At 41.5% G+C, this 229,575-nt stretch overlaps 2 protein-coding genes across 2 annotated transcripts; both read left to right on the top strand.

The window, feature by feature from the left end:
• Positions 1–45,251: 45,251 nt before the first annotated feature.
• On the top strand, positions 45,252–172,269 carry fstl1b (follistatin-like 1b). The gene is made up of 11 exons (XM_059968465.1): positions 45,252–45,544; positions 45,640–45,696; positions 133,479–133,580; positions 143,097–143,226; positions 144,116–144,151; positions 145,851–145,981; positions 153,155–153,273; positions 154,575–154,687; positions 158,314–158,424; positions 167,434–167,537; positions 169,443–172,269. The coding sequence occupies exons 1-11, from the start codon at positions 45,542–45,544 to the stop codon at positions 169,485–169,487; spliced, it is 951 nt and encodes a 316-aa protein (XP_059824448.1). The 5' UTR covers positions 45,252–45,541; the 3' UTR covers positions 169,488–172,269.
• Positions 172,270–179,658: 7,389 nt separating this feature from the next.
• Positions 179,659–229,014, top strand: lrrc58b (leucine rich repeat containing 58b). The gene is made up of 4 exons (XM_059968464.1): positions 179,659–180,305; positions 220,344–220,472; positions 223,378–223,655; positions 225,665–229,014. The coding sequence occupies exons 1-4, from the start codon at positions 179,830–179,832 to the stop codon at positions 225,856–225,858; spliced, it is 1,077 nt and encodes a 358-aa protein (XP_059824447.1). The 5' UTR covers positions 179,659–179,829; the 3' UTR covers positions 225,859–229,014.
• Positions 229,015–229,575: the final 561 nt, after the last annotated feature.

The following is a 229,575-nucleotide window of genomic DNA, read 5'->3' as shown; positions in this document are numbered from 1 at the left end:
CGGCTGCATCATCCCTCGCTGCCCCTTTGCCTTGACTCAGGTCCCTGTACTGGAAAGCCTTCCCTAATTGCAATGACATCTCGAAACACCTGGGCTGCGGGGTATCCTTGCTCCCTTTGAGTGTTGAACAGGCTGACTGGAGGTCCATCTAGGAGATTTGCCATGTACGCCAGTTTTTTCACATCATCACCACAACAATCAGGCTGGGCTTGGAGGTTAGCTCACCCCGGGTAATAAAGTATCCACAGCCATCGGGATTACCAGAGGGTCTGCCCGGTGGTGGAATACTCAGTTCTCATACAGGCGCAGGAGTCAGTGCAAGATTAATTTCCCGTCCAGGCACGGGAGTGGGAGCATTAGTGGCAGAAGTTGTCGGGGCAGCAGAAAAGGAGGACCTACGAGATGATGGGAGTGGGACTGTCACAACCAGAGGCTGCTGAGTCACATTGGCGAGAACGCTAATGGCTGTCAGCTGGCAGTCCACGGTAAGTTCATGGACAGTGGCCGTGAGAGCCGAAATCGCAGACACCTGGCTCTGATTGTCCGCGATGAGCCGCTGAGCAGCTGCTGTGAGGGGTGATACCTGTTCCTCTAGATGAGACTGGGCTTGTCAGCACGAGATTACCTGCTGCATTGCTTCAGTAGCTTCACCCAGGACAGATTCAAGTGCCTGTAGCACTTCTCCTACCTGACCAATGAATCTCAGGGCCAAGGTCAACTGTTCCCTCACAGCTGGGTCCACCTTCGTGTGATCAAGACTTGGTGTCACACCATTCAGATATGGCCCAAGTGGGGAGCAGGTCGATAGTTCACGAATTTAATGCAAACTGGATTTTAAGGGAAAGGAAAACAACAAACACTAGGCAAAACAGGGCCGCTAACTAAAATTCTAAATGGAAGACTAAATACCAACACTGCAGCTGAAAGGAAAATTAAAGGAATGTTGCTCATCTCCAGCGTCAGTCAAATCGATAGTCCACCTTCTCAGACGGCTGAGAAGCAGGCAGCGTAATGTTGCTGAGCTTTGCTCAAGTGTCGACAACTCTACAATGAAAAGAAGGGGGTTAAATACTGCCACAATGAAGCAGAAATTAGCTGGAATGTGCATATTCAGGAGTGCAGTTGCTGAACCTGCGGCACATCCCAGCTGTGCGGGTGGGTAGAACCCCCAGCCGTGTCTGCGGTTATGACAACATGTTTTACCAAGTATTGCAATTCTTCAATAAAGAATGAGAGTTCATCATTTCAGATAAATTCTAAATATAAAATTCTGCTAAACTTAACAAACAACCTATTTACTAGAAACAGACTCACATGTTTTGACATGAAGTGGAACCATAGGCAGTTTGATCAGCCACTATCTCACTAAGTGACAGATCAGTATGGAGTGCACTGCTGATAGGGGAACCTACTTCTCAAGTTTTAGCCTTCAACGTTTTGACATTTTATAAACCAGTGCTTTTGAATTTGTAATCATAAATCAGCTCTAGATGAAAAGACAATTGCATAACTTTGAGATGCTAAGATATTTACGAACTTCAACTCATTCAGAACGCCACTGTTAAACTTTTAACAGTCTAGAACGACACCTAGCATCCAGAACAAGGATGAGGGAGTATTTCACTCCCAGACTACCTACTCTGCATTGGCTTCCTGGATTTTTTAGAATTGATTTTAAAGTTTTAGAGCATAGAACATAGAATAGTACAGCACATTACAGGCCCTTCGGCCCACACTGTTGTGCTGACCCTCAAACCCTTCCTCCCATATAACACCCCCCCATCTTAAATTCCTCCATATACCTGTCTAGTAGTCTCTTAAACTTCTCTAGGGTATCTGCCTCCACCACTGACTCAGGCAGTGCATTCCACGCACCAACCACTCTCTGAGTGAAAAAACTTTTCTCTGATATCCCCCTTGAACTTCCCTCCCCACTTCCTTAAATCCATGTCCTCTTGTATTGAGCAGTGGTGCCCTGGGGAAGAGGCGCTGGCTGTCCACTCTGTCTATTCCTCTTAATGTCTTGTGCACCTCTAACATGTCTCCTCTCATCCTCCTCCTCTCCAAAGAGTAAAGCCCTAGCTCCCTTAATCTCTGATCATAATCCATACTTTCTTCCTTGCTTTTAAAACCCTCAATGGTCTGGGACTGGAGTATATCGTAGAATTGTTTTCATTTGATAATCCTGCTCAAGCTCTCAAGACTTCTTCCTCCAGTCTCTTAAATTTAAACAATCTCCCTCAAAAGGTAATTGGCAAGTCTGCTTCTTCTGAACTATGCTCCTCAACTGGGGAATTCAATCTCCGAAACTATAAAAGATGCAAACTCAGTAGACACTTCTAAAAACCAGCTCAAAATCTATTTATTAAACCTTGATTTTATTAACATCTTTTTGTCGTTTATTTACCTGTTCATTTTTATTATTATTTTCATGTTTGTACTTTTATCCCATTGTAAAGCACTTTGAACTACATCTGCATGTTCTATAAATAAAGTTATTATTATTGTGTTGCAGAGAAACGACATGTGGAGAAATCTTAAATACCCAGATATCCTGCCTTCAGCAAGAGGACGAGAATGTAGTTGGGAAGAATGGAAAATCAAATGTTGTTGTTTCACTCTTTTTTTTGCACAAGAACTCCCAAATATTCGCTAACCACAGCCAAAGATTTAAAAGTGAAACAGATTAAAGATGAAGACAGGGACAGTGAATGGAGTTGATGGATGTTTAAGGACAAAAGGATATTTAAATATACTCTTAATTATATGATACAGGGGGAGAAAGGTAAAAATTTGAGAAATATTAATCAAGAGTAGGATATTATTTTTTTCTTCTCTTATATATACTTTTTTATGTTACGGGGGAGCTGGGGAACTTCGGATCGATTGCTACGGGATTCATGTGTGTAATCATGGTGATTGCCATGGCCCGTACAACGGAGGGGGGTAATGTGTTTTTTTTTATTCACAACATTAGTAGGGGGGTATTTTATTATTTTTTTCTTTATAATCTATTTTTCTTTAATCTTTCTTTCTTTGCCTGGACAATCGGGGGGAAGACACATAGCAGCACGGAGAATTTTAAAAAGATTCCCCAAGGTACTACGAAAGTTGAAAAGTTAGGTATTACTATAGACTGGAGTAACCCTGTTAAAAATAATGACTAATTTACTGAATTTTTTAAGTTTTAATGTTAATGGGCTTAATGGACCGGTGAAAAGAAAAAGAATTTTAACATAGATTTAGAAAATGAAAATAGATATAGCTTTTAGCTGCATTCCATTTGAAAAAATCACTTATAATTTAAGAGATAAATATGAAATATTTCTGAAAATTTGGCACCCTTATTTACAAAAGATAGGATTAAATATATAGGTGCTCCGAAGATAAAATTATTGGTTATTTGGGGAAAGAAATAAATACATATATACTAAAGCTATTATGAACTCCATGGAGCATGTGGGGATCTTCCGATATCCAGGCACTCTTTCTTTCTTTCTTTCTTTCTTTCTTTCTTTCTTTCTTTTTTTTTCTCTTTTTTTACTCTCTTTCTACAGGGATATGTTGGGGGGGAGGGGTTAAGGGGAGGGGGAGGGTGGAAGGGTTGATAATTTTTTTTCCTTCTGTAACCATTTGAAAATTCAATTAAAAATATAAAAACCAAAAAGCAAACATCTGAAAAACTGAGGCCGGTCTGGGTCAAGGAACTATCTGGAAGATATGGAAGTGAGGTTGACATTAGAATAGGAGAGATTCCATCAGCAGCGATAACAGTTTTCATTGGTTGTAACAGAGAGAATATCAATATTAAATGTATCCAACCTAAAACAGAGCAGAGGTTTTGTTTTTAAAACATTTTAGGGAGGCAGCTGAATTGTACTAAGGGGACGGGCGCCAGAGGGAGGTGAGGAGAAGAGAAGGATAAGAATGAGGTGGAGGGTGGAGAAATTACCTGGTTAGAGAGTTCCAGTGTTCATGCCATCAAGCTGGAGGCCACCCAGCTGTCAATCCTTTATCTTGAGAATGGCCTCATCACAGCAACTGAAGGGACCATGGACTGATACGTTGGAATGGGAAATAGAAATATAATAGGTGACCAACAGAGGCCCCTCTGTTTCCTTATCTCCAACGTCCACCCTCCTCTATCAGGTTCCTTCTTCTTCAGCCCTTAACCCCTTCCACCTACCACCACCCCACTTTCTCTCTTCATTCCCCCTCATCTGCCTTCCCCCTCATCTGGCTTCACCCATTAACCTCTGCTTCAGTTTGTACTCCAGCGCGTACTCCTTCCCCTCCCTTCCTCTCCCCCCCCCCACCCCCGGCCTCCAATTTTGGCATCTTCTCCCTTTCCATTCCCATCCTGATGGAGAGTCTCAGCCGAACCGTTAACCATTTATTCCCCTCTCTGGATGCTGAGTCCCTCCAGTTTTGTGAGTGTGTTGCTCAGGATCCCCAGCATCTGTGGAGTCTCTTGGGTTGATGTTTTCTGTTGTACTTTTATCCGGCTATTAATAGTTCCCTTTTACAGTGTCCTGTTTCTGTTAGAGAAGGATATCTTTCTGCCCATAGCTTTCAAGGTTACGATGAAATCAAGTAAAAAAAATTCTGCTTCGTGAAGAATAATAGCTCGTATCTCATAAACTCCTCCTACAGAATATCTAGTGTTTACGTGAAGTGTATTTTGTTCCATGTAGTGTGCACCCAGGACATCACACTCATGGTTCCAAACAGGTAAAACGTACAGGTGAAATTATAATAAAGGATTTTTAATATATGCCCTTTTGGGGAAGTGATTTTTAATAATATGCCGATAGCAAAAATGTTTATGCAACAAATAATAGTTTCTAAAATGTTATTTCATTCAAGTTGTCAGACATTAGAGTAGGAAATGATTACAAATGAAAAAAATACAATGTAGTGTGCTGGCGTGGTTCGAAGTGAAGCAACTCACCAATGTCCTTAGTAACTGTGGAAAACATTGGGTCGAGTCGCATTAGTGCACAAATCCTTTAAAATATACAAAAGAATACCCAAACAACAACCATCCTTGTAAATGAAAGGTCCCACTCAGTTCTATATCGGTTGACTCAAGAAGCTTCTTACCTGATCATAATGGAAATACGGCATATGAAGGAGGAGCTTACGGTCCTAACAGTGACTCCTTTGCTTGCATCTTCGGAATCAGCTCTGTTTCTATCTTTAATGTCTCCATTTTTCTCTTTCAGGGTTCTTTTGAAGACCCTGACCTGGAGTTACACACTGACTACGGTTCTTTGCGGGAATGAGACCCGTTCTCAGGGTTCCATAACTGGCCGTTGTTCGACACACCAAGGGCTTAGCCTAAGAGTTCGGCATGAATTCGGAACCCTAGGATCTCAGGGCCCTGGAGACAGGCAGATTGAGGGTTGGTGTCACAGCAGGAGACCCGTGTGTCATCAGGGGAGTCAGGATATGTACTGTGTGCCTGGAGGCCCGGGATCTTCGTGATCTTCAGGCACAGAGCTCAAAAAAAGCGATGTAATGGACTTCTATCATGGTAAACCAGCGAGTTGTTTGTTATGTCTCCCTGCTCGCTGGGAAAATGGAGACACCTCTTATCAGGGACAGAGAGAACCTGTGGTATGTCAAATAAGGTGTGAAATGTGAAGTCTTTGGGGTAACTACAAATCTATGTCTTTGCTTATGCTTGAGTGCTCGATGGTGGTGCCAATGCTTGCTTTTTTTTCAGTGGGGAGGGGGTATTGTTCCTCACTGCCACTTATGCACAAGAGGGGGGAGATGGTGGGGGGGACCTTGGGGTTCTAACATTTAACTGTCATTCGTTCTTTGGGGGTACTTCTCTGTTTTCATGGATGGCTGCAAAGAAAAAGCGTTTCAAGATGTATATTGTGTACATTTCTCTGATATTAAATTGTACCTTTGAACCTTTTGGATTTTTCTTTTCTTTCTATACAACTCAGGGCATCCTTGCATCCTCCATAGGGAGTTTGTATGTTCACTCATGGAAACTGTGGGTTTCATCTGGGCTCTCCGGTTTACTCCCATTGGTGACTGCAAATTGCCCAGTGATTAGGCTAGTGTTACATCAGGGGTTGCTGGCAGCACAGCTCAAAGGGCCAGAAGGGTCTATTGCATGCTGTGTCTCTAAGCAATGAATAAACAAACTTTAAAAGTTTTAATCTTAAAATTCCTTTTTCAATTCTAAACCATTCAGATTTGATTTCTGAAATGTAAACCATTTTAGTCATATTCTAGCAAATTCAAAAAAATTTACATCAGCTACTCTGATTTTGTCTTCAGTTTAAAACTGCAATCAAATAAGGTGCTCCCATATATAAAAACCGCAGCAGCGCTGATACAAGTCCTCCTCAGTGGATTCCATTTATTTTTTGTATTTAGGAAGTAGAATACATACTTAAATGTAAACTAAAAAAACTCGTTGCATTTTCTCATCCTTCTGACATGACATGCATAGAAATGCGCTGCATTTAACTCACGCATCCTTCAACCAAAGCTCCCCTGCCAAGAGCAGTGAACTGCAAAGTATGGGCAACAAAGAAATGGTGGACGAGTATTTTGTGTCTGTACTGTATTCAATATTTGAGTAATGTAAATATATTTTTGATTAAGCAATCTTTGTTTATTTAATTCATTCAGATGTAAGAAGTACAGGACATGAGGGGCATATGTCAATACACCATGGTGTTATATGTGAGCGCTTTACTAAAAAGAAGTGGAGAATAACTAAGTAGACAAAATTCCCGGCTCTTGAATTTTTCTTCCAATTAGTTTCTGGAGTTATAAAATAGAGGGTGACAAGAAACTTTTAAAACAAACCCAAGAAAACCTATTGAAACGCAGCACATTTTCCTTTGGAAGGAAGAGAGATGGCGAGTTTTAAAAAAAAGCAGAAATGGCTGGCTGCATTGGAAAGGTATGCACGTTGGATTGCACAACAGGTAACTGGATGATGTGTACTGAATGAATTGAGCAATAAGTTGAAGCAAGTGAAACAACCATTGAAAAATGAGTACCGGTGTTGCTGGTGCAATGGGGAGAAAAGCATAGAGTTTGCTGAGAAGTTTAACTGCTCCAACAAAACCAACCATGCCGATATCATGAAAGTAATGCAGGAATATTTTGAACTGAAACCAATGTTGATTGCAGATGTTTTAGCTTTTGTAAGCAGAATCAAAAAGAAGTGGAGTCCATTTCAGCATATGTGGCTGAATTGAAGACACTTTCTGAGTGATGCACTGAGAGATTGCTGAGTTTGTGGGATTTACAACATTTTCTAACTGAAGCACAACTCATATTTAAAAGAACAGTTGAAATTGCTGTCTCAATGGAATCAGCAGCCAGAGATGCCATTGAGTTGCAGTCAGGAATGAAAGTGAGTGTGAACAAAATTGTTATGTTTAAACAGAAACCTGCCTGGCTGGGGCAGAGCTTAGGAGGACTGATGGTGCCTAATGGTGACTCCTTTGCTTGCATCTTCGGAAACGGTTCTACTTCTACCTTTAATATCTTTATTTTTCCCTTTCCAGTTCTTTTGAAGACCCTGAGCTGGAGTTACACACAGACTTTGGTTCTTTGCAGGAATGGGACCCATTCTCGGGGTTCCACGACTGGCCGTTATTTAATATGCCAAGTGTTAGGCCTGAGAATCTCAATCGTATTCGGAAGCCTAAGATCTCAGGACTCTGGGGACGGGCGGATTGAGAGTCGGTGTATGGCAGGAGAGTCGTGTGTCGTCGGGGAGGCCAGAAAATCTTTTGCTGTGGGCCCAAAGACCCGAGGTCTTTGTGATCTTCAGACACAGAGCTCAAAAATAGCGATGAAACGGACTATTAACATCATAAACCAGCAGCAGCATAAATGCAAAGATGGGCTCTGTTTCTATGAGGACACGATTACAAGTTTGAATTCAAGAGAATGACTAATCATGGAAATGTTGATGGATTGTCCCCTCTACCCTTGGAAAAGGAAATACCTGAAAAATTTACCACAAAACAGACACTCCTCTTGACATGTTCTCCCTAACACAAATCAAAAGTCTCCCTTTTACAGCAGAGTTGATCCAAAGGGAAACCAGAAAAGACCCCGCATTTTCTCAGGTTTACATCGCAACCCAAAATGGCTGAAACATGCAACAGAAATTCCAGATCCCCCATTTTTATCAGCACCGGGAAGACAGAGCTTGCCCTTTGTGGGGATTGAGAGTTGTTGTACCATCCAAGCTAAGAGCTATAGTGTTGGAGGACCTTACATGTCGTGGTCAAAATGAAAGCATGGTCTCGAAGCTTTGTCTGGTGGCCTGGGACAGATCAGCAGATTGAGCAGCTTGCCATGCATTGATTGGGATGCCAACATTTCCAGAAGATGCCAAGAGCAGCGTCTCTCCATCCCTGGGAATGGCCTGCATTGCCCTGGCAGAGGATTCATGTGGATTTTGCTGGATCGTTCATGGGAACAAATATCTTGGTAGCCTTGGTTGCAGCTACAAAATGGCCTGAAGAGCTCCCAATAGCCTCCATTACAGCCTCTGCACAAGGACTGGTGTGCCAGAACCCTCAGGACTGATGTTCCAGAACTATTTCTTCCTTGCACATTGTAATGCAGCACACTCCACAACCCACAATGCACCAGCTATGCTGTTCCTGGGTCATCCTTTGCGCTCACACTTGGGTCTCCTCGAGGCCAGTCTCAGAAGGAGGATGCAGGACCAGCAGCTGAGACAAACTGGGGGCTCCTCAAACAAGAAGGTTCCATGTTTCACTCTTGGACAAGTAGTCCTTGTGAGGAACTACAAAGGTGATCAAAAGCAGGTACATGTAAAGATTAAGGGCAGAAATGGACCACTCTCCTGTACAGTGGAGATTGCACCTGAATATATATACTATGCAAATGTCTTAGGCACCCTAGGTTTTTAATATAAATTCTGTTTTAGATGTCATTTTGTGTCTTCTGCATCAGTCTGTCAGTAGAAAAGAGCAAATTTTAGATCTCTAAACATTCTTTTTCTAAAAAAAATTTGCTGCAGAAAAATTTTTGTATTTCATTAAAGAAAGTAATATATTAAGTAATAGCCCACTTTTCCAATAAAAAATCGAATTGCATTGTAAGTATGTAGCCTAGTGCATGATTAAACAAAGATTACAACCAGGTGCTAATGATCACTGACATAAATAGCAGAATCAATTAAACTGGGTGAAGAACAACTAAACGAGAAGGTGAGGGTGTGGTATGTGTTTAATCAATGACACACAAAGTCTCTTTCTAGCAGAAATTTCACGACAGACAAGGGCTCCAAGATGTGCTGTCCAAGCTCTTCTGAAGACACACAAGAAATGGCCAAGATTGAGGATGCAGTGGTTGTCATGGAAACTTAGTGCAGCAGATGAGAGACACAACAAACTGACACCCCTTCTAAATCAGAAGAAGTCTAGCACTGCTATCAGCTCTGAACTTGCAAAAACCACTGGAACCCAAGTACACCCCTCTACAGTTTGAAGAAGTCTTATCAGAAGTGATCTTCATAGAACAGTTTCTGCCAAAAAACCATTCTCCCAAAGTGGAAACTAAGTCAAGAGATTCACCTATGCAAAAAAACACACAAGGATTGGGGTCCTGAACAATGGTAGCAAGTACTCTGGACTGAAGAGTCAAAAATTGAAATTGTTGATCAAACTGGAGCTGGTTTGTCCATAGAAGATCTGAAAAGCCCTACGTGGATGAATGTCCACAGCCGACAGTGAAGCAAGGCAGAGATTCCCTGCAAGTTTTAGGCTGCATTTCAGCAAATGGAGTTGGTGATCTGGATGAATTAATGGAATCCTCAATGCTGAGAAGTACAAGCAGATTCTCATCCATCACACGATACCATCAGGGAGGCTTCTGATTGGTCCTAACTTCATTCTGCAGCAGGACGATGACCCCAAGCACACGACCAAGGTCAGAAAGAATTACCTTCAGCAAAAAGAAGAACAAGGAGTTCTGCAGCCGATGGTGTGGCCTCCACAGAGCCCTGATCTCAACGTCATCGAGGTTGCCTGAGATCACCTGGAAAAACAGAAGCAAGCAAGACAGCTAAAGTCTGCAGAAGAACTGTGGCAAATTCTCCAGGACACTTGGAAAAACTTACCAGCTGCTTTGCTTATAAAACTGCATGACTGTGTAACTGTCTATAAAACTGCTCTTTATAGTATTTTTTGATACTTAGAAATATTCCATTTCATTACTTTTGAAAGCATCTTCACTTTACAGAATGTTTTACATGTGCCTGACTTTTATATATAAACGACTAGAGAGAAATACATTACATATTTGAGTTGAGATGAATTCTATATTAAAATGGAGTTTATAGCTAAGCAGGGAGTAAGCTAGCTAACAATAAAAAAAAGGCATACTAAAAGTTTCTTCAGATACATAAAGTGTAAAAGAGATGCGAGAGTGGATATTGGACCAGAGGAAAATGATGCTCAAGAGGTAGTAACGGGGAACAAGGACATGGTGGATGAACTGAGTAAGTATTTTGCATCAGTCTTCACTGTGGAAGACACTAGCAGTATAGTGGAAGTTCGAGAGAGTCAGGGGTCAGAAATGTGTGAAGATGCCATTACTAGGGAAAAGGTTCTTGGGGAAACTGAAAGGTCTGAAGGTAAGTAAGTCACCTGGACCAGATGGTGCACACGCCAGGGTTCTGAAAGAGGTGGCTGAAGAGGTTGAGGAAGCATTAGTAATGATCTTTCAAGAATCACTAGATTCTGGAATAATTCCAGAAGACTGGAAAATGTCAATCTGCTCTTCAAGAAAGGAGAGGGACAGAAGAAAGGAAATTATAGGCCAGTTATTATGACCTAATGGTTGGGAAGATGTTGGAGTTGATTGTTAAGGTTGAGGTTTTGGGGTACTTGGTGGCACATGATAAAATAGGCCAAAGTCAGCATGGGTTCCTCAAGTGGAAATCTTGCCTGAGTAAACTGTTGGAATTCTTTGAAGAAATAACAAGCAGGATAGACAAAGGAGAATTGGTGGATGTTGTGTCCTTAGATTTTTAGAAGGCCTTTGACAAGGTGTCATGCATGAAGCTGCTTAACAAGTTAAGAGCCTGTGGTATAACAGGGAAGATACTAGCATGGATAAGACAGTGGCTAATTCAGAGGAGACAAATAGTGGGAATAAAAGGAGCCTTTTCTGGTTGACTGTGGGTGACCAGTGGTGCATGACAGAGGCCTGCTTCTTTTTAAGTTATATGTCAATGACCTAGATGACGGAATTTATGGCTTTGTTGCAATGTTTGCAGACGATAAGAAGATAGGTGGGGGGGGGGGGGTTAGATTTGAGGAAGTAGAAAAGCTGCTGAAGGACTTAGATTAGGAGAATGGACAAAGAAATGGCAGGTGCACAACTGTGTCAGGAAGTGTATGGTCTTCTACTTTGGTGGGAGAAGTAAAAAGGTAAACTACTTTCTAAATGGAAAGAAAATTAAAATATCTGAGGAGCAAATGGACTTCGAAGCACACTTATAATCAAAGAATGTATAAATTATATGCCTTGAAATTTGTTTGGTTACAGGCAGCCACAAAGCCAGGAGACCCAAGTAACCCAATTTTAAAAAAGGCCAAAAACCACAGTGCAGAGAAAGGGAGAGGGAAAAACCACACATCATGCAAACAATTGAAGCAAGCCAACAGCAACCCGGATGAGACGGAGTCCCAGAGCAAACCCAAAACATCGGTCCCAGTTCATCACAGCAGTAGGGCAGAAAATCACAGTAGCTGGATCAGTCCTCAGCTTCGGTGCTGCAATGAAAGGAATGAACAGTTGTAGGTCAAAGAGCAAAATCCGCCCAACCCTCGCCTCCATACCCGACACTCGGGCTTCAAGTCTATCCGGACCGATGTTTAAATTGCCCAAGCACCGCATAATGCCGTGTTCTAGGACCTGGGTCCTGGCACCACGGTATGCCTGGGCTGCCCAGCCCAAAGCTGTTCTCGATATCACCAAATCGGCTTGGTGTTTCGAGCAATCCAATCTCGCACCCGGGTTAGGGTGGGCATTGGAACTTCTCCACATTGACTCCTCTCGAAATCGCTCATTCTGTCTCCAACAGCAATATGAACTCCGTCTGCTACCCCGGCTCGAACATGTTGCACCTGGCTTTGCCCTAGCACGTCTCATCCCCCAAATCAGCCTCGCCTCCACCAGCCTCCTCATTGTCTGCAGCAATAGTACACCACAATTTTCTTCTAAAATTATGTTAGAAATTACGTTTTTAGTCAAATCTCTTGCCTTATGACTTACCAGTAAGTTGTTGCATCTTAAACTCTGGGAATCCTTGTGCAGGATTCTCTGAAGGTTAATTTCCAGGTTGATGCACCATCAATAACTCACTTTGCGACGTAAGGCAAGATATCGGCTTTTATCGACTGGAAGAAGGAACAAGCAGTGAGTGACCACCATACTACATCCTGGAGACTGAGCGGCCGGGCTCAGGCCTCGATCGCCTTTATGCAGGGGTCTGTGGGAGGAGCCACAGGAGCAGTCAGCAGGGGGCGTGTCCAGACAGGTAAATGTAGTTTACCACACAGGTTGAGTCTGTGGTAAGGAAGGCAAATGCAATGTTAGCATTCATGACCAGAATAAAAAAGCAAGGATGTAATTTTGAGGCTTTATAAAGCACTGGTGAGGCCTCACTTGGAGTATTGCGAGCAGTTTTGGGCTCCATATCTAAAAAAGGATTTGCTGGCATTGGTGAAGGGAAGACGAGATTTCTCAGAATGATCCCCGGAATCAAGTGCCATAGTTAATGTATGATGAGCATTTGAGTCTCTGTGCCTGTACTTGATGGAGTCTAGAAGAATGAGGGAGGATCTCATTGAAAACTACTGAGTATTGAAAGGCCTATGCAGTGTGGACACAGAGAGTCTAGAACCACAGTGCACAGACCCGGAATTGAATAACGTTACTTTAGAACAGAGATGAGGAGAAATCTCTTTACCCAAAGGATGGTGATTCTGTGGAATGCATCTACTCAGATGGCTGTGGAGTCCAAGTCAATTGGAACAAGGTGACACACGTGAGGCTGCTTAACGAGTAAAGAGCCCATGGCATTACAGGAAAGGTACTAGCATGATCGGCAGGAGGCAAACAGTGAGAATAAAGGGAGCCTTTTCTGGTTGGCTGCCAACGACTAGAGGTGTTCCACAGGGATTGGTGTTGGAACCACACCTTTATACATTGTATGTGAATGATCTGAATGATGGAATTGGTGGCTTTATGGTCAAGTTTGCAGATGATATGAAGATAGGCGGAGAGGCAGGTAGTTTTGAGAAAGTAGAGAGGATACAGAATGGCTGAGGCAGATTAGGAAAATTGATTAGGACAAAGAAGTGGCAGATGGAATACAGTATAGTATCAGGAAGTGTATGGTTGTGCATTTTGGTAGAAGGAATCAAAGCATTGACTATTTTCTAAACAGGCAGAAAATTCAAAGGTCTGAGAGGCAAAGAGATTTGGGATTCCTCGTGCAGGATTCTCTAAAGTTTAACTTGCAAGCTGAGTCAGTGGTGAGGAAGGCAAATGCAATGTTAGTGTTCATTTTGAAAGGACTAGCACATAAAAGTTGAGGCTTTGAGGCACTGATGAGGCCTCAGTTAGATTATTGTGAGCAGATGTGTTGACGTTGGAGAGAGTTCAGAGGAGGTTCACGAGAATGATTCTGGGAATGAAAGGGCTATCGTATGAGGGTGTTTCATGGCTCTGAACCTGTACTCGCTGGAAATTAGAAGAATGAGGGGGTATCTCATTGAAACCTATTGAATGTTGAAAGGCTTTGACAGAGTGGAGATGGAGAGGATGTTTCCTATAGTTGGGGAGTCTAAGACCAGACGGCACAGCCTCAAGATAAGGGGAGGTCCATTTAGAATGGAAATGAGGAGGAATTTCTTTAACCAGAGGGTGGCGAATCTGTGGAATTCTTTGTCACAGGTGGCTGCGGAGGCCAGGTGTATTTAAGGTGGCGTTTGATACGTTCTTAATTAGACAGGGCATGAAGGGATGCAGGGAGAAGGCAGGAGATTGCGGCTGGGAGATAAAATGAATCAGCCATGTTGAAATGGAGAGAGAAGACTCAATGGGCCAAATGGCCTAATTCTGCTCCCGGCTCTTATGGTCTTATTTAGTTCTGAATGCTATTTGCTTTCTTTTATTGTTTACATGATTTATTTTTATTTCTGCACATTAGGTATTTGACAGTCTTTTTTAAATGGGTTCTATTGGGCTTCTTTGCTTTTTGCCTGCCTGTAAGGAGACAAATCTCAAGGATGTGTATAGCATACAGTACAGACTTCGATAATAAATGTGTTTTTGAAATTGTGAACTGTGAACTTTATTTAAAACAGAGGTTGGCGGGTTCTTGATTAGCAGGAGTGTCAAAGGTTATGGCGAGAAGGCAGGAGTATGAGGTTGAGAGGGAAAATAAATCAGCCGTGATGGAACGGTGGAAAGGCTCAATGTGTTGAATGGCCTAACCTTGCTCCTGTCTTATGGTCTTATTCCTAAACATGCCAGGAGGTGGCGCTTGCATAACAATTTTATGGTGACGGTATCTCCACAGAGAACTTCCAAGTGACTTCGGTACCAGGATAAGAAGGTACAGGTACGTAACTGACTGGCAAGGTATAATCAGTGAGGAAAATACGGAAAACAATGGGGATCTTCTGGAAAATGCTCTGATTGCAGCTTCATTGTAGCAAATGCATTGCTTCATCACAGTAGAATGCAAGATGCAATGGTAAACACTGGTATCAGCCTTTGTCTGAGCACCAGATTGCAAATCTGTGCAGATTGCTCGTGCCATGACAAATACTAATGACTGACCTTTACCTAATGATAAGACTGTCCTCTCACCATCAGCTTGAAGAGACATTGGGTCAGAGATAAAGACACTGTATGACCACAAAGCTTCAATATAGTTTCAGATAGACATCTTGCTTTAAATATACAGTACTGTGCAGAAGTCTTATTTGTGTATGTATATCTAGGTATCAAATATTTTTACACAGTACTATATATTATAATTCATATGATATTTCTGCCTCATTGAAACTTAAAATTCAGTCTCCATTTTTACATTTAAATTTAGTGATATTCCCTTATATATAAGCAAAGAGTATAATTATCCATTTATAGCAAATAACTAACAGACAGACATACTTTACTTTACTGATCCCGAGGGAAACTGGGTTTCATTACAGTTGCACCAACCAAGAATAGTGTAGTGATATAGCGATATAAAACCATAAATAATTAAATAATAATAAGGACTGCATAAGTAATTTATTTTCCTTGCATACACCTGAGGAAATTTCACAAAGCTGTGTGGAATCAGATATTCCTGCACTCGAAACCCCTGCTATTCTGACGCTCATGATTTAGATGCGTTAATGTTCTATTTTCCTTTTTCAAATTTTGAAGGATGAAAGCCCATTTATGGATAAAGTTTTCCCCTTCCTACTTAAGTAAATTCATTGCGGTGATTTGTAATTGGCTCGTTGGAAAATGAATATCTAAGGCATAAGAGAAACAGAAGTTTTAAAATAAAATATTGCTTCTGTTCATGAAATTAAACAGCACCCAAACCATTATGAACCCATCAACCTCTGTTTTAAATATACCCAATGACTTGGCCTCCACAGCCATCTGTGGCAATGAGTTCCACAGATTTACCACCCTCTGGCTAAAGAAATTCCTCCTCAAACTAAACAGAGGGAGAATGAACCACTATGACCTTTGAACCAAATCTTCTACCCTTCCTTTATTTTGGGTGAAAAATATCATTGGAAAACAGTGTCCAGCTGATGATAGTGGTTTAGTATTCTCCTGTAGCTTTGTACCATCCTGTTTCAGAATCTTTCTCCAGTTCCATAACCCTTCCCCAGAATATTCTTCATTTTATTTCAGTTTCTTACAAATCTTCTCCCCTTCTGCATTACCAATGGCTGTGGTGTCTCCTGCTTATTCATTTTCTCATTTTACTAGCAATAAACACTCTGGTGGAAGAACTCCATGGGTCGAGCAGCAATAGTGGGAGGAAAACTGTCGATGTTTCAGGTCAAGCCCTGTGTCAGGACTGAGTGTGGAAAGCTGAGATTACCAGCACAGAAACCTACCGAACGTTGAAAGGACCAGATGAGGTAGATGTGCAGAAGATGTTTCCTCTGGTGGGGGTATCCTGAACTAGAGCACGCAGCCACAAAATTGAGGGGTGACCTTTTAGAACAAGAGTAAGGAGGAATGGTTGTAGCCAAAGAGTGGTGAATCTATGGTACACTGTGCCACAGAATGCAGTGGAGGCCAAGTCCATGGGTATATTCAAAGTGGAAATTGATAGATTCTTAATTAGTTGGTGCTTCAAGGGATATGGTGAGAGGGCAGGTGTATGGGGTTGAATGGGATCCAGGATCAGCCATGATGGAATGGTGGAGCAGAACTGATGGGCTGAAAGGCCAGATTCTGCTCCAACGCTATATGGTCTTATGGTCATAGAGAGACAGAGAGTGGCAAGAAAGGACTGAAGCATGAAAGATGACGTGGGTGGAGTTTGAAGACTGTGGCAGGTGAATGATAGATGGAGACAGACACAGAGAGGGAGGGAGAGAGAGAGGAGGGGAAAGAAACAACAGATGGAGCAAGGTGGTGGGTGGTGAAGAAAGTATAAAGATGGGAGAAAGCTACAGGAGGGAGATAAGCAGGAAAATAATGAGCTACTGGAGCTGGATTTGGTTAAATAAAGGACGTGATAATGGGAACCATTTAGTTCAAAGTTCAAAGAAAAATTTATCATCAAAGTACATATATGTCACCATTTACAACCTTGAGATTCATTTTCTTGCAAGCACACACAGTAAATACAAGAAACACAATGGAATCAATGAAATAGTGCCCCCAAAAGGACAAACAATCAGTGAGCAAAAGATAACAAACGGAGCAAAGAAAAAATAATACCAATTGTTATTATTGTCGAATTGTACCTTGACATACCTTCTATACATGGATGATTGGAAATCATGTGTTTCTTCTAAGCTAAAGCAATTAATTTAAATAGTAGAACTATTTTCTAAAGAAATAAACATGAACTTTGGACTGGTTAAGGGCAAAAAAATTAAACATAAAGGTGCAACCGATCTAGTAGAATATAAAACAGAGCAGCAGGATACAGTACAACCAATGGAATGAATATAAAACTTATAACTGTATGGGATATCAACAAGCAAAGAAAATAGATCATGGTGCGATAATGGGAAAAATTTCGACGGAATTTACTTCCAAACTTAAGAAAATCTGCCAAAGAGAGCTCAATAATAAAAATATAACAAAGCCAAAACACACTTTCACTGTACCTATATTAGCATATTCTTTTAGCATAATATCTAGATCTGAAACTAATCTGGAAAATTGACAAAGAAAAATAAGAACTGAAATGACAAATTTTAGAAAACACCACATACACTCAAACACACTTAGATTAACATGACCTAGGATAGAAGGAGGAAGAGGAACAACAGACTTCAAAAGCTTACACAAGTCAGATAAAACTTCTGAGGATATATTTTCATCAATGAAAACAGGATTCAGCACTTCACGCAAGCATGCAATTCTGATAAGAAGTACATAGCATGAAACTTAAATCCCAGAAAAACGAAGAAATTGTCACCAGAAAAAGTTAGCCAATGGAAGAGCATGACCCTCCATGGAAGATGTCCCCACAGCCTGTGCAGATTAGATGTCAACAAGGAAAAGTCAAACCTTGGCTCAGAGTTGGGGACTTCTTCACAGAAACAGAGGGATTCTTTGTGGCAATACAGGACCAAGTGGTTAACACAACAAATTATCAAAAATACAGAGTAAAAAACCAACAAATTCAAGATGATAAATGCAGAAAATCCCAAGACCAATTGGAAACAAGCCAACATATTACAGGATCCTGCGGCAGTTTAACTCAATCTGATTACTTACACTGATGTGATGAAGTAGCAAACACCCATTCACCAAAATCTTGCTTTAAAACAGAAACTCATAAAAAACACTGTACCTTACTATAAAAACAAGCCCGATCCAGCTTTAGAGTCCGAGACCTACAAATTACATTATGACTAATCCATTATTACAGATAGGACAATCCATAATAATCTAATAGATATAATATTACAGGATAAACAAGCAAGAATAACTTACTTAATAGATGTTGCCATTCCAACACACACAACATACAGAAATCAAAAAGTGAAAAACACCAGAAATATGCTGAATTAAAAGAGGAAATTGAAAGGCTATGGAACATGAACAGGGTATATATACATTGTCCCAAGAGTAATATCTACAACTGGTATCTCCCCAAAATCACTACACAGTAGCATTAAACAATCAAGCCTACAAAGCAATATGTTTGTTTATCTCCAGAAAGCCACAATACTAAGCACCACTAGAATAATCTGAAAGTTCCTAACAATTGAGGAATGAACCCACTTGGCCATGCCCATACTCAGGTTTTACCAGCTTGAGCTGAGAAAAAGTAAAAATAATAATAAACAAGCGATAAATATCAAGAGCAGAGTCCTTAAAAGTTACTGCATAGGCTGTGGGGACAGTTCAGTAACGGGGCAAGTGAAGTTATCCTCTCTGGTTCAAGAGCCTGACGGTTAAGGGGTGACAACCCTTCCTGAACTTGCTGGTGTGGGTCCTGAGGCTCTTGTATCTTCTTCCTGATGGAAGCAGTGAGAAGAGAGCATGCCCTGGATGGTGGTAGAGGGGAAGGGAGAGGTGAACAACAGACTGTTTGTTTCATGTTCCAACATTTGCTCTTCACCCACTTCTCTGGCCCCTTTTGTTCCTTTAATATTTTTTTCTTCCACACTTTTATTTTGGATGCCTCTCCTAATCTGTGGCTCAGTCCCTTGAGCCTCATGGGAGTTCATACATATTTTCAGAATATAACATATATAAATTTCAGGTAGCCAAAGATGTATTAGTGAATATTAAGTAGAAATGTATGTGTGGATAATGAAAAATATTTGAGGCAGAGTGAAAATGAAGGCTGGGCAGAGAAAGCAGGTCAAGTCGCCCGTTGCTATAAACTTGTTGTGTGCAATGCTTTTGTTGATTCAATTGTCTTCAATGAGTCAAAAATCCCAATGTTCCCAGTGTGACCTCCTCTACGTCAGTGAGATCTGATGCAGATTGGGGGAATGGTTGTCAAGCACCTTTGCTCCATCTGCAATAGGGAGGATTTCCTACTGGCCAACCATTTAAATTCCACTCCCCATTCCCATTCTGACACGTCAGCCCATGGCCTCCTCTACTGCCAAGATGGGGCTACCCTCAGGTTGGAGGAGAAACACCTCATATTCCATCTAGGTCGCCTCCAACCTGATGACATGAACATGGATTTCTCCAACTTCCTGTAATTTATTCCCTCCTTCTCTCCTTTTCTAGTTCCCCTCTTTCCCCTTCTCTTCTCCTCACCTGCCTATCACCTCCGCTTGGTACCTCTCCTCCTTCCCTTTCTCCCATGGTTCAATCTCTTCAGATAGCTTCTTCTTCCGTCCTTTACCTTTCCCGCCTATCATCAACCAGACTCTCACTTCTTTCCCCCGCCTCACTTATCACTTTTGTGCTTGCTCTCCTTCCCCTCCCCCCATCTTTTTATTCTGGATTCTTCTCTGTCCTTTCCAGTCATGATCGAGGGTCTCAGACTGAGATGTCAACTCTTTAATCCTTTCCGTAGTTGCCGCCTGATCTGCTGAGTTCCTTCTGCGTTTTGTGCGTGTTATTCTGGATTTCCAGCATCTGCAGAATCGCGTATTTATTTTGTGCTGGTGATCTAATTATAGTTGCATCTATCTTGTGGAATGTAGTTATTCATCCAGTAATTAATGAGTGTAGTTTTTTGAGTCCAAGTATAGAATTTGCTCTGTCAGAACAGGCAATTATCCATGTTCCAAATTATATATAAACTTCAAACCTTGATACAAGTTCAGGATTAAGTGAATTGAAATCTGCTGACAGTGTTGTTCAGAAGCACAGTGCCGTTTATTAATGAAATTCCCATTGCTCGCTACATATCTACCAGTGCTATTCCAGTGGTTTGATCACGTTGGACCTGGTTGTCTGTCTAAATCCACCAATCAAGAAACCACCTCCTCAGACTTAATGTTTCCAGATGCTGCCAAAGGCTTTTGAATTGTTTCATTGAGTCTTTGAGAGAGAGAGAGAGAAAGAAACATTAAAATCAAATAGATATAATTAAAATAATAAAAACATTTAAAAGCCATGGAAAGCATTTTATTAAATCATCAAATTTGCCAGCAACTAACTAAAAACTATCAAATGAAGCAAAATTAGATCAAAATTCTGACAATGACATTGGATCTACACCTGTACTTTTGCCTCTTCCTTTCCCTAAGTTCATGCGCCCAAAGAGCTTTTCCGGGTGAAAGTACAATTCACCTGCACTTCATTCAGCTAAGTGACAGCTCCTCCCTTGATTTTGAATGCCTGACTAATGTATAGTTCAGCCATTTGGAAAACTGGTGGGTTGAATTCTCAAATTATTGCAAGCTGATCTGCTGTGTGATAACTCTATTCACGGGAATATCATTGCATCTTGCAGAGAAATCTGAATGACTCACAGTTGAACTACACGTTGCCATTGGTTAGACAATGTATTATTTAACTGTACAGTTCTGAGAGGCAGCCACATTTCCAACCTACAAACTGTTCAGGTTACGTAGATTTCTCAGGAGTAGCACTCTGTCGTAACCGGGAATGGCCTACATACTGTGTTCAGTGCCAGGCTGTGGGCTCCTCTGCTTGTGAGGAACCAAGTACAGATTAAGTGGTTGATTTGCAACTCTATTCAGGCTTTTTTCTGTTATTATCCATCTCACTCTTGATCTTTCAGCATTTTCCCTCTCACACTGTTCAAACAAAGCCCAGTGTATGACTGAGGAATTCTGTTTCCTTTCCCACCTCATCAGGTTCCATCCTTGGGACTCTGTATTGAACTCAGCGAGTTCAGATAATCAACCTCCTCTCTCTGTGACAAGGCCGACCACTTCAGGAATAAGGTCATTAACCTACAATATTCAAGTCAAGTTAAATCAAGTTTAATTAGCATTCAAACCATACATTGATTCAGTTGAACAAGACAGCGTTTCTCTGGGGCCATGGTGTAAAGTATTCAAAGAAGCAAGCAAACATACAAAAATAGAGAGTAACATTATTCAAAATATTGAGCAAAGAAGCATAGTCGCTCCAAAAGAAAACATATGTAGTCCAAGAACCTGAGCAACAATGTCTGGCAATCAATGGTGCAGTCTCCTGGCAGTGTACAGAGGCACACAATCCAGCCTGTCATCCCACCATTCAAACAGAGAGGGCAGCTCTGACAGGTGAGGCCAGCCCCAGCCAAGCTCAACTACGCTGTAGCACTTCCACATCTCTCACCTGGTCTGCAGTAGCAGGCAAACCCAAGGCTTGAGGCCTAGTTCTCGCTACAGCTGAGGCTACACAGCTCCCACGTTGATCGTCCCTCCTCCAGACAAGGGTAACAGGCCTGCGAAGGCTTGCGTTATCACTGTCCAACAAGTCTTGCGATTGCATGTGAAATGTCTGAGAAAACCTCCCACGGTTACACTGCACCAACGCTGATGCTTCCAAGTAGCAGCAGCACAGTCTGCAGCCAGGTTTCACAAAGAAAAAAAGCACCTTTGCTTGGCCCCCAAGAGGCCACTTCATTCACACATAATGTCATCTTACAGGAAGTAATATTTTCTCTCTTACACATTCCCCGGTTTTCTAAATATTTCCAGCATTCATTTTTATTTCAAATTTCAAACAACAGCAACTTTCTGAACCTTACTATTTACTCATGCTCGTATCAGCGCCCTTTCACTACCTCATTTATGTCACTTCTGTTCTCTTGCTCTCTTCAAGTATTCTTTTTGAAAATCAAAAAGGCACATTCACGTTCTCACTCCCACTTCTGATTAAAAAGTCATTAACAGGAGACATTAACTCAGTTTCTCTCTCCGCAGATAAGGCCAGACCTGCCAAACCTCTCTGGTTTTATTTCAGATTTCCAGAATCTGCCCTTTATGCTGTGGGTGAAAGAGGGCTTTGCTTTGCTTTGCTTTGCTTTGCTACCACTGGTTGGGATTTCACACTATAAGTGAGTGAACATGAGAAACTGATGCTCTGACCAGAGAATATGACAAGCTCTGAATAGCAATATTACTTGTTGTTTTTGCAATTTGTTAACAAGAAGCTGATGAAATGATTTCTCTTGCTATAAAAAATTGGAAAACAGCCAGTACTTGCAAACAAGTATTTGGTCACAAAACCTTCACAATAAAATTAACATCCAACTTTTGTTGGAAGATGATTACAGGAACTCTGATGTGTTTGACAGGAATCTGAACATTATTATGCCATTGCCTAAGAATGTGTTTATTTTGAATGTGTCGACATAGCCTTGTGATTAAAAACAATTGGTTCTCCCCCCCCCCATATTTCAGTACATGCCAAACACAGAAAAACGTCATTCATCTCAATGAGTTTGGGCTAGGTTATCAGCACCACCTATGCCAATATTTCCATTTCCCAACCCTTCCCCCAACAGTGCTACAGCTTATTTTACCCACGAATCCACAAAACACTTTTGAAAGATGAAATTGAATTCAAATCCACCTCACTTTTAGGACGTCCATGCCAGATAACAACTCCTTGCCTAAATTAGGCTTTTCTTCACATCATCCCCCAAATCTTATGCGATTCACTTTAAATCTGTGTTCTGCCATTTGACCTCTCTGCAAACGGGAATAATGATACATGGCTTTACCTTCGGCCCAATCCGAGGGGGAGAGAAGAGAGAATGTCTGGGTAGATTTAATTGTAATGTTTAGGAGGCAGTTAGCCAAACAAATTAGCAGATACAAAATTGAAGGAGCTGTCTTTGATTGTGTTGGCTCCTTTACTGAGGAGTCGAGAAGTGCAGGTTGAATTGATGGAGGAGAGACTGGTTTCTGTGATGTATTGAGCTTCATCCACAACTCCCTGCAGTTTCTTACAGTCTCACTCAGAGGAGTTGCCATATCAAGCACCTCCCGAGGACATAGAGGTGCCGGTTCACTTCGTTGTTTGTAGTTAATTAACTGGAAAATAAAATTAAATATGATTGTAAAACAGAGACCACCAGCATGACTTCAGGTCTTCTCTCTGCACCACCGTGCGTGTGGACGCTGGGGGAAAATAAACCTTCATTAATATACATTTCAGTGAGATTTATATCATCAGGTCTTTGTTTGCAAATGTAAAGAGCGCCCTTTTCAGAACACGCAGCACCCACCAGATCATCAGGCAACAGCTGTAACATCTTTGACATGTCCTTTGTAAGTAAATACCCAGATGGCCAAGACAATTACCTCTCGGCCTACCGATGCAAGAGGCATGTCTGTCCTAAATGATGCATAAAGGATCTGTTCAAAGGTTAGGTCACCACGGTAATTACAGGGCTAGCTTCTGAAGCATGGCTGTTGGCAAATGATCATCAGCAAGTTAGGCTCTTCTGCTTCCCGAGAGAAAAACAATATTTGAAAGGTCAAGACAGTTGGCAAGTTGCTACAGACTTCCAAAGCATTTGATAAAATAACATTATGTTCAGATAATGTTAAAGTCATCAAAGGATACAACAGTTTAAACAAAATATGCAGCAAATTAATACATATAAGGATAAACTCCAAACAACCAAATTCTCTATTATCAAAAGAACAATTTAAAATCTCTAAGTTTTCTGGATCCTGCTGCTGATCCAAGATTTTGTCAGAAGGCAGAAAAATGACAAAGTCCTGTCACAGAAGTCCCTATGGGACAGATTCGGAGGGCTGTGCCGAGTGAGGAGCAGCGTGTTCGGTCAGACTACCAGAGGTCCAGCGAAGTTTTGCCCAACCTCAAGATTTGTTCACCAATGCCCTTCACGTGTTCCAATTTGTATTCCGTGTAGAACTTCCACGTTATAAGCTGTATGACAAAAAAATGATTGTTTAAAATCAATTTAGTCCCCAAAGCATGTAGAGGGAACAAATGGTCATCAACCCATGTACATGCAAGCCAAAGTAACTCTGTTTTCTTTGCAATGTTTCATGTTGCTTAGAATCAACATGGGACAGGAGGTCATTCAGCCCATCAATTACATGTTAGTGTTGCTTCTTGGCTGCATGGATCATCATCGAGATTGATACCAAAAATTATTTTGCACCTAACGTGGAGGTGCACCGCAAATGTAAATGATGAGTTTCCTTAAAAATCAATCATGGCACTGAGGAAGCAGCTGACCGTTGAAGAGACTGAAAAGTTGTGCTGTAGGGTAGTCATACATTCCTTTCATTTTTGTTGTGAAAATGGATCTGCTAAACAATATTAGGAGGAGAATAACAACAAGTTTCAACAATCTGAATTGGACCCTTCCTGGTATTTATGGGGAAGGGGGCAGGGTGGGTGGTGGGGAGTGAAGGTAATGGACAGACACTACTGCGTAATTTGATGTTCGAAGTCTGGAATTGGAGGTTGGAAGAACACACACACCAGGCTTCATCAAGAGACCAGCAGTGGAAAGGACGAGTGGCTGCAAACTCCTGGGGGTCGACATCTCGGAAGAATTCTCCTGGGCCCTATCTATTGATGCAATTGTGATGAAGGCATGCCTGCAGCTGTGTTCAATTGGGAATTTCATTATGTGGCCAAAGACCTGAGCAAGTTTCTGCAGATGTATCGTGAAGAGCATTCTGACTGGTTGCATCCCTGCCCGGAATGGGGGCACCAATGCACGGGATCGTAAAAAGCTGCTGAGGGCTGTAGACTCAGATAGCTCCACCACAGCCACAACCCTTCCCACCAAAGAGGACGTCCTCCAAAGGTGGTGCTTCAGGCAAGCTGCATCCATCTTTAAGGACCCTTACGATCCAAGACATGTCTTCTTCACATTACTACTACCAAGGAGGAACAGGAGCCTGAAGACACACAGTCAGTGTTTGAGGAATATTTTCTTCCTCTCCCCAATCTGATTTCTGGATGGTCTATGTCAGAGCAACTTTTGGGTTCAGCACGTGTGGCAATTAACTTAACTGACTTTGGCCACTGGCCTTCAGATTCAGATAGGCATTGAAGATTAAATTTAAAATGCAGACCAGGAAACAGCTCTTAACTGATTGTCTACATATCTAATCAACATCCGATTGCATAGATAACTTTGTGCGACCCATCTTGTGGCCAGCAATCTTAGCAGTCTATGTGGGTGAGTATTCTTAAAATTAGCACTCACACTTGGATCTGCTAGGGTTGGTGGTACACAGGAGCACGAGGTATCACGAACTGGTAGATATAAAATTAGTGTGCATGCATGCACATTTTGTTAATGTAAGGGATGAAACCTTGCATGTGAATTTGGTGAGACAGACCCGCCAGTTGCAAAGAGTTGAGCTTGATGGTTTGGGGTGTCAGAGGGGACACGTATACTCATTCCTGGAGCTGCATTTCAGCGATGCGTTCTGAGAGTGTGATGCAAAGGGATATAGCAGGCAACATGAGTCTAGATGCACATAAGTGTCAGATTGTCAGATACCCTGCTGTTTAGTGTACACTGTTTAACTTGTATCAATTATTTATGTTTTGCATTATGTGAGAATTGGTGTGGAGATATTTCAGGGAGAGGTATTACCCAGAAAGGCACCTATTGAGGCCAGGCGATGTCAGGTCAAGCACCCGGATGCGCCGAGCCTGCCTGTGACTGATTGTGGCCGTTCAAAAGCCTTTCAGCCCCCAGGGGGAAACAGAGCATTTTGTCAGAGTTGCCCTCAATTGAAATCACATGTGGGAATTCAGAATTCTGGCGTAAGCTTGAGGAAATAGTTGAAATTCACCAGACACACCCTAAAGATATACACGTGTTGGTAAAAGCGAAGTGTTTGAGGAATATGTGGGACAGGATGACTCGAGGGGCGCGGGATGTCATCGGAGCAGCTACCGGGTAGGCTAGCAATGAAGAGAAATTTCACTCTTTTAAAGGGGAAGTGAGGCAGCGACAGGGGGGAGGTGAGAGTATCTGGGGAACGATAATGGCAGTGATTCAAAGAGCTGATGAGACAGCCATGGATTATGCAGAACATAGAAAATGGGTGTATGAGGAGTATTCAGGGTTGGATAAACCAGGGAGGGACGAAAATGATGAAGGAAGACCTGAGCTCAGCCCACCAGGAAGTTTTAGATTCAGACATAATGGTGGGGTCAACCTACTCTGCGATAGTTTAATGGGCCAGTGAGACAGACCAAAGAAAGTGCAAGAGAAATCGTGAAGTGGCTATAGTGACATCACAGAGGGTTTGCTTTGTGTGCCAACATCAAGGGCACCTAGCAAAGGACTGTCAGACCAGGCATTAAACAGTAGGGGAGTTGATACACTACCCCTGTGGCCTATTGCAACATGTTTGGAGAGTCTCTCACTCCGCCAGCGACCAATCTGACTGCTGATCAGATCATAGAGCTGGTGAGGATGGCTTCTGGGTCAGAAAAAGAGGTGGTGGCAGCCCCCACGTGTTATGGTCCGGTCTGGAGCCTGTATTCTGGGTCTTGATCCAGTCCGTGTACTCCGGACTCTGGGTCTTATAGCCATCCCTCCTTTCACCCTTAAACCCAAATAGGATCATCTTGGCTTAAGGAGGTGCACCCGAGACCTACCGGCTGGCAGGTGTATATATAGGGGCTCTGGGACTGAGTCTGGCTGGCTACTCTCGGGTTTGGAGTACCCAATGTTAATCATCTAGTTCTGTAAGTCTGTTCTTGTTGTCACCCTGGACTGAGCTCCCTTCTGATCCCTTGCCTCTGTTGGGTAAGCAGGCTGGACTGCTGTTGCCTGGTGGGGGACTCTGACCCTTTCCTACCCCTCTCATGGTTGTGCCCTGCATCCTGCCCAGGCCCCTGTGTTCCTGCCTGGGAGGCTGGGCCTTGCCCAGAAGTAAAGTGGCCTGCCTGGGGGGGAGGCTATCCTCCCAGCATTCCTTGTCCCATAGACCCATCCTTTAGCCTAGCCAGGGTCCTGCCTTTGCCATGAACTCTCTGAACCCCAGGATCACTGTTGCATGCTACGGTCTCTCCATCTTGTTCTATCCTTTAGTTGTTCCTGTCCTGCCCCTAGTATGTCAGTGCCTGCATCCTGCATTTGGGTCCAGTCTCCACGTCCCCTTGTGACACCACGGTCAGGGCCCTTGACCTGTGGATGTATGCAACAGCATTGTTGGGCGGGGGGGGCTGCAATGCAATATGTTAGTGGACATGGGCATCAGTACTGATAACTGACCTACCCTTGCCAACAACTGGACAGACTATTTATATCAGGGGTATAGGAGGGAAAACAGTGAAAGCAGAAAGAAGACAGATACTCAAAATCGGCGGGGTGCAACTTCCAGTGTATTTCTGGGATGATCCAAATAAGGAAGGCACTATCCTTGGAATAGACATCCTAAGGGAAGCAGGGACCATTAGAGATTCAGGAAAGGGAGAAATAACATGGGAAGCCAGGAGCAGCGAACACCTACAACCAATAGAGTACGTAACGTAGCCAGCATAGCTGCAGCCATCCCCATCATCAGAGAGTGGAGCCAGGTCAGTGCATCAGTTACCTTGTCAGCAGTTCCCAGCAGTGTGGGCGAGACACGAGCAAGGTTGTGGTGTAACAATAAACCCAGTTAAAATGGAGTGGAGCCCACATAAACCCCAGAAGCAGTACCCCACAAAAACTGATGCATCGACAGCTGTTCACAAGACGGTAATGATAGTTGGGGACACTGGAATGAAACCTGTGAACACCACTCTAACCGGGGGGAGGCACACGAGTGCCAAGTGGAAACAGAGCAGGAAGATGTTAACGGTGTGAAGGAGACACCCCTGGAAGGGGAAGCAGGGGGAATGTTTATAGATGGGCCTCGGGTACATAGATGGGTGTGTGGGCTGTGATGAAGGAAACAGCTGAAGAATTTTCTTCAGGAGCACTGCCTGGGGGTTGCTCAGCTCGGGTGACAGAACCGCTGGCCCCGATGGAAGCCCTGCAAAGGCAGTATGGTAAATGTATAAACCGGTTGCCTTCGGGGTGGGGCGTGATTATCTGATGGCATGGGCACGACGAGGATTTGTAACCTCAACAAGGGCAGGTATTCATCACGGGCACCTAATACAACACTGCTGGAAGCAGTGAGTCTGGCAGCAGAGGGGACAGCGATGAAAGGAACAGCTCACCAGCAAGTGGAGAGCAAGGAGCAGAAAGGAAATGAGTGGGCAGACATAACTGTGAAGAAGCCAGCAGAGGAACAAGAGGCAATTGAGATTGCAAGTGTGCAGAAGAAACGACTGAAGCCAGTTTAGTAAAAAGATAGGAAGGGGTGGAGACAGAAGAGAAGGAGAAATGGAGCAGAAAGGAAGCAGAGGAGGATGCGGGGGGATCTGGACACACGGAGAGGAAGGAATGGTGGTGGCTTCAGCTTGTATGAGGTAGATGCCACTGAAGTTATATCATGGGGTGATGCATCAGGGAGGACAGAGCTTGACCACAACCCTCCAGCAGGACTGGTGGTGGCCGGGGACGGACGGGGATGTTGACACCGCTAACGGCTCAAAGCTGCAGCTGGCAAACCAGCCACCACCGAGGGGACCCTGGGAAAACATCCAGATAGACTTCACGGGGCCCCTGCCAAAACGCAGGGGAAGAAGCGACTGCCTAGTAATTCACCTGGTGGGTAGAGCCTTCCCAACAAGGGACTGCTCCACCAGCACCGGTCCTCCGAAGGTGGGGAACCCCCATCCGGGTGGACTCGAATCAGGGACCACATTTCACGGGGAAACTGTCAGGGATTGGACCACGGTTTCACATACCCTACCAGCCACAGAGTTCAGGAATAGTAGAAAGGATGAACTGAACAAACAACGAACGCCTTAGCGGAAGCTGTAGCTGAAACAGGAGGGACACGGGTTGATGTATTACCAGGAATCCTGATGATACTGCGTGCAACCCCAAACTGCATGCTGGGTCCCAGCCCCTACAAATTATTGATGGGGCAGGCACTGCAGCTCCCTTATGGGGTAATTACGGGTTGCAGTGAGCCTGGGGCTTACAGGGATGGAATGACACAATACGTGGAAGACCTTTTTTCCAACTGAAAGGGTCTCCATACGATGTCTGCTGAGTCTTGCTTTGTCAAATAAAAAGGCTGATTCGTATCTACCAGTACTTTTCTCCAGTGACTTCATTCGTGCAATTATAGCCGATGGAAACTAGCTCACTTTCTTGCACTCTGTTATACATCCTTTTTGTAATTATAGTCATTTTTATGTATTGCATTGCACTGCTGCCACTAAACAAGTTTCACAACCTATGTTGGAAATAATAAACCTGACTCTGGTAGCATAAATCTCAGGTGCTGAAGTGATAAAACTTTGATCAGTACACAGGAATCAGAGAAGTGGCAGGAGAAGGAAAGCAATGTAAGGACTTGCAGAAAATTAGATAGAAACTTACACAAATTCTACTGCAAAAAAAGAGACAGGCGAGGGTTGAGGTGGGGCGAAGAGGTGGAAGCCAAATGTGTGCATAATCAAATACTTGATGCATGGTAGAAGTGTGCTGAATCCCAGAAGCATAGAGGAATCTTTATATTGGCATTGGCCTTTAAAGACTTGAAGTTATTCTTTGAGATTACATTTCAGCACATTTTTACTCTTGTGTTTACAAAGGAGGATAACATAGTCAGTGACAGTGAAAAGGCAAGAGCATGGGATTATTGATCAACAGCAATGCAAATAATTGATCTGAAACTCAGGCAAGAAAGACTTGTGTTATTGTAGCCTAGCTTACCCTCCCTGCTGCTTTTCCTCCACTGTTCCCTCCAGTTGCTCATGTTCCTGCTCTTTGGTTATTCTCATGCTGATCAGGGCTGTTCCTTTAATAAACAGTGTCTGCAACTAGCAGAAATCTATTATAAACCCTGGCTCCCCTGCTGAAACTGAGCACATGCAGACTCGAGCTAATTTAATTCAGACAGTGAACGTTCTTCTTGAAAATGATGTAAGGTATTCTATGTAACATTCCCTGTGGCTGATTCGTTTTCCAGCGCTCTTCTGCCGCGCACATGCATGTCGGTGCTGGTCTTGAGCTACAAGAGCGGGTAATCCTAGTCAGCAAGTAACCAGCCTTCAGCTTGGGCATGGTAATCAAATACATGCGGGACAAAGGACAGACAAAAGAATGAAGGAGTTTTGAGTATTGACAAGCTTATGGGCATTCACCCTGCATGGCATGTTCACAGCCTGTGGCTGTACAACAGCTGCACATTTTGGTTCACAAAAACAATCAGGTTCACATGCAGAGCATGACGGGCAATATGCTGCTGTCAAAGACACCCTGCATAATTGGGAAGTGCACAATACTCACCTCCAGGAAAAGGAAACAAAAGTTGATTCTGTATATAGCAAACTTTGGTGACCAGCAAAATAAAGAGAATTTTATTTTAAAAATTTTCTTAATATCACCAACATCCTTATATCCAGATGCCCCAGCATTTATGGCCTCAGATGACTACACAACTGCAGGTAAAGCTGGCTGTGTTCTGCAATAAAGCTACAGCAGTTGGTAGATTTCAGTCAGATATTCCCATGAAGGAAGGTCTGAAATGTAATTCAGGAAACAATGTAATTGCAGACAACTTGAGGATTGGTCCCCTGCTCCTTTTGGCTTTCCTCCATTCTGCACTGCCAGAAGTCGTGCACATATTGGAACCAACGACATATGTAGAAAAAGGGATGAGGTCCTGAAGGGGGAGTTAGGTAGAAGGCTGAAAAGAAGAATCTCAAGGGTAGTAACCTCTGGTGTGTAGCACAGGCAGCAATGCAGTGAGGGTAGGAATAGGATGATGAATGCATTGCTGAGGTATTGGTGCAGGGGGCAGGGTTTCAGATTTCTGGATCATTGATACCCTTCCTGGCAAAGGTATGACCTACACAAAAAGCATGGGTTGCGCCTGAACCTGAGGGACACCAATATCCTTGTGTGTAGATTAGTGAGAGCTTTTGGGGAGAATTGAAACTAATTCAGTGGGGGAATGGGAACTGGAGTGATTGGGCTAAGGATGGAGCAGTGGAGGTACAAGTAGATGCAGTGTGTAGTGAGACAATGAGGAAGATGATTGGGCAAAAGTGCAGTTAGTGGGATCAGTTGAATTGTAACATGGAGGCATAACTGAAAAGGGTGATGAAAACTGGACTGAAGATGTTATATTTGAATGCATGCAGTATGTGGAATAAGTTAGATGATCTTACAACGCAGTTAGAGTTTGGAGGCTATGACATTGTGGGCATCACCGAGAGGTGGTTGAAAGAAGATCACAGCTGGGACCTTAACATCCAAAAGGACAGGCAGGTAGGCAGCTGGCTCTGTTAGTAAAAAAAATGAAATCAAAATCCTTAGAAAGGAATGACATAGGGTCAGAAAATGTAGAGTCCTGGCAGGTAGCATTAAGAAGCTGCAAGGGCAAAAAGACCATGATGGGAGTTATACACAGGCCTCCTGACAGTAGCCAGGATGTGGGATACAAATCACAATGCGAAATAGAAAAGGAATGTAAAAAGGGTAACGTTACAATAGTCATACAATAGGTGAAAGGCAATTCTGGATTGGGTGTTGTGTAATGAAACAGATTTGATTTGGGATCTTAAGGTAAAGAAGCCCTTAGGAGGCAGTGATCATATGAAATCAACCTGAAGTTTGAGAAGTCAAATGTATCAGTATACTGTATAGTAGAGTACAGGGAATTACAGAGGCATGAGACAGGAGCTGGCTAAAGTTGATTGGAAAGAGACACTAACAGGGATGATGGCAGAACAGCAATGGCTGGAGTTTCTGGGAACAATTCAGAAGTTGCAGCATAGTTACATTCCAAAATATTCTGAAGTGAGGATGGCACAAGCATGACTGACAAGGAGAGGCAAAGGTAACATAAAAGGAAAAAGGGGCATATAATAGAGCAAGAGTTAATGGGAAGTTGCAGGATGTGGAAGCATGTAGAAACCAACAGAAGGAGAGAAGAACCATAAGGAGAGAAAAGATGACATGTGAACATATGCTGGCCAATAATATAAAAGAGGACACAAAACATTTTTTTAGATACATAAAGAATAAAAGCAAAGTGAGAGTGGATATTGAACCACTGGAAAATGACACTGGCGAGGTAGTAATGGAGGTCAAAGAAATGGCAGGTGAAGTTAATAAGTAGTTTTCATCAGTCTTCAATGTGGATGACACCAGCTATATGCCAGAATTTTGAGAGAATCAAGGCACAAAAGTGAGTGCAGCTACTATTACCAAGGAAAAGGTGCTTTGGAAGCTGAAAAGTTTGAAGGCAGATAAGTCACCTGGGCCAGTTGAACTACACCCTAAGTTTCTAAAAGAGGTAGCTGAAGGGATTGTGGACGTATCAGTAGCAATCTTTCAAGACTCTCTAGATTCTGGACTGTTTCTGGAGTACGGGAAAATTACAGATGTTACTCCACTCTTTAAGAAAGGAGGGAAGCAGAAAACAAGGAAATTACCTGCTAGTTAGCCCAACTTCAGTGGTTGGGAAGATGCTGGAGTCCATTATTAAGGATGAGGTTTCAAGATACCTGGAGACATGTGATAAAACAAGCCAAACTCAGCATGGTTTCCTTAAAAGGAAACCTTGCCTGACATTCCATTGGAATTCTTTGAGGAAATAACAGGCAGGGTAGACAAAAGAGAGTCTTTTGTTTACAAAGTTGTTTACTTTGATTTTCAGGAGGTCTTTGATAACATATCATGCATGAGGACATTCAGCAAGATACGAGCTCATGATATCACAGATAGGTACTAGAATGCATACAAGATTGGCTGACTGGCAGAAGGCAAAGAGTCGGAATAAAGGTGCTTTTTCAGGTTGGCTGCAGGGATCAGTGTTGGGACCGCTTCTTTTCACCTTATTTATTAATGATTTGGAAGATGGCTTTGTGGCCAAGTTTGCAGAAAACATGAAGTAAGTGGAGGGGCAGGTAGCTTTGAGGAGTAAGGGAGCCTGCTGAAATACTCAGACAGATTAAAAAAATAGGAAAAGATGAGGCAGATGAAATAAAGAACAGGGAAGTGGATGGCCATGCACTTTGGTAGAAGGAATAAAAGCATAGCCTCATTTCCAAATGGGGAGAAAATTTAGAGGTGAAAAGAACTTGAGAATCCTTGTGCAGGATTCCCTAAAAGTTACCTGGCAGGTTGAGTTTGTGTAAAGGAAGGTAAATGCAGTGTTTGCATTCATTTTGAGAGGACCAGAACATAAAAGCAAGATGTAATACTAAGGCTTTATAAGGCATTGGCCAGACTGCTCTTGGAGCATTGGGACCAGGTTTGGGCTCATTATCTAAGAAAAGATGTGCCGGATTGGAAAAGGTCAAAGGCGGTTCACAAGAATTATTCTGGGAGTGTAAGGGTTGTCATATGAGCAGTGTTTGATGGCTTTGGGCATATACTTGCTGGAGTTTAGAAAAATTGGGGGGAGGGAACCTCACTGAAACCCACTGGATATTAAAGGCCCAGATAGAGTAGATGTGGAGAGGATGTTTCCTTTAATGGCGGAGTCTAGGACTGGAGAACATAGCCTCAGAATGAAAGTACATCCATTTAGAATGTAGATGCGGAGGAATCTCTTTAGCCAGAGGGTGGTGAAGCTGTGGAATTCATTGCCATGGACAGCTGTTCAGTCCAAGTCATGGATATATTTAAAACAGAGGTTCACAGGCTCTTGATTAGTCAGTGCCTCAAATGTTATGGGGAGAAGGCAGGAGAATGGGGTTGGAAGGGACAATAAATCAGCCACGATGGAATGGCAGATCAGACTTGATAGGCTGAATGGCCTAATTCTGCTTCTATGTCCGATGGTCCTATTTTGATAATCACACTCAATTCCCTGAGCTAGGGACAGTGAACCACTCAGATCTGGAAGTTAACTGCTATCTCAGCTGTCAGTTTAAAAGCAGCCAGATTACTCCCTGTAATTAATCAAACCATAGCAAAGTACAAAAAAAGCATCTGAGATACGTACAATGCACCAGCAGCCTGCAGAAATAATCCAGTCATTAAACCACATTATTTCATGATCCCTTTAAACCAGCTGGGATTGGGAATGGGGAAGGACCCTGCAATCCACACAAAGTAAGTATCAGCTCTGCAAAGGAATGAAAAGGGTAGTCTGTAATATACAGTTTGAAAATGGCAGCACTGGCATCGGCATTAGACACAGATTAGTGTTGTGATCCCCCTCTACATTCCCCACACTGCTGGTAGTCTACACTCTGTGACTGTACTCTCTAACTCCTTTGCTAAGGTAACATCCTGCATCTTTCCATCAGAAGAGCACAGGCATATCCGGTGCAATTTTCGAGCATTTGGTGGCTGATGGTGCCTGAAATAGACTCCAGAAAGTCCTTTGTGGCCCTATTGCTTTCTGTTCAGCATTATGCTTTCAGATTTTTTAAAATATTCCCCTTTATGTTATTTGTTATCTTAACCTGACATCCTGCAGTGATTCAATTTTTTTAAAAGTATTGCTGGGTCATTACCTGCAATAATGAAAATAGTCACCAATCTCCACAACATTTAACATTTTAAATGGAAAAGTTGATGGATGATTCATGGAACTATGCCTTGTCCCATCATGTATCCAGTCACAAATACCCCTCTGGGCTGTGGTTTTGCCTCTCTTGACCCCAGGAATTTGAGTTATTATTTACTGTCCTCAGGGGCATTCCCAGTGTTCACATCTGACAAATTTAAAGTTCCAACACCAATGTTCCCTCTAATTTGTAATGACCAGTGTGTGCAAAATCTTGGGCTGTGCAATTTTTTTAGCCAGTGTCAACAACGCACTGAATAATTTATTCACTAAAAACAGTATAAATAAGCCAGTTCTAAAGTCTGCAGACAAATCATCGCAAACTCCACATTGTCAAAACCATCTGCATCAGAAACCAGAAAGGGTAATGTGATTGCCTACGATCGTGAAAGAAATGACTATGCAGAAATGGTAAAGAAATGACTATGATTCCCGTGTATTGGGTATTTAAGATTTGCATATATTCAAATACATTTCAATTAACTTTTCATTGTAATTTCAATGTCAAAGGCAATAAAGTTTTCACATTTCAAATTGCATTTATTCTGCCATCAGCAAATTAGCCAGCAAGAATATTATCTTCGAACTATCAGTAGTAAGGATAAAGGAAGCCCCTCCGCCTATTGCTACTGAAGTGGAAGGGACTCTGCAAGCCACCCAATTCCCATCTCGTGCTGCTGATTCCAAACCACTAGAGAAAACGCAACAGCCAATGGGTCAGTGGTGGAAAGACTCCTGCAATCTCTTTCCTTTCACTGCTCCCAACCTGTATGCATCCACTAATGTATTGGCCCAGTTTAAGAAGTAAAAGAACAATTATGAAGTATTCTTTTGATTTATTCTTCTCTTTCCACAACTAAGTTTTATGGTGAACTGTAATAATTTTCTAGGGAGCAAGACGTTTGGTAGGTTTTCTGTTCCACTGATTTGGTGAGACTGGCCGCTTATCTAAATCAGCTGCTTTTCCTCCTCCTCCTCCTCCTCCTCCTCCTATGGCTGCACAGGACAGCAAAAGACCAGGTCCACATAAACAGTGTGAAACTCACAGATGATACTATCTATCGACAGATGACGCAATAGCCACAGCTCTACCTACCGTCCTTGCACGTCTGGAGAAGAAGGATGCTTATGTGAGAATGCTGTTCTTGGACCACAGTTCAGCATTCAACACCATAATTCCCTCCAGGCTCGACAAGAAGCTCAGAGACCTCAGCCTTCACCCTGCCTTGTGTAGATGGATCCTGAACTTCCTGTCAGATCATCAGCAGGTGGTAAGAGTGGCTCCCTCACCTCTGCCCTCTGACCCCCAACACAGGTGCTGCTCAGGGCTGTGTCCTAAGCCCTTTCCTTTACTCATGACCATGTTGCCACCCACAGCTCCAATCTGCTAATTAAATTTGCTGACGATACTACACTGATTGGCCTCATCTCAAATAATAGAGGCAACCTACAGAGAAGAAGTCATCACCCTGACACAGTAGTGTCAAGAAAGCAATTTCTCCCTCAATGTCGCAAAATCAAAGAAGCTGGTTGTGGATTACAGGAGGAATAGAGACAGGCTAATCCCTATTGACATCAATGGATCTGGGGTTGAGAGGGTGAACAGCTTTAAGTTCCTTAGCATACACATCAGCGAGGATCTCACATGATCTGTAAATGTTTCGGGCCGAAACGTCGACAGCGCTTCTCCCTATGGATGCTGCCTGGCCTGCTGTGTTCCACCAGCATTTTGTGTGTTGTTGTTGTTTGAATTTCCAGCATCTGCAGATTTCCTCGTGTTTGATCTGTACATACCGGCTGTGTGGTGAGAAAAGCACAGCAACGCCTCTTCCACCTCAGATGGTTGAAGAAGTTTGGGTCCCAAATCCCAAGAACTTTCTACAAGAGCACAATTGAGAGCATCCTGACTGGCTGCATCACTGCCTGGTATGGGAACTGTGCTTCCCTCAATCGCAGGATTCTGCAGAGAGTGGTGCGGACAGCCCAGTGCATCTGTAGATGTGGACTTCCTACTATTCTGGACATTTACAAAGACAGGTGTGTAAAATGGACCCGATGGATCATTGGGGACCTGAGACACTCCAACCACAAACTGTTCCAGCTGCTTACATCCAGGAAATACAGGTCGACCTTCACTAATCCAGCACCACTGGGACCTGAGGCGTGCTCGATTAGTGAAAATGCCAGATTACAGAAGGATCACATTAAGCAATAGCTAACCGCCTCATCATACCTTTAAAATATCATGTATATCAGTACAAGTTAGATAATAATGAAACAGGAATATTAAATGAGTAGCAAGTGAAATTTTAATAAAGTAATATACTGTACAGGCATGGATAAAATAAAGGGTACAGGTAAATGTACAGGAATTAACTTATACAGAAAAGTTGAGCACTTCTGCTTCTAAAGTGAGACGTTTAATATACCTTCAGGCAAAGTTACATGTTTGCAAGTGTGGGGTTGTCAGGATCATCATCATCTTCATCTTGAAAAATGAGTGAAACATCAGGAACTGGTGCTGAAACTGGCACAACATTGTACACCTGCTCGGGGCTTAATGTTTCATCGGAGACTAACTTGGCAAACTTGTCAACAAACTCTGCTGCTGCTTCCTTGTCTGCTGAATGTTTTTCACCCCAGACTGCACAAAACTGTAAGCTGTGATGCTGCTTGAACCGATGAAGCCAGACTTCACTACTGTCACACTTATAATCTAGTCCTTGTTCTTCATGAAACACTTTTGCTTGTTCCTTCACCATATCTCCAGATAGTTCAACATCTTCACTTACACGAAGGTTAAACCACGTTATCAGCACTTTATCTAGTTCTGAACTTCTTCCGTCTTTCATTGTTTTTCTTATGCACATCTGTTTCTTATAGTCACTATCACAACAAGCAGGAATCGCCTGTCTGTTTTTACAAGAGTGCACCAACATGTGAACAGATCTAGCACAACCAAGACAATGTGCAGCAGATTGGTACGGTGGCCCAGGAAATTTGAAATTACAGTTGCACGAAAAATTTGAAATCAGTGCCGGATTATTGAAGGAACTGGATTACAGGTAGTCGGATTAGTGAAAGTCGACTGTAGTACCACAGCATAAAAGCCAGGACCAACAAGCTCCGGGACAGCTTCTTCCACTAGGCTATCAGATTGTGTAATTCATGCTGATGCAACTGAATTTCAATGTTATATTGACTGTCCTTTTGTACATACATTTATTATAAATTGCACATTTTGACAGAGACGTAACGTTAAGATTTTTACTTGTCGTGTATATGAAGGATGTAAGTAATAAAGTCAATTCAATATCAGGACATTCTGTTGGAATGCACTGCATGTAACTTTGAAGCTGTTCTGGAAGTCCACTTGTTGCATCATCGTTATGAAGTCATAGAGCAATACAGCACAGATAGAGTCCCTTCAGCCCAAGACATTCATGCCCACTGCAATGCCACCAGATGGTCCCAATTTCCTCTGTTCAGCCCATATCCCAGTAAGCTTTGTCCCTTTGTGTATCTATCCAAATACTTCCTAGACCAGGGGTGGGCAAACTTTTTGACTTGTGGGCCGCAAAGGGTTCTAAAATTTGACAGGGGGGCTGGACCAGGAGCAGATGGACGGAGCGTTTTGGTAATACACCTCATAAGAGAAAATAAAATATCATGGGATATGTAGAAAACATGTGCTTTAATTTCGATTGAAAATGAACAAATGCATTACAACAAAATATCTGTCTTGAAGTCCCATGGTATTTAGCTATTTATTGAAATGACTTTTAAAACACTGAAAATTAAATGAATAAAATACAGCTTTTTTAATAGTAACAGTTATTATTTTAAAGCACTGAAAATTCTGTTATCCTACAAGATATCATCATCACTCTCCTCCTGACTGTCTTTATTTCAAAAACGGTAGGAGATGCAGGTCTACTTATCCTGCTGCTTCTTATTCAATTGTCCCCTGTGCCAAAACTCAACAACGACCAGCACAAAGACAGAACAGTGACAGCGCGCCAGTATGCGGAGTGCGTTATTTTATCTGGAGCGCATTTTTTATTTTGAGAACGTACGTGCACCTGCGCACTACTCATGTCCATCACTTAACAGAAATGACATGTAACATGTAAGGCTTATTGAAAAAAATATTTTCAAATGCATTACATAACATAATTACATAATACAATACATAACACAACGAAGAAACTTATTTTTAATTTCAGTGGGAACAGTGTTGTTGGTCTCCCTTTTTAGCCAGCGCATCAAAGTCTGGATTTAGTTTTGTTGTGGCGATTCTCAGGATGGATCTGAGGTGTTGGTCAGTTAACTTGGATCTGTGGCTGGCTTTGTTGATGTTCATGACGCTGAACGCCTGTTCACACAAATAGGTCGAGCCGAACAAAGAGTAAAGCACAAATGTGGAGTAATACGCTGCAGCTCAACAAAGGTCAATGTATATAGAGTGCGTCATCTATTGGGAAAACGCCAGAATTGCGGGGAAAAACGTTAACAAGGTTTATTAATATAATTTCATCAATTCTGCGGGCCGGATTAAAAAGCTTAACGGGCTGCATATGGCCCGCGGGCCGTAGTTTGCCCATGCCTGTCCTAGACGATACCATTGTACCTGTCTCAACCACTTCCTTGAGCAGCTTGTTCCATATACTCACTATTTGAAAAGGTTGCCTCTCAGGTCCTTTTTAAATCTTTCCCCTCTCACCCTCAACCCATCACCCCTAGTTTTAGACTCTTCAACACCAGGGAAGAGACTTGATTTCTATGATCTATGCCTCACATGACCTTAATCATTTCTATGAGGTTGACCTTTATTCTTCTACATTCTAGGGAATAATGACCTAAACTGGCCAACTTCTCTCTATAAGAACTCAGACCCTCTGATCCTAACAACATCCTCATATCTTTTCTGCACTCTTTCCAATTTAACCATGTTATAGGATGACCAAAGTTGTACATAGTACTCCAAGTACGGCCTTACCAACAACTTATACACTGTAGTATAACACCCCAATGATTATACTCTGTGACTGACGGCCAACATGCTAAGCTCCTCTTTCACCACACTGTCTACGTGTGATGATGCTTTCAACAAACTGTATTCCCAAGTTCATTTGAGCCATTACCCTCATTGTCACCCTATCATTCCTTGTGCAAGTCCCATGCTGGTTTGCTTTTTCAAAATGCATTCCTTCACATTTAGAGTCATTGAACACTACAGCACAGAAACATGCCCTTCAGCCCATCAAGTCTTTGCTGATCCATTAATCTGTTTAGTCCCATCAACCTGCACCCAGACCATAGCCCTCCATACCCCTCCCATCCATGTACCTATCCAAATTTCTCTTAAATGTCGAAGAAAAAGAATTTCAGAATATATATTGCATATATTTCTCTGACATTAAATGTACCTTTGAAACCTATTGAACCCACATCAACCACATGTGCTAGCAGCTTGTTCCACCCTCTGAGTGAATAAATTCCCCCCTCATGTTGTCCTTAAACTTTTCACCTTTCACCCTTAACTCATGACTTCCAGTTGTAGTTTCCCCCAACCTCAGTGGAAAAATCCTACTTGCATTTACCCTAACTATACCTCTCAATTTTGTACACCTCTATCAAATCTCCATCTGGGGAATAAAGTCCGAATCTATGCAACCTTTCAGTGTAACTCAGGTCCTTAAGTTTGGTAAATCCTTGTAAATTTTCTCAGCACTCTTTCAATCTTATTTACATCTTTCTATTAGGCAGGTGATCAAAACTGCACACTGGGCTTTAAATTAAGCCTCGCCAGTGTCTTATACGACTTCAACATAACATCCCATCTCCTGTATTCAATACACAGGTTTGTGAATGCTAATATGCTCTTTGAGCAGTGACCAATCAGAGAGATCAGAAACTTGAAAGGGCAGAGTTCACTCAGGTTCACTGACTGAGTATTAAAGGCAGCTGCTTCACAGCAGGTTTTTTGGGGCTTTCAGCAGCAGCCAATTGGTGTTTGGGATTGATTAGCAAGAACAACTTGGGGACAGGGGCAAGTGGAGCAGCCATTGTTGGAGTGGACAGAGTTAGAGTGGAGATTCTGAGGCTTTAGCTCTTCAAAGCTGCAGTGAAGAGAGGTTTCAGTCAGAGAAGGTAAAATCAAAAAGCTGTAGGTAAAGCTTTTTCCCCTCCTTTACACTTGCTCAGTTAGAACAGTAGAGATGCTAGGCCGGATAATGGGATGCTCCTCTTCTGGGATATGGAAAGGTAGGGAGACCTCTGGTGTCCCTAACAACTACACTTTTGAGAAGTGCATCCAACCACAGCTTCAATTCCTTAATGTGGATTGTTAAAAGCTTTAGTTGGATGAACTCCAGATCACTTGGGAGGCTGAAGGTGCAATAAATAGGACCTATGGAGAGGTACTTACACCTAAGGTGCAGGACACAGGAAATTGGGTGATGGTCAGGATGGGAAAAGGGGTAAAAGAAGCAGTGCAAAGCACCCCTGTGGCCATTCCCCTCAACAGGTATATCACTTTGGATCCTTTTGGAGGGGATGACCGAGCAGAGGAAAGTCACAGCAGTCGAGTCTCTGGCCCTGTCTGGCTCTGTGACTCAGAAGGGAAGGGGGAAGAAGAGGTGAGCTGTGGTAATAGGCAGTTCATTAGTTAGGGGAACAGAAAAGAGGTTGTGTGGATGAGAACGAGATTCCCATTTGTATGTTGCCTTCCAGATTATCTCAGATTGGGTCCTCAGCATTCTTAAGTGGGAGGGTGAACATCCAGAAGTGAGATCCATGTAGGTACCAATGGCATGGGTAGGATGAGTGATGAGCTTCTGCAAAGGGAGTTCAGGGAGTTAGGTGCTAAGTTAAAGGGCAGGACCTCCAAGGTTGTGATCTCAGGATTGCTACCTGTCCCACATGCTTGTGAGGCCAGAAATAGGAAGATTATCCAGTTTAACATGAGGCTAAGGAATTGATGTAGAAGGGAGGGCATAAGATTTTAATCATTGGGCTCTCACAAGGGAAGATGGGACCTATACAGAGGGGACGGTTTGCACCTGAACTGAAAGGGTTCTGATATCCTAGTGGGAAGGTTTGTTCATGCTGCATGGGGAGGTTTAAACTGAAGTTGCAGGGGAATGAGAACCAGAGCACCAGAGGTTGTGGACACAGATGTTGCTAAGACCTCAGACAAAGTCGGGAATCAAAAAGTTGAGCATGGTGTGACTAATGTCCTGAGCTGCACATAGTTCAATGCAAGAAGTATTGTAGGGAAGGCAAAAGAGCTCAGGGCATGGATCAACATCTTGAATTATGATATTGTAGCCATTAGTGCGACTTGGTTGCAGGAGGGGCAGGACCAACAGCTCAATATTCTGGTGTTCCATTGTTTTAGATGTGACAGAGCAGGATTTAAGGAGGAGGGGTGACATTACTAGTCAGGGAAATATCACGGCAGTGCTCCATCAGGACAGACTGGAGAACTTGACTAGTGAGGCATTATGGGTGGAACTGAGAAATAGGAAAGGTATGACCACATTAATGGGGCTATATTACAGACCACCCAACTGTCTGAAGGATTTAGAGGAACAAATTTGTAGAGAGATTGCAGACTGTTGCAAGAAACATGAAGTTGTTATAGTAGGTGATTTGAACTTTCCACACACTGACTGGGACTCCCATACTGTAAAAAAGGACTAGATAGGATAGAATTTGTCAAATGTGTTTGAGAGAAGTTTCCTTAATTAGTACATAGAAGTTCCAATGAGAGAGTGTGTGATACTGGATTTGCTATAAGGGAATGAGACAAAAATTTGTGTTGAAAAACCCTTTGTATCCAGTGACCACAATGACATTAGCTTCAAAGTAAATATGCAAAAAGATAGGACTGGCTCATGGGTTGAGATTCTAAATTTGGAGAGTGGCTGGTTTTGATGGTTTTAGAAATGATCTGCTAAATGTGGATTTGGACAGGCTTTTTTATCTGGCAGAGGTGTACTTGATAAGTGGAAGGCCTTCAAAAGCAATAATTTGAGAGTTCAAAACTTGCATGTGCCCATCAGAATAAAAAGTAAAGATAACAGGTGTTATGAACCCTTGGTTTTCAAGAGATATTAAGGCCCTGGTTAAGAATAAAAGGTGCCTAGCAGGTACAGGCAGGTAGGAACAAATTAAGTGCTTATGGTGTAAAAGAAATGCAAAAGAACACTTATGGAAGAAATCATGAGGGCTAAAAGAATGCCTGGAGTTTCTCTAGGATACGAGATGAAGGAGAATTCTAAGGGATTCCTCAGATACATTAAAAGCAAAAGAAAAGGATTGCAAGGAACAAAACTGGTCCTCTGGAAAACCAGAATGGAAATCCATGTGTGGAGGGATCTTAATTTATTTTTTGCATTTGTACTTACTAAGTAGATGGACACAGAGTCTATAGAAATGTACAGAGTCTATAGAAATGAGATAAAGCAGAATAACTTCATGGACTCTGTACAAGTTACAGAGGAGAAGGTGTTTGCTGCCCTGAGGCAAATCAGGGTGGATAAATGACCAGGGCCTGACAAGGTGTTCCCTCGGACCCTATTGGAGGCAAGTGCAGAAATTGCCAAGGACCAGATACATGAGCATTTGGATAGGCATGGACTGATTAAGGGTAGTCAGCAGAGCTTTGTGCATGTTAGGTCATGTCTGACCAATCCTATGGAGATTTTTGAGGAAGTCACCAGGAAAGTGGATGAAGGCAAGGCAGTGGGTGTTGTCTACATGGACTTCAATAAGGTACTTGACAAGGTCCCACATGGGGTGGGGGGGGGGGGGCTGGTCAAGAATGTTCAGTAACTCAGCATTCAGGAAGAGGGAATAAATTGGATTAGACCATGGCTGTGTGGGAGAAGCCAGAGAGTGGTAGTGGACTGTTGCCTCTCTGACTGCAGGCCTGTGTCTCATGGTGTGCTGCAGGGACTGGTGCTGGATCCTTTGTTGATTGTCATCTATGTCAAAGATCTGAATGATAATGTATTTAACTGGATCAGAAAATTTGTGGATGACACCCACGACACCAAGACTGGGGGTGTAGTGAACAGTGAGGAAGACTATCACGGCTTGCAGAGGGATCTGGAGCAGTTGGAAAAATGGGCTGAAAATGGCAGATGGAAATTAATGCAGACAAGTGCATGATATTGCACTTTGGTAGGACCAACCAGGGTAGGTCTTACACAGGGAATGGTAGGGCATTGAGCAGTGTGATAGAACAAAGAGATTTGGGAATACAGGTTCATAATTTATTGAAAGTGGTGTCATGGGTAAATAGGGTCATTAACAAAGCTTTTGGCACACTGGCTTCATAAATCAATATACTGAGTACAGGAGATGGGACGTTATGTTGCAGTTGTATATAAGATGACAGTGAGGCCTAATTTGGAGTATTGTGTATGGTTTTGGAGACCTACCCACAGGAAAAATGTAAATAAGGTTGAAAGAATACAAAGAAGATTTAGCAGGATGTTGCTGGGCCTGGAGGACATGAGTTACAAGGAAAAATTGAACACATTAGGACACTATTCCTTGGATCATGGAAGACTGAGAGGAGATTTGATAGAGGTATACAAAATTATGAGGGGTATCGATAGGTTACATGCAAGCAGGCTTTTTCCACTGAGGTTGGGTAGGAGTACAATGAGAGGCCATGGATTAAGGGTGAATGGTGAAAAGTTTAAGGGGAGCATGAGGGGAATCATTTTCATTCAGAGGATTGTGAGAGTGTGGAATGAGCTGCCGGCATAAGTGGTGCACGCAAGCTCGATTACAACGTTTAAGCGAAGTTTGGACAGGTAGTGGATGGGTGGGGTATGGAGGGTGATGGGCTGGATGCAGTTCAATGAGAGTAGACAGGTTAAATGGTTCAGCACAGACTAGATGGTCCAAAAGGCCTGTTTCTGTGCTGTATTTTTCTATGACTCTATGATGATAGATTCTACCTTATTCTGACCTTGCACTTTATTGTCCACCTGCACTTTCTGCATTGTTATTGATTTCCCTTGTGCTACCTCAATGCATTGTTATAAAGAATTGTTCTGTATGGACGTTAGGCAAGATAAGCGTTTCCACTGCACCTCCTCTGTGACAACAATATAATACTTTATCAATTTTAGAGGCAAAAGTAAATAGTGGATTTTTTTTCTCAGTTTCCAGATTTATAAAACGCCCCAGACTCAGATGTTCATTTGAAGTTATACACGGACACGTGAAATTATTAAAGGGAAATCTATGGCACAGGATGAGAAAGCAGCCCAGTCCGAACGCGGAAGATTCTGCAAACTTTCTCCAGTTTCCGCTATCCAACTGGCCGCAACAATTTGTGACTTGGAGAATAATGTCTCTCACGCCAATGTTCGCGTCTTTAAAGTGTCACGTGATCCGGGTTCCTCCAATGACAACTGCAAATTCCTACAGCTGTTCCTTCAATCTCCCTTACCCCCGACCCGTGTGGTCTGAGAAAGGGGACGGTCGCTCGAAATTCGCTGCCTCCTCGGTGGGGACATCGCTCGGTGTGAAGGACGTGTCCTCGGCTCCGCCGGCGTCCCGTCACTGTTTGATAATCTCCTGCCGATCGGGTGCTTTAGCGTTTGTTCCGCACGGCAGAGGAGGGGTGTGGTCCTCCTTTAAATCTCGGAGTGCTGCTCCAAATCCCCTTCTCCGGCTCTATTAGCTTGCATTCTTGTCCACCACCCTTTCTCTGCTGCTCCAGCTGCGACCCCTCAGAAATGGTAAGAACCAGCTTTGGCTGCTTTTGATCTTACTTCCCATCCGACTTCACCTCATCCAACGTTTGCATTTACAATCTCTGTTTTGTTTTAAACAGGTATTCAAAAGTATTTCGTTTTTGGTCCTTTTGTCCATCGCCGTGATAAATGCTGAAGTAAGTTTGATTTCTCTGTCCCCCACCCACCCACCCTTTCACTCAATTCCTGCCTCTGGCTGAAAGGGGGACGGTTTTGCGTTTACAAGTTTTGGGCGTTATCGGGTTTAGGCTTTGTCATGGTAAACCCACCTCAAATCCGTACGTCTTGCGGGACTTTGCAGACAGTTACAAGTAATTTGTCCCTGTTAGAAATGTGGCAGCAAGCTGGATCAGAAAAGCTGTGTGCGGATGGGAAGGGTAAAATTCGCTTTGCTTGTTGCTGATCTGAACGAGCTGTAGGTCGCGAAGGCACATTGAAAGAAGTTGCCTTTTCATGTATTAATATTTTTTTTGGGGGGGGGAATCTGAAAAGAGCCGGAAACTGGTGAGTAACTTGGAGCTGTTTGGGAGAATGTGCTGAGTTTTTTTTCACAATAACGGGGAAAAATGCTGAAATCACGACCACTGGGAAATTCAGTGAGAACCCGGGATGTACTGGAAACTTACAAGTATCTACAGGCTCGATAAAAGCACGAAATCTCACATCTCGCTTTGATAAGGGATTACGTTCGCATAGCAGAGCGAACCTCCCCCACCCGGTTAACAAAGATCAAATTCGAAAGCGGGTCCACCACACCAGGTTCCCTGTACGTGTATTACAATTTCATGTATTTTCAATTCAGGGGTGTCAGACTTAAATATACTGTCTCTTATTTTTCAATTTTACCATGAAGTATTTCAAATGCTCACTACTGTCCAAGATTTGTTATTTAAATCCATAGATTCAGCTTTCCAACAAGCGTTCAGCTGTTTCATAAAATAGGTTATGGTGCATGTTTATTAGCAGAAGTTAAACCAGCCAGTTACGCCAGTCTTTCAATTTGGAGACATTTAACATCAAAAGGAATTGATGATTAACCTAAACAACCCAAGTGCTGAATCTTACAGCCACAATTTTCACCTTCATTATCCTATTGATTTACTCTGTTTTCACAAAACTATAGATTACTTTGGTTTGAAAATGATAGTTTCAACTTTAAAAATCCTATTACTGTTAACTACAGTTCACTGATTTACTGAGTCTGCCTGCAAGAAAACGAATCTCAGGGTAGCATATGTATGTACTTTGATAATAAATTTACTTTGAGCTTTGAATTATCCATCTATAATCTGACTAAAAATACAAACTTGTTATATGTTATAGAACCTTTTGATGTGATTTGTTAATGGAATAGGGGAAGCAATATCAAATTGAAAGATTTCATCTCCAGATGATGGTGTTTTCCAGCAGTCTTTACTGTGGCCTTAATTTTGTTATTTTGACTGGGATGAAGGGCCAGGGAGTTGGTTCCATGCAAGTGTCATCTGCAAACACTATATTGAAAAACATAATAGACTGTATGAACATAACTATGATGAAAGGAACATGGAAAGGACTATGAAAATTCATCCATGGTGATGAACAAACCATGCAATATTGTAGAGGCTGAAGAGTAGAACTGAAATTTTAGAAGCAGGCTACCACTAGTATATTACAAATTAAGCATAGGTGACCAGGGATGAATTTCTAACCCCCTTGATCTAAGCAAGTGGGTTAACTATGGCAAGGTGTGGGAAGTGGCAAATGATCAAGTTAGAATATCTTCCTAATAGCAAAGAAGAAATCTCAGAAGCTGAAGTACAGATGTGAGAAAGTGATGTATAACTGGAAAAGAGTTTTGATCTGACTCTCTCTTTACCTTCACTAGTATGGCATTGATGCATTAGCCTTTGAACAAGACCAGCAGTCTACATATAAAAAAAATCAAATTACGTGAGGTTTTCAAAAGCTTCCGTGTATTCCTTTATTTAGAAGTTTCAGAGTTAACCTTGGGTGTTTAAAATGATATTTTTCAATAGAGTAAAGGCAAGGAAGTTTTGGACCAGGGTACAGTAACCATGGTTAAGTTGTAGACAAGCATCCAGAAGGTCTGGGTCATAAACCCAAAGACTGTTCAATTCCCACCAAGGCTGTTGGGAAAATGAAAACATATCTAGAATTAAAATCATTGTTAATTACCATCATCTAGGGAAAAGAACTTGCTGAGCTCACCTGGAATATTGGTCTATTGACTTGCAGGTGGGGTGAATTAGGGATGCAGAGCAAATGTTTAGATCCCTTGATGGAGTAAAAAAAGCTAAAATAAGGAAGTTGTTTCTGAGGACAAAAGATGGTGGAGATTTGGAATTCATTCTTCCAAATGAATGTGGATGCCAGGTCTACAGACCTTTCCAACACAATGTTGGATTGTTGTTGGTAATAGCAGTCAGGTGATCTGCAACAAGGGAAATAGAGGTACAATGCGGCTATGCCCAAAATAAATTGCAAAACACTTGAGAGACTGAATGCCTTATTCCTTTTCTAATTTAATGCATGCTTTCTGATTTGTGGGTTTTCTAATTAACCTAGTTAGATTGAATTACCATTACATGATGTTTAATCATTAATATTATATTGATTTAGTAACTGAGAATTTGCAATTTGAACTTCTGATCAAAAACTCGAATTTGGCTACCCATTTACATTAGAAAAATTTCTTCCCTGATCTAAGAAATAAAAATGACCTCATGTCTAGACTGCTGGATTCAAACCTGAAACAACTTCTCTTAGACATAATAATCAGTTTGCACATGTTTTAGGCACTAGACTAAAACTTTTGAAATGAGGTGGCTCATTTGTCAAAAACAAAGAGTCAACCAGAGAATTTATTTTTTTTAAAAGCAGAATTCTGAACCCACTGTTTTTGTCTTGAGACAGGAGACATGGCCTGAAATGTTGATCCTCATAACTTTTACTCTTTCCTTAAATCTGAAGTTGCTCCTTAATCTCTGTAATTCTAATAGAGTTTGAAACAAATAGCAATTTTGGAATAAATATGGAAATGCAGATATGTACTTAATTTTACTTTATACCTGTGGTACCATACTGACATAATTTCTGAATTACACTTGTGCTTTGGTTAATGAATATTTGTAATAACTTGTTTTTTTTCCCCTCACAGTGTAACATAACTAGTGCCATAATAACAAGTTTCAATATAGACTATGTCAGGTAGATTTAGAGAGTATATGGAACAATAGAACACCATCTTCAGCGGTATGAAGAATGACAAAAACTATCAGAAAAGATTGGAGAGTAACCCATTTTAGCTGTTGTCAGGGAATATTATGGATGGATTCCATTGTGGGTGGAAGAGATATTTGAAATCTCGTGCTCATCACCACCTCGGCTGATACATGGTTAAAGTTGAAATTATTTACATGGAATGGGCATTGTCATAACATTTCAAAGCAAGTTGCTGACAATATCTCATGTTTGAGGTAATTGTAGCTGCTCTCTGGAGCCCTATCAATTAAATATAAAGAGTTCATAAGGATCCAAAGTTGTGCCATTGGCCAGATGCCAATATTTAAAAGGACAAGTCATAAGTGGTGATTTACAAGCATATAATTTAACCTCAGCATGATGGAGGAGAATCTTTAGATTTACCCTGTACAACCATTGACACAGACGGGATTCTTTGAGAAGCTAGTAATTCTGCAGTGGAGGAATTTTAGTAACGGAGAGTCAAGATTATCTGTGACTGATTTCCTCGGAGGATAAGATTGTAATGACTTGTTACCTGGTTTAGATTGGATAGACAGATAAACTTCCTCTTTACAGAGGAAAGAAGAGCCAGAGGACATACAACCACAGAATGGTTATAACATGGAAGGAATGCCTTTAGCTTTTGGAGTCGCTACCATTTCTAATGGAAGAACAATCTAGCTATTCCCTCTCCCCAGAGCCTTGTAGATTCTTTCGTTTCAGACACTCCGTTCTTTTTGAATGCTACAATTAAATCTGCCTCTTCTTTTATTCCAGGTAGTGCACTCCAACCCCAATTTAAATCGCTATCTGTCACTTTTGGTTAATTTACTTAGCATCCTCACGCTACATCTTTTGTTTTTTAATCGCCCTTCTCTATCTGCTTTGTCCGTACCCTTTAGGATTTTGAATCTCTCACTCATCTCCAAGAAACCCAACATATCCCCGTTTATCCAGATAGCAAAAGTTGTTCATTGTTCTTTCCTGTCTTCTCCAAAGCCTTCAGGTTTCTCCTGAGCACAATACCACAGTTATCCTAGCATTTAATAAAAGATCTTCATGAGTGCCTTGCTTATGCTGGTTTTTATAAAATGCATAATCTTCAGCCATTTTCAAACCTATCCTTTTTAATGAACTATGCACTAGCATCTCCAGATATATCAATTGTTTTATCCCCTTTAGTTAATATAGTTTCTTCTCATTCTTCTTACCAAAACGTGACATGATGTATTTCTAAACATTCATATTATCTGCCACCCATCAGCCTGTTCTACACACTTGGAGTCAATTTCAATGCTCCTTATGTAAAATAGAAAAATAATAACTCAAGCTCCAACGCTCTGGGAAATCTACTTCGCATCACCTCTCTGCCCCCCTCCCCAAAATAAACTTTTTAAATTATCCAAATTATTTCTAGATTTTTCCCTACCATAGAAATTTACAATTAGAGACCATATCCTCATTCCCCATTTTGAACAAAGTTGTACAGTAATATCTGCCATTTACCAGTAATGATGAACCTACAAAGGTTTGAAAGATTATGGTGAGAGTTTCTTTACTTTCCTCCCTTACTCCTTTCGGCAAGTTGGAATCTATCCCACATGGACTTGCCCACTTAATGTGGCCAAATTTCCTGCTACCTCTTCTTTATAAATCTTTATCCCAAACAAAATCTCAATGGCATCTTTTGAATGTCCAGCACAATCTTATCTTGTCATCAAGCCTGAAGTATTAATAACACAGCTTCCTTAAAAAAAAATTTCCTTTTCATTCTTGTTGACCCAATTTCTCTTAAAAACACACTTCCTGATCACATGCCTACATAAGATTTTTGGATCCTTCAGTGTGTTTTTTCTTATCCCTCCATTTTCAACTTAGTTCCCTTTCGTTCAATTCCACACTGAACTTTGTCATCACCCTTGCGCTATTAAAGTTAAGTTCTTTATCTTTCTCCTTTTTACTCCATCTTTGCAGGCTCTGGTTTTTATTTTTCTCCACATTGAAATATATTTATCTTGTAGCAGAGGCATTTCCATTTTAAAGGCTCAATTACAGTTTTGCCAGTCGAGCATTGATTGCAGCTACCCAAAAGGAGCTGTTCTTAACTCATTGCAATTGATATTTTTACCTTAGTGACTTATATCCCATTTTATCCTTCTAAACTTTCTATTTTCTATATGTTCCCCCACCACATTAATCTTTCCACATCTCATGGCTTGTGACCCAGAGTCTCATTTCCATGAATATTTTAAAAAGCATTCTTATTTAAGTCAGGCTATGTTATTGTCATGGCACATAATCCAACATAGCTAATGAATCTGTAAATTACTAACCTTCTTTAACATGCTTCTTGGGTTTAGAGTGCATGTATTTAAATAAAATTATTCTGGACTTCGTTGCACACTGTTCTCTGGTCCTGCTTTTAAAAACTTCATTTCTCTTGTTCTGATGCTATTTATCATTCCCATTTCTGTTTGCATCTCCTTTTTTTTATCTGCTCAGTGTTACCTGCCTATGCCAAATTCCCTGCCACTTGGTTAACTTTACCACAACAGCAGCAAATCTTCCCAGCTTCTTTTGAAGTACGATCAGTCTGGGCAGTGCACATCCCATCTCCCCACTGATCTGGTCTGGGTGCCCCAGGAACCTAGAGTCTACCCTACTGTACCTCAATCCACATATCTTCCCTGTATTCTCTTGCAGGTCGGACAGGAAACTAATGTTTCCCAACTCTGTAAAATATGCTTTATTCTTCTATTATTAGTACAAACTTGGATCAGAGTTCCTCAATGTTCATCCTGCCATGTTAGAATTCACTGCAACAACTCTGTGCTCCTAACCTTGAAACCAGGGAGGCAGCATGCCACTCTGGAATCAGTACTACAACAAATGCCTGATTGCTCTCCTATAAATTTTACTAATCTGCTGATTTTCCACTCTCCTCCTACCATTCATTTGCCCAGGTGCTGTGTTCCTGGCCCTGTCCAAATTCCGGAGAGGAAATTCCTTATGCCACCTTCACTCAGAACTGAATGCTGCTTGGAGAACAAGATACTCTCAGGGGTTTCTTGAATTACCATGTTCTCTTTTTTTTGTCCCTTTTGCCAACAATCTCAAGCTGTGTTGCTATTATTCTCTGACACATTCTATCTACGAGAACACCAGTGGACTACAATGACTCCAGATGTTAATAGTTTTCTATGTGGCTCTGGAATACAGAAAATCTCCTGGAGTTCCCATGTCATGCAGGATAAGCATTCCATGAGTCTCGGTGTGCTGCTGTGCCTTCATTTATTGGATTAATTTAACAGATAGAGAATGTACAGATTATAATAAATACTAATATTCACTTTTTTAAAGTTGATGTGAACAATTTTAATTCCCTTGTTTAATGTGCTCCTTTCACACATTGAGATGCCTTAATATGTTCTTTAACTTCAACATTCAGTCTCCTTTTAATAGGTTCAAAGTTATTGCCAGAAGATGGGGGGAGAGGGTGCTGTTCAGGATTAATGTTTTAATTTCCTGAATGGTCTATAGTTCTGAACTCATTTTGGTTTTTTGTTCACCTGCTTTGATTTGCAGAGCATTACTGGGCTGTAAATTCTGATTGTCATTATTGTACTGAATTTGGTGAAAGCCAGTAAATAAGATAGAGTTGTGTGGGAGTTGTATGATTATTTTGGGTTTCTTTCATATAGAAGGAGATTGAACTTGTTCTCCTTAAGGAGTAATTATAGATAGATTTCTACATTGATTATTTTAATAGTTTGTTTCTATTTCATCTGTTATTGGTAGTTTTGATGACGGCATGGAAGCTGAAAACTGCATTGTGAAGACCAATACAAAATAAGCATACTGGACCTTGGGAAGAAAATCTATTGCTGTGTAATATAGATGCAATGAACCACATTTAGCAGACATTTTTAATATTTGGTGTTATGTTACATAATTAATATTAGGTAATATTTGGGGGTTGGTATTTCCAGTGCTGCATCAGTTTACAACTCAGTTTTTATTTCCTTTTCTCCCTCTTCCTTCTGTTTTCATTTTGTTTCCACTTATGTGCAGCATCTCCAGACTACAGTTAACAAGCCTTTAACACCCTCTTGCAACCAGCACCCCTACCATTCTGCTTCTCCTGGTCTCCATCCCGTCTGACTCTGCAATTTAACTGGTTTCCAGCTTTTCTCCTGAGGGATCATCGGCCTGAAACATTGAAATTGTTCTGTGTGTGCCGCCTGACATGCTGAGTGTTAACAGCATTCTCTGCTCTCACATTTTTTTAAAAGAGCCATTTGTCACTATCGGAAGAGACGTGTGATATAGATCACTTGGAGGATAAATTTCTTGTTTTGGTGACAGGTAGCCACTTTCACAGGCAAATTTGTTGGTTGAACAAGTTGTTGGATTAGTGTGTAATTGCCATGATATCTCTACCCTTCAGAAATGCTGTTATTGGAGAAATATTACTTAATTCTCACTACAAAGGGGAAGATGAGAGATGACACATGACATACTGCTAGTGTTCTTTTATTGATGTGATAAAACTGAGAGGCTGTCTAATATTTTGCTCACAGCCACCAAAAGTATTTGAAATTTCAAGGTTCATATAGACCAGAGATCTGAACCATTTGCTTTTATTAAACTATATTTTGCTACACAGGGAATGTTATCCTTGACATAGCTATGCTAATTGAATTTCACAAGCAGCTGCCTTCAGATTTTAGAGTTAGTAATATATCTGATTGTTCACTAATCATATTCTCCTGATAGCAGCAGTAACAATCAATAAAAGGGACAATAACTAACATAATTGAAGCATTACGTTAATTCAGAGGATAATAGGGCTTGAGGTTGATATTTTTTCGGTGTTCCTTCCATTTTAAATTTTAAAATCCTTTTCATTGGCAGGAAGCATTTTCCAGTTTACTTTAAAATAATTTTGTCAAGGACTAAAGGGAGGTGGAAGGGATGGGCTTGTTGGATTGGGGTGGTGGAGTTTGGGTTCTTGAAGAACTGTAGCTTATTGATGTGTGTAGGGCAGTGGATGTTTGATTAACATTGGATTGGCAATATCATCAGCACAGACATTGTGGGCTTAATAGCCTGAGCTATATTCATCCACATTTTGCATTACAATTACCCACATTAAAACAGATCTATTGGCCCAGCTTGACCATGCGATTGAATTGGCTTCCCTGAGCTGTGCTCATTCATTTGGGCTTTATTCATCTAAACCTTTCCAATCTGTGTACCTGTCTAAATGCTTTTTAAACATTGTAATTGCACTGATTTGTAACAACCCATTCCACATGTTCACTGTCCTGTGTGAAATAGTTGCCTTTCACGTCCCCTTAAAATTTTCTCTTTCTCAAACCTGTAGTTTTAGACTGCCCTACCCCAGGAACAAAACTCCCAATCGATGTCCCTCATGATTATATATACTTCTAAAGGATACTCTTCACTCTCCTGTGCCTCAGGAAAAAACATGCCAGCTTATCCAGTCTTTCCTTGTATATCCTTTTGAACCTTTTCTGCTCCTTTTCCAGCTTGTTGATTTCCTTCCTTTGGCTCAGCAACCAGAAACTCTCACAATGCTCCAAGTGTAATAACATAACTCTTGGACTCAGTACCTTGACTGAGGGCAAGCATCGTTACCACCCTTTCTACTTGCATCAATACTTTCAGGGATCTCTGCACTTGTACCTGTAGGTCTGTTCTCCACTATCCAGAGCAGTAAACTTGGTTTAACTTCCCAATTGTTTTGGAGCCCTTTGAGATCTTAACTCATTTCTGAACCAGAATTGTTAGTGTCATCCACAAGCTTATGAACCATGCCAACTACATTCTCATTCAAATAGTTAATGTAAATGACGAACAACAGTGGACTCAGTACCAATCCCTGCTCGCCACAGGTCTCTAGACTGGAGAAACAAACCTCCACTCCCATCCTCTGTCTTCCACAACCAAACCAATTTTATATTCTGTTACAAAGCTCATCTTGGATCTCATCCTCGACCATGTAGGAACTTTAAAGTCCTTGTTAAAGGCAAACGAGGTCATGTCTACCAATCTACCCTCAATTCTTTTGGTCACCTCTCAAAAAAAAAATTGTGACTTGATTTCCCACACACAAAACCATGCTGAGTATCCATAATAAGACCTGATTTTTCCAAATTCAAATAGGTCCTGTCTCTCAGAAACCCTTCCGTTTTCTCACCATCTCATTGCTCTATGCCCTGACCTTGCAACCCTTAAATACCAGCACATGCATTAGGCATCTTCCATTACTTCTGCCAAGGCTAATGATGATGCAGCTCCTTCCCTCTGTCTCACAGTATTCCAAGATGCTCTTGGTCAGGCCCTTTGGATTTACACACTTCTAAGACACCAGCATCCCTTTCGTAATGTGGAATACACTGCCGAGGGAGATGGCAGTGGGTGATACAATAGAGAGACTCCTATGACATGTAGACATGAGAAAAATGGAGGGTTATAGGCTATGTAAGAGGGAGTAGTTGCATTAATTGTGGAATAGGATTATACAGGTCAGCACAACATCATGTGCTGTGCTGAAATATTCTCCATTCTGTGGATATCTTCTAAGACATCACTATTTTATTTCCTGAATTAACTAGCTTACACAATAAATACACATTGGAAATTGTAATTTGGACTGTAGACAGGTACATTGATCCTTAAGGAACCTACTCCCTCCATAGTTAACCTTTTACTCGTAATAGATGAGTTATTAGCTTCAAACTTTCTGCATAATCACTCAGTTGACCTGCTTGTGCATCTAACGAGAGCTGTGTAACTCATCTCCTTCTACCCTGGGCCACAAACTTATCTATCACCCATCTGGGGAAACTTTCTGGAGGACCAAGATCTGTATGCTCCACGACCGCTGGACTAAGTGTGTAAATGTAGGAGGGGACTATGTTGAAAAATAAATGTGCTAGGTTTTCTAAAATTGACTCCTCCTACCTTAGGCCATGAACCTATCAATTACCCCTCATTTGTTCCTCTAATTTCCATTGACCACTGTGGGGTGAGGATTTGGTGAAGCGTTATGATATAATCTCAAACTGATTAGCCCCTTCTCCTTTCTAAATTTCACCCATATAACCCCACCTGTCAGTCTTTGTACTGCTGTGATTCTCTCCAATCAGAAACACAACTGCCCTCCTGCCTTACTTCACCTCTATCACACCTGTAGCTTCTGTACATCGAGTTGCCAGTTGTTCTCATCCTTAAAACATGATTACGCATTAGCCCAGTCCCTAATGTCTACCCATGCTTCAGTTTATCTGTCATTTCCCTGACGCATTTTAGCTGCATTAAAATGCAGTTTATTCTATCATACCTTCCTTGCTCTTTGTCCTGTCTAGTGCTGTATATGCCTCAACTTTCTGATCTGCGACCCTACTGCTTTGTTTCTAACCCCCCCCCTTTAACCCCTCCCAAACTAGACTTTGAATACAATTAGTAAATATCCCTGTCACAATATTGTCTCCCCCCACCCCCCCCACTCACACACACACAGATTAAGTACAAACTACCCCTCTTGTATGCTGTTGCAATATTGTAGAATACAGTTGCTGAGAATTACTTATGAGCTGCAAATGTGGTTACATCATAGTAAACTAGTATTAAGCAAGGATCAAAATAGTACATGCCAGATCTCAAGAGTTTGTCCTATCAGACCTGGAAACAAATTCTAATTTGACATGTTATTGCTCCTTTCATTATTATTTCACTAGGCATTTCTTGTAGGAGCATAAAATAACAGTAGTGTGCTTGCTTGGCAAGAATAGGATAACTAATCTACAGACTGAATTCCATATCTTGTGAACTTGTTTTTCCTGGTGATTAATACTGGTATTTAAGTGTAGAATTTGGCAAGCTCCTATCAGCAGTGCAGAATTTGAAATCCATTCAAGTCTGCTTTGATTTTTTTTGTGTGGATTAAGTTCATTTTGGTATCATTCCTATCAGCAGACATGCATTAAAACTAGCAAGAAATGAAAGAAGTCAACTGAAGTCAATGCAAGAAACAGGACGATGTTGAATCTGCCGTCTGTTTTAGAATCTCATGTGTTCTTTATTGAAACAGTGGGAAGGGAAACAGTTTACGGTGTAAAATAGCCTCAGACTTGACTATCAATCCTCCTTTTATATTAACAAAATGAAAAATTCCACCTCTGAGGCAAGGACTGAATACCAGAAAGGTTCAGATTAAAAAGATTTAAATTACCTTGAATGCACTAGCTTGGGGGAACCTACACAGGCAGTACAATGCATCAGGACATTGCATAACTAAGCTGAAAGCAGATTCCACTCGGGTTGAAGGTAGTCCTGTGGTATTTCATTTTTTTTTGTGTGGTATAAAATGACAAATTATTTTGAGTAGCAAACTCCATCCACTACATTTAACCAGTCTATTTTCCATGACATTTCAGTGTAAAATAGCCTCAGAATTGACTATCAATCTTCCTTTCATATTAACAAAATGAAAAATTCCACCAAGAAATCTATTTTTTTTAGTAAAAGGCAGATACCCATCTTCCCATGATTTCCTTATTTGTTATTAGTATCTCTATAGGTTCCATTTTGAGCTATAATATTTCCTATGTCCTCCCTCTTTCTTTCATTGGGACTTTGATCACATTTAGCACTTTGTTCCTCTTTTGCTGTAAATATTAGTCTTCCAACAACTTCAATCCTGGAGGACACCATTTGTCTCCCACGTGTAGGTGATTAGTGTCAACTTTGCAAAACACAGCTGGGTAGAATTAGTTAGCTTCACAGTTCAATTAATTGCTTGTTTAGTTGGGAAGGTAATGTTAAATAAAAAAAGCATTTCTATGAGAAGCATTCAAATATTACAATCACAAACACAAGAAATTCTGTAGACGCTAGAAATCTTGCGCAGTACACAAAAAATATTGGAGGAGCTCAGCAAGTCAGTCAGCATCTACAGAGGGAAATAAACAGTTAACGTTTTGGGTGGAGACCCTGCATCAAAGCTGGAAACGAAGGGAGCAGAAGCCGGAATAAGAAGGCGGTTGGGAGAAGCGGACTGAGTAGAAGCTGGCAATTGATAGGTGAGACCAGATAAGGGGCGTGTTGCTTCTCCAATTTGAGTTTGGCCTCATCATGGCAATAGAGAAGACCATGGGCAGTCATATCAGAATAGCAATGAGAAATCGAATTGAAATGGATAGCTACCTGGAGATCCTGCCTTTGTGGCATTAGAATTTCTTATCTCATGTAGTTGGGTTGGCCGCCTCTGTCAATAGAAACAGATAAGTTAATTCAGTGAGTTTCAACTTTAAAAGATGTGCTTTTTCATAAATCTGCCTCTCTCTACATTGCTTCCATTTTACTGTAATGAAGATTTTAATGTAGAAACAAGCTGCATTAATTATTACCAAACATTCCTTTCATACCTACAAACAACTAAAAAAAAAATTCAGCAAGTAAAATTGTTTAGAGTTTGAAACTTGGTTCTTCCTTTTTTTTTAAAAAAATCTTGAACCACAGCTGTTAGCCTAAGAGACCAATTTGGTCTAATACAGCAGAGCCCCACTGAGGAACATCTTGCATCATCACGGACCTCATCACCTCCGGAGATCTGCTGTATACAGCCTCCAATCTCAATTTTCCCCAACCTTTTTTCATTTTTTTTAACAAATTAAAAACCCCAAATCCCAATGAGGAACATTAAAACAGTGCAAAATTAAGCATACAATAACAATATACTACAAAGGAAGAGAATTTAGCAAAAAAAAGCACCTGAATTAAAGACAAGTAAGCTTAGTGTCCTCCCCAAGCCCCACAACACAAGAAAAAACAACAACAACTCCAGACCAACCACAACACAATATAGAGAGTATAAGTCAGGACAGCCAAACTCCCAGACTGTGAATACACTCAGCAACAGAGGATAATAATGCCTTCTACCAGGGGAAAAAAAAAGGAGCTGAAAGCAAGGGACCGAAAAGAAAAAAAAACCCTAGTCAAGAGGAAGGTTATGAAAGTACTCGATAAAAGGTCCCCAGACCTTATGGAACTTTAGATCCGAATTGAGAACTGAATAGTGAATTTTTTCGAGGTCCAAACAGGCCATGATGTCGTTAAGCCATTGAGCATGAGTGGGCGGGGCAGCATCTCTCCATCTGAGGAGGATCAAGCATCTAGCCAGGAGAGAGGCAAAGGATAATATTCGGCATTTGGTCGGACCCAGACATAAATCTGTCTCGCCCCAGAAACCGAACAGAGCAATAAAGGGGTTTGGTTCTAGGTGCTGATTCAGAATACACGATAACGTAGTGAAGACATCTTCCCAGAATTTCTCCAAGCTAGGACAGAACCAGTACATATGGATGAGAGAGGCCACGCCCCTCTTGCATTTATCACAGAGCGGACTAATGCTAGGGTAGAATCAAGATAGTTTAGATTTGGACAAATGGGCTCTGTGAACAATCTTAAACTGTACAAGGCAGTGGCGAGCACAAAGAGAGGTTGAGTTGACAGATTTGAGAACTGAATCCCTGCTCTCCTCAGATAAGGAGATATTTAAATCCTGCTCCCAGGCCATTTTGATTTTATCCATAGGGGCCTGTCATATCTCGGATGATTGATATTAAGCCTTTACCTAGTGGATTCATGGAAAGAAATAGGTCCATAGCATTTTTCGCAGGCATTTCAGGAAAGTTAGGAATTAAAGGAGCAATAAAGTGTCGGATTTGGAGATATCTGAAAAAATGAGCATTGGGCAGATTGAACTTAACAGAGAGCTGCTGAAAAGAAGCGAAGCGATCATCAATGAAAAGATCTTCAAAATGTCTAATGTCCTTCCTATACCAAACCTGGAATGCTGAATCGTATGTAGTAGGTAAAAAAAAGGTGATTATGAGCAATAGGGCTGGAAACGGAAAACCCCTGGAAACCATAGCATTTCCTGATCTGAGCCCATATACGCAAAGTGTGTCTAACAAGAGGATTAGCTATTGATCTGGGCAGACTACTAGGGAGTGCAGAGCCAAGAAGTGCAGAGATAGATAATTCTTTAGTGGAGCTCAGCTCCATCGCCACCCAGTTAGGGCACTCGGGTTGGCCATGGAAGAAAGACCAGAAGGTAGATTCCCCAACCTTCTAATTCCTACTCAAGTTCCATAAGCCTCACTGCCTCGTAGGCCCATTCTGTCTGTCTGCTCCTTGCTGCTGAATTCTTGTATTGTGACTCCATTTTATCCCCCTTATGTGGAAAAATGCATGTTCCAAACATACTCCCTAACTCTTTCTCCACTACATCGATGACTGCATTGGTGTTGCTTCCTGCAACCATGCACAGCTCATCAACTTTGCCACCAACTTTCACCTTACTATCAAATTCACTTGGTTCATCTCTGATACCTCCTCTTCTTTAATCTCTCTGATTCCATCTCTGAAGACAGATTATCTCATCGACATCTTTCATAACCCACTGACTCCCATAGTTACCTTGACTACTCCTCTTCCTACCCTGCCATTTGCAAGGATGCTGTTCTCTTCTCTCAGTTCCTCAGTCTTAGTCATGTCTGTTAATCATGATTGGATTTTCCATTCCAGGACATCAGAGATGTCCCCTCTTATTTTTTTCAGAAAATGCCATTGCCCTTACCCACATCTCCCTTTCCCACACATCCGCCTCACCCCATTTCCTGCAACATCACAGTGAGTGGAGATTTCCTTGCCTCACCTACCACCCCATGAGCCTTGGCAAACTTCGCCATCCACAATGGGATCCTATTGTACATCAGGCTCATTTTCCCTTTCTCTCCGCGTGAACTTCCCAACAATCCCCTCTCCAGACACTTTGGGATATTAGAAACATAGAAAACCTACAGCACAATACAGGCCCTTCGGCCCACAAAGTTGTGCCGAACATGTCCCTACCTTAGAAATTACTAGGGTTACCCATAGCCCTCTATTTTTCTAAGCTCCATGCATCTATCCAGAAGTCTCTTAAAAGACCCTGTTGTATCCGCCTCCACCACCATTGCCGGCAGCCCATTCCACACAGTCGCCACTCTGCGTTTCTAAAAAAACAAAACAACTTACCCCTGACATCTTCTCTGTACCTACTACTAACCACCTTAAAACTGTGCCCTCTTGTGGCAGCCATTTCAGCCCTGGGAAAAAGCCTCTGACTGTCACATGATCAATGCCTCTCATCATCTTATACACCTCTATCGGCACCTCTCATCCTCCATCACTCCAAGGAGAAAAGGCCGAGTTCACTCAACCTATTCTCGTAAGGCATGCTCCCCAGTCCAGGCACTTCCTTGTAAATCTCCTTTGTACCCTTTCTATGGTTTCCACATCTTTCCTGTAGTGAGGCGACCAGAACTGGCACAGTACTCCAAGTGGGATCTGACCAGGGACCTATATAGCTGCAATAGATATATTGCCCCAAATATTACACCTGTCCTACACCTACTCTCTCACCATCATTCAGGGCCCTAAATGTTACTTCCAGGTGAGGTGGCAATTCACTTCAGAGTTCCTTGCTGTCATTTATTATACATGGAGATCCCAGTCCAGCCTCCTGTACTTTGCAGAGACTTGACACAGACTGGGGGCCCACTTCGTTGAGCACTTTTGCTGCATCTGCCAGAACAGCTAGGATATTCCGGTGGCTTGCCTTTTCAGTTCAACTTCCCATGCCCTCACCAACATGTGTGTCCATGGTTACTGTTGCCAAGTTATGACTGGATGCAGAGTAGGGGAACAGCATCTCTTATTCCAACTTGGAAGTCTTCAACCATACAGTAACCACTCCTCTGTCTCTCCCAACTGTTCCCTTATCCCTTTGACCCTATTATCCCTTCTCTTTCCCCTCCCCCACCCTCAGAACCTGCCCATTACCCACCCCTTCCTCTTTCTGGTTCCCCTTATTTCATGGTCCACTGTCCTATCTGATACCATCTTCTTCAGTCCTCAGCTTCTCATATCATTGCCACTTCCCACCCACTTGTCTCCCCGGATTCTCACCTGGATTCACCCATCAACTTGTGCTCTGTCCACCCTTCTAATGTGGCTTCTGCCCTGCTCCTTTCCAGCCCTGATGAAGGATCTCAGTCTGAAATGTCATCTTTTCATCTCCCATCACAGATCCTGCCTGAACTGCTGAATTCCTCCAGCATTTTGTTTGTTTGTTGCTCCGAATTTCCAGCATCTGCAGTCTTCCTTGAGTCTAGTACACCGAATGCAATTTGTAGTTAGTTTTTTGTTTAAACTCTGCAGTTTAAATTTGGGTCACAGGTAAAATATATCATCCTGCTTGGTGCATCTTAACTGGCTTATACAGTGTGAAAATTAACTCAGTGCTGGTGTTACCTAACTCCTTATGTAGAGTGAAACAATGAACTCTCTCTTCTCAGCAACTGTTCTGTGACTTGACCATAATTTCCAGACTTTTAAAAAAAAGTAATTGAGAAAATAATGGCAGATGATTGGAAAACATTTGAAGAATACAACTCGCGACGCTCTGAACACGTATCAGTGATGTAACCTGGGGTCATTGGGTGTTTTCCCTGATAACATAAACACGAGAAAGTCTGCAGATGCTGGAAATCCAGCTCATCGCGCACAAAATGCTGGAGGAACTCGGCAGGTCAGGCAGCATCCAGCGAAATGAGTAAACAGACAACATTTTGGGCTGAGGCCCTCGAAGGGCCTGACCTGCTGGGCTTCTCCAGCATTTTGTATGTGTTGCTTTGGATGCAAAATATTTGTTCAGTCTTGATGGTAAATTGCATGAAATGATTGTAAATAATATTGGATAATAAAAAATCAAAAGGAAGCAAAGAGCTTAAATCTAAGTCTGCCAAGTACCAGGTAAATTGATAGTACCAAAGAATGACAAGAGCACCCAGAATCTGTATGCAGAACCTAACAAAAAATGGTAGATGCATTATTTGTGACTTCCCCCAAATACCCTCTTCCGTGCAAAGTTCGATAGAGTTTGGAAACTATAAGATGTAACGGTACTCAAGAAAGGAGGGAAATAAAGGCAGGGCACAATAGTGTGTGTCCGTGCCCTGATTAGAGAATACACTCAGACCCCACTGTATGCTGAGGATGTGTTCATTGGAGGTGGAGTGCAATGTGAATTAGTGTTATGTGGGGTCATTATAACATTACATAAATGGACATGTGTCCCTGATTTTTTAAAGCAGAAACCTGAGATGTATGATATGTACAGTAATTCATGGAGTTACAAACACGTAGATAGGCCTAACCTGTACATCAGTGGGACAGTAACACATTGTAACAGCAGCAGAGGGAATCGGGTGTTGGTTACTTCTTCGAGTGGGGGACCAGGCTTGTGGGTCCCCTTATAATTTTGGCTGCTGCTTCAAGCAGGCATTGAGGTTTGACGGCCTTTTCTTAAGTTTCCTGTCACAAAGTTGTTCTTGGTAGCAGGAAATGGTGTTGTGAGCATCTCGTTGCCTTTTTGCTTCGCTCCCAGTCAGGGTCATTATCCGTTGACTGGTCCATGATTTGTGTGATTGTGGTGATGCTAGTGCTGAGGAGTTCTGTGGTGAAGTTTCTTGTTTGTGTTTCCTCTGCTCCATCCATGTCCTCGGATTCATTCATGATGCGCTGGTCTGCCAAATCTCGAAGCTGTTCATTATTGAGGCTTTTGCTGTCTGCTCTAGCAGCTTCACCAGCAATATGTATGCTATGGAGATTACTGTTCTGTTTAAATCCATCAAGCCAACCTTTGCTGACTGTGAATGTTACCGACTTATCTTCTTGAATATGATTGAAGTTGCTTCTTGCCTTTTCCATTATTATCAGTTGGCTTGGGGGCATATTTCATTGTTTGGTCATCCACCCTTATATTTAGTCTATTTTCCATTTTTTTTCCAAGGCAAATGGCTCCTTTGAACGAGTCACCTTCATTGATATCTTTGAGGTCATTGTTGCAGAAGCTTTTATCTTGTCTGCATTTTAAATGATTGTTCAGTTCATTGATGTAGCCAGTTTCAAAGCCAACATCAACCTGAGGCTCACCAGCTTCCAAATGCAGATCACTTGCAGTTTCACTTCATGCTAATACTTTTCCTAGACATTATAGGTGTACTACCTTCACTGGAAATTGCAGGCCGTTTTACAGACATGGGTGAAAAAATTGAATAAATTGGCAAGGGAGCAAGAACATTTACACACCGGGCAGGTAAAGTGTAAACTATACGTGATTGGCTGTGAGTAAATTGGAGCGTATGTAGAACGCTCTCATTGGCTGACCGAATGTTTACTGTAATGGAAATGGAGGCTATTCTTGAGAAGTTTTAAGTGTTTAGAATGAGTTTTTGCCACTTATAAAAATTCCAATAAAGAATTGAATAACCATGTTGTAATGAATCAGCACTATGCAGGGTAGCATCGTGGGGTCTGAATATACAGAACTTGGGAGCATAGTTTCTGAATGACAGATTGCCCATTTATGGTGGACACAAGACGAATCTTTTTCTTTGAGGGTCATAATTTTTTCTTGGAATTCTCTACCCAGAGACCTGTGAAGACTGAGTCATTGACTATGTTCAGGGTTGAGGTAGAAATTTGAAATGTGAAAGATTCAAGGTAAGTAGTAAACAGACAAGGAGGTGTACTTATCGCAAAGAAAAATTTAGCCGTAATCATATCAAATTGCTGAGAAACTTTGTGGGGCCATATGGCCTATTCCTGTATTTGAATTCAATCTACAGTTGAAGTCAGAAGTTTACATACACCTCAGCCACATACATTTAAACTCAGTTTTTCACAATTCCTGACATTTAATCATAGAAAACATTCCCTGTCTTAGGTCAGTTAGGATCACTACTTTAAGAATGTGTATAATAGTAGAGAGAATGATTTATTTCAGCTTTTATTTCTTCCATCACTTCCCCAGTGAGTTAGAAGTTTATATACACTTTGTTAGTATTTGGTATCATTGCCTTTAAATTGTTCAACTTGGGTCAATCATTTTGGGTAGCGCCTTCCTCAAGCTTTTCACAATAAGTTGCTGCAATTTTGTTCCATTCCTCCAGACAGAATTGGTGTAACTGAGTCAGGTTTGTAGGCCTCCTTGCTCACACACACTTTTTCAGTTCTGCAGACAAATTTTCTGTCGGATTGAGGTCAGGGCTTTATGATGGCCGCTCCAATACCTTGGCTTTGTTGTCCTTAAGCAATTTTGCCACTACTTTGGAGGTATGCTTGGGGTCATTGTCCATTTGGAAGACCCATTTGCAACTGAGCTTTAACTTCCTGGCTGATGTCTGAGATGTTGCTTCAATATATCCATTTAATATTCCTTCTTCATGATGCCAACTATTTTGTGAAGTGCACCAACCCCTCCTGAAGCAAAGCACCCCCACAACATGATGCTCCCCCCCCCCCCCCGCATGCTTCACGGTTGGAATGCAAGCCTCACCCTTTTCCCTCCAAGCATATCAATAGTCATTATGGCCAAACAGTTCAATTTTTGTTTCATCAGACCAGAGTACATTTCTCCAAAAAGTAAGATCTTTATCCTCATGTGCACTTGCAAACTGTAGTCTGGCTTTTTTATGGTGGTTTTGGAGCAGTGGCTCCTTCCTTGCTGAGCAGCCTTTCAGGTTATGTCGATATAGGACTTGTTTTACTGTAGATATAGATACTTGTCTACCTGTTTCCTCCAGCATCTTCACAAGGTCCTTTGCTGTTGTTTGGGGATTGATTTGCACTTTTCATGCCAAAGTATGTTCATCTCAAGGAGATAAAGTGCATCTCCTTCCTGAGTGGTATTACGGCTGCATGGTCCCATGGTGTTTATACTTGCATACTGTTATTTGTACAGATGAATGTAGTACCTTCTGGCATTTGGAATTTGCTTCCAAGGATGAACCAAGCTTGACAATCGTTTTCTGACCTCAGTCCGATAGAAAATTTGTGGGCAGAACTGAAAAGCATGTGCGAGCAAGGAGGCCTACAAACCTGACTCAGTTACACCAGTTCTGTCTGGAGGAATGGAACAAAATTCCAGCAACTTAATTGTGAAAAGCTTGTGGAAGGCTACCCAAAATGATTGACCCAAGTTAAACAACTTAAAGGCAATGCTACCAAATACTAACAAAGTGTATGTAAACTTCTAACTCACTGGGAAAGTGGAAGAAATAAAAGCTGAAATAAATCATTCTCTCTACTATTATTCTGACAGTTCACATTCTTAAAGTAAAATAGTGATCCTAACTGACCTAAGACGGGGAATGTTTTCTAAGATTAAATGTCAGGAATTGTGAAAAACTGAGTTTAAATGTATTTGGTTGAGGTGTATGTAAACTTCTGACTTCAGTTATATATCTCCTAAATTGGACCTACTTTGTGACATTAAGGTAGCATATTTCAGAGAAAGCATTTGTACAGAATTGCTGATGTCTTGTAATCTATTACATAAGAACATAAGAAATAGGAGCAAGAGTAGGCCATCTGGCCCATCGAGCCTGCTCTGCCATTTAATAAGATCATGGCCATGATCTGTGTGCTGTCTTTACGACAGTTATTTAGTTTATAATATTTTCGCTTAGTAATTCATTCAATAGTATTTTCTAGTTAGAATTAGAAGTGTTTAAAGTATATTCATTGCATGTAAAATATATCGGCATGCGATGACATCACATCCGGTTTCGCCGCGTCTTGTGGGAAAACACCGGTTTGAAATTAGCGCGAGGGTGGGGGCTTTCCACGAGGCTCACCTGAGCAGAAGTTGTTTGCAGGCATGAGAAATCACAGTGAGAGCAACGCTGTAAGTTAATAGATAATCGATATATTGAACTAAGATGTTAATGCCGATCCTGTTAGAAGTAACGACGGTAGATAATGTTTATGCTTTCGTTAGTTAAAGAGTCGCGGATACTTTGCTTGTATTGTTTTATCAACAGTTTTCACCATATGTTAATGTGAAGAGTGAACAGTAAATGGTTAATCTTACTGCGATCTGGTTTCATTGACTGTGGTTTATCTCGACGTTGAATTCGGCGTTATTAGTACACCCGAAGGAGAACGTTACAGTGAAAAAGCGGCATTATCAGGTGTTTCAAGTGCTGCAATGTCAGCTCGATCCAGCATCAAGTCGACGCCGCCCAGCGACAAGGGCGGTAAACCGACATCAAGTAAGTCCACCCAGGCAAGAGCCAAGGCAGAAGCCGCCAAGGTGCGACTGCGTTACGCCAAACAAGAAGCCGAAAGGGCCGCCAGAAAGGCAGAAGCCGCCAAGGTGCTACTGCGTTATGCCAGACAAGAAGCAGTTTTGAAAATGAAACTGGCCACCAGAGAAGCCGAAATCCAGAAAGAAAGGGCTGCCAGAGAAGCCGAAATCCAGAAAGAAAGGGCCGCCAGACAAAGAGAAGAGGCTGCCAGAGAAGCCGTAATCCAGAAAGAAAGGGCCGCCAGAGAAGCCGAAGAGGCTGCCAGACAAAGAGAAGAGGCCGCCAGAGAAGCCGAAACCCAGTTGGAAATGGCAAAAATATCGACAGAGTTGCAAGTGCTGCAGCGAGAAAGAGAAGAAGAAGCTGCCATGGCGGAAGCAAAGTACATAGAAGAAGCTGAAGGGTCGCGTGATCTGACCGCAGTAAGATCTACTTTAGAAGGGACCAGACTGGAACGCACAAGCGACTATGTACAATATCAAATAGACAGGCAGGCTCGTCTCCCCTCTCCATACATATTTGATAACTTCCCCAGCTACGAGGAACCTCAGAGAGTCACGATTGCATCACATCCATACGAGGAAGGAAATTTACCCTCACGGCTCCGTGATGAAGTCAAGAATGAAAGAACCGACAACGCTCCTTCACCCCCACAACAGGACGGTGGGGAGGGAGAGGTTCACTCCAGGACAACAATTGTCAGCTCGAACTGTACAGAAGTTTGCGGTCAAACTCAGTCAAGCCGTTCTTGTTCCGAGATCTGCCTCACTGAGGTGTACCCTAAAGAAGCACAACAAGACATTACCAAGCGTAAAGTAACCGACGAGACGCTAGGTCAGTCAGTTTTTGTTCAAACCAAGCACGGAAACAAACTTGCACAATCAGCTCAAGATACCATTTCTTTAAAACCCAAAGACACCAAGGTCTTCAGAGATGAAGCAAATAATGGGGTTGCCCCATTGCCTATCAGAGAACCATGCCAGCGCTCACCAGATAACAAAGAGCAGGCAGTCAAACAGTTCACGTCCTTACGGAAAACCCGGAAAAGGAAACCTGAGATGCAGCAACACACCCGATTGGCCCACGAGGTACTGTGCACCCTAATGGCAGAGGTCACAGCCATTATAAACGCACAATCATTCCTACCTGTGTCTTCTGACCCAGAAAACCCCTTTATACTTTCGCCATCAACGCTCCTTATGCAGAAGGCGGGAGCACCTCCTCCACCAGGAGACTTCTCAGACAAGGATTTGTACACAAAGCAATGGAGACAAGTTCAGGCTCTGGCAAATCAGTTCTGGCCTTGCTGGAGACAAAAATATCTACCTTTGTTGCAACAGAGACAAAAGTGGACAGAACCCCGAAGGAATCTTCAAGTTGAAGACTTAGTCCTGCTCAGGGACAAGCAAGCCACCCGCAACAGCTGGCCAATGGCCAGAATCACTGTTACATTCCCTAGCGAGGATGGACATGTCAGGAAGATCGAATTGAAGACTACCGACCAAGGCGATGTGAAAATTTACCAAAGGCCAGTTACAGAAGTTATTCTACTTCTACCCAATGACTGATTAAGAGACTAAGTTTGTACTCTGCTCATTGTGACCTTACGAAGGTCAAGCGGGGAGTGTGCTGTCTTTACGACAGTTATTTAGTTTATAATATTTTCGCTTAGTAATTCATTCAATAGTATTTTCTAGTTAGAATTAGAAGTGTTTAAAGTATATTCATTGCATGTAAAATATATCGGCATGCGATGACGTCACATCCGGTTTCGCCGCGTCTTGTGGGAAAACACCGGTTTGAAATTAGCGCGAGGGTGGGGGCTTTCCACGAGGCTCACCTGAGCAGAAGTTGTTTGCAGGCATGAGAAATCACAGTGAGAGCAACGCTGTAAGTTAATAGATAATCGATATATTGAACTAAGATGTTAATGCCGATCCTGTTAGAAGTAACGACGGTAGATAATGTTTATGCTTTCGTTAGTTAAAGAGTCGCGGATACTTTGCATGGAAGTGTATTTAAAGTAGTCAATGGAGCAGGTAAACTCTCCCTGTATACTGCACCTTAGTGTAATGTAGTTATAGTCACCTTTGCAAGTATTTACACTTGAAATGTGATATTAAGGAAGGAACAAATACTGTATCAATCTTATATTGTTTTATCAACAGTTTTCACCATATGTTAATGTGAAGAGTGAACAGTAAATGGTTAATCTTACTGCGATCTGGTTTCATTGACTGTGGTTTATCCGGACGTTGAATTCGGTGTTATTAGTACACCCGAAGGAGAACGTTACAATCTGCCTTTCCCCCATAACCCTTAATTCCCCTAGAATGCAAAAATCTACCCAACCTTGTCTTAAATATATTTGCTGAGGTAGCCTTACCTGCTTCATTGGGCTGAGAATTTCAGATTCATCACTCTTTGGGAAAAACAGCTCCTCCTCATCTTTCCTAAATTTACTTCCTCGAATCTTGAGGATATGTCCCCTAGTTCTAGTCTCATCTACCAATGGAAACAATTTTCCTGCTCTATCTTATCTATCCCTTTCCTAATTTTCTATGTTTCTGTAAGATTTCCTTTCATCCTTCTGAATTCCAATGAGTACAGTCCCAGGCAGTTCAATCTCTCCTCGTAGTCTAATCCCCTCATCTCTGGAATCAACCTGGTGAACCTCCTCTGCACCACCTCCAATGCTAGTTTATCCTTTCTCAGTAAAGAGACCAGAACTACACACAGTACTCCAGATGCGGCCGCACTGGTACCCTGTACAGTTACAGCCTAACCTACCTGCTCTTAAATTCAATCCTTCTATTAATGAAGGCCAACATTCCATTTGCATTCTTGATGGCTTGCTGCACCTGCAAACCAACCTTTTGTGATTCATGCACAAGCACTCCCAAGTCTCTCTGCACAGCAGCATGCTGCAATCTTTTACCATTTAAGTAATAATCTGCTCTTTCACTTTTCCTTCCAAAGTGGATGACTTCACATTTACCAACATTGTATTCCATCTGCCAGACCCCTGCCCACTCCTTTAACCTATCTATATCTCTCTGCAGACTCTCTATATCCTCTGCACAATTTGCTTTTCCACTCAATTTCGATGTACTATACTTAGTCCCCTCTTCCAGATTGGTAATGTATATTGTGAACAGTTGCAGGCCCAGCACCGACCCCTGTGGCATGCCACCCACCACTGATTGCCAACCAGAGTTACACCCATGTATCCCAACTCTCTGCTTTCTAGTAGTTAACCAGTCCTCTATCCATGCTAATACACCACCCTCAACTTCATGTATCCTCATCTTATGGATAAGTGTTTTATGCAGCACCTTATCAAATACCTGGAATCCAAGTAAATAACATCGTTCTGTTCCCCTCCATCCACTGCGCTCATTATATACTCAAAGAATTCCAGTAAGTTTGTCAAGCAGGGTCAGCCTTTGCTGAATCCATGCTGTGTCTGCCTGATGGATCTATTTCTTTCCAGATGCGTCGCTGTTTCTTTAATGATAGCTTCAAGTATGTTCCCAATCACAGATGTTACACTAACTGGCCTATAGTTACCTGCCTTTTGCCTACATTTTTTTTTTGAATCGTGGTGTGACATTCGCTGTCTTCCAATCTGCGGGAACCTGCCCGGAGTCCAGAGAATTTTGGTAAATTATCACCAAAGCCTCTGCTATAACTTCTGCCATTTATTTCAGTACCCTGGGATGCATTCCATCAGCACCAGGGGATTTGCCTGTTTTCAGGCCCACAAGTTTGCTCAGCACTATGTCTTCAGTGACTGCTATTGTATCGAGGTCCTCACCTCCCACCACATCCATATCATGTCTCTTTGGCATGTTAGACATGTCCTCCATCGTTTAAAAAAAATTAAAAAAACAAAAAAAAACCCAACACAAAATAGTCATACAAAGCCTCAGCTCTTTCCTCATTACCCAGTATCAATTCCTCCTCCTTGTCCTCCAAGGAACCTACGTTCACTTTAGCCACCCTTTCTGCTTTATATAATTACTTAAAAAATACTATTTGTTTGTGCTAGTTTAATCTCATAATCTATCTTCCCTTTCTTTATTGCTGGTTTAGTGGTTCTTTGTTGCTTTTTGAAGTTTTCCCAATCTTCCAGTTTCCTACTACTCCTGGTGACTTTGTATACACGAGCTTTTAGCTTGATGCCTTCTTAGTTATTCTTAGATTTCCTTAGTTATCCAAGGCTGGCTCTCCCTACTCTTACTGTCCTTGCTTTCAACTGGAATATACTTTTGTTGAGAACTGTGGAAAAATCTTTGAAAGACTTCCACTGTTCCTCAACTGTTGCACCATATTTGGCCAGTCTACACTAGCCAAATCCTCTCTCATCCCAATGTAGGCTGTCTTGTTTAGGCATAATACTCTAGTTTTAGATCAAACTATTGCTCCCTCCATTTGTATGAGAAACTCACTCATACTGTGATCACTCTGTCCAAGAGGATCCCTAACTACAAGATCATTGATTTTACCCGTCTCATTGCACGGGACGGGATCTAAGATAGCACATTCCCTTGTAGGTTCAGTAGCATGCTGTTCCAATATCCGTCTTAGAAAATAAAGTCAATGCAAAACCATGTTTGATGGTGCTATCTTGAGGGATTCAATTATAGGATCAGTAATACGGAGGCAATGCCTGAGGTAGGAAAGGATCCTAGCCAACGCACTCCTCATACCTTTCTATTTTCCACTGTTTATATTTAAGACCATAGCTTTCGAAGAAATAATCCTAAGCCAGTCAAATTTAAGACAGGCATTTTCAGTGACTAACCTTTTTCACGCATTGGTCTTTTCACTGCAGAAGATATTGAAATCTCAGTGCCAAGAAAAAAATGGTTATATTAATTTAGTTTTTTTTTACATATTATTTTCTTCTGTAGGATTTTACTTTGACCCTTGTGCTCGTCCCCAATAACCACTACATTTCTTCTCTTCCCCCATCTTGAATGGTTCCCTGAACTACGGTGCCACAGTTACGTTGCTCATCCTTTCTACAGCCCCCACTCTCATCCACACAGGGAGCAAGCATCTTGATGCACCATCAATAACTCACACTGAGACGTAGGCGAGATATCGGCTTTTATTGACTGGGAGAAGGAACCAGGAGTGAGTGTCTATCATACAAGGTCCTGGAGACTGAGGCCGATCTTCAGGCCGCAGGTCTCCTTTATACAGGGGCCTGTGGGAGGAGCCACAGGAGCAGTCAGCAGGGGCGTGTCCCGACAGGCACATAGTTCACCACATTCACCCCCCCTTCGTTTGAAAAAGTCCTCATGTAGCGAAGGTTCTTACAAGTCAAGCCGATCAGGCGGTCGAATCTGTCGCTGCGATCTACGTAGCACCGGCTGTGACCGCATAGGTGCCGGCAACATTGGCGATTGCACAGGGGACGGGGGTTGCGCGTGTTCTTGCCCACTAGGCGCCGGTGATCCCTCATGCATGTGCGAGGCGCCTGGTATAAATGCGTACGAAACGCCCGGTATACAAGTGTCGTGAGGAGTCTGTGTAGGGCCTGGTGAGTACGGTGTCACCTCTGGTGCAGGGTTCACAGTTACCGGAGAGCCTTCAGGGTAGTGGTCTGCTGCACCTGCGGGTGCCAGGTCGCGGATGGAGACCGTGTCCTCCCGCCCATCAGGCAAGACCACGTAAGCATACTGGGGGTTCGCATGGAGAAGGTGAACCCTCTCCACCAGCGGGGAGTATTTATTGCTCCTCACATGTTTCCGGAGCAGCACTGGCCCCGGGGACGTCAGCCAAACTGGTAGGGTGGTCCCAGTGACAGACTTCCTGGGAAAAGAGAATAGGCGTTCGTGAGGGGTGGCATTGGTGGACGTACATAACAGAGAGCGGATAGAGTGCAGTGCCTCAGGGAGGACCTCCTGCCATCGAGAGACCGGCAACCCTTTGGACTTAAGGGCTAAAAGTGTGGCCTTCCACACTGTGGCATTCTCCCGCTCTACCTGGCCATTACCCCGGGGATTATAACTCGTGGTCCGACTGGTAGCAATGCCCCTAGCTAGCAAGTACTGGCGCAGCTCCTCACTCATAAAGGAGGACCCTCTATCACTGTGGATATAGCAGGGATACCCGAACAGAGTGAAGAGCTGGCGCAGGGCTTTTATGACGGACGTGGCAGTGGTGTCGGGGCAGGGGATGGCAAAGGGGAACCGTGAGAACTCGTCAATAACACTGAGAAAATAGACATTGCGGTCAGTGGAGGGAAGGGGGCCCTTAAAGTCAACACTCAGGCGTTCAAAAGGGCGGGTGGCCTTGACAAGTTGTGCCGTGTCAGGACAGTAGAAGTGCGGTTTGCACTCGGCACAAATTTGGCAGTCCCTGGTCATCGTCCTGATGTCCTCCAGGGAGTACGGCAGGTTCCGAGCTTTCACAAAATGGTAAAATCGGGTGACCCCCGGATGGCAAAGTTGTGCATGAAGGGCGTACAGCTGGTCGAGCTGTGTGCTAGCACATGTTCCCCGGGATAGGGCATCAGGGGGCTCATTGAGTCTGCCAGGCCGGTACAGGATATCATAGGTGTAGGTGGAGAGTTCTATCCTCCACCGCAAAATCTTATCATTTTTGATCTTGCCCCGCTGTTGGTTGCTGAACAGGAACGCAACCGAGCGCTGGTCGGTCAGCACAGTGAATCTTTTGCCAGCAAGATAGTGCCTCCAGTGCCTAACAGCCTCCACTATGGCCTGGGCTTCTTTCTCCACCGCGGAGTGCCGAATTTCAGAGCCTTGGAGGGTGCGAGAAAAGAATGCTACTGGTCTGCCTTCCTGATTAAGGGTAGCAGCCAGAGCGAAATCGGAGGCATCACACTCCACTTGGAAGGGAGCGGTCTCGTCCACTGCATGCATCGTAGCTTTGGCAATGTCCGCTTTAATGCAGTTGAAGGCCGAGCAGGCCTCAGCAGAGAGGGGAAACGAGGTAGACTTGACCAGGGGGCGAGCCTTGTCTGCGTAATGGGGGACCCATTGGGCGTAATAGGAAAAAAACCCCAGGCACCGTCTGAGGGCCTTGAGAGTGGTGGGAAGAGGGAGCTCTAACAGGGGGCGCATATGTTCGGGATCAGGCCCAATAACCCCGTTTTCCACGACATACCCAACTATAGCAAGGCGGGTGGTACCAAAAACACACTTGTCCCTGTTATAAGTAAGGTTCAGAGCTGCGGCCACTTGGAGAAACCGTTGGAGGTTGGCGTCGTGATCTGGCCTGTCATGACCACAGATGGTGATGTTATCCAGATAGGGAAATGTGGCCTGCAGTTGGTACTGGTCCACCATCCGGTCCATTTCCCTCTGGAAGACAGAGACACCATTCGTGACACCGAAAGGGACGCGCAGGAAGTGATAGAGCCGGCCGCCCGCCTCGAAGGCGGTGTAGGGGCGGTCCTCTGGGCAGATGGGGAGCTGGTGATAAGCGGATTTCAGATCTATTGTCGAGTACACCTTATTCTGAGCAATCTGGTTGACCATATCCGCGATGCGGGGTAGGGGGTATGCGTCAAGCTGCGTAAACCTATTGATGGTTTGACTATAGTCCACCACCATCCTATTTTTCTGCCCAGTCCGAACAACAACCACCTGGGCCCTCCAAGGGCTTGTGCTCGGCTCAATGATCCCCTCCCTGAGCAGCCGCTGCACCTCCGACTGAATGAAGGCCCGGTCCCCCGCGCTGTACCTCCTGCTTTTGGTTGCCACAGGTTTACAGTCGGGGGTCAGGTTGGCGAACAGCGGTGGGGGAGGGATCTTGAGAGTGGAGAGGCTGCAAGTGTCGGTAGCGCAGCTGTTGGCCTGGTTCTGGATGGGATGTGTGTGTCCGTGTGTGTGTGTGGTCAGTAGCGGGGCATGTGAAGAAGTCCCACAAAACTGAGGATTCTTGACAGTGAGTGGTGGGAGGGGCCCGTCGTATACCATAGTCACACTTTCGAGATGGCTCTGGAAGTCCAGCCCCAATAGCACAGGTGCACACAGATTAGGCATGACCAGCAGTTCAAAGTCCCGATATACTGTGCCTTGCACCACCAAAGTCGCTACACAACCCGCCCGGATGTCTGCGGACTGCGACCCAGAGGCCAAATGGAACCTCCGACTGACCGGCCGCGTTGCAAGTCCGCAGCGTTGCACTGTGTCCGGGTGAATAAAACTCCCAGTGCTGCCCGTGTCAAACAGGCATCCAGTCCAATGCCCCTCCACCTGGATGTCCATCATGGATCTTGCAAGCTGGTGTGGGGCGCTTTGGTCGAGAGTCACAGTGGCCAGAGTTGGATCGCCGTCGGGGTACCCGGTCAGCATCGGAGGGTCGGGGGCGGGGCATGCTGACGCCGACAAAGATGGCCGCTCACATCCGGGGTACCCGGTCAGCATCCGAGGATCGGGGGCGGGGCGTGCTGACGTCGACAAAGATGGCCGCCCACATCCCGGCATGCAAGATGGCGGCCCCCACGTTTCACCCGCAGCGCTGCACTCCGCTCGAGGTTGAGACTTACAGACCTTGGCGAAGTGGCCCCGCTTTCCGCAGCTGGAGCAGGTCGCTTCTCGCGCTGGACAGCGTTGTCGAGGATGTTTCTTTTGGCCACAGAAATAACAAAGCACAAGTTTCTTACGGGCCACAGCCGTGGTCTGGGTCGGGGAGCTCGTGGAATCGCGACTGGCGGCGGCGTTGGCGAATTCGCTCCCGGGAGCCGGCGGTGGCGGGGTCTGAGGCGTCCACGAAACCGGCGGGGAATCGCGCGACTGGACAGCGTCGGCGTTATGCCGCGCAGCTTCTAGAGCGTTGGCCTTCTCTATCGCCGAGCTTAAGGTAAGATCCGAGTTCTCCAGCAGTCGCTGGCGCATGTACACTGACCTCAGTCCCGTCACAAAGGCGTCTCGCACCAGCAGCTCCGCATGCTGTTCTGCCGTGAGCGTCTTGCAGTCACAAGCTCGGACGAGTGTCTGTAGTGCTCGGAGAAACTCAGCGCACGATTCGCCAGGCCGCTGTTGCCGGGTAGCTAAGCGATGTCTTGCGTAGACGGTGTTCACCGGCCGCAGGTACTGTCGTTTGAGGGCGTCCAGTGCCCCTTCGTAGGTCGGCAGGTCCCGGATAAAGGAGTAAACTTTGGAGGAGACCCTCGAGAGTAGGATTCTGTGCATAACGGCGGGTTCAGTCGCACGAAGCTCCGCCAAGTACGATTGGAAGCATGCAAGCCAGTGTTCAAAAGCGAGAGCTGCGTCAGGGTCTTGAGGGTCCAAATCCAACCGGTCCGGACGCAAAACGGGTTCCATGTTTTAAAACTTCCAGTCAATAAAATTGATGCACCATCAATAACTCACACTGAGACGTAGGCGAGATATCGGCTTTTATTGACTGGGAGAAGGAACCAGGAGTGAGTGTCTATCATACAAGGTCCTGGAGACTGAGGCCGATCTTCAGGCCGCAGGTCTCCTTTATACAGGGGCCTGTGGGAGGAGCCACAGGAACAGTCAGCAGGGGCGTGTCCCGACAGGCACATAGTTCACCACACATCTCAAACCTGTTGGACAAGCTCAAGGGCTGAGGTTTCTCCAGCACTGTCTCTTGGATCCCACTACCTGCGTCACTCATAGTCACACCCTCTTATCCCTGACCACAGACCGAATTTGAGGCAGGGTGTGACGACCTCCTGAAACAGAGAATCCAGGTAACTCTCCCCCTCCCTGAAGTGCCGCAGTGTCTGAAGCTCAGATTCCAGGTCATCAGCTTTGAGCCAGAGTTCCTCAACACTTGCTGCAGAACCGCAGTGTTGTCCACCACCTCCCACATCCTGCAGCTACAGCTCATCACCTGATCCTGCATCATCCCTGCTTTATTTAATTAGCTGTAATTTAGTGATTTTTTTTAATCAACCACTACAAAAGCCTTACCTGCTACTCACCTGTGCCTCCTCGCCAAAGCCTCAAGTTCTCGCTCCTACACTCGTCCACTCACACAATGGCTGCTCCACTTCGACCCTGCTTTACTTTAACTTGCTCCTGCTAATGAATCGCAACTTGATTGGCCTGCCATTGTTCTTTAATGAAGTCCTGGTTTGACAATTCCTCTTTAACCAGAAGCAGCCTATTGTAGAGAGCTTTCCACTCCATCTGCTCCATCTCTTTTATCATGCGGTACTGTGGGATGTTGCCTCTGTTTAATCTCCTATTCAGTATTCCATGAGCAGGAGAGGCCACAAAGTCTGATAAAAGTACTTCACTGCCACAGTTCCTCAGGTAAGCTTTAGAAACCTTTTAAACAGCTGTAGAGAAAGTGATACACTTGTAGAATTGAACATGGAGACAAACATCAATCAGAATTAGCCTGCAGTCATATAATGAATAAGTACTGCGTGTGATTAAAGAGGGTATTGGCTGAAATACTTGACTCTGAAATAGCAGCAGTAGGTGTTAAATCACCCAAAATCAACATGTTCCAGTGTCCTCACCAATATTTCTCCATATGTATGCATGTTTTAAATGCCATTTTGGAACCAAGTTGTTTTTGCTGATATGTATATATGCACGTTGTAGAGATTAGAATGTTGCATTTCTGGTGTAAAATCGGAAGGTATCCTCCTTAATCTGCTGCAGCAAGAGCTTGTAATACCCGAATTGAGCATTAGCAATTAGCTCAGCAAATCTTTACTGCCCTACAAGTTGGTCTGTGGCCGTCTTTGCAATCACAAAGTTCCCAATTCATAAGAAGCAAACTGTGCACGTAACTCCAGCAAGAAGTGGGCAGTCAGACTAGGAAAAAAGCAAATAAGAGGTATTAATTACTCATTCACTGAGGAAGGCATTAAAGCCTTTTCACCCCCAAAAAAGGTGCTTAGATCTAGAAGTTCAAGCGTATGAACTTTTTTTTAGTTTCAATCAAAAAGCAATTTCTTTAAAAACACCTCCTCCTCTCTGCATAAAATTAAATAACAGTTATTTTTGTCTCATTGCATATCACTTCAAAATTTGATTGAGCTCTTTGTGGAATGAATCATCCTTGCATGGATGACATGGTTTATGTGTCAGTCATGCATGAAATAATGTACGATTTTTGAGCATCGTGGGGAAACCGATTAAGTGACTCTGAAGGAAAATAAAGAGCTGATGATCACCCCTGATACAGTCACATTTAGTAATGTTGAAGCAGCCCCGCTGAGAGAGACGTCTCTGGCTTGCCTTTGATCCTTGGGTGCTCTATCACACTGCATCAGTGATCAATAGAGCTTTACCCAAAGTGGTCACCTCTCAATGTTCACAGCTCTCTCTGTTCGTTATTGTGAATATTGTCATGATCTCACTCATGGGTGTTTTTTTAAAACGCCACCATAATCAGTCACTTTTAAATTTATACCACATTGGAATCCTATTTATAGGTGTGTGAAATTAGTGAGGTGTTTGTAAAACTGAATATCGGAAGCTTAGTGTCCCGTGAATTCTCGATCTCTTCCTTAGTATATCATGTAACAAAAGTAACATTTTATAAATTTAGTCATTTTGTTTGGGTGAGAAATGAATCATCAGTGATTCTAGTTAAAAATACTTTAGAAGCCAACGCGTATTTCATTTGGCCCCTCAGTTTGGCCTGTATAGCTACTTCAAAGATTCAAAGTGTATTTATTAACAAAATGTATAAATTATACAACCTTGAGATTTCTTTGCTTACAGGCAGTCACAAAGCAAGGAACCCGAAAGAACACAATTTTTTTTTAAAAAAAAGACCAACCTCCAGTGCCTGTAGAGAAAGAGGGAAAAAACAAATCATACAAACAATTGAAGCAAGCAACAACAGCATTCCAAACCAAATCCCTGGCGCAGTTTGGAGTAGGCCCAAAGCCTCAGTATTCAGTTCATCATATTAGCAGGGCAAGTCACCGTAAAGCCCAGCAGCCAGGCACAATCTCGCAGCCTTTGTGTCGTGGAGAGAGGAGCCCCAGGCTGTCTGGGCTGGCATTGAAATTGTCCAAACTTCGCACTAGGACCCAGGCCCCACCATGAAGAATCATTCCGGGCCTAGGTTTCACTGCTGGAGAAGCTGTTCTCGACCTCTCCAAATCAGCTCGCTGTTTAGCCAACTTCACCCGACTCCCAACACCTTGCCTTTCCAGTCTATCTGGGCTAGCTTTTGTTAATGTAATATATTAATGTAATATGTTAATGTAATGAATAATGTTCTTAATTGAATTCCTTTGCTCTCAAGTCACCAGTAAAGTGTTGCACATGTTTGGTCGCACCATCTTAAACCCGAGGACCCATCAGTAGACAACCCCTTAGTTGGACTTCAGTGATCACTCTACTACTACGTTTTAAGTTGCACTGAAGTGCCTTGCCAGCAAGAGCTTGAAATAGTCAAAACAATATTGTGTCAGCAGCAAGAATGGAATTTATTTGTAGGTTACTACTGGGGTTTTAAAAGTAAGTTGAAGCCATACAAAGTACAGGATTTTGTAATTATATTTTAATAATTTATTAGCAGTTTGTGAAAACTTCCATGGATAAGTTCCATCCATAAATCACTGCAATAGAACAGTAATTAAACAAAAATGCAGTTGAATTCCCTCAAATGCAAATTGGTGTAAAAGTGCAAAGACATTGGCAGAACATGCCCACTGACAGTAAGGCCAGTGTATTGTAGGAAGAAATTATACTGTTGTTGAAATATGTTTTCCAGTAATGAACACAATACTTGTCTGTTTGGATAGCATAGGAGGGGTGATTCATAAGTTCGTGGCCTAAGGCAGTAGGAGTCAGTTTTAGAAAACCTAGCACATTTATTTTTCCTACATTTACACACTTAGTCCAGTGGCCTAATGAAGAAGGAGATGAGTTATTAACTTAAAACTTTATGCATAATCATTCAAAGAGTTGAACTGCACATGCATGTAACGAGAGCTGTATAACTCATCTCCTTCTATCTTAGGCCATAAACTTATCAATCACCCCTGCTGTGGACCACTTCTGGAGGTCCAAGGTCCGTGTGCTCCACGATCACTGGACTAAGTGTGTAAATGTAGGAGGGGACTATGTTGAAAAATGAATGTGCTAGGTTTTCTAAAATTAACTGCTTCTACCTTAGGCCTCATCACCCCTCGTATTTAACACCATTCTGTGCACATGACATTTAAGAGTAGATGACCAAATTCTTGTTTAAAAACAGCAGCAGTATCTTATACTGGGAGGTAAGAGAACTAGAGAGGATTAAGAAGGAAATTCCAGATCTTGTGGTCTTGGTGACTGACGGTATCAAGGCCACCATACCAGTGGCTAGATCATTGAATCTGGAGATGGTCAAGTGGTCATAAATCTCACAGCTAGAGAAGACTGAAGAGATGGGGAGGAATGAGACCTCCAAAGGCATTTTGAAACAAAGATAAACATTTTAAGATTGAGGAACTGCATAACCACAAATTTTTCTACAACACATGGATAAGGCAAACGATAATCGACTTTGAGGTCATGAGAAGAGTTTTTGTGATTTTGCTATTTACCAACACTGTACCATTTCCTGGAAGTTGATGGGTAATGGGCAGCAGCTGTCTTTCAGCATGTTGTCCATGTAGCCATTCTTTAGATCTGAAACTAACCAGTTGGCATCATCAAGCTGATTGGCTATTAGAGCATTACAGTCAAGGAACCAAGGCCATCTGTGCACTTTTCAACAGAGTTCATTGGGTAAGTGAGCAGCAGAGCCTATCCTGGGGTTGGAGGACTGTGTAGGTGCTTGGTGTGTGGGGCTTGTTTTGCTGTTCCTGATTTGTCTTCTGTGTTGTTCTGCTGAGCATTCTGGACAAGGTGTGTTGGTGCCGGGATATGTGGCGACCCCAGCACACTCTTAGCTTTATATTGGCTATGCATTTCAATGTAAATGTCATTTAAAAAAAAATCTGAATCCGATTCATTTCTTCACTTGGCCAATGGTGCCGATACCAGCTATGGTATGCAAACTAGTACCAGCTAACTTGATATCCATTACATTAGAACAGAGTTAGCATTGAATGTAATATTTGACACTAAACATTATAGTTCTAAATTGCTGAATTTGCAGACACTTTAAAATGAAGGTGTATAATGAATAAAGCAGCAAGATGTTTTTAATTTAAAGAGGAGCTACAGTGTTTTCTGCAGTCTCAAGTACTGATAAATTCTAAACACTTAAGTGCCCTACATACATTATGAGAAAATGAACCAAGATCAATATCATTGAATTGGCCTGTTCCCAGCATTTTAAAGAATTGGCAGAAAGAAATGCATCTCTTATTTGTGTTACAGCAAGGCAACTAGGAATGTTTCCTGTGCTGTTACATAGCCTTTGGGGAAATGTTAGTTGTCTAGACAGTCCTGCTTAGCTATGCATTCTTGTAGGAAAGGACCGAATAGTTTCACTCAAAGGGGCGACATGTTAGCTTCTAGTTTTCTCATCTTGTATGAAGTTCTGCAAACTACAACTTACTTATTCTCCTTTGCAGCCCTTTATCAATTGAGCAGTTTCTCATGATGTACAACTACTTTTTGGTCCTTGTACATTACCATTTTCTGTGAAATGATGCTGAAAAGCTGTCCATTGGTAACATAGCCAGATAGGAGGGATTGTCAATTTTATAATGAGGATTTAGTAGTGATGTGGAAGTAATGTGCAACTATTTCTTTAGTTTTGGTGTAAAATGTCACTACAGAAGGCATGCGTCAGCTTACTGATAGATTGAAAGGCAAGCGATTTGACTAAAAACATTTGTTATAAGCAAATTGTGGTGAACTTTTGCCGTGGAGGCGAGGCTGGTTCAGGGGATGAACCATACTGGGGCATTAAAAGGTGCAATGTGTTTGAGCTAAGGTCATGGGTGGGGTTCGTTCATACCACTGCCAGAGATGGACTGAGTGATTTGGAGAGGAGTCAAAATGGAAGGGTTTTGATGCCCGTCCACCGAACCGGCTGTGAAGATGGATAGCTCCAAATGCCAAGTCGATTTGGTGCGATCGATAATGGCTTCAGGCTGTGTGGCTCAAGCACCGGCATTGGGATTTGGGTCCTAGAGCAAGGCACTGCTACGTGCTTGGACAATTTAAACGCTGGTACAGATGGTCTAGAATCCCAAGTGTTGGGAATGGAGGTGAGGATTGGGCTGATTTTGCTCACTCTCCTGTGTATATTCATTCTTTTCACCGTGGTACTGAGGCTGTGAACTGACTGCTTCTCTGTATTTTTGCACCATGGTGTGATGAACTGGGAACCAGAGTTGGGCTTACTCCGGGAGTGGATCTGGGTCTCAGTCTGGCTAGGAATGCTGTTGGCTTCCTTTTATTGTTTGCATGGTTTGTGTTTTTACTCTCTCTCTCTACGTAGCTGTTGGTCTTTTTTAAAAATTGGGTTATTAGTGTTTCTTGGTTTGTGGCTGCCTGTAAGCAGACAAATCTCAAGGTATATAATTTATACATTCTTTGAAAATAAATCTGGTTTGAATTTGCTAAAAACAAAGATGCTCTTCAGGGGAAGTAGCCAACAGCAAATTAACAACTTTATTCCATGCAAATTAATCCATGGCAGAAGATTAAATAAGACAGTGTCTAGAAATTCTCTTTCTAATGAGTGATTCAATTTGAAATTAGAACTCTAGAAGTGAAGCAAATAAATAATATGACTGGGATATTGTTTGTTCTGAGTGGGGTGATCTAGCATGGAACAAGTAACTTTTCCGTGCATTTTGCTGTGCAGGAAGAGATGGGTGGAATCTGCACTGTGAGAGTGGGACAGAAACCAAGTATTGTTCAGTGACGTCCATCAGTGAATAGACAGGCATTATTAGATAGAAACCCTTACCATGAGGTTGGAAGTATATAATCATCTACTGCGATTTAGCTGTTCTTCCACTGCCATTACGTTAGTATGCTGCCGGCCATAAGGAGTCTTGGCTTACATTGATAAATAATTAAATGATGGAATCACATATGAAGGGTGCATAAATTGCACCAAGGAAAGAAAGAATTTTTTCAGAAATAATCCTCATATTGTAGCAGTGTGCTAAAATTACAACACGGAGTTGGTAACTGCAGTCGAAGAAAAAAACTTTATTCGAAATCCCCAGCCTCACTTTTAAGCCTCCCTCAACCTGCCCCCCGTGGCACAGAGGCTCCAAAGCTCTGTGCTTGCAAACCCCCGTAGGCTATCTAATTGTGAGCCGGTTCGGATGTGCCAGGAAATGGGTCGCCACATAACCCCCCCCCAGAACTAGCGATACACCCCCCAATGTCCACAGTCTGGGCCGGAACCTGCTTGGGAGGTCAGCCTCTGCGCTGAGGTGCCGGAAACTCGACCGGTTGCGCCAGGTCTACATGGGCCGGTTTGAGGCGGTCCACCGTGAAAACCTCCTCTTTCCCCCCCAACGTCCAGCACGAACGTGGACCCGTTGTTCCGGAGCACCATAAACGGCCCCTCGTATGGCCGCTGCAACGGTGGTCGATGCCCGCCCCTGCGTACAAACACAAACTTACAGTTCTGCAGGTCTTTGGGTACGCAGGTCGGGTGCCGCCCGTGCTGTGGTATGGGGGCCAGGTTACCGAGCTTCTTGTGTAGTCTGCCCAGGACTGCTGCGGGATCTTCCTCTTGCCCCTGTGGGGCTGGTAGGAACTCCCCGGGGACGACCAGGGGCGCGCCGTATACCAACTCGGCCGACGAGGCGTGCAGGTCGTCTTTGGGTGCTGTGCGGATGCCGAGTAGGACCCAGGGAAGCTCGTCCACCCAGTTGGCTCCTCGCAGGCGGGCCATGAGGGCCAACTTCAGGTGACGGTGGAAATGCTCCACTAGCCCGTTCGGCAAGAGAGCGCATCCGCCACGACATTGTCCTTACCCGAGATGTGCCGGACATCCGTCGTGTATTCAGAGATGTAGGACAGGTGGCGTTGCTGGCGGGACGACCAGGGGTCGGACGCTTTCGTAAACACAAAGGTAAGCGGTTTGTGGTCCATGAACGCAGTGAAGGGCCGACCTTCTAGGAAGTACCTGAAATGCCGGATTGCCAGGTAGAGCGCCAACAGTTCCCAGTCGAAAGCACTGTACTTGAGCTCAGGTGGCCGCAGGTGTTTGCTGAAAAACACCAGGGGTTGCCAGCGACCTGCGATGAGCTGCTCCAGCACCCCACCGACTGCCGTGTTTGATGCGTCCACTGTGAGGGCGGTAGGGGCATCCATTCTGGGATGTACTAGCATTGCGGCGTTAGCCAAAGCTTCCTTCGTTTGAAGGAAAGCAGCGGCTGACTCCTCGTCCCAGGTAATGTCCTTGTTCGGACCCAACATCAGGGCGAACAGGGGGCGCATTATCCGGGCAGCTGAAGGGAGGAAGCGGTGGTAGAAATTGACCATACCTATGAATTCCTGAAGGCCTTTGATCGTGGTGGGTCGGGGGAAGTGGCGGACCGCATCTACCTTAGCGGGCAGAGGGGTTGCCCTGTCTTTAGTAATCCTGTGGCCCAGGAAGTCAATGGTATAGAGTCCGAACTGGCATTTGGCGGGGTTGATTGTAAGACCGTACTCACTCAGTCGGGCGCAGAGTTGACGGAGGTGGGACAGATGCTCCTGATGACTGCTGCTGGCTATGAGGATGTCATCCAAATAGATGAACGCGAAGTCCAGGTCCCGCCCCACCGCGTCCATTAACCGCTGGAATGTCTGTGCGGCATTCTTCAGGCCGAACGGCATGTGGAGGAACTCGAAAAGGCCAAACGGGGTGATGAGAGCCGCTTTGGGGATGTTGCCAGGATGCATCGGGATTTGATGGTACCCTCGGACGAGGTCTACCTTGGAGAAGATCCGTGTGCCGTGCAGGTTTGCTGCAAAGTCCTGAATGTGTGGCACAGGGTAGCGGTCCGGTGTGGTAGCCTCGTTCAGCCTGCGGTAGTCGCCGCACGGTCTCCAGCCCCCCGTCGCTTTGGGCACCATGTGCAGGGGGGAGGCCCATGGGCTGTCGGACCGCCGGATGATCCCCAATTCCTCCATCCTCTGGAACTCCTCCTTCACCAGTCGGAGCTTGTCCGGGGGAAGACGCCGAGCTCGGGTGTGGAGGGGTGGTCCCTGAGTCGGGATGTGGTGCTGTACACCGTGTCGGGGCATGGCCGCTGCGAACTGCGGTGCCAGAACCGATGGGAAATCCGCTAGGACCCTGGTGAAGTCGTTGTCGGACAGCGTGATGGAGCCGAGGTGAGGGGCTGGCAACTGGGCTGCACCCAGGGAGAACGTCTGAAAGGTCTCGGCGTGTACCAGTCTCTTCCTGGGCAGGTCGACCAGTAGGCTGTGAGCCCGCAAAAAATCCGCACCCAGAAGCGGTTGGGCTACGGCGGCCAGTGTAAAGTCCCACGTGAACTGGCTGGAGCCGAACTGTAGCTGCACCTAACGGGTGCCATAGGTCCTTACTGTGCTGCCGTTCACAGCCCTCAGGGGGGGCCCCGGTGCCCTGCTGCGGGTGTCGTAACTCGTCGGAGGTAAAACGCTGATCTCGGCACCAGTGTTGACCAAAAACCGGCGTCCCGACCTTCTGTCCCACACATACAGGAGGCTATCCCGATGGCCAGCTGCCGTAGCCATCAGCGGTGGCTGGCCCTGGCATTTCCCGGGAACTTGCAAGGCGGGCGACAACGGCGGGCTTCTGAGCCCCACCGCTGGTGGTAGAAGCACCAGTGTTCGTTGGGCCCCCCACCCCTGCCCCTGGGGTTGGCGGGCTCTGCGGCCGGGCCTGGACTGGTTTGCTGCTGGGAGCGTGGCTGGGAGATCTGTGCGATGGATGCCCCGCTCACTTTTTTGGCGTTCCACAGCAAGTCCGCCCGGGCTGCCACCTTCCGGGGGTCACTGAAATCCGCGTCGGACAGCAGCAGGCCTATGTCCTCGGGCAGCTGCTCCAGGAATGCCTGCTCAAACTTGAGGCAGGGTGTGTGTCCATCGGCCAAAGACAACATCTCATTCATTAAAGCCGATGGAGGTCTGTCGCCCAAGCCATCCAGGTGCAGTAAATGGGCAGCCCGCTCGCGCCATGAGAGTCCGAAAGTCCTGAGGAGCAGGGCTTTGAATTCCGTGTACTTGCCGTCCGCCGGGGGCGACTGTACGAACTCCGCGACCTGAGCCGCTGTGTCCTGGTCGAGGGAGCTCACCACGTAGTAGTAGCGGGTGTCTTCTGAGGTGATCTGGCGAACGTGGAATTGGGCTTCGGCTTGCTGGAACCATAGGTTCGGTCGTTGTGTCCAGAAACCCGGCAGTTTCAACGAAACCGCATGAACAGAGGCGGCGTCGGTCATTTCTGGTCCAAAAGTCGTTTGGACCGTCGGGGTCACCAATTGTAGCGGTGTGCTACATGCAGCGCTAAAATTATGACACGGAGTCGGTAACTGCAGTCGAAGAAAAAACTTTATTCGAAATCCCCAGCCTCACTTTTAAGCCTCCCTCAACCTGCCCCCTGTGGCGCAGAGGCTCCAAAGCTCTGTGCTCGCAAACCCCCGTAGGCTATCTCCCTTAGCTGGAATGCTGGCTAATTGTGAGCCGGTTCGGATGTGCCAGGAAATGGGTCGCCACAATATGTTCAAAGATCTGACAACCTCTGATTAATTTTTAGAAATTAATATTCTAGATGAATAAATGACATCTTCTAAAAGTTACTAATAATGATTAGAGTTTTGACATTGCAAATGAAGGAGCACAGCCTGAAATGTCAGCTGCTTATTCCCCGAGACGATGCTGCTTGACCTGCTGAGTTCCCCCACCATTTCATGTGTTCTTCTGAATTTGCAACATCTCTTCTGTTTATGATTTGAAGTTCTCTTTTTTGGAATTGGCCTTGCGCATGGAAATGCCTTCGCTGTGGAAGGGTCAGGATGATGTAATTTTACGGTGGTATTGACAATGAACTGTATTGTAGAGCTAGCAACACAGGAGATCCCACAAACTGTCCAGGCCTTGCAAATTTAGATCGGCTTCCTGCCTCTTAAGCAAATAAAAGTGAAAACAAAGTGTTTAGTCACGGAATTCAGTTTCTGGTTTTTCAGATAGTGAAATCTCCTCATTGGGAGTGAGTTAGTTTTCTGCCATGCGCAACTGGTTAAGTAGATCAAGGTTACATATTGGAACTTTACATGAACTTGGTTCATCAGTAACCTATTACATTGAAGGCCAAATAACGTCATCTGATTTCTGAATACAGTTGGTTGTTTTTTTATTTTCAGACCATAAATATTTGAATTCCCACAATATAGGACCCCAAACAATCCTATGAAATGATTAATATATCACACATATCTACATGAAAATAAAAATCCACCTTTCAGCATCTTTGCACCTCAGTTGGTTCATATTCAAGAAGGCAGAATGAAGATGGTATTCCTCGGCTGATTACTTCAGTCACTTCATTTTAATGTGATCGAAGTAACTTGATGGCATTCGGCAACATCACTGTAACATGTACAGGCAGATAGTTTGCTCAGAAGTTGCAGTTTGTAGCAATTCTAACCCCTCTCGTGCTTTGCTACATTTCCTTAACTGTTATATTCATATTAAAGTTCTGCTTTAGCTGATTCCCATTGAGGAAAGTTTTAGTGTTGTTGTCAAAAATTAGCCTAGATTAAAACTTTAGTAATACTGATTAGTTTACTGGTAAACAATAGCAGTACAGGAATGTACAGCTACAAATAGTATGCCAACAACACACACAAAATGCTGGTGGAACACAGCAGGCCAGGCAGCATCTATAGGGAGAAGCGCTGTCGATGTTTCGTGCCAACTGTGGTTTCACTTAAAGCCTGGGTTTATTGCAACACCAGAAGCCCCAAAACCATTTACGACCAGTGAAGTAATTTTTGACAGGCAGTCACTGCTTTTATTTAGAGAAAAGTTTAATTGTAGAACTTCTAAGTAAAATTACTCCATTAAGTAGAACATCTCATTTAATGTCAAATTGCCTTGCACTCCAAAGCATCACATCAAATTTATCATCACAGTTGGAGCACTTCGGAATTTTAGATCTTGAGAAACCACCCATGGATACATTTTACTGAATTTCTGCTGACAAAGGTTATTCATGTGGATGTTGATTTTAGTGTTCCCGTGACAGTTGGCCTGGCTGAGAAATATGAGCAAAAACAAGATCAAAGAAGACAACTATGAATGGAGCACCAGGAATCATAATACTAGAGTTTCATGATTAACTTGGCATTGATTTGGCCAAGAAATAGGGAGGACATGCATTAAGAAACCTTGTCAATAATGCTCTATTCGCTCATCCCAAAATTAAAAGTCCTGTCTCTTTGTTCATAGCCGGCTGGTGGCATAGCGGCATCAGCGCCGGATTTTGGAGCAAAGGTTCTCAAGTTCGAATCCAGCTGGCTCTGTTGCTCGCTTTCCATCTGAGCTGGGTTGAGTGTCGAGCTAGCATCTCGGCCTCATAAAAACAAGAAAGCCTGCTTAAAAAAAAGTTGTGACGGCATCACGATGACTCCACTCAGAGTTAAGGGCTTTCTTCTTCTTCGTTCATACCCTTTACTGACCTGTCTCCCTTTGTCTAGCCTCCAGTCGTAGAAACATTTGAATGTTCAGCACTTCTCCAGTCCTTGCCTATTGTGCATTTCTAATGATCTTCACCCACATTAATGGTGCTCATAGCATCTGCAATGTACATCATAAGGCCACAGGACATGGGAGTGGAGTTAGGACACTCAGCCCATTCCATCATGGCTGACTTGTTACCCCATTTTCCTGCCTTCTCCCCCTAACCAATCCAGAACCTATCAGCCTCTGCTTTAAATATACTCAATGACTTGGCTTCTGCAACAGTCCATGGCAAGGAGTTCCACAGATTAACCATCCCCGACTAAAGAAATTCCTTCCTATCTCTACTAAATGAATGTCCCTCTATTCTGAGGCTGTACCTTCTGATCCTAGACCGCTCACTATAGGAAACATCTGCTCAACATCCACTCTGTCTGGGCCTTTTAATATTTGATAGGTTTCAATGAGACTCCCCCCCACCATTCTTCTAAACTGGTCCAGGCGACTTACCTGCCTTCAGATCTTTCAACTTCCCAAAAACACCTTCTCCTTGGTAATAGGAACTACACTCATTTCTGCCCCCTGACATTCTTGAGTTTCTGGCATACTGCTAGTTCTCTTCCATGGTGAAGACTGATGCAAAATACTTAACAAGTTCACCTGCCATTTCCTTGTCCCCATTACTAACTCTCCAGCCCTTCAATATCTACTTTTGCCTCTCTTTTACTCTTTTTATGTATCTGATAAATCTTTCGGTATCCTTTCTTATATGATTGGCTATCATGCATTCATATTTCATCTTTTCTCTCATGGCCTTTTTTAGTACTCTTCAGTTGGTTTTTAAAGGCTTCCCAATCCTCTAGCTTTCCACTGATTTTTGTTAAATGTCCTCTTTTGCTTTTATGCTGTCTTTGACTTCCTTTCTCACCCATGGTTGCCTCAGCTTCCATTAGAATACCACTTTTGCTTTGGGATGTGTCTATTCTGCCCATTCCAAATTGCACATAGGAACTCCATGTATTGTCATTCTCCCGATTTCCCTGCTGATGTCTCCTTCCACTCAACTCATGCCTCTGTAATTCCTTTTACTCGGCCATAACATTGATAAATCTGACTGAAATTGCAAGGTGAATTCTATCATATTATGATTATTGCCTCCTTAGATTTCCTTTACCTTGAGCTTCCTAATCAAATGTGGTTCATTACACAGCACCAATCCAGAATTGCCTTTCCCCTAAGGGGCCCCACCACAAGCTGCTTTAAAACACCATCTCATTGGCAATTTATAAATTCCTTTCCTTCAAATACAGCATGAATCTGATTTTTTCCCAATCTACCTACACATAGAAATCGTCCATGAGTTTATATTTATATCCCAGATATTGACTACTGTTTGGCCTGTGTATAACTTCCTTGCAGTTTCTTAACTCTATCCACAAGAATTCTACATTTTCTAATCCGATGTCACCTTTTTCTGAGGATTTGATTTCATTTTTTACCAGCAGAACACCTCACCCCTTCTGCCTACTTGCCTGTCCTTTCAATACAAGGTGTATCCTTGGACGTTGAACTTCTAACTATGATCTTTAATCAGCCTCGCCTCAGTTATGTCCACATCAGGCCTGCCAATTTCTGTTAAGTTCATCTGCCATTTTTTCTCTCCCCTCCCCCCCCCCATTACTCACTCTCTAGCGTCATTTTCCAGTGGTCCAATATCCTTTCTCACTTCTCTTTTACTCTTTATTTATCTGAAAAATCTGTGCTACAAGATCATCTGCCTTGTTCTGTATACTGCATGCATTCAAATATATCAACTTCAGTCCTATATTCATCATCCTTTTTGATTTTTGCTCTCATGTTACATTTCACCTCATCCCAATGACTGCAATTTTGCCCATCATCTGCCTGTTCTTCCTCACACTGCACATTGCTTCAACTTGTATACCAACTACCCCATCCTCAGCCCTATCACTCATGTTCCCAGTCCCTTACCAGCTTAGTTTGAACCCTACCCAACAGCTACACCAAATCTGTTTATAAGGAGATTGGTCCCCCTTGGGTTCAGGTATAACCCGTCGTTTTTGTATGGTTCGTACTTTTCCAAGAAGAGATCCCAAAGATCTAGAAGTCTGAAACCTGCCCCATGCACAACTCCTTCAGCCGCTCATTCATCTGTACTGTCATCCTATTCCTGCCTGACTAGCGCATGACACTGGGAGTAATCTAGAGAGTACTACCATGGAGGTCCTGTTCTTCAGCTTTTCCCTCACTCCCTATACTCACTATGTCGGACCTCCTTTCCCCTTTGTGCCAATATGCATCACAGCCACTTGAGAATCATCTGCAGCCGCTCTGAGATATCCTGGATCCTAGCACCTGGGAGGTAAAGGCACCACCCTGGCTTCTCTTTCACAGCATCTCCTAACTATCGAGTTGCTTATCACAATCGCTCTGCCTGACTTTGCCCTTCTCCTGAGCCTCTGAGTTGGTCACAGTGCCATCAGCCTGACTGCTGCTGCCAAGTCGTTTCCCCCAGCAGTATCCAAAAGGGGTAAATGTGTTTGCTGAGGGGGAATAGCCACAGGAATCCTGCACAGATGGCTTACTCCCTTTATGACCTCTGGTGGTCACCCATCTACTGTCTGAAGACTGCACTCTGGTTTAGCTCCTCTGTTCTGTGATTCTATTCCTTAAATCTACCTTGTTTAGTAATTCTGTTCCTTAAATATTCCTTGTTTTTTAATTCACAGCCAGTCAGTTGCTCATAATGTGCTACAAGCTAGCAACTGTATTTTGCATCTTGCTTCCAAAATTCTGTCAGGAGAGTAAATTGCCACCAGGTAAAATATTTAGAGCTACTGAACCGGAATGACATTTTATGCATCAGTTACTCTACTGCCTCTTGCTTTAATCAAAAATAATTGCTTGGTTTGGTAAGACCATAAAGAGAAGGAATTCTGGCCTTCAACTTTCTGCAACGGACCTGAAAGAGCAATGCATTTAGTGTCAGTTTCTGCCCACTCCTCCAGCTTTGCAGTTCTCATTCTTATAAACACGGATACAATTCATTTTGGAAAGCTCCAGTTGACTCAACCTCCATTGCCTTATCAGGCAGTGTGTCTTCTAAATTCTCTGTTCACCCCTCTGTGGAGAACTTTGTGTTGTTTGAGTATGTCAGAGGCACAATATCTTTATTATTATTCTTGGATCCTAGTGACATGCTTGTAGCCCAATGAGAGAATAAGGCATGGACTATTTAAATGGGGAGTAAATTCAGAAATCAGAGGTGCAGAGGGACTCGGGAATCCATGTGCAGGATTCCTTAAAAGTATAACTTGCAGGTTGAGTCAGTAGTAAGGAAGGCAAATGCAATTTTAGCATTCATTTGGCGAAGACTAGAGTATAAAAGTAAGGCTGTAATGCGAAGGCTTTTTAAGGCATTGGCCAGTCCACCTTTGAAATACTGTACACAGTTTTGGGCCCCACGGCACTTCTTTGCCCGTTCTCCCAATTACTCTAATTGCAATCTGCAACTGCAAGCAACATACTTTTGAACCATCTTAACGAACTAACAATTTCATGATCTTCTTGAGGCCTTGACGGACTTGCCTGTCGAGCATGCAGGTATGGCACCTTTAAGTAAATGAAGGTACATCCCCATGACCAGAGGAGGGGAGAACTCCAAGCCAGGGTGAGACACAGAGCAGTGAAGCTCTCTCTACCAGCATCTTGTATGGTCACTGGAGATCAAGATAGAGGACCTCTGTATCAGAGGAAAATGAGGAATTGCTGTATTCTGTATTTCATGGAGACGTGTCTCACTCTAGACACCCTGGATTGTTGGTAGGACCTGAAGGCTTCTTGATACACAGGATGGGCTGAACTGCTGATTTGGAGAAGGCAAACGTTGGGGGTCTGTGTTTTATGATAAATTCTTTGTTGTGCTTGGACACTGTGGTTCTGTCATACTCTCTTGTTCCCCTGACCTGGAATATCTATAACGATTAAATGCCAATTTTTCCACTTACAATGAGAGTTCTCCCCCCATGATCCTGACTGCAGTTCACGTACTGCTAAATCGGGCGCTCGAGATACTGCATGTGCCATCACCAAACAAGAGCAGTTCATCCCGGTTCATTTTAGGTTCATAGTTGAGGGCTTCGGTCAGGCGTGTTTGAAGAAATCTCCATCCATTTATCATCAGTATAAAACCTGTAGCACCAGTGATCCCAGCGAACTCTCAACCACTGCAATTCTACGGTAAGGATTGCCCATTCTGCATTTTGGGAAATCTGATCGCTTGGCTGTCCCATCTTCCACCTGCATGGCTTCAAAGATGAGGGCGACAGAGGTGGATGCAGGAGGCAGAGGAACAGTGACGGGATTGCACAGAAGGGATGATCCTCCATGTGAATGGAGGCTTGTGATAACATCCTTTCTGAAAGGGATTTGATAGTCATTCAAATGAAAGTGAAGCCATTGGATTTCATTGCTGACTGTGAATCAGGTAAATTGGAGAACGTAATCCAAAATTGCTAATCAAAATCCTGAATAAATCAGTTTTAATACTTCTCAATCAGGGTCCTCGGAGTTTTTATTTTATTTAGAGATACAGTGCTGAACCAGCTCTTCTGGTCCAAGGAGCTGCGCCACCCATCTATTTAACCCTAGCCTAATCACAGGACAGTGTACAATCTGTGGACTGTGGGATTGATCTGGAGCATCCAGAGGCATCCCATGTGGTTATCGGGAGAGCATACAATCTCCTTTTAGATGCAGCAGGGTTTATCGACTGGCTTAGCTAGGCTGGCAGTGATAACTATTATCCTGATGGTAGGAGTTGCCAGTTCATATTCCCTCATGTAAATCCATTTTGAGGTTGCCTGGGCTAAACCTCAGTCCAGTAGCTTCCCTAACCAAAGCAACATATACACAAATGGAGGAACTCAGCAGGCAAGGCATCATGGAAAAGAGTAAACAGTCGACACTTCGGGCTGAGACCCTTCTTCAGGGCTCTGTCCAAAACGTCGACTGTTTATTCTTTTCCATAGATGCTGCCTGGCCTGCTGAGTTCCACCAGCATTTTGTGTTTGGATTTCCAGCATCTGCAGACTTCCTTGTGTGGAGTTTCCGTAGCCATTAAGGTTTGCCCAAAGCTCTGTTTGAAGTCACTGCCTTCAAGGGAAAACAAGTGAGATTCAAGATTGTTTAATGTCATTTCTGGTAGAGAACGAAATTGTTACTTCGGACCCCAGATCCTGCACTGAAATAAAAACCCACAGAAAGGTAAATAACACTAGAATTTAAAAAAATAAATACGTAAGATGGCTTATATACATTGATTATATGTACATAAAGTAATGCTAGTGTCTCTGTACATAAGGTGACTGAGAGGAAATGTTAAAGTAGTGGAGGTTAGGAGTGGGGAGGTGTTGATCAGCCTAGTTGCTTGGGGAAGGTATCTGTTTTTCAGTCTGGTTGTACTGGTGTGGATGCTGTGTAGCCTCCTCCCTGATGTGAGTGGGTCAGACAGTCCATAAACAGGATAGGTGGAATCCGTCATGATGTTACTGTCTTTTTTTCTGGCACCTTTCTGTATGTATGTCCTTGATGGCAGCTAGGCTGGTGCCTGTGAGGTTTGGGGCAGTTTTGACTACCCACTGTAGCGCCTTCTTGTCTGCCGCAAAGCAGTTTCCATGTCGTGCAGTGATGCAGCACCATGTTAGAATGCTCTACTGCACGTCTGTAGAAGGCGGTGAGTATTGGTGTGCATAGCCCTGGTCTCTTCAGCCTCCTCAGAAAGCAGAGGCGTTGGTGAGCTTTCTTGTGACGGAGGGGTCGTGTGTGATATGCGCTCCCCGGCGTTTAAAAGTGCTTGCAGTTTCCACTGCTGTGTTGCTGATGTAAAGTGGGCTGTGGGTGGTGTGAGCACTCCTGAAGTCGATGAGCGTCCCCTTTGTCTCGCTGACTTTGAGGAAGAGGTTATATGCCTGGCGCCAGGCCTCGATCTTCTCCCTCCTCTCTGGAGGCCGTCTCTTCATTGTTGATTAGCCCCACCACTGTCTCGTCATAAGCAAACTTGACAATGTGATTACCTGGGTGTTTGGCCATGCATTTGTGTGAGCAGTCGGCAGCATGCAGCCCCAGTGGGGAGAGGATGCTGGAGAAGAAGTGGTAAAAAGACTTTGCCGCTCTGTGATAGACATACCGGAAATGTCAGCAAAAAGCTTTAACCTGCAAATAATTATTGACAAACCCAGACAGTGTTTTTAATAGATTGCCTTGTTTATGAGATTCGCAGTGAGGTGACAGCAACTGTAGGGAGTGGTTGAATTTGAAAGTTGATGCAAGCAATCTGCTGCTCCATATAATTGATGTCACCGTTTTAAACTAGTTTCTTGTTCTGAGTTGCAGATGTGCACACTCCTAGGATAATCAGTGTTTATAGTTTGCAGTTTAAATTCTCATGCACATGTCACAAGCCCACTCACAGACATTCTGTCTACTGAGCAGACTTTTACTCAACTTCCAAATGTTTGTCTTGTGAAGAGTTAGGAATGCGTCTGTTTCCGATGGTGTGTAATCCGAGCTCATTGTCATTATATTGGAATGTACTGTTAGACTCGACATCTGTTTCACATCAGTCTGCTAGGATAACATATGCTAAACGCAGCCCCCAAAGAATCACAACTTGAACATTGTATTAGCTGTGCTACAGTGTGGAGTCAGATGAGGGAAAAAAGCTGGAGGAGGGGGATGATGGAATATGAACTTAACCCACCAGTATAAACCAGATGGACACATTGAAAACGCTCCAGATTACCTTTCTGAGATCAAAGTACCAAGATACTAATTTCTACACTTTTAACACGCTTTCTTCAGCAGGCGCCAAGGACAGTCATTTAGATCTAGCACGGTCCTACTATGCAAATGATTGTCATTTTCTTAAAGATATCATCAAGACTGAAATACAATTTTAAGATGCGCCATCAAAATGCTGGAGGAACTCAGCAGGCCAGGCAGTCTCTGTGGGAAAGAGTACAGTCGATGTTTCAGCCAAGACCCTTCATCAGAACTGAGGAAAAAAGATGAGGAGTCGGTAAGAAAGTGGAGGGTGGGGGAGGAGAATCACAAGGTGATAGGTGAAACCGGGGAGGGGTGATGCAAAGAGCTGGGAAGTTGGGGAAAGAGATACAGGGCTGGAGAAGGAGGAGTCTGACAGGAGAGGACAGAAGGCCATGGAAGAAAGGAGGGAGGTGATGGCCAGGTAAGGAAATGCGATGAGAGAGGGAAATGGGAATGGTGAAGGAGAGGTGGAGAGGCATGACTGGAAGTTCGAGATCGCTGCTCATGCCATCAAGTTGGAGGCTACCCAGACAGAATACAAGGTGTTGCTCCTCCCGAGTGTGGCCTCATTGCGACAGAAGAGGAGGCCAAAGACTGGTATGTCAGAATGGGAAGTGGAATTAAAATGGGAAATCCTGCTCGGTGAAACGGTCTCCTGGTCTACGTCAGGTCTCACTGATATACAGGAGAGCACTGGATATTGTAGATGATTCCCACAGACTCACAGGTGAAGTGTGGCCACACCTGGAAGGACTGTTCGGGGCCCTGAATGGCAGTGAGGGAGGAGGTGTAGGGGCAGGTGTATCGCTTGTTCCACTTACATGGATAAGTGTCAGGAGGAAGATCAGTGTGGAGGGATGAATGGACAAGGGAGTCGCGTAGGGAGTGATCCCTTTGGAAAGTGGGGGGGAGGGTGAGTTGGGGTAAAGAAGTGCTTGGTGGTGAGATTTTTTAAGATAACTGCAGTATTTCATGATGAGCCACATGAGGACTGAAAGGAATTGGGCTTTGAAAAGTTGTTGATATCACTTGTGCACTGTTCCCACTGGAATAAACTTCATCTCCACTTCCCAAAGGAGAATCTTTCAACTCTCCTCTCCTCACTCAGCTACACCGAGAGTTGCTTGTCAGCACTGTAGACATATTGTGCCATTTAAGAACTGAGCATACCACGGCTGGTGCTTTTCAGCAACCACTGTCTAAATCTGATCTCGGATACTGTCTGTGTGGAGTCACCTGTGACGGTGAGTGTTTTCTGGTTTCCGCTCTCATTATAATGTCCAAGTCTTTAGAACTTGCCCCTAATGTTGTGAGTAGGGTGTTGTTAGCAATCAATGAACGATATTCCACTGGAAACTCTGTTCTAGAATTTTTTGATATCCTAATAAGTGACGAAGACTGTATGTAAGTGAACCAAAGTGTATAAATAATGAAAAAATTCGTTAAAAGTAATGCTGTCATCACAGGGGATTGATTCGTTGTCTCTAACCTGCATGACATTAATTTGTAGGTTTCTTGTCCCTTCCTCAATATAAGATGAATGGAAGGAACTGGCTTAATGCTTCTAGGTCATGGATTAGAGCATTGAAATTAATGGGAACAGCAAAAGTGACCTTTATCTGAACTACAGTGCTTCGGAAAAGTATTCAGCCTCTTCCCCCCCCCCCCCCCCCACAGCTAACTTTCACATTTTACTGTCTCATTTTCTAAATTTAAAATGTATTGAAGTAGGATTTTTTGAGCTAATCTACAAATCATCGTGCATCGTTTCAAATCAAAAGAAAAATTCCAAAACCTGTCAACAATTTACCAAAAATTAATAACCAAAATTGTGAGGCTGATTCATCCCCCTTTGTAGTTACTGTACTAACTTTCCTACCTTACCAACTCACCCAGTTTGTTGATATAGAAAATTGGAGGATCACCTGTTTTCACTGAAGTCTTAAGAATAAATACCCTCTCTCTGTAAGGTCCAACGTTATTGTAACGTTCTCCTTCGGGTGTAACGAACGCCGAATTTAACGTCCGGATAAACCACAGCCAATGCAAACCAGATCGCAGTAAGATTAACCATTTACTGTTCACTCTTCACATTAACATATGGTGAAAACTGTTGATAAAACAATACAAGATTGATACAGTATTTGTTCCTTCCTTAATATCACATTTCAAGTGTAAATACTTGCAAAGGTGACTATAACTACATTACACTAAGGTGCAGTATACAGGGAGAGTTTACCTGCTCCATTGACTACTTTAAATACACTTCCATGCAAACTATCCGCGACTCTTTAACTAACGAAAGCATAAACATTATCTACCGTCGTTACTTCTAACAGGATCGGCATTAACATCTTAGTTCAATATATCGATTATCTATTAACTTACAGCGTTGCTCTCACTGTGATTTCTCATTCCTGCAAAACTGCTTCTGCTCAGGTGAGCCTCGTGGAAAGCCCCCACCCTCGCGCTAATTTCAAACCGGTGTTTTCCCACAAGACGCGGCGAAACCGGATGTGACGTCATCGCATGCCGATATATTTTACATGCAATGAATATACTTTAAACACTTCTAATTCTAACTAGAAAATACTATTGAATGAATTACTAAGCGAAAATATTATAAACTAAATAACTGTCGTAAAGACAGCACAGTTATGGTAGATTTTCAACAGACCACAGCAAAATGAAGACAAAAGAACATTCAAGACAAGTCAGGGAAGCACAAATTTAGCAAAGAGTACAAGACCATTTGAAAGGTGCTAAACATACCTCTGAGCAATCTGTTGTGAATTAATGGAAAAAGATGTGAAACCACAGCCACTCTGCCTTGGTCAGGCCACCCCTCTAAGCTTAGTCTCCAGAGAAGAATGGCACTCGTAAGAGAGGCTACTGTGATGCCAGCGGTCACTTGGAGCTGCAGAATTCAGTAAGTGCAACTGAAGATCAAATGCATGGCCCCACTTTCTAATGCCTTGCACAAAAAGGGTATTTATGGAAGAGTGGCAAGGAAGAAGCCCTGGCTTAAATAAAGCATATCCTTGCCGTCAAGTGTCAATTACAAGATACTGTAAAGATGTGGAAGAAGGGCTTGTGGTCAGATGAGACTAAAGTGAAATTTTTTGACCTCAACACTTAGGTGGTACGTGTGGTGTAAATCTTGTACGGCGCATCAGCCAGGTAATACCATCCCTACTCTGAAGTCTGGTAGAGGTAGCTTCATGCTCTGGGGATGCTTTTCAGCAGAAGGGACTAAAAATCTGGTCAGGATTGATGGGAAGATAAATGCTGCTAAGTACAGAGAGATCTTGGATTAAAAACATACCAGCCTCTGCCAGGAAGCTTGATCTGGGGAGGAAGTTTGTCTTTCACAACAACCCAAAGCACACTGCCAGAGGAACCATGGAGTGGCTTCAAATCAAGAAAATTGATGCCAATGCATGGCCCAGTTAGACTCCTGACCTCAACCCAATTGAGCATCTCTGGCAAGACTTCAAGACTGCTGTCCATTGTTCCTCCCCAACTAATCTGGCACAGTTTGAGCAATTTTGCATGGATGAATGGGAAAATCTTGCTCCATCACATTGTGCAAAACTTATAGAGATTTATCCAAAAACGATTACTGGCTGTGATAGCTGTGAAAAGTGGTTCAACCAAGTACTGAGCAAAGGGGGATGAATAGTTTTGTACTACTGACATTTCAGTTTCAAAATTTTCAGTTTTTGTGTTTTACAATTTTCCCTGTTTTTCTCAGCTTTACTTTTTTTTTAAAAAAAGGAATGTGATCGACAAATAAAAATTTACAATAAAAATTGATCAGAATCCCTGGTTGTAATGCTCATTTATGTGAACAAAGGGTTGGGAGCTGAATAGTTTTTCAGGGCACTTTTTTGGGCCCAATTCCACAAATAGCTGGTCAATGCTTCAATTTGAGATGCGAGAGTTTGTTTTTATTCCAGCACAGGAATATTAGAATCAGGTTTATTGTCACCAACATGTGACATGAAATTCGTTCACTTAGCAGCAGCAGTTCAATGCAATACATAATCTAACAGAGAAAAAAATATAACAACAAATAAGTAAATCAATTATATATATTGAATAGATTTTAAAAAACCTGCAAAAATAGAAATCAGATGGAAGGGGGGGGAAGAAGCTGTTCCTGAATCGCTGAGTGTGTGCCTTCAGGCTTCTGTACCTCCTACCTGATGGTAACAATGAGAAAAGGGCATGCCCTGGGTGCAGGAGGTCATTAATAATGGACACTGCCTTTGAGACACCGTTCCCTGAAGATGGCCTGGATACTTTGTAGGCTAGTGCCCAAGATGGAGCTGACTAGATTTACAAACTTCTGCAGCTTCTTTCGGTCTTGTGCAGTATCCTCTTCATATCAAACAGTGATGCAGCCTGTCAGAATGCTCTCCACAGTACAACTATAGAAGTGCATTTGTTGACATTCAAAATCTCTTCAAACTCCTAATGAAGTATAGTCGCTGTCTTGCCTTCTTTATAACCGCATCGATATGTTGGGACCAGGTTAGGTCCTCAGAGATCTTGACACCCAGGAACTTGAAGCTGCTCACTCTCTCCACTTCTGATCTCCCTATGAGGATTGGTATGCATTCCTTCGTCTCACCCTCCTGAAGTTCCCAATCAGCTCTTCCATCTTACTGATATTGAGTGCCAGGTTGTTGCTGCGGCACCGCTCCACTAGTTGGCATATCTCACTCCTGTACGCCCTCTCATCACCACCTGAGATTCTACATACAATGGTTGTATCATCAGCAAATTTATAGATGGTATTTGAGCTATGCCTAGCCACACAGCTGTGTATACAGAGAGTAGACCAGTGGGGTAAGTACACACCCCTGAGGTGCATCAGTGTTGATAGTCAGCGAGGAGGATAATAGCTTGTATTATTTGAACAATCTCAAGTACAGCTGACAGTTGAATGCCAATTTTGGCCAAGAGTAACATATCTTTGACTCATTAGTGGGAAGCAGTGAGTCCCACTAACAATGGCAGTGGCAATCAAGCCACCAGCTCTTTGGAGACTTTGAAATGCACAGTCCATGCTCCTGTCAGAAGAAAGTCATCTAATTAGCTGCATCCCAAAAATGAGCACCTCCTCTGTCAAATCATTTTTTCACTTGGGAGAAGTGATTCCTGTGACTTAACTATAAGATTTTACACTCCCAGCTTTTCTAAGCAGTTAAGAAGTTGCTTACTGGAAATTTAAATGGTTCCCGTTTAAGATGGCACTGATGAAGCACGGTGATCAGCGAACAAAACTACTAATTACTTTATTTATCATACTTTTTCTCAAATGATCACTGCAGCCAATAGCCTGTAATTTCCCTTTCATAGTTGAGATTTTGAATTGAACGCATGACTTGGCATTGTTGCTGTATGGCATGTATGGGCTGAATTGAGATGCAGGGCCTGGGCTGGAGAGTGAGGAATGCACCTACATTTGGCCATTATTGGAGTGGACTTGGAGGTCATACAAAATGGCAGATCTAAGGCGAGATGAGCTGAGGTGAGGCAGCCGGACCCGAGAATGAGGAACAAGCTGCTGTTTGACTGATATAAATGCTGCGCCAAATTAGAAAGGTTGGGTATAGGCTGAATTGAGGCAGAGGGCCCTGGGCCCGAGAGCATATCAAAGCAGCAGGGCCTGGTCCAAAAGCGTGGAACTGTGGCTTGGCCGATTTAAGCACTGGGCCAGATTGAAAAGGTCAGGCTGTCTGGCCTGGTGATGAGGGATGGGCTGGTGATCAACTCACTGTTCACTTGTCTCTACACTGAACTGAGGCTGTGGCCTGCAACTATAGGACTCCTGGTTTGGCTGTGAACTCACTTTTCAGGAACTTCAGTTTTGAATGTTATTTGCTTGCTTTGTTTGCATTACTTGTGTTTTTTTTGCATATTGGTGTATGACAGATTTTTAAAATGGGTTCTATTGGGCTTCTTTGTTTTGTGACTGCCTGTAAGGAGACTGATCTGAGGGTTTATAGAGTATACATACTTTGATACTAAATGTACTTAGAACTGTTTTGCGAAATGGTTCAAGCTTCAACTGTCTTTTTGGTCAGAAAGCAGACTTGGTCCATCTACCTTTTAACTGGTGATGTGCTCAATTTAAAATTAACCACAATATCATGGGCAAGAAAATGTAGTTGAATGATATTCCTGACACTGCAGAATCCTTATAGCTTTCTCCTTTTCTGTACATCAGAATAATGTAGCTGATATTCGCCTTTCTCAGCTGGTCATTGCCTGTTCAGTATGTGTGGCTCACCCAGAGCAGTTGTTGAGGACTCCACAGGTGCTCAGTGTGTTGCTAGGGTTGACAAATCAGGTAGATTCTTATCTGGTAGAGTATCTGGGAGTTGCTGGTATCTTTGAAAGGGAAGAAGTGGATATAAAATTTGGAAATGAAAGAAAATCAATGTCGTCATCCTCCTCGTTTACCACTTCTCTATAGAGAGATGGACAGGCTTTGAACAAAACCTTCTTTTGCACCTGTTTTTTTGCCTCCAGCTATTATATGCATTTTTTTAGATCAAGGTGAGAAATAATTTGAAGGTTATTTCCCAAATTCCAGTTTTCTCAGACCACTCCACACATGAATTCAGTTTATTTCTCACCAGATCCACACAGTTGGCAGGAAGGGTCTTTTCATTTGAGCCAGCTAGCATGATGCACCTTTTTTATAATTGCCGACAGTGGGGCTCAATAATAGTAAAACTTCTTGTCAGGGCTGGTACATCATTGTGTTACACCATAAGCTATGTAAACCGATGTTTACAACAATAAGTTTCTTTAAATTGAACTGCATGTAGAGAGGGGAAAAAAACTGCAGTGACTCACATTTGACTTGGAAGAATCCCACAGAGTAACAACAAGGTTAGCTTTAGATAATTCTCATTTCAATAACTCACAGGTTTTTAGCATGGAATTATCTGCAATGGAATTGTTTGGTGAATAAATTATTAATAGTTATGCTAATAACAAACAGATAGTTCAGAGGGGCAAGCAACTGGGATATGGTTCCTTTTCTATACAGGTTTACATAAACCGCTCACTCAGAACACTTCAATATTGTAGTGTTTCAGTTCAACCATATAATGAATTTAATGCAACTACAGCTATGTTAAAATACAGATTAGAACTTTATCTTTAGAGGCTAGGGCTGAATGAGGACTGTGAAGTGTGGTTATCCATTGCACTATGGACACAATGGATAAGTTATTGTTCATCTCCACACCTTGTAGCCCATCAGGCGGCAACCTTGCTGTTTCTTTAGTATTTGTTTTTTTTAAATGAGGCTGAGTTGCTAGCTCGATGTTCAACCCGGCACAGATGGAAATGTGTAAGGAGCCAGCCGGATTTGAACCCAGGACCACTCGCCTCAAAGTCCAGTGCAGATACCACTACACCACCAGCTAGCAATAGCAATAAATATCAGGAGAGATTTGCGACAGGGCTCTAATAATATAGCTGTGCTTTAACAAAAATGCCAAAAAATGATTTCTTAAAGTAAGTGGTATATTGTTCTCTCTCTCTCTCTCTCTCACACACACACACACACACACACACACACACACACACACACACACACACACACACACACACACACACACACACACACACACACACACACACACACACACACACACACACACACACACACACACACACACACACACACACACACACACACACACACACACACACACACACACAACGATTAGTTGGATAAGTACTCAGAGTGCATTCTTGTATTTGCTTAATTCCCACTACCAGTTAAGTAATGACGGAACAATGATCAGTACTAGCTACTGTTCCAAAGAGAAGAGGGTGGCCCGATAGGGAGATACTACCAAAGCATTTTCAAAAAACACCTCCAATTAAATTCAGATCTGCTTTAGTAGATGTCTTATAGACTGCTTGCCCACTTCCCAGTGATGGGTGATGTATGCCACTGTTGCCCTGATGAAAACAGGGAGAAGAACCTATTTAATATTTAATTTTTATCATCAGACTTTATTATGTGTTACAATGTTACATCTTAAGAAAATATTTCCAAGTTTGATCTTTAAGTACATTCAGAAAGAGCAGAGAAATTATTCTTTGTTTAGGGCAAAAATCTGAAATTAAAGCAATGTGATTTACAAGAAAAGCTGGAAGCAGTGTTCCACAAATAGTTCTGGAAATTTGGAATTAACTGCACAGTTATTTTTATTTTATCTTTTTGGCTAAACCTCTAGCTTGGTCTGTACTTTTTACTTGGACAACTTAGTGACAGACCATAGGAAGACCCCTGTGTAGTAATTCACTTCTTGAAGATGATCACAATGATGTTCTTTGGTGCGTTCTCATTGGGGAAATGAGGTTTCAACAAACGATTAGATTATCGGGTGGAATACTGTATGCCCCAGGGGTGTTTTTGTATTTCATTCTCTTGTTTATCTGGATAGCTACAAAATTGGACAAACCGTTGTGAAGTCTGCAATGGAATCGTCCCAAGGGCCCTCGTCAGCTGTGTCTTTCAGAAGTCAAAGAACTGCTTGTGGACTCCATCCATCAAGAAGCATAGTGAGCTAACATCTTCATCGTGCGACAATGTCTAGAAAAATGCGGAGAGTAACATCAACCATCATACATAGTCTCCTTTGACCTCAGAAAAGCTTTTAATTCTATCAACTAGGAAGTACTGTTAAGAAGTCTCCTCAGATTTAGCAATCCATAAAAATCCGTTTCTCTTCAATGACTGCTATTGGAGAGTGTGCAGTCTTACGATTCCAACCCAGTTTCTCAGAGCAAGTGAGGTCATGCAAGGCTATGCCAACTTCTTTCCAACTTTTTGCACCATGACATTGCGCCTTGGATTGAAAAAGATCTTTTTTAATGTCCAGGATGAAAAGGAAACTGCTGGACCTCCACTCCTAAAGAAGATCACTTTCATCTCCTTCACTGGGCTACAAAACACGCATCATGCTTGTTTCTGTACACACAGAGGCTTAGCTCTGAGTCATTGTTAACACTGTCATCAGGGGAAAACAAAGCTCTTCGAACAACCTCGCCATCTCTGCAATCAAAACCCCGGTCCAACACTCTCCATGATGTGGATCACTTCCTATATCTTGGAAGCTATCTCAATGAACACACGTTGATGGAATTTATCATCACCTCCAGTGTGTAGGCATAGCCTTGGGTCATCTAGTCTACAAGTCGACATTTACATTTGATTTCATATCCCTTGATTCTCTTGCTGTCCAAGAATCTGTTGATTTCAGCTTTGAATATGCAAATAGATGAGCACAGACCAATACTTTAATGAATTCTGACAATTAATAAATCTGCATTTTAAAAAATCTCTTCTTCCAGCGCTTATTCTGAGATTATGCCCACTGCACCTGGATGCTGGAGTTTTTACTTGTTTATGATACAGAAGGAGACCATTCAACCCATCAGGTCTATACTGACTCCCAAATGGGGCAATCTCATCAGTCACCTTCCCTTCTTTCCCTTATTTCACTTTACTCTCACTTGCTTATTCACTTCCCTTTGATAGTTTTTGCCAGTTACGTACAATAGGGATAATTTGCAGCAGTTGCTTAATCTACAAGCACATGCAGTATTGGAGGAAACTCGTAAGGAAATGTTCAAAGCCTATGCATACAGCACCTAGGTACAGGATCAGACTTCAGTTCTGGCGCCACGAGCAGTGATCTAACTGCTATACTTTCACGCTGCTGATTTTCTTGGAGCAGTGAAAGCTGAAACCAGATCTGATGCATTAAAATAGTATTTCATTAGCTGTAAACCATGTTGGGGCCTCCTGGAAGGGACATTCAAGGCTATGTCTAAATGTCAGAAGTGTTCAAAATAAGTAGAAAATATTTTGGCACCTGTAGGGCATAGGTTTATGACTGTTGAGGAAAGAACTAAAGGTGCAATTGTGGAATCTTATACAGTGAGCTATAATTATCCATAAAACTTTGCCTGAAAGGTAATAAAAGCGGGTTTAAAAGTAACTCAGAAGAAAAATGAATAAATACGCTGAGACACAAATTACAGGACTATGCAGAGAAAGGTGGATAAATGTGACTTATTGTCCCCTCAATGACTTGGCACAAGCACAGTGGGATAAATGACATCCTTGCTTCATATGTTATTCTTTATAGATTGAGGCAGAAGCATTTCACAGCCAAGTGTGTCAACCATCCTTCAAATCTATTGCATCTTGTGCTGGTCCTACATTGCCATTTTGAATTCAGCGTTAATGGAAATTACACCATGTATGCAAATAACAGTGCTGTTAGGTTTCGTGTCATCACAGGAATACCTTGAACATTTTCTGGATGGCGTAATGGTGCGGCTGGTGAGATGCACATTCAGTCCTGTGGAGTGGAGTTAGCATATTCTCCCTGTAACCATACAGATTTCCTCCTATATCCCAAAGATTCACGGGTAGGTTGAGTGGGAGAATATGAGAGGGGTTGATGAGGATAATACATGGGATTAATATACGATTGGTGTAAATGGATGCATTTAGTTATTGGGAGCAGTTTCTTCACCAACATAAATAACCAGGTGGAACTGGTGTGACATTAACCAAGAACAAGATGCTCCAATGGGCTCCTCTCATGGAGGTCAGTTTCTGAAGCTGTGGCACAGAGCTGCCACCCTTCTGCCATGAAAGAATGCATCTTATTTGGAGGACAGCATCAAGGTTTATGTGGTTTGTAAAGCCTATTTCCATGCTGTATTAAACTTTAAATCTGCATAATACCCATTTCTTATGTTTGCAATCATTCTATTCTTTGTATTCCTTGATTTACTATTGGGGAGCAAGCACCAAGTTCTCAAGATTTCACTCTGCAGTTATTAACAATCTATCACCGCTTCCACTCTCATGCTCTCCACTGCTTCCATAAATTGTGTGTAATCCTGACTGGAATTTTCCCCATTTCCTTACTCACAATGGGCTGTATAACTTGTAGCCTGCTAAACCTTGCATCCCAAAACTTCAAGACTAAGTTCTTCTCTGGCCTTGCTTTAACAGTTTCATCTTTTGATCCAAGCCTTTGGTTGTCCTTTTGAGGTTTCTCCTCTGACTCACTGTTTTTATTTCTGATACTTATCTGTGCAGTACCTTGGCTTAGTCCCTTCAGGAAAGATGCCAGACAAATATAAATAATTTTGTTATCCTAGTCTGGTATTTGGGAATTGGCCCTTCTCTATGTGCTTCATTATTCATGCTTTAAAACCTGTCTTTTAGAAAGAGTTTTTCTGGATGTGATACTATGAGTAAATGGTGACAAATGAAATGTTCTTGCAAGCAATAATTGTGTTGTGGTGGAGGGTGTTCCAGCTTAATTAAAATAAAGAACCCCCCCCCCCTTCCCAGATGTCTGACATAGTTAGGAGTTTCCTGTGCTGTGGTCAGGCTTTTACAGTAACATTCAAGGGGGCCTCTTTCAGAAACAGTATTTGGCAATTTCCTATTGGCTAGAACCAATGCTGATATTCCCCCCCCCCCCCAGTTCATTGCCTAGACCACCTGGATTATTTAGTCTCCAAATAAGGTCTTTCAAGTTAAGATTGCAGTTACATTACATTTTTATAAAATGAAAACTTTGTGTCACACAAAGAAAATACCTTTTTATGAAAGTCTGATTTTATTGGGGGGAGGGTAAAATAGGGAAAGGGGTTTTAAAGAATTGTGGTAAAAGCAGTACTGTTTTTTTCTTAATTTCTCTCTTAAACTCTGGGTTGCATTTGTTAATGTGTCTCAAGGTCTTCACCGGTTTTGTGTGAGATCTTCAACAGTATCCTATGCCTATTAATCAGATTCTTCAGACGCTTGGTTTTTTATAGTCAGATGTGCCCAAGTACAATGAAAAGTTTGTCTTCCATACCCTTTATCCAGATCAAATTGTCACGCAGTGCACTGTGCTAGGATAAGGTGAAACAATAATTTAATGTGTAAAAACTACCAAAAAAGTGCGATGTAGATAAAACTATGAAATGCATTATAATGATATGGATCATGAAGCCAAGACTCCATCTCATTGTACAAGAGGTCCTTTATAAAATATGGTTACAGTGGGGTAGGTAGATACTTTAAACAAAGAAATGCTGTTCTGCCAGCAGTAAGGATTTTCTTTCTGTACTAGCAAATACATTTAATCTCATCTCTGATTTCACAGAGAATAACTTAATGTATCCAACTATCAGATCAGTTTACAAACTCACTCAAATATACTCTGACAATAATTACACTTGGTGCTGCATCCAATACAGTTATTACACTTTGGAATGCAGTTGATGGCAAAGCAAACTAGAGGGAACATGGGGCCCAAAAAAAAATGCCAACTGATAGAAGCACTTGGCAACGCTGTACTTACTGATACCAACAACAACAGATCCCTTGAAACTACACTGAACAAAAAAAAACATACAACGTCACTTGGTTTGGCCATATTGCCTAGTTGCTTTCCATTACCACTGCCAATATTAACAGGATGTGGCAAATAGTGAACTCTGTGGCAATATTTGCGGGAAATATGTATAGAAATTATGTAACTGCTGCTTTTATAAACACTTAGAACGTGTTGTATGGTCAATATCATAAAGAAATTGTGATGGACTGGTTGTTGACTGCCCGTGGATATCTGGAGGAAAACAGCCCCAGCAGTTCACATTCCTGCTTGAGTGACTGAGTTGGGTGTAGGTCATACAACCCACCAGATAAGAGATGGTGACATTCGCCAGCAGGCCATTCTGGGGGAGTGGTTTGGGAAGGAGAGCTGATGAAAGGGAGGAATTCACTTTTTTTTGTGGGGCACGTGCCCAAGGCTCCACGTGGAAGGCCCAGGTCTTTATTTTTTCTTTTTAAAACATAATGCTGTTTTTTCTTCTCTGGACCCAGTCCCCTTTTGCCATTGAGTTTGAAGCCATCCACAGCTGCATCCTTTTCAAACTGTCCAGTAGAGTTGGGTGCTGATGATGTCATCATGACCTAGTTCATGGGAAGGACGTCACAGGCTTGGAACAGGTATCTCAGTGACAGTGCAGAAGCAGCCAAAATCTTGCAGAAGATGGAGGGTGAGTCACTAATTTTGTTGATTTTTAACTCTTCACCCATTGTACAGGTCATGTTCAAATTGTCCCCACTGGGTTTCAGAATTCACTGAATATTACAGCACAGAAACAGGCCTTTTGGCCCTTCTTGGCTGTGCCAAACCATTTTTCTGTCTAGTCCCACTGACCTGCACCTGGCCCGTATCCCTCCATACACCTCTCATCCATGTACCTGTCCAAGTTTTTCTTAAATGTCAACAGTGAGCCCGCATTTACCACTTCATCTGGCAGCTCATTCCACACTCCCACCACTCTCTGTGTGAAACCCCCCATGTTCCCTTTAAACTTTTCACCTTTCACCCATGACCTGTTTTTTTTCTCTCCCCTAGCCTCAGTGGAAAAAGCTTGCTTGCATTCAGTCTATCTATACCCATCATAATTTTATACACCTCTATCAAATCTCCCCTCATTCTTCTACGCTCCAGGGAATAAAGTCCTAACCTGTTCAACCTTTCTCTGTAACTCAGTTTCTCAAGTCCCGGCAACATCTTTGTAAACCTTCTCTGCACTCTTTCAACCTTATTAATATCCTTCCTGTAATTAGGTGACCAAAACTGCACACAATACTCCAAATTTGGCCTCACCAATGCCTTATACAACCTCACCATAACATTCCAACTCTTATACTCAATACTTTGATTTATAAAGGCCAATGTACCAAAAGCTCTTTTTACTACCCTATCTACCTGTGACGCCACTTTTAGGGAATTTTGTATCTGTATTCGCAGATCCCTCTGTTCTACTGCACTCCTCAGTGTCCTACCATTTACCTTGTATGTTCTACAAGTCTTCAACCTTGTATATCTCCCATGACTATCATAACATTGCCCCTTTGACATGTCTTTTCTATTTCCTGTTATAATCTGTGGTTCACATCCCAGCTGCTCACCCTGCTGGCTGCAATTACAGTCGGCCCTCCTTATCCACAAATTCTGCATCCGCAAATTCAACCAATCGCGAAAACCTGGAAGTGCTCTTCCAGCACTTGTTATTGGAGCATGTACAGACTTTTTTTCTTATTATTATTCCCTAAACAATACAGTATAACAACTATTTTGCATAGCATTTACATTGTATTGGGTATTATAAGTAATCTAGAGATGATTTAAAGTATACGGGAGGATGTGCGTAGGTTACCGTGGATCGGGATCAAAAAAATCAGAAGTTCTCTTACTAAGTAAGTCGGAACAGGTACATCTGGTATTATTTAGCGGCAGTTAGTCAAACGTTTGCATTCGTGTATATTTTACCTTTCTATGGATATAATACACTTAAGAACGCGTGTTTCAGCGCTGGGCTTGGGAAGTTCCCGAGTTCGATCTAGTGACAGATCACTATCGAGTGCGCTCTCCACCATGCCGGGTTGATGTGGAGGATCAAAAACACAAACCCTCCAAACCCAATAATTAAACCACTGCGCTGCTTAGTAATAGTTGTAGCTTTCATCAGGGCAGGGCCTTTCACATGCTCCATTAAAATTGTTCCAATCGTTGACCGACGAAACCTAACACTTTTCCAGTGACCGATGGAATTTCACCTCTTTCCGATCGCTTTATTATTTCCACTTTATTTTCCATTGTTATCGTGGTTATTTTTGTGAACAGAAACGCTGTGGATTCGGATCTCTGCCACTGGGTCCACCGCACTGACACAGGTTAAATAAGGTCTGGGGTTCCACTGGGTCCTAAGATCCACCGCATTGAGACAGGTTGAATAAAGGACTTGAGCAACAGCAAATTTGGTTATCTGCGAGGGGTCCCGGAACCAATCCCTCGCGGATAAGGAGGTCCGACTGTATGTCCTTTTCTGCCTACCTTTCAACAGTCTGACTGCATGCTATCTTTGCTATTTTACCATCCATCTAATCCTATGTCCCTTCAACTCCAGTTCCCCCCCACCAAGTTAGCTTAAACCCTCCAAACAGCTCTTTTTAAAAAAAACCTGTCCGCGACAATATTGATTCAATGAATAATTGATTGATAACTGATTTTAGCCTTGTCAGTAAGAAAGGTTAAAATGTTTGAACCATAAGTGTTTCTTAATAGAGTGGTTGCATGTTAAGCAACCTTTAAAAACAGTGCTGTAGCTGTGGAGATGTGGTTCAGTCATTATATCTTGTTTGGTGAGGGGCACCTTTTATCGTGAAAACCGACTTGGTACAGAGGTTAGAGATACCACCGAGGGTCAAGTAGATTGTTCGAGGTTGAAGCTGTCTGAAACGTAAGAGAGCTGTGCAAACTCCAAGTATTTATCATAGTAAGTAATCCTTGGCACTTCCCAGATAAATTATGTTCACACAATTTTTCTTTCAGTTGTCATGGCAACGGGCTGAGTGTACTGGAAAATGGAATGAATTACACGATTTCATGTGTAACCATTAGATCTCTCCATTTCATCAGTTTATACTCTGGGGGGGATTCAGATTTTTAAAAAAAAATCTACTTTGATTGTATGAATATCTTTTTTCAAATCTCATCTCCAGAGACATGTAATGCCGATGTAAACTCGATTTATTTATGTTGGCCTGGAATAATAAAGCATGGAGACAGGCCATTTGGCCCAACTCATCCATGCTGACAAGTAGGCACCCTTCCAGTCCACACCCTATATGGCTTGGCCATTCAATTGTTTGGTGTTAAGCACCTCATAAATGCTTTCAGTGACTCAATTTTAACCACTCTGTCAGGCAGTGCATTCCAGGGACTTGCCACTCTATGGGTAGAGAAGGGCTCCTTCTCTTCTCACCTACCCTAAACCTATGTTCTCTAGTTTTATATGCTCTGATTTGGGTAAAGGTTTCCTGCTCTCTATGCTGTCTATACAATTCTATTTAGGTCAACCATGACCCCTTTTAGCTTTCTTCACTCTGACCTTCCTTCTCCAGTCTCTCCTCAAAGCTGAACTCTTCCATCCCAGGCAACAGCTTGGTGAATCTCTTCTGCGCCCTCTCCAGGGCAATCTTGTTATTTCTATTCCTTGGCAGCCAGAACTGCACACTATTCTCCAAGCTGAGGTCTGAATATGGACAGCCTCCCTGCTTCTTTATTCATTCGCCGGACCTGTGAAGTCTGGTATCCCTTACGCCTTCTTAACCGCGTTATCTTCCTGTACTGGCACTTCCAAGAATTCATGAATGTACTCCAAGGTCCCTCAATATTCCCTCAGACTCTAACTCATTATGTATCCTACCCTCATTAGTGCTCCTAAAATGCATTGCCTGCATTAAACCCCATTTACTGTTCATCAGCCCACTTAACCAACCAATTGCTGAGTAACTAACTTCCACACTATCATTATGCCACCAAACTTGGGTGTTATCTTTGAAATTGCTCACATGGTCTCCACATCCACACTTGGAAGTTTGGAAGTTAGAGATTAGTGAGGTAGGCGGCAGGAATTGGAGATCCACTTATTTAAATCTAAACTGTGGGGCCAGTCAGCTGAGGAGAAGACATATGCAGAAATAGTTAAAGATGGGTTCTGGCATGTGTTCCAGTAAGCTCATAAATGCTTCCTTTGTTTTGCACAGAGTTTTTCCAGCAATAATGATTAAATTAGCATTGTTCTTTTGATTTGTGGTTGTACTTTCCAGTGATTACAGCCATTTAAACAAAACACATAATATTTTAAAAGCCCAATCATTCTGTAAGAATGTCCTTTTTTTTTACAGCCAGACATATTAAAATTAATTCAGTGAAATCTTTACACCACTTGAACTGAGTTGCTTCCCACCGCAAAAGTTTTCAGATTTTTTAAAAGCAGACTCCTAGTCCCTTTAGGACCAGATAAAAGCCAGATGTTGGTCCCTCTGCTGAAACATAGATGAAAAGTAATTGGAATGCATGAAGCTCACTTTGCTCCACTCCCTGTACTTTTGCTATCAAGCCTTTTGAACTACTTTTAAACGCCTCTGAATCGAGTTATGAAAATTATTTGTGGCCATTGTTAATAAACATCATTTCAGACACAGCTGGTGGCTGCTTTCAGATACACATGCCAGCCTGAGAGGAGTTGGCTATCAACCTCCATCTCATCTGTCTCCGGTGGAGCAAAGCCAGCCCTGGTAACAGGTCTTAACTCAGAACACCGGCTGTCCATCCTCTTTCCGCCCCCCAAGATGCTGTCCGATGCATCAGGTTCCTCTCGCAGTTTGGTTTTCTTTGCTCCAGATTCTAGCAGCTGGAGTTTATTGTGTCTCTGTTACGGACCAGTGCGTTTGAATGAATGCCAGTCATAAGAAATAGGAGCAAGAAGTGAAGAATAAGATCTTTTAGTTGAATGTTACACAATATATTATTTAATTGATTATCTTTATATGTTTTTGCCCTATTCACACACCCAAGAGAATATTTTTTCACGATTAATGCAGCTTTGCTTGTTCCATTCCTGGTTGCCCCTGTCTCATTGGCCAGTTTTTCGCTGCTGTTCCCAGCTCTGCAAAGGGATTTGAGTTCCTGGGCATGCCCACCTAACGGTACCCCATTCCTTTGGGGTAGATGCTCCATACATGGTCCCTGGGTTACCTTTCCTTTGCTAACTCAACCTCCATTCTCCCCAATACCTAATCTCTTAATTGTCCCCTGAAAACCATCACCCCCTCTGCCATGCGGAATCCATCTTGGACCGGGGGAGTGGTTAAGTATTGCAGCAAGATGGCGCCCTAGAGCAGTGAATAGAATGCCGTGGATTAAAAAAACCTCATGTATCTCTGGATACTCAAAGCAGCACCAGGAGATTTACTTCCTTTTCTGTTTTGATTTTATTGCAGATTCTAGCATCTGTAGTCTTTTGATTATGATTTATGTTCTGAAGCTCTTAAACATATTGTAAACCTGTACTATGAATGTCTGTTTGGTGTCCTTGATTCAACTGATGGAGGTCCAAATTCAATAAATTTTCAGTATTCCGACTATAAAGCTGCATCTTCTGTGTTATAGGCATTGGCATAGTATTATATGAATTTTAATAGTGCCTTTGAATGTTAAAGCTGCCAAATTTTTAAAAAATGCTAATATTGGCACCACTAATCCTGACTGTGGAAGAAGTGTTTGAAATGCCATACTATGGAAACCTTTAGCAGAATCTCTCTCCCATCCTCACCACTCCTAACATGACAGGGAAAGGTTACTCAATTGGTTCTACTGTTCTACAGCACCGTGGTAGGATACAATAGGTTACAGGGCCAGTGTTAGCTATCAAAGCAACTAGCTTCAACATAATTTGCACCAAGATCTGTTGCATTGACAAAATCTATCCTGAAGATGAAAATTTGGTTATTGGTTAAATAATGAACATTGAAATGCATTTTTTTCAAGAATCAGAACTTTAAGGGATAAACTTGGTTCCCTCCTGTTTTTCACTCGGCCATCTGGGATACTTCCCTTTTGGCGGAAAAACAGAAGAAAAAAGGGACCAAACTACAGAAACCTGTAACTGCACTGTGAAAGAAGGATTGTAAGAGCAGTATATATTTCTTGAGGAAACTTGGAAATATTTATCCATTTCCATGGAAAAGTTGGTCATCTCTTTGACCTGAAGACTGGAGAGAATAATTTGTTTCTGATTCCTGTAACTCTGATCCTATCCTGATTCCATCAAGGCATCTGCAAATGCTAGTAAAGTATCGCCGTCTTTGGTTAAAAGGAATTAACATTATTTAGGCTGTGAATCTTCACTTCAGTGTCCAATTTCTAGCAGATATTCTTTTTGTGTCTTATACTAATAAAAATAGTGGAATTGTATGTTATGGGACATCATGGTGCAAAATTCAATTATGTAAGTTACTTATCTATGCACTTGCGATGAATGGAGGTGCAAAATGGATTGTTAAAAATAGTGCACACTTCTGAATGTGCTCTGCGTATCACAGGGGATTGGAATTGCATAAATGGCACTGGAGCTACATTGGTGAGATCACTTGATACAGTTAAATTATATTCACACACAATTGTTTGTTGCTCAGATAGAACATTAGGTTGGCAGCACAGTTGGAATTCGTGTTTTTCAGTTGACTCAGTTCTATTGCTAAGAGAGGCCTTGATTAAGAATGGTAGGACAAGACTAGCTTCAGCTGTACTTAAAATGGTGTTAGTTACACGTACTGCTGTAAAGAGCAGAATAGCCACAAATTGTTTAATAGGCTATACACATTTGTACTTTGCTGTTAATGCTTTCTAATAGAGCTCATCTGTCCTAACACGTGCTCTTCTACCCTTTTCCCACCACTAGAATATCCACTAGTGTGTTGGAGAAGCAGGGTCCAGGTCCTCCTGTGAACTCATTACTCTGGATGACAATGGTCATGTACAACAGCAGGTCCCACTGAGTACTAATGCTGTTAGAGAATGGTGGTATTATTTGTAAAATATCCCATAATACGAACACAAAGAATTGCAGGAGGCAGACCACCAAAATTAGAGATGGTTGGATAACCTTAGAGTGTTGAAGGCTATGAAAGAAGCATTCTAAGCATAATACTGAATTCTCAGGGTTTCACCCAGATGTGATAATTTGAGGATTACCGAGACTGCTCGGACTTGTGTGTGTCCCAGAGTTCATTCCCAAGAAGAACGCCGGTCTCTTCCAGTGTTTTTGTTTGTTAGTGCTGTATCTGTGCAGGTTGCCAGTGTGCCCAAAGCCAGGCCCAGCTAAATGCTAAGTGTTTTAAATGGATTTTTTCATTCTGTTTGTTTTCATTTGGTTTTGGTTAGATTTTATACATTTTGCACTCCATTTAGCACTCAGCTGTGGAAATGTGGCTTGCATATTTTGCACTTCCAGGATATTAGGTGCCTCTGCGAAAGAATGAATTGAACAGCGTGTACCTTTATCTTCTCCACTGGGATCTGATTTAAGACAATGTATTTATAAAAGTGGGTGAATAGAAGTTTCATTGCTGACTGGGTACATTCTGCTCCCTATATAGAAATGAACTACCTACCACAGCACAGAAAATAATGTTTTATATTCAGGATTTCACCTCCTGTGTGCCTTAAAACACATCTTAATTGAAAAGATGGTATGGCGTACAATGGTTATCTAAGGCTCCAGGATAAGAATATTTTCCATCACTTAACAGTTCCATATGTCTGGCAACACTAAGGACTAAAAGCATGGACTTATTATCAGGAAATTGTTAATGAGTACTCGTAGCAAGGCAAATGAAAGACTGGGTGATCAGAAGAAATGCATTTATCGTTTAGTGTAAGATCCATTTCTAAAACTGATTTTCATTGATTTCATATTCATGGATAGTCATTCTAAATTGTAAATTAAGACACCAACTTGATGAGAATTCTAGAATTGTAGTAAAATGATGATAATTTGATGCCTCATTGCTCAGAAATCTGTGTCTCAGCTTCCAGCTCACTGAGTGCTATTTCCTATATTCCCTTTAAGCACACTGGGGCCTCCTTTTCAATTGTTCTCTAAACTCACAGGGGCCCTGTGTCCTGCACTCCCTTTAAGTGAACTGCAGTCCTGTTTCCTGTGCTCTAGTGGGGCTCCATTACTTCAAACTCACGTGCGACTCAGTGAGGCCTCTCTCACATTCTCATGATTTTTTTCCTCTAACAAAAATATTATATTAAAATGTGCTGGGATATTAATAGGAATAACTTGTCTAATATCAGAAGGCACACACTTAAAGTCAGAGGGATACGTTCGGAGGCGATGCGCAGGGCAAGGGTTTTATTTTACACAGAATGGCGAATGCCTGGGATGGTGGTGGAGGCAAAAACAATCCTGTGCTGTACTATTCTACGGTCTGTCTGTATAACATCCAATAGTCCAAGAAGTCTGGCACCACCATGACCCAGATGTAAGCCTTAAATGCTTGTATGCAAAAGTGGAAGGAGTCTATTTTCAAAGTTGAGGATAAGAGTAACTATCTTAGGCTACATCCACACTACACCAGATAAATCCATAACTGAAGCCTTTTCTCTTCGTTTTTACCCTCTGTCCACACTAAAACGCCATTTTCATCCCCCGAAACAGGAGCTTTTCAGAAACGCTTTCCAGGGTGGTTATTTTTAGAAACGCTGCTCGGGCAGATCAGTGTGGACGGGGTAACCGGAGACTTTTGAAAATGCTGTCAGACGGCAGTGTGCTATTTCATTGTTTTCTTGACCACAACCTAACAATTTCAGAACAGACGGCAACGAGACTGAAGCCAGAAGAGTTAGAAATGTACGCGCCAAATTCTTTGACCCATAACTTACTGAATAAATAAGTATACTCACTTTGCCCTGTTTTCTGTCCTTGCTCATATGAAGGTGGTTTACCTATTTATGCAAGTACTTCTCTGACAATAGATGTGTAACAGCCTAATGTAACATTGTATGGAAATACAAGATAAGACTGATGTAGACATGTTTTATACATTTAACAAGGTGCTTTATTAATGCAACAGAGTTGGTCAATTTTTCAGTGTTTGTCGTCAGCCAGGTCATATAGTCCGTGAACTCCCTGTCGGTTGCCTCCGTATGCTCCAGTATTTGTTTTTTATAACCTGTAAGTTCTCCTGCACGAGAGCCAACAGTTGTCCGTCGTTTTAAGTTTTTCTATTCGGTAACTACACAAATGTGCACTTTCACACTGAGATTCAACACCAAACAAGTGCACATGCGCAGTTGGAGGAGATTCGCCGAAATCTCCATTTCAGTGTGGACAGAGATACTTTTAAAAACGCATAGTGTGGACGCCTATCGTTTTTACGTAAAACCGGCGTTTTCAAAATTATCCGTTCTGGTGTGGATGTAGCCTAAAACACTTAATCATTGGAATGGACCCTGATGTAAATTATGCACCTCTGATTCATGCTTAAAGCTATACTTTCTCGAGACTCTCGGAGCATATGCCTCCCAGCAGGCTGAAGTCAAAGTGGTGATTACTTAAAACGTTAACTTTGTCAACTTTAATCTGAAGAAGTTGTGCTTGGTTGAATACAAATACACCACCTTTTATTCTGTTACAATTTCTCATAGTCTTCAGGAAAAAATAGCGGTTAATTAATATTTGGGGAGGATTATGACTGCAATAATCAAATTAAGGCAGTGCCTGCCTGATGTTGACAGAGATTAGGTGTGCAGCAGAAAGCAAATAACAATTATAGACGTGTGGACAGGAAATATGCCTTTGAAATAGGAAAGCAAGGCACAGTGTTGGATGAAGCAATAAAACAAGTATGTGTAACACCCTGGGAAAGGTTTCACTGCTAACATAATGGTTTTTCTGTAGAAGCAGTGTTTGGGTTGTGGTTAGAGATAACGGGTGCTTTGGAATAGTCTGCCTGTTTATTTCTTCCACTGAAATGCATGACTGTAACTCTTTCCAATATTGTGTTTCATTTGCCACTTCTTTTCCCATTCCCCTGAACTATTGAAGTCTCTCTGCAGGCTCTCTGTTTCCTCAACACTACTCGCTCCTCCACCGATCTTTGTATCATTGGCAAATTTAGCCACAAATCCATTAATTCCATGGTCAAAATCATTGTTATACATAATAAAAAGCAGCAATCCCAACACCGACCCTATGGAACTCCACTGGTAACCAGCAGCCAGCCAGAATAGGATCCCTTTATTCCCACTCCGTTTTCTGCCGATCAGCCAATGCTCCACCCATGCTCGTGACTTCCCTGTAATTCCATGGGCTCTTTTCTCGTTAACCAGCCTCCTGTGTGGCACTTTGTCAAAGGCTTTCTGAAAATCCAAGTACACCACATCCACTGGATCTCCTTTGTTTACCCTGCTTGTAATTTCCTCAAAAAAAATTGCAGTAGGTTAGTTGGGCAGGATTTTCCTTTCAAGAGACGATGCTGGCTTTGGCCTATCTTGTCACGTGCCTCCAGGTAGTCCGTAATCTCATCCCTAACAATCAATTCCAACTATTTACCAACCACTGAGGTCAGGCTAACGGGTCTATAATTTCTTTTCTGCTGGCTCCCTTCTTAAATAGCGGAGTAATATCTTTCAAGCGGAAAATGGTTTCAGAATTCCAATACAGCAAAGTACTTTATAATAAGAGAATTAATTAGGATAATTCTTATTTTGGTTCTACCCAAATAGTGTGGTAGTATTGTATGTGTAAAGGACGTAGAACAACTACCACAAAATGGAAAATTTATACTTTTTCTGTTTTCATATAATTCCCAAGGCTTGTAGAATTCCTTGAATTCCTGTTAAACCACCATTTGGGGAGCAACAAAGTGACTCTGATATCAATGCAAAGTGTTATGGAGTATGAGAAATGAAGCCACAACTAATGTGAACTTTTGGACCACCCAAAGCTTTTTCAAAACTACTTTTTAATTTCTACAAAGGGCTGGGCTGAGTGTCCTGTTGGCTCTTGGCTTACATTAAAGGTTTAGCTTGGATTAAATGAAAGTTTGCCTGTTTGACTATTTGAGCTCCAAGCTCTAAGCTCTATACAGAGTGGTGTGGCTGGTGTTTTAAGTCAGCACTGCCACCTGCCTGTTTCTATGAAGAAATGTCTCTGATCAGCACCTGGTGTGTAACAGCGCCATCTGCCTCACTGTTTGTTTAGTTGACTTGATGTTAAAGGCAAAAGCTGAATTTCCAAACATCTAGATTTCACACAGTAAAGCTTTCAGTGAATTCATAATGGATAAGGTACTAAGCATTAACATGCTCAGTTATTTTGGTGAAACAAATTTTGGTGAAGTCCAGATGGAAGCTCTTGCTTTGAGCTTGGCTTAATCATAGGTTGCTAAAAATTATCCTGAAAGGTTCTTTCTAAAGATCTTCAATAGCTTTGTGCAAGTACCCAATGCAGATTGAAATTTGATACAGCAAATTTATCATTTGGCATTGAATCTCGAATTGCCTTAGCCAATGAAGGTGGAACGGAGTCTGGAATATGTGACAAATAACTTGGAGGAAAATGTCTGCATTTCTCTAAGTTATTCAGCATTCTACACCTATTGACTTGGAACCTGTCAGTTGTATTTAATGAATCTGCTGGTTTTAATTGATTTAACTCTAATTTATTAAGTAAGGGTAACTTTAGCATCATGGCATCTATAGCAGAAGAACTCTGAACACTGTGAATAGTAACAAAACAATCCAAATTAAACTTTTTGGCCAATACTAGGCATTTCAAAGTTCACAAAGTATTATCAAAGTACATATATGCCACCATGTACTACACTGAGATTTGTTTTCTTGCTGGCATATTCAATAATCCATAATAGAATCAATGAAATATTGTACCAACTTGGATGTTCAACTAATGTGCAATTAGAAAAAAAGAAATAATAAATAAATAACAATAAATATCAAGAGCATGAGATGAAGCGTCCTTGAAATTAGTCCATGGGTTGTGAGGACATTTCAGTGATAGGGCAAATGAAGTTGAGTGAAATTATCCCGTTTGGTTCAAACACCTGGTGGTTGAGGGGTAATAACTCTTCCTGAACCTGGTGGTGTGAGTCCTGAAACTCCTGTACCACCTTCCTGATGGCGGCAGTGAGAAGAGAGCATATCCTGGGTGGTGGATGCTGCTTTTCTGCAACATTATTCCATGTAGATTGCTGAATGTCGGGGAGGGCTTTACCCATGATGGATTTGGCTGTATCCAGTACTTGTTGTAGGTTCAAGGATGTTGCTGTTTCCATTAAGGAAGCCTTGGACTTCAAGTACCTCGGGTCAAGAATGATGAGTTTGGAGAAGGACATAAAGATACGGAAGTTGCTGGCGTGGAGGGCTGTGAACGACATGAAAGAAATCCGGAAGTTGAACCTGACCAAAGGGCTCAAAAAGATGATCTTCATAGCAGTCATAGAGTCCATTCCCACGTACGGATGCGAGACGTGGACACTCACCAAGACCGTGCGAAAGTCACTAGATGGTTGGTATACACGAATGCTCTGGATGACTCTTGATGCGAATTGGCAACAGCACATGACGAACGTCGAGCTCTATGACGACCTACCAATGCTCACTACTAAAATCGAGGCGAGAAGACTGCAACTAGTGTGGCACTGTCTCACCACCCTGAGCTACCTGCCAGCCTAGTCATCACATGGGAGGATGAACCCTGGGTGCCTTCCCAAAACCGTGGTCAACACGCTCCGAGAAGATAGCGGCGCGGCTAATGTGAATGAACTGAACACACTGAAGAGGGAGGGAGGAGTGGAGAGTCCGTCACCGTGCCTGATGCCTGCCCCTTAGGCCTGAATCAATGTAGTTGTAGTAGTAGTTTCCATACCAGGCTGTGATGCAGACAGTCAACATACAGAACTCCCTGCCATGCATCAAGAGTTTCTACTGTCATCATTCCTCTATCTTTACAGAAGCTCTCTATGAGATGGGTGTTTTAAATCCGCTGGAAGTTGACTGTGGTTACAGTGGAAGGCAGTTCTTTACATGAAATGGCTTCATGGGCAGTCAGTAAAAGTCAGGTTCAGTGTGATACTTTCTATACCTTGGGTGAAGGCATCCAGCTAAAACTCTACTGAAAGACGGTGAGTTCAGCTGGAACCCTACAGCATCTAGGTGCCAATTTCACATGTCTTGGAACTCATAATAGTGGATAAATCCCAGGGCTGGTTGTGATCTGTTCCAAGTTGCCATGGGGGAAAAAAATGAATCTGATTGTTGTGCACCTTTCAGAGCTTTTTATTCACAGGCCAAGTACCAGAAAGCTGGAGCATAGGTAACTAGTTCTTTTATTTGAGAATGGCAGCAGAGATCAGCAAAGTAGTTACAGAGCAGAGAGTCCACATCACTGGTTGGGAAGTTCTAAGAGATAAGATTTACCTTTATCCAGAAAGGCAGAGATTCATTAGGGATAATCGGTACAGCCTTGTCTGGGGGATTCCCTATTTGATGAATTTCTTGAAGAGTACTAAAGAAAATGTGTGTGGGCAAGCTGGTGGTGTTGTCTCTGTGGAATTTAGCAAGTCTTTGGGGAGGGTCCACATGATAGGCTGATCCAGAAGGGAAAGTCAAATGAGCTCCAACACAAACTGGCTAATTGGATCCACAATTGGCCAATTGACATCTACATCATTTATTATTATATTGTAATTTTTCCTCTACTGTGCCTATTGTCTTGTTTATTAATTATTGTACTGCCCTGCACTGTTTTGTGCACTTTATGTAGTCCTGTGCAGGTCTGTAGTCTAGTGCAGTTTTTATGTTGTTTTACGTAGTCTAGTGTAGCCTTGTGCTGTCTCGTAGTCTAGAGTAGTTTTGTGTTGTTTCCTGTAACACCAGTGTCCTGGAGGAACGTTGTTTCATTTTTTCTGTGTACTGTACCAGCCATCTATGGTTGAAATGACAATAGACTCGACTCGACACAGAGCGTAGAGGTGGAAGGATAGATTTTCTGGAGTGGTGCACTGCAGGTATCGATGCTGGGACCTTTGCTGTGCCTGATATAATGTATGGTATACTAATGACATGAATGTGAAAATGGAAGGTATGACCAGGTTTGCAGTTGGGGTAAAGATTTATGGTGTTACAGAAATTGAGGAAGGTTGTCTAAGCCTACAGTAGGATATCAGTCAGATGCAAAGTTTGGGCAGGGCATTGCCAGATGGAATTTAATCCAGACTAGTGAAAGGTGATGCATTTTGGGTAGGGGCTAAGACATATTCTGTAAGGAATGTTGAACAACACCATAGTTCCCTGAAAGTGATAACAGGAGAAAATGAAGAAAGCTTATGGCCTGCATGCCTTTATAGATCAGGGCATAAATCTTAAGAGTTGGGAATTGTGTAGCCATGTTACAAAATACGGGTTGGGCTGCAAGTGGAGTACTGTGTGTTGTTCAGGTTGCTGAAATATAGGAAAGGACATGGTTATGCTGGAGTGAGTGCAGAGGAGATTTATCAGGATGGTGCCTGGATTTTAAAACATGAGTGATAGAGGCTTAGGGATGATCTGATAAAAGAATAAATGATTACGAGAAGCATAGGTAGGGTAGATGGTCAAAATATTTTTCTCATGGCAGGTGTATCAAAAACAAGAAAGCAAACATTTGTGTGTGTGTAAGGAGTTTTAAAGAGATTCGAGGGGAAGGTTCTATTTTAATAAAGGAAGCGATTAATATTTGGAACGTGCTGCCATTAAGAGGTAGTGGAATTGGGTAAAGTTACTACATTTAAAGTGTTTATACACTTAAATGGGCAAGATCTTGTCCTAATGCAGGTAAATGGGATTAGGTTGGCTTGGACACTTTTAGATACAATACCAGATGACAATGTATAACGAATTAACCTATACTAATCCGCATGCCTTCAGAATGTGGAGGAAATTGGATCACCTGGAGGATGATGGTCACAGGGAGAATGCACTCACTGTGGCATAGAGTTGAACTGGGCTCACTGGCACTGTTAATAGTGTTACACTAACTGCTACACTGCTGAGCCACACCAAAACGGTGGGCCAAAGTTGCATGCCATCTTGGACAATGACTTCCATCCACTCCATAATGTACTGGTTAGGCACAGGAGTACATTCAGCCAGAGACTCATTCCACCGAGATGTAACACTGAGCATCATAGGAAGTCATTCCTACCTGTGGCCATCAAACTTTACAACTCCTCCCTTGGAGTGTTAGACACCCTGAGCCAATAGGCTGGTCCTGGACTTATTTCTACTTGGCATAATTTACTTATTATTTTTTAATTATTTATGGTTTTATATTGCTATATTTCTATACAATTCTTGGTTGGTGCGACTGTGACGAAACCCAGTTTCCCTCGGCATCAATAAAGTCTGTCTGTCTGTCAAAGGGCCAAATGACAAGGGTCACAGAGCAAGTCTTAAACGATGGAACAGCGTGTGGTGGAGGACTGGACTGAACTGAAAAGCTTGGGTTGAGAAATAACCGAAATGAGAACAATAGCGAAGCTTCTTCATTATGCTCCAAATGGCTACTCTTTTAATGTGCTTCTCATTCACCAAAATTGTGAAGGCTGTATTTCAGTGATCTTTAAATGTCATGGCATGATCTGTAAGATCAAAAGGATTTACATTGTCCATCTGTTCCTCATTTAATCGTTGTGCCTTTTAAATTACCATCACCCTGTATTTTACAGATCCTCATTAACAAGCACAGAATTGTCTATTTGGTCGTAAACTGGGGACTAATTTGCAGTGACGAAGACTATAAAACTTAAGATGCAGTTCTTCTGTCAAGTCTCAGTACCTGCTCTTACAAAATTACAGTCGCATATTTTATTTGGAAGTCCTGGTTCCCAAAAAGCTGTTCCAGCTATTGGCAGCTGTATACAATTGTAAAACATAGAGGGGGAAAATTACAAACTAGAATGGTTGCTCCTCATTATTACCTATCAATAAAAACATGATACAATAATGTGAAATGAATTTCCTTGACTACTGAGGATACAAGTGGATAATCCTTTCTGGAGCAAGCGTCAGTCTCTATTGTAGTGCAGTTGCTACCTGGGCTTGTATGTTACATGCCAATGATTTGTTGTTCAGTAAATGATTTCCATAAAGCTTATAATCAAGATAAAGCTCATCTTGATTTAATCAGGATATTTAAGATGTTAATAGAGACATATTTTATTGTTCAAGAGGTAACCCCAACCCATCTTCTTTCAAGCTTGCCTGTAACAATTGGAGCTGTTTCCTGATACTGTGGATTCCAGTTAATTGGAACACATTGGAAGCAGTACATTTTGACCCAATTAAGTGGCTGCCCCAATTAGAAACATAGAAACCCTACAGCACAATACAGGCTCTTCTGCCCACAAAGCTGTGCCGAACATGTCCCTACTTTAGAACTACCTAAGCTTTACCCACAGCCCCCTATTCTTCTAAGCTCCACGTAGCCATCCAGGAGTCTCTTAAAAGATCCTATCGTTTCTGTCTGCACCACCGCTGCCAGCAGCCATTCCAAGCACTCGCCTCTCTCTGTGTTTTTAAAAAAAACGCTTACCCCTGACATCTCCACTGTACCTACCTCCAAGCACCTTAAAACTATGCTCTCTCATGCTGGCCAGTTCAGCCCTGGGGAAAAGCCTCAGACTATCCACACGATCAATGTCTCTCATTAGCTTGTACACCTCTATCAGGTCACCTCTTACCCTCCATCGCTCCAAGGAGAAAAGGCCGAGTTCACTCGACCTATTCTCATAAGGCATGCTCCCCAATCCAGACAACATCCTTGTAAGTCTCCTCTGCATCCTTTCTATGGTTTCCACATCCTTCCTGTAGTGAGGTGACCAGAACTGAGCACAGTACTCCAAGTGGGGTCTGACCGGGGTCCTATATAACTGCAACATTACCTCTCAGATCTTAAACTCAATCTCATGATTGATGAAGGCCAATGCACTGTATGCCTTCTTAACCACAGAGTCAACCTGCATAGCAGCTTTGAGTGTCCTATGGACTCAGACCCCAAGATCCCTCTGATCCTCCACACTGCCAAGAGTCTTGCCATTAATGCTATATTTTGCCATCATATTTGACCTACCAAAATGAACCACTTCACACTTACCTGGGTTGAACTGCATCTGCTACTTATAGCCCAGTTTTGCAACCTATCAATGTCCTGTTATAACCTCTGACAGCCCTCCACACTATCCACAACACCCCCCCCCCCCCCCAACCTTCATGTCATCAGCAAATTTACTAACCCATCCTTCCACTTCCTCATCCAGGTTTAGCTGAGGTTTCATTGAAATAGTTAAACTTAAGTATTTTTTTTAAAAGATTAACTATCTTTTAAGTGGGTGACAAATTTTCGTATTAAGTGAAATATGAAACAAATTAGAACACTACCAACATGTATATTTATTGTACATTCATTTATAATGGTTGCTAATAGATATTGACGGAGTTCATCCAGATTACACTATTGTGTTCTTTTCATTGACTGTAAATGAACAAAATCAGTATGTAGACACATAATACAGATAATGGATTGCCTTCATACATTCCAAATCTTTTTATTGTAATACTGACAATTGTTGATACTTTTAAATTCTTTGTAATTCCTAACTTGTTGAAATAGTGAAATTATTTAATTTTCATTGCTGGCTGTTTCTGGCATCTCTAAGCCTGAGCATAACAGTCCTTTAAAAGTTGTGCCAAATAAATGACTGCCCCAATTAAACAATGGTTCAATTGACCATAATGCACTATTTCCATTCATACTCAGTGGAGTAATAAACTTGGCAAAGTTCATTTTCTTCCGGGCATTCTCAGTGACTCTGTGGAATAGTGGCTATAACAGGATCAATGGAAGATCAACCAGAGTGCAGAAGAAGACAAACTGTTCAAATGCAAATATAAATATAAATAGCAATAATTAATGGAAAACAAGATAAAGAAAATGAACTTAACCTGAAGTATAAATATCAAGGATTGAAAGAAAAGCCTGAAGAAATCATAATCATACAGAACTTTTGTTTGGGGGTGGGGGGGAAGTAATGGAGTTACACAATCTAAGCATTTTTTTTATCATGGACAGAGCATCTTGCTCATTAAGCAAGATGTAAAGTAAACAGATTTATCTGGAATTGTGTGTGCAGCCTTTTTTTAGGGCTCTGACTTGACAAATTACGTAACAAACAAATGAGCAAACCTCACTGATGTAGAGGTCATCAGGTGTACCAACATGGTCCTTTGAGGTGAATGACACTACGACAGATCTCCTCGCTCTCCAGCTTGTGTGGAGTAAACAGGCAGCAGAATTTGTTTGTACTAAATATTACCTCAAATGCTGTCAAGGCAAACAGTCATCACTGTGAGTGATTAGACTGCTCAGTAGTGAGAAATAATGACATATTCAGTCTGCTTAATGAATATTTAGTATTCACAACAGTATTCTCAATGTTACTGAATGTTAGTTTTAAGAACTCTACATTCAGAAATCTCCTCCATTTAATTTTCTAAACTCAATTATATTGCCCACCACATTGTTAGTCAATAATGAAGTAAAAAAGGTGCTATTTATATTGTATCCAAACTGTTTTTGGGTTTTAATCCTACAAACGTCCACATTTCTTGCAGTAAAATATTATCATTATAAACTGAGTCACATTGCAAAGCTTGGTGCGTGTTGACTAATGGATTCTGAATTATCTAAAGTCCATATTTACTGAGCACTGTTGTAAAGTGTACAATCAGATATATTCTGCATAGATCTATGTTACGACAAGCGCCATGGCCAATTTGTCAGTGCTTATACCAAGCAATACATTTTAGACAAATTTGCAGAAGTATTTGAAAACACTGGTTTAGGGTGACCATGCCATATAAATATAACAAAATGTTCTTAATATTCTTGCTTTATTCTTTAGTTTCAAATAGAGCTGATGAATTTCTTCTGATTAACTATTAAAATAATATTAGATCATTTAAAATGGGGGTAAGTTTCAACATTTAAGAGAGATTTGGATCAGTACATGGATAGGAAGGGTATGGAGGGCTATGGTCCAGGTGCAAGTTGAGGGAACTAGGTGGATTAATGGTTCAGCACAGACTAAATGGGCAGAAGGGCCTGTTTCTGTGCTCTAATGTTCTGACTCTGATAATCTCTCTCTCTATTCAGGGAATCTTAATTCTGCACCCAACATTATCACACCACACTTTGCATTGATATATCAGACTGCTACGATAGTCCAAGGCATGATCCAAGCTCTCTAAACTGGTAGCTGAACAATTAGAAGATTAATGACGCACACAAGATGCTAGAGCAACTCAGCAGGCCGGCCAAAAGGGTAAACGGTCGACGTTTTGGGCTGAGATTCTTCATCAGGATTAGAGAAGGCAGATAAGAAGTCAAAGTTAAAAAGGTGAGGGGAAGAGGAGGAAGAAATACAGGGTGGCAGGTGAAAGGTGAAACTGGGAGAAGAGGAGTAGGTAAAGAGCTGGGAAGCCGATTGCTGAAAGAGATAAAGGGCTGGAGAAGGGGAAATATGGTAGGAGAGGGCAGAAGGCCATGGAGAAAGAGAAGGGGGAGGAGCACCAGGAGGTGGTGATGGACAGGTAAGGAGATAAGCTGAGAGAGGGACATGGGAATGGGGAATGGTGAAGGAGAGGAGGAGGTACAATTACTGTAAGTTTGAGAAATTGATGTTCATGCCATCAGGTTGGAGGCTACCCAGACAAAATACAAGGTGTTGCTCCTCCAACCTGAGTGTGGCCCCATCTTGCCAGTAGAGGAGGCCATGGATTGACATGTCAGATTAGGAAGTGGAATTGAAGTGCATGGCCACTGGGAGATCCCGCTTTTTCCAGTGGATGGAGAGTAGGTGCGTAATGAAGTGGTCCTCCAATCCATGTTGGGTCTCACCGATATACAGAAGGCCATACAGGGAGCACCAGGTAGTGTAGATAACCCACCAAGCTCACGGGTGTAGTGTCGCCTCACCTGGAAGGACTGTGTGGGGCCCTGAATGGTAGTGAGGGAGGAGGTGTAGGGGCAGGTGAGGCACTTGTTCCGTTTGCAAGGATAAATTCCAGGAGGGTGATCAGTGGGGAGGGATGAATGGATAAGCGAGTCGCGTAGGGAGTGATCCCTGTGGAAAGCAAAAGTGGGGGGGGGGGGGGTGGTGCTTGGTGATGGGATCCCATTGGAGATGACAGAAGTTTCAGAGAATTGTGTGGCTGGTGGGGTGGTAGGTGAGGGCAAGAGGAAACCTATCCCTGGTGGGGTGGTAGGTGAGGGCAAGAGGAAACCTATCCCTGGTGGGGTGGTAGGTGAGGGCAAGAGGAAACCTATCCCTGGTGGGGTGGTAGGTGAGGGCAAGAGGAAACCTATCCCTGGTGGGGTGGTAGGTGAGGGCAAGAGGAAACCTATCCCTGGTGGGGTGGTAGGTGAGGGCAAGAGGAAACCTATCCCTGGTGGGGTGGTAGGTGAGGGCAAGAGGAAACCTATCCCTGGTGGGATGGTAGGTGAGGGCAAGAGGAAACCTATCCCTGGTGGGGTGGTAGGTGAGGGCAAGAGGAAACCTATCCCTGGTGGGGTGGTAGGTGAGGGCAAGAGGAAACCTATCCCTGGTGGGGTGGTAGGTGAGGGCAAGAGGAAACCTATCCCTGGTGGGGTGGTAGGTGAGGGCAAGAGGAAACCTATCCCTGGTGGGGTGGTAGGTGAGGATGAGGAAACCTATCCCTGGTGGGGTGGTAGGTGAGGGCAAGAGGAAACCTATCCCTGGTGGGGTGGTAGGTGAGGGCAAGAGGAAACCTATCCCTGGTGGGGTGGTAGGTGAGGGCAAGAGGAAACCTATCCCTGGTGGGGTGGTAGGTGAGGGCAAGAGGAAACCTATCCCTGGTGGGGTGGTAGGTGAGGATAAGAGGAAACCTATCCCTGGTGGGGTGGTAGGTGAGGGCAAGAGGAAACCTATCCCTGGTGGGGTGGTAGGTGAGGGCAAGAGGAAACCTATCCCTGGTGGGGTGGTAGGTGAGGGCAAGAGGAAACCTATCCCTGGTGGGGTGGTAGGTGAGGGCAAGAGGAAACCTATCCCTGGTGGGGTGGTAGGTGAGGGCAAGAGGAAACCTATCCCTGGTGGGGTGGTAGGTGAGGATGAGGAAACCTATCCCTGGTGGGGTGGTAGGTGAGGGCAAGAGGAAACCTATCCCTGGTGGGGTGGTAGGTGAGGGCAAGAGGAAACCTATCCCTGGTGGGGTGGTAGGTGAGGGCAAGAGGAAACCTATCCCTGGTGGGGTGGTAGGTGAGGGCAAGAGGAAACCTATCCCTGGTGGGGTGGTAGGTGAGGGCAAGAGGAAACCTATCCCTGGTGGGGTGGTAGGTGAGGGCAAGAGGAAACCTATCCCTGGTGGGGTGGTAGGTGAGGGCAAGAGGAAACCTATCCCTGGTGGGGTGGTAGGTGAGGGCAAGAGGAAACCTATCCCTGGTGGGGTGGTAGGTGAGGGCAAGAGGAAACCTATCCCTGGTGGGGTGGTAGGTGAGGATGAGGAAACCTATCCCTGGTGGGGTGGTAGGTGAGGATGAGGAAACCTATCCCTGGTGGGGTGGTAGGTGAGGATGAGGAAACCTATCCCTGGTGGGGTGGTAGGTGAGGGCAAGAGGAAACCTATCCCTGGTGGGGTGGTAGGTGAGGGCAAGAGGAAACCTATCCCTGGTGGGGTGGTAGGTGAGGGCAAGAGGAAACCTATCCCTGGTGGGGTGGCGGGAAGACAGGCTGAGGGCAGACGTGTGCGAAATACAAAAGGTGTGAGTGAGGGCAGCGTTGATGGTGAAGGAAGGAAGGCCCCTTTCTTTGGAGGACATTTCTTTAGTTCTGTCATGGAAAGTGTCATCCTGAGAGCAGATATGGCGGAGATGAAGGAACTGAGAAAAGGAGACGGTATTTTTATAAGTAACAGGGTGGGAAAAGGTATAAACAAGAGAAAATCTGCAGATGCTGGAAATCTGAGTAACACGCACAAAATGCTGGAGGAACTCAGCAGGCCAGGCAGCATCTATGGGAAAAGCACAGTCGATGTTTCGGGTCGAGAGCCTTTGGCAGGACTGGAGAGAAAAAGCTGAGGAGTAGATTTGAAAGGTGGGGGTGGGGGGGGGGAGGGGAGAGAGAAACTCCAGGCGACAGGTGAAACCTGGAGGGGGAGCGACGAATGAAAGAGCTAGGAAGTTAATTAGTGAAACAGACAGGTCATGGAAGAAAGAAACAAAACCGGGGTGGGGTGGGGGGAGAGGAACGTCAACTGTTTTTTTTTGCCACAGATGCTGCCTGGCCTGCTGAGTCCCTCCAGTATTTTATGTGGGCAGAGGTATAGTCCAGGTAGTTGTGACAACCTCTGGAGAAAGAGATCAAGAAAGGGGAGGAAGGTGTCAGAGAAGGACTACATAAATTTAAGGGCAAGGTGGAAGTTAGAGGCAAAGTTAATGAGCTTTGCATGGGTGCAGGAAGCAGCACCAATGCAGTCGTTGATGTAGCGTAGGAAAATTTGGGGAGTGACACCAGTGTAAGCTTGGAACATTAACTGTTCCACGTAGCCAAAAGACAGGCATAGCTGGGACCCATAGGCTACACCTTTTGTTTGAAGGAAATGGGAGGACACAAAGGAGAAATTTAAAGAGTGAGGACAAGTTCTGCTAGACAGAGGAGAGTGATGGTGGAGGGGGAACTGGTTGGGTCTGGTGTTCAGAGAGCAACGGAGAGCTTTGAGGCCTTCTGGATGAAGGTTTAAAGGGACTGGACATCCATAGTGAAAATCAGATGATAGGGGTCAGGGAACTTGAAATCATTGAAAAGTTTGAGAGTGTGTGAGGTGTCACAGATGTAGGTAGGAAGGGACTGAACCAGAGTGGTGGCAGGGGAAATAAAACTGAATTGAGGAAAGCAGATACAAGATCAGTGGGGCAGAAACAATGGTGTCTAATGATTGTAGATCTTGGGTCGGACTAGTACAGCACCATACCCCCCCCCCCCCCACCACAATCTGGGGGTTTTATGGTGAGGTTAGGATTAGTGCAGAGAGAGTGGAGAGCAGTGTGTTAAGAAGGAGTGAGGTTGAAATTGGAGAGAGGAGTGGTGAAGTCAAGCCAGTTGGCAAAGCAGGCAGAAGAACAGAGGAGGGTGTCCAGGAAGAGGGGAAGGGGTCATCGGTGAATGGTGGGGAGACCTTGCCAAAGAAATGGGTATGGAGATGGTGGAAGGAGAGTTTAGCGTTAGGGTGGGCGTGGAACCCACTGAGGTGTGGGCATGGGGACAAAGGTGAGGCCCTTACCAAGGACAGATAAGGTCTCTGTGGACCCAAGAGCTGCTGGTGGGACCTGAGAGACACGGGATTGCAGAGTGGTGGTGGGCAAAGGGGAGACTGGTTTTCCATGTAAAGTCCCGCCCTGGAGGTGCTGTCGGTCAAGGTCCAGGCTGGAGTCAGGGTTGGAGATGGTGCTGACGGCACTTTGAAGGTACCCGAGGTTGTTGGAACCAGCATTGCTGGCCATGGAGCCTAGGTTCTGGATCTGCTCGGGATCGTTAGAACTGTTGAAGTCAGCAGCAGGGATCGCAGTCTGGAGTCGTCCGTGTCTGCCAGCGTTGGAGATAACAGATTCTGGTGTCTGTAGACGGGCGATCCTTTGATCCTTGCAGGATGTGAGAAGGGTGAAGAACCGGCGGTTGGAAGTGTGGAATTAGAAGATTAATTGACATCATGAAGAGCAGCCACAACTTTGAAGGATTAGCCTTTTCTGATCTTCAGAGCTTCCAGGTGTCACTGTTAACAATTGTACTGCCATTCTGTCATTATTTTGATTGACAGGTCAGGAGCTAGAAACTGACTGCACCTGGAACAAATAAAAATATTCCTGTCAACTTAATTAATTCCCATGATTCAATGGGCTTAGTCTGTGCCTCACCTTCATCCCTCAGGACGGATCATCAGGTTCACTGGTCTGATGGATGCAATTAGATACAGGTATCCCTCAGAGAAAGCAGATTAGATTTCAGTCAGTCTTGGGTTAACAGGTTTGGCATTCTGCCGCTTTCGCCTCCATCCACATGTTCGGACTGCTAGGGTTACTTTTTCACAATACTCGAGATGATGTGGAAGTCAGAGGCTCAGCTTCCTTCTCACCCTCTCATGGTATTTCAAGAATAGAGTTATTGAGAATGATCAATCTCCAGCAAATAACTTGCAGCAGCCACAAATTTGTATCCAAAATAAAACCACATGCTGGAAGTGATGTAATATTTGGGAAGCTCAGGGGTAACGTTCAACCAAATTGGTAGTAATCCTGTACCACCAATCTCTAGGGGAAAGTCAATCTGGCAAGTCTGCGTTCCCTAAGTTTTCCTCATTCCCACTCTACCTTTAGTGCTGTTCTTCCAGAGGAACGTCTGCAAAGTCTGACTGAATTCAGATAAGTTATCTCCTCTTTCTCACCCATCCAACTATGAAAGAAATTAGGCAGAATACACCCAGTGGCTACTTTTATCAGGCACCTCCTGTACCTAATAAACTGGTCACTGACTGTCTGTTCGTGATCATCTGCTCCTGTAGCCCACCCACTTCAAGGTTTGACACGTGGTGCATTCCAATATGCCCCTCTGCTACAACACTTCCTGTCAGCTTGAGCCAGTCTGGCTGTTCTCCTCTGACCTCTCTCATTTACAAGATGTTTTCACTAACTTGATGTTTTATTTTGTTTATTGCACCATTCTTTGTAAACTTTAGAGACTGTTGTACAGGAAAATCCTGGGAGATCAACAGTTTGAGATACTCAGACCACCTATCTGGCACCAGCAGCCATTCCGCTGTCAGAGCCACTTCGATCACATTTCTTCCCCCATTCTGATGTTTGGTCTGAACAACAACTGAACCTCTTGACTATGTCTGCATGCTTTTATGCATTGAGTTGCTGTCACATGATTGGCTGATTAGATATTTGCATTATGAGCAGATGTACCTAATAAAGTGGCCATTGTGTGTATCTCCTTTATGAACACATTGGCTTTCCTTAATGTTATTTTTATCTACAAACCATTATGTAATTTTTACATAACTTCAATAACTTTATAACAGTGTTAACCTCCCTGGTTTGTAACTTCCTGGAACATTTTAATTATCGATTAAAAATAGAAGTGTGATAACTGTTGTTCCTCTGTATTACGTGTGAAATGTTGGATGGCTGATGAAGTTCTTTACGACAGTATGACCTTGGGGAAAATGCTGTACAAATGTAAGACATTTTGTTTCTTTTGCTGTCAACAATTATTCCAATAGAGGGAATCTGAGCTGACTCTTAAATACTGTTGTCTACATCATTCCCATTCACAGGTGATGCAATGATTTCTGTTGTTATAATGTGCACATCTGTGGAATTTTCAAACGATAATATTGAAGATTCCCAACCTTAGCTTTCTGATGCTGCACTTTAAGCTGTCCAAACTTTGCCAAATTACTTTAACTCACAGATTTTTTGATTTTCACACAGGAAGTGAGAAGCAAGTCCAAGATTTGTGCCAATGTGTTTTGTGGTGCTGGACGGGAGTGTGCTGTGACAGAGAAAGGTGACCCCACATGCCTGTGCATCGAAGTAAGTTCACTGTCCGACCTACAGATTGTAAAATTAATTCTCAACTGCCACGTACCCAAATATAATATTTATCTTCATCCAAAATCTACCTTTCTGGTTTTCCCAAATACACTCAGCTGAGAGTGACGTTGCTGCCACTAAGACTTGCAAATGATTAACTATATATATAAAACACAATTAACTTAAAACTTCTCAACCAGCAAGGAAGGTCATTATCCCAGATTTACATTACTTGCTGTAGAACAGGATTCAGATGAAGTGACATATTCCAGTCACTGCTTGTAACTCATGTCACCCATCTATCATAGATGCGCCTACCACTGACTATTGAGGGCTATCTCATAGAAATATTGAAATTGGTATAGAATTTAAACATTCTGCCCTTCAGTCCTGCTGTGCCATTGAATGGGATTACAGTGCACAGATCCAGCAACCATCCTTAGTTCTATCCCATCCTCAAGTGATGTTAGTGTAGAATTTGGGTTTTCTCCCCCAGAATTCCTCGGGTTCTGATTTTGCTCCCACTTAGAGAAGACGTTTGAGTTGTTGGTTTAATGGTAGCTCTCACAGTAGTGATGCAATGGTAACTCTCACGGTAATAGTGATGCAATGGTAACTCTCACGGTAATAGTGATGCAATGGTAACTCTCACGGTAATAGTGATGCAATGGTAACTCTCACGGTAATAGTGATGCAGATGTAATGAGGATAAATTACAGGGGACATTGAGTGGGATAATAGCTGGAATAGATCTGAATCAAATGGCCACCTCCTACTTCATGTGGAAATAAGTCTGATTATTCCTGTTCATGCTTTCTCCCCATATCCATTGATCTTTTCAGTACCATATCTTAACTCTGTCCTGAATATACTTGATGACGACGTAGAAGGAACAAGGAATCAGAATTGGGTTTATTGTCACTGGCATATGACGTGAAATCTGTTAACTTAGCAGCAGCAGATCAATGCAATATATAATCTAGCAGAGAGCGAGAAAAAAATAAAAATTAAATCATTACGTATATTGAATAGATTATTTTAAAAATGTGCAAAAACAGAAATACTGTATACTAAAAAAAATGAGGCGGTGCCAAAGCTTCAATGTCCATTTTGGAATCAGATGACAGAGGGTAAGAAGCTGTTTCTGAATCGCTGAGTGTGTGCCTTCAGGATCCTGTACCTCCGACCTGATGGCAACAGTGAGAAAAGGGTATGCCCTGTGTTCTGGAGGTCCTTAATAATGGACGCTGCCTTTCTGAGACACCGCTTCCTAAAGATGTCTTGGGTGCTTTGTAGGCTAGTGCCCAAGATGGAGCCCCTCCATACCAGACAGTGATGCAGCCTGTCAGAATGCTCTCCACGGTACAACTATAGAAGATTTTGAGTGTATTTGTTGACATGCCAAATAGCTTCAAACTCCTAATGAAGTATAGCCATTGTCTTGCCACCTTTATGACTACATCAATATGTTGGGACCAGGTTAGATCCTCAGAGATCTTGAAACTCAGGAACTTGAATGAGGATTGGTGTGTGCTCCTTCATCTTACCCTTCCTGAAGTCTACAATCAGCTCTTTCGTCTTACTGACATTGAGTGCCAGGTTGTTGCTGCAGCACCACTCCACTAGTTGGCCTATCTCACTCCTGTACGCTCTCTCGCGTCACCACCTGATATTCTACCAACAAGGTTGTATCGTCAGCAAATTTGTAGATGGTGTTTGAGCTGTGCCTAGCCACACAGTCATGTGTATGTAGAGAGTAGAGCAGTGGGCTAAGCACACACCCCTGAGGTGGGCCACTGTTGATCATCAGCGAGGAGGATATGCTATCACCGATCCACACAGACTGGTCTTCCGGTTAGGAAGTCGAGGATGCAGTTGCAGAGGCCCAGGTTCTGCAACTTCTCAGTCAGGATTGTGGGAATGATGGTATTAAATGCTGAGCTGTAGTCGATGAACAGTATCCTGACGTAGGTGTTTGGGTTGTCCAGGTGGTCTAAAGTCGTGTGGAGAGCCATTGAGATTGCGCCTGCCATTGACCTATTGTGGCGATAATCAAATTGCAATGGGGCCAGACCCTTGCTGAGGCAGGAGTTCAGTCTAGTCATGACCAACCTCTCAAAGCATTTCATCACTGTCGATGTGAATGCTACCGGGCAACAGTCATTAAGGCACCCTTCTTTGGCACTGGTATAATTGTTGCCTTTTTAAAGCAATTGGGAACATCTGCCCATAGCAGTGAGGTTGAAAATGTCCTTGAATACTCCTGCTAGTTGATTGGCACAGGTTTTCAGGGCCTTACCAGGTACTCCATCAGGGCCTTCTGCCTTGCGAGGGTTCACTCTCTTTAAACACATCGGCCTCTGAGACAAACATCACAGGGTCATCAGCTGCAGCAAGCATCTTCACAGCTGTAGCTGTATTCTCCCTTTAAAAGCGGGCATAGAAGGCATTGAGTTCATCTGGTAGTGAAGCATCGCTGCCATTCATGCTATTGGGTTTCACTTTGTAGGAAGTAATGTCTTGCAAACCCTGCCAGAGTTGAATTTGATATCACCTCCAACCTGGTTCAAAATTGTCTCTTTGACCTTGAAATAGCCCTCTGCAAATCATACCTGGTTTTCTGGTACAGGCCTGGGTTGCAGGACTTGAATGCCACAGATCTAGCCTTCAGCAGATGGCACACCTCCTGGTTCATCCACAGCTTTTGGTTTGGGAATGTACAGTAAGTCTTTGTGGGCACACACTCATCCACACAGGTTTTAATGAAGTTGGTAACAGTAGGGAAGAGGTCCTACTGAAAGAATTTGAGCAGTAGGGGACTAAATTAAAAACCAAAACCAAAAAGGGTAATCACCTCTAGCTTGTTATCTGAGCCATGTGCAAAATGACACAGGGTTAATAAGATCAAAGAGCTAAATGCATGGCTCAGGGATTAGTGTAGGAGAAGTGGGTTTAAGTTCATGGGACATTGGCATCAGTATTGTGGATGAAGAGGAAAAGCAAGAGAAAATCTGCAGATGCTGGAAATCTGAGCAACACACACAAAATGCGGAGGAGCTCAGCAGATCAGGCAGCATCTTGAACAAGTGGGATCTCCCAGTGGCCTCCCATTTTAATTCCACCTCCCATTCCCATTCCCATTCCCATATGTCCATCCATGGCCTCCTCCACTGTCGTGATGAGGCCACACTGAGGTTGGAGGAACAAACAACACATTGTGTTCCGTTAGGGTAGCCGCCAACCTGAAGGCATGAACATTGATTTCTCTAACTTCTGGTAATGCTCCCCAAACCCCACCCCCTCCACTTCCTATCCCCTTTTCCCATCTCTCATCTCATATCCTTGCCAGGCCACCACCTCCCTCTGGTGCTCCTTCCCCCTTTTTAATGGCCTTCTGAGCCTTTCAACAATTAATTTCCCAGCTCCTTACTTCATCCCTCCCCTTCCAGGTTTCACCTATCACCCCGTGGTTCTCTCTGCTCCATCCCCACATCTACTCCTTAGCATTTTTTCTCCAGTCCTGCCACAGGGTTTTGGCCCAAATAATCGACTCTACTCTTTTCCATAGCCTAGCCTGTTGAGTTCCTCCAGCATTTTATGTGTGTTTGGGATGAAGGGAGCTGTTCCAATGGGACAGGCTCCCCCGAACCATAATGGGACCAGGATCCTGGCAAATACAGAACTAGAGCTGTGGATAGGACTTTAAATAGTAGGAGGTTGGATTCAACAGCTTGGAAAAGTAGGGATAAAGGGGAAGGAAATTGCAGGAGAGATTGTGGAAGTCTTTGGAATAAAAAGTAAGACAAAGTTTAGGAAGGGATAAGAAGTAACCAGGCAACATGGAGAGGATGGTGAATGCAAGACTGAAGGTGTTTGAATCATGCAGTGTACATAAAGTAAGTGATCTTGTGGTGCAGTTAGAAATGGGCTTGTATGACGTTGTGGGCACCACAGAATTATGGTTGGAAAAAGATCACAGACAGGAGCTTAACATCTAAGGTTATATATCATATAACAGGCAGATGGCCAAAGTAGGTGGGGAGGCTCTGTTGGTTTAAAATAAAATGAAATTCAATCCTTAGGAAAAAGTGATGTAGAGTCAGAAGATGTAGAATCCTTGTAGGTAGAGTTGAGAAACTGCAAGGGTAAAAAGACCTTGATGGGAGTTGGATACAGGCCACCAAACAGTAGCTAGCTATGATGTGGAGAACAAATTGCAACAGGAGATAGAAATGACATGTAAAACGGGCAGTGTTACAATGGGCATGGAGAATTTCAAAATGTAAGTAGGTGGGATGTGGGAAAATGAAGTTGGTGTTAAATCCCAAGAGAGGAAATTTGTAGAATGCATAAGAGACGGCTTTTTAAAGAAAGCATTTCTGGATCAGGTGTTGTGTAATGAACAAGATTTGATTAGGGATTGTAAGGTAAGCGGGTCCTTAGGAGGTAATGATCATAATATGATAGAATTCACCCTGTAGTTTGAGAGGGAGAAGCTAAAATCATGTATCAGTTGAAAGGGAACTAAGAGGCAGGAAAGAGGAGCTGTCCAAGTAGATGATACCAGCAAGGACGACGGTAATGCAAAATAAAGTGTAGCTGACATTCCTCAGGAACAAAGGGTGAAACCTCCCTGGGTCCCATCATTTCAGTCCTTTACCACCAACAGATTTCTCCAAATTGTAATTTTAAAGTGACATTGTTGAATCTAAGGAATGAATCAGAAATAAGAGAGCATTTGTTTACATTGACTTGGTTGCAAGGTATATTTAGGAATTCGGAAGCTTCTTTCATAAAGTGTAACATAAGTATGCTGATATATGTTCTGCTTGGCAGTGCATATCAAAACAAGTGATTTGTGGTTTTTGAAGATCATAATGTCCTGTGGAGAGGTTTATTAAAATTCCATTCACCAGAACTTTAAAGGATTAAACAAGTAATGATTAGATTAGGCATCAGAAGGAAACAAACAAGGTCTGTAGTCCTGACGAAGGGTCTCGGCCGGAAACGTCGACATCGCTTCTCCCTATAGATGCTGCCTGGCCTGCTGTGTCCCACCAGCATTTTGTGTGTGTTGTTGTTTGAATTTCCAGCATCTGCAGATTTCCTTGTGTAAGGTCTATATATTTTTCAAGAGGATACTATGCCTGATATATTACCTGTTATTTTAAAGAGCCATTTTTCAGCTTTATTGTCTAGTCAGTTGTGAATTGTACACCTAAGTTATGAAAAATCTGGACAGTAAAGTGTGATGTGCAACAGCCACTGCAGAAGTTATTGCTATTGCTAAAGCAGCATATGATACATTTGCATAGTATTATTCTGTCTGTATCCTTCAGAAAAAGGTAGTATCTGAACACTTAGAAAGTTGTCAGTGATTTTGAGAAAGAAAAATTATTTGTTAAATGTTTTGGAATTCTTTGAGGATATAACTAGCAAGGAACTGGTGGCTAAAGTCTGTACAGATTTCTAAAGGACAAAAAAGCTTCTGCAAAAAAAAACATGGTGTAATGCTGTTGAGATTAATAAAGTATGAAAAGAGAATTCATTAAGTGATTAAAAAGTGGTAAGGGGTCAGTGAGTTACATTCTGTACTTATTTTTAAGATGAAAAATTCAGTATAATGTATTCTTGATTTACTAAAGATTCAGACAATGGGGAAGTAAATTGTGAACATAAATTAATGGAGGGATGATGGTAAAGTGACTAAATTCGAGAGTAGAGGACTAACAGTGCAGAAATACAAGTTTAAATCCCACATGGCCACTGGGGAAGTTAAATAATTTAATAACCTGGAATTCCAAAGAAAACTAGTAATCTCTGGTAATGATGAAACTTCAGTTAATTCAGAATCAGATTTATTATAGTTGAATTACATCAGGGTTCCCCAATTAGTTTTCCACAAGGGCCATATTATGTCAAGCATGCCAAGCCAAGGGCCAAAACGTCCAGGGATTTTTTTTCTCATTGCGTCTGTAAGTTGTTTTATGGGCAGATGTTGTTGCTGTTATTAGCATTATTATTAGTAGTAGTAGTAATAATTTAGGCCTGGGATTCTCAAAGCCTGTGCTGTGGGTCACAGGAGAGTAAAAAATGCACTCTTTGAGCAAAATAATTCTCACTTCTGTCCCACACAAAGAGTTTTAGTAGTACTGCCTTCTCCACTGTTTCTGTTCCCTCATTTAATCTATTTGTTCTTTTTAATTAGGCTATGTAGCATTTGAAGTATGAAGTGTAGCTATAAATAAAATTATCAGTATTATTGTTGTACTATTATTATACCACATTAAGATTGCCAAATTGTCAAGGAAAATTGATTCACTCACCAGTCAGTGAGAGAAGTGACAGCGACAGGATGAGGCAATCCTTCTGACGTCAGGCCTGTATCCTGAGGCACTGGCCAAGGTGTGCATTGGAGAGTCTGTTTCTGTCCTGGTTCTTGATAGAGTTCATTGAAGAAAACGATGACTCGTGTACGTGGAGGGGAACAGTGTGAGTAGGAGCTCTCGTGTTTTTGAATTGAGCTTGGGGGGAACCACATTGATCCAAAAGTCACTCACCCCAACGTCCTTGTACTGTGCTTTGAGCAAATCAGATGTTCCCATTTCCAAGCCCTCCATCTGAAGAGTTGCCTCATCTATGGAAGGCACCAGCCTTTTGGCCTCTGCAGTCCCCTGGCCGTCAGCGGAAACAGAGGACGGCTGTCTCAGGAAGAGGAGGAAGTCACCGGACCTGGGCCTGTGGTCCGCCTGTTGGGGTTCTCTGACTTATGTGATGTGAAATTTGTGAGGTGGTGAAGTTAAAATCAATAAGCATCATGTGGTGAATGTTCCAGTGGTCAAGCAAAGGATGATGAGTATGCTTTGTGGAGGTTAGTTATCTCAACACCGAGACATCGTATTAGGTGTTTTTCTGGCGGTATCATGGACCTAATCATTATTGCCTGTTTCATCAGAGAATGTCCTTGCATCATAAGATCAGAACTGTGGATGGTCACTGATATTTGTACAATATTCAATTGCATTCACACCTTCTTAGCAATTGGAGCAGTCCCTGCCTGCATATAACAAGAGCCAGACAACATGCAGGTATGTACTGATGAGTGGTAGCATTTGTGCCATTAAAATGCTAGTCGAGGGTGTTCTCCAACAAGAGAAAATCTAACCACTTGCCCTCAGTTTTCAGTGGTGCTACTTCTGATGAATGCCCATCGTCCACAGTGTCACCATTAACCAGCAACTCAACTGAACTAACCAGGAACATGCCAGAGGTTCAGTGCCCTATTGTAAGTAACCCACACCCTGATGTCCTGTACCTTTATGAGGCGCAGATCAGGAGCCTAATAGAACAATCTCCACCTGCCTAAAAAAAAGTGCAGCACAATTTTGGAGAAAGAAAACACATCAGTCACCCAAAATGTTAATTCCACCAGTATCTGCTACCTGGAGAATGTGCCATCTACAAAAGGCGGTGCAGCTACGTGCCAAATTTACTTCAACACCACTTCCCTGACCAGTAAGTCTGCAGCTCAGGAGGATAAATAAGTAACTAAGTAATTAGAGAGAGAATCAGGAACGGACCACTCAGCCCATTAAACCTGTTCCACCATTTACTTATTTACACTATAGCACAGAACAGGCCCGTCCAGCCCACCAAGCCACTGATTTAACCCTAGCCTAATCACAGGACTATTTACAATGACCAATTACCCTGCTGACCGGCACCCCTTTGGCCTGTGGGAGGAAGCTGGAGCACCTGAAGGAAACCCATGCCCATGCAGGGAAAACGTACAGACTTTCTTACAGAGAACATTGGAATCAAACTCTGAACGCAATGCGCCTCAAAATGCAATAGCATTGAGCTGCCCGCTACATTACTCACCATGATCTAATTGTAACTACCTGCCTGCCTGCCTGCAATACTCTTTCACTTCCTTGGTGATCGGTATTTACCAGCTTCTGCCTTGAGCAAATAAGAGAGTTTCAAAGATTCATGACCTGAAATGAAATTCTGCCCTGTCTGTCTTCAGTTGGTATGCTCTTATTATTAAATAGTGACTCCCAGTTGAGTTTCTCTCATGAGAAACATTGACTGACTGACCCTCCAATCTTGCATCTTTCTAACAACCCCTCACACTGACTTAAATTCCAGCTAGTACAAGCTAGGTTGTCCACTCCTGTGATACTGGTGTGTACTCTCACTAATACTGACTGTAACGGGAGTATCACTTAGATTTGATATTTATGAGACCATGCGTGGGCTCCTGTCGTTCATAAGCAATGGGTCAAGATTCTAGGATTGTCTAAGCAACAGCGTGCTGCATGTAGCTTCCCAGAAAGTCCGCAGCAGTTCAAGAAGATGGTCCACTACTGCTTCCCATGTGCATTAAGTGTGGTAACGCACAGATCCTGACGGGTAAATGATGAGCAAAATTAAGGTGGATGGCATACCATTGGGGATCTATGAGTTTGCCATTTTGGTCGGAAGAATAAAAAACATTTTTTAAGTGGTAAAAAAAATACTAAATGCTAGTGCTCAGAGACATAATATTCAGACTAAACAAATTACTTAGATGGTAGATGGAATTTTGCCCTGCATTGCCAGAAGAATAGAGGCAATCTTGCCACAGTGGCATATGGAACATTGTCACCTTTGGTCACTGTATTTATGGACTGCCTTAAATGTTAGTACTTTGTTAGATAGGTAGAACCAAATCCAGAGGCAGTATTCCTGATATCTCCTCACACGTGTCTTGTAAAATTGTAACAAAACATCCCTGTTCTTAAACTCTGAACCTTTAGCAATGAAAGGCAACATTTGCTTTGTTTATAATAACTCATCTTATCTGAAGACTGCATAGGTTGAGATCTAGAACACAAACAGAGGATTGGGATTTAGAAGTAAAACAGGTATCTGGAAGTACTCAGCAGATCAAGCAACATCAGTCGTGACAAACGATGCAGGGTCTCAACGCTAAACGATGGCTTACACCTTAGCTGCTACCTGTCCAACGTTTTGTTTTTGTACATGTTGGACCTGCCCCCTAACCTTTTGTGATTCATGTACAGGAACACTTCTAAGCTGTTCCTGTACTTCTAAGTAAAATTCATGGTGGATTATAGCTAAACTAATAAGAAGCATTAACCTATACATTTAAATGATGAAGTGGATTAATTGAGTGTTTCAGAAGTGTAATCATGCTGCTGGAAATATGTAGGTTCACTGGAGGAACGAGGTAAGAACTTAGAATTGAAAGATGATCGTGAAACAGGAATTCTGCTTTCTCAAAAGTGACATTGCAAGAGTAAGCATTATTTCTAATTTGCATTTTTATTCCTTATTTCCAATACCTGTAATATTTTGATTTTATTTCAGAAGTACACTTTTAAAAATGAACAATGCTATAATCTCAGTTATGTTGGTCTTGAATTACACAGTAAGTTTAATACATGCAAATAGTGGAAAGGGCCATCACAGCTTTCTAATGCAGTTTGATATTCCTTTCATTTGCTCCAGGAATGCAAACATCACAAGAGGGTGGTGTGTGGAAGCAATGGGAAGACTTATCGTAACCACTGTGAGCTTCATCGTGATGCATGTCTGACCGGGATGAAGATCCAGGTTTCTCATGATGGGCATTGTGAAGGTAAATCTGAGACCACTTTGTCAAACATTGAATAATGTCACCTGGTGATAACTTGTGTATTTCTCCTTTCACCAATTGCCCACTCTCCCCTCCTATCAGATCCTTTCTTCTCCAGCCCTTGACCTTTTCCACCTAACTGGCTTTACCTATCACCTTCCAGTTAGTCTATTTCCTCTCCAACCATCTTTTAAAACATAGAACATAGAAAACCTACGGCACAATACAGGCCCTTCGGCCCACAAAGCTGTGCCAAACATGTCCTTACCTTAGAACTACCTAGGCTTTACCCATGGCCCTCTATTTTTCTAAGCTCCATGTACCCATCCAGGAGTCTCTTAAAAGACCCTATCGTTTCCGCCTCCACCACCACTGCTGGCAGCTATTCCATGCACTCTGTAAAAAAAACTTACCGCTCTCATCTCATCTCTTTTAAGCACCTTAAAACAATGCCTCTCATGCTAGTCATGTCAGCCCTGGGGAAAAGCCTCTGACTATCCACACGATCAATGCCTCTCATCATCTTGTACACCTCTATCAGGTCACCTCTCATCCTCCATTGCTCCAAGGAGAAAAGGCTGAGTTCACTCAACCTATTCTCATAAGGCATGCTCCCCAATCTAGGCAACATCCTTGTAGATCTCCCCTACACCCTTTCTATGGTTTCCACGTCCTTAATGTAGTGAGGCAACCAGAATTGGGTACAGGCATTTCTTCCCCCAACCCCTCCCTCCCCACTTCCTTTGCAGTCCTGATGAAGGGTTTCAGCCCAAAATATCAATTTATTTATTTATTGTAATTTTTTGATTTTTTTTTACTCTTTTCCATAGACGCTGAGTTCCTCCAGCATTTTGTGTGTCTTTCTAATACATTCCTTGTGTTTCCTTTTCAGAAAAGAAGAATGACAAGGCCATAGCCAGCAGTCCAGGTGTGGGATAAGTAAATGAGTTCAGCAATTGTGGGGTTTTGATGTCTGTGTGTATGATTATCTGTACACTGAGCTCTGACTTTAATTGTGTTATGGCATCTGTTAATTATAGCGAGTGGAGAGGAAAACAATGTTGCCTCATTTCAAGTCAAGAAGTTCAAGCACGACCATGGAACCAACCTGAGAACTTAGAATATGGATAGCCTCTTCAGATTCCAGTAATAAAATTATTGCCCTGCCTCAAGAACGTCACCTAGTTATATTTTCCATATAAACAGTCTAGATATCCTTAGTTCAGTAAGACTGGAATATTTAGATATCTCGATTCTCTAACTGGATAGTCATCATTAATGTCCTCAACATGGGATGGAAGAATGTTCATCATGTGTCCTACAATGGCTTAAGTCATATCCTTATACACTCACCTAGAGCAGCGGATTGGCATAAATGAACAAAAAGCACCAATGAGTTTTATTGACAGGTCCAATTTCTAGCAGCTGTTGAAAGTTTTGCAAAATCCATCTTAACATTCAAATCAGTTGTATTTTGTGAGTGTTATGCACTCCTGCTTTGTAAGACACTGCTGGCATGTCTCAGTGTCAGTGGAAAACAGACGAACCCCCTGCACTGCCAAAGTCTTAAGCTCTGCCTGTAAGATCCTGGCTATGTCCATCGGATTCCACAGAAACCTGCTGAGACTCCCCAGTATTTATGCAACAGAATTGGCTCTCAGATCCAGCTACAGATTAGACCCGTCAGCCGTTTCTATGGAAATGATGGCTAGCTTTGTGAATGTGAGAAGAATTTCTTCCTGCTGAGCCATGTGTAGAAAGCTCGTTGTAATAATTACAACTCATACTTCCTTTCATACTGATTGACAGAACATTCTGTTGACTTCCAATGAGCTTTAAGAAGTTTGTTGTGGATACGAAATAAAAAGTTAAACTATTAGTGTCACTCATCTAATTATGGTGGCTGCAGTTATTTCATTATTCTGCAAAGTTAAAAGAAAAAGAAACATGAGAAGGCTTCTTGGTTTTGGATTCCAACATTAAATGATTGTTATGATGTGACATTTGAAGTACTTAATTATATTTTATTACATTATTGCAATTATACAAGAAGCAGCAATGTTGCATTATTATAAGTACAGATTAGAATTAAGGGTAAGGGTTGTGGAAAAATTCACCCGATAGTTCAGTAACTAGAAGGCTTTCGAAGGCGAAATTTTGAGAGTGCAGAGTTTGCATGTTCCTGCCAGGATTAAAGGCAAAGTTAACAGGCATAGGGAACCTTGGTTTTCAAGGGATATTTGCGATCTGGTTAAGAAAAAGAGAGAGGTGTATAGTAGGTATAAGCAACAAGGAACAAATGAAGTACTTGAAGATTAAAATCATGCTAATACTTTTCCTCAAACCACTTTGCTGAAAATTATCTTTTGATCTTTATGACATTTAGACTGAAGTCTCAAGATGATGCAAAAACTGTTTTCGCAATAATTTTTGAAGTCCAGAGTACAATAGATTTTGTTTTAACACACTGGGCTATAACTCAATCCTGTACATAAAGATTACTGATATTAGATTGAAGTATGAAGTAATCTGTAGATTTTATGGTATTCTACATGTTCCACTGGGATGATAGTTGGTCTTTTCATTGAACAGGCCTACTGAGCAATGTAAAACGATTTCTCTTCTAGTTGTTTGCTATCAGTCAGATCGGGACGAGCTTCGACGCCATGTCATGGAATGGCTGGAGACAGAAATTGTTCCCGATGGCTGGTTCTCCAAGGGCGTCAACTATACAAACATTCTGAATAAATACTTCAAGGTAGGCATGGCCTTATCTGCAGTACAACAAAAGTAAAGCTGAGAATGTGGTTATCACTATGAGCGTGAGTTCTGAAGTGTTATGGGAAAAAGAGGCACAAGGCATAGCCACAGGGAGTATAAAAGGAGCATGGAAATTGTACCTGTTACTTGGGTTGTTCTAAATACAGAGAGGCATAGGAGGCCTACTCAGATTCCTTGGGAGGGAATTTTGCTTAACAGAAACTGGAAGGTAGTTTCTGGATTAGTCCATGTCCTGTATATCAGTAAGTAAAGAATTAGGGGAGAAGATTATTTTATGCTGTGAGAGGTTTAAACTCTTTCGGTTAGGGGATGGTCAGAGAAGTATAACCTGGAAAAGAAGAAAAAACGTAATGAAATTTAAAAAGCACCAGATGAAGGAATAATAAGCCTTAATTCAGGATCAGGCCAAGACAAAGTACCAAAGATCCAAGAGAAGTATACACTGTATGTATGTAAGCGCAAGAAACGTATCAATATTGAGGTCTAATTAATCACTAGTGATTATAATTTGTGAGAGTAAGAGACTTGGGGGTGGGGGGGGGAAGGGGTCAGAAAAGGTTTGAGGCATTTCATGGCTATTAAGATGTTACAAAAAAAGATCAAGAAAGAGAATCAGTGTTACTGATTAAGGAGAGCCTTTACCTCAAGCCATGGTGCACTTTCCAAAGACGTATGGGTAGGGTTGGTAAGCTGTGGGCACGCTATATTGGCACTGGAAATGTAGCAACACTTGTGGGCTGCTTTGCTCAATCCTCATTGATGAGATTTGTTGCAAACGATGCATTTCACTGTAGGTCTGGATGTACATGTGACAAATAAAGTTAATCTTTAGTGTTTTATCCAAAGAGCAATACTAATAATGATCTTAAAAGTATTACAGATGCCTTTCGTTAATTTTAGTTTGTGATACGATGAAGTGAAAGACAGCGGCAGACAAAATTTTGAAACTGCCATTGGCACAGGGCAGCTAATGCACCTGTCAGAGCCAGTTTTGTAATTGAAAGCTGATGGTTATGAACCCTGTGCAATTGAATTCACACTGTTAAATCATAAAGGATGAAGTGAAGGAATTTCGATATACATGTATTTGTACTGTGAGCACTGGCAACATGAAAAAGAAGCAAGAATTAATGCTTATGTACAGTCTGGAACAGTGTAGATAGCAGGTTTTCTATCCGAGTTTGGGCCTTTATATTTAAAAACTGAATTCCATTCTGTTTTTTGCTGAATGTTTTTGAGTGGCTTTGAATGTGGGTTTTTTTTGGACTTGAAAATGGTAAATTTCATAAGTAATGATGGTCACATGTATGTTTGAAAGGCGAGAAGAAATTAGTGTTGATGTGGGGAAAATGCAGGAAAGAAATGTTTGTATTCATGTAATGGATTGAAAATGTTACTTCGACCAATTTTCCTGAGAAATGCTTAACAGTTCCATGCAGAACCCCCCTGTATGTCAAGGAAATCAGAATTCCCATGTAAATAAGAAGACCCAGTCTTCCTTAGAGATGCTGAGTGGCATGTTGTGAACGATACTGGAATGATGAAATCCAGCACCAATACCTTGCAGATAGCCAGCAGCTATTCAGCAATTTACGTTCACTTCATTGGAGAAGAATAGCTGGAATGAAAATAGACCACATTTCTAATTTGATTTGTAAGTGTTTTATTTTTAATTTTTCAAATACTTTTTATACTTTTTGAATGACCGGATCTTTCAACCGTGTTTGATAGCTGACATAAGTTATAAGACAAAGCTTGGCTAGTTCTGAAAGACTCCTTGCAGATGTTATTTGTAGCTAGAAACCCTGCACTGCAGAGAGCCTCGCTCACTAGGTTGGAGCTGACTTTGTGCAGGAAATTTGAAGATGCTTAAAGGACAAATGTAGAAGTGGCAGAAGGGTGAACGATTGACTGAGGTGGCTTACTCCTCACAAGAGATTACGGGGCAATATTTTGTAATACATATTCATTGGTGTGGAGAATATTGCAGGAATTTGTATCTTCAGCTACTTTGCTTAGAAGTTTTCTAGTCTACAAGAGACTTAAGTATGCATTTTCATTAGGTTAACACTCACTGCATATGAAAGTCAAATTCGCAAACTCCCAAAATTAGGAATTTAGAAGGATGAGAGGGGATCTGATTGAAACATATAAGATCATTAAGGGATTGGACACACTGGAGGCAGGAAGCATGTTTCCGCTGATGGGTGAGTCCAGAACTAGAGGCCACAGTTTAAGAATAAGGGGTAGGCCATTTAGAACAGAGATACGGGAAAACTTTTTCACCCAGAGAGTGGTGGATATGTGGAATGCTCTGCCCCAGAAGGTAGTGGAGGCCAAGTCTCTGGATGCATTCAAGAGAGAGTTAGATAGAGCTCTTATAGATAGCAGGGTCAAGGGATATGGGGAGAGGGCAGGAACGGGGTACTGATTGTGTATGATCAGACATGATCACAGTGAAGGGCCGAATGGCCTACTCCTGCACCTACTGTCTATTGACATAACATCTGCTTGGCCTTCATAAGGGGTGTTACTCAGGAAAAAGAAGTGGGTTGCAGTTGGATTCTTAAATTGGCATTTAGGTCTCCCACCTGCAAAACTACCATGAAAATTTGGAAGCTAAAAGAAAAAAAACTTACTATTCCATAGATGCGTCCCTGAAAATGATCTGCTAGGAAAATGCTAGGATGCTTAATGTAAGCCAAAGTACTCAATACCAAATTATATTTTGAAGGTATTAAATCCTGGGACATTACAGAGAACAAACTATATGTTGTATTGGAGCTAGAATTGGGTTAGAATTTGTATTGGGTTGTATTGGGTTAGAATTTGTAACAGGAACGAAGTGGCAATTAACTTCTGGGCAATCAACAAACTAACTAGTTATAGTTGGATCATGTGGTGAAATTACTTTGGTACCAGGAGACTTTTAATATAAAAGAAACATTGCTTGGGGGCATTGCTGGAACCCGGAGTTGATTGTCTTACATTCTGTGGAAGCCTCATATCCACATCCCACAAAATCACCTCCACTAACACACTTCTGAATGACAAAGTAATGCACAACAGCAGGTAGCTGGAATTAACAAGAAGTGATAGGCTGCCTCTGGGACCTAACTCCTAAAGTAATCAGGAATGACCCTAATTCAGAGGGTCCATTACTGAGGATCCTGCTGGTGACCTCAAACCGACACTTTCTCAATTTCCCATCATTTTTTAATTTTTGAGATGCGGATAGTGTAATCTTGTATTTCTCGCTTACTTGTCCTTGGTTCCAGTATTAATTTTACTCTCTTCCATCCAGCCTAATAAGAGCCATATACATGAATGTTTCTTACCATAATGACCCCAGCAGACATTGCCTGTGCAAGTCCTTGCCAGCTCTGAGCTTGAAACCGTGGCTGCAGTAGGTGTCAGATATCTCTGTTGATGTGGAGGCATCTCACATGTCATGCCGAATCTTTGCAAACTTCTAAAGAAGTGGAGGCACTGCCATGCTTTCTTCGTAATTGCACTCACGTGCTGGACCCAGGACAGGTCCTGCAAAATAATACCTTGAGGAATTTAAAGTTGCTGACCCTCTCCACCTCTGATCCTCCAATGAGGACTGGCTCATGGGCCTCCGGTTTCCTTCTCCTGAAGTCAATAATCAGCTCCTTGGTCATGCTGATTTTGAGTAAGAGGTTGTTGCAATGTCACCACTCAGCCAGAAGAACTTTATTGATGTACTACATCAGCATCCTGCCCCCGTCAGCCAACAACTTCCTTTTAAAACATCTTGGTAGCTCTTTGTGTCCTTTGCTCATTCTCCTTGCTCATGCTGTGCTGCAAAAGGAATGCCTACTAATCCACCCATGTCTAGGAGTAACCAGTTAATGGAGTAGCTTTGAAGTCAGGTCAAAGTTCTTCACGCTCCCTGAAGATTTCAGTAACTCTAAAGTAGTACAGAAAATCAGCAAGTGTTTATTGAGTTACGGCAACAGAAAGTAAAAGTATTGAAGCAAATGCATTCTTGTAAACTAAACTGTCAGGTTTAACATTAAGGAGATGACAGAGGAGTGGGCCTGTGGAGGAGATGACATTGCAGATTATCAGCTGTAACTTTGATATTCTGCCAAACATCCACAGTGGCTGTCATACCTTTTAGATTATAGCTGCATATTTCTATAGAATATAATATTGTGTGGAACTAGCTAACATAGAATTTAAATGCAAAACTAAACCAATCACTTCATTGTTTTGCACATTCATATGCCTGCCTAAGAGGTTGTTTTTTTTTAAATCCCATTTGCCTCCAATACCAACCCTAGTAGTGCATTCCATGCATTCACCATTCTGTATATATAATCAAATCTTGACAGCACATCTCCTTTGAATGTACCCCCTCTCACTTTAAATATATGCCTTCTGGTATTAGACATTTGAATTGAATTGAATTGAATCGACCTTATTACCTCATTCATATACATGAGGAGTAAAAATCTTTATGTTACGTGTCCGTCTAAATGTGCAACGTGCAATTTATATTAATTTATGATAAATAGTATGTACAACAGGATAGCAATAAATACAGTTGTGTCAATATGAATTAATCAGTCTGATGGCCCGGTGGAAGAAGCTGTCCTGGAGCCTGTTAGTCCTGGCTTTTATGCTGCAGTACCATTTCTCGGATGGTAGCAGCTGGAACAGTTTGTGGTTGGGGTGACTCGGGTCCCCAATGATCCTTCGGGCCCTTTTTACACACCCATCTTTGTAAATGTTCTGAATAGTGAGAAGCTTGGCTGTCACACCACTCTCTGCAGAGTCCTGCGATTGAGGGAAGTACAGTTCCCATACCAGGCAGTGATGTAGCCAGTCAGGATGCTCTGAATTGTGCTCCCATAGAAAGTTCTTAGATTTTGGGGGTCCACACCAAACTTCTTCAACCATCTGAAGTAAAAGAGGCATGATTGTGCTTTTTTCACCACACAGCTGGTATGTACAGACCACGTGAGATCCTCAGTGATGTTTATGCCAAGGAACTGTTCACGCTCTCAACCCCAGATCCATTGATATCAACAGGGGCTAGCCTGTCTCCATTCCTCCTGTAGTCCACAACGAACTCCTATGTTTTTGCGACATTGAGGGAGAGGTTGTTTTCTTGGCACCACTGTGTCAGGGTGATGACTTCTTCTCTGTAAGCTGCCACATTATTATTTGCGATAAGGCCAATCTGTGTAGGGTTGTCAGCAAATTTAATTAGCAGATTGGAGCAGTGGGTGGTGACACACTCATGGGTGTACAGAGAGTAAAGGAGGGGGCTTATTACACAGCCCTGAGGGGCACCTGTGTTGAGGGTCAAAGGGGCAGAGGTGAGGGAGCCCACTCTTACCACCTGCCAGCCATTTGACAGGAAGTCCAGGATCCAGCTGCACAGGGCAGGGTGAAGGCCGAGGTCTCTGAGCTTCATGTGGAGTCTAGAGGGAATTACGGTGTTGAATGCTGAACTGTAATCCAAGAACAGCATTCTCACATAAGCATCCCTCTGTTCCAGATGTGTAAGGATGGTATGTTGAGCTGTGGTTATTGTATCAGCTGTCAATTGGTTGTATCGGTAGGAAAATTGTAGGGGGTCATGTGCGGGGTGGTAGCATGCTGCAGATATAGTCCTTGACCAGCCTCTGAAAGCATTCACTTACTATTGAGGTGTGCATTTCCCCCCTCAGCCTTGGCCGCAGCAGCAAAAACATCACATCTGTCCAGCCTCTCCTTAAAGCATGTACTTCCTATTAAGAACATAAGAAATAGGAGCAGGAGTAGGCCATCCGGTCCATCGAGCCTGCTCCACCATTTAATAAGATCATGGCTGATCTATCTGTAAACTTAGCTCTACCTACCTGCCTTTTCCCACAATCCTTAATTCCCCTGCTATGCCAAAGAAAAATCTAGGCAGCATCCTGCTAAACTTACTCTGCACCCTCTTCAGAGCGTCTATATCTTTCCCCTAACGGTGCGAGCAGAACTTTATCAATACTCCAGTGTTTTATGAAGCTGAAGCATAACTTCTTAAATGTGGAGCTTAGAAGAATAGGGGGCTGTGGGTAAAGCCTGGGTAGTTCTAAGGTAGGGACATGTTCAGCACAGCTTTGTGGGCCGAAGGGCCTGTGTTGTGCTGTATGTTTTCAATTTTCTATGTTCTTAACTCTTGAACTCAGTATCTTAACAAATATGGGCAATATGCTTTCTTTACCACCCTATCAACCTGTGTAGCCCGTTTCTGGGAGCTATGGATTTGGATCTCAAAATCCCTCTGTACACCAACAACGTTAAGACTCCTGCCATTACTGTATACTGTCCCCTTATGTTTAAAGATTTAATGCTGACATTTAAAATTTAATGCACCACTCCTGTGGATATTTTTAAACCACGTTCCCCACAGATCTTTCTCCTGCCAAACCAGCATATCACTGCTCCTCATCCTGTCTTACATATCAGTGCAGTTACAGCAACCAGAAATGCTGAGCTGCAGAACGTATGAAATACTTCATACACACAATGTAGATAATTTCTAATGATGACCTCCACCTCAATAAAATGAATGCAAACCTTTCAAGCTACAAGATCTTTTAAATTGTCAAAACCCCTTTCAGCTGCTGCAGGTACTTCGTAAAATTGAATTTAATTCTTTTTAATTTCAACAGAAAACTCCATCGGAGTTCTCAAGGGTTGTGGTGTTGGTACAGGGGTCGGGCACTAAGATGGAGAGTTGGAAATTTCAGCTTGCTGGTATTCCACAAACACATTAACGATATGGTTTTGTTTTCAGCCTGATCTGTGGGTACAATCAGATTTCAGAGAAGTGAAGTCTGGAAGATCGGTTGATTTTAGCCATATGCTCCTTACTACATACAGATGCCTTGAGTGCAAAAATACCAGTGCCCTGACTGCCCTGTTTAAGTTTACTGAGACTGACTCTGCCACCATTCTTTTCCACAGGTTTTCTATTGATCATCTCCCATATTTTTTACAGATCTGCAGATGACCCATTTTTACAGAGTTAGGAATGTTGATCAGAAGAACGCTTCACATCTGTTCTATTCCAACATTTTTTAGGTCATTTGGGTTTCTTCATGTTCTGCTTTTGAAAGAACCTTAATTTTATTTTTGGCAGAGTTATGATGGTGGCGACTCCTACTTAGATTCTAATGAGTTCCTGAAGTTCATCGAGCACAACGAGACTGCTATCAACATTACCTTGCGTGTTGAGGAAGACGAGACCAAACTTCTTCGGTAAGGCAGGAAGTGAGAGGAATTTTTCAGTTGATACACTGTCTTCAGTTGGTTGTAGAACTAAACAATCTGACTAATTATGGGACAGTGTAGTAACTAAAGAACAGACAAAGGACCAAATCTGCTCCAGCTACAGGCCCACAAGGTCAAAGGCTAATGATGAACAAAGTTTGTCTACTTTGTGTGTATTAAGTACCTGTAGCAGCTGAGGTTTATTGTAAAAAAATCTGATTAACGTAAAGAAACTCATTTGATTGAAACCTGGAGTTAAGAAGTCTAACTCTCTGTCCATTATTCCTCAGAAATCTCTTTGAGGTAGAACATTCATGGTTTCACATGACTGATGAAGGATGAATGAGCTGGTATTCTTGTCTAGACAGTTCGTTTACCCACACCCTCTTGGCTTTACCACATATAGTACAGTAAAGTTCCAACAGTCCCCTACGCAATATTTTGGAAATCCCAGTTGTTAAGCATCTGTTTCATATTGCTCCCAATAAAAATACCAAAACTCTGTTTCCCATGACTCCCTGTTGTCCACATTCCCCTTAAGTTCATTGGGGCCCCATTTTGCATGCCTGCTTGCTTCATCTTTTACTCACTGAGACCCTATTCCACTGCTCCACTTGACTCACTCTGAGCACTATTACACCACTATGAAACATTTTTTTAAAATAAGCTAAAAGTGTTTTGGGGTATCCACATGAATAACATCCAATAGAATGTAAATCTTCTAGCCTAAACCACCAAAGTCCCAAGGGTGCCAGAGTTCTAGCACATTAGCCAATTAAATAGGGGAAAAGGCAAAGGCAGAGTTTAAAAACCGCTATCTTTAGGTGACATCTTGTCTGCGGACTGCTAAGGTCTATTTGAGTAGACGCATTTGACACAAACATCTACAACTAATCTCAGTTGAAATATAACTATCGTGGCACTAGAATTATGTAAAGTGAATGAGACTCTCTTCCTCTTTCCAGATTGCCTTCAGGGTGGGCAGGAAAAGTCCTAATGAGCTATGAGGGCACTTTTATCAGGATAAAAGACTTGGATATTAATTTAAACCAGGGATTCCTAACCCTTTCTTTTGCCATGGACCAATACCATTAAGCAAGGACCCAGGTTAGGAACCCCTGATTTAGACCATAAGACATAGGAGCAGAATTTGGCCATTTGGCCCATTGAGTCAGATGAGAATTAAGGGCAAGTGACAAGTCTATGGAAAAAAGTTCACCTGAGTACAAAATGTATTTTTAAAAACATGTTCTTACCAAACCACTTTGCTGTTATGTGATATTCCATAGGGGTCTGTGTGTGGATGCATTGATTGAGCTGTCCGACGAGAACGCTGACTGGAAACTCAGCTTCAATGAATTCCTCAACTGCCTGAATCCTGGTTTTATCCCTCCTGAGAAAAGTAAGTATAAACTGCATGCACCAACTAGTTTTTGACACTTTTACCTTTCTCTCCATGCTTTCATTTCCCCATTTATTCCCCTCTATTGGTACTCTTTCTACATTTGGCAATATTTCCTGATCTTAGTCTGATTGTCATTCTTCATATGAAAGTCGGGAGCATGAAATTGTTAGTACTTCTCGCAACTAATCCTGATCCTGTGCTTGCAGGCTGTTCATATCAATTAAGAGCTTTGTAAAAGTGAAAGACCAATAAGCTAGTTTAGCTAACTTAGCCTCTGAGAGGATGATGGTTCTAGGCAGTTTCACATTCCCAAATCGTTAACTCCAGTGAATGTAGAACAAGAATTTGTTCTGCCATCGATGGTTCAGCACCTGTGTACAATGAATTTACCCAGTCTATGATCAGGAGAGTCATGTCCTTGAAGAGGAAATACTTGTTGTAAGAAAATTAATCAAAGACAACTGTTTGTGCTTCATGAGGACATGGTATTGACATGTTAAATGGTCTACTGCAGGAAACCTTCGAGTGGCTCATGTCCCAGACTGGCTCATTGCACTCAAACATTATGTGGTAGATGGAGCCCCACCATTCCCTCCCCTACCCGCCCCGATCCCACCGTGTCAATATTTCTCTGGGATTTGGGAGAATCAAAGGCTATGGGGATATTGCACAAAAGCAGCAATTGAGCTGAAAGATCAGTCATGAATAGCAGAGCAGACAATAATGAGCAGCATGTCCTACTTGCTCCTCAGTCATATGATTTTGCTATGGTCCTTCTCTGATATGATGTCAATACAGTGCATTCGCAGCTCGATATGGCGGGCCAGCACAAAGCTGGAATTCATTGCTCTAGCATGACTGCGTTTTGTTCATACTATAAGATGTAGTTTTTAAATAGAACCTTTTATGCAAGCCTTTCATCGAGACAAACTGGATAAACTCCAAAACTGACTTTTGACTGCAAGACAAAACACTTGAACAGAGAATCTTACAAAAAGTAGTGGATACAGCCCAGTCTATCACGGCAAAGCCCTCACAACCATTGAGCACATCTACGTGTAACGCTGTCGCAGGAAAGCATCATGCACCATCTAGGACTCCCACCACATAGGAAATGCTCCCTTCTCGCTGCTGCCATCAGGAAGAAGATACAGAGCTTCAGGACTCGCACCACCAGGTTCAGTAACAGTTACTACCCCTCAACCGTCGGACTCTTGAACCAAAGGGTGTAACTTCACTCGACTTCACTTGCCCCATCTTCGAAATGTTCCCACAACCAATAGATTCACTTCCAAGGACTCTTCATTTCAAGTTCTCAATATTTATCGTTACTGTTTCTTCTTTTTGCTTTGCACAGTTTGTTGTCTTCCGCACTCTGGTTGAACACTCAAACTGGGTGGTCTTTCATTGTTTCTGTTATTATTATTCTATAAGTTTGTTGACTATGCCCTCAAGAAAATGAATCTCAGGGTTGTACGTGATGGCATATGTGTACTTAAATTTACTTTGAACTTGAACTCAGTCTGTTCCAGAAATTGACTGACCAGTGTGAGTGTGCACGTGCCCATATCCCTGGCTCTGGATGCATGTGCAGCATCCAGTTCCTGCCACACGTCTGGCCAGAGTACTCGACCTGGTTCCTGGCTCTGATGCAGCCCTACCCCGGTACCCCCACATAGAACTACATTTGAGATAATTTACAGATCCAGTTAATGCATCATCCGGCATGTCTTTGAGATGTAAGGGGAGATCCAGGGGGTCACAAGGAGAACATGTAGTGTAAAGTCCATACAACAGCAACATTAACTGCACCGCTATACTGTTCCAATTCTTCAGATATAATGGGGAGCTGTTCAAGCTGCACTGAATACTGTCCTGAACCAAGATCATCCCCAACCTAGTTGACCAATTATTATTGTAGTCTGCATGCTAGGTTTTGAATTGCAAGCCTTCATTAACTCATTTATGAGAATCAGCTTTACATTCAATGTCTGCAAGATAGAAGTCCTCCATTAACCTGTCACACTGCATAACACCGACCTATGACAATGAATGTCTATGGTGAGACCCAAGAAATATGGGCCTTTCTGTATCATGGGAGCCACCTTTCAGGTAAGGCAGGCATCAATAATGAAATACATCAGCTTCTATGCATTGGTAGAAACTTTCATCAGTTGAGGATAATGGTATATGGAGATCAGGACCTTAGACCGAGCACAGAGCTCATGGTCCACTCAACAGCAGTGCTTCCTGCCCCCTTGCATGCTTGTGAGACCTAGACTACTAGTTGCCAAGTAACCGACTCGCTTCTGCTCAAGCAATTAAAGTTGGACTAGCTGCCTGTAATTTAAACGTTTATAGCTTTCCAAGCATAACTGTTACACTACGAGCACTGGAAAGCTATTGGCAAAGTTGGCTTCTCAAAACCTCCAAATTTACTTGAAAGTCCAACCATCCAACAACATTGCCCTCTTTCACATGAACAATCCCAGAATTGAGCCTCTGGTTACACTGACTTGGCAGTTTCGGGCAGGCTATAATGTTCATGTGCTCCATATCCTAATAATAAATACTTCACTGAGCCTGAGGGAGAAATTCTTTTGTTACAGCAGCAACATGTGAAAACACACTTAGCAGTGTGCCGACTTAAGTAATGTACAGAATAATAATATACACACACTAATATTGTACCAATGTGCAATAATGAGGTACAAAATAATAAAGCAGAGACTATTGTACTATGATGTGTGATCTCCTGTCACACAAAGATGAAATGGTGTAAATGCTTATTGCATTTGGTAGGAAAGATTTTCTGTAACGATCTTTGTGACAGTGGAGCTGAATGAGTCTGTTCAAAAGGATGCTCCGCAGCTTATTCAGTGGGTCATGGAGAGGATGTGCCAGATGGTCCAGAATGGATAACAGTTTGTTTAGTGACCTCCTCTCCACCACTGACTCAATTTTGAGTCTGGGTTGTAGCCAAGGACGGATCCAGCCTTTTTGATATGTTTATTTAGTCTTTTTGCATCTCCAGCACCGATGCTGCTTTATGTTAGGGGAGCAGCAAAGAAGACTGCACCTGCTACGATAGACTGATAAAAGATCTCCAGTCTTCTGCCACACACATTGAAGGATCTTAGCTTCCCTAGTCTGCTTGTTCATGCCCTTCTTGGAAACAGCCATGGTGTTGGTTTTACCAGTCTAGTCTATGATGAGGTGAACACCCAGCATCCTAAAGAATCTTTGACCCACCCAAAATGTTCATACTGCTTCTCTGTCCGCAGAAGTTGCCTGACTTAATTTTTTTTCCCCAAGCACTTCTGGTTTTAATTTTAGCAACAAGTTGCTGTTTCTTTTTCTTGTACCAAATTGTAGTAAAACAGAGTTTGTGCAGTGTTTCTTCTTTTCAGTAATTGAATTGCACAGTACAGAACACTGAGGACACTTTCATAACTTCTGTTTCGCTGAAGAGACCAACACTGATTAAGTTTTACATGGAAAATATACTGTTTATTGCAGCGGTCTGGTCATCGGTGAACAACACAAATTTTACCTCCTTTTTGATGGCTTGTTGTGCACAATCTGAGGATAACACTGAAATAAAAATAATTGATTTGTTACAGAATGTGCCTTGGAAGATGAAACCTATGAAGATGGAGCTGAAACTACAGTGGAGTGTAACCGATGTGTCTGTGCCTGTGGCAACTGGGTGTGTACTGCCATGACCTGTGATGGTAAGTGAAAATATTTCAGCAGGAATAATACTAATATGGTTCCACATAGAATTCCGAGGGAGGAGGGTTATCAATTATCCACTTTTCTCCTCATGTACACCTGACAATGTTAAATGGTCAGTGGCTTTTATAGGTGGAACAGGGAATAAAAACCATTATATTGCTCTGGCAGAGGTAAAGTACAAGTTAGCATCCTTTGTGCTAGTACTTAGGGCTTGAGTACGGATGTGTTTGTTAATTCTCTACAAAACATTATACAACCAAATAATAGTAGAAAAACCAAGGGCAGAAATAACTCCCTCAAAAACTCCAGAGAAATTTTTAAAAAGTTCCAGCTTCAAAAGCAACTGCTACTTAGCTATTCCCTTCAACGATTCAGGAAACCCACTGCCTTTGAGGACTTTGTTACAGGAACAAAAGAAGTGATATTTCACAGTACTGCAGAATTCAGGACAAAGAACTTTTTAACAAGTTTCTGAAATAAAACTTGGAAGGATTGATGTTTAAATCGTTCTTTGGTGCATTGGGAACTCCAGGCACCCAAAGAGTGCCAAGAAGAAATTTTTGCTACATTAGGAAGTTTACTACCTAAATTCTTATATTTATTTCAAGCATTACCAATTTTTATTCCTAAAGCTTTTTTTTGATACTATTGACTCTAAAATATCTTCTTACTTGTGGCAGAACAAAAATCCTAGATTGGGCAAAAATATTTACAGAAGCCTAAGAAGGAGAAGTGCTTGGCTTTACCAAACTTAAGATTTTACTATTGGGCAGTTAGTATACGGTATTTAATATTCAGGACACAAGAATTGACTATAGCTACTTGCCCACAATGGGTAAATTTGGAATGTAAATCTGTGCAAAATTTTTCACTGATTTCAATCTTAGGATATTCACTTCCTTTCTCTTTATTCAAATTGAATAAACAGATAACTAATCCTACAGTCAGATATACATTACGAACTTGGTTCCAATTTCGTAAATTTTTTGGTTTGAATAAACTTATTTTATCATGTCCTATAATATCTAATTATTTTTTTCGGCCTTCATCTATGGATCAAGCTTTTCTTTTATGGAAAACAAAAGGTATAACATGTTTTTGTGATCTGTTTCTGGATGATAACATTATGTCCTTTGAACAGCTATCTAATAAATATAATTTACCTAAAACCCATTTTTTTAGATATTTGCAAGTTAGAAATTTTTTGTATAATGAGTCGCAGTCTTTTTCGAAAGAATGTCCATTGGACATTACAGAAAGAATTTTAGCCCTTAATCCTTATCAAAAGGATTTAGTAGCCATCATTTATAAGATGATCATGAATTTACAGTCAGATGTATCAGAAAAAATTAAGAAGGAATGGCAGGGAGTTGCATTGTCCTATATCTACTGAGCAATGGGAAAAAATTTTATTATTGGTAAATTCGTCCTCTATTTGTGCTAAACATGCCCTAATACAATTTAAGGTTGTACGTCGAGATCATATGTCTAAGGATAAACTGGCCCGATTTTATTCTCATCTTAATTCAACCTGCGATAGATGTCATTCTGATGTTGCTTCATTGACTCATATGTTCTGGTCTTGTCCTTGTTTACAAAATTATTGGAAAGATATTTTCAGTATTATTTCAAGAGTTTTAAATATCAATTTCCAACCGCATCCTTTTACTGCAATTTTCGGTTTACCAATGACGGATAATAACCGTTTATCCGTTTCATCTCAACGAATGATTGCATTTGTTACATTAATGGCTAGAAGATCTATTTTATTGAATTGGAAAGAAATTAATCCTCCAACTGTATTTCAATGATTTTCTCAAACTATCTCTTGTTTGAGTTTAGAAAAAAATTAGAAATGTTGTTTTCGATCCTTCAGTTAAATTTGAAGAAACTTGGAGACCATTTATTCAACATTTTCATATGAGTTGAATTGTCTTTTCCTAAACCTTACTTATATTATCCTTAATTATTTGGATGGAGGTTCGGAGTTATTGGCACTACTGTATATGTACGAAATATTATTCAATGGCCCATGTTGGTTAGTGTTTTTTTTTGTTTTTTTTTCTTTTTTGGGGGGGCTTTTTTTTCTTTTTGTTTCTTTGTTCATTAATGTTCTGAGCTTGGGAGGTTATATATTTTTATTATTATATATCTGAATGTCTATTTAAACTATTAATTATGTACTCTCAAACACCTTGTATTCATGTTTCATTTATGTTTGTTTAAAATTAATAAAAAGATTTAAAAAGAAAGAAAGACACAGTCTAGAAGACTGTTGATTGAAGAAATCACATTTAAAATAAAAAGCATTGGTAATAGCAGTTTATCTGGAACAGTTTACCGACGTATTAAGAGTTTTGAAAAGCCTTGTACTATCCTCAATGGAATGGTGTACAGTACCAGTTTTACCTGTTTTTGTGAGTTATCCTAATTTTCTCATTGTACACTCAGAATGTAGGAACTTCTGTTTAATACCCAGGAGCTTTAAAAGGATAATCCATACTGCAGAATTATTTCATGGTCTTTTCCATACAAATACAAGATATTCTTAATTGGGGGGTGGAGTTTCAAGATGGCGACGTAAGCATCTGCCTTTTAGGCGCTCTTTATTTTTTCAACTATAATCACCCTTTAATTAGATCTTTTCGAACTTAATCATATGAGTTGCTACTTCTGATTGACCCTTTTTTCCTAAAATAATATTTGATCTAATTTTGTCAAACTTAAAATGGCTACAAGTAAGAAATCGGCTAAGGATCCTTTATCTATCGACACAGTTGCTACCCTTCTGGATTCTAAACTTGCGGGTTTGGAAGGCAGACTAGAAGGTAAATTGGATAGTAAACTGTCAAGTTTGGAAAAAAGGCTTACTACGAAAATATCCGATCTTGAAGGAGTTGTTAGATCGCTTGAAATTAAGTTTCAGTCGCAGGCGTTAGATGTTCAGCGGCATGAAAATAAGATCACGACTCTTGAACAATCAATTTGTGAAAAAGCATGTACAATTGAAGTGTTGGAGAAGAAGATAGAGTCGACTGCTAAAACTTTAGATCAGTATAAGTTTAAAATTACTGATCTTGAAAATCGTTCTCGCAGACAGAATTTGCGCATCATCGGAATTCCCGAAAAAGTTGAGTCCGGTGATTTAACTGAATTTTTCTCTAAATTACTGTGGGAAATTTTCGGTGGTGAAGGTTTGCAAAATGAACCTGTTATCGACCGCGCTCACAGAGTTGCAAGGTTTTCGTCTGCGACTGATAAACCACGAGCGGTGATTGTTCGCCTTCATTATCCTCGTGAGAAAGAGCTTCTAATTCGATTAGCTCGTAAAAAAGGTATGATCTCCTACAAAAACTATTCATTTCGAATTGTTGAGGATTATTCTTATGAAGTAATGAAAGCCAGAATCGCTTTTAAACCAGTGATGGCAGAGATTCATTCGATTGGACTTAAACAAGCTTTAATGTATCCAGCGAAGCTTAGAATTGTGCTGAACGACAACAGTCTACGATTTTTTAACACTCCGGAAGAAGCGAAGAAATTTGTTGAAGAATATCGATCCTCTAGTGCAACTTGAACTATGAGTTACATTGAAGATTTTTTTTTTGGAGAGAGGATGCCATTTCATTTTAAGTTTTAACCCTGGAAGTTGGGTTATAACTTCTTATTTTGAATTATGGGTCTGGGTTTTTTTTTACTACTATTATCATTGCTTATAGATGCTGTTTTAATTTTTATAATATCCTTTTTTATACACGTTTTTATTTTGTAATAATGAATTATTTTTTCAAAATGTCGTTTCTTCTTCCCATAAGTCTTTACTTTTTATAAGCGTTTATTTGCTTGCCTGTATTTAGAAATGGAACAAAGGTTTTGAATTCTTTTTTTTATATATGTTGTAGTGTCTATTAAATCTTTTTTTTAACTTTTTTTTACTAAATTTTCTTATTAGATTGCTGAACTTATATTCATATTTTGTAATATGGCTTTTTCAAAATGTCGTTTCTTCTTCCCATAAGTCTTTGCTTTTGAAACGTCATCTTTGTATTTGAATATGGAATTTTTTTTTTAAAGGTGTATTACACTTTTAAATTTTAATGTTCATTTTTTTTTATTAATGATTTTTCTGGTTTTACTATTTTAGTTTTTTTTTTGACTTGACTGATGTGTGTATGTATGTGTATGTATATATATATATATATATGTATGTATATATATATATATATTTTTTTTTTGCAACTCTATATTTTAATTAGGGTGTTATATAGTTTTTTCTTAAAAAAATTTTCTTATGGAGCTGCCATCTTGAAATGGGGGTAATATTAGTATTAGTTTATGCGCCTGCCGCTTGGCTTTCTTTCAAAGGGTGGGGGGAGGGGGGAGGGATCTTTTTTCACGCTTTTGCTTTTTATTTTTTTGCTTTTAGTTTATGGGCTGACTTTAAATTATTAATATTGTTGAGGTGTCAGGATCTCCGGTTGCTCCTGAATCAATTTTCCTTCTTCCTAAATTGTGGGTTATGTGTCTTTTTAACCTTTTATGATACACACAATTAATATTGGTATGATGGATAAATCTATTAACTTTATCTCGTGGAATACTAATGGTTTAAATCATCCGATTAAACGTAAAAAAATATTTAAAGTATTCCATAGATTGAACGCTAATATTATTTTTGCTCAGGAGACCCATATTAGGAGGGAGGATAATCAACGTTTTTTTAGGTTCTGGAAAGGGCAACAATTTCACTCAAATTGTACCGCTAAAATTAGGGGTGTGTCTATTTTTATAGACCCCTCAATTTCGTTTACACATTATGAAATTATTTCTGATCCACAGGGTAGATTTTTGTTGATAACTGGTTCACTTTTTAATCGGAAAGTTGTTTTAGTTAATATTTATGCTCCAAACTTTGATTGTCCTGAATTTTTTAAACGTTTATTTACTTCCCTTCCTAACTTGAATGAATATATGTTGATAATGGGTGGAGACTTTAATTGTTGTTTGAATCCTTCGATGGATAGATCTAAACCTATTCGAACTCTTCCGAATAGATCAGCTTTACTTATTAATTCTTTTATGGTTGATTCTGGAATTACTGAAATATGGCGGTTTTTGAACCCTAAAGATAAAGAATTTTCATTTTTTTCACATGTATATCATAGTTATTCTAGAATTGATTATTTCCTTATTGATCATCGTTTATTAACAGATGTTATTGATTGTAAATACGATTCTATTGCTATTTCGGATTATGCACCTTTGAAGTTATCTATCAAGATTCCGGACTCTTCTATCAATACTAGATCTTGGAGACTTAATGCTACTTTGCTTCAAGATCCAGAATTTATTACCTTCATAAAACAACAAATTGACTTATTTTTTTCAACAAACTATAATGAAGAGATTGATAGAGGAATACTTTGGGACTCTTTCAAGGCTTTTATTCGTGGACAAATTATTTCATATTCCGCTGGTAAAAGAAAACAAAGATATTCAGATATAGCTTTATTGGTGGATAAAATTAAAGAAATTGATAAGATTTATTCCGTTACTCCTACCAAAGAACTTTATAAGAAGAGAGTTGAGCTTCAAATGGAACATAGTTTATTATTATCTTCTTCAATTGAGAATCAATTAATTAAGACTAGGGCTCAATTTTATATTCATAGTGATCGAACTGGTAAATTGTTAGCTAATCAATTAAAAGCTATTTCGACTAAGCGACAAATTATTAAAATTCGTAAACAAGACGGTAATTTAACTACTGATTATAAAGAAATCAATAACACTTTTCAAGATTTTTATAAATCTTTATATCAATCAGAATTTGACGGTGACCGGTTTATGATGGATAATTTTTTTAATAACTTGAATATTCCTAAACTGATAGATGAAGATTGTAGCTTGCTTGATGCTCCTATTTCTATGGATGAAATAAGAGAGGCTATCTCATCAATGAATTCAGGGAAAGCTCCTGGTCCTGATGGTTTTATTGTAGAATTTTTTAAAACTTTTTCTTTATTGCTTTCTCCTTGGCTATGTGAAATCTTTAATGATGCGTTTGTTAAGAAGAGATTACCTCAATCTTTTTATGAAGCTACTATCTCTCTAATTCTTAAAAAAGATAAAGATCCTACTTTATGTGCATCTTATCGCCCTATATCATTATTAAATGTAGACTCTAAGATTCTTACAAAAATTTTAGCCATTAGATTAGAAAAGGTACTACCACAGATTATTTCAGAAGATCAAACTGGTTTTATTAGGAATCGGTATTCCTTTTTTAATATTAGAAAATTGATTAATATAATTTATACTTCATCACCTACAACCCCAGAATGTGTTATCTCATTAGATGCTGAAAAAGCCTTTGATAGAGTTGAATGGACATATTTATTAAATGCATTGAGAAACTTTAATTTTAGTCCTAATTTTATATCATGGATTAAATTAATATACTATAAACCTATTGCTTCTGTTCTTACAAATAATTATAGATCCTCTTTTTTTCAATTACCTCGTGGTACGAGACAAGGTTGTCCTTTAAGTCCTTTATTATTTAATATTGCATTAGAACCTTTAGCTATTGCTATTCGTGAGTCTCCTAATATTTTTGGTATTATCCGTAATGAGAAGTTATACAAATTATCGCTTTATGCTGATGATTTGCTGTTATATATTTCTAATCCTAGTAGGTCTATTCCTGCTATTTTATCCTTGTTGGCTCAATTTGGTAGCTTTTCTGGTTATAAGCTAAACTTAGATAAGAGTGAGTTATTCCCTTTAAACGCGCAAACCTTATTGAATGACAGGATGCCATTTAAAGTTGTTACTGATAACTTTATCTATTTAGGTATAAAAATCACCAAGAAATATAAAGATTTATTTGGACTGAATTTTTTACCTATGCTTTATCAAATTCAACAACTTACTACAAGATGGTCTCCCTTATTTCTGTCATTAGTTGGTCGGATTAATGCTATTAAAATGATGATTTTACCGAAATTTTTATATTTATTCCAAGCGTTACCAATTTTTATTCCTAAATCTTTTTTTGATAATATTGATTCAAAAATTTCCTCATTTGTGTGGCAAAATAAAAATCCTAGGTTAAGCAAAAGGCAATTACAAAAGTCTAAAAAAGATGGTGGTCTAGCTTTACCTAACTTTAGATTTTATTATTGGGCGAATAATATTCGTAACCTAATGTACTGGAAACTAGATTTGGATTCACCTGTGTGCCCACAGTGGGTAAATTTGGAATGTAGTGAGGTAAAGGGATATTCTATATTTTCCGTTCTTGGTTCTTTTCTTCCTATTGATTTAGCCAAATTCAATAAACAGATATCTAACCCTGTTGTCAAACATACACTACGAATTTGGTTTCAATTTCGCAAATTCTTTAATCTGAAAAATTTTGTTCTGGACAGCCCTATTTTATGTAATTTTTTTTTCAAACCTTCACTGACAGATCAAGCTTTTAGTATATGGAAAAGGAAAGGTATAAAATGTTTTCGTGATCTTTTTTTTGAAGGTACTTTGATGTCTTTTGATCAACTTTCCAACAAATTTGAATTACCTAAATCTAATTTTTTTAGATACTTACAAATTAGAAATTTTTTACATAAAATTCTTCCATCTTTTCCTAATTCAACTCCATCGGATTTTTCAGATTTGATTTTTACTTTTAATCCTTGTCAGAAGGGATTAGTAGCTTTTATTTATAACATGATTATGAAGATACAGCCAGAAATATTGGATAGAATTAAACAAGAATGGGAAAAAGAACTTCGATGTAATATATCAACAGATAAATGGGAAAAAATTTTACAAATGGTTAATTCCTCTTCTATTTGTGCTAAACATGCTTTAATACAATTTAAAATTGTACATAGAGCTTATATGTCTAAAGATAAGCTTGCCCGATTTTACTCGCATATCAACCCTCAATGTGACAGATGTCACTTAGAAGTGGCTTCATTGACCCACATGTTTTGGGCATGTCCCACTTTACATAACTATTGGAAGGACATCTTTGATGTCATTTCCTCAGTATGGAATATCGATTTACAACCCCATTTTATTACTGCAATTTTCGGTATACCAAATGAAGATGGCAAACAGCTTTCCCCTTCAATCAGACGAATGATTGCCTTTGTAACATTAATTGCTAGAAGGTCTATATTACAAAACTGGAAAGAAGTAAATCCTCCTACTACATCTCAGTGGTTCTCCCAAACTATTTCCTATCTGAGTTTGGAAAAAATTAGAAGCACTATCTTTGATTCTTCAATTAAATTTGAAGAAACCTGGGGACCATTTATTCGACACTTTCATATGAATTAATTTGGCCTTTTTCAGATCCTTTTCTCTACTTATCCTTGTTCAGGTATGGAGTTCCGGAGTTCTTTTCTTGACACCTTCATATATTTATAAAGTGTTATTATTGCCCATGTTAGTTTAGTTTAATATTTTTTTTTCAATATATATTTTCTCATATATATTTTCAATTTTTTTTTTCTTTTTTGATGATTATTTTTGTTTTTTTCATATATATTTATATAGACTTGATTGATTTATGTACCTTTTGTTGATTGATGTTTAATAGGATATTATTATCCTATTACTAATGTAATTTCAAGTTTATTGAGTTTGTAATCTATTCATTATCGTGTGTTGTTTTTTTTTATATGAAACTTAATAAAAAGATTGAAAAAGAAAGAAAAGATATTCTTAATTAACTGTACTAACTATAAAGTTAACATTGCTCTGACAATTAGTAACAATTAATCCAGTTGTTATTAACTAATTGTGTGGAACAGGTTCGCCATAAGTTACTAGTCATACCATTTTTATCAAACCTATTTCTTGGACAAACTGTAGGTTATGTGCACAGTTAATCTCTATATAGCCATATTATTGTGCTTATTTTTGTACTGATGACTCATTTCTATTTTGTATTCTGTCTCTAGTAACTATTGCTTTATGTTCTTTCATTGAAGGTAACAATAAGAAAATCCCTGGGGCGCAGTCACAGGCAACTGAAGATGATGTATTGACTGAAGAGGAATGGACAAAATATGTTCAAGAGCTCAACAAACATCAGGTTAGTACAAAATCACTCTGTGACTTAAGGGTCCTGACGAAGCGTCTCGGCCCGAAACGTCAACAGTGCTTCTCCCTATAGATGCTGCCTGGCCTGCTGTGTTCCACCAGCATTTTGTGTGTGTTGTTGTTTGAATTTCCAGCATCTGCAGATTTCCTCGTGTTTGCTGTGACTTAAGGGCCAGCTGAGTGATGGTGATTGTGCACTTCAGGGAGGAACAGTTTCTTCCCCATGTGTTTCAAATCCTGTTTTCACATATACTTGCTTGATTTACATCTCTACCAGACATTTCCAGATCTGTATTTAAGTATTAAATTTATATGTATCAATGTGAGAAATAATAGAATTATAAAATAGCATACTTTACCAAATTGTATCAAATAAGGACATTCAGGTTTGAGTAGATAAGAATTTGACATTTTTTTTTATTAAAGTGCAGTGCAAGCTTTTGGCCTTCAAACTACAATGCTGTTTATATATAAAGTGAAAACCAATGCAATGCAAGCAATAAATAAATCAATGTAAGTGGCCAAAATAATGTATCAAAAGCATGACTTTAAAAGCGATCTTAAGGTTGTCATAGCCAGGGGATAGTGGGGAATAAGCTCCCACCACCTATTAAATGCTCTCATTGATGTGCATCTCAAATAGCCTCCGGCAACCAAGTCCAGCTCCTGGCCTTCATGTGTCGCTTTGCTACTAAGCATAGTGGAAGCATTTCCACCGACAGAAGGGACAAAGGCGGGTTGCTACTGCTTTAAAACCAGTTGCTTCAGGCAGATGAGGCTTCTCAGCCATGATTGGCAGCTCAGTTCAAAGAAGAAAGTCTCTGATCTCAAACCTCCATTGCCTTGTGCCATACCCACTCACGGGAAATGTGGTAACTTCTACTTTACAAAAGACCACTTGACAATTTTATGGCCAAAAGAGCATCTTTATCTGGGACGGCAAATGATATTTACAATACAGAGGCTTCCAGGTACCTCGTGCGGCCTGGGTGGAGGAACTACATACAATGAGTAAAAAGAGCAGAAGTTAAAACCCCGCCAACCCCAGAACCTGCTTCTTGTTACCAACAGCTTCCCAATTAGTATTAGCTTAATAATACTCACATTACAACAGGAAAGGCTTCCGGAGTAAGTCCCGGAGGAAAAGTCCAGACCTGGAGTTTCTAAGGCAGTCCTACATTGAGTTCAACACAGACTGGCAACTCTTGCGATGCCACTGGGGCCAAACTGTTATCAGTTTCTGCCGTTCCTTTTGGCTTTTTCAGCTGTGTGGAGACGAGGAGCCTACTGCATGGGGAAAAGATTGCTCTCCATATCGCACTGCCCTGGCTTGCATATCATGTTAGGCAGCTGGGACACAATACCAATGGTCAACCCCGACCGACAGAGGGCCTCAATGGCTATTTCTCTCTGAATATAATCTATTAAAAATCAGGCACTTCATTTATTTTTGATGACTTTATGTAAAACCTGCAATAAATTGGTTGCTTCATGTTGTAATTGACCAGTGAAATTCAATTCCATTGATTACAATGAAACTAAATTTTAGAATTCAAACAAAACAAGCCAACTCTGTATTGTGCATTTAGTGTGAGAGGCAAAGGGGAGATTCTTGCTTTTTCATCTCCATTTTGTACTCTGAGTAATGATTCATTTATTATAGTTGGTCTCCTTTGTTCCTGTGTATAAAGTTTTAAAATCCAAGTCTTAAGTAGTGCATGTTAGTCTGCCATACAATTTGAAATTTACAATCACATTTTTTGGATGAAATTATCTAAATACATATATTACTTAGATTGAAAGCAAATTGCCTTTTATTCAAGGTTAATTTATTATTTTTTGATAGTTCTCAGCAGGCAGTTCACAATTTTAAGCTTATTTTTCCATTTCATTGCAGGAGACTGCTCAGAAGACGAAGAAGGCAAATGTCAAAGACATCTAAAAAAAAGCCGAGATTGGCAGAGAAACAAAGTTGATATTTTTTTCCCCTCAACATGTTTCTCTACATTAAGTCAACCAAAAAAATACTTGGAACTTCCACAATCACTACTAAATATATACATGCACATTACAAGCAGCATTTTTTTGGTTTTTTACTGGGGATGGAGGGAGTCCTTGGTGTTATTCATGGTGTTATTCAAACAGACTTCTTATAAATGTACTGTAACTTTAAAAAGAGCTGGCCGTAAATGATATACTGTTGGTTTCAGTTGCTAGCTATATAGTCCTGTGATGGTGGGAAATATCTCACACTTCTCTGCATTTTAATTACCCACGTTCTTGTGCCTTGCACATGCAACTAGAAGTGGAGTTTCCTGAGGCAGCACTCCAGATCAAAATTGTAGATATTAAAGCTCTCCAGCAGTTAAACCAATGTTTGTAATTTTGGGTAGAATGATGGAATAAGATGAATGATTTTTTAAAATTTGAACACACAAAATGGTGATCTTAGTCTAATGTAGTTTAAGGACTTGGAGCTAAAGTTGTGTTGTTCCTTGGTGCTCTTTGACGACCAAAGCTTTCAAAAGACCCAGAATTGGTGTGTCAGGAAGAAAACATTTGGTGTTGTAATCAAAAATAATAATAATCTAAAATATTAAGTAGTCTTTATAATATGTTTAATACATATTTATAATGTGGTTCAAAAAACTGCATGTCTTTGTGATTGTGGCTGTGCGCCAGTTCCGAAACTTCCCAATTTCTCTTGTTGGTAATTCTTCCATCATCAAAGTGGGAAGGATTGTTTTTACTTGACAACTGGATCAAATTTACATTCTTGAGCATATGTTATGAGGTCAGTCTTATTTTTGTCTTTTCAAGGGGGCCTCTGTCTGTGCAGTGAAGCACCAGGTGGTAACAAGAAACCAGCCACTGCAAGTTTGAGTCCTGTTGAGTCTAAAGAGACTTTGAACTCCATACAGAGCAAACCTAGTTAACGTGTCAAATGGCATCAATCTCTACCATTCAGTAAGGGCCACTCTTAATATTTTAAAGGCTTCTATCATTCCAAGCAAAACTTGATACAAGTAAGATCCCAGCATTACCAGCAGTTAATGTGATCGCACATTACATGACTTTACTGCAACATTTGGATCCTGCTGGATGCCTTTGGATGTGGTCTTTGGTATCTGCCGTTATTAGGATTAGAATTAGTGTCAACAGAAGATGTTACTCAAAGTTAGATCCACTCAAGTGGTCTGTAGATCATGCAGAGGAAACAGGATTACAGGCATGTCTCCCCCAAAAGTTTACAAGCACTCAATTAACATTTCAAGAAGGTGCTACATTCCTTATTTCTTTTTATTTTATATATGAATTTTATGATATATGCAGCTTTTTTTAATAACCTGGAGTGTCTTATTTTTATTTAAACTCTTGCATATTAAAAAGATCTACAATGTTGAGCTTAAAAGTTGGATTGCCTGAGGGTAGATTGAAAATCCTGTGCAAGTTGCTGGTGGCAGGGTTTTCTAACCTGGGATCCCTCAGTTAATGTTAGGGGTCCATGATATAAAAAAACGTTTGGGAACACCTATTCTAGTAGGCATCAACAGAATGAAACTCCTTTACATGAATATGTTTTGGAACTGCTGAAACCCACTTATTGATAAGCCTATAAAGGCAAATTGTATGTCAGCAACAAACAAGAGAGGGTCTGCAGATGCTCTAAATCCAGACAACACACACAAAATGCTGGAGGAACTCAGTGGGCCAGGCAGCAGCTATGGAAGCTTTGAAGTCCAAAATGGTCTCGGCCCAAAACATCAACTGTACTTTTTTTTCCCCCATAGTTGCTGCCTGGCCCGCTGAATTCCTCCTGCATTTTGTGTGTGTTGTATGTCAGTAAAATCATTTGGGAGATTGTCCAGCATTATATAAAACTGATTAGAATAAAAAAAAGTCAAAGTAAGTTTTATTATTGGTGTGAAGCAGTGACATTAAACACTTGTCATTCTAAATATATTTCACGGCCAAATCAAGTATTTTGTTAACAATGAATTAATTTTTCTGGCCTCTATTCTAGTATTGAAAGCTATACTGCACCATTCAAACAATAATTAACAAGGTGATTTCAGTGACATTGATTGCTATAGAGTTCACCGTGCAAAAATTAGTGGTGAAGGAAAAAAGCAAATGAGGTGGCTGAGAACAATTCCAAAAACCCTTAGAAGTAATGTGCAGGTTACCCGACAGGTACGAGGAGAGCAGATCAGTATCTGCATGCAGAACCTTTGAGATGATCCCAAAGAATCAAGACCCATAAGCGGGCAGATGCTTTAAGTGAGAAATGTCATAGTTCACATTTGACTTCACAAATTACAGTGGGTAAATACTATGACACAGTTTGTTTTCCATCTTATCCTCTGAAACTGCTTCATTGTATCAATTAATCTAATTAAATAAGCCAGACAAACCTCTGCTCCCTAAACTTGATCAAAGAAATAAAGATCAAACCCAAATGAAATATTTAATCACTTTCTGCACCCCAACATTGGCATTAGAACATTATGAAGTATTAACTGGTCTGGTTGTTTGCATAGTGTATTTCTTATTTTCACTGTTGTTATTGTTATAGGCTTAGACTGTATTTCTACCTTGAAACACAAGTGGAACTGTGTATACGCATCACTGAACTATCTTAATAGGTTGCATTATCATAGTTTTTTTGTACTTACCACCATCTTTGGATATCATGTCAATAAATTTTCCAACAAAATTTTAAACTTTCTAATGTTATTTTAAAAAACTGAAGTTTCAAAGGCACATTTAATGTCAAAGGAGTGCATACAATATACATCTTGAAATGCTTTTTCTTCACAACCATCCATGAAAACAGAGAAGTGCCCCCAAAAAATGAGCGGCAGTTAAATGGTAGAACCCCAAAGTTCCCCCCCCCCCCAGCTCCCCTCCCGCACGTAAGCATCAGTAAGCAACAACCCCATCTCCCCCCACTGGCAAAAAAAACATCGGCACCCGCTACCAAGCACTCAAGCTTGAACAAGGTAACAGCAAAGACACAGACTTGCAGTAACCCCAAAGAATACAAAGTTCACCCGGCATTCAACATTCCACAGGGTCGCTCTCTTTCCCTAATAGGGGAGAAAGAGATGTCACCATTTCACAGCAAGAGGGGAGACGTAACAAATAACTTGCTGGTTACTATGTTAAAAGTCCATTGCATCGCTTTTTCCAAGCTCTGTGCCCAAAGATCTCGGATCTCTGGGCACACAGTCTTAGATCTCCCATCTCACTGACACGCTGGTCTTCTTCTTGGACACCAACTTCTGATCCCCCTGTCTCCAGAGCTACAAAAACTCGGTTCTCCAAAGGGGAGCAGAACTCTTAGGCCGAGCCCTTGGCCTGCCGAGCAACGGCCAGTTGTGAAACCCCGAGAGCGGGTCCCATTCCCGCAAAGAACCGTAGTCAGCGTGTAACTCCAGCTCAGGGTCTTCAAAAGAACCCTGAAAGGGAAAAATAGAGATAATTGCAATTGCCCTGCAACGTGTTCTTTCCTACATGCCCATCAGGATCCCTTTGATCCTTTTGCCACTTATCTACACGGGTAATTTACCTACTTTACCACTTAACCTACCAGAATGCCAAATGATCATTTGGAGAAGATCCGACTTTGCATAATAGCTCTGCCTTCTCACACCTATTAGTTTTCCAACTTTTGATGCTAACTGCTTGAATAATTGTGCCACTATTCAAATAATAGGCAGAGCCACGAGTTGTCCATTGTTGTAAGCATGAACTATAGACTGATGCAGGATCTGCTGCTTCACTATATTACAGATCGAGGGAGCAAGAAAACATTTCACAGCAATACAACTTAATAAATTACCTGACAGGTCACAGATTACTAAGAGGCCAAACACTGATAATAAAATGCAGCTTGGTGTCCTATGTTTTCAAAGAACAAAATATATTGATTGGCCACAAAACAGTAATGGGTCCCATGACAGGAGTAACCCTCACTTGATGCCACGTGCTCAACAGTATTGCAACTTGTTGCTTCTTGCTAATTTGCATGTATATAGCCAAAGTAAGTCTACAGGTTTGATGTTATACCTCAACAGGGTGTCAATATAATTACAATCAGCAGCCACCTTGTCAGGACCACCGAATTTTGAATTAGCCAATCACATGGTAGTAACTCAATGCATAAAAGATTGCAGACATGCTCATGGAGTTCAGTTGTTGTTCAGACCAAACATCAGAATGGGGAAGAAATGTGATCTCAGTGACTTTGACTGTGGAATGATTGTTGGTGCCAGACAGGGTGGTTTGAATATCTCTAAAAGTGCTGATCTCCTGGGATTGTCATGCATAATGGGACATGAAAGTAAGCTAGCCAATAACATTAAAGAGGATACCAAAAATATCTTCAGATACAGGAAGTGTAAATGAGAGGCAAGAGGGGATATCAGGATGCTGGAAAGGGAGTAATGGGAGAAAAGGAAATGGCAGACAAACTGAGTAAGTATTTTGCATTAGTCTTCACTGAGGAAAACACTAGCAGTATGGTGGAAGTTCCAGGTGTCAGTGTTATGAAGTGTGTGATGTTACCATAACCAGAGAGAAGTTTCTTGGGAAACTGAAGGTAGGTAAGTCACCTGGACCAGATGTTGTACACCCCAGGGTTCTGAAAGAGGTGGCTGAAGAGATTGTGGAAGTATTAGTAATGATCTTTCAAGAATCACTAGATTCTGGAATGGTTCTGGAAGACTGAAAAATTGCAAATATCAGTCTGCTCTTCAAGAAGGGAGAGAAGCAGAAGAAAGGAAACTGATAGGCCAGTTATTCAACCTCAGTGGATGGGAAGATGTTGTTCATTATTAAGGATCTGGTCTCAGGGTACTTGGAGGCTCATGATATAATAGGCAGAAGTCAGCATGGTTTCCTCAAGGGAAAATCTTGCCTGATGAATCCATTGGAATTCTTTGAAGAAATAGCAAGCAGGATAGAGAAAGGAGAATCACTTGGATGTTGTGTACTTGGATGTTTAGAAGGCCTTCGACAAGGTGCCACACACGAGGCTGGTTAACAAGCTGTGAGCCCATGTTATTCTAGCATGGATAAAACAGTGGCTGATTAGCAGGAGGCGAAGAGTGGGAATAATGGGAGCCTTTTCTGGCTGGCTGCCAGTGACTAGTGGTGTTCCACAGGGGTCTGTATTGGGACCGCTTCTTTTTATGTTATATGACAATGATCTGGATGATGAAATTGGTGGGCGGCAGTTGATAAAAATGCGGTATTAATGAGAGAGGTCAGACTGGTTCAAGCTGACAGTAACACAATGCTTCAGAACAGTGGTGAGCAGAAGAGCATCTCCGAATGTGCAGCATGTTGAACCTTGAAATGTATGGGCTCCAGCAGCCGATTACCACGTACCTCCTGTACCTAATTAAGTATTCACTGAATGTTCTGTTGATTTTTGTACATTATACATCACATCGCCAGGGAGTAGCTTTACCTAAATCCACTCCAATAGGCAAACCTCATTGACAACATAATCTGCCGTGTTTCACGTGAATAAGTATAACCTTCTTTGTTTATCTGGTAGATGGGAATTGTAGGTGTACTGCAATAATTGGCTCAAAATCCGGTATATTCTGAAGCACAAACCATGAAGATTACAGCTGGAAAGCTAATGGCAGTTTTTTACCGACATTCCTGCAGGTAATTTACAGTCATTTAAGATGATTTGAATTGCCTGAAAATTCTTGTCCATGATGGTCAAAAAACCGGGATTATCTACCTCCTCCCAGTCGCTCCATAATTGACCGTCATCTTTCACAACTGTATGTGGTAGAATGACAGAACATCGACTGGATCTGTCATGAGGAGAACCTTTTAGATCCTACAGCTTTACTCCGTGCAGCCGGATGGATCCTCAACTATTTCCAAAGTGCAGTGTGAAAGGAAGCTCTGTACCTCTCGGTAGCGCTTGCAGTGAGCACCAGATCTGCACATTCTCCTACTGTACTGAAGTGGGCATCACATTGATGAGGAAAACAGTATGCTGAATACTCACAAGTAATGTGCAGACTAGGAGATCATATCAATTACCTAAAACTTCTATTTAAATTCAAAACAGATTTGAGGGCAGAGCTGCCAATTTGAAACTCAAAGCTCCAGCCAACTTTCTCTGTAAACTAAATTGACTGAACAGAAGTTCAACGGCAATAGGAATCCATAAGAATATTATTTAAAAGGTTAATCAAGCTCTAACAAGACGGTGACTCAGTTCCTCCAGCTGTTGCTATGTTTTAAGTGCAACTTAACCTATCAAGTCTACATCCCAATGTATAGTCGGTCCCATTCCACAATTCTTTCCCTATTGTACTGCAAATAATTTTCCCACATATACTTAAAAGTTCAAAGTAAATGTTATTATCAGAGTACATACATTGTCACCACATACAGCCCTGAGATTTATTTTCCTCGGGCATATTCCCCAAATCTATGGAATAGTAATTGTAAGCAAGATCAATGAAAGATCAAGTAGAGCATAGAAGACAACAAACTGCAAATGCAAATATAAATAAATAGCAATAAATAACGAGAGTATGAAATAACAAGATAAAGTGTCCTTAAAGTGAGATCATTTGTTGTGGGAACATCTCAACATATGAGAATAATTATCCTCTTTTGTTCAAGAGCCTGATGGTTGAGGGGTGGTAAGTGTTCTTGAACCTGGTGGAACAAGTCCTGAGGCACCGGTACCTTCTACCTGAAGGCAGCAGCGAGAAAAGAGCATAGCCCAGGTGGTGATGATGGAAGCTTCTTTCTTATGGCAGTGTTTCATGTAGGTGTGCTTAATGGTTGGGAGGGCTTTACCCCTGATGTACTGGGCCGAATCCTTTACCTTTTGTAGGACTTTCCACTCAAATCCTACAAAATTTGGAGTTCCCATACCAGGCTATGATGCAGCCAGTAATCCACTTTCCACCACACATCTATAGACATCTGTCAAAGGTTCTGATGTCATGCTGAATCTCCACAGACTCCTAAGGAAGTAGAGGCACTGTCGTGCTTTCTTTGCAATTGCATTTATATGATGGGATAGCAACACCCAGGAATTTAAAATTTAAAATTAATGAGCCTTTTCACCAACAGATTCTCTTCTGAAAATCACTATCTTCATTTCTACAAATCAGGATTATTCCCTGTGTGAGGAAACATTTTCCCTCTCATTCCCAGTATCATTTGGCTATTGCTTTAAATCTGTGTCCACCATTCCTTAATCCACTTGCTCAGGATAACAGCTTCTGTCTATTTACATATGTAAACCAGTCATGATCTCCAGAAGTCTCTCCACAACCTTCTTTGCTCCAAAGAGAACGCAACTTCTTCAACATAACTTTATAACTGAGATGCCTCATCCCGAGACCATTCAAGTAAACAGTTACTGCTAACTGCCTCGAAGTTTCACTTCCATACAGAGATTAACTACAATGATACTGACATTCTTCGCGGCTCCCTCTCCTGCCTCTAGCCAACTGATAATGACATCCAATATTGGCCTTCAGGGAGCTGAGAAATATTCTGCATACGCCTTCTCGTTTTACATTTGCTGTGGAGAACCATATGATCTTAGGAGGTCAAGTATCCTTGAGTAAGTGTAATGTGACGCATTAGCATGATGAGGCTCTCAAAATTGTATAGCCAGCCAAACGAAAGCCGAATCCCTTTTCAGGAAAAGAACTTCCAACCTACTTTCTTGTGGCAGCACTCACTTGGTTAAAAATGTACTCAGTAGTCAGGAGGACTTTGCTTGTATTGGACTAAAAATCCGCCTCTTTCTGCAGCCGCTTCCATTGCTGTTTCCATACGCAACCATGATACAAGCGGTTAGGATACTCGCCACTGTGCAGCTGTAAAAGTTCGTCAAAATTTTTGATGACATGCCAAATCTACGCAAACTTTGAGAAAGAGGGGAGCTTTTGTGCATTTTTTTTTGTGATAATACTTATGTGGACAGATCCTCCGATATGTTAACATGAAGGAACTTCTCTACTTTCAATCCCCTAATGAGGACTGGTTCACGGACATTCAGCTTCCTCCTCCTTCAGTCGATAATCAGCTCCTTAGTTTTGCTGATGTTGAGGAAGAGAATGTTGTGGCACCACTCAACCAGATTTTCAATCTCCCTCCTTTGACTCAGCCAACAGTGGTGATGTCAGCAAACTTAATCAAGGCATTGGAGCTGTGCTTAGCCACACAATCAGGTATGAGTAGAGCAGGGGGCTAAGCTCTCGGCCTTGTGGTGCACCTGTGTAGATGGTGAGTGTGGATGAGATGTTGTTGCCAAGGTCTTTCAGTGAGGAAATCAAGGATCCAGTTGCACAGGGAGGTATTGACACCCAGGTCTTGGAACTTAGTGATGGTATTCGAGGGGATGAATTGTAGTCGATGTAGTGGTTTGCACAATCGCTTTACCATGCTAGCAATCACCAAGCGGGGTTCAATTCCCACCACGGTCTGAAAGGAGTTAGTACTTTCTCCCTATGACTGTACGGGTTTCTTCCCGTTTCTTCTCACATTTTAAAGACATATGATTAACATTCGTGAGTTGTGTGCCCACTATATTGGCACTGGAAGCATGGTGAAATTTGCAGGCTGCATTTCCCCCTCCCCCCAACCACTTCACAAAAACAATAACCCAGAAGATGCATTTCTCTGTGTTTTGATGCTTCTATGTGACAAATAAAGCCAATCTCTATCTTTCCTGACGTAGGCATAATTGTCCAAGTGTTCCAGAGCTGAGTGTCAGTGAAATAGCATGTGCTGGTTTCCAGTTGTGACACTCGGTAAATTGGGGTGAATGCAGGTCCCTCCTCAGCAAGGAGTTGATACCCTTCACTCCAACTGTCTTTGTCCATTCCCTCACCAATTTAAATCTAACTGAGTTATGATCAAACGCAGAATGCTGAAGGAACCCAACAGGTCAGGCAGCATTAATGGAAAGGAATAAACAGTCAACATTCCAGGCTAAGATCCTTCGTCAGGACTGGAAAGGAAGGGAGAAGAAGCCAGAGTCTGCATCTAGCTTCAACTTGGCAGCAGAGGAACGTTCATGTGGAATGGGAAGTGGAATTAAAATGGCTAGCCATCTGGCTGTTAGGGCGGTCGGAGCAAAGATGCTGATCTAAGCCATCCCCCAGGTCATGTTGGGTAACACCGATAAAGGGGAGTTGGACTAGGAGCACCAGAAACAATGACACTGATGGATTCACATGTGAAGTGCTGCCTCACCTAGAATTCTTTAAGGCCCTGAATGGTGGTGAGGGAGGAGATGCAGGCTAGCTGTAACATTTAGGATAGTTGCAGAGCTAAGTTCCTGGAGGGCGATCACCAGGGAGGGATGTGTCACAGAGAATCCATAAATCCGTAGCTGCTGAAAAAGTCCTAACCCAATTCCCAACTCTAGCTCATTCATCCCTTTGGTGACAGCATTTCAATAATTCATCCAACAACATTTCAAACTTGGTGCTGGTTTACCTCAGCCAAGTTTTTGGGCAGTGGGTTCCAGACTCCCTTCATAATTTTAGAAGGAACATTTTTGAGTTCCCCTCTAATCTTTAAACGTGTGGCGTTCTTTTGCTGACACCTCTACTAGAATACGTTTCATCGCACTTCCATGAGTCACCTGCCTTCAGAACATTCAAAACTGCTGAATATCTCCTACCACTCTTGTTATCTTGTACAATGTCCCACATCGCTCTTTCTCAAGTTTCACCTTGTATCACTAGTTTAACCTTCTCACAAAGCTACTTATTTGATGCCCAACAGGCTTCGCTTTGTAATTTACGACCCTTGTACGCGTTTCAATGTTTTATTATTTCAAAAGCCTTGGGTAAACTTGTTTCAAATCCTGGAACAGCCGCATGTTTTCTGAAAAGAAAATGCTTTTGAAAGGCTGTTATTGCAAACGCGGAGACAAAATCCACCAAGGTTATATCTTAACAAGCCACACCACTCGGACTTGTGAAACGTTATTTTCGCCGCAATTTCGGACTTGCAATGCGCGCGCCCCCGCGTTAGACGTGCGTCATTACGTAACGCCGGCCACGTGATCTCCATGCCTGAGTTCTCCTCTCGTGGCCGGTAACGGCGCAGCCGCGGTTCGAACACACCCGGACTCGGGCGCATTCCGGGCCGTCAGTCTTCACAGTCAGCGCGGCACCGGGCGGGCTCTGCTGAAAACCGGACGAGTCGGTCACCGCCGAAGTGCCGCCCTTCGCAAATTAAATTTGGTGCTCCAGGCCAAGTTCAAAATGTTTGCTTTGCCAGGGTCCGCTATGGATGTTTTAGGAAATATGGAAGGGGACAATGTACTAAACTTGTCCAGGATGAATCTGGAAACGGTGGCTTTGGAAGACATCAGTGAAGAAAAGAAAAACGAGATCCACCAATTACTGTTGACCCACAACAGATTTACCGTTTTCCCCCAAAATATTGCTTATTTAAGGAATCTGTTGTTCCTAGATATCAGTTCCAATGGGCTCACCCACATCTGCGATCAGATCTTGAAACTTACCAAACTCAAGACTTTGATAGCCAAAAACAACAGAATGGACGAGTTCTCGCTGCCGAAAGATTTTGGAAAGATGAGTTTGGAAGTTGTCAATCTCAGTGGCAATCGCTTTGAGGAAGTGCCTTTTCAGCTTCTAGAATTACAAAGACTCAAATCTCTTTCACTCGGAGGCAACAGACTGAAAACCATTCCACCAGAAATAGAGAATTTAACCAGGTAAAACGCTCTTTTCTCTCTGGGTTTACTGTAACCAGAAACCGCGAACCTGGCTTTTCGTTCTGAGAACTTGGTTATGTAAAACTCGTGTTTCTAGGAAGTTCATTGACAGTCATGCTACATGCGTCGAAGTTATGAAGCTCACTTATCACATTTTAAAAAGAATACAGTCGACAGTGTCAGGATACGTTGTTTGATGTGGTATTGATTGACCATTTTTGAATAACCCAACCCTAAAATGACAGTCTGAGATAAGTCATAAATAGAGAAAATTGTATTATGTTCTACGTAAATGTGACAATTTAAATAATTTCCAGTTCAGTAATTTAACATGTTTGACCTTTCTTGGTATTGTTTTCTAATGCCTCATCTATGACTTTTACATGGAATTGGCTTAGTGGAGGAATCAGAAAGGTAGTTGTTTTACAGATTCAGTGCTGCAGCGGAGGTTAATAAATTTGTGGCTGATGCCAAAATTTACAACAGGATCTAAATCAGAAATCAGTTGGGAATTGGGCACAGGAATGGCACAAGAGTGAAGTGATGCATTTTTGGAAGTTAAACTAGGGTAAGACTTACACAATTAATGAGAAACCAAGGACTACAGGTACACAGTTCCCTGAAAGTTTCCACACTTGCAGACAGGGTGGTGGAGAAAGTTTGCCTTCGTTGGATGAGCATTGAGTCCAAAATAAGGGATGTCGTGGGATTGAGTACAAAGCGTGGGATGCACCCGGAATATTCTGTTCATTACTTGCTGCCGGATGTACTAAAAAGATTCCCAGGGAAGCTGCTGGAGCGGAGGGCCGGAGTTTTGGGGAGAGATCAGATAGGCTGGAACTGTTTTTTCCTGGGGGGAGAAAAAGGAAGATGAGGGGGTTTATAAAATCTTAAGGGGCAGAGATAAGGTCGATGATCACCACTATTTTTTCAGGACATGGGGAGTCCTAACACTAGACAATGGAGAATTGAAGTGACCAGGGAAAGATTTGAAGTGGGTATAAGGATAAGCTGCCAATTGAGGTAGCAGATGCAGGTATAGTTACAACTTTTAGAAGATCTTTAGATAAGTTTATAGATGGAAAAGGTTTAGAGAGATGTGGGCCAATTACAGGCAAATGGACTAGCTTAAGAAGGAATCTTAGTGAGCTTCCCCTCTGCCACCTGATTTCTAAACAGACATTGAACCCATGAACGCTGCCTCACTTTTTACACATATATTCTGTTTTTGCATTTTAGTTATTCAATATATATATACTGTAATTGGTTTACTTTTTTTTACTTTTTTTTCTATAGTATGTATTGCATTGAATTGCTGATACTAAGTTAACAAATTACAAAACAGGTGCCAGTGATAATAAACCTGATTTTGATTCTTAAATTAATTGGACTAAAGGGCCTGTTTCCTTGCGGTATGACTAATTGCATTAGTTTCTTATGACATTATACCTGTTCCTGTTGCTGTCATAAAGGAAACTGATGATTTAATTTAACTTAAATTTATTTAATTTAACTAAATATCTACTTGTTTCACTGATGTAATCTAGTTTTTGAAAATTATATTTACCTTAAATAAGCTCTGCTTTGATCACAACCTTTGGAACATTTTGCCCTGCTGTCAGAAATGATCACACATGATTGCATTTCCAATTGTTATCTTTGTTCTTTGCTACTTTGTATTTATAAGCTGCCCCATGGCCAGAGGCACCACGAAAACCTGTTTCTGAATGCTGATTGCACTCAGTTCCATCTCTCCTTCAGCTCTTAATTAGAAAAGTTCTACATTAATAGTGACAACCATGTGTGCACACCTGACGCCCAGTGCAGAAATTTCCTCACATAAGTATTAAGAAGCCCAAAACCTTTTGCCTTAATGCCCAAATAAGCACATGACCGCAAATCCATATGATCTTGCCTCTGTGATCCAAAATTCAAGGTCAAGTTGATTATCATGTGACTGTACGTACATACAACCAAATTAAACAACGTTCCTCCAGATCACAGTGTACCTTCAAAACAAATCACAAACAGCAGTTAAGACAAAATATTCCGACAAATAAGTTAATAAAATATAAATCAAAGTGTATGTGGTGCACAGCACAGGTACATAGTACAGTAAGTAGCTCGCTGTGCGAGTGGTAAGACCTCAGTGGTGGCAGGGTATTCATTAGTCTTGCAGGTTGAGGGAAGAATCTGTTACCCAGTCTGATGTCCTTATCCTGATGCTCCTGTACCTCCTTCCTGATGGTAACGGGTCAAAGAGATTGTGGGATGGGTGGTTGGGATCCTCAACCCAAGGGGCTTCCATATTCTTATTTGCCCAAGATCTGATTCCCTCTCCCTCCACCTCAACTCACCAAAGTGTTTACTTACTTTGTTGAACAGTGCTAAACCTTTTCATCAACTTTCCCATTCTGTCTTTCTCGCTTCTCCTCTTCATCATACAATCCACCAAATTATTTGTGAATTCCAGCTCTACCTTTTGTGTTCCCCTAATACCATTTTACCTTCAGTAACCAAGATTGAGTTCACAGAAGCACCCAATTTGTTTATTTTCTGATACCTTTGTTTTCGTTATATTCTTTACTATTTTAGCATGCTATTTAAAACTAGCCCCTTTGACTAAGCTTATTGTCATTTGTACTAATATTTTCCTGTTGTGACAAAATCTCAAACTTTATTTGCTTTTGTTCCCAAAAAAATGCCATTAGTGGATTAGTCGCTGATTGGCGTATATCAGCATATTCGAGGGAGATTGAAAATCTGGCTGAGTGGTGCCACAACTGAGACATCTTACTCAACCATCAGGCTCTTGAACCAAAGGGGATAACTTGATTCAACCTCACTTGCCCCATCATTGAACTGTTCCCACAATCTATGGACTCACTTTCAAGGATTCTCATCTCATGTTCTCGATATTTATGGTTTATTTATTTATTATTGTTATTTTCTCTTTTTTTGTATTTACGGTTTGTTTTTTTGCATACTGGTTGAATGCCAAAGTTGGTGCAGTCTTTCATTGATTCTCTTATGGATTTATTGAGTATGCCTGCAAGAAAATGAACCTCAGGTGACATGTATGTACTTTGATAATAAATTTACTTTGAATGTCACCAATGCACTTGAGCAGAAAATCCAACAAATCATTTATTTAGGACACTGCCACTTAATTCGGACAGGAGACTTTTGCCGAACAGTTTCTAACTACTGTCTGTCACAAGTACTTGTATGGCCATTAGATACTACTCTGTGCTAAAGTAAACAGTTTTTAAGTAGCATTAGTTGTGTATGCTTGTGTTATTTTATCCATTTGTACCAACGGACACTGTTTCAAAAAGCAGTGATTTTGGTCATTACGTTTGACTCTAAAAATAAATTCAGATCATTGCCAAGATGACATGAAAATACTTGAAAGCTGGGGAAAAATATTACCCTGACTTACACTGATTTTGTTCATTTACAGTTAGTCAAAACAACACGGCAGAGTACACTGGTTGAACTAATGAACTAATGAAGTTTTATAATACTGTAGTAGTATTGGTAATGTTCTACCTTGTTTAAATTTCATTTAAATAGATAATTTGTAACTCAGTTAAATGTTAGTTTGTCTTTTTTAAAAATACCTTTTTAACTATTTCTTTGTAAGTTCGGCTATTTGGGGCAGCTGCTTATTCGGGCCAAAATGTGCTGGTCCCAATTAACTGGAATACACTGTATTAGTAAAAGACAAATTAGTTGATTGTTTTCAAAAATGAGTCTGGTTTACTAATGTCCCTCAAGGAAGGAAATTGCCATTCATAACTGGCCTATTGATAATGAGAGATTCCAACAGCATTCTGAGCAGGAGCAGTTCAGGATGTTTTGAAGACATCCCTAATCTGTGAATTATTTAGGTAAAGATTCAGTTCCTGATGAAAGGTGTATGGGGTTGAGTGGGATCTGGAATCAGCCATGATAGAATGGTGGTGCAGAATTGAAGGGCTGAATGGCCTCATTCTGCTCCTATGTCTTGTGGTCTTCCTACCATCAGAGAGCGAGCATTCAGATAATTAATTAATGCATGTAATATTTAGCAATGATTGAATTAATCTAATATAGAGACTATGGACACCAAAACCATTTAAGCTCCAATGAAGACTGGAGGCACAGCTTCATCTCCAGTCAGATTGCTTTGGTGCAGTACAAGTACAGTTTAATTCTTTTCATTAAAAATGGTAAGTTAAAATGTATCTGGCTAATTCTTCCATCAACTGTAAATAAAGTGATGGAAGAAGTCTTCTAAAGTTCTGATTTGCATTTAGTTTGGGTTCTGTAGGGATCCCTCTAGTCTCATTTTCTTTCTTTTTAAATCTTTTTATTGATTTTAAACAAACATAAATGAAACATGAATACAGAGAGTTTGAGTACATAGTTAATAGTTTAAGTAGACATTCAAATATATAATAATCAATGTATATAACCTCCCAAACAAAAGAAATTAAAAAAAAACAAAAGAAGAAGGAAAAAAAACCACTAACCAACATGGGCCATTGCATAATGTCAGATATAAACAGTAGTGCCAATAACTCCGAACCTCCATCCAAATAATTAAGGATAATAAAAGTGAGGTTTAGGAAAAGACAATTTAACTCATATGAAAATGTTGAATAAACGGTCTCCAAGTTTCTTCAAATTTAACTGAAGGATCAAAAACAACACTTCTAATTTTTTCTAAACTCAAACAAGAGATAGTTTGAGAAAACCATTGAAATATAGTTGGAGGATTAATTTCTTTCCAATTCAATAAAATAGATCTTCTAGCCATTAATGTAACAAATGCAATCATTCGTCGAGATGAGGAGGATAAACAATTATTATCCACCATTGGTAAACCGAAAATTGCAGTAATAGGATGCAGTAGTCTCATTTTCGTAATGGCCTTGGGTCAACCATGGATAAAAAGACATGAACCCAGAGGTGTAATGAGAGGAGCTGACTCTGAGAAAGCAATTAAGCAGGTGTTGCATCATTGACATCCATGTAAATCAGTGACAAATCCTTAGTGGTTGGATTCATATCTAACAGAAAGGGAAATAGTTGTGATCATTGGAGGTGACAATCCCAGCTTCAGGGTGTTGCTGTGGCATTTGCTCAGGGCACACACACAAGAGATTCTGACATGCTGAAATCCTGGAATCTCAGCCCAAAACAGTCAACTGTTTATTTACCTCCACAGATGCTGCCTGACTTGCTAAGTTCCTCCTGCATTTTGTGTGAGTTGCTCTGGGCAGTTGTTTCAACAATTCTCAGCTCAGAAGTTTGCTGATAACTTCAGTGTCTGTTTCCATTTGCAATTCCTCAGACTATGAAGCAGCCAGTGAACATCAAGAGCTTGACAGTGTTCAGATTTGGACTAGGTACTGTCAAGAAACATTCATGTTGCACGTTATTAAGTTGTGAATAACTTCAGCTAGAGGAAGTTGAGCCACTACTCCTTGAGGTTCAATAATATTGCCATCTATGAGCCATTCAGCATCACCGTTCTGACAGCAATCAGCTAGAAAGTAAACGTAGTAAGCAAATGCAGGAACTATAGGAGTTTTTGGAGTTTGGGTGTTCTGCATTGTATAACCTGCTACACACTTCTCAGATTCTTTCCATTATCTTGCCTGGATGAGAGCATCCAATAGCATATAAAGAACTTGTACCATCCATCCCACCAATACATCCTGGTTACTTTGCACCTTAACCCAACTTCTATATAGGACCCTGGTCAGACCCCACTTGGAGTACTGTGCTCAGTTCTGGTCACCTCACTACCGGAAGGATGTGGAAGCCATAGAAAGGGTGCAGAGGAGATTTACAAGGATGTTGCCTGGATTGGGGAGCATGCCTTATGAGAATTGGTTGAGTGAACTCGGCCTTTTCTCCCTGGAGTGACAGAGAACGAGAGGTGACCTGATAGAGGTGTACAAGCTGATGAGAGGCATTGATCGTGTGGACAGTCATAGGTTTTTTCCCCAGTGCTGACATGGTTGCTACATGAGGACACAGGTTTAAGGTGATGGGGAATAGGTATAGAGGAGATGTCAATGGTATGTTTTTTACTCAGAGAGTGGTAAGTGTGTGGAATGGGCTGCCACCTACAGTGGTGGAGGCAGATACGAAAGAGTCTTTTAAGAGGCTTTTAGATAGGTACATGGAACTTAGTGAAACAGAGGACTATAGGTAAGCCTAGTAATTTCTAAGGTAGGAACGTGTTTGGTGCAACTTTATGGGCCGAAGGGCCTGTATTGTGCTGTAGGTTTTCTATGTTCCAATGTAAGATTGAGTGGGCTGTAAGTGCTGATCTTGCCAGCATCCTAACATTCCATGAGTAGAAAGAAAGATGTAGTAAATTTTCCCATAATAAGGCACGAAATGTGTGAGAGTCATTCAAAATAAAATCCTATGTCAGCCATAGAATTAGAATTGTTTGTGTTTCTTTGTCAAACAGGGATCCTTAGGGTCAAGATGGCTGCAAGATGACATGCCTGGTTATAGCAGTTCAGAACCATGTCAACTCTCTACGACAGGCTCAGTACTCAGTACTCGTATAGGTTTGCAGTACTTGAGGACACTGTTCCTGATTGAACAGCCAGCATGATCCAAGTAGACCCATTACTGGAGCTGGATTCTCAAGTCCAGATAACCAGCAAGGAAATGTCCTAACTTGTTTGATGATCTTGGCTGAACAAGCAACAGGAAACGTATCTGTACTCTCCTCCGGTAAGTCGCATGGTTTTATTGGTTGAATTCCAATATTGCTTTGCACATTTTGGGAGAGTCTCTACACTCTACCAAGCAGAAAGTACAGTGGATTCTAGACCTAAGTAAGCAGGGTCATACACACAAGAGGTTCTGCAGACAATTGAAATCTTGAACAATGCACACAAAATGCTGGATAACTCGGCAAGTCAGGTAGCTATGGAGGGGAATAAAGAGTCGAACTTTATTCCCCTCCAATGATGCTGGCATGACTTGCTGTGTTACTCCAGGATTTAGTGAGTTGCTTAAGTTTGCACAAAATGTACCACAAGACCATTGTCACACAAGTTTAGAACTATCATGAGTGTGTATTTTCTAGTATGATGTTTAGGAAACTCCAATGATAGGTTCCTGTATATAGATGATCAAAGTAAAGATTTCTCTTCCCTTGAGAGTGAATAGCAAACCTTATCTTTCTCAACTTTGACTTCTGCAGTTTGAGTTACAGTGGATTCTGCATGATTGGGACCACTACATTTTTGCCCAGAAAAGCAGCTGTCCCAGTTAGCTGAAGTTTCATGGGAATGGTTACAAAGTATAAAAAAGACAAATTACTATTTAATTATTTATATGAAATTTATGTATTTATATGAAATACTGAACAAATTAGAATACTACCAATACCTCTACAGCACTATAAAACAGTATTAATTCCTAATAGTTATTGAGAGATGAATTCATTGTGTATTCTGTTTTATTCTTTCGACTGTAAAAGAACAAAATAGACATCTAGCCTTTCTACAATGCTTTAGATGACTGCATCCTCCAAATCTTTTACATTGTAACATCAATTTTCATTGTAACATTCAAGTTGATAGTTAATACCTTCATAACTCCCAACTTATTGAAGTAGTGAAATTGATTAATTTTCACCCCAGCTGCTTCTGGCATCTCCACACCTGAATGCTTGAAACCGCAGTGATTAAAACAGTTCCAAATTTTCTTACTGCTTATTTCAACACATACTAAGCATGGTGTAATGTCTAATGGCCATGCAAATGCATGTGACTGACGCTAGTTAGAAATTGTTCAAGAATATTCTCCCACCCTAATTAAGCACCATATTCTCCCAAATAAATTAAGGGAATCTTGTCTATTTTCTTGATTTAGTTTTTGTTCTTTAAGAGTTGTCACAAATACATGACTGCCCTGATTAATCAATAGCCCAAATAACTGGAATCCACTGTATTTAAATAGTACTGATTTCACTATCGGAAACCATCTGGAACTAGGAAGAGGGAAATAGCTGTGCTTAACTTTCGCCTCTTAAAAGTTCTTAGAATTTGTTCAGTTAGATATTTTATTGGATTGGGTGTTAATAAATGTTAAAACTTATATTTGTGAATGTAGGTAGCTACCATCAAATGTAACCAAAGCTTAAAGTAGATTGAGATGAATACAAAATCCTGCTGTGCTTATATTCTTTCATTGGCACTAGTTCAAATAGAGACTAAATTTATTCTGTTGATAGATGAATTCACAAACATTAGTTTTGCTTCTGGTGTATGTTGCGATATCTGAAACAAAAATTTATGATTTAGCTTGTGTGGAAAGTACCTGCCGTGATGCTTCATAAACCTGCTGTGAGAAATTTTCAGCAAATGTTACAGTCTTAGATCAGTGGAATAATCAACAAGCTTCAAAACCAAGGCCTCTGTGCCTCCTTTAGCAACTGGGTCCTTGATTTCCTCATCAGGAGACCACAGTCAGTGCAGATGGGAAATAACATCTCCTTGCTGGCAATCAACACTGGCACACTTCAAGAATGTGTGCTTGGCCCGCTGCTCTACTCTCTCTACACTCATGATGAAGCACAGCTCAAGTGCCATCTATAAATTTGTCGATTTCACAAGTTATTGTTCACAATTTTTCATCTCAGGTGGTGATGAGGTGGAGTACGTCATTGAGGTAGATTGGCTAACTGAGTGGTGTTGAAACAACAACCTTGCACTCATTGTCATTAAGATCAAGGAATTGATTGTTGACTTCAGGATGGCAGAATCAGGAGAACACACACCAGTCCTCACAATGTATGTGGTGAGCAGTTTTAAGTTCTTGGGTAGCAACATATAAGATGCTGGAGGAACTCAACAGGCCAAGCAGCACCTATGGGAAAAAAAATACTGTCAACATTTAGGGCTGAAACTCTTTGGCAGGACTGGAGAAAAATAGATGAATAGATTAATAGATTTTAATGGGGAAGATGAGAGAGAGAGAGAAACAAAAGGTGCTAGGTGAATCCAGGAGAGAGAGAGATGAAGTAAAAAGCTGGGAAGTAGATTGGTGAAAGAGATACAGGGCTGGAGAAGGCGGGAATCTTTAAATGTCCAACAAAGGTCATTTTTGGGACAATCTGAACAAATTCTCTGGCAGTAACGGACACCCACCAGTAGGTGCACAGTTATCAGAATAACAGGAAACAACTTGGAAATGATCATTGTTATATTTCACTCTGGAGGAAACTGCTTTTCAGTTGCAGAGTGCTGAGCAAATATCATGCAGCCAAATTTCTAGATGTGTCATGTATTTTTTTTAAAAAAAGCCTTCCTTCAAATTGTCTACATATCTTAACATGCATATATTAATCCCATCATCATACTAGGATTGGGTGATGTATAATTTACAAAAGCTAGTGGACCAGCCAGAAATTATAAACAAAATCTGTAGATGCTGGAAATCCAAAGCAGCACACACAAAGAGCAGGAGGAACTGAGCAGGCCAGACAACGTCAATGGAAAAGAGTAAACGTTTGTCATTACCATGCGGAGGAGGTTCACCAGGTTGATTCCAGAGACGAGGGGATTAGAGTTTGAGGTGAGATTGAGTCGCCTGGGACCGTAGGTGCTGGAATTCAGAAGAATGACAGGAGATCTGAATGACAGGAAAGTTGTTTGCACTGACAAGTGTGACTAGAACTAGGGGACCACAGCCTCAAGATTCGGGAGAGTAGGTTTAGGATGGAGATGAGGAGGAACTGCTTTCCCCAGAGAGCAGTGAATTTATGGAATTCTCTACCCAATCAAGTAATGGATATATTTCCCCCATAATCCTCAGTAAATGTATTTAATACATGCTTGGATAGTTTTTTGCATAGAAGGGGAATTAAGCATTATGGGGGTGGGGGGAAGTCAGGTAGGGGAAGATGATTCCATGGTCAGATCAGCCATGATCTTATTAAATGGTGGGGCAAGCTTGATGAGCTAGGTGCTTGGGTTTTGGACCTTGACTGTTCAGGACTGGAAAGAAAGATGAGAAGTCAGATTAAGAAGGTTGGGGGAGGGGGGAAAGAAGTACAAGGTGGGGAGGAGGCAAAATATAGAACTGGGAAGCTGTTTGATGAAAGTGATAAAGGGCTGGAGAAGGGGGAATCTGATAGGAGAGGACAGGAGACCATGGAAGAAATAGGAGGAAGAGGAAAAATAGTATTAGTCAGGTGCTGGGTGTCCTGTAGTGCTTGACTTGCTTGCAAACAATACCTTTTCACTGTCTACAAGGCATAAATCAAGAGTGTGTGGAATGTCCTTCATTTGCTGCAATGAACATAGCTTAAAGTTTTGCTAACATGTGCCGTTACTCAGCTAAGGCAGCACACAGATTGCCTTCCAAATGTATGACCACTTCCACATTATATTGCTGTTCCATCATTGCTAGGTCTGAATCCTGGAAATGTCTACTGCACAACATCAGAAGTGTGATATTACCAGAAAGACTGCAGCAATTAAAGTAAATCCCTCTCTGATACGTGGGCAATTTGGAATCAGCAGTAAATTTCAGCCTTGCTGATGATGACCGCATCCTGGTGAATGAAAGATTAACGTAGACACAAGTCATTTGAGTGCTTAGTTTATTGTTACATTGAGATTGTCCTTGCAGATTTTACATAGCATTTGCTTTTTGTTATTAAAAGCTTCAGCAGCAGAAATGTGAACTTTATTGTTTATAATGTTGATATTTTCTTGTTCATGGCAGTAATTCCATGATCTTTGTCCTGAATCCTTTTTCTGCTCCATGTCTGTGTACTGCGGTTAATTTTAACAATCTAGTTTTTTTTTAGTAATTGATATTATTGTGACTCCTGACAGTTGCTCCGAATTCTGTTCCTTATAAGGGGCTTCAAACTTTGTTCTATTCTTTCACTACACTAAGTGGCCGGGAGCCAATGACATCTGTGCATTCTTCAGCACTGTACCAAGTATAAATTATTTGAAGTTTGTAATGTGTTATAAATTAGTACAAATTTATTTGCAACATTGTAATTTCAATTTCTTTCTATTTTCAATTAAAAAATGCTCCCCCGACTCCTGTCCACTTTTTCCATTAGCAGATTTTTTTGTGGGTTTTGAATTTGTTGGCTGATTTTTGGGCCAGATGTGCTGTCATTGGAGAGGGTCCAGAGGAGGTTCATGAGAATGAATTTTTGAGAAGCATTTGATGGCTCTGGCCCTTACTCAATGGAGTTTAGAAGAATGAAGGAGGATCTCATTGAAAAGTATCAAATATTGAAAGGCCTAGATAGTGTATTTAGAGGGGATGTTTTCCATAGTGGCAAACTCTAGGACCAGAGGATACAGCCTTGGAATACAAGGATGTCCCTGTAGAACAGAGATGAGGAGAAATTTCTTTAGCCAGAGGATGGTGAGTCTGTGGAATTCATTGCCACAGACTGTTGTGGAGGCCAAATCATTGGGTATACTTAAAGAAGATGTTGATAGGTTCTTAATTTGTAAGGGCATCAAAGGTTATGGGGAGATGGCAGAAGAATGGGGTTGAGAGGGATGATAGAATGACAGAGTGGGCTCGAAGGGCCAAATGGCCCAGTTGTGCGCGCACTTCTTATGGTCTTATTTGCTATGGATTTGAACAAGCACAACCTGAATTTGTATAGCACATGGGTACTCCAAATCACTTCATAGGAGGTTAACCAAACAATACTTAATATTGTTTTCTTTCTTTTTCAAGATCTGCAATGGGTCTTGGATCTAAAACATTAACTGTTTCTGTTTTCACAGACACTGTCTGATCTTGTTGTTTCCAGCACTTTCTGTCTTAATAAATATTTGATACCAAGTCACATAGAAATTTTGGGACAGACAAAACAAAAGCTTAGCAATCATTCCCATTAATTATGTTTTTTTTAAACTCTAGCAAACAATACAACAGATATCTTAACAATCCCACTCCATTCTGCCTCCAACTAGTGTTAAACTTTGGACTTTGTAAGTAAACAGCTGTTTCAGTCACCTGACCTGCCTTAGTAAATCAAGATAGCAAATGTCTTTTAGTTCAGTTGACAGCATTGTATTTTGATGAATTGAAACCTTAATCAAATTAAGTCACTTTGAATTGTCATCCTCCAGCTTCAATTTGTATGATGTATCTCTAGTGACAAACATTACAGGTGACCCTGTTTATGACTGTTTGCCCTAATGGAATTTATGTTCAAAATAAAAGGCAGATAACCACAAAATTATTTTCTTTTTCATCTTGTATTTCTTGATGCACGCGCAAATGACAGCTTCATGTTATGGAAAACCATGATACGGACTTTTTTACAGGAACATAATCCATCCCACGTAACACAGGGGTTACATGTTATTTGTCAGGCTGATGCACAATACCTGAACCTTATTTCACAAATAAAATTACTAAATTAGACCAGATGAGCTCACATTGGAGGAAAGTCGGATGTAGTTCTAGTGTGAGTTGGTATAGAGCATGAACATAGCTAAGCATGGGACAGTTGATTTGAATGGCCCATTTTCTTGGCTGTAAAACTCAAAATAATTCTGCACATTGAGTTTCATTATTATGAGCTTATCTCATTATCTTGTTCATTGTCTCAGATATGGCTGTATACTGCTATCAGGTTTGCTGACTGCGGAGTTTTAAACACAAATGAAAATCACAATCCTTATCTGATACAGATAGCTATGAGTACCCTCACTAAAGTGGGTTATATTACTGCTGCCCACTCTTCAGACTCTTTAGATCATTTCTCCATTTATCCTCCACTGCAAGTTTAGATGTCAAAACCCACTATTAGAATGATGGGTCGTCCCCCCCCCCCCCCAACTATTGGAGTATAAAGTTGCATTGTTTGCTGTGTAACCAAAACTATGTAGTCAGCTTTGAACTTGCTATTTGCTATGTATGTATCCAATTTAGTAGGAGAATGAAATCTCTGTATTGTCTCTGTACTGTTGAACACATCAGTGACTTGAGAATGTAGCCAAATAAGAAGATAATGGTGTGGTAATGAGAGGCTAGCTAAGAGATAACTGTGGCCAGGGATGAGGTAAAACGTGGCCCAAAAAGTAGATTAAGTTAATGGGTTGAAGCCATAGTGGGAAGTCCGGAGCTGACTTACTTGTGAGATGCAACTGTAGACCAATTGGATATGCTAATACAACAAAACCAGGAGATTGCTATAAAAAATGCTATGCACAAGGATCGGTGGGCAATCAGCGACTAGCTCAATGATTGTCTCAGCTTTGATTTTCAAATTAAAGTTTAACACTTCTTAAAGAATCTTCTGCGTCTCCTGGTCGTTTGTGGGGCACAAGAAACCACAACACCACCAAGGAGGAGTAATTTCCAGCTAACAAAGCAGTTTGAACACAGATCATTTATTTTTAGAGATACATTTAAAAATTCTTAAAATTTTAAAACTCAGCATTTCTACCTTATTAAAGATTTTTGAATTACAAACAATTTGTAAAACACAAGATTTCCAAAACACAGGTGCAGTTTATATCAGCTAAAAAGACATACCATCAAGTTGCAGACAAATGAGTCAACTGTTGTAACAACTGAACATGCTAGTTCACCCTGTCTTTTTGTCGTTTTTCTTAAGTCCCATGGCCATTCCTAACAAGCCTGACTGCTCGCTTACATTTATATTGATTTTATTTTTGGTACTTGGGCAACTCCTCACACATGTGATATTTTTTAAGATACGTTGTCATGCAGATGGTGTAAAAGTTACTGGGGACAGATATCCACAGTTAATGCTGGTGAAGGCTGACTCTGAGTAAACAGATCTTCCACCTGTTGATAGATCAGATATTTGATGTGCTAAGTGATGGTATCAATCTGGTCTGGAAGCTGTCTTGAACTAAATAACTTAGCCAGTTCTGTCTAGTTCGATGCAGGCCAATTAACATAATCATTGTTTTACACTGCATCTCTTGAGCAGTCAGCCCAGATGCTATGGGACAGCAGTCAATGACGTTTGTTTCCAAAGCTGTCTTTTTAACGTCAAACTGATTATTGCTGGCCATTTGCATTAAATACTGGTGACTGGCTCCAATTTATAGCAAAAAGAACAAAGAATATTGGTTGGAAGTTTAACTTGCTCATAAGCAAGTCTCTCTTCTTTAGAGGTGTCAGCAGCTGTGTTTAAAAAGCTGAGCTTGGCAAAAAGGCCCCTTGGCCCTGGACAGTGAATATCCCTCACTACTGTTGGTCATAAGACCAGTATTTGTTCCCATTTTCTAATGGGTCTTCAGAAATTTTATGAATCACCTTCTTCAACCATTGCAGATCTTTGGTAATTTCTGATTTATGGCCCAGAAAAGAACATAATTTTCCTCCCTGGAGCCCCCTTTCTCTTTCCCTTTCTTATCATTTACCTGTATGCTTTTCTTTAACAAAAATTGGCCAAGGTCTTTGCTTTTCTCCAACTGCCATTGGTGTCATTCTTTTGCTAAATTGATAATTCATCTCTTTTCTCTCCCTCCCCCCCCCACCCATGCCCCCGCCATCCCATTTGATAATGGCCCCTCTTAATTTCACAGGAGCAGGTGATTGTCCTTCTGTCCTATATGGTTATTATTAACTGCTGCCAACTGCTGTTCAATTTGCAAATTTGCCTACCGCCACTGTGGATGTAGTGGATGAAATCTCACAGGCTTTTCAATTAGCCTTGGACCACCTGGACAACAGCAAGACCTGTGTTTATTGAGTAATATCCCCTCAATACTAATCAACAAGCTTCATAATCTGAGCCTCTGTACCTGCCTCTGTAACTAGATCTTTGTCTTCCTCATCAGGAAACCAGTCAGTGCAAATCGTAAATAGGTCGGAGTGAGATTGATTGACTGGTAGAGTATTAACATACAAGAGTCCTACGCAATGTCATTGAGACCAAGGAATTGATTGTGGACTTCAGGAAGGGGACATCCGGAGAACACACAACAGTCTTCATGAAATGGCCAGCAGTGGAAAGGGTGAACAGTTTCAAGTTCCTGGGTATCGACATCTCTGAAGATGTATCCTGAACCCAGTGTGTTGATGCAATTACGATGAAGGCTATATTTCATTAGGAGTCTAAGGAGATTTGATATGTCACTAAAGACTAGCAGATTTCTGCAGAAGTACTGTGGAGAGCATTCTAGCTGGTTGCATCGCTGTCTGGTATGGAATGCCAATGCACAGGATCATAAAACTATGTGCAGGGTTGTAAACTTAACCAGCTCCAACATGGGAACTAGTCTCCCCACTATCAAAGAAATCTTCAAAAGATGATGCGTCAAAAATTAGCATCCATCATTAGGAACCCCTAATACTCAGAGCATGCCCTATTTTCATTGCTACCATCAGGAAGGAGGTGGTACAGGAGCCTGAAGACACACGTTCCATTTTTTAGGAACAGTTTCTTTCCTTCAACTGTCAGATTGCTGAACAGTTCATGAACCTGTGAACACTACGTCACTATTTTTCTCTCTTTTTGCACTAGCTATTTATTTTTTGTAATATTGTAACTTGTGGTAATTTTAATGTACTCTACTGCTGCCTCAAAACAACAAATTTCACGACATGCATCAGTGATAATAAACCTGATTCTAATTTTTTGACAACTTTTATTCCAGATTACTTGATTATCCCGCTAAACTAAAGAGCATTAATCTCCATGAGTGTGTGCCTTCAGGTTTCTGTACCTCCTACCTGATGATAACAGTGAGAAAAGGGCGTGTCCTGGGTGCTGGAGGTCCTTAATAATGGACGCTCCCTTTCTGAGACACCGCAACTTGAAGAAGTCCTGGCTTCCCTGTAGGCTAGTACCCAAGATGGAGCTGCCTAGGTTTACAACCTTCTGCGGGTTCTTTTGGTTTCTGTGCAATAGTCCCTCCATCCCAGACAGTGATGCAGCCTGTTAGAATACTCTCCACAGTACAACTATAGAACTTTTTGAGTGTGTCTGTTGACATGCCAAACATCTTCAAACTCCTGACAAAGTATAGCCGCTGTCTTCCCTTCTTTATAACTGCATCGACATGTTGGGACCAGGTTAGGTCCTCAAAGACATCCAGGAACTTGAAACTGCTCACTCTCTCCACTTCTGAACCCTTTGAGGATTGGTATGTGTTCCTTTGTCTTACCCTTCCTGAAGTCCACAGTCAGCTCTTTCGTCTCACTGACGCTGAGTGCTAAGTTGTGCTGCGGCACCACTCCACTAATTAAACTAGCATCTATAACATCGTTAATGAACACTTTGAGGTGTTTTTGCTGATTTCACCATTGTTTAGTGAATACAGCACTATCTCATTTAAATTTCATTTCCATTAATACAACATCCAGTGTTCTATTTGGCTTTAGATTAGAAGTATGCTGTTGTATTTTTCTATGCTGTACACTAGAAATCCCATTATGTTCCGAGACTTCTGGTTGGCAGCCATATGGAGCAGTCACAGAGAACGAGCGCTCCATTTTGTTTTCTATCTCCACACTCCTCCTTCCCCCTTCTCTCAAACCAAACTGTTAGACTTTTTGCTCTTCCACCTGCCTGTGACTATGCTCGTTCACAGTGACTTCAAGGAGTATTAAGCCCGGGAAAAAAGACAATTTGGTGGCTGGCCTGACTATGGAGGCCATCTCCACGCTACTAGACCAACATCGTGCAGTGTTAGTGGCCGATTCAAATAATCTTTCCTACTGCTGGAAGCGAAATTTAACCAAATATAATCCAAAGTGGAGGACCATAGCCAACGCTTACCTTCTCTCGAGCTCGCCACGAATGACCTGAGCCAGCACATAAGTGAACTGGAATATCAAGCTAACGGCTAAAGTTACTGACCTGGAAGGCTGGAGCAGACGGCAGAACCTACGCACCCTGGGCCTGCCAGAATCTATTGAAGGCGGGCGTCCTACTGAATTTTTTTCCATTCTGCTTTGTGAGATCTTCAGGAAGGAGACCCTCCCATCCCCGCTGGAGATTGATATTGCCCACCGTTCACTAGCAGCCAAACCAGCCCCAGGACAGAGACCACACCCGGTTATTCTTTGCCTCTACAGCTACAAGATTAAGGATCTCCTGGTCAGAGAGGCCTGGCAGAGAGGGAAGCCAGAATACCACGGCCAACAGATTGGAGGTGTGGAAGACTATCCTGCAGTTTTGAGCCTGCAAGCTGAGTATAGAGAAGTAATGAAGGATCTATACAACCGAGGAAGTGGCTATGCTCGGTTGACGAAGCACGGAACTACATCAATAGCCTCCCCACTGCATGGAACTCTCCATAAAATACTTTTTTTTCCCCCATATCCTCTGCAGGCAACATTAGTAGTGCCTGGATAGCGAGATCTGGTCTGACTTGGCCAGGTTAGGTACTAACTACTATGAAGGGTAGAATAATATTCGCTCAAATCTCTCTCTCTCTCTCGCTCTCTCTCTCTCCCAATGCAATGAACTCTACATCTTTTTGTGGGAAGAGCTCTGAGTAAAGTCTGCTTATTTTTCTAATTACTTTTTCACTTTTTTTAAATATAAGTTGATTGTTCTGTTTTATGTTTTATTTTTTTGGAGCCATGTTTAACAAACCTTGGGGAAATTGTTTACCTCTCATTAGGCACAATGTCACTTTAGAAGTGTTAAATGCTTACTGGTCCCTTTAAATAACAGTAATGGAGTTGCAGAAGGTGCTACGAGTGACAGAAAGTTGTAATGTTGGGTGACTATTGTTCTTCAGAGCTTGCTGCTATGTTCTTTGACAGCTGTATGGTGGGTTGTGGGGTGGGGAGAAGGTACTCCAATGCCGGTTCGTGTTTAAATTCCCTAGAAGTTCTTGCTATACAGAATTTATTTCTGCCTTATTTCTCTGTTTTACACATTTGCCCCAGACCTGATACCCGAAGTCTAGATACCGCTTATGCCTATCAATCTGTATCTTTTTTAAAGGAGAATGGTTAATTCGTTAAATTTTGTGAGCTGGAATGTCAAAGGGTAATCACCCTGTTAAAAGAAGGAGGGTGTTCTCACATCTCAAACAGTTTAATACAGCAATTGCATTTCTACAAGAAACACACATTTGCAGTTCTGATAATTCCCGTCTTATGTCACGATGGGCGAGGCAGCACTTCTACTCCACTTGTTAGGCTAAAGCCAGGGATGTCTTAATTCTTATTAACCAAAACGTTCCCTTTGAGCTCCACAACAGAATATCAGACACAAACAGCAGTTTTGTCATTGTCTCGGGGAAATTATATAATATGTTGGTAGTGCTGGCTAACATATATGCTCCTAACTCGGACGATGTGGGCTTCTTTGAATGTTTTTCTGCGCTGCCTGATCTGAGTTCACACTCTCTCATACTAGGTGGAGACTTCAACTGTTGGTTAGATCCGGTGCTGGATCGATCGTCTCCTATTTCCATAGTACCAAGCAAATCTGCCTCATTAATTCAGTCCTTCCTTTCCAACTATGGCATCTCCAATGTATGACATTTTCTCCACCCAAATAAGAGAGAATATTCTTTCTTCTCACACATTCATCACACCTTTACTAGAATTGACTCATTTTAATTAATAATCAGCTGATTCCTTCAGTCTGTTCCTGTGTTTCTCAGAGCTCAGTAATATCAGACCACACCTCGGTTGTCCTGGCCATAACTCTTCTTGGCCTTTCTCAAATAAATAAGCATTGGCGTTTCAATTCGACCTTTCTGTCAGATAATGATTTTGTAAAATTTATGGAGGACTGGATAATCTTTTTTCCTTAATACCAATATGTCACTTGAAACCTCAAGCCTGGTTGTTTGGGACGCTATGAAAGCATACCTCAGGTGTCAAATAATTTCCTACACTGCGAATATGAAAAGAAAAACCCATGAAGAACGACTAGATCTGGCCAATCAAATTAAAGAAATAGACCAACAATATGCTCAATTTAAAAATCCGGAGCTGTACAAAAAAAAAGTGGAACTCCAAACCAAATTTGATCTTATTTCCACTCACCCAATTGAATGCCAACTCTTGAAGAGCAAGAGCCTGTTTTATATCCAAGGTGACAAATCTGGCAGATTTTTAGCCAACCAGTTAAGGGGCCCCAAAGCTAAACAATACCATCACAAACCTTTGAATGGAAAATGGAAACATCACCTCGAATCACTCTGAAATCAATGACATATTTAGGAATTTTTACTCCCGACTTTATTCTTCAGAATCCCCAAATGATAACATTTCGGTCAAGAATTTTTTTAAACAGCTTAAATATTTCCACATTCCTGATTTCAAAATGAGACTGAATGAGCCAATATCATTACAGGGAATATCGTCAGCCATGTAGTCACTGCAAACTGGTAAATCTCCAGGACCCGACGGGTTCCCTGTAGAATTCTTTAAATTATTTTCATCACTGCTTTTACCTCAATTAACCTTGGTTCTAGCTGATTCATTTAAACAAGGTAAATTTACAACATCATTTAATGAGGCATGCATCATTCTAGCGAAGAGAAGCAAGGATCCAACAGAGTGTTTGTCATACAAGCCAATCTCTCTGTTAAATCTCGATGTCAAAATTTTAGTTAAAGTTTTGGTCTGTAGACTGGAGAACTTACTACCCTCAATTATTTCTGAAGACCAAACTGGCTTTGTCAAAAACTGCCTCCCCTTTTTTAACATATGCCGTCTCTTTAATATTTTATGCTCGCCTTCAGTAGGGATCCCTTAATGTACCATTTCCTCAGATGCAGAGAAAGCATTTGACCATGTGGAATGGAATTACCTCTTTGCTGTTTTAGAAAAATTTGATTTCGGACCAAGTGTTATCAAGTGGATTAAACTGTTATATTCTCATCCCACCGCCTCTGTTTTGACCTACTCTCAGCAATCCCAACCCTTCAACCTCAAACGTGGAATCCGTCAAGGGTGCCCTTTAAGCCCTTTACTTTTCGATCTGGCCATAGAGCTATTGGCAATTGCGTTCTGCAGTTGTGCGGACCTGACGGGGATTTGGAGGGGGGGAATTGAGCACAAAGTTTCCCTTTATGCTGACAGTCTTCTAGTTTTTATATCAAACCCAATCACCTCTTTATCCCCTATGTTCTCACTCCTTGACAAATTTAGCCAGTTTTCTGGATACAAACTTAACTTGCACAAGAGTGAATTTTTTTCCAATAAATAGAGAAGCACAAATGTTAGAGTTTCATAACCTCCCTTTTAAGGTAGTGAGTAACCAATTTACTTACCTTTGTGTCACAGTAACAAGGAAATATAAGTGTCTTTTTGGAGAAAACTTTATTAATTTGTTAAATCAAACAAAACATAGCCTAGCACAGTGATCACCCCTGTACATGTCCCTGATGGGCCGAATCAACATTGTCAAAATGAACATCTTTCCTAAATGTTTATACCTTTTCCAATCCATACCAATTTTCATTCCTAAAGCCTTTTTTGACTCACTAGACTCAGTCATATCGTCCTACCTATGGAAGGGCAAGCGTCCCCGACTGAATAAAGTTCATCCTGAAAAATCCAGAAGTGTTTGGGGCATGGCTCTGCCCAACTTCCGCTTATACTACTGGGCAGCTAACATTCGTTGTCTCATCTTTTGGTCTCATTTTTATAATCAATCCAACTGCCCAATATGGGTGACAGTGGAGCTGAACTCTACTAAGAATGCTTTCATCTCGCACTTCTTGGATCCGCACTCCCTTTTCGTACGTCTAAACCAATTGCTAATGCTGTCATCAGGCACACCCTGAGAGTGTGGGCTCAGTTCAGAAAGCATAGTAGTCTCCCTGGCTTCTGTCTTTCAAGTCCTATTCTACATAATCATCTCTTCCAGCCTTCTCTATACGTGATTCAACATTTCAAAACTGGTACAGAAAGGGCAGCAGATGCTTTAAAGATCTTTTTTTAGACAACTGTTTTGCATCATTTGAATAACTGTCTGCGAAGTTTAATCTACCCAACACTCACTTCTGTAGATATTTGCAAATTAGGCATTTCATCTGCCTTCTGATACCAAACTTTCCTGAGACACCGGACACAAATGTCGTTGATACGTTTCTCTGTTTGAATCCATTGCGCAAAGGTCTAATATCTTTTATCTGTGACAAGCTAGCGGCTCTGAGGTGATCCTGTCTTGACAAAATTAAAACTGCCTGGGAGCAAGATTTAAATTTTTCAATGTCAGATGAGATATGGGATGAAGTCCTCAAATTAGTTAACTCAACCTCTTTATGTGCCCACCACTGTCTGTTACAGTTCAAGGTCGTACACAGGGCCCAATGTCTAAAACTAAATTATCTCGCATTTACCCATGTTAATCCCTGATGTGACAAATGCAAAAGGGGCATGGCTTCCCTTATCTATATCTACTGGACATGCCCTAGTTTGGAAAAGTACTGGAAAGATGTTTTCCAAGCTCTATCCCAAATACTTAATTACAATCTGGAACCCAACCCTTTGCTCTTTTCGGCACCTCCGGGAAGGGGGACAATGTCCGACTAAACATCGCACACTGTCTTTTGCTTCTCTATTGGCCAGGCACTCAGTTTTGCTCAAGTAGAGGGAAAACTCACACTCCTCCCACCCACGCTCAGTGGCTCAGGGACATCATGTCCAATCTACACCTTGAGATGATCCACTACTCAATCCTCAATTCGGACATGAAGTTCCAAAAGGTGTGGGGACCCTATTCTTAAATATTTTCAAAATTCCCAGCCAGACTGAAGGTCCATTTTCTCTCCCTTTCCTCAGTACATAAGTCCCTGACCTCCAGCATTTTCTGGTAAAACTCTTTGGACTCAAATTTGTTATCATACGACAGCCTATGTATTAGAAAAATACACCTTCTCTATACCAATGCTGCTCTGTGGGGAAAAAGGTTCTGTTTAACCCTTTTTGCCGATACATTGATGGCTTGGAGTTGGGGACGGGGAGGGGTGGAGTGATTATCAAAGCAAGTTTGTTCTATGGGTGCATCTTTTTCATAAATGTGAATTGTACATTTGATACATTTGTTATGCACTGCACAATTCTCCTTTATACTATGTTCTCTTTATTTAAAAAAACAATTAAAAAATATTGTTGGAAGAAGAAGAAATCCCATTTTAACTAATTTGAATGACTTTATTGAAGAAAACTCAATGCAGTAGAGTTTGTGTGTGTCTGTATATGTGTGTATATGCATATGTGGATTTAGAGCAGGTGATTGTCAAGACAACTTCTGTGATTGGCTTGTTCATGAACTTGAAACCCAGCTATTTCTGTTGACCACAGTGAAGATGGGGAGACAGCTGGTACTCTCAAACATGCTCATCGTGTGACAGCAGTGATGATTTTCTCTCCCCTGTGAATCCTACAACTGAGCAGCACATTGGAAATATTAAAACTTGAAAAAAACTTTTTATAATTTTTTTTCTGTTTTGTATTAAGGGTTCAGAATCAATTTCCTACATAATACTGGAAACATTTTCATTAAGAAAAAATTAAAGTTATAACTGAGCACAGGATTTCCCTTTACAGAAGCAGCACTGACTTTTATGGTATCATTCCAGAAGTTTTTGTGTAAAGTGTATGCTTTCCAATTACTTAAGCAATGGTTTTAAATTGTGTATTTGAGACGTTTCAAATAAGCAATGCTTAGGGACGGAACATTCCAGATTTAATTCATGTTTGTTGATCTTCACAGATGTTGGGATGCCTAGGCCCAAAGGTAGAAAATAATCAGCCCTGGTTTGCACTCCTAACCGTTATTCCCATCCGAGTTATTAATATGCTGACAGCTGAAGGGGTCCTTAATTGTGCAATACATTAACTGTTGCTTGCTATCCAGCCTGACAGGAGTGCTGTATCTAAACGCTGCTGTTGTCCATGGAGTTACATCTCAACTTTTGACCCTGCATTTACTTGAGAACTATGGTAGGGAAGGAGTGAGTGGGATGGGTGAATGTAGAGCATGACATGCACTGGCTGAGGGAAAACTAAAAGTTGAAAGCCTCCTTATCAGTAATGAACTGACTGACTTCCCATGTGAGGTAAGTAAATATCTGATGACCCTCTGACTTGTCTCTCGTGTGGAGCAAACATGAAACAGTGACCAAAGAAGGTACCTCAGTATACATGCCCCCTGATCGGGCCAAGGAAGGCACACTACAGCTTTTTTTTTGAATTACTATCCCTTTCCCAGTGAAGGGTGAAACTGATTCTCCTAGGTGATTTTGATGCCAGGGTTAGAAACGTCATTAGTCTTTGGAAAGGCTTAATTAATGGAGAGGGAGTTGTGAAAGCTGCTTTCAGTGGAGTTCTTATAAAATTGTCTTATCTCAAAGAAATGTTAGTCATGATGAGTACAAACCACACACTTTTTTTTAACCTCCTGTGCAACAACTTGTGTCTCATCTGGGGCAGTGTCTGCGGTTCTATCTGATCTTCAGAACCTAGTCAGATGCAAATCATGCTTTCCAAAAGGGACTGCACAAGAAAAATGTCTTCACCTCCTGCCAAAGCTGAAAATAAGCCGTTTCTTACAAAATGAATACGTACAGTGTTTGGTATTACGCACCATTTTATAGAATTTCTTCAAGTGGTCATGTAAATCTTATTACTTGCTCCTTATTAATATCAATATTTACAGGTAATATTGTAGTTGAATGAAGCATTACAGCTTCAAATTTATTGTAAGGCATTTTATTCAGTAAAGGGTGAAGTGTATAAATGGAAATATTACAATTCTTCTGAAAGTATACTTTGATCTTTATCAACATCAAAGTATATATGGGGAAAAACAGCATGTTCACCTCTGGGAATAATCAAAATTAGTGCTCTTTCAGATGTATTAAGAAATCAATGAATATGCACAGATGTATGGAAAATCCCTTTGAGCAGCCAGTTCAAATTATCTTCATATTTTCTACTGCATACTGGGAATATTTCCTGATTTTTGAGTGTTGTGACAAGAAATTTTAATTGGCTCACTGGTTATTGGATAAGGAATATCTAAATAATGAAAATCCTACCAGTAAGCTAAATGATTGTTTACTTGGGGGGGGGGGGGGGTCAGTCAGTCCCCAGGTTAGGACTGGACAGCATTTGTGAGAACGGTTTGTAAGTGGCGAAGGAACAGCAGTGTGTGGGAGAGGATCATAGAAACGCTGTGATAGGAAGGCAGCTGTCTCAGTGAGTGAGTTTGGTTTTTGCTCCCAGCTCTGCCTGGCTGCCCCACTGTTGCGGCTCTGGGTAGTAGTGGGTGGGGGATATTGGAGAGAAATGACGTGGAAAGTTTTTTAACTCTTTGTGGTAATATTCAGTTTTGTATGCTGTGTGTGATGTGTTTTGTGGGTGCACCGTGGTCATGTTTCATATACAGTCTGTGCACCACACCATCTGGTATATCGACTCCACCCACACCCCCATTTCATCCCGTTGCTTCCCCCCACTCCCGACCTTTATTTGTAACCTGGGGAGGACTTGTACTCAGTCACCACCTCACACTGCTTATCCCACCAACTTCATGATTTAATACTTACTTGAATCAAGGCCAGAGCTTTCCTCTCATAGGATACTATTTGTGTGTATTCAAAGGTCGGTTCTGCAGAGCAAAGAATAAAGCCAACTTTTTCCATATTTTAATGAAGTGTTCATAGTAATAAAAGTTAATCGTATGTGTGCAATAAAAGTAATTGAGCTGATTTATATCTTGCTGTATCCTTAGACAACCTTCACTACATACAGCTCCAATTTCCATGTCACTCACAAATCACTGGGCAGACTTAAAGAAGATTTCTTTAATAGGTACAGTACTTAATGAGTAAGGGCATCAAAGATAATGGGGTTGAGAGGGAAAATAAACCAGCCATGATCAAATGGCAGAACAGACTCAGTGGGCTGAATGTGGTCTTAAATGAAGGGAAACTTCAAGAATGACCACTTGCATTCTGCTCTAACTCCATCAACAGATCTGCAGATTTCACCATGATAGTGGGGCAAATCTGAAATAATGAGTTGGCCTACAGGAAGGAAATAGCAAGCCTCGTGATACATGGCACAAACAGCAACCCTTTTCCTGAATATCAACGTAACAAAAGAGCTGGTCACTGACTTCAGGAAGGTTGCAGTGCATGTGCCTCTGTTACATCAATGGTGCTCAGATTGAGAGGTTTGAGTGCTTGAAGTTCCAAGGAGTGAACATCCCCAATAAGATGTCCTCGTTCATGAACACCATGGCTTAGTACACTTGCCATCTGCCTCTATCAGTAATCAATCGTAGTGAGCATCCTATCCAGACACATCATAGCTTGGTATGGTAATTGCTCTGCTTGTGACCACAAGGGGCTCAGCTCAGCACATAGTGGAAACTGCCTCCCCTCCATGCACTTGGTCTATACTCTTCAATGCCCTTCTAAAGTGCCAACATAATCAAAGATCTCCCCCACCTCAGACGTTCTGTTCCTCTCTTCCTCCCCCCGCCCCCCCCCCCACCTTCCCATCATGCAGGACATTCAAAAAACAAAGTGTGTAGTAGTAGGCTCAAGAATAAATTATATCCCACTGTTATAAGACTATTGAACAGCACCCTAGTGTGTTAAAATGGACTTTTGACTGAGCAATCTACCTTCTTACAACTTTGCTCCTTATCGTCTGCCTTCACCTCACTTCCTCTGTAATTATAACACTTTATTCTGCATTTATTTACTCCTTTCCCTTGTACAGCTTCACTGCACTGTTGTAATGAAATGATCAGTATGAACAGAATGCAGAACAAAGTATTTCACTACACATTGGTACATGTGACTGTAATAAACCAATTTAAAGAACTTACCAAGTTTGCAAAGTTACTCCCAAATACATATATTTTATTTATTCATTTTTATGATCCTGGTGATTTTGATTTTCTTTTGTGGATTTGTGATTACCATCCTGGAGAAACATTGGCTTGATTTAAAGTATTTTAAAACACAAGGTTCTGGAAGTATGGAATATGGGATATGTATTAATCTAACAAAGAAATGTATTAACAAATGTATATTTCATTATGATGCAGTAGATTTTAATTAAACAGTTAATAATATTTGAAAATAAGCAGTCCAATTTCCATGATCAGAAATGACAAAAGAATTACAATTTAATGTATTGTTGAGAATATAAAGTTCAAAGTAAATTTATTGTCAAAGTACTGCCCTGCAATTCATTCTCTTGCAAGCTTTCACAGTAGATACACAAAAAACACAATAGAATCAGTGAAAGATTGCACGCGCCAGACGCTGACCAACAACAACAACAAGCAGTGCAAATACAAATATAATAACAATAAATAAATAAGCAATAAACATCAAGAACATGGGTTGTAGAGTCCTTAAGAACGAGTCCATAGAATTAGTTCAGTGTTGGGGTGAGTGAAGTTGTCTCTTCTGGTTTGAGAGTCTTATGGTTGAGGGCTAATAACTATTCCTGAACTTGATGATGTGGGACTTGAACCTCCTTCCTGATTTGAGGGTCCTTAATGATGGATGTTACTTTCCTGTGAATAGCATTCCTTATAAATAAGGTCAATGGTGGGGTAGCTTTTACCTGTGATTAACTAAGCTGTATGCACTAATTTTGTAGACTTTTCTGTTTGTTCAAGGACACTGGTGTTCCTATTCCAGGCTGTGATGCAACCAGTCCACTGCGAATCTATAGGTGTTTGTCAAAGTTCTGGATGACATGCTGAATCAAGGCAAATTTCTAAGGAAATAAAACTGCTGCCGTGCCTTCTTTGTAAGGCAGTGAGTGAGAAGTTGTTGTGGCACCATACAGCCAGATTTTCAATTTCCTTCCTATATACTGAATCATAACCACTTTTGATTTAGCCAACAACAGTGGGACATTAGCAAAGTTGAATATGCAATTCAAGATGCATTCCACGCACCCACTACTCTCTGTGTGGAAAAACATCCTCTTGGTACCTATTTCCAAACACCTTAAAACGATGTCCCTTCTATTAGCCATTTCAGCCCGGGAAAAAGCCTCTGGCTATCCAAATGATCAATGCCCCTCAACATCTTGTACACCTCTTATCAGGTCACCTCTCATCCTCCGTCACTTCAAGGAGAAAAGGCCAAGTACACTCAGTCAATTCTCATATTCTCATAAGGCATGCCCCCCCCAAATCCAGGCAACATCCTTGTAAATCTCTGCACTCTCTCTATAGTATCCACATCCCTCCTGAAGTGAGGTGACCAGAACTGAATTTGTCTGTATTACATCTGTTTACTTGTGTAGTTCATCTATTTCAGGCCATAACTTCTAAGCATCCTATGCTGTTGTTAACTATTGAGTGATGGTTTGGGAATTACTCATCTAAAATCATCTCCTGTGAGTAGGTTTTAATTTTGATTAAGGGTGCCATTTGGCACAAGCAGGTTAACAACATGTTAACAACTCTCTGCTATTTTTTTAATGCATGGATTTCTTTGTGAAACTTGCTATCTGGATCTACATCTGCTTCAAAAGCCTATATTAACTGTCTTTTATATTTTTCATATTTTAAAAAAATCCAGACAAGTGTTCATTACATTGGATCAAAGTTAAGCTTGCAAGGCTGCTTTTATCCAATGACTCTAACAATCCAGCAGTCCTATATTTAAATAAATTTTACATTCTGATGCAATTTTTCTCCCTTAACATAAAGCTTATCTGTCTGTCAGTGGAAACTATGTGAGCCAGTAAAACCAACCAATAAACGAGTTGGACACTCTGACCTGATTTGCTGTGCTGGATTATTGGCACAGGGTATTTCAGTCAGCAGATTTTAAGTCAAGTTAATTGATGGTAGTTTGAACTTAACTTCTACTTTGGCATTCTTCCCTCTTATAAGGTTAGGCTGTTTTAAAACAAAATACTCTTTATATATATATATATATTGGTTGAACTTGATTTTTTTTATGCATACCCAGTTTCCTTGAATCTCACATCAAGTGAATGGTCCCTTTTCTATTGCTTGCCCCTCAAAAACTTCCACATATATATGGATGAATGGATTTTTGTTCTGTGCTGTTACATTCTGCACAAAATGTTCTGGCCTTGAACTTGTATTATTGTTTTTTTTTCAGTGTAATTCCCATGAAATTTGATTCTTTTTCTGGAGGATAGTGTGTTAACCATTTCTTGGTTAATTTGTTGGTGGAAAAGAGAATTTAGTTGGGCACTTCTCTGCGTGAGCCATTTGTACCAGTGTGGGGAATTTGGTCTAAGTTGTACCAGGAGTAACCATCATTGGCTTCTCTCAAAACAAGAAGTATATCCTAACAGATTTTTTTTGGAACCTATCCACCTCTCCTGGTGTCGCTGGTCTCCAGACTTCACATTTTACCACACCCCTATTATCTTTGGTACCTTGACTATAGTTCTTGATTGTAATAACAGTTACATAAATCAAGTGGTTGTTTTGTTACTGAAGACAAAACTGTCCCAGGATGTTTGAACCCCATGCCACTGAGAAGTGCGGGTGTGCTCCAGTTCCCCCCATTAGTGGGAGCATTGTTTGATTATGTATTGTACAATGATTGTTGCAATACTGTGAACAAGTGCCTGGGTTGTGAACTGCAGTTCTAGGACACACCATGAATGAATATCCAGATAACTTCCAGAAGCCATTGGATCCAGCACAGTTAATTTGTGGGACTGCTGCAACACGAAGGGTTTAAAGCCCCTGCTTTGATAATAGCCTTCTACAACAGTTTCTGGTCCCCTTTGCCAACAGTTTTGGGCCCCATATCTCATAAAGGACTCCTCTCATAACCCCTGTCATTGGAGAGTCCAGAGGATGTTCATGAGGATATTCCAGGATTGAAGGAGGTTAACATCTGAGGAGCGTTTGGCACCTTTGGGTCTGTACCCAGATAAAGTTTAGAAGAATGTCGGGGGGGGGGGGGGTGGAGGAGAAATCTCATTGAAACCTACTGAATGTTGAAAGGACTAGATAGGGTGGATGTGGAGTGGATGTTCCCTATGTTGGTGGTATCCAGAACTAGAGGGCACAGCCTCAAAATGGAGGGACGACCTTTTAGAACAGAGCAAGGAGGAATTCTTTTTAGCCACAGCAGTGGATCTGTGGAATGCTCTGCCACAGAGCACAGTGGAGGCCAAGTCTGTGGGTGTATTTAAAGCGGAAGTTGGTAGATTCCTGAATGAATCAAGGGATATGGTGAGAAGGCAGGTGTATGGGATTGAGTGGGATCAAATGGGGGAGTGGACTCAATGGGCTGGATGGCCTAATTCTGCTCTATGTCTTATGTTTTTAACATCATGCAACAGCTGAACATTGAAGGAATAGGTTTACTCAGCTCTCACAAGAGACACGCCAAATCAGTGTTCAATCATTGAAGTAAACCTTCAACAAAGAGAAGCCTGTTTGCTCTGTAGCTCCTTGTACCTAATGTAGCTGTAAGTCTGTGGTAGGAGGGAAGGAGATCGAGCTGGCTGTACGTGTAGAGAATCTTTGCACTGTACTCTATAGAGTGCAAACTATTGCTGTTATCTCTAGTAACACCCAGGGGAAAAAAACATTTAAAGTTAAGTGCAATTAGCAATATGACAGTCATAGACAATGTTGGTAATACACACGCTGCATCTGCAGGTTTTCTCTGGTCTGTTCATAGACCATATTGTCCTACTTTCCTGCTCTTTCTTTCAGCAGATTGTGCTTTTAATTCTCTCAAGTTATGTTCATTTGCTTGATGAAAGCCTTCCAGCCTGTTCTATAACTTGCTTCAGCACAAAAATTTGAATGACAAAGCACTATTAACAGTTACTCCCTGTATAGAATCAGATTTATGGTTACTGACTTATGACGCAAAATGTATTGGCTTTGAAGCAGCAGTACAGTGCAAGAACATAAAAATCCACAAATTACAAAATAAATTACAATTAGGTTGGCAAAGTAGTGCTTTACAGTGCCAGTGACCCGGGTTCAACTCTTGGCACTGCCTGTAACCAGTTTGTCAGTTCTCCCCATACCTGTTTGGGGTACCTGTGGCTGCTCGAGTGTGTATTTTAAGGCTTGTGTACCTCTTTCCAGATGATAGAAATGAGGGCATGTCCCAGATGGTGAGGGTCTTTAATGATGAATGCCACCTTCTTGAGGCATCGCCTCTTAAAGATGTCCTCAATGGTAGGGAGAGTTGTGCTTGTCAGCTGGCTGACTATAACTTTTTAAGTCCTGAAACTTCAAGTTCTGAGTCTACAACACAAGTCCATCAGCAGCCTGAAGATCTACCCTGTAAATACTCAAAGCTCTGAAGTTCCAGGTGAGGTTAAAGTAACAGTGGTTCTGTCATCTATGGATGGATCTTGTTTAGGAGTGTAAGGTTAAGACATGAAGTTGGCTAGGTTTGGAACTTGAAATGGCAGCATGGTATCAAATCAATGTGACATGTCAAGTGCCTCATTCTTGTAACTAACACTCATAGCAAGAATGAATCACAGAAAACTCCTGTAAGAAGCATGTAGTGTGCATGCATATCAGTGTCTGCTTTCAGTCTTTGCTCATGTAGCACATTGGTTAAAAAGACATGTTTTCAATTTGCCTTCTAGTAAGTCATTTAAACATTCGTACTTAAACTGAAAGGTGTCAAAAGTATGTTTAATGTCAGGGAAATATATACAACATGCATCCTGAGATTCATTTTCCTCACAACCATCCACAAAGGGCTTAGGAGGAGATGATGATTTCATGGATGGTTGAGAAGAAAAAGCATTCAGGATGTATATTGTATACATTTCTCTGACATTAAATGTACCTTTGAAAGCAGAGGAGTATCCCCAAAGAATGAATGACAGTTAAATGTTAGAACTCCAAAGCCCCCCCCACACATAAACAGCAGCAAATCAATGATCCCCCCTCCCCCACCGGCAAAATAAGCGTCGGCGCCCTCCACCAAGCACACAAGTGTGCAGCAAAGCATCAATAACAATTCAGACTTGCAGTACCCCAAAGATTACTCATTCACTCAGTAATTCGATATAACACAGGCTCTCTCTCTCCCCAAGAAGGGAAAAAGAGGTGTCCCCGTTTCACAGCGAGAGGGGAGACTTAACAAGCAACTCATTGATTTACGATGTTAAAAGTCTGTTGCCTTGCTCTTTCTGAGCTCTGTGCCCAAAGAAATCTGGTCTTGGCACCCAGCCAGCAGCCAGCTCACTGCTTCTGATCTTCCATCACCCAAGACACACCAATTTACTGCGGAGGCACCAACCTTGAGTCCACCCATCTCCAGAACCATGAAATCTCAGAACCCTGAAGGTATGCTAGTCTTCTAGGCCGCATCCTTGGTATATCGAATAGCAGCCAGTCGTGAGACCCCATCCCCACAAAGAACCGAAGGTCAGGATCTTCAAAAGAACCCTGAAAGGGAAAAATAGAGATATTAAAGGTAGAACTAGAGCTGTTTCCAAAGATGCAAGCAAAGGAGTCGCCGTTAGGCACCATCATCTCCTAAGTTTACCATGTGGGGCCTCACCATTGCAAATAAATATAGTTGGAATAGAATGATAAATATATTAGGCAAAATTTTGATTGTGATTTGGGGGAATCCCTGTGTGATATTAACAGTAAGTCAATGTATTGTATTAAAGTTTTATATTTTTGAAATAAAGCACTAACCAAGGAGGGAGCTGTTCTGCTATATAAAATGTAGAAGATTTGTATGTTTTGTAGATGGTTTGTGGCACTTAAGGAAAAACAGTTGATGTAATTGGACAAACAGCACTCATGTCCAATACATTTAATGTCTATACAGTCGGCCCTCCTTATCCGCGAGCTCCGCATGTGTGAATTCAACCAACCGCGAATTGAGAAAACCCGGAAATGCTCTTCCAGCACTTATTGTTCGAGCATGTACAGACTTTTTTTCTTGTCATTATTCCCTAAACAATGCAGTATAACAACTAGTTTACATAGCATTTACATTGTATTCGGTATCATAAGTAATCTAGAGTTGACTTAAAGTATACGAGAGAATGTGCATAGGTTACCGTGGATTGGGATCGAAAAAAATCGGAAGTTCTTTTACTATGTAAGTCGGAACAGGTACATCTGGTATTATTTAGTGTCAGTTAGTCAAACGTTTGTCTTAATATATAGTATATATCTTACCTTTCTATGCATATAAAACACTTAAGAACCTATGTTTCAGCACCAGGCTCGAGAAGTTCCCAAGTTCGATCCAGTGACAGACCCCTTCCGAGCATGCTCTCCTTCTGTGCCTGGTTGACGTGGAGGATCAAAAACCCAAAACCCGATAATTAAACCACTGCGTGGCTTGGTAATAATCGTAGCTTTCATTGGGGCAGGGCCTTTCTCACTTTATCCTTTAAAATTGTTCCAATCATTAACCGACTGTAGCCTAACACTTTTCCACTGACCGATGGTGTTTCACCTCTTTCTGATCGCTTTATTATTTCCACTTTATTTTCAATCGTAATCGTGATTATTTTCATGAACAGAAACACTGCAGATTCAGAGCTTAGCCGCCAGGTCTTAATGTCCACAGCACTGAGACAGGTTAAATAAGGTCTAGGGTTCCGCTGGGTCCTAAGGTCCACCGCATTGAGACAGGTTGAATAAGGGACTTGAGCATCTGCGTTTTTTGGTATCCGTGAGGGGTCCCAGAACCAATCCCTTGCAGATAAGGAGAGCAGACTGTATAAGCTATAAACATTGTTGGCACCTGACATCTTTAGCTGTATTTGTCTTGTTACCTGCTGGTCATCCCTTGGAATCAATTACCTTGAAATGTTAACTGACTCCTGCAGGCTAAATATTGTGTAATAAAACTTAGTAATGTTTGCTGTAACAGGTAAAGTCTTTGTGCCTATAACCATTTCTGTATGATTCAAGCAACTTGTTGTTTAGACATACATGAATGGTTACTCTTCCTACACCCAGTTCAAACATTGTCTACAAGTTTGCCGATGACACAACTGTATTGCTGAGAAAATTTCAGATGGTGACAAGAGGTGTACAGGAGTCAGCATGGAGATTGCTGTCTTCACTAGGCCTTGATGAAAAGAGCAAGAACCAAGTAGCTCACAGGATGGGGGAGGAGGCAGAAAGAGCCTCCGCTGGATATGGAGGAGGCGAGAGGAGTTGAGCTGGATGTCAGGATCAGATGGGCAGTGACTTGGTCACCACTGCTGACCTGCCAACTGGAGAGTGTAGTGATTAAGGGTTGAAACGCTCAATGAAGTTCGGGCACCACCTAATGACATCTGCCCCTGGCCAAAGGCTATGGTTACCTCATCAGGTAACTGAAGGGAGCACCACAGGGTAGGATGCAAGATCAGCTGGTTGAGTGGTGTCACAACAACAACCTTGCACTCAATGTCAGTAAGAGCAACAAATTAATTACGGACTTCAGGAAGGGGAAGTCAAGGGAACACACACCAGTCCTCATCAAGGGATCAGCAGTTGGAAGGGTGAGCATTTTCATTTTCCTGGGTGTCAATATCTCTGAAGATCTGGGCCCATCATATTAATGCAATTGCAAAGAAGATACAACAGCGGCTGTATTTCATTAAGAGACTTGATATCACCAAAGAATCTCGCAAATGCTTATAGATGTACTGTGTTGTTTCGTTTTTATTGTGTACTGTACCAGCAGTTTGTGATCGAAATGACAATAAACTTGACTTGAATACTCAGCACCGTCAAAAGGCCTGTTTCTATGCTGTGTAACTCGGTGATCATAAGACTAAACTGGACTCCAAGACCAACAGGCATAGCAGGTCGACCACATCAGTGACCTGTTCCTTGTTTGGAATGAGCCGGCCGGGGTGTCAGAGGAGCTGGGTGGAGGAGAAGCTGACCTGGGTGCACCCCATGCTGCTGCTGGTTGCTCGAAGACATCGGAGTTGGTGTGCAAAAGCAGCATACAGTGTAACCATGAGTGACTGTCTTGGATGTTTCTCTTCTGATCGTTAGACCCCGTTAGACATTGATAACGTAAGATCCTGCAGGCCAGTTTCCCTTGCTTGGTAGGTAGACAGGCAACGAGGCAGCTGCTTAGCATCGATTGTAGAGAGGACTAGGCCTCAAGCTGCAGGCTTTTCTGCTGTCCAGGTGAGAAGGCACTGGAGGTGGTGTAGCATGGCATCAGTACAGCCCTCCATTGTTCAGCTGGTGGAATGACAGGCTGCATTGCCGGGAGCTGCACCATCAATTGACATGTCGCCCAGGGACTTGGACTATATGTGTGTTTTCTTGTGTAACAAGGCGTTTTTTTACCGCTCTTGCTATTTTGAATGTACGTTACGCACCTTGGCCACAGACAAACGCTGTCTTGTTTGCCTGTACCCATGTATGGTTTGAATGATAATTAAACTCGATTTGATTTTGTGACACCATATCCAAGCCTTCTGTTCTGAACAGGTGCTAAGGATCCAATCAGTGGCAGGATAAAAGATTTTATTGCAAGTCACAGCACATGCAGTTGGCTGGTTTACTGGTGATATACATCATAGTCAATCTTTATGTAACTTCAAGGGTGTATTTCAAGTGTGAAGGCACACAGCTATTCTTTTCTTCTCCTGAGTTGGAAATGGCTAATACAAGGAGGCATAACTTTTTTGGAGAGAAGTATAGGAGGGATATCAGAGAGAGGTTTTTTTTTAAAACACTTAGTAGTAGGAGCATGAAATGCACTGCCAGGGGTGGTGGTGGAGACAGATGCATTAGGGACATTTGTATAGTAGGTTATGTTCAGTGGATTATTGTTAATTCGGCCAACGGTTAATCAGGACAGCTATTTATTTGGGAGAACTCTTAAAGAACAAATGCTAATGAAGAAAGTAGCCTAGATTCCTTCTTTTCTTTGGGACAATATGCCTGCACTCACTAGTGTCAGTTGCATGTACTTGTGTAGCTGTTAGACACTATGCCATGCTTAAAGCGATCAGCTTTTAAATAGCATTGGTCGCATGCATTTGTGTTCAAAAAGCAGTGATTTTTTTTGTCACTGATAGTTGATGAGAGATAAACAGTAAGACAATTCAGAACTGTTTTGGTGGTTTCAAGCATTCAGGTTTGGAGATGCCGGAAACTGCCATGAGTGAAAGTGAAATTATTTCACGACTTCTGCTTGGGAGCTAAAAAGAATGTGAACGTATCGACAATCATTTTGCAAGTTACAACAAAAATTATTTAGAGGATGCAATAGTTAAAAGTATTGTATGAAGGCAATCCATTATCTATGTTAAGTGTACGCTCTGATATTGTTCATTTACAGTCAATGAAAAGAACAAGGTTGCATACACTGGATGAATTTCTCCATTGACAGGTTTTAGGAATTTACAGTTTTATAGTACTGTAATAGTATTACTTATAATTTGTTCTGTATTGCAGTTAAATATGTAATTTGTTACTCAAATAAATGGTAGTTTGTCTTTTTTAAAAAAAAATACCTTTTTAACTATTTCCATGAAACTTTGGCTAATTGGAGCAGCCGCTTAATTGAGCCAAAATGTACTTGGCCAGATGTGTTCCAGTTAACCAGAATCCACTGTTTTCCTTTTGGAAAACTTGAAGTATGTTAGGTTATTTTCTTTGGTCCAGTCCTAATATTATTACACTTATATCACTGAAGTCCGAATTCTTTATAAATATGACCACTTTTCTTTGCTTATCCTTTCTCCCTTTTAGGTCCCTCAATAGGTGCCTGTAGATCAGGTTTACATAAAATATCAAGCTGGTATCATAATAGCAGTTCTCCATTTCTGTCTTGGGGAAGAAGGTGGGAAAGCAGGCCAGCAGCTGCTAAAATCTTAGTTTTAAGATGTAGCCAACAGAACTGACCTAATATCCTCAAAAACGTTGGCAAACTTGAAGTATCCTAACTGGCTGCATCACCGCCTGGTATGGAAACACCGATGACCAAGAACAGAAAAGCTACAGAAAATGGTGCATACTGCCCAGTCCATCACAGGAGAAGTCCTCCCCATGATTGAGTACATTTCTCTGGAGGGTTGTCACAAGCAAGCAACATCCATCAACAGAGCCTTCTACCATCCAGGCCTTGCCCTCTTCTCACTACTATCATTGAATAGGAGGCACAGAAGCTTTGGAACCCACACCACCAGGTTTAGGAACAGATTTATTTATTTAAATGTATTTATTATTGATGACATGCTCATCAAAATGTGCAGTGAGTTGTATTGCTGCGTTAACAACCAGCACAGTCTGAGAATGTGCTGGGGTTAGCCTGAACTGAACTCCAACCTTCTCTGTTTACTGTCCCTGACCTCTCACTCCCCTCATCCCTGTCTCTACCCCTAACCTGACCCCTAGGTTCGCATGCTGTCCCTAAAAACAATCCCCATGAATCTAAAATAAAACCAAGTCAGAGCCACAAACTCAAGGGACATTACAGCTTGGTGCCATCTTTTACCCTGAGACTATCAAGCTTCTGAAATGGCGTGGATAATTTCGTTCACCACTGTTCCTAACTGCTTCTGCGATCTACAGATTCACTTCTAAGGATTCTTTACAACTCATGGTCTCAGTATTATTTTTATTTGCCGTTTGTCTTCTATTGCACATTATTTTTCTCTTGTATTTGCCTGTTTAATTATAGCTTTTCATAAAAATTATTTTGTTTTTTTTCCTGCAAATGCCTGAAAAAAATAATCTCGGTCATATATGGTGGCATGTATGTACTTTGATAATAAATTTACTCTGAAATTGGAATAAATGGTGGAAATATGGTACTAAAAATGATGAAAGAATATTGAACTATGGCAAGCCTATGGGGTTTCTTCGTTTCATGGCTGTCTGGGAAGAGTAATCTCAGGGTTGTATACTGCATACGTACTTTGATAATAAATGTTCTTTGAATCATTCAGGAAGTGTATATGGTTTTGCTCAGTCCATAAGGTGAAGTTGTATTCCTTTTAATGATGTGTAGTTTTGGTGAATTGCTAAACTTATTAATGCTCAATACCGGGTTGCTTTTTTTTAAAAACAGAGTGCCAGCAAAAAAATTACTGCACAAGGGTATGACTAATAGTGTTAAGAGTGACATGTTAGCATAGATTAGTTTGTCGTTAGATCACATCTGGAATTTCCAGTTGGCGGATGATTTCCCTCCACGTTGCTCTGACATATTGGGAAATCGTGTACTCGACAGGTTACGGCAGTGGTTTGCCTTTGCCTTCTGCCGGGTGGGTTTAAAGAGATCACCACCTCTTGCAGTGGATGACCAGGACATCTAAGTGTCTTGTCGTGCTCTTAGCGCTCCACAAACACCTGCTGGCCTGCTTTCTTGATGGGTAGACCATTAATCAGTCTCCTCCGCTCAATCTGCCAGGGCCAGACTTCACACGCTGTGACAGACAAATCTGCTACCTCACCGAGAGTCGAAGACCAGTCGGCTACCCTCACCTGGTTTAGCCCGTCTGCCAAGACGGTTGAGCGGGGTGTGGCCGCTGCGCGTGTTACAGCTACTTGGAACCACGGGTGAGAGCTGAGCGCCAGGTGGGGACCAAAGGTGGATGAGCTGTCCTGAGAAAGGGCACGGCAGGCCCCCCAACTGAAGGTGTTACCCCTCTCTAGACACCCCATACAACCCATAGATTAGTTAGAGACTGAAAACAGAAGTGAAGTCATTTTCAGATTAGCAAAACATTGGTTAGATGGCACTCTGATTACTGTGTGCAGTTCTAATCACTGCAGGAAGAATCTGTTGCTCTGAGGACTAATTACAGGGTGGGAATGGATAGACTAGTAGGCTTGTTTATTCTGAGGGCTGCTTGATAAGATATGCTGCTAGGGGTAGAGGTATGGGGAGATTGTTCAATTAGTGCAAGAGGAATCTGGATATCCTCAGAAAGCAAACACAAAGTTAGCGTACAAGAACGAATGAGGAAGTTGAATGGAATGTTGCCCAAAATAAGTGCATCAATGCTGAACCGAAAAGAGGAAATGCTGGAAGAATTCTGCTAGTCAAGCTGCATCTACAGAAAGAAGTTCTTGGGAAGTGGCCCCTGTCCCAAAGCATTAACTTGTTTTTCTTCCACAGATGCTGCTTGAGTTCTTCTAGTATTTTCTACATTTGCAATAAAGAAGGAAGTCTACAATTTTAAGGCACACGAGTGAATCTGCAGATGCTGGAAAAAATAAAAACACAAAATGCTGGCAGGACTCAGCAGGCCAGACAGCATCTGTGGGAGGAGGTAGTGACGACATTTCGGGTTTCGGGAGGGTTTCCTGATGAAGGGTTTCGGCCAGCATTCTGCCAGCATTTTGAGTTCTTATTAAGTCTACAGTTTTACAGGGTTTTGGGAGCATTGCATACAGGTTTGGTCTCAGTGTAGCTGGAGACAACACAGAGCTAGCTTATTAAATCCATTCTTCGAATGCGGGCCTACACTCTCAGGACTATGAAGAATGAGAGCAATCATGCAAGATTCAGAGGGGAATTTGAAGAGTAAATGCTGTGAAGATATTTCCCCTCAAGAGAATCAAACACAGTGTGTTTATTTTCTTGAAAAGGACATAAAAGGAGTGCCTTCTCTGAAGTAGTGAATCTTTGGAATTCTGCATCTCAGAGGACTGTTAATGCTGAATATTTAAGGTTGGGTTAAATCTTGTTTTAGAGACAAAGAAATTGAATTGCAAGTATGATGAAGATGGTACCGGTGAACAACGTGACTAAAGGCAACATTCTTCAGACAGTTCACAAACCTATTTTTTTTCACATTTACTTTTTCTTCTTTTAAGTATGATTCTGCTGCTGTTGGAGCCTGTAGTCCAGCCACTGTGGGGCAACTGCCTTCATGCTTGTGCCAGTTTTGTGCCTTTGGTTGTGGTGAACTATTTCAGCTGGTTGGGATTCAGCAAATCTTTTACTTTTGAGAATTCCCTAAATGTCAAAGAGAAAATGGAAAATCTTGGGTTAATCATCCAATTTAGTTATGAAGATAGAGAGAAAGAACATTGGTAGTTGTTATACAAGTTCTCCCCTTCCTTTTCTGTGAACTGTTTGTAACTCAATCAGTTTGCAAATTGGAAATGGAGCTGCAGAAGGTAACTGCAGCCTCACAATAGCTGGCAAATCCATTTGGCTTGTCTCTCAATTGTGTAAAAGCTGTAAGAACAAAAATGGGAACTTGCACATGGATGTTGAGGGCCCTGTTAAGATACTGAATGAGCATTTTTACACCCATCTTCTCCAGGGATGATGGTGCTTCCCAAGTAATTATAAAAGAGCAGAAGAGTGAGACACTGGATATGTTAAAATGGGTGGGATTGAAGCACATGAAGGATTTTCTAAATTTGCAATAGGTAAACCATTAGGACTGGGTGGGCTGTATCCTAGGATTTTGAAGAGAGCAGGGGAGGAAATCATATGTGATATTTGAGCATAGCCTTTCTGTGATGTTTGCATGGAGCAGTGGTACCAGAGGACTAAAAAGTTGAAAATCTTTTATATAAAAAATAAAGTAGGGAATAAAATGTTTATTTATTTCCATAGAGGCTGCCTGACCTGCTGAGTTCCTCTAGCATTTTGTGTGATGCTCAGGATTTCCAGCAACTACAGAATCTCTTGTATTTATCGTTTGCTGTTCCACTGTGAAATCTCTTCAAGGGATGCCTGGCATGAAGAAGTTTAAATCTTCTGTTCAGGAATTCAGTGAGATCCTCTTTCACTGCTCCCCTTCTGTGTTTTTTTGCTGACCTCTGACTTATCGTTTAGAAAAGGTCTCCCAAAAATGTTGACTGTGTATTGATTTCCATAGATACTGCCTGATCTGTTGAGTTCCGCCGACATTGCAAATAAAGCTAATCTTTACACTGCTGCATCATTATATTCAGGGTATTGCTGTCAGAACAAGCCATCCTCACAAACAATTGGAGAAAAAAATGCTGGGTTGCTAAGTCTTGCCTTTGGTTTAGCTAGTTGCCAAAATGCTGTAAATTGGTTTTGAAAGTATGTAATTAAAAATAATGAAATGTACTGAAGCCCATAATTAATATGTTTGCTTTCTGTCCCTCTTCAGCTTAGAACTGTTGTACTTGGGTGGAAATGGAATTCTATCAATTCCTCCAGAACTTGCTAACCTGCAGTACCTAAGTTATCTGGGACTGTGTGACAACCGCATTCAAGGCCTTCCACCACAGCTTGCTCAGTAAGTAACAGAGTAGATGTGTGTTACATTTGTAAATGAGTCCAGGTGAAGGGCCTCAACAAGAAACATCAATGTTCATTCCTTCCATATATGCTGCTTGACCCTCTGAGTTCCTCCTGCTTTTGTGTTTTGCTCCAGATTTCAGCATTTGCAGTCTCCTGTGTCTCAATATACATTTATATCTAGACTTTTATAGCTAGAAGATTGGGTCTGTATAGATAAAGCTCTTGACCAATTTTTTGTTTAAAAAAGGTGTGTGCCATTGAGAGAGAGTGCAGCAAAGATTGTGTAGTGACATTTCTCTCTGATTCAATTGAGGACACGTTACATAGAGTGCCTATAAAAAGTATTCACACACCCCCACTTTGGAATTTTTCGTGTTTTATCGCTTTGCAACATTGAATCACAGTGGGTTTTTTGATGCTGATCAACAGTGAAACTTTCTACAAAGTGATCTAAATTACTTACAAATATAATACACAAAATAATTAGTTCCATGTATTCAAGCCCTGCCCCCCTCAATATGACACACCAATCATTACTGATGCAGCTAATTGGTTTTAGAAGTCACATAATTAGTTAAATGGGGATTCCATGCGAGGTCAAATGTTTCAATTGATTGTAGTAAAAATACACCTGAATCTGGAAATTCCAGCTGCTGGTGAGTCAGTATCCTGGCAGAAACTACACCATAGACAAAGAACACTCCTAGCAACTCCACGAAGAAGGTACTGAAAAGCACAAGTCAGGAGATGGATACAAGAAAATTTCCAAGTCACTGAATATCCTTTGGAGTACAGTTAAATCAATCATCAAGAAATGGAAAGAATATTGCACAGCTTTAAATCTACCTAGAGCAGGCCATCCTTAAAACTGATTGACCATGCAAAAAGGGCCATCAAGAGACCCATGACAACTCTGGAGGAGTTACAAGCTTCAGTGGCTGAGATGGGAGAGACTGCCCATATGCCTGGGTGTTTCACCAGTCATAGCTTTATGGGAGAGTGGCAAAGAGAAAGCCACTATTTTAAAAAAAAAACTCACATGAAATCAATAGACAATAGGTGCAGAAGTAGACCATTCGGCCCCTCGAGCCTGCACCGCCATTTTGAGATCATGACTGATCAACTACTATCAATACCTGGTTCCTGCCTTGTCCCCATATCCCTTGATTCCCCTATCCATAAGATACCTATCTAGCTCCTTCTTGAAAGCATCCAGAGAATTGGCCTCCACTACCTTCCGAGGCAGTGCATTCCAGACCCCCACAACTCTCTGGGAGAAGAATTTTTTCCTTAATTCTGTCCTAAATGACCTACCCCTTATTCTCAAACCATGCCCTCTGGTACTGGACTCTCCCAGCATCTGGAACATATTTCCTGCCTCTATCTTGTATGTTTCAATCAGATCCCCTCTCAATCTCCTTAATTCCAGCGTGTACAAGCCCAGTCTCTCTAACCTCCCTGCATAAGACAGTCCAGACATCCCAGGAATTAACCTCGTGAATCTACGCTGCACTTCCTCTACAGCCAGGATGTCCTTCCTTAACCCTGGAGACCAAAACTGTACACAATACTCCAGGTGTGGTCTCACCAGGGCTCTGTACAAATGCAAGAGGATTTCCTTGCTCTTGTACTCAATTCCCTTTGCAATAAAGGCCAACATTCCATTAGCCTTCTTCACTGCCTGCTGCAAAGGCTCCTTCACCTTCAGTGACTGACGAACAAGGACTCCTAGATCTCTTTGTATTTCTCCCTTACCTAACTCTACACCGTTCAGGTAATAATCTGCCTTCCTGTTCTTACTCCCAAAGTGGATAACCTCACACTTACTCACATTAAACATCATCTGCCAAGTATCTGCCCACTCACCCAGCCTATCCAAGTCACCCTGAATTCTCCTAACATCCTCATCACATGTCACACTGCCACCCAGCTTAGTATCATCTAGCAAATCTTGGCTAGATTTTCCCAGAAGGCATATGGGAGACTTTGAAGTCAGTTGGAAAAAGGTTCTATGGTCTGATGAAGCCAAAGTTGAGCCTTTTGGCCATCAGATTAAACGCTATGTTTAGCATAAGCCAAACACCATACATAATCAAAATTACACAATCCCTACTATAAAGCATGGTGGTGGCTGCATCATGCTGTGGGGATGCTTCACTGCAGCAGGCCCTGGAAGACTTGTGAAGGTAGAGGGTAAAATGAATGCAGAAAATACAGGGAAATGGTGGAGGAAAACCTGAAGCAGTCTGCAAGAGAATGTGACTTGAGAGAAGATTTGTTTTCCAACAAGAAAATTACAAACATAAAGCAAAAGCTACACAGGAATGACTTAAAAAGAACAAAGTTAATTTCCTGGAGTGGTCAAATCAGAATCCAGACCTCAATCCAATTGAGAATTTGTGGCTGGACTTGAAAAATTTGTGGTTCACTCACGATCCTGTGGTAATGAATTCCACAGATTCCCCACTCTGTGGCTACAGCAATTCCTCCTCATTTCTGTTCTAAATAGATATCCCTTTATTCTGAGGCTAGTCCCTTTGGTCTTGGTCTCCCCCACTATAAGAAACATTCTCTCTACATCCATCTGTCTGGGCCTTTCAATATTCTACTGGTATTTCTATAAAGGTATACAACATTGTAGATTTCTGTTCCTAACTGCCAATTGATGTAAGGTTAATTATTAATTTTAAATCTGAGGTTATAGTTTAGTGATAACTATTAGTACTAAGGGATTCCAGTCAATCCTGATATTGAATGGTAGAAATGGTTTTAAGGTTTATGAATAAATAAAAACCAATACTATTTTAGTTTGCCAGAATGTTCTATATTGTGGGCTTCATTAAATAATGACATGAATTGCCCTTCCAAACCACTGACTACAGTCACCTCTGACCTTCCAGGCTGAATTCTCTACGGTCACTCAGTCTTCACAATAATTTACTTACATATCTTCCTCAAGAAATCCTCAACCTGGTCCATCTACAGGAACTCAGTCTACGTGGCAACCCTCTTGTTGTGCGATTTATAAGAGACCTAATCTACAACCCCCCATCTCTACTTGAACTGGCTGGACGGATTGTGAAATCCCGCAACATTCGGTACACTCATAACGACATGCCTAGAAACTTGGTCAGCTACTTGGATTCAGCCAGCAAGTGCCCAAACCCCAAGTGTGCAGGTAAGAACCTATGCTTCACATTGCTTTTAGAGGGGATTGGAAAGAGAGCGAAAGTAATGCTTGGGTCGCAGTTAATTTTTATTTGTATCTTTCAGGAGTTAATGTTTTCTTATCAGAGTTAGTATGGCTCCCTGTTGGTAAGATGAACTCTTGACCTGTCGTTCTATCTCATCGTAGCCTTGCACCTCATTGTCTACCTGCACTGCACTTCCTCTGTAGCTGTAACACTATTTTGCATTCTGCTGCTTTTCTTTTGTATTACTTCTGTACTGCGGTAATCGCATGCAATAACTACTGAGATAGGTACTGCATGTGATTACCTGTGACAATAATTTACTCATTTCCAGATCTTCGAATATCAGAGTTGTATTGTACATGGATTCTTTGACAATAAAATGAGCCTTTGAACCTTTTTTTCCTCACTGTACGTGCTCTAGTACAGTGAGCAACATTGAGATGCAGTGCACGAGTTTATTAATGATGCTTGACAATATACTAAAACCTCTGAACCTTGCTCCCTGACGGTATACATTCCTAACACAGTAATTGATATAATTTAGAAGCTAATTTTAACTGTGTGAGTGAGGGTAAGTTTCTAGATGATAAAGAGGCACACATCCTGCTGCACTTTACAGATTATTCTCATCAAAGCACGTTGAACTAAGTAATTGAATGCTGACACATTTGGTTGCTGAGCCTCAGTTGTATCATATTTGACAGATGGAGAGGCCAACTATCTAATCAGGGTATTAAAATTTTAGAGGGAGGAGTCCTTTTACTGCATATTAAAAATATGGACCAAATCTTTCTGACCCTGCAGCTGTTTCCCTACTCCTCCACCTTCTATATGAGATGGTGAAAGCTTCCCCTCATGTTAAGGAATCCAGACACATGAAGGAAAATCATTTGGGCGTTGTGAAATCTACAAGTGTAACTGACATTGGTTCTCTGGCCATGTACACAAGACTTAAATTCCCCTTTCAAAGAAGTGCAACCAATTTGAAGTTGTAACCCACAAGAACCCCAAGTCCCATAGAATCAACAATTGAGACATGGTCCCTGTACTTTCCAGCCAATATTCTCTGCAGCCTCCCAGATCCACATTTCTGTACTTGTTTCATATGACTAGTGCCTGCTGAGGAGCTGGTGTTCTGCCCCAGTATCTGTTTTAGAAAATAAAGTAAATGCAAAACCATGTTTGATAATCCCATTTTGGAGGATGTAATTATATAATCAGTAATATAGTAATATGTGTAGGCGCGTGATGCCTAGTGGGCAAGGCATCAGACCTGAAGATCACTGGTTCGAGCCTCAGCTGAGGCAGCGTGTTTGTGTCCTGGAGCAAGGCACTTAACAACACATTGCTCTGCGACGTCACTGGTGCCAAGCTGCATGGGTCCTAGTGCCCTTCCCTTGGACAACATCGGTGGTGTGGAGAGGGGAAGGCCTGCAGCTTGGGCAACTGCCGGTCTCCCATACAACACTGCCCAGGCCTGTGCCCTGGAAACTCCAGGCACAGATCCATGGTCTCTCGAGACCGATGGATACCACCACCAATATAGAAGCAATGCCTGAGGTAGGAAAGGATCCTAGCCAACGCACTCCTCATACCTTTCTATTTTCCACTGTTTATATTTAAGACCATAGCTTTAGAAGAAATAATCACAAACCAGTCAAATTTAAGATGGGTATTTTCAGTGACTAACCTTTTTTCATGTATTGGTCTTTTCACTGCAGAAGATATTGAAATCTCAGTGCCAGAAAAAAAGGTTATATTCATTTAGTTACAAAAGCAAACACGAGGAAATCTGCAGATGCTGAAAATTCAAGCAACACACACAAAATGCTGGTAGAATGCAGTCAGGACTGGCAAAGGGTCTCGGTGAAACGTCGACAGTGCTTCTCCGTATAGATGCTGTCTGGCCTGCTGCATTCCACCAGCATTTTGTGTGTGTTGCTTGATATTCATTTAGTTTATATTTTTTTTACATATTTTTTTTCTTCCATAGGAGTTTATTTTGACTCTCGCGTTCGTCATATCAAGTTTGTCGATTTCTGTGGCAAGTACCGCCTGCCCCTAATGCACTATCTGTGTTCTCCACAATGCTACTCACCCTGCAGCTCTAACTCTCAGAGTGACTGTGATTCTGATGATGAACTCAACATTCCTCAACACCAGATGCAGAAAGTCCTCCTTGGCTAAATGCTCATTTATGGAGATCATGAAGATTTAGATTTTTGCAGTCCTAGGTGACTTGAACCCATCTCGTACAATGTGCCAGGGTTTTTTTGAATCCAGTCATTGAAGCATTTACGCTAACGTTCAAGCCTTCACATCAGATTTGTAGTCTATTGGTTTGCATAGCATTCCTAATCTTTGAAGTATTATTACAGAAGTATTTGTATAAAAGGATTATATTTTTACGCCAGTAATTTTGAAATATTCTGGTATTCCTTATTGGATATGCAAAGAGCTAATTTAAATAACAATAGTCTAAACTATTATGTGAAGCACAGCTTTAATATGTTTAAAAACTTCAAACATATAATCTTTCATTTGAAATGCTAATCTTAACATGTATCAGAAAACTTTTTCTTTAAAGAAGATCTTGTATGTAAAATTAGAATATGTACCATACCAAGCAGCAATTCTTTTTTTTATTCTGATTATTAACAGACTGGATTAAATAGTGGTGGCATGTTCATTGCTAGAATTATTGCTTCAGTGGCAGCCTATAGGTGGATAAAAGAACTCCCACGCTTCTACATTATCATGTGCCAGTTCCTTATGTCCTAAAAGGAAACAATTTGATCAATCGAGTCTGTGCAACTCAGGGAGATCTCATTCCCTTTTCTTTGAAAGCTCTTCTCTCGACATTCCCATCAACAGCCCACCTCCCAGATTTGCCACTCACCTGCATATTAATGGTAGGTTACTGTGACATATCAATCTACCAACCTGCTTTTCATTGTTTTGCTGGATGAGACTAGATTGTAAGCAGGAAACCTGTACACTTAAAGGAGTCTCTACGGTAAATTTAATATTAACAGCAAAGGAGGTCAAGAATACACCCAGGCTACTAGAGCTGTGAGACAGCAGTCCCATTAGATGGGCACTGTGCAAAATAAAGTGAGAAGGCTGTTGTGATCAGGACATTATGATTCTTCAACGGAGAAGAGATAGATTGAGTAATTGGGCAAAAACATGTCCGATCAAGTTTTAATGAGGAGAGGTTTAAGGTCACGTATTTCAGCGAGAGGATTTGGAAGATGGATTATTATCTAAATGGAGAAAGAGACTGCAAGTGAGTCAAGTTCATAGATACTGGGTGCAAAAATCGCTATGTTATCAGACAATGCAATATGTAGTTAGGAAGGCAAGCAGTGTTTTGGCCTTCTTATTTTTTGAAAACAGTAGACTTTAATAATAAAGGTTTTTTCCATAGCTGTACATGTTGCAGAGGCCATACCTGAAATTCTCTACACAGTTATGATCCTCTTGCCTAAAAAAATAGTAGCATTGGAAGCGGTCTGAAGGAGATTTGCCAGATGAGTTTTTGGGGTGAGAGGGTTGTCCTACCAACAGAGACTAGACAGTTTGAATGTGTATTATTTGGAGTTTAGAAGCATGATGGGTGACCTTGCTCAAACGTATAAAATTCTCAGGTGGCTAATCAAGATGTTTTCACTAGTAGGAAAATCACAGAGAAAGGGAAGTAGCTACAAAATGAGGGGCGAAGTATTTGAAATTGCGAAATGTACAAAATTCTTACCTCATTCAGCAATGAAAATCTGGCATTCTCTGCCTCAGTGGATGGTAGAGGTCAGGTCATTAGATATGCTTAAGGTAGAGATTATAAATAGTTGAAAGATTGAGGAATTGAGGGTTATAGGGAACTGGCACAGAAAGGGCTTGAAGCCAACATATAAGCTGTATTGACTGGTGTGCAGGCTTGAAAGGTCTGGTAGTCATTTTTTCTTCTCTGTTTAACTCCTTTTTGCTACTGGATAAATCGATTCACAGTAAAATACAAGTAATCACAAATTAATTGATGTAGTATAAAAAAGTGCCTGCAATGAAATCTTTAAACTAAAGAAAATGGTTACAATCCATGAGGAAGCATTGGGCATTTGAGCTTCTATCTAACTTAAGCTTCCATTCCTAATATTCAGTATTCATTCATGTGAAGGATTTGGGTTGTTTATGTTGCTGAGTTAAGTTACAGAAAACAGGAATGCTTCATGGATTCATGTAATTTGCATTGATTTGTTATATCTGACAATCTCTGGATACATCAGTTGATGAATGGCTGGGATAGGCATCCTATTTTGCATGTAAAACTGGAAAAAGAATGTTTCCTGCTGTGAGCTCAAATACCTTAATGGAATTTATTGATTATTACAGTTTTTGCTTACGGCATTTGGAACCTCTGTTTTTAAGGAAGGATATTTGCCTTTCGTTTCATCCAATGCTGTTAAAATAAATTGAGTTCTGCCCCCCAGTTTTGCATTGACGGAAGTTTTATTACTGTTATGCTGGAGTTGTGCTATTGAAAAGAATAAATGGGACTTCCACATTTGCAAAGTATATGTAAATGATATATAAACAGGTTTATTGAGGTATAAACACAGAAGATTCTGAAGATGCTGGAAATCCAGAGCTACACACACAAAATGTTGGAGGAACACAGGACTATTTGTTCATTTCCATAGATGCTGCCTAGCCTGCTGAGTTAACAGATATATTCTAATGTCAAACCAGTTTATTAAATAACACTGGATACTAATGCGAACTATTGGTTTTAGGAAGGTGAAACCTTCAGTGTAGACAAATTTATTAGGAATTCGGGGCCTTATTTAACACTAATTCTTTTATTCTGTTTGATTGAAAACAAGAAAAACATTGACATTACGGATGAGCAGAAAGGGCTGGAGATTCATAGCCATATTTGTAGCTGTGAATCAGCAAAATAAAATCTATTGTAAACTCCACCTTTGGAAGGGTCACCAGTAGTTTATCATTCATTGTAGACATGAATAAAAATCGTGAATGAATCGCTTTGATACACAATGGGGTTATTCTATAAGCTTTTTCTCTTTAGAGAGATTTTATCAGAAACCATAGATTGGAGAAATCTGAATTTATAGGTACAATGGTTTTATTTCACTAGTTTGTGCTGTTTGTCCACATTTATCTAAACTGGGAGAACAGGATTGTTGAATTATCTCTGGAACATTGTTATTTGATACTCATTCTATGTAAGTATCTGTAATATTGACCTAATGAATCATTTCTGATTGAACAGACAATTGAGTAGATAATAATAAAGAAGCCTGCAAAGTTGTTGCTGTTTTTTTTTTCCTGAAGTGAAGAGTGACATCACATTGATTACTGCTTGTGGATGTTTTCCCATGTGTCATAACCAAATTATAATCCAACATTATGATTGTTATTGTACATCTGAAATGTTCTGTGTTTAATAGGTGTAGAATAATTCAAGGCATTCAACTACACATCCAGTATGTGGGGAATTGAGTACAAAATGTATGAAAAAGCAGAGGGAGGCTTTTTGGCCCCTTGCACCTGCTCTATCATTGTTTGAATCATGGCTAATCTGTCAGCTTTCCATTACTTTCCTGTATTGTTCCCATAGCACTTCTTTGCCTAATATCTAAAAGTCTGACATGTAAGCTCCAATTTAATCAAAACTAGGAAAACAATTATTTCCTATTAATGACTGCTCACTGTTTTGACATTTGGGATTTCTACTTTGAAATCTTGCCAGTCATTTTATTTTGTTACTCTGTTAGATAATTAAATCCTTTTGGTTTTTGTGTATATTTATAAAATCAGCATATTTCAGTACAAGTTGAAGTGTCACAGATTTCATTATTGACATATTTTAAAAGTTAATCCTCT

Source organism: Hypanus sabinus, chromosome 4, assembly GCF_030144855.1.
Source record: "Hypanus sabinus isolate sHypSab1 chromosome 4, sHypSab1.hap1, whole genome shotgun sequence".
Lineage (NCBI taxonomy): Eukaryota > Metazoa > Chordata > Chondrichthyes > Myliobatiformes > Dasyatidae > Hypanus > Hypanus sabinus.
The sequence above is the reverse complement of the archived record's forward strand: the minus strand, read 5'-3'. Positions and strand labels throughout refer to the sequence as shown.

Excerpts from the sequence above, each read along its gene's own strand:
- fstl1b (XM_059968465.1), top strand. Across the intron at positions 143,227-144,115 it reads TCATGATGGGCATTGTGAAG|AAAAGAAGAATGACAAGGCC; the intron begins GTAAATCTGAGA and ends TTTCCTTTTCAG. Across the intron at positions 158,425-167,433 it reads TACTGCCATGACCTGTGATG|GTAACAATAAGAAAATCCCT; the intron begins GTAAGTGAAAAT and ends CTTTCATTGAAG.
- lrrc58b (XM_059968464.1), top strand. The coding sequence starts at position 179,830 with ATGTTTGCTTTGCCAGGGTCCGCTATGGATGTTTTAGGAAATATGGAA. Across the intron at positions 220,473-223,377 it reads CTTCCACCACAGCTTGCTCA|GCTGAATTCTCTACGGTCAC; the intron begins GTAAGTAACAGA and ends CTGACCTTCCAG. Across the intron at positions 223,656-225,664 it reads CCCAAACCCCAAGTGTGCAG|GAGTTTATTTTGACTCTCGC; the intron begins GTAAGAACCTAT and ends TTTCTTCCATAG.